General features: G+C 33.1%; 17 protein-coding genes, 1 long non-coding RNA gene and 1 other non-coding gene across 23 annotated transcripts; 7 read left to right on the top strand and 12 right to left on the bottom strand.

The window, feature by feature from the left end:
* The first annotated feature begins 4919 nt into the window (after positions 1-4919).
* On the top strand, positions 4920-7017 carry LOC106720098. The gene is made up of 4 exons (XM_014514680.2): positions 4920-5017; positions 5165-5900; positions 6244-6405; positions 6800-7017. The coding sequence occupies exons 1-4, from the start codon at positions 4920-4922 to the stop codon at positions 6914-6916; spliced, it is 1113 nt and encodes a 370-aa protein (XP_014370166.2). The 3' UTR covers positions 6917-7017.
* A 1641-nt stretch (positions 7018-8658) lies between these two features.
* LOC106720240 (peptidoglycan recognition protein) lies at positions 8659-11002 on the bottom strand. The gene is made up of 4 exons (XM_014514835.2): positions 10876-11002; positions 9969-10170; positions 9419-9537; positions 8659-9044 (listed from the first exon to the last, which is right to left on the bottom strand). Exons 1-4 carry the CDS (start codon positions 10943-10945, stop codon positions 8845-8847), a joined length of 591 nt encoding a protein of 196 aa, XP_014370321.2. The 5' UTR covers positions 10946-11002; the 3' UTR covers positions 8659-8844.
* Positions 11003-15369: 4367 nt separating this feature from the next.
* On the bottom strand, positions 15370-16920 carry LOC106720099 (peptidoglycan recognition protein). The gene is made up of 4 exons (XM_045678952.1): positions 16851-16920; positions 16435-16639; positions 16020-16138; positions 15370-15627 (listed from the first exon to the last, which is right to left on the bottom strand). Exons 1-4 carry the CDS (start codon positions 16918-16920, stop codon positions 15443-15445), a joined length of 579 nt encoding a protein of 192 aa, XP_045534908.1. The 3' UTR covers positions 15370-15442.
* Positions 16921-20278: 3358 nt separating this feature from the next.
* Positions 20279-21926, top strand: LOC106720100 (peptidoglycan recognition protein). Its single transcript, XM_014514682.2, has 4 exons — positions 20279-20388; positions 20736-20940; positions 21365-21483; positions 21742-21926. Exons 1-4 carry the CDS (start codon positions 20331-20333, stop codon positions 21924-21926), a joined length of 567 nt encoding a protein of 188 aa, XP_014370168.2. The 5' UTR covers positions 20279-20330.
* Positions 21927-39249: 17323 nt separating this feature from the next.
* On the top strand, positions 39250-39384 carry LOC123721215. The gene has a single exon (XR_006756182.1). It is a non-coding gene; the product is annotated as a U6atac minor spliceosomal RNA (small nuclear RNA).
* Positions 39385-63995: 24611 nt separating this feature from the next.
* LOC106720101 (ATP-dependent RNA helicase DDX54) lies at positions 63996-70241 on the top strand. Its single transcript, XM_045678889.1, has 12 exons — positions 63996-64312; positions 64460-64639; positions 65001-65184; positions 65403-65749; positions 65953-66163; positions 66445-66671; positions 67230-67424; positions 67656-67769; positions 67874-68013; positions 68732-68867; positions 69551-69704; positions 70063-70241. Exons 1-12 carry the CDS (start codon positions 64112-64114, stop codon positions 70239-70241), a joined length of 2268 nt encoding a protein of 755 aa, XP_045534845.1. The 5' UTR covers positions 63996-64111.
* Positions 70242-72955: 2714 nt separating this feature from the next.
* LOC106720237 (phosphatidylinositol 4-kinase beta) lies at positions 72956-119313 on the bottom strand. Of its 2 annotated transcripts, none has more exons than XM_045679127.1 (10): positions 118911-119313; positions 83981-84869; positions 79359-79559; positions 77560-77826; positions 76612-76782; positions 75826-76059; positions 75026-75204; positions 74402-74513; positions 74174-74315; positions 72956-73577 (listed from the first exon to the last, which is right to left on the bottom strand). In XM_045679127.1, exons 1-10 carry the CDS (start codon positions 119000-119002, stop codon positions 73396-73398), a joined length of 2469 nt encoding a protein of 822 aa, XP_045535083.1. In that variant the 5' UTR covers positions 119003-119313; the 3' UTR covers positions 72956-73395. The 2 variants fall into 2 exon arrangements, with proteins under 2 accessions (XP_045535083.1, XP_045535084.1); XM_045679128.1 differs by lacking the exon at positions 118911-119313 and adding an exon at positions 84964-85200.
* Positions 119314-121116: 1803 nt separating this feature from the next.
* On the bottom strand, positions 121117-122181 carry LOC106720280 (dynactin subunit 6). Its single transcript, XM_014514875.2, has 4 exons — positions 122094-122181; positions 121847-122017; positions 121568-121740; positions 121117-121367 (listed from the first exon to the last, which is right to left on the bottom strand). Exons 1-4 carry the CDS (start codon positions 122102-122104, stop codon positions 121150-121152), a joined length of 573 nt encoding a protein of 190 aa, XP_014370361.2. The 5' UTR covers positions 122105-122181; the 3' UTR covers positions 121117-121149.
* Positions 122182-122633: 452 nt separating this feature from the next.
* Positions 122634-130875, top strand: LOC106720102 (ATP-dependent DNA helicase DDX11). Its single transcript, XM_045678947.1, has 14 exons — positions 122634-122810; positions 122889-123009; positions 123095-123435; positions 123608-123774; positions 124171-124411; positions 125586-125853; positions 125991-126298; positions 126365-126550; positions 127403-127606; positions 127999-128187; positions 128555-128661; positions 129138-129298; positions 129903-130003; positions 130743-130875. Exons 1-14 carry the CDS (start codon positions 122679-122681, stop codon positions 130824-130826), a joined length of 2610 nt encoding a protein of 869 aa, XP_045534903.1. The 5' UTR covers positions 122634-122678; the 3' UTR covers positions 130827-130875.
* Positions 130876-131037: 162 nt separating this feature from the next.
* LOC106720264 (NAD-dependent protein deacylase sirtuin-5, mitochondrial) lies at positions 131038-132636 on the bottom strand. Its single transcript, XM_014514859.2, has 4 exons — positions 132240-132636; positions 131764-131958; positions 131415-131574; positions 131038-131294 (listed from the first exon to the last, which is right to left on the bottom strand). The coding sequence occupies exons 1-4, from the start codon at positions 132492-132494 to the stop codon at positions 131089-131091; spliced, it is 816 nt and encodes a 271-aa protein (XP_014370345.2). The 5' UTR covers positions 132495-132636; the 3' UTR covers positions 131038-131088.
* Positions 132637-134797: 2161 nt separating this feature from the next.
* LOC106720103 lies at positions 134798-182494 on the top strand. 4 transcript variants are annotated; one of them, XM_045678911.1, is made up of 14 exons: positions 134798-134944; positions 141770-141865; positions 166375-166397; positions 167691-167727; positions 173427-173483; positions 174404-174618; positions 175503-175637; positions 177520-177642; positions 177942-178091; positions 179879-180041; positions 180467-180600; positions 180893-181022; positions 181522-181612; positions 181857-182494. In XM_045678911.1, the coding sequence occupies exons 1-14, from the start codon at positions 134851-134853 to the stop codon at positions 181978-181980; spliced, it is 1572 nt and encodes a 523-aa protein (XP_045534867.1). In that variant the 5' UTR covers positions 134798-134850; the 3' UTR covers positions 181981-182494. The 4 variants fall into 4 exon arrangements, with proteins under 4 accessions (XP_045534867.1, XP_045534868.1, XP_045534869.1 ...); XM_045678912.1 differs by having other exon boundaries at positions 134799-134944; positions 173430-173483; XM_045678913.1 differs by lacking the exon at positions 134798-134944 and adding an exon at positions 141431-141480 and having other exon boundaries at positions 181857-182492.
* A 1504-nt stretch (positions 182495-183998) lies between these two features.
* On the bottom strand, positions 183999-186125 carry LOC106720234 (PCI domain-containing protein 2 homolog). The gene is made up of 3 exons (XM_014514828.2): positions 185767-186125; positions 185290-185458; positions 183999-184852 (listed from the first exon to the last, which is right to left on the bottom strand). Exons 1-3 carry the CDS (start codon positions 185977-185979, stop codon positions 184041-184043), a joined length of 1194 nt encoding a protein of 397 aa, XP_014370314.1. The 5' UTR covers positions 185980-186125; the 3' UTR covers positions 183999-184040.
* Positions 186126-186462: 337 nt separating this feature from the next.
* On the top strand, positions 186463-190345 carry LOC106720217 (MKI67 FHA domain-interacting nucleolar phosphoprotein). Its single transcript, XM_045678956.1, has 8 exons — positions 186463-186609; positions 186687-186815; positions 187080-187257; positions 187620-187720; positions 188234-188295; positions 188371-188486; positions 189449-190004; positions 190195-190345. The coding sequence occupies exons 1-8, from the start codon at positions 186529-186531 to the stop codon at positions 190328-190330; spliced, it is 1359 nt and encodes a 452-aa protein (XP_045534912.1). The 5' UTR covers positions 186463-186528; the 3' UTR covers positions 190331-190345.
* A 649-nt stretch (positions 190346-190994) lies between these two features.
* LOC106720229 (protein AAR2 homolog) lies at positions 190995-193954 on the bottom strand. The gene is made up of 5 exons (XM_014514824.2): positions 193652-193954; positions 193355-193557; positions 192585-192875; positions 191788-191914; positions 190995-191419 (listed from the first exon to the last, which is right to left on the bottom strand). The coding sequence occupies exons 1-5, from the start codon at positions 193855-193857 to the stop codon at positions 191002-191004; spliced, it is 1245 nt and encodes a 414-aa protein (XP_014370310.2). The 5' UTR covers positions 193858-193954; the 3' UTR covers positions 190995-191001.
* An 11304-nt stretch (positions 193955-205258) lies between these two features.
* On the bottom strand, positions 205259-209228 carry LOC106720104 (pyruvate kinase). Its single transcript, XM_014514686.2, has 9 exons — positions 209190-209228; positions 208283-208415; positions 207918-208141; positions 207340-207669; positions 207010-207156; positions 206835-206936; positions 206240-206485; positions 205760-205982; positions 205259-205446 (listed from the first exon to the last, which is right to left on the bottom strand). Exons 1-9 carry the CDS (start codon positions 209226-209228, stop codon positions 205259-205261), a joined length of 1632 nt encoding a protein of 543 aa, XP_014370172.2.
* Positions 209229-211087: 1859 nt separating this feature from the next.
* LOC123721202 (pyruvate kinase-like) lies at positions 211088-216947 on the bottom strand. The gene is made up of 8 exons (XM_045679087.1): positions 216711-216947; positions 216040-216375; positions 215605-215748; positions 215202-215306; positions 214546-214782; positions 213921-214143; positions 213425-213585; positions 211088-211159 (listed from the first exon to the last, which is right to left on the bottom strand). The coding sequence occupies exons 1-8, from the start codon at positions 216945-216947 to the stop codon at positions 211088-211090; spliced, it is 1515 nt and encodes a 504-aa protein (XP_045535043.1).
* Positions 216948-218415: 1468 nt separating this feature from the next.
* LOC106720293 (pyruvate kinase 1) lies at positions 218416-219491 on the bottom strand. The gene is made up of 3 exons (XM_045679129.1): positions 219406-219491; positions 218881-219103; positions 218416-218622 (listed from the first exon to the last, which is right to left on the bottom strand). Exons 1-3 carry the CDS (start codon positions 219481-219483, stop codon positions 218417-218419), a joined length of 507 nt encoding a protein of 168 aa, XP_045535085.1. The 5' UTR covers positions 219484-219491; the 3' UTR covers position 218416.
* Positions 219492-219596: 105 nt separating this feature from the next.
* On the bottom strand, positions 219597-220044 carry LOC123721170. The gene is made up of 2 exons (XR_006756164.1): positions 219946-220044; positions 219597-219642 (listed from the first exon to the last, which is right to left on the bottom strand). It is a non-coding gene; the product is annotated as an uncharacterized LOC123721170 (long non-coding RNA).
* Positions 220045-220234: 190 nt separating this feature from the next.
* On the bottom strand, positions 220235-221061 carry LOC123721201 (pyruvate kinase I-like). Its single transcript, XM_045679086.1, has 3 exons — positions 220746-221061; positions 220432-220575; positions 220235-220240 (listed from the first exon to the last, which is right to left on the bottom strand). The coding sequence occupies exons 1-3, from the start codon at positions 221040-221042 to the stop codon at positions 220235-220237; spliced, it is 447 nt and encodes a 148-aa protein (XP_045535042.1). The 5' UTR covers positions 221043-221061.
* Positions 221062-255137: the final 34076 nt, after the last annotated feature.

Genomic DNA, 255137 nt, shown 5'->3' with positions numbered 1-255137 from the left:
CTAAGACGCAATAAACGGCTGATTAATGTGGTAATTTCTCACAGTTAATCAACTAAGTTACTATTACTTGTGTTAACTTTCAGAACGGTACTAACGAACGACCTTTCAGCACTCAATTACTAATGAACAATTTTCTTACTACAGTTTGTTCCTTAGGAGTCTAAACTACAGTCCGAAAATTAATATGCGTAGTAAAGCATTCTTGTAATATAAAACGAATTAAAACAAACTTATATAAAAAAGACAGAAAAGGGATATAACGGTACATAAGTTACAATTCTACATTAGAACGAGTTGACGTTTAGGTGCACGAATTTTTGCAAGAGGCCATGTATATAGTAATCAGTCGAGTAAATCACTTGATGGATTAGACAAGAAATAAATAGCAGAGGTTAAAAAACGTTTCGTTTAATAATTAAGAATAATTACAACCTAATCGTATTCTGATTAAAATCTAACGAAAATAATAATACCGAATACCTACGAAAGCTATCGTTTAGTATAAGAGCCATCTTAGTCGATAAATTCAACCACTCCTTTGGTTTATTTATATTCGCTTCAGCGATAATTTGCTGCAATTCTGAATTATATTACAGAAACACTCGAGAATAGTAAATCCTCTTAAGCTCACCCTCGTTATTTTTAAATAAACTTAATTTAAACTGAAAGCTTTAAATTAAAATGAATGCATTTGTGACAATATATTTAATTATAATTTTACTTCGACACTCCAAGACTTCTTAAATAAACTTAAAACTTTAAAATAATATTTAAAAACAAAAACATTTTTTTTTCTGCATAAATTAAATGATACGTTAGGTGTGAAATGAAGTTATAAAAAATTCAGAAACTTACATAGCTAATTTCTATCAGTCAGTTCACTAGAAATTTTCTGGTATGTAGAAGAATTCTAGTAACAATACTAGTCAAATAGTAGTAGGTAATATCTAGTGATCGGAAAGATATATAAGATTCATTTTCATCACAACAATTTCATGTTTATTTCACAACATGAAGAGACAACTCATACTGGATTATAGAATTTAATTGAAAACACGTTAAAACCGCAGTCAGCGAAGCGAGCAAGCGTTTATATTTTCAAACAAGACCGGGCGTTATTTATCCAAGTAACTGATAATAAACAACGTTAATTGCCATCTTTCAAGTAGAAGACGAAATTTTAATCTTAAGTACTGAAACAAAAAGGCAAACAAAAGTACAAAAAAATTGCGTATTTGTTTACGAGTTACTCTTCTTGCGTTGGTACAATTAATTTATTTATTTTTCACAGCGCAATAATAAACATTTTAGAGCAAATTTATTTCCGAATTAATTAAGTTCCGAATATCTTTAATAAAAGATCCATCTTTAACTTTCTATAACTTTGCTAAAAACGGCGGAAAAAAACATTCATGGGAAGGGTCAATTTTTTACTTATTTTATATAGTTATGGAGTGGCTCTATCAAATGTCGAAAAAAAAACGTATTCCTTGTACATAAAAATTTTTCTTCAGTATTACATAAAACTACTTAAAATATATTTGTCGTTACTGTTTTATGATATTTTTTTTTTATTTGCAGCTTAAGAAAATGAAAAACTGACAAACCTTAGCTTTTAACTCGACCGAATTCAATTCAGCCGAAAGTGGAAGTTTATCAAAGGCAATAGCTAACTATGTGTAAAAAAATAAAACAAATATAAAAAACAAACAATAAAAAAAAGGTTGAGAACTTACCTTAATAATTTAAAAAAAGTTTTTATTGAAAACTACACGAAAGTTCACAAACTTTTTAATGTCGCTTCCATAAATTACAAAGACAGAAATCAAATGAAATTGTTACTACATATTTTCTATAACATAATTCAGTAACAGTTTTACAACACTTCGATATATATTAACTTGCACTATCAGCAAACACGACCGTCTGCCGAGTGAAAGTGAAACGTACTGAGAGCTTTCAATATAGCTTTCAGTCCAGTACTATCAGAGTCACATCAGAATCGGTAAAGAGTTAAAACTAATAAGTTAAACCTCTTTGCATTATTTAAGTTAAATTAAATTTTTATAATATTTTTCTATTTCGTCTATTTTACAAACACAGTTTAGATCGTCAAAAACCCTGCGTAGTAGGTCTACGTCGTAGACTTATTTGTAGACTTATGTCGTAGACTTTGTTATTTAAATCGTTAAGTGCTCCAAACTTTAATCTAATTTAATCTTGAGGGAATAAATAAAAGAAAATTTTAAAGAGATACGTTCGTAAATATTTTTTAGATGTGAAACATTTTTCAACAATTCTCTGGCTGAATATGACTCTTTGTTTGGTTGTTATTATTATATAAAATTCTGTTTTAGATTATAGATGTAATATTTTTTGATTATAATATTTTAATGCCTTGGTTACTAATGTCGATAATATGTTTGAAATATTGTATTATTTCCAATCGTCCAAAAATATTAGTCCAGAAATATTATAAGTCTAATGATTTGAGATTTGAAAACAATACAGTGGATTTATGTTACTACTCAACTGAGTTACAATAGATTCAGTATAGCATGAAACAAACAATAGTATTATTATCAGAAGGTTTTGTTAATCAAACAACGAAATATTGTTTATTATGGTTTATTAAATATTATATTAATTTGTTTAAAAAAATTAAAACAACGACAGGTTTTTTTGGTGCAGTTAAATTTCGTAGTATGAACAGAACTAATGGTTTGTTCCAACTTTTAGATTGATATTAACATTTACATAACATATCTAAATTCCATTTCTATATTTGTCCCAAATAAACCATTGTTTACTTCTAAAATCGTAGAACCTCGGAACTTGAATTTAAAATGCAACATTTTATTCGTTTATTCTTTAATATTAATTATATTACTGCAGAATTCACACTCGAAACGCCTAAACAAACAGCATATTGTTAACCCTCACATCTTACTAACATTGTAAATGCGAAAGTATAGATGGTTGTTTGTTTGAATGTATCTCCGGAACGGCTCAACGGTTCTTGATGAAATTTGGCTCAGATGTAGAGCCTAGTCTGAAAAAACACATAGGCTACTTATTAATTTTTTAATTCCGCACGGATCAAGTTGCTATTTTTCTATAAAAAACAAGGACAACAACATTTTTAGAATAACTGTTACGCCAACCGCATTTGACATAAGGTGATTTTACCTTACTTTTGCAAGAAAATAGCAGAAGTTACATTTTTGGTGACAAATTCATACAATTAAAATAAACCTTTAATGATTAATACTTTACTTCAGAGTAAAGGTATAAATAAGACTATTTTAATTTCTCCAAAAATAGGTTAACTAAATTGTTATACGTACTATTGGCCAAACCATAGCGTGTATTAGCTAAATCACCAAGAGTAATACGTCAAGATTTTTATATTTGTTAATAGCCCAATATTTTTTAATTACGCAGTCATTAACTTAAAATAGTTCTATTTTCTGTTTATATTATCATAAACCGTTAATTAAAAACCATTATATCATGCCAACATTAAAATCTAAAAGCAGTATAATGAAAAATTAATAGATGATAAACATATAAGTTGACAAGTTGTTAACAATAACATCAACGTAATAAAAAGAACCTGGGACCTTCAATTAACTTTACGTTATCAAATAAACGTCACACAAGTAAAAGCACCCGCTCACAAAGAAATTCAAAGGATGGAAAATAGCAATTAATAATTACAATGAAATTTTTTTCTTTTAAAAAAATATTCAATAAAGGCCAGTATTTTTCTGTTTTCAGAACATTATTATGCTCTGAAGTTATCAGCAAAATTATTGTCAATTTTCAAGGTGTATTTAACCATACAAACTCGTATTGATTACTGAAACGTACTATTACTAACAGACGGCTTTGCAACCCAACTTCAACGGGTATTACTGCTTAATGACTATTTCCTTTACGTTGTAACTCTCCTTGTTCAGAATTTTCATTAAGATCAGTTTGGAAGTTTCTGAGTTTACATATTATAGTAGCTGTGGCCCGCGATTCCGACCGCGCGGAATTAAAAAAACTTCATTGTGTTTTTGCAAACTATGCTCTGTCTCTATGGCAAATTTCATCGAGATCGATGCAGCAGTTCAGGAGATACCTTCAAACAAACATCCATCCATCCATCTAAACATTCGTATTTGTAACATTAATAAGATTTTTGGTATACAACACAAATCGATATTGCTTAACTGAAAAATCGGATTTTCAAATGTCTTGCATAATATTAACTAATAGTGAAAATATTTTCATTTTCAATTAACGAATCATACAATTATCATAACCTACAAATATATAAATGATCACACCTCGTTCACCATTACAAATACTTCAGTTTGCAATCAATATAAAAGGTAAATGTAAACAGTAATTACAATAAACACTTAGGAGACATGAATAGTCAATTTCGCAGGAAATGGTACAATGAATATTATTAATAAGTGTTTGTAATTCGTTCCATGAGAATAATATACATTTAATAATCATTAATATCCATAACACGTCGGAAAAGGACAGATAGGTAAGGCTATAAATGAATTAAACTTAAATCAAATTTTGAACTAATCTTCTACTTTTTGTTACGTTTCATACAATATTATAAACATATGCTATTCTTCTGCTTGCTCTTTTATTTGCGATTAGGATGTTTGTCATATCAAGGTAACTTAAACGCATATTTGAAAGAAGGTTTTCATCATGTTCATTCATTTATTTCTCAGCCATACGACCTAAATTGTTGAGATTTTAAAAGTAAAATAAGTCAGTCTTTAAAAATAAAACTGTAATTTTGACATTTCAAACATCAAAATGACAATGGAATTTTCAAAAATAACCTAAAATTTTCAAAAGTGGAAAAATAGTTAATAGTTTATTTCAAAATTTAAAGTAAAATGCCGAATACTAGACGTAGAAAATTTTCAGTGAAACAAAATTTAAAACCGAACGAAGTCACACAATCACAAAATGTCACAAACACAGTTCAAGTAAAGTAAGTATCGTCCTAGTCTATTTACCTATGTCTAATTTAGTTATTTATTTATTAGAAGTTTTCAATAAGCTCTAACCCGCTTTCTGAACTTTTCCGACAACTTTATCTTCAATGACTTTTTCTTTCATGTTACTGTTACTATTTCAGTATGTTATATGATAATATATGTAACACAAGTTTAACTACATCTGGAGATCAAACAGTTCAGAATACGTCAAACGGTGACGAAAACCAAACAGAATCTATAAATTCAAACGTAGTTTCATTAGTAGACAAAAGTGCTGTACTTTTAGTGGATAAAGATGTATTAGTTAGTCTAAGCAAGGAAGATTTAAGTAACAATTCCAACATTGGAACACCATGTTGTGATAAATCTATAAATATACGTACAGCAGATACAACAAAATTACCTGAATCTAGTAAACAAAGAAATAATACTCGGAGAGAAAGATATGCGAGGCAACACAAAATTAAAATAAGAAATCCAAGGCGAAGAATTCTACCACACGACAAAATATCTCTTAGTCAATCTGAAGGAACTAATACAGATATTTGTAGATCAACATTTGAGAAACCAAATGAAGAAGCCGTCTCAGATGGATACCCTAATATAGAAAGAGGAAGTGATAACTCTATTGAGGATATGTGTCGTATTTGCCACGGAGGAGACATGTTTTGTCAAGAGCTTGGCGATCTGATATCTGCTTGTTCTTGCCGAGGAACTGTTGGCAGAGTCCACGTGAGATGCTTGGAACGGTGGTTGACAGAATCTGGCAAGTCCAGGTGTGAATTATGCGGGATCCGATATGTAACCCGACGAGTCCATCGATACGGTGTACCGAGATCACTCGTTATGTGGATTTTAAGTCAAAATGCTAAACAGGTAATCAAAATTACTAATAACTACTCTCTACAAGATTTTTTCCTTCAACGGAAATCTCAAAACTAATATATTATATGTCGTATGTGTTATATACAAAAATGTCGAGCAAAATTAATATGAAGAATATGTAAGTAATTCCTTTATTGCTTCAAATCCTTGTAACCAACTCCAAGGTTGATAAAATTGAAAATAACTCTTATCCTAAACACATTTTGCGGTATAAGTTTATTCACATCATTCTTCTAAATTTATTATCTTCTAGGCAATCGCCATATACCTATATTACTGCTCTTTTTTGTGACAAAACCCAAAAATAATAATTAAAATTTTATTTCTTTTATAGTTAATGGTGGACACATTGGGTATAGTATTAATGTCTCCACTCGCTGTGCTAGCAGCGTGGCTCTCGGGCAAAACGTTTGCTGCGCTGATCTCTCAGGAGAACCACACATCGCCTGCGCCCTGGCCACTTGCTTCGACATTCGTCCTGGCCTGTATGACCCTTGTGAGTACGTAATGTACTATTTTATACTCATTCCAGGCAGTAAGTAAGTAAAGAAAGTAATTACAAAACTCTCTCATAAAAAAATAATTTCGGAAATATAATTTTTTGTTGTATAATTGCCGCCATATTAGCCGCAGGTGCCAAATAGATCATTCTCTCTATCTCCATAGGTTGGTAGAGATCAGCTTTTCTAATAAATCTCTTCTACTTCGCTCTATCCTCGACATCTTCGTTCTAAGACTTGGCTGTCACCCAAATCTTTGATCACTACATCTTTCCACAATGTTTTGGGTCTACCCTGGATCTGAACACTATAAAATTCATATAAGAAATGTTTCCATACTTTTAACGCTTTTCTGGTATTTATTATTTACTGTTTTAATTATTTTGAAAGGTTTGCTACTATTGCTGGATAGTATCGGCGACGACCCGCCACACTCTGAGCTGGTGGATTTGGTACCGGGCGCAGTACGAAGTGAGACTACAACTGCACGGCGATAGTGAAGAATGAACATGTCTTGTGGTATTCATCTTTCTTTGTAACTGTTGACGCGAAACTATATTATATGGTACATGGAAATATTAAACATAAGGAAATTTTGTAATAAATGAATATGGAAAAGTCTAATGTGTTTTTTTGTTTGTCAACGCATCGAAGAATCAAAAGAACTTTAAATCTTACTAATATTATAAATGCGAATATTTAGATGGATGGATGTTTGTTTGAAGGTATCTCCGGAACAGCTCAACGGATCTTGATGAAATTTGACACAGATGAAGAACATAGTCTGGAAGAATATATAAGTTACTTATTTAGTTTTTTTAATTCCGTGCGGACAGCTTGTATTATATAAATATGCTTTTTTATACACTCTGTGAATAAGAATCTAATAATTTAAATTAAAGTAATTACATATAATTTACAGGTAAAATTGTTACCAAAACTTCTATACGTTATAAAGTTTCATGATAAATCTTCAGAGTAAAGAGACCACGTATACTTTTCTTTACACAGAACTCAAACAAAGCTTTCAGCTCTCACATTTACGAATATGTTTAATATCTTAGCTTTCAACTTTAGTATGTACATACACGAGCTTCCAAAGAAATATATTACTTGAATAAGTACATTTAACTATATTACTTTTTTAACGTTAAACCTACGATAACTTTCAAAATAGAATCTAACTGTAGTCTATATAGATTTGGTTTAAAGCCCGCTCACCTTCAGCTTTAACTGAAAAGTTTTAATTACAATCGAACTCTACTAACAAAACTGAAGGAGTGCAAAATTAACTGTTGGTTTCTGAGACCAAATTCTTTGACAAAATAGAGATAACAATATGTTTAAAAAAGGGATTTTGATTTTAGAAACCCACGGTAAGAGCTGTAGTGTTAACTGGCAATTCAAATTTTGCTTAAATATCTTCATTTTAAACTACACAGTTCAACTGTACAGTTTAAACTGTGTCTCGTTGGTAATATTTCTTGATAGTTTATCTTTTCATAGGGAATCAGTGAAGAAAATGGCACGTTTTACACATTTTTCCTAAAGAAATCAAATACACATCGAATATACAATAATATAGGGAAAAAGTTAGAAGATTTATTGCTCATATAAGTGTGGCTTACCGTGCGTAACGCATACACTGGGCATCGTTTGGTTTCTAAGTCCAATTGTATGAACGAACAACAATAAGTATTAACTAATAGTTTATTTTTCTTTTACTTTAATAATATTAGTTTTAGTGGTAGATAAATGACCCTTAACAACTAGTGGCAACTGGCCAATCACAAAGTATTCTACTAATAATTTTATCATAAAAAAAAACGCAGAAACCAGCAAATTAAGTCGCCGTTGATATATTTAAGTGTTTTTCAATTATTTGTAATATATAAATGTACAGTTTGTATTTATTTGCCGTACCAAATGGAGTTATTTCACAGAAGCCGACAAAGTTTCATACAATTTGTGTATTGTTTTCTTGTACCCAATTTATTATAAGCAATCGTGCACGAACAAAAGATACGAACTCAAAGACCTTTTATACAACTTGCAAAACGTTTACAACTGAAACAATAACATATTGTCTTATATCAACTACACCACTTTTATTTAAACTTCTCTCGACTTTATTTCCTATCAAGGCTAATATCAAATAAAATAATTTGTAAATAAACCAAAACCCGATTTAACGATTGGAGCCTTCTTTGAAACACGCTTACAAATACAGGCCACAGCGAACTATAATAATTCAAAATTCAGCCTTCTAGCATTGGAAAGATGGATCTAATTTAAGTTAAACGTACCTCCTATATTAATAAAATTTTATTTCATAGTTGAGCAATTACCAGAGTTTTAACATAAAGCTTAAGTTGTACATATAACAGTTATAAAAATATTTATTATTAAATGCTCGTCACATATTTGAAAATGCTTCAGTTCATAATTGAACTGACATCTTCTATCCAGTCAGGCCAACTTCTAATCTCATTGTACAGCTTTCTGCCCGGACTCTCAGTGGCTATAAGCTGACGATGTCCCACCACGTGGTAATTGGAGGCCAAGTGACCAAGATCAACGCCACACTTGATTAGCGCCTTAGCAGCGTTAAGAGCTTGAGTAGTCGGCTGGTCTTCTGCAAAATATATACTGAATGAATCTGGGCATGAAAACAAGCTTGATAATTTGCGTTCTTTTCGTCCATATAATTATGCAAAATTAAGTGCTATAGGCATTTAAATATTATCTTTGTTACCCTAAAAATACACTGCACATTGTATAAATGCATATGTTCATCCCAATTGGATGTATTGATATAAGTTTCACTACAGTCGAAACCCACATTTCTAAAGCAAAACTAAAATACTACGAGTGGAAATAGACTACAACCAAAGTTCGCAGCTTCGATGGAACTGCACTGTAATTTAAAAAGTTAAACATATATAAACTTCAATTACAACTACGGACGATTCAATAAGGCAAAGAAGGAAGAAGAAAAGTTTGTCTTACTGTTAAAGTTTCCAATGAAAGCAACGCCAATGGATTTACTGTTGTACCCGTAAGTATGTGCGCCGGCATGAAGCCATCCGGGACCTTCGTATACCTTCCCGTTACCGCCGATGAGGAATCTATAAGTACATATTAAAAATAAGCAATTGACATAACGTTCTCGATGAGACAGGTCAGGTCAACCGGATCATGTTACCTATGGATCCAGGTTCAAATATTGAGACAGTGGCAACTTTATTTACCGACTTAATAAGTGTTTAACAAAAGTAAGGTAGTGATAACTTAGTTTTGATACATTCAAAAGTATTAAAACACTAATAAGTATGTCAGATTGAAAGATTAAATAAAAATGTTTGATAAGATTGCGTGAAAGATGGCAATTAAAAAGGGACTGAAAAGAAGGAAGATCGATCTGGAGGACGAAAACTTGTGTGCTGATTCCACAAAGTGGGATAAGGAGAGGGAGATGATGATAAAGATGGTGATGTAATAACTCATTGTGTGATGAAACTTATATTATTCGTGTCCACAAGGTAAATAGCTAACTCACGATTGTCCAATATCCCAAAAGTTCAAAGTGTCCATTTGATACGCTTGGATGTTCCTCACGATCTCTGCACAGCCGTCGTCGGTCGCGCAGGTGGGGGTCACCGTATGCTGGATGATGACAAGGTCCACCGGCCGCGGGAGGTAACGCACATGGACCGGCTTAAGTCCATCCCACTCTTTGCGACTCACTATTGTAGGACACTCTGGAAACAAACGTAGAAATAATTTTATTTATGTTGCAGGAAAACGAAGCTAAAGAAATTTTTACACTTTCTTCTATTTTTCTTAGAAAAAGGCATAAGCAAAATTTTTATCACTTTCCATCATAATCTCATCATCATCACTTTTACGATGAAAACACGATAAATAATAAGGAGTCCCATTCTTACCCAACAAAAACAAACGATACTAAACTGGGTTGACTCTAAAGAAACTATCGACTATCCTTTGTATAATGTCCACCATTTAAATATGTCCAAATATTGCATAAATATTGACTGTCGTTTCACCGGTTCCGACAACACAATCATAAACACAAACAGAATTGAATATAAGTCTTAAAATTGCAACAGCGAATGTTAGTTGGTTACATTCTTTCACACAATGTGTACAAACACAACTACTGCACAAATCTTATTAATATTATGGATGGGTGTTTGTCTGAAGGTATCTCCGGAATGGCTAAACGGATCTTGATGAAATTTGGCACAGGTGTAGAACATAGTCTGGAAGAACACATAGACTACTTGTTATCATTCTTTTAATTTCGCGCGAACGGAGCCGCGGGCGACAACTAGTCACCTTAAATCCGGCTATATAACAAACGTCTGAGCAATGTTCACAAGATCACTGAACTACAATTTAATAATACATTGCTTCAAAATGAAGAAAAAAATGAATCTACTCACTTGCACTGGTATAACAACATTGCAAAAAAAGAATAAAAACGAAACAATAATATTTAAATATCATTCTCATCGTGCGAACGTCGCGAGTATTAAAAAGATACTGAAGTTTCCTTGCAATGACGCGTCTATAAATTCTTTACGTTGAACCAATAATTATATGGTCAAGTGTGCATCTTTCGTCTCTGTTTTTGCTCGTACACTAAACAAAGATAGAATTGCAATAGGCTATCAAGGGTTCAGTGTTGTTAATTATAAAATGTGCAATTTGTAATTTTATTAAAGGTTATCTTCAAAACAGTAGTTAAAACGTACATTTTTTTAAATATAGCTGTCGTCTGCGACTCTCCGCGTGGAATTAGAGAAAGCTTAATTAGTCGCCTATATGTTCTTCCAGACTATGTTCTAAATCTATGTCAAGTTTCAGCGACATCAATTCTACCGTTCTGGAGATATCTTAGCAAACCATCCATACATACATCCAAACATTATCATTTATAATATTAGTAAGATTAAGAAACTTTTTCTGCCTATAATATTTAAGCAGGAATTTACAAATCTTCATATTAAATAATTTTTGTTTTTGTATGTAAAATTTATGGCCAGTAAATATATTCTGTTCAGCAGTATCATAGTTAGTCAGAAATTATCTGCTAGTTTATTTTCAGCCCACATGGCCAGAAAAGATCGTCACACTATTCAATCTTACATCTGACGACAGTACTATTCTGAAGGATTCTCTGGTCTTCCAAACATTTCCGGAGCGCCATGTGTAAAAACTCTTTTTATTATCATAATACGACACATTAGAAAGTAAAAATTGCTTTAGTAAATAGTCAATTAATTGCAGAAATTGTGTTTAATTTCTAGAATGTGTGAAGCATGTTTGCAAATCAAATAGTAGAAAGGTTAAAGTGTTATCGTCTGATTTATGAAATAGTTCGACGACAGACATAAATAAATAAAATAAAATTTATAAATTAAATTGAACATTATTTTCTTTTTTTTTATTATAGTAAGTAAGTACTGTTCTGATTTTTTACATGAATATTTTTTGACACTTTCTATTCTCTGCTTACCCTGTTTACATAAATCACTAATAACACAAGGATAAAACAAATGCCGAGGAACTTCGATACACACGACTTTACACTAAACATTAAACAAATACACATATAAATAATTTAAAAAAAAAAAACAGAAATTATACTCCGAATCCAAATCCACTATCTCTCAAGTCATGCGCATAACCGTCGTATAACGTAATGTCAAACAATGACTGTCACTATTCAGGTCGCCCGACTCTGCGACGGGAAGAACCTGCCTCGTTTATCACGTGTCAATGGTAAGATTATCACGAAATAATAATTTAATTATCTGAAAACTCGATTTCTAATTTAAGGAAACTATTTTTTATTATCTTTGTAAAAACCTAAGAACACTAAGAATAATTATTACGATTGCAAAAATGAAAACAATATAAAAAATATGATTTACAAGTTGTTGCTCTACTAGATTTAGCACTTTTATTTATGAGAGCACAAATTGGTTTTACTGCACACTTCATCATTAGAACTGCAATAAACAGATGTGCTTGTTTATGGAGCGAATGTCCATAAAATCCTTTACAGATATTAGTCAAACTAATTTATAGTTTATATTTAACCAAAAATTGATTCACAAATAAAGAAGTATAAAATAATAACGTTGAAATATAATGTTATTTGTAACTGTATTGTTAGAAAATGTTATAACTAAAATTGCATATGATGCGTGTTCAATTTTGAGTTTACATTTTAACTTAGGAAATTATTTAACCAATAAAACTTATAAATATAAAACTATTTTTATAAGTAAATAGACAGATCATGGTACTGGTACTCGACTATCTCTCTTTCCATATTTCTACACAAATATTCCGATTAAATTTAATAGTCTTCAAGGATAGGAAAACTTACTGAGACCAGAATATATCTCGATCATGTTCACAATCCCTATGATGTGGGTTTCTTCACAATTACATGAAAAACGCAATTTACTTTTATTACGCAGTTTAACTGGATGAGTAATAACTACCGCATTTTATCTCTTGCTAAAGTAATTCTTGTAATAAAGATTTGTTTAGTATACTTACATATAAAACTATCCAAATGCCCACATATAATTCCAGTCTTATACATTGCAAAACAGGCGTTATAATAACTAAAATATGAACTATTTAAAAAAAAAAAACATTATTTTATTGATTGACCCTTCAAAAACTGAGCCTACGTGTTCTGTGTTAGACAGTGATTTAAGAGATATTTGTCGCTTTGTCATTCTGTCTTGCAAGTTAATTAAAAAAAAACTGCTATAATATTCACTGCAATTAATTAAAAAAATATTTACGATGCTATATTTTGACAGGCGCTTTGCGAGTGCCTTAATAAATTCTTCAACAAATATGTTTGCATATAATTTTAAAAAGTAAGTGACTTTTCTAAAAACTGACAAAGAATAATGGTCGAAGATTCTTCTTCGATCTTGCAAGATCTTTGCAAGATCTCTTCGGTCGAAGAGATCTTGCAAATACCTAGTAGATCTTGTTTTGATAGTTTACAAAAATTAGTATAAAAGAGAAACAAAAGTTTTCAGAGCAGCATAATATGTCTGTAGGTGGCAGAATTTTTATCTGAGAGAAAGCGCAATGTCTGTCCGTGACAAAGCACTCGAGACATTTTAATTCCTTACTTTAGAAGAATTTAGAAATAAAAAATACTACAAATATTTATGTTTAACATATTTGAAAATAGTAAATGGATCAATGAGGTAATAACTTTTACTAATTGAAAAGAAATTTTACTAAAATTAAACTGAATTCAATTTCAATATTTCATAATTTTCCAACAATTCATCTTAGGAAGGCATTAAATGTTACGGCTCAGTATTTTCTGATTATTTTCCAATCTCTTGAATCTAGATCGTTTGGAATTTTATTTAGGAGCATTGTCGAAAAGGCGATTTTCTATGTATTACGTTCTTATTGTTATACGAGAGTCGTATTTTATAGATCTTTCTACTCGACTAAGTGTCTACAACGTCTATATAGAAATATAAGAGACTCTATTGCCCACGACTTCCTCTGCTTGGAATTGTAAAAAACCAAACTTAAATGCCCAGTTATCGTCGTAATTTTGTAAAAAAGAGAAACGAATTAATTCTGGAAACCGTTTATTTTTACAGGCTTAAAAGTAGGATGCATTATTCCAGATTAAATATCACTGCGCTAATCTATCTATATATATAAAAGAAAGTCGTGTTAGTTACACTATTTATAACTCATGAACGACTGAATCGATTTGACTGAAAATTGGTGGGCAGGTAGCTTAGAACCAGGAAACGGACATAGGATAATTTTTTCCCCGTTTTCTATTTTTTATTCCGCGCGGACGGAGTCGCGGGTAAAAGCTAGTGTTATATAGATCCGTTAATCCGTTTACAATTACCTGGTAACAAACATTTATGCATCCATACAATTAAACTTTTCCATTTATCTTGTAAGATGATGTTTAATTAATGAATGGAAAATTAAAACGTTCTGTTTACTCTTTGATTTACTAAGCAAATAGTTACCAAATATTTAAGATAAAGTGATCTAATTAAATAAAGTAGGACTTGTTATCTTTATTTCCTTATCGATGTGTTTTAAACTTCATTTAAAATTTTATAAAATAATAGAACGATAGCTGATGTTTTTCTAAAATCAAGTTAAAACAATTTACCCGTTAATAATTGTGTCAGCCAATTCATTGTTTAAATTCTCGATGATGGAAACTTCTTCATTAAAATGAGACAAGGGTTCAAGATACACTTTGCCGAAATATTCACGGAACTAAGACAGTTCAAATAACAACGTTAAAATAACTTTGTAAGTTGAAAATATATTTGACTTTTAAGAGACAGGATCTGATTCAAATAAAAACAAACAATAAACGCTTGCTTGTATTGTTTTGTATGTGTAAATTTTTATTCAACATGCGTTTATAAAAATGTTTCTCTTTCATCTTCCGCGAATAATGATAGAATTTATTTATTACAACGGAGGTTTATTGCCTAGTCCGTTTCTTTATAATCGAAGGAAAATATATATAATCAACCAATTTTCATCAAGTCAATGAAATTTTATGAAAGCTCACTAAAGAAACTTCGGTCTTTCTGTTCTTGTCCGGGTCATAAAACAACTGAACAACAATAATATGCTAATGTCAAAACTCTCCTATTAATTATTGTTAGATGTTGATAAGAACCGATGTTAAATTATATACGGGGTGTTTTAACATAAAAAAATTCAGTTCTTTTTATAACACAATTTATATTTGGGCTACATACAAATTAATTTCAAATTCATTGAAACTAATTACTTAAATAAACAAATTACGGAAAAAATTATTATAATAAAATAAAAAAAAGTTAACATTTTAAATAAGATAGTAATTGATAATAGTCGAATGGCGGGATTGGAACCTTAAACCGCTTAGTCATAAATCCGTAATCTTAACCATTAGGCTACTGGCTTTTCGTAATGATATTATTACAATGCGTACGTCCAATGTGACCACGTGCTGATATGTTCCTGCAACTTGTCTCCCGGACTATCGGTCGCGGACAACTGTCTGTGACCTACAATGCGGTAGTTTGGTGTTAAATAGTAATTCTTAACACCACATGATAGCAGATCTTCAGCAGCCTGCAAAGCTTCGGGTGTTGGGAGATCATCTGTAATCGTAAAAATTGTGTTACAAACAAAGTCTAACTGCAGGTTTCCACGGTCAAAAAACATAGATATATTGCCACTCATTTTCATTTGTACATGCATCAGCAGTAAAAACGATGGTTATATGAAATAAAAAGAGAAAAAACTAAATAATGGAACTTGTTTTCAAACTAAATTTCAATGACACTTAAATTTTTTAAGCCATAAAGTGAGATGGACAGTATTAGAATTGCAAGAGCTTTACGATTACGATACGAGCTTGAAATAAAGATTATTATTATTATACTATCATTATAAAAGCTACAATAAAAATAAAGAGCATACTTATGTAAGAAGGAGGTGTATTTACGATTATAGTAAACAAAATCAACTTGACTTGCATAATCTTACTTACACGAAAAGTCCCCTATGAAAGACACAGCAATGGCTTTATCATTGTACCCGCGCGTGTGAGCCCCGACGTGCTTCCAACCTGCACCTTCATACACCTTACCGTTGCCCCCGATTAAGAATCTGCGAAATATTATTAAAGAGGCATAATCGAAAATATTTGAAGAGAGGTTAAATTACATATTAAGTTAAAACTTGTGAAACAGTTCCCTTACCGATATGTATTCTTGGATTACTGTCCAGCAGTGTGCAGACAAGGACTGACGACGCTGATGATGGTGATAAATGACCAGAATATTGTAATTTCTAACCTAACAGCATGCATCTAGTAACTCAAGAGAGTTAAGTACATCTGTTACGAGTATGAGATATTTATGAGATGTCACTCCTTTAGTGGGAAAGTTATAAATGCTACTTACGATGGACCGATATCGGTGAAATTCAAATGATTAATATGGTAATCTCTTATACTTTTCAAGCTGCTTTCACATGCGTGATCATTGTTACATGGCGGTGACACCGTGTGCTGTATAACTACAATCTTCACTGGCAAATCTAATAGAACTGTACGCCGTGTTGACTCGCAGCCCCATATCCAGATCGGTACAACGCCACAACTCGCATCTGATTCAGATAGATCCAAAGATATTATAGTAGAACTTATTGTATAAATATGAGATTTGTTTTTAAAAAGTTGGCTTGTCCGGGTATCAAAAAATAAACTAGACTGATAACGCTTTTTTAGATGTATAAGTTCATACTAGATTCATGTTTGCAAAAAATAATACATTTGAGAACTACATTGAAGTCGGTGAAAAATTAATAATATTCTTACCAATAAATGCTGTTGATGTTGAAAATATTTGATGTAAGCCAAAAGTAACTAATAAGAAGAAATTAGACATTTTGATATAATTTTCAAAGCAACTTTTGAATGTTTATATAATTAAATGCCTTTAGAAATCACATGAGTGGGAGCCAGGGAGATGTTGATGCCTATAGAAATCTTTCTCCAGATTGAGTCTAAAACCACTTGCTCGTATTTAAATACTCATGAAATATTTCGTCCCCGACTGTTGAAAATTCCAATACGTTCTTATCAATGCTCTTAATAACAACGCAAAACATAAGGGCAAAAGATCGTTTTGATATTAAAACAATAACGACATTGTAAGGTTTGCACCATTTACTTATTACTTAAAATTAATTGATAATATTAAGTCTTTTTTTTTCTTCATTTGTTTATTAAGATTTGAAATTACAGATTGCCATTTTGCGCGATGCTTTCTTCCTTTCTGTGACTTTTTTTTCCGGGGTAATAAGAAGATTAAACGGGGATAGGATCAATAGGAATAGTAAATATCCTTGTTAATAAATTAATAAGTAAAATAAATTTCTCTGCATAATGCAGAAATTGATTGGAACAGGGATATGTTCAATGCTATCCTCTAGTCTAGTGCGACGGGTGGGGTTCCGGCTCTTGTGAAACGCACCGGTGTCCCATTGCATTCAGTTTGCCCGCCACTTGAGAGGGCATGCGCTCCTTTTTCAACATCAAAGCAGCATGATGTCAATGACAAAGCAAATCACGGAATCATATTGTAAGGCAATCAATCCCCGCCCAAACCGCCTATGAGCCCGTTGATTCCTTTCTGTTACTATTGTGTCTGGTGATCCAACGCCCTACGCCAGCGCTGTCTTTAAAATTTTTACTAAGACGCGTCAACAAAACTAGAAAAACAGAAATAAATCACAAAAATCTACTAACGAAAGAAATATTTAACCCTTAATCTACTAATAATAACTAAATAATTATTATTATTGACAACCTCTGCGTGATATACTGTAGGCAATAGTTCTTCCCCGAGTGCGATAGCCTATGATTGAATTGAGCGAATGAAGCACGCTTAACATTGTACAGTAGCATCCAAACTTTAGGGTTCTTCAAACTTTATTGACAAACTAGCTGTCGCCCGGACTCCATCCACGCGATATAAAAAAAAAATATTAGTAGCCTCATCCTAGTAGCATCTAGAAATTTCATGAAGATCCGTTGAGCCGTTCTGGAGATACTTTCAAACACATCCATCCTTTTTTTGTGACTGACGAGCCACTGTTTGCCTTGAAGAGGCATTTACAGGTCCACCGGGCTTGAGGTAGCCGAACGCAGATGGTGCTTAGCCTTAACCTCGTTTATTAGCAACTAAGCTCGAGGGCTCCCTCAGGAGCCTCGGCTCGGGCCGTTACTTCAATATTATAACCGGATTGGGAGGCCACCGAGCTCTTAGTTCGCTTCGGTGGACGCTCCATGGAGTGACTGGGCTCAAGGGCCCCACCCATCCATCCATCTAAACATTCGCATTTATAATACTGGTATAACTACTATTACTACCAGGCTTTAGCAATTAAGCTGAAGCCCTCGACTTCGTGGGCACAATATTAAAAAAAAGAGAAAAGAAAGTTCCCATGGGAAAATATGTAGAAGTGCAATCAATGCATATATTTTGCAAATTGAACTTAGATCCTTTTAACCGTTTTAGAGTTAGGTGTTAACAAACATCCACTTCTAGTATCGGCTTGATATATACATACATATATGAGTGCTAACCACAACTGTATGCATGTTTTCCCCTACCCGCAGTGGGTCCTACTCAACCCACAAGCAACAAGCGCTTCCAACTAACCCCGAGCCGCCTTACAGTTTGAATTTTATAATACATTTTACTGAGCAGAAAAACAATTAGCATACTCATTTTCTTTTGTGATTTGTGAATAGTTTGAATATTTTTGAATACAAAAAAAATACATTTCAAATGATCTAAACTGTCTATTTGCAATTTGAATAATAAAAGGCATTTTAGTATTGTCTCTTTCAATTTCAATTCAATAGACCCAGACATTTGCAAATACACAAATAGAATTAATTTTTGCCGAGTAAATAACAAAATATTCCTTTGAAAATTTTCCAGCTAAGAGTAATTTTTGCCAAGTTTTTCGTTAAGTAGAATCATAATATGGAAAGTTTTCGACTTTTCTTACGTTGTTATTTACTGTTGGCATTTGTAGTGTTTCTACGAAGAAGAAAAATGTTTGTATTATTCGATCACATCAAGAAATATTATTCGAATGTATTTAATACCATTAATAATACTTATTAAAAATAAAAAAATAAAAAAAAAAAACAAAGAAAAATATAATATTCAAAACTTGTCATTTACTACATGGTTAGTAGAGATGGTCGTATAAAATAATCCTCCAGATGACCAAACTATATAATTATGAATAATTTTGGATTTCCTCTTCCTAATGATATGCCATGCCAATCAAATACAAATGCAAAACGGGGAAGACCTGAGACCAAACCATACACGGGATCTTTGTTTACCTACATCATAAATGTAACACCTACGCCTATGTTGAGTGACACGTACATACATAAATTTTATCTTACTGTCCGCAAATTCGCGCTTATTCTAGGTAATCTCTAAAACGATAGATCGGTTTTCACAGGACTTTTACTGGTATGTAATTATGCGGAAGCAACTTAGACTAATTTTTTAGTCTTCCACGCTGATGAAGACTCGAGCAATATCAAGTCTGTTATATTTTTTAATCTCCACCTCTTCGACCATAATACCTTTTTTACACACAATTGTTAAGAATAATATAGAAATTAAATCGACACTAGCATCAGAAAGAATAATCAGTAGAATTACCAGAATAAGGAATGGAGATCCGCAGTCGCTTATTAGCCGGACTTTAGTTCTTCTTCAACTGTTTCACTTAATTTCTCGAAGTCTATCCAGTTTGGGCAAGAAATTTCTAGCTCTTGACGTCTACATTATAAAGGTCGTATTTGACGACATTCAATGTTTTAGCTTCAACCACGATGTAAGCTCTCCACCCTACTTCTATCTGACTGGCTCATAGAGGCGTTTAGGAGTCATTCTTGTTCACATCACTCTTCACTTGCCAACTGAAAAAAGGTTCAAGGTTCAAATAATATTGATATGACGCGTAGCTTTACAAACAATAATTGTTTTCATTTATCCTATTAATACGCACAAATAACCTATGAGTAGGAGAATCTATTGCTTTTGCTAGAATCACAATAAAAGGTTTTGTTTAAAAATAAATATTGTGATCTATTGAAAAACATTATCCGGGATAATAGACGTCTCGGGGATTTACAAGTTACCGGCTATTGTGATCTCGTTCATATATACTCTCTCACGATTTATTCTACATGCATTTTATATTCGTACGTGGTTAAGGTGTACCATAATAAGTCTACTAATTCCTGATAGCAGCAACGATGATGAATCTACATTTTGTACTCTTTGTTCTTGTAGCAAAAATCGTAGTCGCTACCGGTAAATATTTTTCAATTATATTTTTGTTATGTTTTGAGATGTTGTTACCTTAATATCACTATGTGGGGTTTTCATTTTCAGAATCAATTTATTATTTGACATTTCAGAAATCCCTCTCTTCTTAATAAACTTTCACGTATATCATTCATCTCTTCTCAGCCTACCTTTACTGATATAACCTTTCATATTTAAATTGTTAAGAGTCAATTATTCTAAACTAATTAAAAATTGTCACCAGATTAACTATACGTGATTTGCCGTCACTTGATTTACCGTCCATGTTTACGTTATCACTAGATTAACATCCCGTCACTAGATTAACTCTACATATAATTTAATGGTTACAGATAGAGATTGTGGGGTATTACCAATAACGTTATGGAGTGGAGAGAAGTCACGCAGGACGTCGATGCTCAAGACACCAGTGCAACTCGTTGTGATCCAGCACACGGTCTCTCCTGCATGTTACACTGACCAGGCTTGTGAGAGCATACTACGCGGTATTAGGATACACCATATAATAGATTTAGATTTTGTCGATATTGGAACCTCGTAAGTATAGAGATCGTATTAAAAAGATATGTCCTGCAGATACCAAATTAACTTTGGCCACTAACAAACTATGTCACACATTTGCATTAAATTTATATATAATCCATTTTTGTATCTCTTTCGATCTTCAGCCTCTCAATTCGAGCTTGTAGTAATAATGAAACGTTGTTGATATTAAATGCAAAATAGTAAAAAAATTGGCCTACTGTGATCATCACCAGATTACAGTAAATAAGCATAAATGGTAACTTAACATCAAATTTAATTTTTCAGTTATGTGTAATTTTATGTTAGTATACGGTTATATTGTTTTTGGTTTAATATTTTTGTATTGATAAATACTTTTCTTTGTTTCTTTCTTCTTTCTTTAATTATAAATTTGTGAAGAATTATGTTAACGATATCATCATCTACTTATTTTCAGATTTCTTATCGGTGGTAACGGCAGGGTATACGAGGGTGCGGGCTGGCAACGTATCGGCGCTCACACGAGGGGGTACAATGATAAATCTATCAGCATATCTTTCATAGGAAACTTTAATAGTAAGTAAAGAATGAACGAAGCAAGTGAAATCAATGCTTAATACTTTTAAATATTTGAAGCCTTAAAAATAACAGCAAGATAAATTTTCTGGGTACGTATACTTTCAATATAGCAATGATAATAAATTTTCTGGTCTACAATATTATATAGTATTAAATAATGTCTAGAATTATGATAGATGCCATGGAAGTAGTGAAAGAAAATAACTTTAACATTATAAATAGAGCGGATTCTTAATGAATTTATTCGTCTTACAGATGAACTGCCTAGAACTAAAGCATTAAAAGCAGCTCAAGACTTAATAAACTGTGGCGTATACAACAACTATTTGACCAAGGACTACGAGCTCGTGGGACACCGGCAGCTATCTGCGACACAGAGCCCCGGCGACTCCCTACAGGACCTCATAGAGACGTGGCCGCATTGGAAAAAGTTTGATTAAATTGTTAAATTCGTTTGTTAACTATTATAATAATGTATTTATTAAATAATTTACGTTATATCATTCCGTACTTTTTGAGTATTTTTCAATAACAAATTTAGAATAGCTAGTTATAGCATTTAATTAAATTGATCCTTTGTTTCTCACTTTTGTATAGTATAGCTTCGTAGAAACCTAATCTAAGTAACATAGAATATATTATCAGAAAAACAACGAATAAAAGTACATTGGAATAACGTCCTATGTACGAGTAGGTACTGTAACGTAATATATAACAAGGATATTTCCTTCACAAGCATTGGACGACACAAACAGCTCCAGAATGAGGCTACAATTGTATGACGTCGCCTGAGTAATTGGAAATCCGATAAGACCGGCATTCATGCAACTTCCTTTCGAGACGTCCGCTCGCAAGGACGTATCAATCAAAACTATTGAAGCGAATACATTGTGCATAGAACATGACATAAGATAAAATATACTGGCTTTTTATTTTTAAATTTTATTAGCAAATGGCATTTGATTGTGGCCAAATCAAATCTTGTTCAAAACATTCACAGACAAGATTTTGTTTTATTTATTCACCTACTAGTATTTTCTTAATAGACAATGGTGGTCTTTTAAAAGCGCAACTTTGGACTTTTGTTTGTAAAACAAAAGTAATTATTGAAACAACCGAACTCTGTAGTACATTTAACGGGACATACTTAACCAATTTTTTATACTTGTCTATCGCAAACAATTAAAGACATGTCTTGAATTGTCAAAGAAAAACTTTAAAGGTATGTCACAAGGTCATGACCTTTATTCTTATGTTACAAACAATATATTAGCATAAAATATTGAAGATAAAAATTTAATTTCTGGAATGATCTACCAATCACCTCTCATATTTGCGTCAGTTTGAATATACTATGTATACATATGTAGATACACTTATAGTTTTTAATACTAAATGGTTGCTAAGGTGCAAGCGGTCACATAATATTGCCAAAAATATTAAAGCATAGACATCCGCATTAAGTAGAAAGGTTACACATTTCTACTTCAAGCCTATCTTCTGCATAGTTTTGCATCGAGATGGCCATTCGTGCAGCTAATGCTGCTGACGTCTTAACTATTTTGACCTTTTGGTTACATAACATTAAAAATATAATAGCTTACAGAAAACAGTAAAAAGAAATAAGAATACTTGTTTGGCAAAAGTGATTATCATGCTAGGCAGAAATGATTCGAAGTTTTATTAAAAACCAGTTTAATGATTATTATTGATAATACGTGTTAGTTATAGACTAGCTGTCGCCTGCGTCCACGCGTTATAAAAAAAACATAATAAGTATGTTTTCTTCCAGACTATGTTCTACATCTGTGCCAAATTTCATCAAGATCCGTTGAGCCGTTCCGGAGATATCTTCAAACTAACATCCGATACATTATAAATGCGAATGTTTAAATGGATGGATGGATCCATGGTCTCTGCCTGCTCCTCTGGGTTTCGGGCGTGAGTTTTGTTTTTGTTGTTTTTAATACGTGGATATCATGATTCGATCGTCAAAAACATGTTCTCTCGCAAACAATACGTCAGAAGTTATTATAATTTTATCGTAATTACACTCTTTAAACTAGTGACGTAACATCGATATAATACAATTATTTTTGCTTAACGTAAGTTTCCATTGCTGTAATACTTGTATAAAAAGATATTCTCATTACTTTCAGTCACCTTGAAGAAAAAATTAGATACCAACTGGTTTGTACATGACAGTGAAATCTAACGGTTATATTGAGCTCAATATAACTTTCGTGGCTTTCGACTGGCATGTCACTTATATTATCATATATTGTTGTCTTTGTTTTTTCAGACATAATGAAAGAGATGACAACATGTATACAAGTGCAGTAGAGCCAAAGTACACGAGGAATGACGTAAGCATCAGTAAATATGCTACAACCATTCACATTTATTGCCATAGAAGCCAATGTTTAATGTCGATTCACTCGATGTATCGCTGACCTAGAAAAAAACCAGTCCCTTCATAACTTTAAGAATCCGAGGTTGTAACAACACTAACAAATAACACTGATGAATCAAGGGAATTTTACTAAAACCAATGATATTAGCAACTGAATTTATTCTATAAATTAACTAGGAATACATTGGAATCGAATGACACTTCACTCTTCTAATTCGGTGAAGCCATTAGCCAAGAATTATGCTACAGGCGGTAACAATAGAATGGATATAAATTACTCTACACAGATCTATATTTTTAATGCTATTTTTTATAAGAAAATAAACATATTTTTGATTTATTTTTCTAAAATTAAACTGGTTTATTACCAATCTTTCGTATATAACAACAGTTTAGGAGAAATTCAATTAAAATTATTAATACGTCTGCGTTTTTAACTACGACAGAATCATAATAACGTCATAGAAAGTCGAGCCTACGACCGCACCTCAATACTGGTCGCTTTCTTTTACGAATAGCAAAAAAAAACTAAATTCAGTCCAAAACCATACACTAGTAAAGAGATAAATGGAGAATACTATTGCAAATAACTTTCAATCTTCACTACAATATTAACCGTGGGTTGCTGAGACCAAAATTTCTGCTTCAAACATCCCTGTCATTAGCTTTGATAAAACAAAGATAACAATATATTTTAAACAGAAATTATGGTCTCAAAAACCCACAGTAAGTAATAGATGTTTAAACCATGGAGATTAATATAAAATTATGCAAATTAAATAACATTTAAATAAAATTTAAATCGTAAATAATTCATAGAACTATGCTCATGCTAATTATATTAATTGAAAAGAAATAACATTACTTACGTCAAGTTGGAAAAACCGATAAAACAAATAACAAACTAGAAATCACTACACAACTTTATTTACAAGAAATTAAACACATTTGAAGTTTCTAACAAGTCCTTTTCGCTTCTCATTCAAGCTAATTAATTTATCTATTTAGTTTTGTTTTCAAAATGGATTATATTTTGTAATAAAAATAATCAAAGCTCACCTTTAGCCATGCCATGTTAAATGCAAGTCATTTACTCAAAGTTAAAAAAGTGAAAAAAAATCAAATTCGATATAGTATTTTTTATAAGCTAATATCAAGCCTTGATATTGAATATTGACAAATATTAAGTATTATAACATTGATTGAAAATACCGTAGCGTAAAATACGAATGGCCTTCTGAAACGGAACTGTAAAGGCGCTAATTCTGTTTATAAGTTTTTGTGGTCACATATCCATATGAGTAATAACTCTCGAAAATTTTTACGAAACCCATATACGGCAGAGGTAAAACGATTTACTTGGGTAGGAAAAATTTCTTACAATGAACAAGTTCTTTAAAATTAAATGACTAACTCATTCAACTTGCCAAATAAATTATAAATAAGCCTAAGTAATAATTTACAAATATAATTAATTATTTATTTTTTAAATGATATTTAGTTTTAAATTATGTTAATCTTTTAATTACTTAATAATTTGTAAATTAAAAACAACTAGTTTACGGTTTCTGTTGTTAAAACACAAGCCTCAAATCTAAATAATAAAAAGTTAAAAATCTCATATCATATTATGTCTGGAATAAACTTCAAAACTACTTATCGATCTTGATGTAGTTTGGTAATTATGTTCAATTTGGAGCAACTTAAAAATTAATTACTTAATAAGCTAATCTAATTTAATTTAAACATAACATTATTATGTAAAAACTATAAATAATATGTTAAAACTACTAAACTAAACTATATACTTATACTAAACTAAAAATAAAACTAGATTATGTAAAAAATCGACCCCAAATCGCTGCGCTCGCAGGGTAAGGTGCCCAAGAGACTGGCGGCATTTCCCCGTTGAATGGCCAGGCTCAACCTTTGTCCGAAATGCGCGCCAGCCCTTGGATCCCCTGAGACGTCGATAAGGCGTACGGAAATCTCCTTGAAGAGCTGACGGGCTTCCGCACCCCAAGGCCCCAAGGTCTCCACGGCAAAAGGCACAAATATATACGGCTCTCCCAAAGCTGCATATTTACGCCTTTTATTGGTTTCGGCTGTCGCCGCAGCTGCACCGGCTTTGCGAGCGGTCGCTCTCACATGGGATGGGGCAACAGTGTCCACGCATGTGGCATCCCACACTAGTGACCGCCCGTTTTTCCAAGGGATGAGCGTCATACCATCTGGCCTCTTGCCATCGTCCCGGGCGATGCCATTAGGTTCGAGCACTGCTGGCACCCCGGAAGAGGCAAGGGCGCGACGGATGACGTCATTTAAGGCGGCATGACGCGGAATGCGTCCTGCACTGCGACGACATGCTAAACCATGATGACCTAGAGGATCCACGTCTACCCCACAACGACAGCGATGGGCTTCGTTCGTCCGGGCCCCTAGCCGTAAGCTCACCGCCAAACTAAATGTAGTCCTCTCCAAAAGGGTACCTACGCTAAACGATGGAATGGCATTTAACCAGTATCCTGATTCAGGTTCACAGCTGGCCAAAAGACGAGACCGCTCCGCTTCGTTTTCTGAAGACTCTAACAATTGGTTTCGGGTCTTCATGCAGAGTGGCTCATCCCACTGCCGCTGTGAAGCCAGGTTCAGGGGTAGGTCCGGACCGGTTGCACTGAGCCAGGCATCCCTGGCCTCGGCTAAACAGGCAACCTCTACGCCGCAGAACGACGGGCCTAGTATGCTACCAACGAGGTTAACCGAGCTATAAACCGAGGACAGAAAGGCTGGTAGTGCTACACATGAAATTTTCCGTATTCCAAGACCACCATGGCGAATCGGCAAGGTTGCTTGGGCCCAGCACCTATCATTCAAAGGACAATTGAATGTGCTATTTAAAACTACTCTTATTGTCTCATCTAAACGAGAGAGAAGGTCATTGTGGGCCCAAAGCGGTGTACAGCGAAGCGTATAGGTAGTCTTTGGAACAAAGTGACAGAATTTTATAATAAAATAAGCCATGTGAGGATTTATGTCTTTTAGGCGGCTGGAAGATTCCTGAAATTTTAATATTTGATCCTCTACAATTTTGGTGAAAGCCGCTTCCAGCACTGGGGCCCCCAGTAGACGGAGCGACTGGTCGTCAATAATTTTGATATTAGGAGCCAAAACATTAAATTTAGAATTTAGTTCATAGCGACATTGTGCCGGTAATCTTTCGCTGAAATACAACTCGCATTTAGAAAAATTTAACTGTAAACCAATATCACTGAAAGATTTTGTAATTTTTTCCAAATCTGACAAAACAGAAGCAGCGTCTCCACCCAAGGTCCCGTCGTCCAAATACCATACGTTGAATTTAGAAGTCAAATTCTTGATGTGGGGATGTATTGCCAAACTGAATATTGCCGGTCCGAGAGGGTCGCCCTGCTGACAGCCGACAGCTGATTGTATAACTTGACCATTATACGCTAGGCTGGTTGATCCGCTGTAGCATTGCCACAGGTAAGCAAAGGTAAGAGGTATCTGGTCCTTTGCCTGGGTCAGCAAGACGCCCCTGTCCAAAGAGTTAAATGCATTCTTTACATCTACCTTTAGCAACACTTCGCTTGAACCTTGCTTGAGAAAGGTGCGCGCAGCGTGAACAGCAGCCTCACACCCTCCCTTGGTTCCAAAACCTAACTGCGTTGGCTGAAATTCCTGCTGCAAATCTTGCAGGATGTGCCTACAGCAGATTTTGGAAGCCACACGACGAATTGTATTGCCTACGGCAATTGGTCGGATGCCACCATCCATTTTCCGAAGCGCGCAAAGGTTGGCCCCATATAAGACATCAATGATGTCTTTGCACACCTTCCCAGAGAACATAAGATTCACGAGGCTGGTCAAATCTTCCAGAAGTGCAGTGCCGACGTCACCAACAACACCACAAATCAAATCTTTAAGGTGTTGTGGGGACATACCGTCTAATCCGCCGGCAGAGCCCCTCCTGAAAGACATAATCGCGGCTCGTATATCCTCCGATGTAGCCCTCAGGGTAGGCTCAGAAGGCTCGGGGCCATCCGGCAAGCGAGTTGTTGCTAAAGGCTGCGGATGTTTAGACAACAAGGCAGCGTAGGTCTCTGGTGAGTTGGGAGCAACGACGTCACTAGTAAATAAAAGGTCGGCAGCACCTTTAATGTCTCCCTCATCAAATTTTGATTCAATCCTTTTTGTAATGTTGTACGATATTTGTTTTTCCTGAATATTGTCTAAAGTAGGCCTAAAATTGGGGGAACAGTTGTTTTTTATTTTTTGTGCAAGGGAACTGCCATGCTTGTCTTGGCTAACATGTAGCGTTTTATACGCGAATGTCAGAAAATTCTCCCAGCTATGTTTATCGTTCTTGTCGATGACATCTCTGACGCAGGAAGATAAAGAGGTCGCTACGCACCGTCTAGCCCCACGAGGGATTCTTTTTACCAAGGGGAGGTTTCTCTTCAAGTTATTTAATTTTTGCCATAAGGGGCCCCCGGCGGGGGCTTCATTGTCAGTTACATTATGAAAATTCTCATTGCTACCTACATGCGGTTGCCGGCCCTTATGGCACCTACTTTTGTGTATGTGCAAACCTCTTTGTCCTTTGAAAAAACGCGGCTGGGAGCATTCTCTGCATTGCACGAGTTCCTGTGACGAGGTTGCACCGGACTGACTTGCGGATGTAGCCTGCTCAGGGGTCGGGAGAGTTAACGTTAACATATAATAATAAAATATAAAATAATAATAGGACTATATATAATAATAACTAGGTAAATGTTAAAATTTAAATAATTAATGTTAAATGTACACTGTAATTTGTCTTAACCCTAGATTTACAAACATTCGTCTGAACAGACCACAGCTTGACGCAAAAAACCTATGCTTGTTGTTTACTTGTTACGATTCTGACGATTTTGACATCTCCAAGGAAGATTATATAACGGCGAAAATCACATTAAAATTGAGGATTCCGATGATGATGAACCGTTGATTAGAAAAACAGGCATTTGATGTTTCAATAAAAATTTTCGAACTGTGGCGCGGAACTGTAAGCGCAGAGGATCAATTACCAACTTTGAGGTGATGCTTATTAGTAGACACAAATATATTTTTATCCACGGATATAGAATATTATTCCATTATACGATCATTTAATTTCACGCTCATTTTAAAATATTTTGTAAAAAATCTGAAAAAATTTCCTGACGTCTTGTTTGTCATGCGCAACTTAAAATATGGTATAGTTTTTCTGATTCTATTTTTCACTTAACTATCTGTACGAAATCGGAGCGTGTTTTTGTACAAAAAGGCGTTAAGTTATAAGATGTTGAGAGCACATTAGAAGATTGTTAGTTGTAATAATTTTTTTTTGTGTATTATCTACTTAATGACTGTCACGAAGGAATCCAATTTTGTATTCACGTTCTTGAGCTTACTCAAAGCAATGTATTCTATTCAAATATTTCATAATAGATTTCCGTACAATAATTATATGGAGCTAATGGTGTTATCACTCGACCTTGAATGCATCCATGACCTAATCTCCGGTCCATCCCCGCTACGTGACTTGACACATGCAGACACTAAATATAAACAATATAATGATGTTTTAAACATAATACTAACGTTTCCTCATATTTGTGAGTTTCGACTGACATGACATTTTATTGACATCCTTATCATTCTCTTTGGATAAAACAAAGACAACAATATATGTTAATACAAGTGTCACACTAGTGGAATTTCACATTAACACTTACTATTGTTAATGCTCATATATCACTGTCAACAAAACTGCTTATCCTTATGACGAATGAATTAGTCAGGTTTTACAATATTTAATAACTAGGACGGTAATATTTTCACGGGTATGTAATATGTCCGTTCCATTATGAACTCCTGTAACCTTAACCGGTTTACACCGATAAAAGTACAGTTGAACCTGGATAAGCGATAACTGGATTAGCGAGAAACCTCTACATGCGAGATTCATTGTCCCTTCCCGAAGAACGATTTATACAGGTCGTTCGTCGTAAGCGAAAACCTTGGGTAACAAAAACCTGGAAACCTAAAGAGAAAGACAAGAAAAACATCGCGGTCCCTTCAACTCTCGCTTACCAAGGTTCGACTGTATTCGTATCGTAAGGACAGTTGGATTTATTAATGTTTTAGGTAACTTTTACATGTTTACTGTGGGTTTTTACTGCTGACGCATTAATAAAAATATATTGTCGTCTCTCTTGTCTTTTAGAAATTACTGAGATATTACGTTATGATTTTATTTACTTTTATCAGTTTAAATTAAATATTTTCGGACTGAAATTCAGCTTCCAATTAATCTTACAACTAGGAGTATAACAAATAAAAAATTGTCAATTCCAGAACATGTCAATGTCTATGGTATGCGTACATCAGAATATATAATTCCAACATTAATAAATAATTTATTTACCTTCTGAAATTAAAAATAACATAAACTACAAAAATTTAAAAAACATACTTAAAGATCACTATCTTAAATCCTGAGCATTATAAAATCATTACCCGATGTGCACCCTGTATATGACGGTATGAGCGAACTCACTTAGTTGCTGTTTAAAAAAATAACTTAAACTCACATTCAGTTATATTTCATAGCGTAGTACCAAAGTATCTGGACAAACCCACGATGGGTTTATAGATACTTCTATTGTAAATTTGTATTTTGTACCCTGTTTAATATAAATAATATAATATAATATAATATAATATAATATAATATAATATAATATAATATAATATAATATATAAATACACAATAAGAAGCAACAACATAATGATTTTGAATCAATAATCAAATAATGGAAATAGATTTTTATATAAAGTAAGTATTCCATAGTTATTGATGAAAGTACGCATTTTTTGACATTAAAAGGATGATTGTACGTAATGATTTTAGTTGTTTCATTTGATTACACATCTTATTAAACTAAAAATACCCGTAGACAAAATGTAACACGAGATAAAACTCAAGACATGTGATATTACACTGCGCAAATTCAACCAATGATGTATTAAAATACATTCCAGTATATTTAATTTCGTATCAATATTTATATCCAAAGATAAGTATTGTTAACTTTGTAATTAAGATCTAACAATTTTTATTGTTGTTATAAATATTGAATACTTTATTTAAGATAAATCAAAGTTAAAAGTTTATTATCATAATTTATTTTTAAATTTCTTTGTGAATGATTAGCGAAGGGGAAAATTCCGTCCGGATATAAAAAAGTTGTTAATTGATGCATACAAAATCAGCGAGGAAATTCCACAATGCCATATGTCTCACAAAATAAGGGGACTAAAGCAAAACTGGTTAAATGTGTTTACTCTTGATTTGTCGTTAACTTTTATACGTCATCAGGCACGTTTTAACTTTCAATCTAAGAGATATTTTACCCATTCACAGTCATATTTAATCATAAAAATACACTAATTAATGGTTATTTTAGATTAACTCCTAATAATAACTAATCTGCATAATTATTGTAAAAGTAAATATTAATTGAAAGAAAAAAATTGTTTCAGACAATGAAAGTTATTATAAGGAACTTAAAAAAATAATATTAGGCACATTAAATTATAGTAAATGCGTTTGCTTTATTTATCCAAGCAACTTTACAAGTTAAGACTGAAATAACGGAATTTATATATTAAAAACTGTGCCAACATTAATATTAGTGAACTACTTAACAATAAACAAAGATATTATTGATGCAACCATTTGCAAGAAAAAAAACCCTAATTGTACGAAGCACAGTTAAGTTGTTCTCATTTTACTATGGTATATATCCTCAGACAAACAACTACATTCTATTCCGTACTAAATCTCAAAGCAAAAATTCGAAAGCTCATGTCATTAACCTCACTGCGTCTCGTAAGATGCAACCTAAGCCAAGATCAGACCATGAGATAAAAAATACTGCGTCATTGCCAAGGCAATTATATCAATAAGGTGTGTATGAACGGGTGGGCAAAAACTTATGACGTCTTTCGAGACCGGCGCCCGCGTCTCACACTATTATAAGAATCAAGCTAAACTCGTGCCGGCTCATAACAACTCTGACATTTATCGTGAACACACGTACGCAGAGCAATCCTTCAAAATGTATACAAATCCATTTGAAAGAAAACATTCAGCGCTAAGGCAGGCCCTGGATCGTTTCATTAGGGGTGAGACGAGAATAAGCTTCAGGACGAAGAAGTCATCATTGAAGAACAACGGGAGCAATTCGTCTATCGGATCTGCAACCACCATGGACTTCAACACCAAATACAATCAGAAAAGATGAACATAAGTGATGTGATTTGTGCCAGTGATTATAATTTGCACGGTCCGTTATAAAATAAGGTTGGTATCTTTTTTGATAATAACTTTTAAATTTAAATAATTCTGTTTCCAACTTGAGAATAGATTTAATTATATCTTTACATTATTACTTACAGTAAAACTTTATTTATTATAAGAACTAACCTTAAAGTCATTTTAAAGCCTATATAAATAACTATTCGCTTTCCTTAAACATAAAATATTTTTTATTTGCATATCACGAAAAGTTATTTCATGGAAATTTAAAACACACGGATACAAAACATGAGGGATTTAAGCTCCCAAATTTATCACCATGTCCTTATCCAAATTACGTTGATTTGATCTTCTAAATTGTTTTATTAATATTTTAAATCTTAAATATTATAAAAACCAGTAAATAAATAAGAAAGAATTCTATCATACATCGTTAACTAAAAATAAAGTATAAAGCTTAACATTTTTAATACTCCATACAATTTGAAATAATGTTCTATTTTCAAAAAACAAAATAAAAAGAAACGTTTTCTACATTATTTGTAATGTGTGATAACGATTTAAATAATACTTAAATGTATCGCATATCTTCTAAACAACCATAAATATCATATTTTTTATTACCATAACTAATATTCTCTTTTTTTTGTCTACAGGTCGGATCGGACCGGATTCAGTCCTTTGACGTCAATACGCTTAAATGGGGTCAATATTGTATCGACATTAATTTGGTCGATGGAAATAATAATTGAATGTATTATTATTAGATGTTATAAATCATTAAAAATTAATCAAACTTATTGTTTTGTTTCATTCCGTTGTAAATAAATCATTTATGCAACCTTAATTGACTAAGGTCAATAGCTCAGTTAAACTAATCCTTTGTTTTGATAAAATATTTAATAATTGTAAACCTAAGAAAAGGGCATGTAAATCTACAACTCACTATATGATTTTGCTACCAACGTGTTCACCATAACATGATGTGATAACAGTTTTAAAGAGCTTAGCACGAATATTTGCGTCAAGCGCCTTCGTAACTTCATCGTTAAAATTTGTCAAAATTTGTATGAGATTTCTTGGTGTACATCAGTGTTTCTCAAAGTGGGCGATAACGCCCCCTTGGGGGCGTTAAGGGGCCTAGAAAAAATGGAGGGCGTTGATGTGGGTTATAAATTGTAATTTCATTTACTTTATATAAAGTGGCTTTATATAAATTCATAAAGGCGGTAAAAGAAATAAGTTTGATAATCACTGGTGTACATTAAGCCTGGTAGGGGGCGCTGCACATATTTTAATACAAAATTTTGTCGATGACGTTCGATTCGTTCTCACTAATATTCATAGTAGGTCCTCAGAAATAAAGAAACAGACAAGAACATATAATTATCGTTATTTTTTAGTTCTATAAAGTGTCAAAGTCACACCAAAGTTCTTAGGTGAACGACTTCATGCCAGACACTCAGAAATATTATTTTTTAAGAAAAAAACTAACTCGCAGAGTATTTATATATACATACAGTATTTATGTATACAATATAATCACTACCGTCTGCATCTAAATTATCAAATAATATGCCAACATTTTTTTGTAAGCGAAGTGGAATAAAAATAAAATAAATTATAAAGCAATTTACAATACCATTTAGAAATAAACTTTATTAAAAGTTATCTTTAGAGATGTTAAAAAAAGATAAATGGCAAAAGTCATACAATATTATATTTTTCAGACTTCAAAGCTAACGAATATATAGTTAATATACAAATAGCTAACTTATTAAGATCTTATATACCAAATTACACGCAGCAATTATTTCAATAAATAAATATTCAAACACACAGTAATCTCCAAACAGCTTATAAATATTTTCAGTGCACCAAAAAAATTTAAAAGAGTCTAAAACTAACATAGATTTCTTGCTTCTGTATTTTAAGTGAGCATTTGTTTTAAGCTGAGTTAAGAAAATTTCATACACTAGTTGCATAGTTTCCTTCATGTAAAGCTGCATAAGGATGCATTCACATCTGGCGAAATTCTAACGTATCACCTCATCTGCATTCTCATTGCATACGCCAGATGTGGTCACACCCTAACACAGAAAGTTTTGATGTCTGCATCTTATTTAGTATAAACTAGCTTTTACCCGCGATCCCGTCCGCGCGGAATAACAAATAGAAAACGGGGTAAAAATTATCCTATGTCCGTTTCCTGGTTCTAAGCTACCTGCCCACCAATTTTCAGTCAAATCGATTCAGCCGTTCTTGAGTTATAAATGGTGTAACTAACACAACTTTCTTTTATATATATAGACTTTTTCCCGCGACTCCGTCCGCGGGGAATAAAAAAAAAAACGGGGTAAAACACAACTTTCTTTTATATATATAGATAAACCGCTACTCAATTGCCTCGTACCAATGTATAAAAAGTAATAACATATATTTATAACCTTAAAAATAAAAAAATTGGAACTAATAACGTCAGATAGCGAACCCGACTGTCTTATGACAGACAATTTGTTTCTCAAAATAGACATCATCGTTGTTTTATTTAAAGGTTACAAAAGGGTACATCAAATTAGGATTAAAATAATTGCTGGTAGAAAATAAACTGACACAACTTAAAAATTTATCTTACAAATGAATGGCAAATTATAATACGGCCATTTTAATATAATGTTAATTAATATAATCATTATTGATTAATTTACATTACAATAAATAATATTTATTATACAGGAATATGTTTTTAAATTAATTCTTATTAAAGTCTAATTGTTATTTAAGTTTTACTGACTACGTTAAAAAGTACAGTACCTAAATTAACAGTGATAGATCCCGCAACAATAATATTTGTTGGATGCACGAATAGGCCGGATCGACCGGTGAAATACCACGACCACACAGAAAACAGACGTGAATTGGAAGCAATTCAGCGTTTCGTCTGATGAGTTTAGTGCCGGAGACCTAATTTTAGTCCTCTTTCCCTTCCCACCGTTTTCTTATTAGTAAAGGAAATAAAATTACAGTTTAATTAATGTTTGTCATAGTTAAACTAATATAATACGTACAAAAAAAATAATATTTCAAAACACCCATACATAACCTTATGACCTGTCAAGTTGACGTCAAAAGGTATGACAAGACAAAGACACAATGAATTTGTATACTGTTCGTAAGAAACGGTATTCTTACCACGATTAGGCTGTTTGAGCTCCACAATGAACTTAACTACCTAAAGGCTAGGATAAGCCACTAAAGTCTACGCTTAGGGCTTGTTTAAGTAACCATAACGGCAGATAGTTAAATATAGTAGTACCTACAAGAAATGAAAATTTTAAAATCAAATTAGTACTCGTATCTGTGCCAAAAACGAATAGTAAATTAATAACTGTGACATGTTTACCAGAATAACATTATAAACATGGCTATTTAGTCATGATAAAGTTATAATTAGACGAAGTTTATGAAAACTGAATGAATTTACGCAGCGAACCAAAAGACCGACCGCCGACAATAGAGTTCACCAATTTCCTTGATACCGTGCCATCTCAGCCCATTCCTAGACTTGAACCTCCCTTAGGTCTGTTTCTACTTCGTTTCTCCAGCTGTACCTTAGGCGGCCAAACAAAAGTGTACTAAATAATTAATATTTTGGTATAAAATAAGCAACAGCTAACGCGAGTAATTGATAACCTATGACATTGGGTAACCAACAGACCATCTCGGACGATTGTCGAGACACCAGTACAAAAACATATCATCATCCCTTTCATTCTCGTTGAAATAATTGAGATAACTATATGTTTCTGTACTAGTCTTTTGGCTGCAGAAACTCATGCTATCAATTGTGTCGCGCCGCCCGGCGCTCCATTTAAATTTGATAAAGTCAGGTTCGGATTATCTTGTTAATTTTTTTTATATCTTCACAGTGCAAATCTCAATTTTATTCAAACTTTCGTGAGACATTATCATTAACTTATATAGGAACGGCTAAAACACTCCCACTCACTCAGTGAGCGACGGGCCGCGTCCGCGAAATAATACCAGTCCCACTCACCCTGATGAAGGGCCCCCGAAGGGCTCGAAACTAGTCGGTGACGACACTTGATATATATACGTGAGTGTTTCAGCCGTTCCTATATAAGTTGATCTCAATTTTAATGGTTTAGTACAGACCGATATCAATAATGATGATATCGGTCTGTACTAAACCGATATCATCATTATTGATGATATCGGTCAAAATACATCTTCGGTCGGTCTTTTACATCACTCAAAATTTACATGTAAAATTTTGAGTGATGTAAAAGATTACAACACACAATATTTAGCTTGATATAAAATAAAATACATATATTTTGACCATATAAAGACTGTTCTCTTGCTTCAAAGATTTTAATAACCATCATTACCAGCTTCAAAAGTTAAAAAAAAAAACTGCAGATTTGTCAGACATGCACTGATGTATTCAGTGACCAAAGTTGACTTTGAATATGTCTGTGATTCCAGAAAAAGCTTTTAGAAGCATCAGTACATTTTTCTAGTTTCAATTGACGCAGTATCTTTTGAAATCAAACCTTTGTATGACTGCACCAAGCAAGCTAAATTGTTCGATATCCGTAAATGGATATCAACCGAAACGTTAGAAGCTTTCAGCGAGATTGAATCAGCTTTGACGAGAAGCGAAGCTACCTATGAAGCGTGCAAGCGTAATTTAATGTACAGTGGAACCTGAAGTAATGCTGACATATCCTATATTGAACATCAGAAACGTCTCTGCCTTACCATCTAATTTAAGGATGTGTGTTTATTCAATTTATTACACAGACTTAAATCCGAACGGTATAATAGCTTAACTACCGATACAAAGGTCGTAAACGCAGAATATCTCGTGTATTATTTTACCCGACGACGGTATTGTAATTAGGGTTAGTGACGTTTTGCATGACTTTCCTTACTTAAAATCTTCCATGGAATATTCCGCTATCTACAAAAGAAATACAACAATGAAATTAACATTTTTTTGTCTAAATCAGTCGTAAATAAATATCATACGTTGTTTGTTGTGAGATTGTCTGCTACTATTTTTGTTTTTCGTTTACATACAGACTGACAGCAAAGGTAAACGATCTGATAAAACACGTAAAATGACGCAGAATGCGGTACACCGTCATATGGAATTTTTATAAAAAAGAGACAATTTTTTTAATCTGTTAACAAATGTTATATTGATACTGCATTTATTTACTGAACAGCTGACACTCTTACGTACAGGATGTTTCGAAATGACGTATATAGTCTGATAATTTTAAACAAGATGTAACGAATTTACTACGAATAAATTAATTATTATTTTTTTACGTAAAATTGTGTAAAACTTCATCAACTATAAAGTTTACTAATAGGTTTATAATATCTAGTCAAATTTCTATAAATGTAAGTTATGTTAAGTCTTAATTCTTTTAATCAATATAACTGGTATTTCATGGTACAAGCCGTATCAAGACATCCTGTATAGTAGTTATTCAAAAGACCAGATGATGGAAGAAATTGCTCCGTTTTATTGGGCCAACCCGCACTGGGCCAGCCTTAACGTAGGGTAGTCGCCGAACACCTCAGTGGGGACGTATAGTGAGCTGATGATGATGTTGACATTAAAAATAAAAACTAAAATCGTATCATCATAAAGTAAAATGCACTAGTTTAGTGACAATCTACTCAATCTCCTTTGAAAAACACGACATAATTGGATGGTACTGACGCCGGCAACTTATTCCAATCGTTTAATCCACAATGACAGTGGTTAGTATCACTACATTCCAAGTTTCATTCTGCCACATGCATTATAAGAGTATTCAATAAAGAATGCTAAATCGATAAAAATCGCTGTATTTCGTAATACAAGTAAGATAATGATTTTCCTTTATCCTTCTGCATTTCAATATAATGAAGATGAATGGAAAATACCAAAGGTGAATAGCTGCGATCAATGAATAAACAAAGTAATCAGTATAGCTATTTAAAGACGCTCTTGTTAATGCAAATTGTCTCAGTCTTGTGTACTGTAAACATCGTTAATTAACATATTTCGATGATAATTTGATTGTTATTTTTTTGTCAGAGACCAAACGAAATGCCATTGATATACCAATAGTCTTATGGTTAAGGGTAAGGATTTCCAATCACGCGGTCGAAGGTTCTAATGTCGTATACCACATCCTAACACTAATATTAGTTTTTAATCTTAACCTTAAGCTTACTAGAGTTTGTTTGGAATGAATAGTATTAGTAAATTAACAAAAATCTGCTTATAGTTTACGAAAAAAAAACTATTTTCAAGGGATGTAAAAGTATGGTTAGATTGTGTGAAAGAGGACAAGCGTAAAAAGGGAATGAATTCAGATATGACGGCTGAGATGTATGGAGGAGTATATACTGTGCCTACTTACCATATGGAAACGGGTAAAAGATAATGATTATTATACGATTAGGTTTTCATTACCAACAGATAAAAAAAAATATCTTTTCATTTTCAAATAATATAATATGCAATGGAAACTGGAAACCCAAAATAAGTCGCATTCATTTTAATATTATTTTGAAAAGATAAAAAGCTTGTTGATGTTTTGTTAAGTGTCACTACTATAAAAACTATTCACATTTAAAAGGAAAAAAACATTGATTTTGATTAAAATGCGAAAATCGTATTTTGGCGAAGATAATACTAATTTGCAAACAATAATGTAAGAAATACAATCTTCCAGAACATTTTTACAGAGATGTAGAGTTGAAAATAAAACAAATAAAATTATAATGTTATTAAAGTATAATAAAGATATTGTCTTAATGTTAAACAATCTTCTACTGATACATGTCGTAATTAGGTAGAATTATTCTTAAAGTAAGACGTAGTCTTGTGGCATGTAAACTCGACTAATACGCGAAAGGGTTACTGTTCCAATCCTGAGACCGATAATGGTTTTTTGTGTCTATTAAAAGGAGAGACCGTTCGCACTCCCCTTGACAAGGATAGAACACATAAATTGCCTAAAGCACTAATTGACCACAATCGCCCCATAAGCCTTCTCAAAACCTTTGGGAAGATTTACGAACGATTAATATTAGCACGCCTTCGCACCTTTATGGACACAAAAGGCATGCCTATTGCAGAACAGTTTGGCTTTCGCGCCAAACATTCATGCACCAATCAAGTGCACCGCATCACGGAGCACATACTTGTCAAACGCCAACGTGGCCTTAGCACCGGAGCTATCTTCCTCGACGTAGCGAAAGCGTTCGATAAAGTATGGCACAACGGGCTTATATACAAGCTATATGAGTACGGAGTACCCGACCGTCTCGTATGCATAATACGAGACTTCCTAAGTAATCGCACGTTTCGCTACCGCGTCGAGGGAGTGTGCTCACAATTGCACCCCGTTCGAGCCGGGGTACCCCAAGGTTCGGTGTTAGGGCCAGTTCTCTTTACCCTATACACCAATGACATTCCCCGCGTACACGGTGTAGAGCTAGCTCTATTCGCCGATGACACCTGCGTATACACATCTGGACGTTCCCCCGATGCTATATGTCGACGTCTCCAAACCGCTGCCAACACGTTAGGTGCCTGGTTTCGGAAATGGAGGATCGAAATTAATCCTAGCAAAAGCGCGGCGCTATACTTTTCACGCCAGAAAGGTACTGCTCTTCCGTCCATTAAACTCATGGACAGCCCAATACCTTGGGAAGACCAGGTTAAATACTTAGGTGTCATACTTGACTCGTCAAAACCTTTGGTCACAAGGTCAGGAACGTCACAAGGTCAGGAACCGCGCGGCTTTCATCCTAGGTCGTCTTTCCGCGTTGATTAATAGAAAGAGTAAAATGACCCTTCGGAACAAGGTGACACTCTATAAATCAGTAGTTCGTCCCGTCATGACGGATGCTAGTCCGGTATTCGCGCACATCGCCCCGAAACAAATACATCGACTTCAGGTTATTCAAAATAGATTCTTGCGTAGAGCCACGGGAGCCCCGTGGTACATGCGCAACAGCAATCTTCATATAGATTTGGACTTGCCCACCATTGCCCAACACCTGAAGTTGGCGTCGCGTCGTTATTTTGACTCTGCCGTCGGTCATCCTAATCCGCTTGTTGTAGGTGCCGCCACCTACAATCCAATCGCGCTCGGTAAGTTTCGTCGGGATTATCGTAGACCTAGGCACGCTCTTGACTTTCAAGACGATGCAATAACTATAGCTCAGACTAAGGCTAAACATCACAGACAGATCACACGTCGCAGTCGCTGTCGGCTGCGACAATCATTCTCGCGATAAGGCCTCATAGCAGGCAGGTTTTCACCTATTATTAGTAGAAGCGTTGCTGGAGTTTCTTCCGCCACTTCTTCTCCCAGCGCTAACGCTTTCCGAAGTGGTAGTAATGTTAGCTGTATTAATAATAGCAATCAGATAATAGCAACCGATCAAGCCGAGGTTCGGCCCTCTCGGGCACCCTTGAATCGGAATGCTAAACGCGTAATGAGTGACAGCCCAAGCCGTGGTCCCCTCTCAGGGGCCCTTGCGCCCAGTCACTCCATGGAGCGTCCACCGAAGCGACCTAAGAGCTCGGTGACCTCCCAATCCGGTAATAATAACGAAGTAACAGCCCGAGCCGAGGCTCCTGAGGGAGCCCTCGAGCCTAGTTACTCTTAAACGAGGTTTAGGCTAAGCGCCATCTGCGCCCGGCCACCTCAAGCCCGGTGAAACTGTAAATGCCTCCTCAAGGCAAACAGTGACTACTGAGTCACAAAAAAAAAAAAAAAAAAAAAAAAAAAAAAAAAAAAAAAAAAAAAAAAAAAAAAAAAAAAAAAAAAAAAAAAATTGACCACATTTTTTTGTATCCCGGTGCGTTACTTTGGAGATCTCTCTCGGAACTCTCATCAGATGCACTTGGTCACCGAGGGGCTTTCAGTGAGTTAAGTCTCACATAACCCTGTCTTTCCTCCAAGACAGGATATCTATTGAAGATTTTGTCCCTGAAAAAAAAAATCAGAATTATTCCAACAGGTTTATGTTTAAGTTAAAAGATATAGTAACTAGATAATAACTAGATACAGTATATTAATTAAAATGTATCTTAATAAATTTAATAAATTAACCATGAAGTTTCACTGCCGTATCACTTATATTAAATTATATTTTGTTTTCTCTGTTTTTACTTCAAAGGGAATTCAACAACAGCTATAGTGATACTGATTGTTTTTGATTCAAATATCAATGAACGTTCAGAAGTTATAATTAAAACTTATCATAAAGGAAAAAAAACATGACTTAAAGTGCGCATTACACGTCTACATTACAAATACATTAACAAAAAAAAGAAGCGGATTATCTTAAATAAATTTCGGGTTTTTTCTTTAATGTCTCCCTGCCAAATCTAACATTGATTATCGTGTTTGATAATTATATAAATTAATCAAATAAATACATTTGAATTATACATATGACGTCATCTTACACGTTTATCTAAAACTAGCTTTTACCCGCGACTCCGTCCGCGCGGAATAAAAAATAGAAAACGGGGTAAAAATTATCATATGTCCGTTTCCTGGTTCTAAGCTACCTGCCCACCAATTTTCAGTCAAATCGATTCAGCCGTTCTTGAGTTATAAATAGTGTAACTAACACGACTTTCTTTTATATATATAGATAGAAGATACACAATTTGCTAAACGTGTTGTTTGAAAGATAAGAAGTCAATTAAATTTATGTATCCTTCTACCAAAAGTATAATTTTTATATCGTCTTAAAAAAACGATACTCAAAATCATACCTACATTATAACAACTAATTTTATTTTGTCACACGGAATATAAAACCACTAAATCCACTATAATATTGTTGTCGCTATAAGAAATAAAAAAAAATGAAATGTTTTAAAACTGACATAAGTCTTTTAATTTCCAGAAATGTTTATTCTAGAACCGATCCGTCTACCAAAATCCATTAGAGCCTTTGTGACAATGTCATTAAGTGTATAATTCTTTGTAGAAACTTCTAGCATTTTACTCTACACGGAAAATGGAAGACACTAATGGATAACCAATTAATAAGCTATTGTGGTATTGTAAATAAACAACGCATTGTCGTTAGTTTTAAATGGTCAATTCAGATTTTGACAGAAACATTACCTTTAATGCACTTTTTTATTTAATTTTTAAAGTGAATAATATCATACTAGACTGCAGTACAAATATTCATGCGCATAAATAAAAAGTTAAAAATAACGTTACAAAATTCAATGTGACTAAAAACTCTTCCGTATCTTCTGTCCGTTACTTCATGGCAATAAAAATCTAGAAAAAAAGTAGAGTAAAAAACTACAAACCAAAAGTAACAAATTTGCAATTTGCATTAAAATGAAAAACAAAATGTCTGTATTTGAACTTGATTTAGCGTGATATCACTCACCAAATGTAGAATGGCTTTACTTCATCGTAGTATTTTCAGTCGACACTTCAATCGGTCTATCACTTAACAGTCGCGTCTTTTAAATTTACATTTGCTTGCTTTTGGTATCATTATTGCTTTACTTAATTATCTGTCCTATAAATATTATTCAAGTAAGTGTTACTATTAATTATTATACAATAATGAATGGGTACACTTTGAACAGGATGTTGTTTACGTATCTCCAATCTGACGGCATACGTGCGGCCCGGCCCTCGCCTGTCATCGACCGGTTATCTACGTATCAGAGGATGCGACTTAACGTCCTTGGTCCCTTTAGTTTATTCAAAAAGTTGATCGCAACAATTCACATGTAAGCCGAAACCTGTTCATATAAGATATGATCAAATGACATTTAGGAAAGGTAAAACTTCGTCACGATTAATTTATGATGGCACGAAATTTGACAAGTTGTTATTTCACATTAAAAACATATTTCATTTTATATAAAAGCTTTAATATGAGCTTGTGACGTCATATGTCGGTTTATTTCGTAGTTTGACCTCAAACTCCTGGCCAATTAATGTGTTAGGTCTAATTAATTTTTTTTCAACATAACATCATGTTTTAACTGGTCTCAAACCAACAAAAATTCATGCATGACAAATATTTTACTTTGAAAATGATCAATTTAGCGTTGAAATTTTTGTTACCTAGGACTAAACTCGTTTTATAACAATTTAGCAGTACAGTGGGCTTTTTACGTAAATGTAATTTAAATTTGGGGTTAACTATGCCCACTCTGAAGCCCACTGTGCGTTAACTTTTGTCTCTAATGATCAAACATTCGTCAGGATTCTGGGATTACATTTACACTACGGAATTCTCTTTCTTATATTTCCTAAATCAGAATTTCTTTCTTCATATCTGATATAGTAATATCAAATAAATTTTCCGGGAAACAATTTGATAAATGGCTCCCAAGAGATGTTTCGGAATCTTCGGACTTGAGTACATTGTCCCGGCAGAGTAATATCACGTACTCAGCAGTATTTCATATAAAATGTTATGAGTTCCTATAACATACACATGGCTTTCCTTATGACCTTCTATATGTATTAATATAATTAAATATAAGTAAAATATATGTCCTTGATGTTAAACACAAAACAATTTTTTTTACAATTCGTAGTTGATTTAAAAGTCCAAAAATGGTATGTGTATAATTTTTATAAAAAATCATTTCTTGCTACCCATTTCTTAAGCTTCTAACTGTATACTCAAAAATTCAACTTCACCTTTCCAAAACATATCAACACGAACGAAGTGTTGCAATATTATAATATCAACCAAGTAAGTCGTGTTGGCTTTTTGTATTTTGCAGAAAAACAGCAAAATAGTAAATTAAGTAGTAATATAAAATTATTAACATTATATTATGCCAGTATTAAATACTAATTAAAACATTTAGAGCCATAAAATGATAACTAAAATACTAAATAATTTTTTGTACAAATTTTTGATGGCAACAACAAAGATTCGCATACATTTTTGCATTATTTAAAATAAACTTCTACATCGTTTTGATGTTTTTTTTTTGTTTGTGATGTAACATTTTTCCGCAAAACTGACCATCGACTACCAACGATATAGTCTTTAGTCCCTTCTATTTGCTTTTAAGTGCAATTAAGTCATTTATAAACTATACTTTGGTTGTTCTCAAGTTTGATGGTTTCTGAATCTTTTAAAAATAAGACATATTAAAATAAGACTAATACCAAAAAATACAAGTATATTTGTACATTTCCGTGTTGTACAAAGATTAATAGTAGTGATGCAACGGATGTCTGTTTCCGTTTCCGCAAGTGCGGAAGTTCCGCATGCTTTTCAACATCCGTTTCTGCTTCTGTTTCCGCAACTTTTATAACGGAGATAAAACGGAACTTTACGACGGCTGAGAGATTCAAATGCGCGACGCGAGACGCGCAGTCCATGCGCGGCGTTTCGGCACTTGTCGCATTTGTTTGTTTACGTACTTTTTCGTGAATTTAAGCGCGTAATATTTTCTGCTGCTGTTTGTAACAATCAGTTTCTCTTGCTGGAGTAAACTGTCTAGTTGTTGTCCATATAAAATTTGACAACTGACAAAATGTGACTATTTCATACTTACGAGTTATTAAATGTACTTTTGAATAAGTGATAACCATGTAATGTATCATCATCGTTATTATCATCAGCTCACTATATATCCCCACTGAGGGGCTCGGAGCCTACCCCAAATTAGAAGTGACTAGGCCATAGTCAACCACGCTGGCCCGGAGCGGGTTGACTTCACACATATCATTAAATTTTTTCTCAGATATGTGCAGGCAGCATCACTATGTTTTCCTTCACCATAGGAACGTCGGATAAATGTACATATCTAAATCGAAAAACACACTGGTACATAGCGGGATTCGAACCCAGGCCCTGCAGATTGCAAGTCAAGTGCCTAATAATTATATATTTTTCTAATCTAGATTTGGTGTTTTTGATACTTAACACATTCACTGTTTACAAAATAAAAAAAGGTAACAGCTGGGAGCCAAAACTTTTTATGGTGAATTTTTATTTAGTATATCTGGGAGTGTTTGAACATATAGATAAATTAATAATGTTTTTTGTATTTGAGCGCTAGGGATCATCATTTTGAGCGCTAGGGATCATCATTTTGAGCACTAGGGATGGCAATGGTTTAGTTCACTAATACTCGTATGTAGATATTTGTTCCACGATCGCATTTCTGAGTACAAATATGTTACAAGATTTTGACAAAGTCAAGTTTTTCATCAAATTCCAGAATATTGAGTAAAACATGTCAGGATACTAATCAAAACCAGCTTTTATCTTCTCGGTTCAAGATCTTGTAACATTTCATACACACCCACACATACACACACGTATACACACACACACACATAAAAATAAACGCATACACGGACACGTACACACACATACAGGACATACATATATTTAAAAAATATACATACATAACATAAAGTTCAGCCTTAGCTTCATGTGATACAAGATATTTGTATGTTTGCCTCCGTACGAACGTGGTACTAATCACTACAACATCGTAAGAATTAAACTAATACTCTTTTTCGTTAGTTGACTATATTGCCAGAGTGGCCACACAAAGCAACATGGACTTGTTTCAAACGCCGGCGGCTTACTGGCTACTATAAAGTGAACGGGCCCCTCGCTCGGATCCGAGTGGTCAGCAGTGAATATATTAATAAAGAAATATATTTGTCGTTTATCAACACGAGTGGTTTGGCGAACATTAATTTGTAAATAGTGTAATTTTGTTTCCTGAAAATAAATTAAAAAAAACCGTATTTTAACTTATTGCAGCACAGTACGAGTAAAAATACATATATTGAAGGCTAAAGGACACCGATATCCAATGCCTTAATAAATTAAAAACGAATACAAACTGTTCTTACCAAAAAAAAAATTTGTAAACATGTTTTTTTTTTAATATTTACACTTCTGTTTCCGCTTCCGTTTCTGTTTCCGTTTCTGGTTCCGGTAAGACACTTCCGTTGCATCACTAATTAATAGTTATTATTTAAAAATGATTTGTTAAATGTAGTAAATTTTCAGTCAAAGTTTTTTGTTGTTATACAAATGTTTTTGAACTATCTCGTATATTTTGCTTTTAATGCTATTGTAAAAAAGTATTCAGTGAATTCATTTAGATGGTTGATAGAGAGGTATGGAAGAGTACATGTAGTGCAGACACTCCACTCCGCAATGGAAAAAGGTAGTCTTGACTTATTAACAGTGGGTTTCCGAGACCCAAATGGCCGTTGAAAACATATTGTTTTGTCTGTTTTGTAAAAGGTAGTTGTAGATGACAATATGTTTTAAATAGTGATTTTTGTCTCAGAAATCCACGATAAAAGAGCTCGCTGAAGAGATTTTACAAAGAATTCACACAATGTAATAATAAATTGACATAATTGAACAAATCTAATTTTGATTAAAATCCATTTTTTACTTGTTCGATGTTTTAGACTGTCCTTGTATTGTAAAAATTTGTCGTGATACACAATAATCATTAGTTTAACAAAATAAAAACTACATTATTACAAAAAAAGAATAAAAGTTACGACACGCGACATTAAAAAAATATGTTGTCAATTATTTTAATCTATGTATATCTTCCTATATATTTAAACTTATCATGTATAAGGGACAGGCGACTGGGTTATACGGCATGAACTTGACCCCTACTACGTGTTTTGCAACGCCCCTCTCTCGCACCCGATAGCTGCAACACGCATTCCGCCACAGTACAAAGTGGAACGTGAACCGGCGACCATGTTCCCTAATCCGTTCGACAGAAAGCATTCGACCATAAGGCAGGTCATAGATAGATTTCTCGAATCTAAAAAGACTGTTCGAAAAAATGTTCTGTCGAGAAAAAGTAGTAATACATCGTCGCTTTCGACCAGATCGACGGATAGTCGAAAGTTTTTCGGCTTCGCCATTAGAAGTTCTTGAATGGGACTATTGAACGAACTGTAAAAGTGATTCTGTTTTTAATGTTCCCCAATCTACTAGTCATTTTCATTTGTGTACTCGACAATTTGGTAAGTCACCCCATTTATTTTCAAAGATTTTTAAAATTTATGGACTTAATTTGCCTCTTAGAATCGGTATTAATTTTAAAAGAAAAATGTCATTTATAGAACAACATTTTGAACAGATTTTTAGATGAATTGGACGGTTCCTGACACACTAATATAAAACATTGCCACGTTTTCTAACTTTATAACACAAAATCTTTTAAAAAAATATACTTATTTCAAATGTTCGAAGTAAGGTGAATGAAATCTTTGTCTTGACCACAAACATGTTTATGAGAAGTTTCCGCGTTGTTCCATAAAATCATGTTTTAAAATAATAAAACATTATTAAATTATCTCATCTCAGAAATCAGCATAATACAATTATGGGAACTTATTTTAAAAACAATAAAAACTGAGTCTCGGTATACATGCACCGTTATGTCAAACAAGTCACTTGTTTAATTTTAATTTAATTTAATTTAGCGACTATTCTAGAATATTTTTGACCATTAACCAAACTTATTATACCATTAACCCACGCACTGTGTACTAAAAAGTTCTCATTTGAAAGAAAAGAGTCAAAAGTGTCCCCAAAAAGTAGCTAAAAAAGTAGCTAACCTATAATTTACAGTTTTCTAATTTCTTTTCTTAATATGACAATCATAGTTAAATAACGCAACCTAATTTTTTTTTTACTGCTTTGAGGTTAGCTTTTTGTCAATTTTTAGTTTTAAGTACATGCCAGTAACTTTGCATTTCCACCGAAGATCAAATAAAGCGCGAACGGTGACATTTGACGGTGAATGTCATCATATTTCGTAGTCACCTTACGACACTCGCGTCTCGTTTGAATTTCGACAATCCGTCGAATCTATAGAAAATTTCAATGTTGGCACATATTTTAACGGTATTAACTGCACAGTTTTATGTAATGAACTTTTGATTAGATTGTCAGTCGAACTGTAAAGTTCAAAGTTTCGCCAATGGTCAAATTTAATGGAAATGTGAAATTATATCTTACTAATATTATAAATGCGAATGTTTAGATGGATGGATGGTTGTTTGTTTGAAGGTATCTCCAATACGACTCAATGGATCTTGATGAAATTTGGCACAAATGTAGAACATAGTCTTGAAGAACACATAGGCTACTTATTACGTTTCTTTTTAATTCGGCGCGGACGGAGTCGCGGGTGAAAGATAGTTATTTATACATTGCATTAGCTGAGAATGTCATTTAATGTCTATTGATTTATTTTTGGTGTTTAAGTTGATTGTCGATGAAACGGATTCAAAGCTAATAGTCAATCTAAAATTAGTAAAAATGGTTCCAGAGTAGAGAGTAGAGAAAATTTATCTTTGATAAAGTGTGTAATTTGAACTAAATAATCTGTTCGATTAATTTTCTGTAACAATTGACGACATTCAAGAAGATGAATTTTAATAATATTGTCAGAAAGTTATAAGTTATCGTCCATCGCCTATTGCCCGTTCAAGGCCTAATACGTCCAATCTAAATAAATATTTAAAATTATAATTTAAACGTTTACAATTAAATAAATGACTTGAGGAAATAATTTTACATAAACAAATTTATTTAACATTCGGAACCTTTTACTTAATAAAGCTTATAATAAAATAATTAATAATTAATAATAAGCAATTCTTTTTCCTAAAAATTATCAAGTGATTTATATGCCTTGTAATAATTATCGTTGATTTTTAAAAAAATTTTTACTCATCTGCATAAATTGAAACGCATCTTGGTTATATTTTGAGAAGTTTCATTTACAAAAATCAAAATCTGTGTTTTAAACCAGATACATAACAACAAATTACAGATAAATTAACAACTTTAGACGGAAAGTTATAAGAAAAAATTAATGACTTTTTGAATGAAAAAGCAGCTACTTCTTTTTACGATAGCCTCTAATCTTTAATAGACATTTTCGTGCCAGTACTTACTTTATGCGAGCGTCGGTGGCTCAGGGGTTAAGCACTTGACTTGCAATCTGCAGGTCCTGGGTTCGAATCCCGCCATGTACCAATGTGTTTTTCGATTTTCGATTTACATATGTACATTTATCCGACGTTCTTACGGTGAAGGAAAACATCGTGATGCAACCTGCACATATCTGAGAAGAAATTCAATGATATGTGTGAAGTCAACCAACCCGCACTTGGCCAGCGTGGTTGACTATGGCCTAGTCACCCCTAAAATTGGGGTAGGCTCCGAGCCCCTCGGTGGGGACGTATAGTGAGCTGATGATGATGACTTACTTTATGCAAAACTTCTTTGTGATTTTCCTATTCATTTATCATGTGTGCGACAATTATTGCTATTGATGTGGCTCTATCAATGTTAAATTGTTTTAAATCGTATGAATAAGCAATCGTCTACACTCATAGGATTTTTTGTTCACATTAATATCTTAAACTTCTAAAAATCACTACGCTTGCAATACAAATGTAAAATAATTCTTGTAGCCTTAAGTAAGTGAATTGTAATTTCGATTCTTATTAAGGAAAAATAAAGATTTCTTAAACCATAAACTTTACATGACATTTTTTCCACCTCATAACAAACCATGGCAAACTAAAAAGTCACCTTAATAGTAAATTTCAAAACTTTTTGGATATAAAGTAAATATTTTAAAGCGTAAAACAGTACTTTAGTTGAACAATTATTCATTATATATGTAAGAGGAGCAACATTCTGACATAATCTTGAGAAATGTGCAATATTTTAGCGGCGAGTATTGCAAAGCAAACTGGTCTGGAAACGTCGGCGTGCAACGCTTGCTAAATGCCACTTTCTAACCGCATGTATAACTTTAGTGCCCGGAAGGTGCGCCCTTGTCTTATCGAATAATTCAATGTCGAACACACATGTTCTAGAAGTTACAAATTTATTAGAGCATAAACATTACTGAAAACTCTGTAGTCATATTCTTATTACATTATAATATGTCAACGCTTGATTGACTAAGGCTTACTCTGTAAGTAGAAAAAGCTGATACTTTTGACTCGTCCCGACTAAAAGCTAGTAAAAACTACTGTACTGTTTTTACAGTTAGTAAGTTTTCTATACTTTTGGAATTATGATATTTTCGGGTTTAAATCTGATACATTGCAAATAAATGGTATCTGAAAAATATTGTTATAAAACGACGTAAAGCGATTGTTTGTTTATCTACACAAAGTTATTTATTAGTTTGTTTTTATTTTTCCAGGTACATAAATAAAGAAATGGATTGGAACAAGCAGAGAAAAAGATGTAGTCGACGGTGCAAATGAAGTTGGAACAGTTTTTAAACGTTAAGAGAAGTTTTTACTTTGATGAAGGAAGAAACATTCCCAGCGTTAATTAGACCTGTTTTTTTAAATAATATTCGCGTTACAAAATTTCGTTAGTTAAACAACTATAGCTATTTATAGCATACAACATTTACATTATGTTAATTTTAATTTTAATACTGCCTATTAAAACAATTGCAAAAAATTTCCATTTAATTCTACAGCTAATACAATTAATGCAAAGGAATATCATGTTCTCATATTTTTAATATTGATCTTTGTAAAATGATTCCGAGATACAGTTTTTATAAACAGATAGTGCTGATAAGAAACAAAATCTTCATAGCAACAAATTGCTAAACACCAATACGTTTACCTTCGGTTGGGTAACTTTGAGATTAACAAACAAGCCAATATGTCATAATTGAGGTGTATCATTGCATAGCAGAGATTATATAAGGCGCGATAACTACTAACATGCTAATTCTTAACGTGGAAATGAGAAAGATCAACCGCATTTGTTGCGATATCTTCCACAATACTTTAAACACCAACAACCTGATGGCATACAGATCACGGGGTCTAGTGGGTTCGATTCACACTATACGACTGTTGTTATAAACTATATCTTACCAAAAGTCCATTACTTAGTTGAAATTATTACTAGAATTTCAAATAATTCGTAATAATAATAAGAATTTTTCGAAGACTCTTGATATTAGACATGGTCTGTTTTAATTAATTTTTTAAACCAAGTTGTCCGTAAAGGCTACTACAGTTAGTCCTTTTTTGCTACTTCGATTGCCTACACTTTTAACCAAAACTATATACGTCAATATATACATAGTACATCATATAGATTACAACGTAGGATAGATAGAAGACAATTAATTATTGAAGTCGCGCTTTGCGTGTTACTAATGATTAAGCTATAATTTACGTTTCTGTTAAATTGTTACTATAAATAGAAAAGGTCGACATCTTGGCATTTCGATAATAAAACTTTAAGAATATGAATAAAATATGTTATCTATTTACGTCATTCCACGAAAGTCTGCAGTCATTCCAATAAAATCAAACGTTCGAATTAAGAAGGAAAAGACACTTGGAAAATAATAATCAAACTTGAAATAAATTACATGCTTTATTGAGACTACTAAATAGCTTTCAATCTTTTATCCTTTACCTACTAAAGTAAATTCCTTTTGCATTAGCTGCAATATTTTTTTGCTCTTATCTATATTAAATAGAAAAAAGAAAAAAGCTACATATAGATAATTTCCGTGTCTCAACATTTGAACACATTTCTTTTATTTAAAGGCGCATTTTTTTTTAATCGATAACATGGTCGTTACATGCCTGGTGCGAGAGATTTCGTGTTCACGTATACCATAGCGCTTGAATGAGAGAATCGTATCTATTAGTCGTTAGCGCCAGCATGCGTTGGGCGATAATCCTTACGTTTGCTTACCGTGCATTGTACTCCGCACGATGTTTGCTTTACATAAACTGATCATTTTCATTAGTCGTTAGCCCGTATATGGAAACTCTCTTCAAGCAGTATAACGACCTAGTTATAGATGAATGAATTTGCTTGTAGTCAAAACAATCAGTTAACCTATTTAGATAATTTAACTTGAAGGCAATTAAACAAATATGTAATTTATTTTTGTTATTTTCGTCCGTTCTATTTTGGTTTTGTTTTCTGTTTCTATTTTCCTATTTATCTTATCTGTGGTCTCGAGAGAATCTCTATGGATAAGGCAAATAAATAACATCGAAACCTCTAGAGAATTTGTACATAACATATGTGTATAAACAATAAGATATTAATAATTACGTCAAAATAGATGTTTAAGAATCTACTTATATCGTTTAACAATAGATTTAACAATATAAGAACCATTTCATATTATGTTATAATTTGTAAGTTTATAAATACCAAACAATTTAGAATAAATAATTGTATTTTTGTAAAATTAGAACAAGAGTCAATATTTGTATTTCATAAGTTAAAATTAATTAGTAATATTACGCCATTAATAGCTTTAATTTTTTTAAAGAATTTCCAGTAACATATTTATGTTATTTGAATAAAATGGAAAATATAACTTCGTTGTTTTTGTTATCCTATACTTATCCCCGTGTACTGTTGTAGTACTGAATAATTTGAAATAATGTTATTTTAGACATACATTTTTTAATTTTAAAGCTTGCAAATTTTTGTTTGTAAATTAAAATTTTGTAATTTTTTTTGTAATTAATATAAAATTTAATTTGTAAATTTGTAAATTTTGTCTTTGTAAATTAAAAACTATCTATCTAAAGAAAGATATTAAATACTACAGTCCTTCATTATCTTACTAATATTATAAATACAAATGTTTAGATGGATGGATGGATAGATGAATGGATATTTGCTTGAAGGTATCTCCGCAACGGCTCAACGGATCTTGATGTAATTTGGTACAGATGTACAACATAATTTAGAAGAACCCATAGGCTAGGGCTATTAGGTTTTTTTTTTAATTTAAAGCGGTCAGAGACGCGAGAGTCAGCTAGTATTATGTAAATATATGTGTCATGAAGAGTTTATCGAGCGCTTGGTGGTGCAAGTAAAGGGCACCAGACCACGGGGAAGATCACCTATGAGGTGGACCGATTAGCTCAGAGCGGCTATAGCTGTCCCCCTGCACGAATGTACAAAAAAAGGCAGAGACTAGGGAAGAGTGGTAACACATCGTAAAACAGGTCACCGATATCTGATGACCACGAGCAGTCTGTAAAGACTGTAGCGACAAAGAAGACGAAGAAATAAATATATTTAGTAACATGTTACGAACCATGTCAAAGCATTAGTTATCAGTATTTGTATAAGACATTTGACACAGTTGCCAATATTTTGCAATAGATAAAACAAGCAAATACGAGCATGTTTAAACAAAGCCCAGTAAATAAGTTTGAGGTTATAATAGGTTAAGGAGTCGAATTAATCTTGACCTATCACACATTAGTATCTGGTCGCAATATGACGTAGCTTGAGCAAGCTGTAGCTATATTTAATTTTCCTTGATTTAGATACAAACTAGCTGTCGCTCACGACTCCGTCTGCGCGGAATTAAAAAACCTATGTTCTAGATATATGCCAAATTTCAGCGACTCATGCAGCCGTTTTGGAGATACATTCTAACAAACATCCATAAATGTACACAATCTTTGAACAATCTTGACACACCACAAGCGTACGATTTCACGCAACTTGCCTGCCAAAATTACCTTACGGAAGGCTGCCTCCTGTACTATTTCCTTAGTAACGGAACTTTAGTTCTAATAGGAAACCAAGAAACTGTTCTTGTTTATCTTTGGTGAATACTAACAATCAATCAGATTAGCTTTATTTATATTATATAACAATCAGATGTGCTCGTGACTTCGTCTGCGGGAAAAACTCTCTTCCGTTAGCATTTTTAATCATTTAGGCTAATTATTTTACTTAATAAACTATTACACATTAAAAATAGCCATGTCCTTCTCAACCTGTCTTATGGCTCTAGACTCTGTACTGTACCTAATTTCTTTGATATCAGTTCAGTAGTTTTGGCGTGGCTTTGGCATTCATAATATTAGTTAGAATTACTTTATGCCTTACTAGATTTTGTTCGCGATACCGTTTGCGCGGAATGGAAAAAAAACATAAGTAGCCAATGTGTTCTTTTTAATCTGTATCAAATTTCATCAAGATTAGTTGAGCCGTACCGTAGATAACTACAAACATCCATCCATCCGTCTGAACTTTTGCATTTATAATATTAGTAAAATAAAGTATTACACATTTAACGAACAAATAAAGTATTCTTAGTATGGCAATTAGTGACTATTTCTAAGTATTCGTGCCAGTAATAAAACATAAATATGTGCTATAAATAATAATGAGGAAACAACATTCATACACGCATTTAGTTCAGGTCAAAACGAACGTGCGGAAGAGATATATGTTAAACGAAGGTTATCTTTCAAACGGTCCATATCACGGGAACATTAAAAAATTTGACTATAAATTAAATTTAAAGTGCATCAAGATTTAAGCATGCACGTTTTACGTGTTATTCGTATAACCAAGCTAATTTATTTTTGAACAAGATGTCGCCGCGACTCCGTTCGTGCGGAATAAAAAAAAACGTAATAAGTTTTTTTTTAATTCCAGATTTCCAGACTATGTTCTAAATCTAAGCCAAGTTTCCGCAAGATCCATGTAGCTGTTTTGGAGAAACCTTCAAGCAAACATCCATCCATCTAAAAATTCGCATTAATATTAGTAAGAAGTAAGATATATAGATATATTTATACTACGATAATATTATAAAAAAGAAAGATTTGGCACTAACTAAAACTACTGAACCGATTTGAAAGCTACACTATCCCCGAGTGACATGGGCTATATTTATTGTAATTTATTTTTTTATTCCACGCGGACGATGTTGCAGGCAATTACTATAATCTTATATTTCAGTTGAAGTCTAAAGTACTAAAATACGAAAATCAATTTAATCAACATAAGAATAAATTGATATAATGAATATACGTTAAAACATCAGTAATTAATTTCTTAAAATCTACTTATCATGTTATAATTAAAATAAACCTATTCAAATTCACTCGACCTTAAAGATAAGTAAATAGCGAGAACCTATTTATAAACATGGATCATTTTATAATAGATATACAGATCTCTAATCGCACAGTTTATATTTAAAGTATTTTATATTGCCAAATAAATCAATAGTCCAAAAGCAGTAGTGGCCGTAATAGGCAAGTGCGGAAGTAGTTTCTGTTAAATTTATTCAATGAGAAAAAAAACAGGAAACTTATTTATTTTTGACCAATCTAGTCAGTAATTTATTTATTACTAGCTGTGCCCGCGATTTCGTCCGCGTGAAATACTGTCTTCGGGTAACATTCTTTATGACTTTGGCTATTTTTTTTACTTAAAATTATAAAATATTACAACAAAACATAATGAAGTTACAAAATATTCACATAAACCTTACTAATTTCCATACAAACTTACGAACCTTGAATGTCATATTTATTTATATCAAATCAATATCCTAAAAATAAGTTTCAAGCTTCTAACTATAAAAATGACGATAATTCCATACAAATTTCTACCCCCACTCTCTAACCTTTTCGCATTAAAAAGTAGTCCTTTCTCAGACTCTAGAATAACTGTGTACCAAATTTCATTTAAATGGTGTGTCAATCGCAATATCTAGTGTTACTCCAGGTAAAACCTACACAAATAGACCGACGTAGTTATCTGACCCGGTGGGCATAAGTCAAACTAAGTTATGATAGCTAATTAGACACCATGTTAATGTCAAAAAAGCTTCACATGATAGTAGTGTAGTAGTAATACTGTTGCTGTCTTGTCATTTTTAGTAGGATTTACATATTTTCTAAAATAACCGCAACAGTGGCGCCCCTCTCCCCGGCTCATATATATTTATTTGACTATAGTTAGACAAACTTATCTGGGCCGGTAACGGAGGCGCTGTTATCGCAGTTAGTTCTGTCACAAAATAAGATAATTACAGTACAGCAAGGATCTTATGATAGTGATCCATATCCATACGTCAATCAAGGATATAGTTTACTTATCTTACTAATATTATAAATGCGAATTTGAAGATGGATGGATGGATGTTTGTTTGAAGATATCACCAGAACGGCTCAACGGATCTCGATGATATTTGGCATAGATGTAGATTATAGTCTGAAAGAATACATAGGCTACTTATTAGATTTTTTAATTCCCCGCGGAATCACGGGCAACAGCTAGTAAAAACATAATTAATGTAATGGGTATGACGTGAATGTTATAACAATATAATTGCAAATAATTTCCCTTGAACTTATTAAATGCAATTTCTGCCCCTTGTGTATAATTATCTAACATAATGGCAAAGATATCTCGCATATTCCGTGGCAAGAAGTATCGATAACGCATTATACACCGACAAAGTTGCAACATGTTTTTATATTAATCCAATAATTGCAAACGCAAAAGATTATTTTTATTGAGAAGGATTCGTATTTCGTCGTACTTTTATAGTCAAATCTTTTTACCTAATCGTGATAAAATTTATTTTAAATAAAAGCATTAAATAGCCTAAAATCTGTAATATATCTGTAATAGTAAATCCAATTAAAAAAAAAAACAGTAAACAATAAAGTAGAAAATAATAAAACTTACTAAGCTTCATAATAACAAAATTCATGCAGAACATTTCTAAAAGCGTTAAGGATTTTAAAATTACGCAGTGTGGTCGCACAGGTCCGATAAAAAACGAATCTACAAATTATATAAGCCATTTGCGCATTAAGTTTGTTGCAAAAAAGTTTTGAATAATTTCAGGGTCAAATGAAAGATTTATATGTGATATTATTATACGTCTAAGCTCTTGCCCTAAAACATTTGATTTAACTAACATTTTCGTATTTACACAGGCATCGAAACCTTTTCACAAGTACCTATCTGTTTGAATTTAAAAAGTATTTTGTGTCCACTGTAATATGAACCATTTACAAATGTACGTCTAAGTACTTTTTCTTATTATTTTTTGGTTGCAAAATCGCAGCATTAAAAGCTTATTCTATTTCTACAAGACTCTTTCTTAAATTCTAAGGCTATTCGTACACAAGGCGATAAAATTTTCGACACTGTTTTAAGATATTTTACTCATCACTTAAATATTCAGCTCGACTTCGCTTGAAATTATTAAACACCATTAGTAGTTCTGTGTATATACGCCACTCATACAGAAGACTTAGTCAAAGAATTAATTAAAATAAGGCATTTTTGTAAATTTGCCTTTTGTTAATTAATTGGTTATAAACTTTTTATGTAGGCAACAAAAAACTTATCAGGCAAAGATGTGCCAAAAATCGTGTCTTAAAACGTGACTTAACGGTCGCAGTCCAAATGTAATTAAGAGGGCAATCAATAACCGACACAAATCATATTTTAACGTGCGTGTTGCCGAATGCGGATAATATAACTTTAACGAACTAACCATTTAATTTTTTGTGCCGAAAGAATTATAGAATAAATTACAGTCATTTAAAAAGTGAGCTTCTATTAAATTGCACTTTACAATGATATTGAAACGAAGATACCAGTCATAAAATTAGCAAAATCATGATAATAAATTGTATTTAATCACCCAAACATATAATACTTTAATTTCATACATCTTACTAATATTATAAATGCAAATGTTTAGAATTTAGATGGATTTGATTTGATGAATTTAGATGAAGTTAGAAGGTATCTCCAGAACGGCTGCAAGGATCTTGCTTAAATTTGGCACAAACGTAGAGCATAACCTAGAAGAACACATAGGCTACTAATTAAGTTTTTTTAATTCTGAGCGAAATGAAAGAAATAACCGTGACTATTTATTTGAAAATGCGAATATAGACCGAAACAATGAGAGAAAATTTGTAGCGATACAAGATTTTCTCCCACGCAGGCCCATTTACTTGGATTCATTGCTTAAGCCAGCAAAAACTTAAACAAGAAACCGTAAAGAAATTCTTGCGTATCGGAGGCCTAATTTTAATCCTCTTTCCCTTCCACCCTTTTCTTATAAGGAAAGTATGGTAAAGGAAAGTGGATTTGGTGGTCGTGAGGACAGGAGACAGGGGAAGTGTCTTCTTTCTGTGCGTCCCGTTAAACTAAGTCCCCTCCTCCATCGATTAAAGGTCTGCTGAAACTCAGCAGAAATGTCTATTACGGTAAATACATACTTTTGCCACTTTATGATATAAAAAAGCAAAAATATATTCCGACGATTAAATAAATTGTCGTTAGACAAATAATTAAAATGTTAGCAATGTATTTAACATGAGCTGTGTACAATGTAATTCTTATTGTTATGTAATAACTAGTTGTCGCCCGCGAGTCCGTCCTCGCGGAATTAAACAAAACTTAATAAGTAGCCTTTGTGTTCTTCCAGACTATGTTCAACAACCGTGCCAAATTTCAACAAGATCCGTTCGTTCCGGAGATGCCTTACAAACATCCATCCATCCATCCATCTAAACATTCGCATTACATTTTTTTACATTTAGTGGAAAAAGCGTTGTTTAACTGGTTTTGAATTACACTTTTTTGTTATATATTGTTTTTTTTTTAACAATATTTATTGATTGATATTGAATGGATTTAATGTTAACTTTTATTGGATTTTATTCTCCAATGCTTTTATGATTGTTAGGTGCTTTAATTAATTCATTTTTAACATTTTAAAGCAATTTCTGTGCCGCTATTTCGTTTTTAAGCAAATTTAGTTTGTTAGCCGATTCAGTGAACAAAAAAATATTGCCTGTCGATACCAAGGTCGTATAAAAATAAACTAAAGGTTCATTTAGACATAAGCCGGAATCGTAACAACAATGCTCAACAATCGTTTCAGTGAGAGACAAACGTACCGTCATCGCCAGACAGTTCAAATTGTGCGTAAGATTCCGACTTATGTCTAAATTAACCTTAAGAATTTATAAAAGAAACGGGTTAATGCCCACTTGACTACATTCATAACTATAAAAAAGATGTTTTTCTACCTCCTTTGTCCACTAAGCGGCTTATCGTGTGCTGTAACTTGCGCAATTTTTTTGTTGAACTATAGTTAAACAAGGCTATCTGGCCCGATGAGAGTGGCGCTGCAATCGCGGTCAGTTCTGTCAGAAAATGCAAATACAGTCACAAAAGAAAATAGCATGAAAGAAAACTACTGACATGATATTAGCACGAAAAGAATCTTATGATACTTTTTCGACGTTATCTGGAGGGTCGCTAATGTGCTGTGTATTTAATTTGACTTATAGTCAATGGGTCAGATACTCTCGTTGGTCTATATTAGGATTTTTTTTGTGTTATTTTTCAAAATATAAATGTTGTGTTTTTAATAGTTAAGAAATCAAAGAGTCGATGTTAGAATCGTAAAGTTGTTGCTAAAATTAACTCACATACGGATGTTATTAGCGTGCGTTTCCACTGATGCGGAACGAAGACGAATTAGCCTTGAGAAAGTTTTCACTGAGGCGTAGAAGAAACTGGGGCGCGATTATTATTATATAGCTTAAGTAGAACGAGTAGGTTAATTAAGTTATTCTTCAATCTTACTTCTATTTAGTGCAGTTACTTAAATTTGTCCGTTCTTATAAAATCTACTTTAACCATTAAAGCTTTGTCTGGAATGTCTGTCTGGTTCTTATAGTTTAATATACACATACTTGTAGACTAAATGGATTGTCCGACAGACTGAGGTCTCATTCGATTCTTTCCCACAGTCAGTGGGTTAATCTTATTGATCTTTTAAACTAACTTTAGGTTGTAATGTTTGTCTTTGTCCTTTAAGATTATATCTACGTCGACTTTGCACATTTAAAAAAAAATATGAATTCACATGTAGAATATTTGTTCTTTGTGACATGATTCCTGGAATGTTTTATTAAAATACGCCTTAAAACGTAGTTTTATTTTAACTTAATTTTTTTCTAGTGAAGATTACATCTTCACGATAAGCAATGTTTTAAAAGATTCAAACGTGGTATACGTTTACTTGAGACTCCGAGTCGTTTAAATGAGAATTAAATTATCCAACGAGTGCACTCTAGTCGTTACAGCAAGATCTGGATAGCCGTTTGTAGTGCTACTATACTGCAAAATAAATACTCTTCTCTTTAATTATTCCGTCTCTCCTGTGCCCTGAACTAAAAAATAATGCCAGGTAGTTTTAAAATTAAATCCAAATAGAATTCAAAGACTTAATTGTATATTTCAAGTAAAAATATAGTTCCTTTTAGTTTTTGTTTTTGCCACGCAATATTTTATGGTTTATTAAGTTCAATGGCCTCTCAATGGTTAACCTCTACCTCTACAACTCTATAATCTACAAACACTTCCTCAAAACATAATACGCAAGCTTCAATTATGATTTTATAACTGTATGAAATACACAAAAAAGACGTCGAAAATGAAGTCGACTTAACTGTGTCGAGAGATTTGCGAGATTTAATTTTAATTTAAGATGAGAGACCAAACAGACATTGTTATATCCAGGGTACTTAATACTTATTCTGATTAACTATTAAAATGTTTTCCTCTTGTTGTCTTCCTCAAACTTATTACTACATCCCTTTCATATAAATATTTCGCACACTATGTCATAATATATCAAATAGCATGGTATATAAAGTCGTAATATAATAAAGCCAACAACATCGCAATAGAAATATCTTTTAATTAAAGTTAGTAGGTTATATTATCTCGTATGCTCTGTTCTGTAGAATATGTAATTATTAGATTAAAGACGTAAATAGACCCCTTTGACACTCCAGAAAAGTAAACAAATGGAATGACATTTATCTATTCAAATTCTAAATAGCCGTTTTAGCTACAGGAGGTCACAATGGAATCGATACATGTTGGCGAAAAATATTCTTTTTTATATCATAAGGTGGCAAACAAGCAAGCGGTCATCCTGAATCCGCCTTAACAGCGAAGCGACCGTTGCCCATAGAGATCCCCAATTGAAGATGCTACCTTTAGTCGACAGAGGAGGGCACAAACAGAGGATATATCCTCCTATGCGTCTCCTCCTCCGTCAAATCTACTTCCCATCCTTTCCTTATAAGAAATATTTATAAGAAAAGGGTGGGAAGGGAACGTGGACTAAAATTAGGCATACATGTATAACTATTTCCGTTGACATAAGTAAATACAGAGATTTCATATCAATAGTACAGCGAAAATGGAAAACTTCCATTCATTATTACATACAATTTGCACCTGAGATGTACAAACAGCTTTAGTTGGATACATTTAGGAGGTCATTATGTCACGCTTCTTGACCACAAAACGCTAAATACGTCAGTAGTATATTTATTGTCAACAATTTTTTACTCAGAATCTGTTGTTTATCTTCATACAACGTTTTAAAGATAATTCGTTGGGAAAACCCGTTTTCCATTAAAGCTTGTAGTACAGTTAGTAACGCTACGGAAATATTTGGAAAAAAATGATTCACATTGAATTCTAAACTACATCGTTCCAAAATTCAACAGCTTACAACACGTGACAGTTTAATGTTTTTTAAAAACATCAAAACAAAACACGGAAACGATTTAGGGAAAAAACATTTACCAGAAATCTATGTCAATCTGCAAACATGTCCGATACCAATACCAAGGTGAGTTTATTCGGAATATGACACTGATTTCCGCTTTAGAATTGGCACTATGATTCATCCTTAAGCTCAAATGTTCGTAGTAAAGTGGCACATAAATATTGGACCCAGGTAGTGAGGGAACGAAATTAACCTTACCGTAAAATACCACTGCCAAATTCTATTAAAAAAAAATATTATTATCTTTTTCATTCAACAGAATAAAAATCGCAATAATTTGTATTTCTTTTATGTGTCTCAAGTGTCAGGTAAAATATAACATGTTACGGTCATCTGACCTTAAGGGGTCGGACAGAGCCAAAAAATAATTTCTCCTTTAGCTCTAAACAAACAAATAATATTAGATACAAAGCCCGAGCTGTACTAACTTAGATTAAGATATTGCTCAAGCCAATTTATTTGTAGATTCCAACGAAAAAGACAGATTATAATCTATAAACTCCTAGAAAATATTAAACTTCAACGATTACGTTCGTTGCGTTGTTGTCAAGCGTTATCGACGCAATAAAACTACATACTTTCTTAATTTTCGGGATTTTTTTACCATTGGAGTTTTACGACATTTTTCTTTATTCTTAGTAAGAATCCCATCTCTTACTAACCTAAAACTACTTACTCGTTTACTAAACTGCATTCGCATAAAAAATGTGAGCAAAATAATTTTTATTTTTACTTCTTTCCTGTATTCGCTTATAAATAACAGTGTAATAACATTTATTACGAGTCCATTGCAGATTATGTATAATATAAACATTTACATTCAATCAAAGGAACTGAATTACATTAATAAATTATTTAAAAAAAAGTTCATGGCCGTCCAGCTTGTGAAGATTGAAAATTATAACATTCGAATGTGTAAAATGTGAACAGAAATACAATTATTCCGAACATAACGTGTATCGAACATAATTATAGATATCGTGGTCAGATATAAGAACTGGCCACTTCATGATGTGACCAACGTTACATGGCAACATAAATCTCCAAAGCCCACCGATTTTAGTCCCTAAACGACTTACGCAAAACTTTGTCATAAAAGTTCGTACACAGGCATGGATCCCCGATATTTTGTTCTTTAGTCGCTAAAACCAGCTGCTCGCAACCTTTTCAAGATCATCGTGATAAAAGTCGCTACGATTTTTTAGACGGCGGAGGATATCTATACAGTTGACATATAGTAGCTATGCCTGTATCTGTATTGACCGAATAGACGACGCGCTTTAATATTGTATGTACACAGCGCGCGCAACGCGATTATTTTCCTTGTGTATTGCATAGGTCGGTTAGCGACTATAATCGCCGGGTTTCGAAGATTTACGTTGCCTTGTGTACGGAGGGCCTTACATTGATAATGCGACCTATTCTTAATTTCCAATGAAATTAAAACATAATTTGTAGCTGTATTCTTAAATGTCTCTGTTAATTTTTAAACTTCTTTTTCACGTTAAATTAAATAAAACAAGAAACAGTAACGACAACTTGGGTACATAGATTTAATGATGATTTTTAATACAGTTGTCTTATTTGGTTCTTGGTGTTTTTGTGCACCATTGTTTAAAATTTGTTACTGACATTAATTTATATATATCTTTTAGTTCTTCGCTATCATATAAGTTTAAAGTTATAAAAATAATCAGAAATTATCTCATTTAGTTTACAATGCGTCGTTGTTTCTAGATATTATTATATGTGCAACAAAAACTTGTTAGTTACCGCATTCTAATGTAATAATTTCCTATTGAACGACTTTTTATAGTTGCAACATACATAAATGTTTACACAATTACTTTTAACCTTGTGATTAAAAAGCCTAGATATTGGGTGAATCTACGCAATGGCAGTTTTTATAGACTGTAGGTCAAATAGTTATTTTAAAAGTTTAATGTTAGAATTTTTAAAAAAATTATTTTAATCCATTAATCCCATCACATCGTACTTTCAGTTGGAATTCTATTTTGATCCAATATTCCCTTAAATTATCGCATTAATTATTAATAAGATATGCCGTTAAAAATGGTACGAGGACATCGTACCACTTTAAGTAATAAAGTTAATTTTTCTCAAACGAACACCTCTACTTAAAAAGAACAAATGTCACTGTCAATGTCAACTTCAAACGTCAAGTGTTGAAATGAAAACATGTATCTTGTTCTTGCACGTGCAATTTAATTAATTGATTTGTTCTTATTCTTATACTTATAAAGAAATGTGTAAATAAAACTATTACAAAATGTTGAAACCAAAAGACTTAGTTGACAATCTTCCGGGATTTGAAGCCGTTGAGAAAAATGAAACAACCGAGAAAGAAGCGCACGAAAATAAAAAGAAAAAGAAAGGATCTGGTGGTTTTCAGTCGATGGGATTAAGTTTTCCAGTTATCAAAGGAATAACCAAAAGAGGTTACAAGCAACCGACACCTATACAACGAAAGGTTAAATTATACTATATTTTAAACCTAACCTTAAAAATAAATTTAATGTCAGTTTTATATCATAGCATCGCTTAGATATATTATAATAATCTATTGAGAATATTTAAATACTTATTAATAATATTTTGGCATAAAATTTGTTTGCAGACCATACCCATTGCCTTAGAAGGTAAAGATGTTGTTGCCATGGCTCGGACAGGATCTGGCAAAACTGCTTGCTTTGTTTTACCTATTTTAGAGAAGCTATTATCGCCTTCTCACAAAGCCCAGCCGGGAAAGAATCTTCGAGCTTTAATTTTATCACCAACAAGAGAATTGGCTTTACAGGTAAGATCACTTTTAAGAAAAATATTTCGTTGTATTTTGAATTTGCTATATGCCAACCTTACATAGTGTGATGATGACAGGGAAACAATGATTGTATATATTATACCCTAAGTAATCTATTCACAATGCAATATTGTTGACATTAGGAAAATTGAATTTTTTTTTACCTTATCTCAAATTTTTTATTAGTAGTGATATCAAAATGAGTAATTAAAAAAAAAACACTGGCAACACTGTAAGTTGATTAAACTGTCTGTTCTATCGTAAAAGCTCAACAAGTCAAGTCGTTTCATTTAATTTAACATTTTTCAATATCATTAATCTTAGGTAACAATGTTGTTAAATTCTAAATGTGATACAGACTTTAAGATTTGTGCGAGAACTGGGTAAGTTTACTGGACTGACATCTGCGGCAATTCTTGGTGGAGAATCAATAGAGCAACAATTCAGCGTGATGTCGGGCAAGGCACCGGATATTGTAGTGGCTACTCCGGGGCGCTTCCTACATATATGTATTGAAATGAGCCTGAAATTGGACAACATTAGTACGTTATTATGAGTATATTAATATTCTTTAGAGAATAATAGTGGTTTTTTGATGTACCTTATTTAATTTTTTTTAATTGTAATCAAATTTACATGCAAAGAAATCTCTCAATAGAATCAAAAATATGTCTAACTTTAATAAAATAATAGTTATTTATTAGTAAGCATCATAATAACTTTAAAAACAGCTTTTACCTCTTTATTTGTCTTTTCACAGAGGTTATGGTATTTGATGAGGCAGACAGACTCTTTGAACTCGGTTTTGGCGAACAACTCAGAGAGATTGTAGCAAGACTGCCTTCAAGTCGACAAACTCTATTATTCTCAGCGACAATGCCTAAAATGCTTGTTGAATTTGCAAGAGCTGGACTCACAGATCCGGTGTTAATCCGTTTGGATGTGGATTGGAAGTTACCATCAACATTGTGGCTGGCTTGGATATCTGTGAGAGCGGAGTTAAAGACAGCTGCTTTGTTGATGTTATTAGACCGAGTTTTAACACCAACGTCACCACAAGCGGTTGTTTTTGCTGCTACAAAACATCATGTAGAGTATTTACATTTGGTGAGTTAAACAAGTTGAGAACTTAACTATTTTTGTATATGTGTAGTCTATTAATTTAATCTAAAAGGACTGTTTTAATTTTTTTTTGTAAATTACAATGAAAATGTATTTTTAGCCGACTTCAAAAAGAAGGAGGTTATCAATTCGACTGTATTTTTTTTTTTTTTTTTAAGTTGACATTAATTACAAATTCGTATTTTTAGATCCTACAACAAGCTGGTATTACATCAACATTTGCCTACTCAGGTCTTGATCCCTCCGCGCGTAAGATTGCATTGGGCAAGTTTACAAACAAGAAGTGTTCTGTACTTTTGGTAACTGATGTAGCAGCGAGAGGTTTAGATTTGCCCGCATTAGACACTGTGATTAACTACAACTTTCCTGCGAAACCTAAACTGTTTGTACATAGAGTTGGTAAGTTATATAGAGATTATCATTTTTAGCTTTAATTACTTATGCTTGTAAGAAAACAAACTCAAAAAATCTAATAAATTTTTCTATCTTATCTTCCATTCCGTTCAAATGTATGCTGTGTATTATAACTATAGTACTATAGCTAATTTTTTTTATAATAATTTAGTCACATCTATCTGGAATTTTTGTACACGTACCAACCTTATCTTCAACATGTTTTCATATAGTCTATTTCTTTAAATTCATATTCCAACCACTTAAATGCACATTAATCATGTAAGGTAGGAGTGCCCGTGCGGGTAGAGCTGGGCGTGCGTTCTCACTGATAGCCGCTGAAGACATCGCTCATCTGCTGGACCTGCAACTGTTCCTGGGCGCGGAACTTTTGCCACCAGGAAATGAGTTCGGGAACAGCTGCCCCAGTGGTGTGTGGGGAGCCATGCCTACCGCTCAGCTGGAGCTGCGACAACAAGATGTACTGGCATGGGAGAAGAATTACTCGGAAATTGTATGTTAATATTTTATCTTTTGTTGTTCGCTTGTTGCGTGAATGAAAGATGAAGAGAATTAGAGCAACTGATATCTATATAATGGAAAAATGTGTTATAAAGTACAGGATTAAGACATAGAAAGATTATGTTATTTTTCTATCTATTTATATTTGTAATAAAATCGGAATGTCTGTATGTATTATCAAAACAAAAAAAAATTGCGTTATTTCCGGGTAATCTCCAGAACGGCTGGATTGATTTTGACAGGACTTTGACGGGAATGTAGCTGATGCCTGTGGGCATACTATTGGCTATATTTATTTTTGCGCTGACGATAATACTAATAATGTTTAAATTATCTAATCTTACTAATATTATAAATTCAAATGTTTCAATGGATGGATGGATGAAGTTTGTTATAAGGTATCTCCAGAACGACCATGGATCTCGATGAAATTTGGTATAGATATAGAACATAGTCTGGAAGAAAAAATAGGCTAATAATTAACTTTTTTTTAATTCCGTGCGGACATAGTAGCGGGCTACAGCTAGTTTGAGTATATGTATGTGTTTAGGAGGAAGCGGTGCGCGTGTGTGAGCGCGGCTGGCAGCAGTACGTACGTTGGCGCGAGTCCGCCTCCGCGGAGGCCAACAGGCGCGCAAAGACCACGCCCGCGCCGGTCGCACCACATCCATACCTGGTGGACTGCGCCTCTGGTGATCAGGCCGTAGATATGGTGGAGAAGATCAAAAACTACATGCCTAAAGGGGTGAGTTAAAAACTGGGGGTAAGCAGTGGGGAAGTTGTATTGTACAGAGTAAAATTTAATAAACTATTCGAGGTTTTATTTTTGATTATTCGAAAGCTCTTACTATTAGATTTTTGTCTGATTTTCTCTCACTTTCTTAGAAAAAGACGATATATCTATAATTCTTCTGGTAGTTGGTTAGCAGCAGTTACCGTAATATTAACATATCTCTTTGTAATGTTATTTTTTCAGACGATATTAGAACTGGGTGGTAAGAACGACTCACCAATGTTCCTAGCGATGAAGGCAAAGCGACGAGTACACGGCAAAAAAGTACAGAAAACACGCGAGAACAAAAACAATCAGGTAATATTGTAGCAAAGTTCTACATCTTCATATTTCTGTCTACCCCCATTTTGCTGAAAGTTAAAGCTTATTTATTTCTGTACAACTTGTATGTTTTATTTCAGGTGGATAATGTATTAGAAGACACGACCAATGTGAAATCAGCTAAAATCTCTCAGAATCAGCCAAAGAAGAAAAGGAAAGAAGTTGTTCGGGATGAAAATTATATACCACACTTTGCTAGCGATCAACACACTGAGTCTGGGTAAGTTTTTCACAAAAAAATACAAAATTTAGTCTTTCCAATAAGTTCTTCTCTGTTCTCCAATCTTAAACGTATGATTGGATGAATTTAAAAAAAAATTTCGCCCCCCATCTTCATCTCTAATCGGAATTAAATGCTACTTGTTTGAGTACTGTTTAGTTTTCGTTGTTACACGTCGAGTATAATCTAACTCAACTAAAATTGATGACCTGAAGATCAGCCATGAGCTGATTCTGAGCTGTTCTCATTTGTGAACCGGTTCGCACTCACACAATCACATCGTGAAGAGCCGTGAGCTGCCAATTTAGTCGTCAAAATAGTCGTTGAGCTGAAACTCAACGGTCCAATGTTATATGAACTTTTGCACCGGTTCAAAGCTAATTTGCAAACTTCTTCTTGTGTATTATTTTAGAGCATCGGTGGCTCAGGGGTTAAACACTTGACTTGCAATCTGCAGGTCCTGGGTTTGAATCCCACCATGTACCAATGTTTTTTCCAGTTTCGATTAACATATGTACATTTATCCGTCGTTTTAACGATAAAAGAAAACAACATGCAACCAACACATATCTAAGAAATTCAAAGATATGTCTGAAGTAAATCCGCACTTGACCAGCATTGACTATGGTCTAGTTACCACTAACTTAGGGCAGACTCCGAGCTCCTCAATGGGGACGTATAGTGAGCTGATGATGATGATGGTATGGTTTGCATGCAGTATGGCTGTGAACTTTGCTGCCGGCGCTGGCGGGGCGGAGCTGGAGCTGGGAGCTGACAGCGGGGAGGCAGTGCGGCGACAACGCAGCCAATTGCGCTGGGACCGCAAGCGGAAGAAGATGGTTCACGTCGACCCTGTATGTATACGTAAATAGTACCAAGGATATTATTGCAGTTTGACATTGACAGGTGATGGTTACAAGTTCCAAGTGTTACCAGTGAGAAAATATTTTCTAACTTCCAAAAGTTATCCATTTTGCAACTTCAAATAATTGATTTGCAACTTACTGATCTGAGTTCTCTTAGTAATTACTATTTAAATTGATACATTCAAACAAATTAGCAATTTAATGTTATAACATCATGTGTGATATTTTTATGGAATTTCGAAATTATGAAAATGGCAACATTAAACCTTGCTGCCGCTCCCTTATTGGTCAAAATAAGACAATGTCAAAATGACATTGTTAGTTCACATATTCTCTAACTGACACAAGATTCTTGTGAAACTATATTGTACATATACTCTAAAACAGGGATCCCCAAACTATTTTGTACAAGTGACCCCCCTTTTCCAAAATGAACCATTATCACAGACCCCCCCATGGGCAAATTACCTACTTTTAAGATCAATTATTATTATTTTTCATTCTGACTTAAATAAATAGAAGAAGACAGAGTGAGAATTAGCAATTCTTTAAGTTAAATATCGACCCCCTTTAAGAATCCCTTGTCTAAAATGTACATTTAACTTGTACGTCGATTCAATAATATAAAGACGTTATTGATTTCTTTGATTTAATGTGAATTTTGTTTTCAGGACGGTGGTCGTAAGATGATCCGTACAGAGAGTGGGGGTCGAGTGCCGGCCTCTTTCCGCAGCGGTCGCTACGAAGACTGGAAGAAGAGGAACGCGCAGCATGATGATGATGATGATGATGATAATAATGCGCAACAGAACAGGATGAGACCAGGTACTGTTAATCGCGTATCGAGTGTGTTTTTATTGGGAACTAGCTTCTTCTCTCTAATCCTTCAAATTAAATTCTTCCAGATGTTTACTTCAATGTCTAATTTCACCGAAATCCGTTAAGATATTCTAGAAATACCTTCCAACAAACATCTATCTAAACTTTCGAATTTATAATATTAGTAAGATTAACACTTTAATTAAAATATTACAACAGTAATAATTTCTGTGTAAAATGTAATTTTTTCAAACATTTTAGACTCAATTTTATATCTTATGAATCGCTTATACGTTTCCTCTGTTTAGCATCATTTTTGAATTGACCTGTTGGTTATTTATATCTGCAATGTTATATGTAACAGCATCCGAGTTCCGTCCTCACTGGGTGAAGCACAACGAGCGCGTGGCCAAGAAGAAGTCTGAGGCGTCTTCGAAGGAGTTCCGCAACAAACAGCAGATCGTCAAAGAGCGCCTGCGCAAGGAGAAGATCAAACTGAAACTAAAACATAAAATGAAGAATAAAAAGAAGAAAAGGAAATGATATACATATTTCAATTAAAATATAAATAATTATGTTGTATTAGTTCCGTTTTTTATTTATTCAGTTTCTTCTTCGTCTTATTTTCAGTCATATGACGCCCCACTACTGGGCAAAGGCCTTCCCTAAATATGACTACGATGATCGGTCTACCAGCATCCAGGATCCATAAAATCTTTAACAATGTCATCTTTCTTTCTGTTAAATAGAATTTATTACTTTTTTTACATAAGGTGGCAAATGATCAAGCGGTCGACCGCTGCCCATAGACATCCGCAATTGCAGATGCGTTGCCTACCTTTAATCTACAGAGGTGGAGACGCATAGGAAGAGGTTATATCCTCTTTCTGTGAGTCTCCTCTTCCGTCAAATCCACTGCCCTTCCCATCCTTTCCTTATAAGAAAAGGGGTGGGAAGAGAAAAGAGGACTAAAATTAGTCCTCCGGCACCACACTCATCAGATTGTCCTTGGAATTACTTCCACTTGACACCTGTCTTTTGTGAGGTCGTGGTATTTCATGTTGCAGGATCTACCACTGTAGAACTTGATCCAGTACATTCTTAAGGTCATATCAATGTAGAAAAAGAAAAAAAAACATCAGAAATAAATTCATGATATATGTATATTATTTAAAAAAAAAATTAGATAAACATTAATGTTACCTACTTACAATTATCTGTACAGAATGATAAATAACATGAATTAATTTAGATGAGAAATTACAATTTCCGGGGAACTTTGGATGCAAAAAAACACATTCTTAAACCTGATTATATAAGAACAAACATATTTACAAGTAATTTATTTTTAATCTAATAAGAAATATTCATAGATACATTCATTATTATACATAATTCAATCTCACAACAATATCCAATTGTTTTAAACACATCAAATTTTTTTTCATACATATGCCACATTTAGAGTTCTATATTGGTCTTTAAATGGGACCTTTAGTATGATAATTCTACACTAAGAAACTGCCTTAGTGTCTGAATGCAGGATTTAGTCAAACAGAATACTTAATCAAATCATATTACATAGAAAAAAACTTGAGAGATGTCAAGGGACACCCGGATGGAACGAAGTTCCTATGAATTTTCGTTATATATTGTCACGTCGTTGCCATGGTTACTATAGCAAAAAGTGTCGTGACAACTTTTCGTAAGAATTTTTTCCGTCTAGCCCCCTTTCACAACGCGCGAAAAGGAACTTCGTTCCAAAATTTAAAAAAAAATGCAATTAAAATATACCAAACATGACTACTCATAATGGAGTTTACACAGATTTAGAAAATGCACAATTAAACATTAACAAGTATTAACTTAAAAATATTACAAACAATTTCAATAATAAAGCGTTTAAAAGACACACTTCTTAGCGTTGCATTTTTAAAATAATTATCAAGAAATGAAAAAAAAAAATTAAATATCTTCTAATAATTGTAATAAACGGGTTATTTATTCTAAAATTTTTAACCAATAATTTTATTTACGATCTTTTGGATATTTTAAAATGTTTATATAATATATAACATGCATTATAAATTAATACATAAGTTTAAGACATTAAAATATATATTATATATATATATATATATATATATATATATATATATATATATATATATATATATATATATATATATATATATATATATATATATATTCTTTTATATATATATATATATATAAAAGAAAGTCGTGTTAGTTACACTATTTATAACTCAAGAACGGCTGAATCGATTTGACTGAAAATTGGTGGGCAGGTAGCTTAGAACCAGGAAACGGACATAGGATAATTTTTACCCCGTTTTCTATTTTTCTTATTTCGCGCGGACGGAGTCGCGGGTAAAAGCTAGTATACAATAAAACCAAGACAATACAAAATTTACAATATTCTTTTTATAAAATATCCAAATGTCAAAATTAATGCAAATAATTATTATAATTATATAAAGAAATAGAAATGTTATATACTATATAAAATTACATAAGGTATATTAATTTTTTATATAGAAGCAGATTTGGTTATATATTTAGCTCGTCACACAATATATGGAAGTACAATAAGTTATTCAAATTTATTAATATTATATATTTTATCTACATCATTCATTCCTTCACGTGTCCATTTTCAAACTGTATTTTTTTTAATTTCCAATATCGCATTCATAATTCACGTACATTTTAAAAACTATACAAAATAAATTGGGCAGATAATAACTAAAAATCATACACACGCCTGAAACAATCAGTCTTCTCATTGCGAAAATTAGTAAAAATTTTCATTTTTCATATATTTATTTACAGTTTTGCACATCCTTGATACACTTATTTAATCTAAAAGTTCAAGATTTTAATAGAAATGGAATTTTAAAGTAACTGAAAACAATTATTTACATAATTTGGTTTATATTTGAATTTACATCGTGGTTTTTTTTTAAGAAAACGTCGTCCAATTTGTGTTATAATTTCTACATAGATCTAAAAGTTCACTAATCGAGACTACAATGGACGGGACCAAAAGTATGAGTGAAAGATTTCTAAATAAATTGAATAACATCACACAAATAACATTTAAAAAAATACTAGTTTATTGAAAATTTAAGGCTTTAAAAATTATAATGTTCTCTTAAGTGACTTTAAAAAGTATAAAGTATTTTAATGAAAAAATACAATACGTCATAATTAAAAGAATATTTCTTTTAAATTTAATTCAAATAGTTTTGATGTACAGAAAATTTTATATATTCCAGCAGTTGGTCTACGAAAATGATCATAGACTCGTTATACATTCGTTCCACAAACTTATCTAGACCTGGAGATGGCGCTGTCAGTGCGGTTAGTTTTCACTTACACAAGACGTCCACTTTAATTTCACTTTTGCCCACCAGGTCCGATAAGTTTGTCGCTACTATATACTGTTGTAAGTGCCGTGGTTATAGTATACCTATTGTAAGTTGTGTCGCAGCTGTAGTATACTGTTGTAAGTTGTGTCGCAGCCGTAGTATACTGTTGTAAGTTGTGTCGCAGCTGTAGTATACTGTTGTAAGTTGTGTCGTGGCCGTAGTATACTGTTGTAAGTTGTGTCGTGGCCGTAGTATACTGTTGTAAGTTGTGTCGTAGCTGTAGTATACTGTTGTAAGTTATGTGGCTATAGTATACCGTTGGTATAGTACTGGTAGTTATCGTAGAGGCGTGTGGAGAGCGAGCGCAGAGCATCACGCACAAGGCGGTCGACGAGAGCCTGCAGCTGAGGCTCCGTACGTCCGGGATGAAAGCGAGCTCGGAATGATGATACAGCACTGCTGCTGCGCAGACACGATAACTGACCACCTGTAAACAACAATTAAAACTAAATAAATAATTTTATAACACCATCTGGAATACTTTCTCAGAGGATAATACAATTGTGAATTATATATACTACCTTTCCACTATGATCATTTATTCAATTCCTTTACATCAACATTAAAAATGGTTTAATATACTCATCTATACTAAATAAATTGTTAATATCACAAACAATAAATTATAATTATACATAACAAAACTCCCTCCTCCTCCTCCCCCCCCTCTCCTCTCCCTTTTTTTATAACATTTTTCACAACTATTTATTTTTCAACTGCTTTCATTTCTTCATCTATTACGCACGACTTCGCGTTACCGGCCAGTACGACCTCCTTGACAGCGTACAACCTCTGTCGTGCTACCAAGGAGGTTCTATGAGCATAAATACTCGTTATACAATAATACTTCATTAATGTATGCTAACTGATGGTTTGGAATGAACACGTTACAAGGATAAAGGAAAGGAGATTCAAAAAGGAAATTTATAGCAGTGTCAGTCGGCTCCATCGGTTGGGTCGGATGTTTGGGGATCACTGTGATAAAACATGGTATTTAAACTGATGTAATATCAATGTACGTACCCATGCGCATGATCTCAACGAGATGTATGAGCTGGTCGCAGTGTTTGCGCGCCGCCACCAGCCCGCGCAGCATCAGGATCTTGAAGTACGAGAACATGTCCGAATCCTCTCCATCCATCACTTCCACGAACTCGCGAGTCAACTACCAAACAAACATACGTTTAATTAATTACTTAAATTACATAAAAAAAAACTAAATTATCTATTAAAAATAAAATTAATGTGTACCTTAAATGGTGAGCTTTCGAATCCTAAATTCTTCGGTGAGGTTGAAAATATAAAACCAAAGTCGATATGAATGATGTGTCCCTCGCTGTCCAATAGAATGTTACCATTGTGCCTGTTGACAAACATTTATTATAACAACTAGCTGTCGCCCGCGACTCCGTCCGCGCGCAGTTAAAAAAAAAACAAAATGAAAAATAGATGTTGTCCGATTCTCAGACCTACTGAATATGCTCACAAAATTTCATGATAATCGGTCAAGCCGTTTCGGAGGCGTACGGGAAAGAAAACTGTGACACGAGAATTTTATATATTAGATAATCTATATACACTCCAGAAATACCATTTGCCGTGATCCGAACGATAAGTAGATGGGCAAAGTCGAGGAAATTTATTTCCTACCCACAGTGATATGTAATTACATAACGGTTATAATATTAAGTGAAAACTTTTTATAAAATCATATGCTAAATTATACCCAATACAAATAAATAAATAAATTCGTCCTTTTCATTCTCTTTGACAAAATAAAGACAACAATATTTTATCACTGCAGACAAGCCCATAGTTATGGTGATAATTTGCGGTACAAATTTAAGTGGGAAGCAAATTAAATTCTTTCGCTACCTGTCCTTGAGTTGCAGGAGGTAACTAGTGAGTGCATACGCTGCGGCGGACTCTACGAAGTTATTCTGCGCTCGCAGGAAACCCTCACTATTTGGAGGTCCATGCTCCAGCTCCAGCCACGCGCGTAGAGACTTGCCCGACTGCTTCTTTATCTGGTGCAACGACACCGTGTTCAGCACCTAAATAGATTAAATTTTCTATCATAGATATATCCATAGACAAGTAAAAAAAAAGAAGAGCAAAAGGATTAATTATACCTAGCTCATATGAAACTGGAGCATAAAAAACTGTTTTGCTATAGTAATAAGTAGCATTTTACTTTGATATCATATAATTTACCAGTTGAGTGGAAAACAAATCTTTTATCCAATCTATATATAAACTAATAATATAACTAATACTGTTAGAAGACTAAAATGGCGTCGGTCGAGACACATGATGAGAGAAAAGAAGGAAAATAGCCTAGATTGGTTACAGAATAATACCCACGACAGGGAAAGTGAAAGGAAGGCAGATAAAGAGGTGGGAAGACGACCTCAAAAAGGTGCAGGTCGATTGTGGACGAGAGAAGCCAGGGGACAGACAGAAGTGGAAATCTTTAGAGGAGGCTTTTGTCCAAGGATGTTGTAGATTAAGGATGGAATTAATGGAACAGTCGCCGGTTTAAATGTCTTTTTTTTGGTTATTTAACAATGTCAATAATAAAAAAAAACTTTGTAAATAAAATCTTCAGCAATAAAGGCTTTACTATTATAATATATAAACTAGTTAATGTGTACAGCTACAGTTTGAGTACTGACCGGCTGTATGAGACCGCACTCTGCATCCAGACAGAGTATCTCATAGGGGCGCAGTCTGAGCGGCACGCGCTCAGCACGCCAGGCGGCGCTCAGTCTGCGCAGCAGCTGCGCAGCCAGCAGCTCCTGACGCAGGTCGTCGCCCACCTTCACGATACATCCGAGCAGTCGCCACCCAGACAGCGAACCGTACGGAGATGATGAACGCATACGAGCTAGTTTGCTCTCCCATGACTCCTGGAATTGTAGTGATAAAGTATTAGCTTATGTCTTATATAGCTCGGCCGAATTTGAACTATTTGACGTCATTCGAAATATTTAGTGAATTAGTTCGAACTGTCAATGTCACTGTACAACTGTACTGTCAATTGTTACCATTAGCCCCCATGCCCGCTGCGGGGAATGATACGGTGAGAGGGGAGGAGGCAGTGGCGACTAATACAAGCCCCACCCACAACGACAGAGCGTGCTTAAGCCCCCACCGAGCTAAGCCCCCCAAGAGAAGTAATATATACGGCACTGTGGCGGGCATTCGGGGCAGCTCTCTCTCACTCAAGCTAGCAGCAGCAACTCTGCGACTTAGTGACTCAGAGCGGACTTTAGTGTACTCTTAGATTGTAATTTTGTGTTGTTTACTGTAACAAAATTTAATAAATTCTCTTCTTGCAACCAGTTTTTATTTTATACAGTCCACTTGAAATAGTCAGTCTATTATCAACAGTCAATGTTATGTCAATTAGAAGAGATGAGATAGAGATGAATAATTAGAGAAAGCTGTGGTATTATTACCTTGAGAGCAAGAGCTGATGGGTCTGCAGGGTCGTGTCTGAAGGCATTGGGAGGTGGGGCGGCGGTGGCATCAGCCAACCGTCGCCTCACCTCGCCCGCACCCACTGCAAGCGACTCACGCGACCCGCACGACGACGCCGACTGTAGCGACGCCGCTGACATACATGACATCTGCACAACACACACATTTTACATTCAAATACTCTAGTTAATGATAAAGAGATAAGAACGTGAGAGAGAAAGACAGTAACCACCCTTTTTAATCCCATTATCTTTAGGGCTTTAACAGGGTTATATGAGATTATATAATTCGCTTTTGGCGTCCCTTTTTGTCCAGCGCCCTGGGCAACCCCAATCGCACCCTACCCTAACACCGGCCTTGACAAGAAAGATGATACATTTCTAATATAATTAACACTATCTCTTTATTCATTCACTTAACCGTAATTATACCACATCTAAATAAACAAAGATGGGTCCTACTAAGGTACATTGCGGCTAAGATGCATTTTCTTTAACTGAAGCATAATTACCTTAACACTTCAGTGTCACTGTCAAATGATATGATTGTATCAAGTGATGAATAGCAATTCTATACATTGTTTTATAAGTCAACGATGAAAAGTTCTCTCGTTGCAAAAACTATTCCCGACGACGAGTAGTGTTTTTATAACATGAAAGTATAACATCGTAAGAACGGTCTCTTTCATATTTGTGTAAGGCATTGACTACCCGAACGATATATCCAACATCGTATTATGGATGTAAGAGAAATGAATTATGAGACGATTTTTGTAGAATTCTCAGCAAAACGACAAGGATTATTGTGAAATTTTTTGATATTGACAAATCGGACCCTAATGTACTTATCGAGCCAGATTAGTCCGTCTCACTATAGTGTCCTTAAGAGACTACTATGTAATTATCTTAGTGAAGTAAAATTTATACCTGCGACAGTGTATCTGGTGCGGGCAGTCGGGCAGTAGCGGCGTAGTGCGCCAGATCATCATCATCATGGCTCCAGCAATCACCAGCATCATCTTCAGGTGCTGTGTAGGGCACTAGCGCTGGCCACTCGGGCACTAAGTTCTCCTCGCTCTTCGTGTGTCGGATGGGAGGTGAGTGAGGTGCGGGCGGCGCGGGCGGGAGCAAACGAGACGGCAATGGTTCATGCCCTTCAGTCTCTAACACTTCCACATACATTATGTATGGCGCCTGGAGAGATGAGAGGTTATGTTTAATACAGACTCTTTTACTGTGAATTTAGACTACAGTTACACTTGTCTCTGCTTTTTCCAAATAAAATATGAAAGATGACATGTGGCAATACAAGCGTTTGAAATACACTTAGATCAATAGAAAAAATTAATATTGCAAAATTTTTCATAAGTCAACTGTCTGATGAAATAAATCCATCATGGACGTAAACATAACGTTAAAATTAATGTGTTAATTTCATTGTAGAACAACAAATTCGTACACTTCAAGCAATAGTAACCTTGCATTAATCCCACGCGTCGATTAAGGTCACCTCCCACGTAGAACAATCATTCTAATTCGTACACTACGCTCACATAACAGAAGAGTAACTGATAAAACATACTCATTTAATTTAAAAAAAAATGCTCTATTTTTCGTTCATAACTCGAACGAATTTGAAAAAGGGTGGTTATAGTAAGTACATATAATATGCCTGATACATTGTTATGCAGTTCTCAGTACAATCCAATTGTTATTTCCATTGACATTAATATAAGAAACCTTGCCTGCAAAGCGGTTCGTAGAAAACTAGACTTATGTAAGGTGCTTTGCATAATTTAATTTATGTTTTTCATTGTAACAAAGAAAAGAGGGGCTTAAATTGTGTGTAATTTTTCACATTTAAAAAATGTTTTTGATGATTTTTTTTCATGGCTCTAATTTAGTTAATTTAAGTAACTCTACATATATCTGTCTTACTAATATTATAAATGCGAAAGTTTAGATGAATGGAAGGATGGATGTTTGTTATAAGGTATGTATCTCCGGAACCGTTCGACAGATCTTAATGAAATTTGGCGCAGACGTAGAACATAGTCTGGAATTACGCATAAGCTACTTATTACGTTTTTTTAATTCAATTCTGCGCGTACGGAGTCGCAGGCGACAGCCAGTGATCTATATTTCTAGACAGTACAACCGCGTAAAATAGTACTGTGTCGTGTAATATTAAACATCCGCTCTAACGTTGTACATTCACTTGTCCTCGCTTTAACTAATACGGTTTGATATATCTGCAATAAACAGGGGAATTTAGATACAAAGACATATCACATCCGGTTACAACATTTAGATATTTTTTTGTTTGATTTTTTTTACTTTGAAAATGAAGTGCCGAATGAAGGTTACTAGTTTGGAATAGGCGTTTTACACTACACTCCGGAGACATTGCATATGTTTTTATTTATTTTCTTTAACATCTACAGACTCTTGGTCCGTCTAATGCTAAATTACAATAGCGAGTTCCTTTTTTAACGGTTAATACATTTTTTTTGCATTATACATTGCATATAAGTTATAAGTGTCAATCATATGGAAATTAATTTGTTGACTGAGATGACGGAAGCTAAGATTGATATGGAAGACAGAAACCTGCTGCGCCGACCCTACGTAAATGGGATAAGGACAGCGAGATTAGGATGATATGCAAGTTAAATTTATACACGAAACATCACGGTTCATCATAGTAATACAAATGCTTCGTATACCTTATCCTTGCTATTAAGCACAGCAGCTGCATGGGGCGGTATCCGTAGAACATAGTGCGGTCGGTGATGCAGCGGCAGCCACACTCGAGCTGGTAGATTAAGGTCAAGCGAGGCCAACTCAGCTCGCAGACGACCATTGCGACGCTCCTTATCCGCCACGCCCGCAAGCAGCCGGCCGATATTCGTCAGTGCAGTTAAAAACTGAAGAGATAGACATTAAACTTTAAAACCAGCTGACTCTGTAATGCGTTTCAACGCCAACTAAAAATATATATGTTTTGAAAGACAGAATTCTTCTACCCAGGGTCCTCAGAACATCTTATTTACCTTAAGGAACGCATCGAGGACTCACATTCATTCTTATTTGTAAGATAATATATACGAATTTAAGCACCGTAAATGGGCATATTACGTTTTTCAACACTGGCGTTTTCATCATACGTATATACGATTACGGTTAGCAGTAAAATGACATTTTACATATATAAAAAACCGACGATATTAATCAATATAGAAAAATAAAATAAATAACAGATATTGGCAGTTAAGTTGGCTGTTGGAGTAACGTGACCCCAATACGGAGGTTAAATTAAATAAGGCTACGGAGAGTAACCTGATTAACCGCCTACCTATTTCATTAAATCACGGACATAGGATGAGGGTTAGATTGTTTTAAAACAAAATGGGGGCATGATTAAAAATTTTAAATTACTTATCCTTTAAGATAGAAAGGAGATCTTTACATTTTTATCTTTAGAATAATCTTTTTCGTATTTTATTCAGATCTTTTTTTCCCATTTTTTTTAACAGAATGATACGTTTCGAGTCTCAATGCTTGTATATACGCTTGTACTGAAAAGCCTTATTTTACAGTTGTATAATTTATGCGCAAAGGCTTACGAGTATTATTTCATTAATTGTAAAGGCGTGTCCCAAGTAATCATGGTATTTTGTCACGTTAACACGCTACTTTCTGTGACTAATAATGTTTTACAATAAAAAATATTAATTTAATTTCACTGCTATTAATTTCAATTAATATTTCTACACAAACAAACAAAAATACGTTGAAAAAAGTGAAATGCACTTAGTAAATCATTTGTTTTGCAAAATGAGCATATGAGCCGTTTATTTTGAAAGTGACCTAACTCCGTTTTTCAATTTTTTGCCAGTTACCATTGTTACATGTACAACTTCATGTTATATATCAGTGAAGCACTTCAGATTGCTTATATTCAGAAAAAATACGATACATTTTTTACACATAAGTTTTCCGAATTAATTGAATAACTGAGCCGTGTAGTTTGAAAGTGGCCCAACTCCATTTATAGTTACATCAAGTTATTGTTTCATGCATCTTAAAACATATTAAAAAATTAAGAAGTGAAAAACACATCATAGCTTACAGTGACATGTGCACCGGGCAAAATAGAAACATTAAAGTAGCTTTAATGTGGTTGAAAATTGTCCAAGCTTTGGATAATAATATAGAAATTATAGATCATAAATTTTTAATATCAGGACATTCGTTTTTACCAAATGATAGAGATTTTGCCGTGGTAGAAATGGCATTAAAAAATAATTTACTGTACGTTCCCCAAGATTATTACAAGATTATTAAAAAGTGTCGGAAGGGTAATAATTTTATTCTAAATGAAATGAGACAGGAAGATTTTGTATCGACAAATTATTAAAAGACGCAATTTTTCAAAGAGTAAAAAATTCTGATGGAGAATCAGTAAACTGGTTAAGAATATGTTCGATGCGTTTTGTCAGAAATGAACCATATAAAATTTTTTATAAGACATCCATGAATGAAAATGAAAATTTTAAAGTTCTGAATTTATTACCACGTCGGGGTAGTCTAGTAAAATGTTTTGTAATAAATTTATGTTTGTAATTTTCTATGTTCTGTAATTAAAAAATGTTTTGAATCGCATAAATTATGTTTCCGAAGTGTTTTCAACATATGCAAAACAAATTCCGTATTCTTTTTTTTTTATTTGAAACATCTTAAATTATGTTGAATGGACTTGGGCACCTTCAAATTTTATAATGAATCTGGCTGTTAATTTTGAAAGTGGCCCAACTCCATTCTTGATAAGAAAACGCAAGTTATTTATTTAATAATTGCCACTATTTTAACAGGAACTTTAAATTTAACATCCTTAGATACGCTTAAGCAGTATGACTCCTTAGTATCTTATACGTATATTTTTAAATTCATTGAAACGCAAACCTTTCAATATCTCGATTTGAAGATAAATGGAGTTAGGCCACTTTCAAAATAAGCGGCTCATATTACCATCAAAGCCTAAATAAAGAATGCGTTCGTGTAATAAATAACCTACTTAACTATGTGTTTCTGAGACCAAAATTCCAGTTTTAAACATATTTTTATCTTTGTTTTATCAAAGATAATGACAGGGATGACGATATATTTTTATACAGAGATTTTGAACTCAGAAACTAACGGTAAACATTTAAAAAACCGTAAAATTAAAAGAAAATGCGTGACCATCTTATCAACCAGAACTTTAAAAAAATCGATGAACTCTCATAAAATAGTATATATATCTTTATCCTGTCTAATAATAGTTTCAACGCAATGATATATACAGAAATAGTTACATAATGATTAATTGTGCTTCTTACAGACACGGAATATTTAGGGGTGTCCCATGACTCATGAAAATCAATAGCCATAATTGCAAAGTTACCACCGGTTGCGGGTTAGGGTGTGTTTAACGATTGCACTCCCCGATAAAGGAAAGTCCATAGTCATGACATCACTATATCGAATCAATAGTAATGAAGATGTCTGCTGACCTTTCATTGGGAAAACCGACAACTATGCTAGAAGTTCCTGTACAACGGTTGTTTAGTATGTATTTTGTTAGTAAAGGTTATTGGTATTCTTTCTAATATAACATAATCCAGTGAAATTTAACTGATTTTTCCCTTTATTACAGTTTTTTTTTATCAGTTTTACTAATTTCAGAACAACATGCATTCATCGTCTCCCTGGCCTTATCACGTAAGACACGACTTTTGTTTCATTTCTTTTTACTTAACATCGACTTCATAGATAATTGGCTAATTGTTTTAGAGTTATCAATTTTAGAGATTACGTGAAAATAATTAGTGGCACGTGGATACAAGTTAGATAAAAAGACATTGTTCTTACTATGTACCTACTAAGTGAGGAATATAAAAAAGTTACGTGATTATTTCAGTCCTATCCTATCACGAAACTGGGAAACAATATTCTAAAGCAAACAAAAAGGTTCACAAGCACGTAGAAAAGAAATTTATAATGTATTAGTTTCTGAACAGCATGTTTATACTAAACTTTATCAACACAAAACATTCAACATTATATACAATGAATACATAATGTGAAATACTTCTTTGTTAACTTTAAAATGCTTTTTTAGAATCTGACCTGGAATTGAAATTCGCCAACTTTTTATCTTGTATACAAAATTTTGGTGTGACAATGTTAGTTACCATACTCCTTCGAAACGGGTTGACCGATTTTTATGAAATTTTATTTGCATATTCAGTAGATCTGAGAGTCGGTTACTATCTATTTTTCATACCCCTTTGTGACATTTCTTTTTAATTTTTGGAAAATATTTGTACCTAGAAATTCCCTAGAAATAATTTATATGGCAAAACCGCGTTTGCCTGATCAGGTAGTTTAAGTAATACCAAATTTTTTAAGGGTTGCATTAGTTCTTGTTTAAAATATTTAATCGATACTATAGCGTATTAAAGTAGGATATGTAATGTTATTTGTTATATGTACGATATTGTGTGCCATTGCCAATTAATTTCAACATTGAATTGCTTTACTAATATTGACGTACAGAAATTTTCTCACTTTCCTATAATAATTAGTATAAACGTGAAAGCTACCAATGGTCATAGTAACAAAGTTTACAAATATTAGTATGTAAGCATCGTGATACAACTGGCAAGCTAACTGCAAACTAGTCGACGGAAGTCCGTTCTAATCAGACACATTCACACATTTATATGGTTATCACGCTTCCATGTCGCCAGTTGTACTGGCGCCACGAGCCAACACTTAATTACCTTACAGTGTTTGTTCTCCTTTGAAGCTTATAGCAATCAATGAGTCATTTTAACTGACTACTGAAATAGACTGATTTAAACAAGTGGTTGCTTCGAAATGTGCCGCAAATTTATTTTTAAGTATTTTGACAAGTTAGTTGTAGAAAAAAAATCTTTTGTAATATTTTTGAATAAATGGATTAAACTTATTGAAAAAATAAAAATATCAATTGAAATTGTTGTAATTAAATGTCTATCGCGATTAAACTTAATAAAATTGTCACAACGATTTGATAATGTTCACCATTTTTATATGATTTGCACGCACAAATCGTTCTTTAAACTTTATTAATTTTGCACTCATGTCGCCTTTTTTTTACGTGTTGTACCTACATTATGTTGTGAAATTTAATCAGCTTGCTGCAAGTACGATATTGCCCACAACGTTAAAATGAAAGTTAAAAATAACTTAATTCATTACCGTGCTTAAATTGTATGTTTATGTAAATAACTGCATCAATAGATGACAATGTAATCCTAACCTGTGTTTGCGGGGCTAATCTAGGCGCGCCACAGGAGCACTGTTCCCCACACAGGCAGCCGTTGTCGAAGGCACGACCGGACGCCAGGTCGCCCAGGTGCCGGCCCGACGGCGTGGTGATTCTGAGCGCGGAGGCATCCGACTGCGACCTGTGGTGGCCGCGCCGCGCTGCCGGCCTTATCTCCTCCGCCAGGATCGAGTCCCGCAGTTTGGCCGCCTTGGACCTCTTCGAGTCGCCTCCGAAGGCCGTCAGCAACCACGCGAGCCGCAGCGAGAACTCGGCGCTTTGTTTGCAGCGGTGCACGAGGTACGGCCGCAGCACGTCCGCCACGTCGCTCATCTCAATGTACATGGTAGCCAGCTGCGGCAAGTAGAAGTCCACGTCCTCGTACGGAAACGAGAACATCTTGTTGGCCAGATAGGTCTGGACGCCCGATTCTTTGGAGTTAAATAGGTATGATATCGCCATGCTCATATCGAACAATTTGCTTTCAAATAGTCTGAGAAGAAATCCCTTGTTTTTGGAGGTCTCCGCCGCCGACATTTCATTAGGGATCGACGGTATGGTGTCGGGGGGGTCGGGCGGTTTGTCTGTGTCCTCGGGGTTGCCAGAGTCGAGGCTCTCGCGACTGCGCGCGGCGGCGGGAGGCTGCGGCCGGTCCTCGTCGGTGCCGTCGGGCGGCGTGTGGATGCCAGAGTCGTCGGAGCCGGCGGGCACGCCGGGGGGTAGGGCAAGCCGCGGCGTCGAGACGTCGCCGGGCAGCCGCAGCGGCGCGCCCTCGGGAGACGTCGGCGTCATGTCCTCCGGTATCCTCTGCAGGACCGAGTCCAGCGACCTGTTCCTTTGGTGGCCACATCCCGCCGGTGGCCCACTCGAACCCGTCACATGTCTGCGAACAAAATACACGAACGGTTAAAACACTCACGACTGAATTCGCTACGAAGGATATAATCACAAATCACATTTATTTGTACACAACGTACTTATAGAAAGGGTCTTCGTAATAACGTAAACCGACAACGATAATTTTGCGAACCATTTGATATGTTATAAATCACGAGTTAGTCACAAACTTTTGACACGAGCACATTAAACACTATTAGCGTTTTTCACACGGCCATGTCTGCACGCATAGTGTGTACTATGTATATGAACGCGGAGAGTACGTACTCCGGCGATGGTCAGACGGCAGCAATACACACGACCGTACTGCGAGCGAGCGCGCGACCGACTGCTTTGCGCAAGGAAACAGCAACACCGCCTGCATACCATTCGAATAAGGATCACCTCGATTACGTCCGTGGCCAAAACGCATAAACAAAACATTTAGGTTTTGTTCGACGTCACTATATGTATATGTATTTATGTTATTGAGGTTAGAGCAGTTGTGCAAACAGACGCACGATTAAGCAAATCGACGTTATTACTTCAGGAGTCAAAATTTGCTAAGAAGTCTTGTCAAACTGGACGTGGGCATCAATATGAATATCTTAGTTGTATTCAAAATTATAATGATACTAGCTGTCACACGCGACTTCGCCAGCGCGGATTTAACAAAAAACTTAATAAGTGTGTGCTTCCAGACTATATTCTATATCCATGCCAAATTTCATAAAGATCCGTTGAGCCGTTCCGAAGATACCTTCTAACAAACATACATATATCCATCTAAAAATTCGCATTAATATAAGTAAGATTGTTAATATGTAGCTTTACATTAAAAAAATATTTTTTTAAATTGTTCATATTTAATTAAATTTACGAAAACCTTTTTTGTGGTCCGTTGCACAGCCATATTTATAAAGAAATAAACTGTCTTCTCTACCTCATTTTCGGAGTAAGTAATTTGTTTCTACGTATAAAAAATAACATCGTTTACTTGTGTATTCTTTGCGTTTTTATTGTGATACAACCAACTTTACCTAACTTAAACCATAGCCTACATTAACCAGATATTCGTGAATTTATCTTGATGAATCTCTCTCACAAGTTCTCTTTCAGTCCTATTCATGTCCACAACATACAAGTATTTGTTCTGTATCAGTCTTTGAGTCTTAATACTTACGAAGCATATGCCCTGGTAGTGAAACGTTTCAGTATGGATTGGACTTACATTCCTAACAACATAAAAGGCTAACGCGGCTGCCAAATTCGTATACGCCGATTGAATTTCAAAGCAATTCCTTATTAGACATAGAACGTATTAAATCGACAACTTATGCAGTCTAATAAGAAATAAAGAGAAAAGAGAAACGTTTTTAGAATATTGTAAGGAGTCGGCCCTCACGGCCATAAAAAGGAATAGGGTGTAGGTGAAATAATTTATTGATTTTAACTATTTATTGATATTTATTGTTTTTATTGCTTTTTAACTTTTTATCCTTTTAAATTTATTTTTAATTATATTTGAAATTTGAAAATTATTATTGTAATTTTAAACTAGTTTTAATTGTAATTGTTTTTATTGTCCAATTGTACATAGTTTTAATATTTTATTTAATGTATTATTTTTAACCTAGACATAGCAATAATATTGTGATATTAGATTTAAGATTTTATGAAAGTGTATAACCGCACCCCAGGTCCCTGACCCAAAAATATGTTAGGGGGAACGAGAGGGCGGCATGGCGCCGCCCATAAAAAAAAAAAAAAAAAAAAAAAAAAAAAAAAAAAAAACGTATTAAATCTATTGCATGGAGTGCACGACGCAAAAACAGTTAGTTAGCAATGTAAATATGTATCTAATCATAGAGTCGACTCGTGCAATATTTGTATGCGACGTCTGAGCGCAGCTGTGAACGGGGGAGTCCGTGACATAAGATTTACGAAAGCATAATATAAAAAGCCCGATGGAGAAAGCGGACGACGACCTCGTACGATTTGTAGCGTTCAATCAATTTAGAGACGCGTAATACGACGACGGCTGTTGCATTGAGATTGAGACGCTAGCGAAAAGCAGCAATAGGCATAACAAAGTCTGAGAGATACTTAGTTTTAATCCGCCACGCGACTATTATAAACTATTGTCTTAGCAATTTAAACAACATTACGACAAAACCATGGAGAACATGTAGTTGTATAAACTCTCTTAACTCTTTAATTTTTCTACGGACCTAAATTGTTGTCTAGTTGTAGTTAATATCAGATAAATAAGTTTCTCAAGACCAAAAGAAAAAAAAAGATTTACAATACTGTTACTCAAAAAGCTCAACGAAATTTCCTAACCTATTAAAAAGGGAAACAAAGGAAACGTTTATAAGAAGAACCCTCAAATCGGAACAAGAGAGCGAATGGGCAATGAGTAGTGCGTTTATTTTTGGAACGTTATCGGGTGTGTGCGTGCGCAGATGTGCCGACGATGAGCTAACAGCGAGGGCTACAACGCCCATTCACTTCTACAAATGACCCTAATTCAAACAAAAAGAAATTCTTCGGATGTTTAAAGGTTTATTAACGTTAGTTTCTTTAAGTATTAAAAGAACTGCGCCCTTCACCCTAGGGCTGCTGTTTTATGTATCTGTTAAAAGAATTACGGGGAATAGTGTAAATACAACAACGATAGCTTTATGTGGAATGAAAAAAAACAGTCATTGACAGTTTCGGCACCAACAAAACCAAATATAGTTTATTTTGTTAACTAATTATTCTTACATTTAATAAACAAAGACCCAAAGACTGGGAGAGAAAATAAAGACGACCAGTGACTCCTTTCGTACATTTGCGTTGAATTCAATTGGTTAAATGAAAAACGTAGAGGCGTTAAATTGTGATTGATTCAACTAGTTCATTGAATCACAGTCCATCCCTAGTACTGTCACGATTAATTTAAAAATATTAGAAATAGGCAACGAAATAAAAATAATGGAAAGTGACGTCACTTCACATCAAACGACAAAACTTGTTATTGAAAAAAGATCAAAGCGGACGCTAAATACTAAACTCACAATAAAATCCGGAATATTTTTTTCTATTCCGTGTTGTGATGAAGAATGTAAACTGTGGTGATTTTAATGATCGTTTAGCAACGATAAACTTCGTAACGACTGATGGAATAGAGCCAAATATACACACTACTGCACCTCTGTTTGAAGTTATTTTATTAACGCTGTCGTAATGAAAACGCAGTAATAAAATTTAACACAACTCTTGATAAACAAGCTACAATAACAATCTTACTAATATCATAAATGCGAATATTTCGATGGACAGGTAGATGTTTTTAGAAGGTATCTCCAGAACGGCTGCATGTATATCGCTGAAATTTGGCATAGATGTCGCACAGTCAGGAAGAACACACACACATAGTTATTTTTTTTTAATTCTGCGCGGACGGAATCGCTAGCGACAGCAATGTATATGTTCTACAAAATAATTCAATTTAGATGAAGAAATCCAATGACTTTTATGAATAAGTTGTTAGTTAAAAGGTTACTTCGAGAATATTCTACACGTAACGTTTTGGATACAATCTTTATATCTAAAACTTGTCTTGTGAATGCTGTTATCTGTTTTCTGTTTTTATTGTCTGTGTGTAATTTATACCTGTTCGTGATTGTTGAACATGCAATTGGTGTATCTCTTTAATAAATAAATAACTTTATGAAAAATCATCCAACATAAAAATAAATTGATAATATCTCAACGGCGCGGCGCCATACTGATACCAATTGACGTTCGCTCCGCTGAACACAATCATTTGACATTCAATCATCAAAGCAATTACTAACACATTTGTTATTTTGTATTTTATTAAAACCTATAAACATCCGTTTCCTTAATTGACGAAGATATAAATAAAAAAATAAACAAAAAATACTGCATTTCTTAAACCGTGCAAAGGAAAATTACTAAAACGCTATACATCTTGTAAACCATCACTCCATCTAACATTAGATACCTGAGACAATTTTCATAATAACAATAAAATATCATCATCAATTTATTTGTAGGTACACCGTAAACGAATAAGACATATTTTCTTTGATTACTGGAGCACCTCCTTACTTCTATAATACATCAAATTCTCGACAAGAGTCCATAGAAATTGAATTCAAAATTTTATACAGCACACATAATAGAACAATTTAGGAATGAAATATAAAAAGAAATAAATATTCCACGATAGTTTTGCGTAATACCAATGAGGACGTATAAAAGTTTTCCATTCATGACATAATCATGTTAAAGCAAACTGTGTTAAAATTCGTTAAGGTTAATGCATAAGAAATACAATTTTACATTCAGGTTAGTTTTTAAAATTCATCAAAAAAACTTGCGCAAAGAATCGATGTAAATAGTATTCAACATGGTATTATATTTTAATATTATTCAATTATGATTAGTGCTGCAATCCTGCATAAATCATCCAATATTATTTTAGCACTATATTTTTCATTAGTCAATTTATTAAGTTTGTGAATCGCATCAACCGGGAAATAAACAACAATGCATTTCTCTTTAGCCAGTACCAAGAATTCAGTCATATCAGTATCACAGCGTAATTGGTAACATAGTATCATCGTTTAGTAAACACCTTCTTCGTACCACTACATCTATACCGCTTCAGAAGAACTTTAAAACTATCCATTATGTGACCTCGATTCATAACCAAACTATAGGAAAACAGATATTAGGCAGAACAATTTTTACAAGAAGAGTAACGTTTTTATATACCTACTAATATTTAAAAAAAAACCCTCGAATTGATAACCTCCTTCTTTTTGAAGTCGGTTAAAAAGAGGAAAGATTGGTTAGTTTGCATTGAATAGGCTCCGAAACAAATGCACCGAATTGGAACTTTTGCGAAGCTACAGAATCCCCAGGTGATATAGGCTGTATTATTTACTAGTTTTATTTTTTAAATTCCGCACCAACGAAGTTGTTGGTAACTGCTAGTATCTAATAAAGTATGTTCTGTATGTTAACATTATATCCGACTCAAATATTTCCTATTCAACTGTGACATGTATTCCATTTCGGTTGTGCAAACTTTCCGTTCGATTATAGTAGGTGAAATAATATAATTAAATTCCTTAACTAAGTTACTTTATGGATAATATTAGATAATCACAAACCGATATGGTCTCAAGAACTATGCATCTGAGACATCTTAAAAAAAACAGTATATACGAAATGATTGCCAGTGCAAACTCAGTAAAAACACAAGCACTGAATTTCTCAACATGAGTGACGTCAATGACAAAACAACATAGAATTGATTGGAGCCGGTACTTTGCATTGTTATGCATTTGCCGGTGAAAGCCGCCATACTGGAATATAAAGATACGATCGTTTATCGTACTATCTATGAATTTATTGTTTTAAAATGTTATTGATAAGAAATTCGATTAGACTGGTGGAAGAGGCACTGGTATCGCGGTACGCTGTCAGGAAATATATAAAACCTACATGGACATCGAAAATTTCATAAAAACAATAACAGCTACAGCACGAAAAGGATCTTGTTCAACGTTACAGAAGGGTGCTACTAGTGTTGTGGGGCGTCGCGGTGGCAAGCTCACGCGATCCCGTGGCGCCCCACATTATGGTCATGAGGGAACGAGGAGGTTTAGTGGGTATGCTCCCATTCGGGGAGAGAATCTCACATAACTCTCGTGTCTTCCCCGAGGCACGGAGTATGCATTAAGCATTCCTCCTTGGAAAAAAAAAGGGTGCTACTAAGGAGCTGCCATAATTTAGTTTGACTTATACCCACCGGTTCAGATAACTATGTCGGTCTATTGATAAAAATCAATGCCTAATTTGGTTGATAATAAACTTAGTAAACCTTATTTGTAACATGATGTGCATTATCATTAAACGTGACGAATTGAAACAAGCTTTAAACGTAGCATTAGAAAAAAAGTTTCATTAAAATCGTCCTTACTTTTAAAATATTCAACTGTAAAAAACTTGCAATTTAAAAACTCAACAAGACCTACATACAAGTAAATTGTACTTGATCCATAAACTACTTGGGAACGCGATAAGTTCTTATAAGGAATAACTCCGTACAAGTTAACCAGTTTCTATAATTAATTTTACAGAAAAAAGCGAGTAAAGCGCTTAACGTGTATTAGAAGGTTCGTGCTTAGCGAATTGCGGCGAAAGTGAACGCCTCTTGCGAGTAGCGACCTTGCCGCTTTTGGTGTCTATGACCGTACATACTTTCTTATGTGACGAATTTCCACTATTTTAGTATAGTTTATAACATGTAAATTGTATTTTATTTCTATTACTTTCTATTTTTTTATGTTGGTGTTGCAGCACAATTTTTAATATTTTAAGAAAAGTGTGTTAGAATTGTTGAATACGGCGGATTAGTGTAGCAAACTCACCTGTGTTAATTTAGGTACACACATGTATAACGATTTTTAACCTTACAAAGAAAATTTTAACTCCTATAGAAGATATCAGTTTTACCACGTCGGGTAATATACAATTTGCATTTTGCAACCAATATACAAAATTTATATAATAACTAACTGACACCCGTGAATCTGTCCGCGCGACATTAAAAAAACTTAATAAGCAGCCCTGGTCAAGGTAGCGAGAGAGGTTGCACAGGACCGATCATTGTGGCGATCTTTGGAGAAGGCCCAGGTTCCTGAGAAAAAGAAGAAGTAGCCTATGTGTTCTTCCAGACTATGTTTTACATCTGTGCTAAATTTCATAAAGATCCGTTGTGCCGTTCCGGAGATACCTTCAAAAAAACATCCATCAATCCAACCATCTAAACATTCGCATTTATAATATTATTTTTCGCATTTTTAAGATTGTAATAAGTAATGACATGCATCAGAAAGGACAAACATTTAATCATATTGATAACAAGTGCACATTATATATCACCCACTCAAGAGATAAGATAAAGTTGTTAATTTGCAAATATGTAGTTCCTATTGCACTTACTAGATATGTATATTTATTATGAAACGATTATATAAATAGTTGCCTTAATAATTAAAAATAATACTCCCTCGTACTGTTTTCAAAAAAACAGTTTTTCTTTCCGAACCTAGTAAGAGGTAAATAAAAGGTTTACGAATGCGTTGACAAGATGCAGCATTAGATAACATTTCGAAGCATCTATGTCTCAACTTTAGGTTTGTTTGAAAAATACAACATAAAAATGAAATAATTGTAACACTCATAATTCAATGTCGTGTATAATCATCGAAATTAATAGTTGTTTAAAAAAAAAACAATTAAAAAAAGTCGTTGTAAATTTAGTATATCTCTAACTACGTGTCATCACTAAATTGCCGACGCCTAATTATGTTATATAAACAAATATTAATTAATTAACTGAAAGCCGTTGGCCCTGCGTGAGAATGGAACCGAAATTAAACACGACAGATGTGTTACGAAAAACGACCAGTTATTAAATAATTTAACACTCTTAAGAGGATTGCGACATACCTCATTGGCCAATGTATGGACATAATATGTTATTAAATAAAAGTTATATATACATCTATTGATTACGATAACAAACTTTAAGTTACGTCTTGATTTTAAAAATATTTAATATTTCTATAATAATAAACTAAAATATTAAAACACAACATGAGCGCTTCCGTCTGTACTCTGATGAAAATTAAGATGGCTATCTCCTATTTGCTTAATTTTATTTTCTTACTTAACATGCGCTACAAAATTATTTATCATGGTACTAAACTAAAAGGTGCATAACTATCCGGTTCTATGTGTAGAGATTGCTACATATCTTGCCTCATTTATTGCAGAGTCAAAATTTTTTAATAGCTGTTACAAATTCAAGGTTACGTATTTTGTTTTATCAAAAAACAACTCAAAAATAAAAATTATTTGCATACCTATCTTGGTGCAATATCTGAAAATATATTTTTCATTTCACAAAATAGTTTTGTCATATTTTTAAACAATGTTCATTGGCTAAGTAGAATGCTACTGCATTCCACTGTAGTACAAAATGTACAATTACAATATAGGAAATACATTTTCTGGACATTCAGTATTGTAATATATATCCAATCAATAAAGGAATAGTCAAAGAACCAAGGGTGAAAGGTTTCTATAAACAAGACAAGTACATCAGAAGTCATACATAAAAGATCAGTATTATCTAACTTCCTACTTCACAAGGATTGAAACACATTCAACATTTTCTCGCATTTACGTACCCATCATGAGCACGTATTTACTACCGTTGTCCTCGTCAAAGTTGTAATGTCATAACAATAACATGTCGCATTATGTTGGGCAATACATGCGAAACATTAGCCGCATACTAATTGTAAGAAGATTGGGCAAGTGTATTCTCGAAAACTTCTGGACCGTAACGTTGTGTAAGGCGTTCGAGATGCGATATGCATTGCTTTACATTCGAATCGGTTATTTGCGATAGGTAACCTTATTGTTATACCTTTCGACATCGACATAACATAATATTGATTAGTTGACTAAACTAACTAGAGTGATGTATCAACCCAAAGTAGTCCTTTGATAATAAAAGTTTCCACTTCAGCCTCGCATCACCTCAGTCCAGTCCAAGACTTGGAGCACCTGCGTCCCACTCAACCTCATCCGTCATATATTAGTAAGTTAGTATACAGAAATTTAATATTCAACGAAGAACTCGATCCATAATTAATTTATTAACACATGCTACATTGAAGGAAGCGATGATAGCCAATTTGATCACTATTACAATAATAATTGTGAGCGTTTCTAGATAAAAAAACTTCGAAAGCTTTTCCTACATGTAAGTTTTTTAAAGTACAACCCTACATATCAGTTCGAAAGCGCATAATAAAAACGTTTAACAAATTATGTTAAATTATACGGGTGATTGTTGCTAAATTAGAAAAAATGTGCATTAAGTTAAATGCGGGTTAGTTACATATTGATGAATATGAAAACGGTAAACTGTTACAGTAACGTGTTCAAACTGTTTTGGCAAAAGTAGCTGCTTTAAGAATTGGATCATGGTTAAATTCCTTAACGCTATTAATGGCTCGTATACTCGACGATGTTATATGTAGGTACTATATTGAGACAATTACAGCATTTTTATAAAAGATGAACTTACCTTTAGGTACTCATAAGTTTAAGCTTTGTGCAATAAAGACAAAGCAAACTTTCACATCGATTAATATATCTTTTTAACATTTTACATTATGTACGATGTAAAATAATAGACTTTTAGCGCTGTGAAAGTATAAAACATACAAATAAGATATAAACTTTCTAATCATGCAATAGTCTATGCAGTATCTTATCAACTATCTAAAAGGTATCTAAACATAATAACGGATGTTCAATCAATTTAACTTTATACAAAGAGCTATACACAAAATCGAAAAAAATGTGTAAATTGAACGAAACCAAGATATACTACATTTTAAAGATATGTTGAGTAATCTTAAGAATCAAACCCAGTCGATAAAATGCCTGGTTTACTTACACATAACGCCAGTACAGTAGGATCAGGGCTCAAAATCAGCACTGACATACAACTGGAATAATGTAAACAATACAGCACTACTGTCCTACTGTACTGGCGTAATGTAAACAAGGCACAATAGTAGGATACATTAACGTAAAAATATAATAAAATTATAATCGCTCTCTTACACGGACGTGTCAGAGAATCTATCATATTTATTGCCATTCAAAACTGATTAAGTGAATAGGCACCATGTTCAATGAAGTTTTGAACGTTGACTCAAAAAGAATCAAGACAGTAAGTACTAATCGTTTTTATTTCAGTTCCATTAAGGTTTAAAATCGTCTGCACCATTTGAGCAAATGAACGCCCTTCGCGTGTGAAACAATGTGTCTGCCATGCGAGTACTAATCTAATAACATGTAAGCGAGCTGTGTTATACGGCTTCTGTGAGATTTGTTAAATTTGTACACATACCAATGTATTGTTGTTTGTTGAAAACACCGTTAGATGTTTTAAAGAACGAAAGTATAGAATACGAATTACATACATCTTCACCCGCGACTCCGTCCGCGCGGAATTTAACAAAAAATTATTAGTAGCTTTTGTGTTCTTCTAGGCTCTGTTCTTCATCTATGCCCAATTTCAGATAGATCAGCCGATATGGAGATACCTTCTAAATACATTCATCCATCTAAACATTCGCATTTATAATATTAGTAAGATGTTTGACGCTTACACCCTAGTATGATGCACACTAAAACATTAGAGAGTTTAGTTACAAAAGTTAAAAGTATCCAACTGCACAAGCTAACGGCAAACAAGCTACCATATCGGTGCTGAGTGATCTCATCATGTCACAAATGACAAAACGAGTTCCATGAGCCGGCAACTAGCAAGGCGAGCGTGCATTCACTACCACAGAAGATTCTAGTACAACTGACGCATTTAAAATACATTTCATTTTTAATGTTCAGTTTTAAACCTCCTATAATAAATTCAATGTATAAGTCTGGCACTAACTTTGGTAACAAACTTAATCTTTGAATAGGTCAAATGGTAACTTCAAATCTCTCAAGCACCTACCTAATCAACAAATAACACGTAATATAGGTAAAGTTTTTCGCTTCATATACTTTGAATCTATGAGTACGGTATAGAATCTAATATATAAATACATATTAATCGTACATCAAATCGGGTACTGACTTCGATAATCGATCATTACATTAATAATACAATCACGGTAGGGTCAAATAGAAACGGTCAACTTCGTATAATCTAAATATCGTTCGTGCTACCCACATAAGTAATTAATTCGTCTATAATCCCAACTGATGTATAACATAGATGACTTATCGCGTGGTTCGATGTACTCTTGTACCTTTACCGTCCAATCAACTAAGTAAAACAAAATGAATTACAAAAATTCTATTAATAAAAGCGGCAACTAAGTTGGGACACGCAAATAGCTCTTTCTTCATCGATGACAGCTTTCATTTTATTTATTTTGAATATTAACTTGATTTATCAAACGAAAAATCTGTTACAGGTCAGTAGCTGCCAGAGTTAACGTACCGTGTTGTTAAAAGGGAGTATAAAAGGTTTCACCTGAAAAAACACGCTTCCATCTAGGATGTTCTCTATATAAAATTTTAAAATATCCATATTTATGAGATTTCAGCCGACTTTAAAACGTGCTCTTGTCTAGTCAAAATGTTGAATGTAAAAGCTATTAAGTATAGTAGTTTTTAAGGCTTAAATAAGTTTATGACATAACATTTAATTAAGAACAAATAAACAAGACATAAACGTTCATTTATTGCAATCGACTTTCAGACTTTCATTTCTCTAGGTCGCTCAAAACTTTTAAGGACAAACGTTTATCGAATTAACGTTAAAGACACAAAGTAAAATGTAAAAAAAAAACTCTTACATCTCAAAACTTAATACACGGAACTTTTGGATTCATCATCATCAGCTCACTATACGTCCCCACCTAGGGGCTCGGAGCCTACCCCAAGTTAGGGGTGACTAGGCCATAGTCAACCACGCTGGCCAAGTGCGGGTTGGTTGACTTCACACATATCTTTGAATTTCTTCTCAGATATGTGCAGGTTTCATCACGATGTTTTCCTTCACCGTAAGAACGTCGGATAAATGTACATATGTAAATCGGAAATCGAAAAACACATTGGTACATGGCGGGATTCGAACCCAGGACCTGCAGATTGCAAGTCAAGTGCTTAACCCCTGAGTCACCGACGCTCTACTTTTGGATTGCTCAAATATAAATGTTTCACCGTTTAAACATGTAAAATATTTGCAAAAAAAAAGCATTTTACGTAAACACAAAAAAGGCCAGTTCCACTGAGTGTTTGTATTTTTATACGAAAGCAGAACAGTGAGGCAGAGTAGTAGACGGTGCAGTGTTGCTATTGTTTTAATGCACAACGCAGATTAACAATACAAACTTTATTGACAATAATGTGTGCGTTCAATTATTAGCAGTACTGCAATGTCCACTGCTCTACCACAGTTTTGTACTCGATGGAACATAGCATCATACGGCCGGGTCGTATGCAGCTGTTGGAGTCAAGCTCCACCATTGGCTCTGCCATCTGCCGGATCGATTGCACGCCGAGATAACAATGCAACCAAATAAACAACGTACTGCAGAACTTTATACCTAAAACAAATGCAATTTGAGTTCTTTACGCCGTACTACGCGTGTGATCTGTTTCTAGTACACATTTAAAATATTTGTACGATGTTTTTCCAAAGAAAACGTTTTTGCCAATTCATGCTACTGCGAATTTCCTTTACCATGTTCCAATTCAGTGCCGTCTTCAGTAAACGCTGTTGATTGCGCCAAGAGAATTCTGATGGACTGACGTGATAGATTTATCGGATATTAAAAATATCAGGGCAAACCAGCTAACCTTCATATCTTTAATCGACGAGTGATAAAATTTCTAATGATAAATAAGCTAAGATAAGGTAAAACAATAGCGCGCATTGCATTACAAACCGAGAGCGCAACGTTGTGACGGGAACAATGAAGTTATAAAACTATAATAATTGATTTATTCACTGTACGATTTACACGTGCTACGATTGAGTTAATAAAAACAAAAAGCACACACGACCTTAATGTACTCAATTTTATACGGAAACTTTGGTTCAATTTAATAAATCTATTTCAAATTCAACTAAACGCATAAGCGTTTAGTTGAATTTGAAATAACGAAATAAATAAATAATAAATAAAAAAAAAAAAAATTTTAAATAACGAAAACCCATGTAAAATGAGAGCAATGTATAAACATTGCTCTCATTTTACATGGGTTTTCGTCACAATACATTCAAGCAAATCACACAAATTAATAAAAGATCTGGTATTTTATATGAAAAAGAACATTATTTAGATAAAATAAAACAGCGTAGCAAAACTACATTCATGTGACAATTAACCAAGCTCTAATTAGTAGCGCCACAATACAACATAAACTAACAAGAAATAACAACCCCAGTAATCCCCACTGTATTAATTTCGCAATTGCTAACAAAACAATAGGTGTAAAGTTACAACATCATATAAATGTTCATATACAGATAATAAATATGTAACAAAGGCCATGCCTGGGATCGGCATTGGTTAAGGTCGAAGTCGACTTGTGCTTTACTAAATGAACTGTGACCATTATTTAATGAGATTTCTGTGATATCAAAGTACATCACGACCTCGAACAGTTAGGATTCCCAGACCAGTTCATTTAATTTTATAGGAATAAAACAAGTGAGTGATTTAAAACATAAACGCATCGTCTTCGAAGGTATCATGTCAAAAGTAAGTTATCACATTTCACTCAAGGCGTCGTGTCAACGCGCACCAAAGCGTTCGCTTCCTCTCTTCAGTTTAATGGCCAATTAGATTACTTCCTTTGAGCACAATGGTATACAAAAACCCGACTGCCACGGATGAGGGAGCAATAATTATGAATGACAGGGGGTGACGTGACACGCCTCGTCAACCATCCGACAAATTTTGTTTACTTTCAAATAAAATACATACATTGAATAAATTTAAATTGAAGATAATTTCATTAGAATATTACTGTTTAAGAATACAATACAATCATAATCATATTAGAGCTCTATTTCTCGATATAAATTTAAAAAAGAAATATTAATTTTCAAATACCTGCGTACCGAGTCAATTATGAGTCTTTTAATTAAATTAAAACCTTGTGAAACAACACGCAACCGTAATTAATTTGAACATCATTAAATATTTGTCATTCGATGGATATAGGGTACTATTACATTAATGCAATTTGTACGTGTACTTCAAAAACATAGCGGTATATCTATAAATCAAGTTAAAAAGCTTCCTGGGGACGCTTATCTGCAGTCTATTGTGGTTTTGATGCCGCATAAAACTTACTACGACCGGCAATATAATATTATTACGCAATCCAAGGAGTTGCCCTTTACACTACGCTTAACAATAAAACCAAATTGCGAGTATTTCGTCTAATAAGAGATTAAACCCTACGAAATTTTAAGAAATTAATATGTACTAATGGAAGACAACATATAAAATTTGTATAAATTTCTTCCATCCATCCTTACAAAGAGGAAATATTTGAACGCACATTTAATCGTAATTCAATGCCATGGTTTAAATTCCCAACGACTTACAAATATCCTTTAAAAATGGAATTGTCAATATTAAAAATTATGTGTTAATTTTGATGTCATCCAATGACAAATTAATTTCAGGCACAGCGGTGACCTGAGGATTAGACGTCAGAACTCCGGCTACAAATTGCCGCTTCACTAACCCAGTTAACGATGCCTAATCCCGCATTCGCAGGGGCGCGGTATTTTACGCTGCGTTTAAACTCGGAGTTGGCGATTCTCAAACGATGAACTTTTTAAAATCACTCTTGTTTCCTTAACCCAGTGCTCAAAATGCAACACAACGCGATAAAGTGTCGCGTTTTAAAATCTTTGCTGTATGAACATATACAAGAAATGCATTTGTTCTATGTGAATGCGTTTTAACAAGGCGTAAAAAAGCGCCGGTGTGAATGCCGGCTAATGAATAAATGATTTGACTCACATTATTTTATTACTAAACTCATATCTTGTATACTGAATCTTAACAATTTATTTTTCCTTTTGTAATTTAAAAATTAATTTGTATTTTTTATATTTTATAGTCTTCCTTTGTAATATTTAAAGTAAAAAATACGATTGTAACAAATGAGTTTTATCAGCCCCAAGATTTTGAGGATAAAAATCATACTAGCCTTTATTCAGTGTAATGTATGACCAATGTCTGTCAACGGAAAGGTCGGTATTACCTGCAAATAACAGAGAAGAAAAATTAATATTATAAACATTTTTACAAACATTCATTTATAAACCATCATAAAATCAAAGTAATAAGGAGCAATACAACAAATTCGTATTTTACCAAACTAAACTTTCCTTTTTATATTATAAATCATTAGATTTAAATAATTAACAACACGGAATATATGCAATAAGGAAAAAATTAAATCACAAAATAATAATATCCCATCACACTCAACAACATAGTTTACAAAAAAAGAAATACACACCCCATATTCCTTTCATTCGTTTCTAACAATGGATATCCTTATGAAAGAGAAATAAAGTGATATATTAGTTAATAAAACCATATTATACTCTATTGGTACACAATATACTTTTTCGGGGATTCGGGATAACAGAGACATGAATCGTTCTTTACTATCGACAACATAACAAAATGTTCGTTGCAAGAAAATTTGTCAGAACTTTGTCATTTAAAAATTTTATATTTATTACAAAAATAATATATTTTGTAGCATATGTAAATGTAGACCACCCAAGCCATGTAACATTGTTATAAAATACATCTAGATATTTTTTATCAACTGATCACTTCGTCGAATCAACGACAAAACAGCAGCTGGAAAACGCATGATTTTTTGTTAATTTTTTTCCCATCATCTTTCGCAGCTTGCATCTACCTGCCCATACAAATCAGTTTCACCAGCTGCGCTTACACGTGGCGTATAGAGGTTGTGTTTATTTTTTTCACCACACGTCACCACGGCCCACTTTGGCACTGAACGATAAATATAATTGAGGAAGCACGTCTGTCGAGGCAGGTGTGTTTACTTTAAACGAAATACTTTTTTTGTTAAGAAAAATAATTAAGTTCTGCATTTCACATCAAGGGTCTTATTTTGATGCCATTATGGTAAACGATAGTCTGTTGTTTTTAGTAAATTATCTTCGAATGTGAAACTGATTTCTGAGAAAAAAATTCATCCTCGCACTTATTTTACGCAATCAAACCGATTAATACAAACAAACAAAGGTAATCTATAAAATGTTTATTTTAAGATTATCACAAGATATTATGTTGATCGAAAATATGGCACCATAATGTACTAAAGCACTTAATAAGTACTACAGTACAGTATATGGTAATATTCAAGTTACTTGATAATATCGACCCAAGCACAGCCGATAAACCAAACTCTTTCGGACGATAGAATCAGTGTCGCCTTACGCATTTTTCGGAAATAATATTTCTCCGAATTTACCATTTTACTTTCATTTCTTCAGTAGAGCTTTACATTGCAATTGAATAATAATTACAAAAACAATAATAAACGTATTAATTCACTTAAAATCGCTAACCTTTGTTTCACGGCCGTTAACTTAACAAGTGACCTTGTGCAAAGCAACTGTTGCGTTCAAATCCGACGACAACGCGAAAATAGGTTTACCATAGTTTCAAAATTCCATACAATAAACCTAATTTATTGTATGATTATAGTAAAGTACACTAATTAACATAATGCTTAGGATTTCTCTAGTCAAATTTTGATACTTATTTTGTGGCTAAAAATGTCTTCTTTGGTATGTCGTGAAGAAAATGATGAGAAATCTATTTACTTAAAAATACCTTTAAAATATAGTAACACAATACCATTAGTCTCTTTTCTATAAGTAAATTTTATAAAGTCTTGTTTAATCTAACACCGTCTCCCAAATTTTCATATAGTGGCTTGGCTACACTACATAAAAGTTTTATTCAAAATAAGAGAATTCGTTCATTGACCGAGATAATGATCCCTACAGTCGTTACTAAGATATCTCGAAATAGACGGGGTATTATAAGTATACTACTCCCCCGTCGTGGATGAGAACCGTTGATTGGGGACATCCGTCCATTGTGTACTCCCTTTCATTGGTAGCGTAGCGAGCTAGCGAGCCTATACAACACAATACGTAATACTGACTATAGGTCAAGTACCGATGCTTTTAACGCTATTCACTGTGTGTTGTATTTTTCAGGACTTGGTCTTTATAACCGTTTCTGATCCCACACCACTTAAGTTGTTAAATCTTGTCGGAAATTATTTTTTTAATTACTTCTTAGTAAATAATTAAACTAGTAAGATATTTACTAGATGGACTTAACGCAATGTACCCAGATTTCACAGACTACTTGTTCAAACCGTTATAATGATCAAAACAATGACATAATAAGAAATATATACCTATAGTTCCCAAGACGAAATCATCAGACTGCACTTTCCTGGCCTCAGAAGGCGTACAAACGCTTCAGAAGCGTTACGTGCAAAGATTATGCAACCTGTCTTCTAGTAACATCTGCATTATCACTACGCATACTTTGTGTAAACGGTTTACATCGATCGTGTTATAATGTTATACAACAAAGACGTAAAGACTTTTACATAAAACTTCCATCGTCACGAAATCATATTGACATAAGCAAAGATTAGTTTACAAAGTTAATATCCTGCATTTTAGTGTTTTTTACTTATAAGCTAAGAATAACGAAGCCACTGTTATCTCATCACGAAAACAAATACTATCTTTGAGATGAATTCTGTTTAAATATGCGATTACATTCACATAAATCTTATCAATATTTATTCATTGAATAGTTTTCACACATTAAATCAAAAGTCTCACACTTTTCTATTATAACGCTACTTCTAATCCTAGATAGAGTCACGCCTTGCTTCTCAAAGATCGTATCTCAACTTTCAAAGTGGGCGACATTGTGTACATAGTGTCTACAAGCACTTAGTACCACTTACTTTGACCTGCTCTCACATCAGCCAATGTAAAATTTGCCTCGTAACGGAAAGTTAGTCTGACAAAAATACTGCGTCAGAAGCGCATGGCTATAATTATAATCTAGTTAATAAATTATATTTTATTATCTGAAACTCCAGTATTAATGTCTTAAAATAATTATTTGATATTAAATCAGTTTTTACAGGGTTAACCAAAAACACTATAAATACTGACTTTCAACAGGATCTAGTATTTATACCATAAAGTTTTATTATTTACTTTTTACCTTGAAATGACTCGTTTGCAACGACTTTAATATAATTATAGTAAACTTTTTTGACAACATATTTACACTTCATACGTGGAAGTTAAACTTTTAAAAAGGCTGACTTTCCCTCCCTCTCTCTTTTTATTCAAGTATCACAGAGCTCTACAATAAATTTAAAAAGCCATAAAGTATCCTGTATAAAATAAATCAAAATGTCATCCGTCGTTTTGCCAATATTAAGCATTTCAGCCAAACATTTCTTGGCATCGGAACAATGAAAAATAAATCAATATATGACGGCCTAAATGTTGTACTTAGTGGTGCCATCGACATGGTTTGTTTTATATCGAGATCAGGGGAATGTGAGGGGTGAATGAAACCCATTACTTGGGTCAAACAACTTTCAACTGTAACTACGTCACTTGTTTGATACTATCTTACTAAAAATATAATAATTACTAAATAATACACGACAAAAGTAATAAAATACTCTTTAAAAGATCATATTTCCTACAATTCTACAAAATCATAATGTCTTTTGGAGACCGTGAGTAACCGATGACGAAGTTAAATTGGTGCCAATGATTCAAAACAACGTAAGACACCAAAAATACAAATTATTGAGTCTGGCTATCAAAAAAGACAAAAGAATATTACGTTGAATAATCTTCTCGATTTTATTTCAAATGTACATTTTATTTAAATTAAAACCAACGTTCTCTTGCTCCGTTGCTTAGTTTCAAGTCGTTATAAAATACCTAATAGAAGTGTGTACGTAATTTACAGGACTTGTTTTCTGGCATGTTTTGCTTAATACGCTTGTCGCTACACAGTTTTAATAGTCTATCTCGCTGTAATTTTCGTTTTGCGTAAGATCAAAGCTAAAAACATACCTATCATTAACGTCTACATTTCACGAAGTTTTCGTTCACACGGCATTGTTATATATTTTCCAACACAAGACTACAAAAGATAAAACAACAAACAATTAATTTCTACGAGAAAATTCTAACATTGCTTTCTTTGTGAGAAGATGTCATCGAGCAAAGGACTGATTAAATATTAAGTGAGGTTTACACGTTGCTAAATCCGTTTCAAAGAAAAAATGTCAAAAAAAAGAGACGACAGAGAGGGAAATAAATATATTATGTGTAACCCCTTATAAACGTCATATCTTTTAAATTATTTACGTGTTAATTAAGGAATAGATAAAACCACTTAGTCATTGAATGGTGACAGGCTTTTTTATTATATCTTTGACGAATGTTTGTCTTCTTTAGATCTTTAATAGCAGGATGTAGCAGTTGACGACGTACCCGCCAACACGACTGACGATATTCATTTTGATAAGATAAACTACCTATAAAATGTCGTCACCAAAACATGATAGCTAATCACATTACTCAACATTATAGTTATAAGCGATTGACCTTCCATTGATTTTGAAACGAATTCTTTACATATCATGAGAATAAGACCAAATTAAAAAAAATATCATATAAACAAGAAACATTATATAAAGGTCAACAATCAAAAATATTTTTTAAAGATCCTAACTGTTTAAACCTTCAAAAATTTAGATCATTCACTTTTGCGTGAAGTTTGAAACAAATCCGAAAAAAAAGTATGACCTCATCCAAGCCATGTAGGTTGAGTTTTTAGTTTCTCCGCCTCATTTTTACGGCTTCACGCGAGGAACTCGAGTGCACTTTGAGACACAGAAACGGAAAAAAAAAAACAAAAGACCGCGCCTCGTAACAGTCTTTATGCAGTGTTGTGGGCGAATGCGGCCTAAATAGTCCGTGGGAAGTCACTGATCGTCTTGTCGCGTCTCATTCAGCTATAATCGTTATCATGACATCATTAATTTGAACCGTTGCTAGTTGAAAACTTGAGATAAATAATGGTTAAAATTTATCGCTCACTGCATACAGCAATGAATTTGAATTAAATTAACAGAACATTTTTATGGAAACGTGCCTTCTTTTAAAGATCAAAATTGTACAGACCCGAAATCATTATCATTCATTCATCTTTCATCGTATTAAACAAGTAAAACAAATAATATCGCTTGATTCTTATTAATTATGTCAGAACGAGAACAAAATATAACATCAAAGTTATCATAAATAAACATAACAAGACATCGAGTACAACGTCCGACATACGCTGTAATATCAACAAATGCGTCATACGGAGACGGTTTTGTGTCATTCCAATAATACGGTACGACTCCAACGAAAATAGTGTCATGTTCTCTTAACAATGAATCAGCATACAAGCAAAACAACTTATACAACGAATATAAAATTAGACTTTGTATCTTAAACATCATTCAACAACAAAAAAAACTAATTACAATATCAAATTAATCAAAACAGCAACAATTAGCATACCATAGCATTGCTTTATCGGCCAAATAATACATAATAATCTTTGTAGTTTGGACTTATAGATGGATTGATGTTTGTTAGAAGGTATCTCCAGAACGATTCAACGGATCTTGATGATATTTAGCACTGATTTAGAGCATAGTCTGGAAAAACACGTAAGTTTTTTTTAATATCGCGCGAACGGCGACGCGGGCAAATAGTAATCAAGATAATAGGTATAGATTGCTATCTCTGTTTTAATTATGCCAGATATAAGAAAGTCTTAGCCTAGTTTTTATCAAAGTTCAATTGAGATTACACGACATATAAAACGAATTCGAAAGAACGAATAAATTACGAATGTTCTAACACGAGAATAGTACAAACTCCGTAGTCTATACTTTATCTTTTGTAAACATCTAAAGTAGCTCTACAAATCAACGATATCCGATATCCGGATCCAAGGATGACATCCTTTGTCGTCTACTGGAGAGTTTAAGCATTTGACAATACGTATAGTAAATTACGTCTAGACTACTCCAATGCTTTAGTAATTTATCTGTAAGTATATTTTCGTTCTGCTCCATGAGTCAAGTCGACGGGTATCGAAAATAAAAATATCTTGCATTTTTACTGTCCAATACTTTTTAATTCAGTAATTTCACAACAGCAACAGGAAGAAAGCTTTTATCCCTTTGCAATAGTAATGAGCAGAACTCAAAGGTTTGTGGTCACTAAGTAGGTACTTTATTTCCAAAGAAGAATTTTAAATTGACCTCTACATTATGGAAGCACAAACTAATCTCGATTTTTGTTATTCTCAAGTTTTTTCTGCAAGCTACGTTACCTGTTGTTCTAAATTACATAGAATTTGACTTTGAGTATAAACTAACAAATATAAAATGGTTAATGTATCAAATATGACCACTAAATATACTTATTAGCGTGTACAAAAATATATTTTCGTAGTAAACATGGTAGTAGAGGATGATCGTTTTGACACAGAAACATCTGACTGTCTCAGCGGGAGCACTAACCGACCACGTGACCAGCTCAGTGCGCCTGCACTCGACTCGCGAGCGCGACGGATTTACGAAGCAATACACGGAAAACGTCTAAAAACACACATTGCTGTGCTGTACGAACTAATAATGATATCTTTATGTATTGAACAGTCTGCGGTTTATTTGTTACGAAGTAATTTATTTAAATGACAGTATATTACGTGGCTTGAATTATTTATAATTAATTTAATAACTTAGACTACAAACTAATCTTCTTGTATTTAATAATAGGATTAAATGGGGCCCTTGTACCTATTTGAACCGCTTTATATATAGCAGTATGCTAAAAAATAGCTGTTAACAAATAGATAAGCTACAAACAAGATAAGACACATAACATGGTAGTGATTGTAGGTGTTTCAACAACCTTGGCATAAAATCGACAGTACATTTAAGGTTCTCGTTTATTTTTTTAACACTTCCTCAGATCGATATAAATGTCAAAGAAATTATTTATACGGACCTAAATTGAGCTTTGCTATGCTGGTGAACGTAATGGAGTCAAGGATACAGATAAAAAATAAACATTTGATAATAATTAATCAGGAACGCGGCTCGATAAAAAACAAAATAATAAATACGCCATACTCAAAGTACCTTATCTTTATGGTCATAAGGTTGTTTATCGTTCAATAGGTTTGTTAATGCGAAAGGAGTGAATTTAGCTTTGGCGTTGGCTGATCAACAAGCGTTAGAGGGCAACCGAGCCACGCATACCACAGCTGATTGGCGAGGCAAAGGTTCGACAGAATCAGCCAGCTAATTGTTCACTCATTCATTCAATTGAGTAGAACGTTATCTGGCAAGAAATTTCTTGTCATATAAATATTATATAACAAACATGTTATATTTAGTTCAATTGAGTGTTTTTTCGTTTATCGAAATAGAACACCACTTTATATGTTTAACATGACAGCGTAATTGAATAAAATTAAAAAAAATTGCCGTATTTCAAGTTAATAAGATCGTTAAGATCTGTATTTTTATATTGTTTCTTGACCGCCTTGTTTAATTCACGCCCTTGTAGTTTCTTTTAATAATCCACTTTCGTCTTGTACCATTTCCGAGTTAAAATATTTTGACGGCTTCTTAACGTAAGGTCATTGTCATTTATACTCGTCTCTGTCAGTTTTTGTACTGTTTGACAGTTCCGTCATTTTAGAGGTCAAACTGGGGGTATTGAATGTTCCAAAAACATCAATAATAACAATGAATGTTCTTGTTAAGATTATACAAGGTACCAATTCATTCTTTTATTTACTTTATCTCTTCGTAGATCACAAAATAAAATATTATTTAATAATCTCACGGGTAGTTTTAATTATTCTATAAAAAACATATAAACTATTATAATAAACATTAAATATTATTGTTAACGTATTAAATTACAATATTTACTGCACATGTGAATCTGTTGGCGTTATCCTATAATAATTTTATGTTGTATATCACCACGTGCTTTCCTTGAATTCTTCTTAGTAGCGATAAACGCAAGTAATTCTCACGTTTCGCTAACAAGGACTCGTGCAGGTGTACAAAGGATAAACAAAGTTGCTATTGACATGACGTCATTTGATAAACATCACCTACTTGGAAACTGCAAGGATGAGTTTTTTTTTTAAATTATGTTGATATTAAATAACATCAGATTTATTTAGAAATATTTACTTAGAATATGCGAATTAATCAAAATAAAAATAGTCAATATATGAGTAGCTATATCCAGTATTATGATGTCAAGATGTTCAGAGCAATATTTGCAATCATACTTTCAATGCTGCCTACAACCGTGGAGGTCAAACAAAGTAAACTTAAAAACAAACCTTATTTTCATTGTTTAGAGTCTATTTTCATTATTTCAGCTGTAATAATAGACTATTTAAGTCTCAAGATGGTTCTTTTTTCATTCATGTCGTCATTGATGTTTTTGTTTGCAATGCATCAAGAAGTTTTTTTTCATGACTGTTTCTGGTTTTATTTACGAAAAAAATTATTTGAATGTAGTTATATTAAAATTTTACAAGCGCTTTGCTTCTAAAATAACTGCATATGATGCTAAATTCTACACTTATATCTTTTTCTCATAATGTATTTTAAAACTTAATTGTTTTTAAGCATAGAGCTAATATCTAGGTAATCTTAGTACCTCAATATCTTGCTTAGATCATTTATTTTTAAAACAAATAATTCGTTAGTAACGCACACCGCCTATATCACATATCAGTAATAGAGACCAAACACCTAACCATACAATTCACTTCCTTACCCATCAATCAAACTTTAAACTATAGTACAGTTCAAACTTTATGGCTGTTCGTAATTTTCGTTCATACAGCTATAAAGTTTGAACGACACTATAGCATGTAATTGAGATAGAAGTCTAAGCATACATTCTTCCATCTGGAAAGTTCCGCGCACCTTCGAACACGCTTCAAGCTTATTGCGAGCTTCCATAAACTTTGTAGTTCACTATAACGTTAGTTAGCTGGTTAACGGAAGAGCAATCGCCTTGACAGCACTGCGTAACACACCAACAGAAGGTCGTACACAATCTATTAAAATCAATTGTTTCAGATCCAATCGATTGCAAATCACAGTCTCTCAATTGCTCGCTTACATTACGTCAAACTTTAATATGGAATGTAACCTTCGTATTGGTTTAAACAAAATGATTATAAACAATGATATGTCCTATTCAGCATAGCTGTCCCAAGAGACTCCGTCCGCGCGGAATTTTACAAAAAAAAAAACATGTACATTTTCATTACTCGAAGACTAATTTCTAAATTGATATTTTTAGTACCAATAACTAACCAGCCAACGCCTAGCGATAGGTAACTTCTAGACAATTTCATATCTCTTAGGAACGTTAAAAAGCTATAACCATAAAAGTGATATATTTCTTGGAAGGGTGTGGTTTACAGACCATTTTAATAGATATGTTAAACTATAAGATTCATAGAAATAATTTGTTTATTTCATTTAATAGTTTATATATGTGGAAAGATTTAGTTTTTTTTTTTATTTAAGATTTTTGCTTTAGTATAGTTTCTGGTAGCAGGTATTTTAATCTTTTGTATTGGCAACACTAAGAAAAATGTCATGTCAGACGGTTGATTGTTAAAAAGAAGTTACGATTTGTTGTTGTGCAAAATTTAAATAAAAATCTTCAAGAAAACCGCTTTATTTTAATAACTGATCCCACAACTTTATTGGGGGCTCGTCCGGGATCGTGCTCAGTTAAAAATCAAGTGGTTGCAAGAGTGATTTGTAAGAAATATCAACGAAGACAACACGCCGCTTGCTCGCGTACTAAGACGCCATTGTTACCCGGCAGTATCGAATGCTACGGGACGTTGACGAAATAATTTATCGAATGCTACGGGACGTTGACGAAATAATTTATCGAATGCTTCGGGAAGATGAAGAAATAATTAATCGAATGCTTGAGCGACGAGAAAAGAAAACGTTTTTAAGAAAATATGTGGTTGATATTATTTTACATTTTTGAAGATTGAAGATTTAAAAGACTACGACTATACTATTTAATGACTCCACGACGTTTATCTTTTTGCACAAAACGAAGAAGAATATCAATTCCAAAAACGAAGATGCCACCAAAGAAAGATTCAGAAAATAAAGAGAAAGAAGAAGATGAAGAAGTTGAAGTACATATTTCATTTCAAGATTTAGAGAAGTCTATGACGATGTTTACCGGAGATGACACTTACCCGATTTCGGAATTTTTGGATGAATTTGAAGATGCTGCTGATTTAATGAAGTGGACTAAGGTTGAACGGTTAATCTATGCAAAAAGGCTTCTTGGTGGTACAGCGAAGTTGTTTTTGAGATCTGTGGGCAGAGTTAAAGACTACCCATCGCTCAAAAAAGCTCTAAAAGAAGAATTTGGGCCAAAACTTAACAGTGCAATGATTCATAAGAAGCTTACAACACGTAAGATGAGAAATGATGAGACATTACAGCAGTATTTCCTTGCTATGAAAGAAATTGCATTGCAAGGTAAAATTGAAGACGCTGCATTGATGGAATACGTAATAGATGGTATTCGAGATACTGAATCAAACAAAGTTATCTTGTATGGCGCATCGGATTTAAGGGAATTTCGCAAGAAGTTGGATATTTACAGCGAGTTCAGGAAAAAGGTTGCAGCTCGACCAAGTCCAGCGAGTAGTACTTCCCATCATACTAAAAAGAAATTTACTGATGTCAAAAGATGCTTTAATTGCGGAGACCTTGATCATCAAGCTCCTACTTGCACAAAGGGAATAAAATGCTTTAAGTGTAATGAGTTTGGTCATAAAGGCAACGTATGCCCAAAAGCGCCTAAGAAAACATTGAACATACAGAAGAAACAAGAAAAGGTTTTAGTACCTTACAAGAACGTGAAGATTTTCGGATTTGACATAGAAAGTTTGATAGACACAGGAAGCGATGTTAATCTTATCACGAGATCAGAATTTATGAGGATCAGAAACGGAATTAAAGACGGTATAATTGATGATAAATCCATTTGTCTTACCGGCATAGCAGGAAGAGAGGTCTACACTAAAGGATCTTTTTTCGCTAAAATACAGATTGATGATGGATATGCCGATATTAAGTTACATATCGTAGAAGATGACGCTATTCCAGTAAATGTAATAATAGGTAATCCTATTTTAAAAGAGTTTAAAGTAAATTTCACTACTGAAGGAATTTTCATGGAAAAACATCCAGTTCTTTCACTTTCTATCGAAGCAGATGCTGATGAGAAATATGACATTGAAGACTCCGAATTTGGAAATCAAATTGAGAAGATGATTGAAGACTATAACCCAAAGAAGGAAACCAAGAAAAGTAACGTCGAATTGAGAATTGTACTAACAGACGAAATTCCAATATTTCATAGTCCAAGACGCCTTTCACCATTAGAAACAGAAATAGTAAATAAACAAATAGAAGAGTGGCTACAACAGAAAATTATTAAGATTAGTAAATCCGATTTTGCATCCCCTATTGTGTTAGCTAATAAGAAAGATGGATCACGTAGATTTTGCATTGATTACAGACGCCTCAATAAGAAAATAATCAAAGAAAGATTCCCACTACCCTTAATAGAGGATCAAATCGACAAACTGAAAGAAGCTACAGTGTTTACGTCTTTGGATTTGAAGAATGGATTTTTACATGTTGACGTTAATGAGAATAGCCAAAAGTATACCTCTTTTGTGACGCCACAAGGTCAGTTCGAGTTTCTCAAGATGCCATTTGGCTTATGTTCAGCACCATCTGTGTTCCAGCGTTTTATCAACGACATTTTTCACGACTACATCGCCGATGGTACAGTCCTCGCATACCTCGATGACTTGATTTTACCGGCTAAGACAGAAGAGGAAGGATTGAAGAAGTTAGATAAAATCTTTCGAAGAGCTGAAGAATTCGGTCTGCAATTTAACTGGAAAAAATGCCACTTTATGAAAAAAGAAGTAGAGTATTTAGGCTACATAATTCGAGAAAATGAAGTGCGACCATCAAAAGAAAAGATAAACGCAGTAGCACGATTTAAGACACCTTCTAATGTCAAAGCTGTACAATCATTTCTGGGATTAACAGGATATTTCCGAAAGTTTATTAGGAACTATTCACTGATTGCTAAACCACTGACAAATCTGCTCAAAAAAGACGCCATATTTAACTTCGATGAAGAATGCGAGAAAGCATTTTTACAACTGAAGAATATACTGTGCAGCTCACCTGTATTACGAATTTATAATCCAGAATTGGCGACAGAACTCCACACAGACGCCTGTACAGATGGATACGGGGCTGTTCTCCTGCAACGAAGTCCAATAGACAATCAACTACATCCGATTCATTATATGAGTAAAAAGACTACACCTGCAGAGAAGAAATACCATAGTTACTATCTAGAGATTTTGGCTATTGCAGAAGCAGTAAAAAAATTCCGTGTCTACTTACAAGGCATACGTTTCAAAATTGTTACCGATTGTACCGCTCTTACGATGACACTAAAGAAAAAAGATTTACCTCCGCGAGTTGCTCGGTGGGCGTTGCTTCTTGAGGAATACGATTATGATATTGAACACCGACCTGGATCTAGGATGAAACACGCAGACGCGCTGAGCCGCTACCCTGTAAACTGTTTAATACTTACCGAGACGACTGTACGATTGAAGAAAGCACAAGACGATGATGATCGTATAAACCTGTTGAAGAAAATTTTAGAAAAAGAACCCTACCAAGATTACATTTTAAGCAATAACATACTATACAAATTAAAAAATGGAACTAAAGTTATTGTTGTACCAAAGAAAATGCAGTATGAAATAATAAGGAAAAATCATGAGAAAGGACATTTTGGTATTGTAAAGACAGAAGAATTGATAAATAGAGATTATCACATAGAAAACCTACAAGCCAAGATTAGAAAAGTAATTGATAATTGTGTTGAGTGCATTCTGATATCACACAAAAAAGGGAAAAAAGAAGGATTTCTCCACCCTATTGACAAGGGTGATAAACCTCTGTTAACTTACCACATAGACCATCTTGGCCCTCTTACGTCTACACAGAAGAATTACAAGTACATACTTACCGTTGTAGATGGCTTTACGAAGTTTACCTGGATATACCCTTTAAAAACCTTGACGACTGACGAAACATTAGACAAATTGAAGAATCAACAACAAGCTTTTGGATCTCCTGAAAGAGTGATAACTGATCGCAACGCTGCTTTTACCTCAAACGATTTCAAGAAGTATTGCGAAGACGAGAATATTACACATTATACTATTACAACTGGTCAACCGAGAGGTAATGGGCAAGTGGAAAGGATCCATCAAATAATAATCAGTGTGCTGAGTAAATTAAGCGCCGATGATCCAACGAAATGGTATCGACATGTATCAAGTGTACAACGCTGTATAAATGGAACTTATCAAAGAAGTATTGGCATGACACCCTTTGAATTGACTTTCGGAGTTAAGATGAGAGATAATAATGAAGAATTGACTAAAATGTTAGAAGAAGAAAATATACAGAATTTTAACGAGAAAAGGTGTGAACTTAGAGAGAAGGCGAAAGAATCAATAAAAAGAATACAAGAAGAGAACATGAAAAACTATAACAGAAAGAGAAAAGAAGCCCAATCTTACGATGTTGGAGATTTGGTGGCTATTAAGAAGACACAATTTAGCCAAGGTAGCAAATTGTATCCTAAATTTCTTGGCCCTTATGAAATAATTAAAAAAAATAGAAACGATAGATACTCTCTGAAGAAAATTGGAAATGGAGAAGGCCCGATCAATACGAGTAGTTCAGCGGACTACATGAAGCACTGGACTACTAATGAAGAAATTACTTCATCTGAGTCAGATGAATGATCAGGAATGGCCGTGTGGAAAGATTTAGTTTTTTTTTTTATTTAAGATTTTTGCTTTAGTATAGTTTCTGGTAGCAGGTATTTTAATCTTTTGTATTGGCAACACTAAGAAAAATGTCATGTCAGACGGTTGATTGTTAAAAAGAAGTTACGATTTGTTGTTGTGCAAAATTTAAATAAAAATCTTCAAGAAAACCGCTTTATTTTAATAACTGATCCCACATATATTTAGGTCAATATCATTATTCATTAGTCAATCAATATCAGTATTTGACCATAACCTAATACTACTAGCTTAATATTCATAATCATAACTTATTATGGTCTTGCTTGCTGGAAACCCGCGAAACATATACATACAATATTTGGTAAAACATAATAAAAAAACAATGGTAAAATGACGTATTAGGCATTAAATGTTGATTAAATTATACTTTGCAAGATCTTGTCACTGAATGATAACACTCTAATGGAAATTAAATTACTATAAAACAAACGAAGTTCAACATTAAACACGTTAAGGTCCCGTCATAAAAGTAAATAAAAAAGTTAATTTTAATTGGATTAATAACGTACTTTTTCTAAGGTGTCATTGCGAAGTACTTCTGATTTGACTGCATATGAAAACGCTTTCGTAGACAGTTATGTCGACATAATTCAGAATTACCAGAAAGAATTTGTGAAGTTATTTATTTAACCATGTTCAGCAAAAAGTGGTCATAGAATGTATAACCATGAAATACAGATTTCACATTATTTCCTAGTGTGATTAATTAAGTTTTTGTGTTCTTAGTATCACACGTTTTTCACAATCAGAATATTTCCTATATGTACAATCAATAAGATAAAATGGAAACATTGTTTTAAATAATAAAAAATATACAGAAGCAATCAAACAGCATAATAAACATAAACTTGTTTTCAATATGTCAATAACAATAAAAAAATACAAAACTAGTTCCATGGGCCTTAATTTTACCAAAGAACTTAAATTACTTGTTTAAATAAAAAAGGAATCCTTCTGATATTTAGAGCCTGTTTCCTCTCCTCTAACCGCGCGAGGATGTCATTTTGTACAGAAGTCGTGGTCGCATCAGTGGAAGCAGAACATAAGACTACATAAAAACAGGCATGCGGTAAGTGGCACTAGCCGTAAGTGAAACTTAGATCTAAGCATAAATAAATCTTTCTTCTCACTACTATCATAAATGTGAATGTTTGGATGTTTGTTTGAAGGTATCTCCGGGACGGCTTAACGGATCTTGAAGAAATTTGGCACAGATGTAGAACATAGTCTGAAAGAACACATAGGCTACTTATTACGTTTTTTTTTTTTAATTCCGCGCGGACGTAGTTGCGTGCGACAACTAGTATTACATAATTTAAAAGATGCTCTTATAAGGTCGTCGGTCGTTCAATGATAACACAAACGCTGAAAAAAAAACATTAGAGCTCACAAAAACCGGTTATCCTAATTACGAAGCGCGCAGATTATAAATTTAAGCCGTCGACGAGTAATTAAAATGAATAAAAGCGACGACCAAGGAAACCATTAGTAATGGTGGCTAGCTTCTATGACAAAGGCCAAACTTTTTATTCAAACCTAATGAAATAGCCGTAATAATGAAAAATACTGCGCAGTAAGCCATAGTCTGGAAATTACGTTAAACACAATATGTGGGAAACCCCGCAAGTGGTGTATACTGCAAACACTTAGAGTATATTTTTTATAATAATGTAATAATAATAATAAAATAAGATTTTGAGATTCTTACTTATCAAAAGATTAACTCTTCGTGTTGATTAGTGCGCAAAAATTGTACATTATCACATAATCTGTAACTAGAACGTCACCCTATACAGCGTATTTTGGGTACTGTTATCACTGGAGTGGAAAATCAACCTTAAGACAGCTCTAAACTGCTAGTGTGCGAGTAAATATTGATTTGGTAATGCCACCATAAGTGAGTCAGATGCGAGGGCTGCGACTGGCTACACAGCTTCCTGTGTATGAATGTTAACTTGATTAAGCAATTAGACTGACCATAAGGAAACATTAAAATACCAATAGTATGACGAATCTCGGTATTAACTAATCTTAGGCGCTTAAGTTTGATTGTCTGGTAAATGAGTAGGTCTCTAGTTCCAGACGTGTCAAATCAAATGCCTGGTTACACTACGGTGCTCGGTTTAATATGCGAAGTCTAATTTTCCTGTATTTATAAATGGATACAAAGAAAAACCTACAACGTTCGCTTGACATTAAATAAACTAGTAATATATAAAAATGTACTTTATAGAATCGCTTATATTACGTTTTATTTAACGTTATTAAAAATCTTATTCCATCTGTTTTGAGAAAATGAATAGAAGAACTCTATACGAAATCACATTTCACATAAGAAGAGTACAGTTTTTACTGTACTGTACTGGATAGTTAAATATTATTCGTATTAAGGAAAGTTGTTAAATACATTTTAATGTCAACATTATAAAACAAACATCATTTACAATTTAAAATACTAATTACAGAGTAATTTAGTGTCATAGCAAAGAAAATCTTTTAAAACACATTAGTCATCCGGCCGACGCATCCGTTAATTAGGATAATTAGCTTGCCTAGTTTCCATCTGCAGTATGAAAGTACGGCAATAAAGAAACTAAGTAGAGAATAACACAATAAAGAAACTTGTTGTACTACCAGTATGGTCAGCAAAAACATCCGCTGCGGACAAATAACGAAAGCGCATAACATATACGTGTTCAAAGAAAAAAACCTGTCCTTAAAACGATTCGAAATTCTTAGTGTATAAGCCCAAATTACTACAAAAACTCGTCTAACTATACAGTCAGCAAAAAATCAACGTACAGTCTACTAACAACCATCCTGCCTAAATGATGATCTAAACTACCCAGTTTGCTTAGACATAATTGGTACGGTTAGAAAAAGAATCTGCGCCTCAGAAGACCGTGCCCCAAGTCTTTCTGGCGTCCACTTTTACTTTCGCCGGCGTCCATTCACCTGAGCGGCCGAGGAGTGTCCCAGATACCAACAGCTCGTGTTTACTTAAACCTTCGACATGCCGTCATGGCCCAGATTGTACGGAATGCGATGCGAATTAACAAGACGACGTTACGACTACGCCTTTGATCATATTTAATACTTCAGTTATTAATAGTTAATAGTTTAGTTATACATAAAATAAAAATAAAACCTTTTTACCTTAATGACATTTTAAAAAAAGTCTACTATAGATTTTTTTTTATAAAATAGTAGCTTTTAACCGCGACTCCGTCCGCGCGGTTTAAAAAAATGCGCACAAGATAAAAAAGTTCCTATGTCCGTCTCCTAGTTCTAAGCTACCTCCCTAACAATTTTCAGCTAAATCAGTTTGACCGATCTTGAGTTATAAATAGTGTAACTAACATAACTTTCTTTTATATACAGTCAAAATCTGTTTTAACGACATCGAAGGGACTACTCATATTGAGTCGTAAAAACCGATAGTTGTAACAACCGGTGACAGGTATTAATAGGAAATATATGTATATAACATTCAGCCAGGACCTTTGATTTTGGTCAATTTAACCGGTATGTTGTTCTAAACGATGTCGCCACAAACGGTTTTGACTGTATATAGATAAAATTACACTATTTACAAAAGTTCACAATTTACTATGTAGTTCCTTCAAAAATATAGCTGTTTCTTGTATTTACGAAATGTTAATGGTTCTGTATTAAAGATAGCACAAGTTTTGTATAATTAATAGTTCAAATTAAATAATCCAAATATACAGCTTTATATTAGCAATAATAATATAAGGTAATAAAGAAATATCCATCCATTTCCATACACTGATCACTTGTGAAGAAAGTACATGCAATTATGATTAGTAAATAAAATAGTTGTTAACCAATAATGATTACTAATTAATGTAGAACAAATAAAACAATTAACTACTGTAAACAGTCTATTTTTTTTTAATTACATGACAAAATATATTTTATCATGTGTTTTGTAATTCCATATTTCAAATATTTCGCATTGGAATTATTATAAACCTAAGCAAAATATGTGTTCATGTTTTTTTTAATATAAAGTAGCAAACAAGCAGCAGGAACAACCAAGTAATCATAAATTTACCTAAACATTTGCAACACCAGCGGAACTGGAAATGCATTACCAACCTTTAAGAAAAAGCTACAGAGAGTGTGAGAGAGTGCTATCTTGAAACAGCTTAAGTTGCAACAGTTTGAAAATACCACAGAAGTTGTAATTTTATCAATCATGAAATTTATTTATAACCATTTAATGTTTTTCTTAAAGACTTAAATTATATTTAAATGCACAGAAAAACAACCTTATATGTCGACCAGGAAACAAAACAATTCTACAAAATATTATTGTAAAAACTAGGATCATCAAAATTGAAATTAAACTAAATTTTGTGATAGCTGCCACTCGCAACTTTGTCCTCATGGGATAAAAAAGAACTTAATTAAAGTAGCTTATGTGTTCATCCAGACAGTGTTACATATCCACCAAATTTCATCCAGATCCATTGATCCAACCTGGAGATACCTTTGAACAAACATCCATCCATCCAAACTTTCACATTCATTAAATTAGTAAGATTGAGAATAGTGATAGTGTTAACAGATTGAAAGTTATCTCTAATCTACAGTTAATTTTAGTTAATACAAATTAATTTTAATGTTACAAAAACTCATTTTTGGAATATAACAATAAACCATAGATTTTAAGCGAAAAAAAAATTACAACTGAATACCACAAGACCATTGATTGGAAGTTTAAAGCAATAAAAATTCTGTGGCTTGAAACCAATTATTATGATTGACAAACAGTAGTAATGGAAGCAAATATTATGAACTTTGAGCTCATTTCAAATGTTTTTTATTGAAATGTTTTGATAAATACAAAGTTCAATTGATATTTTAAATAAATGCAGAAGTTATTGTATGAAAAATTTTCATAGAAATCACAAAAATCTTACCGATAAACTATAAGTAACTAGTAAAAGAAATTTTATCTTCATGTTAATGTAAGTCTAGAAGTCTGTAATTCAGTGTTTAATTATGATTATCAAGGTTGTTTACGTGTAAGTTTTGTGTAACAAATAGATAGGAACCTTTTTTTCTAAGTTTATCTAGTAATTAATTACGTTAGAATTAAAAGATTTAATTAGTGATAACAAGAAATTATTTACACACAAACATTATAGAAAGTAGCATACCTGAAATCCAGACTGAGGTTCCGTTGATGCGTCGCGATCTTGGGGCTCCTAAGATCGCTCCGACTCCCGTGGACAGGAACATCTTCCAACATGCTCACGCACTAATTAAACACCACAAAAGTACACCCATAACAGGATTCGTGTTGAATCAACTAAATGACAACATGGCGCCGTACGTTGCAACAAGATACATTATCCTAGTTTTACCAAGTCGTAATAGTAAACTAGGGATACTTATTTGTTTAGTTTAAATATACGCTTACGATTTGTATATTCACAGCCCTTATTGCCATAAACTTTGACAAATTAATTTTTAATAATTTACTAACATTACAGAATTTAGTGAAATTATAATGAATCGCAACAAAAACTGTACATTTACATACAAGAAAACTTTCCAAATATAAGATTACTGAACGCGAAGTAAAAAGAATTAAAATCCAAATTAAAGAAATCGATGAATGTCTGTCCGAGACGACATCGTATATTTTTTATTTTGTTGTCTGTCAGTAGGTAGGCCTAAAGTCACGAAGAACCACAGCGCTAGTGATGGGATTCGAGTTGCTTTTCACTCGAGTGACTCGAGTAGTTTTTATATTACTGGCACTCGAGTTAAATTTTTGACAACTCGAGTTTCGAGTGACTCGGGTCGACTAGAATTATGAGTGACTCGAGTTGACCCGTACCTCTCGGCTGGTTTATACCGAGCCGAGTGAGAAATTCAAGTTGTGACAAGTTTAACCGTAGGTTCTCTTTGAAATAACGTAGAAATCTGTTTGTGTGAGTTGTTACTGTTTAATGTTTTGGTCATTTATGACTGTGTGTTGTTAGTAAGTGGTGAAAATGAGTAAAAGTGTAAAAAAGCAATTCTGTGGTCATTTTTTGACACATGAAATCAGAACAAAAAAACCGTTTTTTGGAAGTTTTGCAAAAAGAGTTACAAAGATTTTGGTAATACAACTAACTTGATTTCTTAAATGAAAAATTAACATCCAGTTTAGTACAAGGATAGCAGTGGTGAATGTAGTTCGTCACAAGCATGTTCTTCGAGTGAAGGTGAGAGTTCTGCTTTCACAATCTTCAAAACAATTCTATTTCAAAGAAACGGCGTTATCAGCAATTACAGCTTGCAAAGTCAAATGTTTCTTATGTATGACAAGTTTATTTAGAAGAAAAATTCTATTTTTTTACATTTTGTTTAGATTTTTTTGAGTAGTCTTTACATTAATGCGAAAATTAATACACATTTTCTATGTAAAATTAATATTGTTATATCCGTTTTAAAATGTTGGTCACTCGAGTTTTATATTCCGAATGCCACGAGTCAATAAAAATCACTGAAGTTTTATATTCACTCGAGTGGCATTCGAGTGAGAAAGTACCGAGTGACTCGAGTGAAAAAAAATCACTCAAGTCCCATCACTACACAGCGCAGCGATATTCCTACTAAGAACAAAGAGTACTCATATCGACATACTTTAGTATAAAACTGGACCTAATTTGGTAGAAATGACAGTTGTGCAAACTGTTAAAACGAGTAACAACGAAACAATTCGACTAAGGAAAGTATGTAATGGAGGGTAGACAAAACGTTTTGCCAGTTTTCCTTTTTTTATTATAAATTCCCATGATTTTCAGAATGCATCATAACACTGATAAAATATTCCAACCACGATATTTAAACATATGTTAAACGGTAACTAATATATGTAATAATTGGACTGAGGAATCCCTTTCTAAAGGATATTTACTAATTATCTTCGTCACCAAGGTCTAAAAGGCCGTCCGTTAAACGATCAAATGTATTTCACGTTTTATCAAGCTATTCATCAAACATTGGCAGAAGCGTCCAACAAAGGTTTGAACTGAAAAAATTTGAAAACACAAATGTTTACTGTTGTCAATATATTACATATTGTGGATAGCGGTTACAGTTGTACAATGTAGTTACATAAAAGTAAAAAATAATACATTAATAAGGCATTTTAGAATATAATGTGTAATTTGCACAATTTTATAACCGAGGAAATATTTGGGTGTAGGCTTAATTGGTAATATCAACAATAAGCCATTGTTGAGCTCAACAATTTTACAATAACAAGTATAAACATGGTTTTAATTTAAATCAAAAATTGAATACGGTCCTTATTGACAACAATTATTGTTGAAAAAAAATAAAGACGCATGTTTCTAAACAAGAAATAAATAAAAAAAATTACATTTTCGAAAATACATCAAATTATGATTTAGCTGGTTCTTGGGACTGCCTTGACATCTGCCTCTTATGCACATTAGATTTCCGGAGTCTATGATAGTTTGGCATCACTTTGCCTAGAAAGTCAAGTTGGAGTAGTTGAGATGGTTGTTTCTCTAATGCTTCCCTGTTATTATGCTCCGAACCCCAGATAACTGTATTATCTGGTAAAGTTTGTGGTGCATTTAAGCTACAAGCTGCACCTATAAATAAAGTGGCATTATTAATAATGGAACAAAAAAAAGAAAATATTAAATATAAATTTCTATCCTTTACATCTTTTGCATATTATTAAAAGTTTTAACTCTTAAAAGATCTCTTGAGACCCTTCATCATTTGGGTGGAAAACACTGAGTAAATTGTTTAATTTTGGTTATTTTTATGTACAAAGTATTTCACATACCTATCACACATCCACTACCAATTTTGACATCAGTACCAACGAAAGACTTGCATTCAAAAACATTACTCTCTCCAATGTGACCACATAAGGATTCAAGTCTGCATCCCACTTCAAATACATTGTGTGCACCTATGAAAAGAGGCTTCGGTGGATTTTCTGGTTGCTCATTTTTCCTGAAATTTAAAAGTTATTTATAAAATTTATGTGAGTAGAAGTACGAGTTTAAATTTAATAAAAAAAATTGTAAGATATATAGTACAGCTTATTAAAACATATTACTTGTGAATAATTGTAGAATACTCTTCAATGATACAATACTCTGCTATTATAATAGGTCCACCTTCAGCAATAATAGTCACTCTGGGGTGAATTACAGTTCCTCCGCCAATGGTTATGTCTCCTTCTAATGTACAGTCCTCGCAAACAGTAGCACCAGGCAAAATTTTAATACTGTAACAATAATGAGTCATATCAAAACTGTTATTGTTTATAGAAAACGAGTTTTGCATTTCAATAAAATACATACTTATGTGACATTTTAGTATTATGTGTTATAAAGGCGTAGCGTGAAATATTTATTTCAAATATAAATGGAATGTTATATTTATAATTACAGAACTGTAATATACATGTTTTAGAAATTATATTTCATCTATTAACTTTTACAGAAATTGAAACTGACAACAGATTGACATTGACATTTACCAATTGCAGTGACATCAAAAGTTCAAAAGAGTAAATTTTACTAAGAAATTTTATTAAGCATCAAATAATTTACATTTATTTGTTTGTTTAAATTGGAAATAACAGTGTTTTTTTCATAAAATCTTTGTTTCTTTTTAAATTGTATAATTTTGCGTATTCCAATTGGATTTTTTTTCTGTTTAAAACCACTGACATAAAATGTAGTAATCTGTGGCTGGCATTGACAGCATGCCGCGCGCGAAAACTGAAATGTAACTGTCAAAAAAATAAATCTTGTTTAAGCAGTTTTCCTATCACCTTTCCTAATACAAAATAATTATATTTAATAAATCAAGCAATGTTCAAATTATTTTAATATTATGTTACGTGGGAAACTGCTGCACCTCAATTTCTTGATCGTATCAATATGGGAGGAGATATGAATCCTGTATTTTCATTCCCATTTCAAGCTTATGATATTCAAGAAAAGTTTATGAAAGAGTTATATTTTACAATCGAAAAAAGGAGATTGGGTATTTTCGAAAGTCCTACAGGAACGGTTAGTAATTACCATTTAACATTTTTAATATCGCATGGATTTTTATTTGATCATAATTATCTGATTTTTATGAAACAGGGCAAATCTTTAAGTATATGTTGTGGCGCTTTGCAATGGTACAGTGATAATAGGCAGAAAACAATTCAGGATATTGAAGATGATATTAATAAAATTAAAACAGATCTGAAAAATCTAACAGGTATTTGTAGTGAAACAAGCCGTAACATTTGCACAATATACCTCAACATTAATATTTATGGTTTAAATTTATTCGTGTATTACAGATTCTGAAGACTGGTTACAAGCAGAATACGATAAAATTAAGAAGAATCAAACATTAAATGAATTACAGTTCAAACTTGATAAAATCAAGAAACAAGATGAGCTTTTCAATGAAATGAAGACTAGAGTTGCTAAACAGAAATCTAACATCAACAACAATATTCATGGAAATTCTTTTACATATCCGAATAAATTAGATAAAGATGCAAATGATAAAGAGAATATTCCGGATGATGAAGACAATGATTATGATTTAATTGTGGACACTTGTGATAAAGACATATCAGATGAGGAAGATTTAGGTGATGAATTAAACGAAGAAAGTGAACATTTACCAGTTAAGGCATGTATTTTCGAAATGCACCTACAATAAAGAACATAATATTTACACATTTTACTCTCAAACTAGTGATTTAACCAGTAATTTAATACAATTTTGTGAGAAATGGTAAACGCATGTTGCTCTGTAGTAATTAATTTATGTATAATTAATATGAGCATTTTTTTTCTTACAGATTTATATAAGTAGCAGAACACATAGTCAGTTATCCCAATTTATTGGTGAAATTAAAAGAACTGTCTTCAAGGAATGTACTCGAGTTGTTACACTAGCTTCTCGTCAACATTACTGTATTAATTCTGATGTTACAAGTTTGAAAAATGTTAATTTAATAAATGAAAGGTATTGTTAATAATAATTTTGTATTCATACATATGTTAGTGAATTTATATCTAATATATAAAATTCTCGTGTCACAGTTTTCGTCACCGTACTCCTCCGAAACGGCTTGACCGATTCTCATGAAATATTGTGAGCATATTCAGTAGGTCTGAGAATCGGCCTACATCTATTTTTCATAACCCCCCCCCATTTTTTTTTTTAACTGCGCGCGGACGGAGTCGCGGGCGACAGCTAGTTGTATATCTAAAAATTGAAACCTTTATAATTTTTAACTCTTAGGTTTTTAAGACTTCATGAGTAGCGGGTGGCCTTGATATTATGAACTAGCTGATGCCCACGCAATACCAGATGAACTGATGAAACATTGCAATTTTTACCTGTATTTAATAATTCCAGATGTCTAGATATGCAACAATCTAAAACCAAATCAACATCAGTTGGTGATGAGGGTAAAGTCCTTAAAAGAACAAAGACAAAAACATGTTCAGGATGTCCGTATTATAATCAGAATAATATAACAAAATTAAAGGAAAGATTGCTTGTTGATATAATGGATATGGAGGATTTAGTGAAATGTGGCAAAGAGATAAAAGCATGCCCCTATTATGCATCAAGGATGGCATTAGATGATGCTCAGGTATGGAAAACATTTTTGATAAATACATAGATTTTTTAGTTTTTATTACATAATATTGTGAATTAAATATTGTATACATAGCTATTTTTTTATATAATATCATGAGATGGTAAACAAGCAAGTGGTCATCTGAATCCGCCCAAATAGCAAAGCAACTGCTGCCCATAGACATTCTCAATTGCAGATGCGTTGCCTATATTTACTCAACAGAGGAGGGGACGCACAGAAAGAGGATATATCCTCTTCCTATGTGTCCCCTCCTCCGTCAAATCCACTTCCCCTTTCCATCGTTTCCTTATAAGAAAAGTGAGATAAAGAAATGTGGACTAAAATTAGGCATTTCTATTAAATATAGAAAGAATTTACTCCCCCACCCCACTAAATATACTACATTTAGTTAGTGGGAATTTTACACAAAAGATTTAACAGTGGTAAACACCAGCAACAACGTTGTACAAATGGTTCATCTCAACAGGTGAAATACCACAACCACATAGATGAAACATGTATATTGGAAGCAATTCCGCGTTTCGCCTAATGAGTGCATGCCAGAGGCCTAATTTTTGTTCTCTTTCTTTTCCCATCCTTTAATAAGGAAAGGATGAGAAGGAGAAAGAGATTTGGCAGAAGAGTGGATGCATATCTATTTATTTATTTATTTATTTAAGTACATCCACAACATATATATAACACACTTACAACTTATCAATTAAACAGTAATAGACTATTAATAGATAGAATAGTAATAGATATCAAGAGGAAATATCTTCTTTCTGTGCCTCCCCTCAATCGTTGACATTGAAGGCAACACATCTCAATTGCAGATGTCTATAGGCTGCGATAGTTCGCTATTTCAGCGAATTTAGATGGCCACTTGTTCATTTGCCACCATCTAATATATAAAATTCTTGTGTCACAGTTTTCGTTCCCGTACTCCTCCGAAACGGCTTGACCGATTCTCATGAAATTTTGTGAGCATATTCAGTAGGTCTGAGAATCGGACAACATCTATTTTTCATAAACCCCTCCCCCCCATTTAGTTTTTTTTTATAACTGCGCGCGGACGGAGTCGCGGGCGACAGCTAGTATGATATAAAAAAAGCCTCTCCAATAACTAATTAACTCCAAATATGGCATTTACTAAATATTAAACTTCTTGGTTGTTTATCTACAGGTAGTCCTACTTAGTCATGCAGGTATAGTAAATTCAGGTGCTAGATCTGGTTTCTCCATTAAGTTAAAAGATAATATTCTAATATTAGATGAGGCACATGGTCTAAGTGCTGCGTTGGAGAATGCACATTCAGCACCTGTCTCATATAAACAACTGTCATCAGTGAAAATGTACCTTAATTTTTATATAAACAAATATAGATCACGATTGAACAGTAAAAATCTTTTGTTGTTGAATCAAATGACTTTTGTTGTCGGCAAACTTTTAGGTAAGTCAAAAATTATTTAATCTGTATACATTAAAAAAAAGTGCTTCGAGCAAAAGCTAGTTATTTTTAAAGCTACTGGTTTTTATTATAATATGTTCAAAGTATATCTACCACATTAATTGTAATAATTTTTTCAGGTATAGTTAAACCGAAAGTCTCCGGAAAGGACCAAAATGATACCAAAATATTTACACTTGAAGATTTTGTTATAAAATCTGAAATAGACCATTTAAATCTACGTCCTTTAGTTGAGTTTTGTAGAGACACTCGTCTAGCACCGAAATTACACGGCTTTTCAATGAGATATAGTAAAGAAGTATTGGAAGAGGAAAATAAAAAAAAAGTCGTTAGTCAAAAAAGTTCATTTGAAAAGTTTATAAGTAACATTAAGAAAACAGATAATAAAGTTGTGGAGGAAATTGGAGAAATGAAGACTGCTCTTCAGGTGGTTTTTGTTTACTTTTCTATGCATAATTTATTTCTGTCAGTAATGTTTTTTTTTAAATTCCAGTTGCCAAATGAAACATCAGCAGGTAGCGGTCTATACGCGGTACTAGACTTCTTAGACATGTTGTGTGACCGCAGTGAGAACGGCAGAGTGTTGATACAAAGAGGGGAGGAAAATACATCACAGTTGAAGTACTTACTATTGAATACAGCTGAACACTTCGCTGATGTCGTCTCACAATGTAGATCTGTAAGTATTGATAGCTTAAATCCATAATAATTTTTATATTAGAAGTTTCAGTGGTAGACGCCAGCAACAACAACATTTGCACGAAATACCTTACAGAAGACAGGCGTGAAGTGGAAGTAATTCCAAGTACAGTCTGACGAGTGTGGTGCCAGATGCCTAATTTAAGAAAAATTTCATACTTTGTATGTTTTTTTTATATGAAAACTAGCTTTTACCCGCGACTCCGTCCGCGCGGAATAAAAAAAATAGAAAACGGGGTAAAAATGATCCTATGTCCGTTTCCTGGTTCTAAGCTGTTCTTGAGTTATAAATAGTGTAACTAACACGACTTTCTTTTATATATATAGATGTGGCAAACGAGCAAATGGTCACCTGAATTCGCCGAAATAACGAGGCGACTGTTGTGCCCACCTTTAATCAACGGAGAAGGGGACGCACAGAAAGAGGACATTTCCCCTTCCTATGCGTACCCTCTTCCGCCCAATCCACTTCCCCTTCTCATCATTTCCTAATAGGAAAAGGGTGGGAAGGGAAAGTGGACTAAAATTAGTCCTCCGGCACCACACTCATCAGACTGTACTTGGAATTACTTCCACTTGACGCCTGTCTTCTGTGTGGTCGTGGTATTTCACTGAGCGAGGCCAATTCGTGCAACTGATGTTGTTGCCTGCGTCTACCACTGTTAAATGTATATGTAGGGATACTTATCCATTGAAGTTAGGCACTGTATCTGCAATTATTTAATTTGCTTATCCATTGAAGTGTAGGCTGTCACTTCGCTATTTTGGCGAATATAGGTTCCTTGTTTTCTTCCATTTAATGAAAAAACTTGTAATGTTTTATTTGCGTAAGGTAATATTGGCTGGTGGTACAATGGAACCTATCAGTGAGTTTGAAGGACTACTTACGAACAATTCGACGGAATTGAACAGAGTTAATATAGTGAAGTGCGGACATGTAGTGCCTCCTGATAATGTACTAGGTGTTTGCTTATCTCAAGGACCTTCTAATATTAATTTAAACTTCTCTTATGAAAACAGAATGTCCAACGAATTGGTAAGTTTAAAAATTATAGTTACTAGTAGTTTCCACACTAAAAAAATCTAGTAATAAATATAGCCTATGTCTTCCCAGACAGTTTAACTTCCCAACAGATAAGGATTTGGCAAATCGGTTCAGTAGTTTCGAAGCCAATTTAATGCAAACAAACAAACAATTTAATCTTTACTTTTTTTTTGTTGATTTATATGTGACATGCTTTCAATTCTCCCCGAGGGAATCAAACATTTATCAGTTACAAAATGTAACATAAATAATTCCAGACTATGTTCTGTTTTATATCTAAAATTAACCAGATCTGTTGATCTGTTCCGGAATCAACTGATAACTTTCATCCATACATCCATCCAAACTTTCTTATTGATAATATTAGTACGATTTGTTTTCAGTTGAACGAAGTAGGCAGGATACTTCGTAACATAAGTAGTATTGTGCCCGGTGGTATTGTTTGTTTCCTACCTTCTTATGCTTACGAACAAACAGTATACCAACATCTGTTGAATAACAAGTTTATAGACAGTATTAGTAAAAAGAAAAATATTTTTAGAGAGCCAAAGTCAGCCACTGAAGTTGAACAAGTAAGTTTTTTACAGTATTCCAAATGGAAACTTAAATATCATTAACTTAAAATTTCACTTAACTAGCTTTTGCTCGCGACTGTGCGCGCGGAGTTAAAAAACTTAAAAGTAGCCTATGTGTTCTTTCAGACTATGTTCTACATCTGTGCTAAATTTCATCAAAATCTGTTCAGCCGTTTCAGAGATTTTTACTACTTTAAACAAACATCCATCTATCCATACATCCATCCATTTATCTAAACATTCAAATTTATAATATTAGTAAGATTATATACATACATGATTTGTGATGTTTGTGTTTTATAAGATAAAGGTTAAAGTTATAAATAAAAAATACATAGGTTTTAAAAAAAAAAAATTATTCCAGGTGTTACAAAAATTCACCACAGCTGTTAGAAAGAAAGATGGTGATCGCAACGGAGCCTTACTTCTCAGTGTAGTTGGAGGAAAATTGAGTGAAGGACTTAACTTTAGGTAATGTACTTTATTTTTAAGTTTTATATATAACATGCTCAGTTATCTTACTAATATTATAAATGCGAATGTTTAGATTTTTATATGGAAAGGTGGCAAACGTGCAAACGACTACCAGAATTCGCCGAAATAGCGAGGCGACCGTTGCCCATAGACATCCGCAAATGAAAATAGGAAATAGGTTACTATTAAAGTTTTTTTTAATTGTGCACGGACGAAGTCGTGGGCGATAACTAGTATAAAATATACTATCACTAAAGCGTTCACCATTTACAGTACAGCTACATAAATATTAACACTCATGTACATACTATATTCCCACTTGAGATTGAACATCATATAGTTAAGTGTGTGTGTGTGTGAAGTCAACCCACACTTGACCAGCATTGACTATGGTCTAGTCACCTCTAACTTAGGGTAGGCTCCGAGCACCTCAATGGGGATGTATAGTGAGCTGATGATGATTTTAATTTCAGTGATGAGTTAGGACGTTGTGTGATAGTTATTGGTATGCCGTACCCCAATGTGAAGTCACCAGAACTGCAAGAGAAGATGAACTATTTGAACAGAACTGTAGGAAGCGCTGGAAGTCAGTACTATGAGAATTTATGTATGAAAGCTGTGAACCAGTGTATTGGTATGTATATTTCTATAGTATTTTCAATTTTATTATTAAAAAAGTAAATCGCTAATTAATAAGTAAAAAAAACGCTAAGTAAAGAAATAAATATTCTTAATATTAAATTAATATTTATTATATAATCTGGATGTATTATCCATTATTTCACTTGTCACTTCAAGAAGCTTTCACACAATCTACCTTCCCATACCTACATATGTATTTTTGTATAAGTTGGGAAGCAAGCGATCGTCTGAATTCGCCGAAATGGCGAAGTGACTGCCCATAGACATACGCATGCAAGTGTTGCCTACCTTTAATCAACTTAGGAGGAGACAATTAAGATAATATTTCCCCTGTACGTCCCCTATTACATCAAATTCACTTCCCCTTCCCATATAAGAAAAGGGAAAAGATAATGGACTAAAATTAGGACTCCGGCACCACACTCATTAGATTATATGAGTATGAGGAATTATTTTTACTTGACTCCTGTCTTGTGAAGTCGTGGTATTGTAACGGTTCATTTATGCAAAAGATATTGTTGCTGGAGTCTACTATTGTTAAACTGAAATGTAACCCTCTACATTAAAATATATAAATTAAATTTGTATAACATCAGGTCGTGCAGTAAGACATGCCAATGACTATGCCTGCGTGTTGCTCGTAGACGAAAGATATTCCAGAACCCAAACTACAGCGGCTTTGCCATCATTTATTCAGGTAAATTAACAATAATACAGTGTAAAGTGAACTTAAGAAAGTAAAACTAATAAAAGCAGTGCTTTATGAGTGCTAGTAAAGAAAATATTAATAAAAAAAATATGTAAAAAAAATCATATTGGATATTATATTCTATTGGTTTCTTAATTTTTAACAGATTGCATTACAAATAAAATAAAATTGTAATGAAATAAAGCTGTTTTTTTTGGAATAATATATTTTACATAGAAATAAATTGAAATTATAATAAAGTCCAAATCATAAAGAGTAAGAATTTCTTAGTAAAGTGTATCACAAAACTTTAAATGCTGTAGAATACAATAGGGGTCTTCGCTCACCCTCAATATTTGATGTGAAACATCTATAGGATCACTTGTAAACCGAATTGTTGGCGTGGCGACGCTTGCCGTGGCGACGGGTCGCCACGCTATACTGAAGTATACATATATATATTTTATTTTAATAATATCTTTATATTATCTTTTATGCATGTTACTTATTCACACACGATGTTTCCATCTGCCAGGCGTCCCATGACGGCTCACATTTTTTTTAAATTTCAAAAGAATCAATAATGAACTTTGGTTGATATTAGCTCCATAATCTATTATGGAAAAAATGTCTGTCATCTGTCAGTGTTGTACATGAAATTCAGGAATATTTTTATTTACCTTAATACTATTGAATGATCAATTTTAATTGCACTTGCTAATTATTTTCACTTTCCGTTTATTTTCAGAAATCCTTATTAACCGGCTGCACATTTGGACAAACAATAGGTAGTATTGCAAGGTTTTTCTCGAAACGTAAGGAGATTAAATGAAAGAATTAATGGAATAATTTAACTATTTAATAAATGTTTATCTTATGAAATACAATAATAAATATAATATTTTTACATATTTACAGTTTTATTTTTACTTGAACTTCCACCTAAAATCCTAGAACATAACATAAAAAATTTGAAGGGAGCAGATTTCTTTATTATAACATATTTTCAGATTTTTATGAGGAAACAATACACTTATCGGACTTCCAATTATATTAATCTAACATCAATAATACTGAAATCGTACATATTATTTTCAATCAGACAGAGCTTTAGGTAATGTAGTTCCACATGGACCTTCAAAGTAATAATGAAAGTCTGGTGTAGCGGGCGTGGGCTCTAAATTAAATTCCGCAACAATGGCGCCTCTCGCGGCGGCTTGCGGTGCAAACATAGCCGCTGGGTAAACTACAGATGATGTACCAACTACTAAACACACGTCACAAGTTGACATTGCCGTTTCTGTAAAAAAAAATAACATGTAAACATAAAAAAATACTTGCATATACGGTTGCAAAAGAATCTTAACCAATTCAACTGTTCATGTAATTTAGAAAATAAATATTATCACATTTCAGTTACCTGCTTTATCTAAAACAGCTGGGTCCAAACTTTCACCAAACCATACAATATGAGGCCTTAATAGTCCATCGCAGTTTGTCTTTTTACAATGCGGTAAGGATTTTACTGGTATATCTGAGGTCACAACATTTGCATCAGGGGCACCTCTTCCTACCAGTGCCTGAAAAAACAGATATTTTTGAGGTTGTTTGTAATTTATGACAAAATATTTAACTAAGCTTGAAGACAATAAACAAGATGTAAATATAAGTTGAATTTTTAATTAGTAATGTGGGCTGTCAAGAAAAAGTTTATATTTCAAAGAATATAAAATAAATTTTAGTAATCTGCCTTCTATCTGTAAACTCACCTCACAAATTGGGCTGTCATTATTAACCAGAACTTCTTTGCATTTTGTGCAGCGGGTCTTATAGAGGTTACCATGTAATTCTATAAGATTTTTAGTACCTGCTCTTGCATGCAGTCCATCTACATTTTGTGTTATCACCGTTATCTTCTTTTCTGATCCAAGTCTTGACTCATAATCAGCAATTGCTTTGTGGCCCTATAACAAAAATATAAACATTTTATATGTGCATATTTAGCTGTACTGACACAGTGGGGATTTCAGAAAATTATCTTTTACTAACTTAGCTACAACAGGCAAGTAATTAATGACAATCACACTATGTTTGTATAATTCACTCAGGTTCAGGTGTATTACTAGAAAAAATATAAGTCTGCCCTTCTTATAAGAAACCTAACATAGTAGGCCAGACATCTGCATTCCTAGAAAACCCTGGAAACTATATTTACATCAATTGTAACTTTTATATATGTATGTACCTGATTAGGTTGTGCTTTAGCGGCTACTTCTCTTCTGTAATGATAAAACTCCCAAACCAAACTAGGACTATGTCTAAACGCTTCGGGCGTCGCCAAAGACGATGCCTGATATTTTCTCCAAAATCCACCCGCACCTCTAAACGTAGGTATACCAGATTCGGCACTTATACCCGCTCCGGATAGAATAACAACTTCTTTAGCTGCTTTCAATGTTTCCTTGAACTTTGCCATGTCACTTGACTGTCTTGTAGCCATGTTATTGTGGATAATGAATAAAGTAATTCACGTACTGAATGTTCTTAATAAGGTAATACACATAATAATAAAACTTATTATTAATTTTAAGTGGTCTAAAGTTACTCTATAAAAATCAAAATATCTAATATATTCTCGATACAAATATGAAGTTCAGAAACTCAATTCGTTCTTAAAATGTTCTGTTGTCTTTACTATTACAGTATTTTTATCACTATTTGTTTTTGGCAACAAGTGACTCGTCTAATGAGAAACAAATTTTTTTTTGATAATTTTTAGTTTGAAGCAAAAATATTTAAAAATAACCCATTAAAATTGTTGGAGAGGAAACAATACAGGTCTCTGAATGTTACCTCAACTTGACATTTAAAAACCTTTTTAGGTATGTTGATGATATCAGCTGTTATCAGTGTTTATTTATTTGTGACTTTTGACACGTGAATGGATTGACTTCTATGCACGGACAGGCGTTTAGTCGTAGTATTTTGTGCCCATTTGATTTTCGCCATTTTGCGGTTACTATCGGTGGTGATGATTCGAATTAATGTAAGAGACATAATTAACTGTCAGTAAAACCAACAGGCGGTTTAAGTTTGAACAAAACAAAAGCCGTCATTTCCAACCAAATATCATTTAGAGAAATCACGGGTCGCTACTTGCCACTGTCGAATCATTGAATTAAATCGTATCTTTTTTTAATATCTTAGGTAGAGGGCTTAGTTTATTTATAGTTTAGGGTAATATAGAATGTAAAAGAAAGGTATGACTGTATCTTGTCGTATGGAAAAACTATGATCTCTGCCAACTCATGACTTGAGTGGTATGTTGTTTTGTTAACAACAAAAGCACATTATTACGAAATGCGTAGATTAAATTATTCATCTTCCTTGCTTAGTTAATTTTCTTGAACAAAATGAAATGAAGATTTTACTCGTTAACAGATCCTGAAGTCCTTTGCATAACCTACTAAGAGACCACTTATTGTAATGATAAAACAAAGGCACGCTTGGAATTGTGTCTAAATTTGTCTGTTAGGGCTGATATTAACAAAGATTGAATAATGTTCTTGATAACAAAGATATTTCACTATCTATAATTACCTGGAGGTTATATTTGTAAATTTTCATAAACGTTCATTGAAACAATTAATATTTAATTAAAAATACCGTTTTTTTTCGAGCTTTATATTCTCTTAATTTTAAGGTTACTCTAATATTTAAAAAAGTATGTACATTACAAAAGAATTTGACCACGTGAAGAACGTTTAACGCATGCAGTACTAATTACATACATTTACTTATATATTCATTACGAGAAGGTTCGTGTTTACCAATACATTAATAAACCACCACCCAATCTTCGTAAACCGTATTAAATGATCAAACACGTCTTTTTATTAAAGGCATTGGTATATTGAAAAAGCTTTCACGTAATTTTATTCAGTCGAGCATATTTACTGCTATAAATAAAACTAAATAGAAAAATTATCATTAAATTTACATTAATTATTTTAATTTTATATTTTCCGTTCACTTTATTGTACTGCAGTTGTTCTTATTAATCAACACGCTGCCTAATTAACTCCACTCTAAGTAGGTTTCCAGCCGCTGCATATACCAATGAAGCGAATTGCAATTAATTAATTTCGAAACGATATTGAAGTTAAACTGAATACAGTCAAAACCGTTTATGGCGACATCGTTTAGAACAACATACCGGTTAAATTGACCAAAATCAAAGGTCCTGGCTGAATGTTATATACATATCTTTCCTATTAATACCTGTCACCGGTTGTTACAACTATCGGTTTTTACGACTCAATATGAGTAGTCCCTTCGATGTCGTTATAACAGATTTTGACTGTAGTAAGTTTAATTTATTAATGTGGGATTAAGTTTAAAAAATTATTTTGCGCATGTTTCAATAAATAGATTTAAAAAAACAAATAATCAGTGAATATCACATGATTAATATTTGTACGTTACTTTTACGTTTTTTCAATCTTACTGATATTAAAAATGTGAATGTTTAGATGGATGGATGGATGAATGAAGTTTGGCATAGTAGTAGAGCATAGTATGGAAGAACACATAGGCTACTAGTTGTGTTTTAATTCCGCGCGTACGGAGTCGCGGGCGACAGTAGTGTGGAATAAACAGTTGAATCAAAATAAAAATAATCAAAAGTAACTGTAACCTTATGGATATTTTACACACGTTGGCAGGTTGGTATCAATGCGGTATTTTAATGGATAGCGAAAACGCCGACACCTGTATGCTTTGTGAACGGAGCCATTGACGTCATAGGGTTGGCGCATGCGTGATGAATATCGTCGCCATTACATAGTGAGGGTGGCATGGCATCAACAGAACGCGGCACGCTTATTTGGCGGGCGGACGTCGACGGCCATCTTGAAACTTTGGAAGTTCGCTGCGCGGGAAATATAGGAGGTAAGTAACAACGTGATAATTATAACAGAGATATATTTGCGACGATCGTGCGCGTCGGAGTTACAAGATAAATTAGAATAACGAATTCGGCTATGTAATTTTTTATTGTTTAAATTGATCTATAAACGATGTGAAACTACGTTGTTTTAAAAGTTTTCTCATGTTAAATACCTGATTTTAAATTTATTGCCACTGAATGACTTTTTTTTTATATTTACAACTTTATGGTTTCTTATTGTAAAATTAACATTATTTAAATACAGATGTTCAAAAACGCGTAATAAAAAATATTACAATTCATTAGTTCTATTGCGTTTATATTTATTAATTAACAGATTTAAATGTCTTAATGAGCTAAACATTGCTGGGAAGACATACCGTTTTTAGCCGACTTCAAAATGAAGGAGGTTATCAATTCGACTGTATTTTTTTTAAACAGTAACTGTTGCAGATTAGATTTTCAGTTTCATAGTCGCAGTTATATATGTGTAGTTACAGTGTTAACCTAAATTGTGTAAAACATTTACAGGTTACTAAATAAATTTCAACGGTAAGATACGGTAAGATTCCAAGTTCTATGCCATTCCAACTTAAAGACTTAAGTTTAGACTTGACTTACCTTTGTCGGGGTAAATAAGTTTAGGTAAGAATGAAGTTCTTTGATACAAATATTCCTGCTATTTACATCATAACCCACAGCAAATTCCAAACTTTTATACCAGAGTCTAAGTTAAGTACTCTCAGTTGAATATAGTCCTGTATTCAACGCGTGGAAAATATAAATTCAATAAAAATACCGGTAATATATGTATCTATAGTATTATTAAGAGCACATATTTGAACATGTACCCCGTAATATAGAGACATTAACATTTATTGACTTTGATTTTAAGCTAAATTACGTCTGCGAAATATGAAACGCAATTCCATGACCCTTACGAAGGTCTACCTTTGTGACGTAACTTATTCGACCCTTGTCTTATCTTGACCTCATATTTACGTCGAAATATTGTAGATGAAAATGGACAAACCTCAGAGAGGAAAGCAGTAAATATTAGAGGCGTAAAAATAAGGGAAATTTCATAAAATCTTGCGTGGATGGAAAATATTTCTGTTTTAATGTTCATACGAAGAAATGAAATTACTTTTTTAATTTATGATTTCACTACTGACGTTTTTTTGTTACTATTTTTGTTTTATTTCGTAATAAAATAATTTTTAGAAAAAAAAGAAACACATATTTCGTTTTAGATGAAAATCACATCATAAACAAAGTATTGGTAACAATATTATTTATGTTTTATTTTTTATATTGTATGTATTTTGACATATTTTGGATGATTGATACCAGGGTGGGGCATAAAGGTACCATACAGTGTGCTAATTAGTTCATAATATCCTAGTCATCATGATCGTCCTGTCGTACTTGTTGATTTGAAAGGTATCGAATCATTAATCACAGAGGGCGTTGCCGACGACAGGTTTCTAACGGAGCCGTGAATGATTTATTTTAAGAATATTAACGGACATTGACCCTAAATATCGTTTTAGTTCATCTTTATTATAAAATTGTTCGAATCGTGAGCGTTTCACGTAAAATTACGCCAACAATTGTTTTGGTCATAATGTGGTATTCGCATTTCATAACATCAACATACATATCACATCAGGTTTTCGTTGTACAGATCAGTCTATTATTTGTCATTTTAGTCTTTACTCCCTTCGTAATCAAGTCACGTTACACGTAATCCGTTCTGCCAAATTAACAGCCTCTACTAACGCCCTGCGCGGGTTTTCTATGGCGCCCTCTTTTTAGCCATGACTTTGGTTGGAGGGGGGGGGGGGTTAAACAAAGGTAATCCGACTGTGTAATTCGCAGACTTGTGGGGCCACTTTCTGTCCAACGCCCTGGGCGGTCGCCCAACCGCGTCCTACCCTAACGCCGGCCCTGCATCCATCTCTTCCTAGGCCTATACTTACCAATGCATACTATGCATACATCATTTAAAGTATATAGCAAACATATATACCTAACCATAATTAATGTATCCTTTTTACTCCTATAAAATAAAAATTCTATTTTAAGAATTGATTAACTCTTAATCTTCGTATAATCAATACTGTATTTTAATCGTCGCTGAGATGAAAAGAAAGCAATCAATGTAGTGAAGCGTGAGGCTGCATATTACCGGGGTTATTTCTAACAAGGACGCATAAATCTTGTTTTATATTCAACACGAGGCTTGTTTTAGCTATGGGTTAATATGATTTTCACGAGTAGGAATATATAGGACGTTACACGTGCAGTTTCAAGACCACATGTCACAGTAGACCACAATTCATAAAATAGTTTCAAATTATGTTTTTTTGTTGTGAATACACATTTTACTTCGTCTGTAATTGAGTTTACATAGTCTGTCGATATACAGCTGTCTCAGATTTTAATTAGAGAATGATAGAGACATCAGGTGTTTCGACAGTGGTATCTTGCGAAAAGGGCTCATCGAGGGTTTCTGAGAGAAAAACCCTGTATATCTCTGTTTTGTCAAAGATAATGTGAGGGGTAACGATATGTTTTATATAAGGATTTTGGTCTCAGAAACCAACGATAAACGTTAGTAAACATATCATTTGTTATCCAATAAGTCATCTTATTGATGTAAACCTTTAATTATAACTTGATAGTTTTGTAATTAAACTTTAGTTGTTATTAAGTTTCGCATTCTGTAACTTAATTTAAATTTATAGATAAGCAAATATAGGTCAATGGGTCATTGCGGGCATAATTTGTTTTCATTATTTATTAATAATTAAATTAAATTTAAGACATTAATTCAAATATAATTTTTAGATTGAGTTAAAACAAAACAAGTTTATAATTACTATCATAGCTCATTCTACTTCTCACCAGATTAGTTTATTTACATTAGTACACGTGCACTAACTTTATGTTAGTAATTTGTGTTTGGTTCATAATTAAAAATTTCACTATCATGCAGCCAGGGATACATAATATTACATAAATACGGACAATTAAATTCTTTTTCAGTTTATTACGAATTTAACAGAAAACCTTGTAACAAAATTTTCATTTTAAAAATAATGAATAAAATTTTAAACAAAACAGATTGAAAACAGCAAACTATTTTATTTTACAAAAGTGCGAAGGTTTTGTTGTAAATACATATTCTAATTTATATGTTACGTCTAATTTATATTTTAATTTTACAATTTAACAATTATGAAATAACAAATTAAATTTATTTCATGTAAAATTCATTTTCATTTAAAAGTAAAATACTTGTTTTTATATTTAGTGTAAAATCTATCTATATATATAAAAGAAAGTCGTGTTAGTTACACCATTTATAACTCAAGAACGGCTGAATCGATTTGACTGAAAATTGGTGAGCAGGTAGCTTAGAACCAGGAAAAGGACATAGGATTTTTTTTTTACCCCGTTTTCTATTTTTTATTCCGCGCGGACGGAGTCGCGGGTAAAAGCTAGTTTAAAATAAATGAATAATTAAACAAAATGAAGTAACAAAATAGAAAAGAACATAAGATCTTTTTTATGCAAAATAATATTAATAGTGCAATTAAGTATGCGTAAGTATGTTTTACAGAAGAAAATTGAATTCATTTTCTGAACGTAATTGTCCATTATCAAACCATTATTCGCAGCTGTAGTCTAATCTATTTCGAGATGGAAAGAAACCAATGAATGTCTGGCTAGTATCTCAAATGGTATAGAACACAGACATTCAGCTGTTTATCACATCATTCTAATTGTTTGGTATGTTCTTAATCTTTGTACAAAAGGAGAAGGAAAAATGAACAAATGTTTTGTCAAAAGCCGTGACATCGAGACGAAGTCGTGACTTCACCAGATGTTACCTCAGTAGATAACAAGTAATGATAAAATCGTAAGGTTCAACTGTCAAAACATCTGCACAAATACTCTTTTATCACTTTATTTACAAAGAAAATTTAAGGGATGACAATATGTTTTTGTATGGCAGATGAGAGCTATGTTGAACATGTCTAATAATCAAATAAGAGTACACTTTTGTATTGAAGTTTAACACTTTATATGTACAGTTAATAATGAAGCTTAAAATCACAAGGCTTTTATTACTTATAAGAGACTTATTACTTAGAATTAAGTAATTATTTACTTGCTAGATGTGTTTGTATTGTCGATTGAAGCAAACCGACTAATTTTAATTTGTTATTTCAATATATCAGCAGTCTATTAATACGTTGATTACTTTGGGAAGTTCACGAAACTTCTAAGACAAACATAGGGAGGGTTGGGAAATGCGAAGTTACACATCCCTCAACCTTACGTAGGTTGTGAGGGATATGTAACTTCTTACTTATGTAATGCTTATTTACCCCAGTGTAGAACAGTGAGGTAAAGCAGTACGATAATGCAATACTGCTGTTGTCAAAACAGCACTGTGGGATATTGAAACTTTAAAATTATTGAAGTAAAAATAAAAAATATACAGCTTTTCTTATTGTAAAATGAGATTTGTTAAACGATTTGAATAATACGTAACTTTCGAGAAATTATATTCACTGTACATTGTTAGTAAAAGTCATAGAATTCTGATTTGGTATTTTAAGTTAGTACACTTTATGTAGCACACAAAATATCTAGATTTACAGTATAAATAAATGCTGAAACACTAAAAGCAAAGTCCTGTAAATAGTATGTTAGGTCGACATTAAATGTGATATACCGCTATCTCATGCAAACATGAATCGTTACGGCTTGTACGTAGTTTCATGTTTTTATATTATGCTTGTGAGAAATGTGAATAAAATAAGGAAAAAAGATTTTTTTCTGGTGACGTATGCTATAATTATTACTATATATTTCGCGCCGAAGCAGCGGAAAACTGCTAGTAAAAACATAATTGTTTAATACTTAATAAAAAATGGTTTCATCAGCAATTTAGTTAGTTATTCAAATATGTATATTAGCATCGTGCAGAGAATGTTGTTGTGTATTTCTATACCACATTACATTGAGAAAATATTTGTTTTCATATGGCTTAAACGCTACAGAATAAATAAAAAATGCATTCAACAATAAGCTCCTCAATCACAGACTGAGTCAAGTTAACATATTTTTTATTTTCCTAAACTGGGACATGTTGCTGGAGGAAAATAAATTTTAATATGTACATTATTTAATCTCTATAAATAATGGGGTTTTGTGTGGAGAGTTTAAAACGGGCTCTCTCGGTTTCGTATTTCTGGGTCCGGGGCCGGTGGTGCTCCGGTGACCCAGTTCATCCCCTGTATCCCCTCCTCCAACCCGCATTCACCCCGCAACTCCCTCGTACATTGACACCATTGACGACGTGATTCGGTTGTCGAAAAGATGTATTTTTAAACCGCGTTTGAACTACCCAGACGATTGTATTAAAACATACTCTTGTCTTTATTTTGTACCACTTGATTGTAGTAACAAGAGAAGAATTGACATATTCACTATTATTCAATTCTTATAATAAATGAAAATTATTAAAAAAAAAAACAAATAATTGTGATCATATAAACATAAAATTAAGACGCCTAAGCAAGCACCTGGGTAAACCAACCTCCCTGTCATCTTGAAGAAGAAATAGTCGCCCTGTTGCCAATTGTTATAAGCCACTGGAATTTCAAATGTATTGCGTATTTCTTTTCGAATAAACGAATAATATATCTATCATTAATAGCTACAATCGCAAACTGTATATCAAAGTAATTCTATCGCGCTTAGCTTTTAAGGTTTCCTCGGTTTCGCCTTGACGACAGATTCTCCGGCGTCGTACTAGTCCCCTCGTCGAGGTAAATTCAATTTGCTTCGATACATTCCGTCCTTTTTTATCGATGTCGATTTATGGAAATCACTTTGTGCCTATTTCCACTATTTCGAGATTTTTGTGGAACGTTATTTCTTGTTCGATTTATAAGTGATCGAACAGGGTGGCAAACGAGCAAGCGGCTGCTTAAATTCGCCAAAATAGCGAAGTGATAACTGCCCGTAGACATAAACATTTTCAGATGCGTTGCCTCCCTTTAATTAACAGAGAGGATAACGATATTGTATACAACGCAGAGAACGGAGATATTTCCTCTTATGCCTCTCCTCCACAAAATCCACCTCCTGTTCCCATATCCAAGAAGAGGGTGGAGGGATGATATAATAGATGTTGTTGCTGGCTCTACCTTAGGAACCTTTGTATGAAAGACCTCTTAGGAATTCAGAGGAATGGTAGTTTTCACAATTGATAATCATTTGAAAATTATTTATATATAAACTGACAAAAAATTGCAGCATTTCGGATGTATGATCACATCTCTTTACATAAGTATGACAATATTCAAAGATGTATAGGCACTGTATAACAATATTAGTGTGCCAGTTGATATTGAGGTCTTTGTGCGCGGCGGCCAATTTGCTCCATTGTGATCGACATAATGGACTCAGTGGGCTGCCACATCTCCACGGATTAGGACGTCAATTGCAATTAATTGTACGTAAGATTCAAATTTACCTTTGTTAATATCATCACGTAATATTGTTAATATTATTTGATTATGAATAGGTTAAAAAAACACTTTGTAATAATAGAGTTGATTCAAATTTTATGTAACATATGTTAGTTAATAAATTGTGCAGGGATCGCAACTTGTTCGTAGAATTTTAATTATATTTTGTACTCTACAAATGCTAAGGAAACTTCAAGAAGATTTCCTTTTTTCGTATATATTAATATTAATTTAGTCATATTGTGAATTTTAATTAATTTCTTTTCTTTCCAGATTGCACTACGAAAATGCTGTCTCCCTATTGGTGTGTGTACTTGTCAGTACTCTTGATCGTCGCAGTTTCCGGAGCGCCGGTTGCGCAGAGCTCAGGTACGTGCTTCATTAAAACCTCCCATAGCTCTCAACCTTCTTTTTAAATAAGAAAAAACTGCGAACTTTTATATTATTCATGTTTAAAAAACAGGTTTTTCTCAATATTTCATCCTATATTTAATGGTCGACTTTCAATCAGGGTATTAATTACCCTCTTATGTATACGAGTACTAGTGACCCAGTATAACAGTCCGAATGACCCAGAAGGAATTTTTTTTCATGTTTATGTTACCGTTCATTATGGACCTGAGGGTCTAGTATGAACATTTGCGGCACAAGCCGCTAATTTTGGTTTTGTCTAATATTTTGGTTTTAACTTTACTCTTATCATCAATAACAAAACAAGACTGAGGTTTTTAAAAAAATCCACAGTAAACAATGTACATTTTCAGATGACATAAATCACATTTCTGTTTCATACAAAAGTTGTTTTAATAATGTAGCAAGAAAACACAGAGGAATTTCGTTCGTTACAAGTTGTTTGCTCTTGTTATTCAAGACTTTGAATGTAAATTTTCCAAGTTTTTAAATATTTATGACAAAACCAGGAGTAGAGTAGTGTTTCAAAATACTGCAATATTTGTTTTCATTATAAAGTGGATTTTAAATAAAACGAACTTCCTAGATGAAGCTTATTTGTTTGTTGACTCAACTTAATGCCGAATATTTCTCATATTGAATCCACACTAAGCGTCTTCCTTAGTGGACAATTGAATATATGAAACAAATGAAGATGAACTTTTGCGCATTTTATCCACTTTATAGATAGACGTAAAGCAAAATAATCCCGTTGATGTTAAAGTCATATTTCCGGTTACTGTCTAGTCTTGTACAGGCAAATGTTTTATTACTCAAGGGATTTCATTTCCACTCTACGACTAATTTATTTGCGCCTGCCATCTCCTTCCTAACTCACCATGACAGATTTAGTACGACATAGTACCATGTGTGCTCAACTTTTGCTTGAAATGGATAGAATAAATATTAGATACAAATTATTTAAAAGTTTCATATATTTCACTGATGTGTTTTATATTTTTTATGTATAAGGATATGTATGTATGTCCGTTAAATTGTGATATTTTGTAGTCTGTGTCCAATGAAATATCTACAGTGAAATTTAATGATTTTTAATCAAACATTTACTAGGTTCGGTATTTAGTCGAACCAAGATAAGCGAGAGTACAAGGGACCGCGATATTTTTCTCGCCTATACAAGTCTATCACTATAGATGTTTCTCGCTGTTTACTATAATAATTTAATTTAATTTTTATTTACCGTATATAGAAACTGTGAAATCGTTTCATCGCAAATACTCGACCCAGAGGTCGATAACGCGATTGTTTTTATTTTTATTTTTCGGTAAACTAAATCTTCTTTGACATTGCTATTTACATTGGTATTAATAAATCTTTCAACGCCAAAAAGAATAAACCCAGTCAAATAAAATTGCTTCTAATTTCATTCAGAAAAATATACTGAGAAAAAAAACTTTCTTACATTTTCAAGTTATTTCTTTTCAATCGTCTACTTCTTTTTTATTTAGTATAATTGTTTAGGCTACTTCGTGTTAATATTGAGGGGATGAAAAGTACGTTAAATGCTTTATTGCTAAGTGTTTTACGTAGGCGGTGGTAATCGAAGCGGCTGGCTTATTATTGTATTTCTCTGTTCAAAGGTCAAGTTTAATAGCGAAAGAAGCAAATTACCGATGTTACTCTTTTATAAAAAAAAACTCTCACGTTTTTTAAAACATGTGACCTTTAAAACGTATACTTCTAACCTGGGTTACCTTTTTAAAGTTAAATATAAATGGCTAAAATGGCTAACGCTATTAACTACCCGATGAAAATCTACATCCATATAGAATTAAGTAATTCTATAAGCTTTCTAATTCTATATGTTTCCAAATTATTTCTTTCCAACCGAGTTGTTATGTTAGGAGTCTTTCCCTCACAAGTCATTGTTTTCCTAATAATACCGTATTCTATTGTGTTTTTGTATCAAACGAATTTAATTGAACATAACTGGCATTAAACTGTTTCGTACTCGACAATGTTCAGTACGTTTTAATTTAATACAGAATTGTTTGTCAGTAATTTAGACTACAATAAATTAATATTCATTAACCTGCTACTGAACCGACAATAACTTATTTACCGTGACTTTCTGATACAAAAATCACTGTATAAAACATGACAGAGAAAGCGCAAATGCTTTGTAAAAAGAGGAGCTAAATATAACGATAGTAGATCTATCTTTTGCTATTCATTTCACTTCTGTTTCACACATGTTGAGTAATAACAATCTACAAACTTACCGTTAGTTTCCGAGACCAAAATCTCTGTGTAAAACATATCGTTATCCTTGTCATTATCTTTGCTCAAACTGAGATATCAATATGTTTTAAATGGAGATTTTCGTGTCATAAACCCACGGATAGTCAATCTCGAATTCAATTAAGAAAATTTAGATATGTCTAAGCAAATAGTGTGATTATTATCGTCGTATATTTATGTAAGTAATAGCATGAATGTGGAAAAAATAATCATGATATTCGTGAGTGTAAACAAAAATCAAATATATACTAGCTTTTACCCGCGACTTCGTCCGCGCGGAATAAAAAAAATGCACACAATATAAAAAAGTTCCTATGTCCGTCTCCTAGTTTTAAGCTACCTCCCCATCAATTTTCAGCTAAATCAGTTCGACCGATCTTGAGTTATAAATAGTGTAACTAACACGACTTTCTTTTAAATATATAACAACAATATTTATTTAAATAAATACATAAATACATAACAACATTTGAGTAACAGGATAATATAACGTAATAGAGAACAAAGTTTTAATATACTTTTGCTGTGTATAAAGTCAGCAGCTTTATATAACTTTAGACAAGAAGAATTTGTTTCCGCCCTAACGGAGTTTCGCTTGATTTATTACGATACAACCTATCTAGGACTTTAGATCTGCAAACGTTACGAGTATTTCATACAAATACTTTTATACTCGCTGGAATATACTTTGTATGGAAATGCGGGTATATTTATGGCGACAGATTTTTCTACAAATTATTGCTTCACCACACAGGCTCCTATTTTGTACATCCCTGTATAAAGCCCTAGAGATGGAATGATAATGAGTTTGTTCAGGTAATTTTTATTTTGTTTTATGGTATTTTTCTTTAAGTATGTAAATTTTTCCTTATAGATTCTATTAAGATTGAAATCATGTTTGATAATCCCAGTGGGAATTGAGAGCACACCGTTCACGGATGTAAATATAGCATCAGCTCTGCGGCTATCAAGCCGCAGGAGGTCGGGCTTTCAGCTCTTCTCGTCTGGCATCTAGCTCAAGGAGCCGCCTGTGTGCTCTCGTGTCCGCAATGTGCGAGGATTTTTTCAAACAAAATTGGCTACATAAGCCACTTGCGAGCACACCAACGTCAAAACCGGAGCTGAAGACAGTCCCCGTGGCCGATATCGGCCGGGACTACATTACATCAGGACTTTAACACAAATTTGAATAAAAAAACATTATTTAAAAAATTGTGTTTTTGTACTAAAAATAACACCACATACAAATATAGACAAATACTCAAAAATAAAAATTCAAGTGAAATTACTTTGCGAACAGAAAACGGTGTCGTTCAATTTAATTCTATGTTCTTATCTTGTGAACGGTTAAGAGGGAATTAAAATTTTCGCACTTAGGACTTTGTAGGAATTTACGAAAAGGATCGAATGACTTGTTAAGATTATGGACTTTATGCAAATTGAAACATTCATTAAAATAAGAAAATACGGAATTATTAAATTACTTTTTGTATAATATGAAACTGGGATATACTGATATTTTTTGTAGCAGAAAAATATTAATATTACTGAAATAAAATAATGAGTAGATAATTTAAACACTCAAAGAGTCCGTATTTTAAATAAAGATATTTAATTCCGCTGACTCCGTAACTAAAAATTATAAACTGCCGACGTCTCCCAAAACTTATATCTTTACCATTTCGGTACTAAAAATAAATTGCCCAAGAATTATTCTAGTAAGTGCCTCTTAGAGCAAAAGGCTTTATTTAACAAGAAAATGTTTATTTTCAAATGTCGACCCAAATAACTAGGGTAACATTAAAATCTTTTATAAGTAGGTAAGTGTGCCTTTGGAAAATTCTTAGTTTTCTTTTTTCGCATCAAGCCTATCACGGTCGCGTTTATGAAATAAATATTAAACTGACAACTAGTTTGTTTTTTTTTTTAGTTAAGGTAAAAGAAAGATTTGGAATACTCTAAACTATTTTTTTAATTAACATTTGGGATGTCAACTACTGAGCTATCGACGCTATCATGAAGCCAACATCAAGCGTGATATAACTTCGCAAACTATTTAACAAGGCAATTACAATTTCCAATCTAAGTTTTTGCACTTTTTGCAACCCTTTTTTTTTTTTTTTTTTTTTTTTTTTTTAAGTCTGGAAATGCATTTACGCACCCCCTACGCCGGGCTGTGCAATGGCGTAGGGGAGTGTGGGACTCGCCGGCCGCAGAAGGCGACCGGAATACCCACTAAAACCAGACTGCCCTCTCACGCGTTACGGCGGGGCCACGGGAAACGCGTTAGCTTACTTCCGTGACCCCGCCTGCGTTTGGCCTCTACGGGCCCTCAAATCTAAGGCGTGGGGAGAAGGGCAGCAGCGGCAAATTGCCGCCTCCTTCTCCCCACTCTTCTCTGCCGGAGCGGGGGCGCTAGGGGATCCCCTTCGCGTTCCCGCTCCTTCTCCTCCTTCTGCGACATGACTGTTTCGCAGAAGGAGGAGACCGCGTTCCAAGACCTCTCACTTCCCAACATGGCGCGTACAACGCCGGGAAGTGAGAGGTCGCCGCCTATCGCCGCCACCAGGGTGCGGCGCTCTTCTGTCCAGGCGCAGCACACTTCAAGTGTGTGCTGCGCCGTATCCTCATCGGCGCCGCACCCGTGGCAGCGCATCGTCTCTTCCCTTCCGATCCGACACAGGTACCGTCCGAAACAGCCATGTCCGGACAGCACCTGTGTCAGTCGGAAGGTAAGGGAGCCGTGGCTCCTCCCACACCACTCCGGGAGCTGTGGGCGTATGGCCTCTATGGTGCGCACGCCATATTGGGCGTGCGCTAGGCCACTCGCCCAGAGCTCCACGGTCGTCTTTCTCCTCGCCTCCCGGGCGCGGGAGAGCTCCTCTGGAGCCGGGGCTTCGCCCCGAGCTCTTTGTGTTGCCCGCGCCCAGTAGGCTTCGGCCAGCACGCCCGCCTCTATTTCCCACGGAGGGGTGCCGGCCAAAACGCAGGCCGCCGCGTGGCCTACCGTGCGGTAGGCCCGACACGCACGCGCCGCAATTATGCGTTGCGGCCTGCGGAGGAGGGCCCTGTTTGGTGCGTTGAGGGCATTTGCCCACATCGGTGCACCGTACAGGGCCATGCTTTTGACGACCGTGGTGTACAGCAGTCTCGTATGTCCACCCGGACCTCTAAGGTTAGGGAGGAGCCTCGACAGGGCTGAGGCCGCTCCCACGAGCCGGGGGGCCAGCGCTCGGAAATGATCGCCGAAGCGCCAGCCCCCGTCGAGGACAAGACCCAGATATTTCATCCGGGCCCTGACCCCGACTTCCTCTTCGTTGACCCGGAGGGTGGCCCCCGCAGGAATCCTCCACCTAGGCCCTTTAAAATAAAGGGCCTCGGTCTTGCTGAGGGCCACTCGGAGGCCTAGCGCCTCGATCCTCCGGGTCAACAACATGGCTCCGGCCTCAGCCCTCCTTTTAAGCCGGCTCCAGGTAGTGTCCCGGACGGCTACCAGCGTGTCATCTGCATAGCAGATGACCGCCATCCGGGACAGCACCTCTCCGCGGATGGCCCAATCGAATCCGATGTTCCACAGGAGGGGCCCTAACACGGACCCCTGTGGAACACCGGAGGCCATCCGCCTTTCCTCACGGCCAGTTCTCCCCATGTAGGACACTACCCGCCCTTGCAGGTAGTGTCCTACGACTCTCCGCAGGTAGAGGGGCACTCCGTGATACCGTAGCGCCTCCTCTATTACCGCGAAGGGGAGGGAGCCGAAGGCGTTGGCGATGTCTAATGACACCGCTATGGCTCCCTGCCCCTTTTGGGCCGCTTCGTCAGTGAACCTCTTCAGGGCGGCCAGGGCGTCCATGGTGGATCGTCCTGACCGGAACCCGAATTGGTTCACCGAGAGCTGCGGCCCGTCCCTCGCTAACTTTTTGCAACCCTGCATAATTGCCATGATTTTATTTTTTTATTTTAAAATATGCAATCTATTTAAAAATACAAGTTTAAATTACTCGACATGTAACTCAAGTATACTATTTAATGTCGAAGTTTATAAAAGTAGACCATAATTCATATAAAGAAAATAAAATTACTATATTCATGCATTTTTATGATGTGCGGTCTGACATTCATGTGTTTCTTGAATCTTAATTTCATAATTCATTAGAGCCGGAGTTCTACGTCAAAACAGACAATCAATTTTATAACAAAAAGGGCAACACTCTGTGAACTTCTAAAATGTAGAATTCCTCAATTTTAGCGATACTATTCTTATGTTTGTTGCGATGTATTATAAAAATAATTGCGAAACATCTACATCCATTTCCATACTGCGCAGTACTGAAACAACTTTTCCCTGTATTGTTTTCCTTCCCACGAACACGAATGCTCTTGACATTGAAAATGTTTCGTCGAAACCGTCGCGTGTAGAACTACTACAATAATTACCTACGAGAATTGAGCTTTATTATTATGGATTTCCACTATCAAAATACTTGAATGAATTTTTACATCTCTCTCATTATTTAAAATAAAATAATATACTAGTATTTTAGCTGAGTATTTTCACAGTAATGTTTAATATTATATAATGATATTTACTATTGTGTTACATTTCATAGCATTGTACCAAAGTGTCTGGACAAACACGCAACAGGTTTATAGACATTTTAAATGTCAATGTATAGGTATATACTGTACTCATAATTTTAAACATAATATTAATTAATAATAATACAAAAGTTTATTAATTGATTATTCTCCAGATCATTATTTATTATATACGTGTAAAAATAAATTTGAATAGAGGTAGGTAGTAGAAGTTGATTCAATAAAAAAATCTATAGATTGTTTCTCATATCGAAGCATTTGTAAATAACATTGCTAGAGATCGTTATCGCAAACAATAGACTTCAATTTATTCAGTTTCCATATCTCATATTTGCGAAGGATGTTTTCTATTTTTCTCTCGGATCGTGCCTTTCGAGTGAAGATCAATTGAACAATGGAAACATGTGGTATTTTTCAATTATCTGAGTGCTTTGAAATGAATTTTAAAGGAGGAATGACTTTAGCTTTATTTTGCTTAGTGACTGCTATGAATTTACACTTAAGGTCATCTTCTGCGACATTTCATTTAAAAACAAAGTCCCTTTGTTTTCTCTATCTGAAAATATTCTATAACAGTATTGATTTATCAAGTTTGTGTGTGTAAATTGTAAATAACTATTTGGATTAAATTGTTTAAACTTTCGTGAGACATCATAATTAATTAATTAAGAAACGGCTTAACTCACGTTTGATCGTCCAGTGACGGCACCGACTAGTTTCGGACCCATCGGGGGTCCATCTTCAGGGTGAGTGTTTAATCCGAAGTGGACCCCCGATGGGTCCGAAACTAGTCGGTACCGTCACCGGACGATCAAACGTGAGTTAAGCCGTTTCTTAATTAACTATTTGGATATTCGTTTGGGATTGTTTTTTGTTTGAAATATTTACTTAAAAAATTATATGAAAGAAATTCTCTTTACATATGCTTTAAAATACTTGTTTTTATGGTGATTTTTAGTACATAGATAAAATTATCAACATGTAAAACAAAGAGCTGTTTCAAGTATATAATTCTAGCCTTCGTCCTTGTTGATGGGATTTTTCCTCAAACATCTCATGAATAATAATGAAGTGCTGTAAAATAAAAGCGCGATTAAAGGCAAATAAAGTTGACATTTCAGCGTAACATAGAATATTTTAAATATAAAAAAACACTAAAAAAAATCTCTTTTCATGTTCCTATTCACTATTTTATTTTTACTATTATTTTTTTTTTCAGATTTACAAAATTCGAAAGACAGAATTTCAGATGTTAGAAAATGCGTGCAAATTATTTTCTTTTTAACATTCAATGCATTTCAATTTAAACGTTGCTTCAGATGAGTATAATGAAAATTATTTCATTAAGGAACTCTTAAAAAGCCATGGTTTTACGAATTATGAAGAGTTTGTCGATTCTTTGATCGCTGACAAGCTGGTTAGGAATCATTTGAAATTTAATTAACAGACTCTTTAACCCTCTCAAAACTTCACGGTCGCTGGCTACCGACGATCGCTTCGCTGGAGTTCATTCTAATTTGAGTGTTCGATTTTTTATTTTAAATACTCGATTACATGATCATTTTTTTTCTCATATAATACGTGTTTTAAATGTTAAAAGAATTATTAAAACAAATATTTTTATAAATTTTAAGTTTACTTATTTAATAAACAAATTGAATTATCTTACTTCTTACTAAAACTATAAATGCGAATGTTTGAATGGATGGATGTATGTTTTTAGCTATCTAAAAAATGAAATTTGATATATGTAGATGTAGAACACAGTCTAGAAGAACACATGGGACACCTAGGATCTCGCAAATGTATATAGTTCTCGTGGAATGCCTTAGATTAACATACTTATTTGGTAATTATTATAGAAATTTGACACGGGTATAGAACATAGTCTCAGAAACACACAATACTATTCATCCTGATTCCTTTTTTATTATCAAGCGGGCAAAGTCGCGTGCAAAAGCTATTTGTATATAAATTAATTGAACGAAGCCAAATTCAATCAACCTGCCAATTACAATTTTGGCCATACTTATTGGGAGTGAAAGCCAATCAGTTTGTCTATTATATTATTTTTATTAAGTGCGCTTACGTTAACTAAAAGTCAGGACCAGATTGGCTGGTTGTTGACCTCGTAATAACTTTATGAATAATGATTTTACTCAGTCGTTTAGTATTTAAATTCTAACAGCCTAACCAAAGAGCTTCAATTGAAACGTAAAATGTGCTTAGTACTTTATATTTTTTTTTTATTTTGTTGAATTGATTATTTAGATTCATAACTGTACGCAAGTATATCTACCGTTTTTAGTAAACCTGATCTTATTAAAGAATAAATAATATTCTTTTAAAGTACTCCCAGTATTAATTTTAATCACGTTGTAATTGTGATATTTGTACTGCAAACATAGACTATATTACTATACTAAATGTCTTCCAATGTCTAGGTTTACCCTCAGATAATCTCTGTGACATTGAAAATTTAATTGTTTTATTACTTTCTTCGAAAAACAAATTTAAAAGAGTTCATTGACTTTTTAAAATTATTTATCAGAATGAATATGAGTTTTTTTTTCACCAGTCACTGACATTTATAAGATGCTTCATAGACTTCAACCAAAAGAAAGCTTAATATTTAACATAAAGATGTTTTACTTCATATTTTGTTTTATTTCTATTTATTGGAGTAAGAGTGAGATAGAGTGAATACAAGTTCTTAGTAACAAACATTTTTTATAAAAGTTTCGTATTGTAAATTGCACGAATAGGCCGTTGAAATACCATAAACCCACAGGAAAGGAAGTAATTCTGCGTTTAGTATGATGGGTGCGCGTACCGGAGGCCTTAATATAGACCTATTCCCCTTTCTTCAGTTTTCTTAAAAGAATGGGATGGAAAGATTTGGCAGAGGAGGGCACGCATAAGAAGGGGAAATATCTTCTTTCTGTGTGTCCCGTCCTCAGTCGATTAAAGGGAAGCAACGCATTTGCAGACATAAACGGCAATGGGCAACGGTCACTTTGCTATTTCGTTGAATTCAAATGACCACTAGCTCGTTTACCACCTTTTGCTGTAAAGAAAAACAAACTAAAATATAAAAGAAAATCTCTTAACACGTCTACGGCGTAGCATTAGCGTAGGCGTATCGGTGGGGTAACATCTCATCACGGGAGGTCCCATGTAAATTTGTTATGTACTATTAGCTTAATTAATTGATTAACTATGGATAAATTAATTACTTTAGCCTCTTACATAATTATAAAACTTATCAGATCAGTTCTTCTTGATTATAGTTAAGGTAATTTTTCCAAAATTAAAATTTGTTCTGATCGGAACAATGGGAACTGTTAGGTGAAATAATTAAAGTAAAGAACAATAGGATTAATTGTGTATTTATTCCACTTTTTTGCAGCATTATAAATAAAATATCCCGACAGTATTAATATTTAACACTAATAACGTCTGTGAAAATAAATAAATATTAAAACCAATACAGCTTGAACCGAGTGAAGTCATCGAGTCGTTAACGCTTTGATCTCACGCAGACGAAGCCGGGGAATTGTTGCGACGTGAACCGTGACCTTTGCCCACAATGTTGCACTCGTCTGTGAGGCTTCACACTTTACGTAAACAAATTAGAAATATACACATGAATTGGCAATATCAGACGTCGGCAATATTGTAGCACTTCTATCCACGTGATATCGTGAGACATTTCGATCACAGTGATTTGTTTTGCTTGGGCTTTTATTTATGTAATATGTATTGGGAAATTTACGACATATTACAGAAAAAATAATATTAAGTTTTGTATTGCGAAAGTTTCTTTGAAAATAACTTTTAATGACAAACAAATAAAGGAACATTTCTTTGGGATTGTATTATTTTAATGAATTTATTAAATGAAATAATTTTACTTCGTTTGAATAATTTTCAACCTATTTTGGTACATATTTCATCAGCCCAACATACTTTCCAACTTCTTTATATCATATCGAGGGGCTTATATATATATTCAGAATCAGGGAATTTTTCTGATATATATTATATATATATATATATAGGTCAATATCGCAAAAAATGTCGCTTAAAACAACCCCACCCCTCGATATAGTATATTACATTAAAATTAGCAAAAATATTATTAGCATATAAAGTTGTTACTCTTAATAGTCTGTTACGTATAATGAAGGTCCGTTACCTAATATTCGTTTAATCAGAAAAGGCGAGAGTTTTACGGACGGAAAATTACGTCATGTAAATTTGTGTCCAATTTATATGGCCATCAGTATACACATCGGCGGTAATAGGTAAATATTTTGATGTACGAATGCCGCCTGGCTGACGTCATGACTTCGAACGTCTGTTTAGGTATATGTATTCGGAGTATGGAAATATGGAGAAATAGATAAAGATTCTAGGGCTTCTATTTTCACTTTATTCGCACTGAATTGCCGTAATATGTTATGATTTCTCAGTATCTACGACGAGTTTTAACTTAATGTTGTTCTATAGAAAACAGTTTGTTTAGTTACCAATAATAAAAAACGAAAGCATTCATATCCATTATCTACTAGGAACCAATAGAAGTGGGTATTTTGCAAATCTCTCAATATTATCACTCTAAAGGATTAAAGTTTTGTAAAGAGCGGGTTCAGTTTTACGGAAAATACGCTATTTTGGTTAAACAATTGTAAATACTTCTAATTATAATCGAAGTAACTTAGTTTTTTTTAAATAATGAATAATCTAGTAACAATTTGGCACCACCAGTATTGAACATGAATTGCTAAGTGGACGTAGACGACCCTCGAGCACTACAGAATTAATGCAGCGCCTAAATAAATGTCCCCCGGGATATTTCTACTCCCGAAGTAATTTCTTTTTGTAATAACCAACATAATGAACTTACGTCGTACATAATATCAGGAATAATAATACATAATATATTTAATTATTCTTATTTAGATTCAATTTTATCCGTAAATAATAAATAAGTTAATTCTCTAGATTTGTAGGTTAAGCATTCCCTGTGTTTTAATTTTTATGTTAAATAGTGTCAGCGGTAATATCAAGAAACTTCGTTTTTAAAGCAATGCATTTAAATCTAATGAATAATTCGAGATATTATCGAGGACAATGGTAGTGGTAGTTTTATACTTTAAAAGACGGAGTGAAGAAAATTAAATTTTAAATTTGAATAAATAATGAAAGATTCGTGGTTACATGCTTGGTTGGATGTTCCATTAGTAAATATAATGTTGAAATAACACGTTTAATTAAACGTTATTTTCATTCTTTTCTGCGTTTTCAGACCTAGAATAGAAAACTAGAAATTATAATCAGTTACGGATAAAATGAATTGTTTAAAATTTATTTAATCTTTATATTTGGTAGGATATGTGATCTTTTACCTCGCCCTTTAGACAAACTACAAACAAACTTCTAAAACTAATGCAAGTCATATAATTTCTATCAATGAGAACTTTTGTATTTAAATTTATCCAAATAAAATATTACTGTTTTTTTTCCATAAAACAGAAAAAAGCTTTTGTTCCATGATTAAAAGCTTACTAATCTCATACGTCTAATCGTGCGTTTATGAGACCAAAATGCCCGTTTAAAACAAAGATGACCTGTCATGTCGATACGTTTTATACAAAGATTTTGGTCTCGGAAACTAACGGTAAGTTATTTTGTAGATGTTTTTACTCAACATGTGCGAAACAGAAGTGAAATGAATAGCAAATGATAAATCTACTATCGTTACGTTTAGCTCCTCTTTTTTCAAAGCTTTTGCGCTTTCTCTTTCAAAGATTATAGAGCTTTCGCTTTGTAACGTTTTCATTAAGAGGTATTATACGCTGAACCAAAAAGCGATTCATCCTTTATGCTTCGTACGTTTAATATCAATTCAAATTACGTCTCGGTTTTATGTCGAAAGCCGTTTTTAATTATCAATAATTTTTTACATCCCTAAATTATATCACATAGTTATTGATAATATACATGTAAGTTTAACTTACGACATGTATGTCAAACTTATCTTTATGAAATTATTTATGAATAAAAAATAATAATACGAGTAATCGCAGAGGGAAATTGCCTAGCTATTAAAGAGAAAGCTTTGTCTTTACAAAAATGTTACAATACTGACAGTGGTATAGTAATACAAGAGCAGGACCATAGAGTCCAATGAAATGCCAAGGTGACATGTAACTTGATACTGCAGGACTAACCGCTGTGTTCTGAGGTCAAATCTCTGAATAAAATATATCGTCATCTGTGACATTATCATTGACAGAGATAACAATATCGTCGTTGAAGTTCTAACACCACGTATGTCAAAAATAGCAACTTTTCAGGAGAGAGCAAAATGCTTTGGTACAACTTTGATTTTGGCAGAGTGCTTCTTGGTTTAGGTCTTTTGGGTAATAATACATAGTCGTCATCATAGCTTAGTTTGTATTTTATAAGCCCTTCAGGTGTAACTAATGTGACTTACGTGCTGTTTCCAAATATAACGCCGATTTGGTGGATTCCGTGTAGATGCATTTTCTTAATTTCTCGAGTTTCTATGGGCCGATATGTGTTTCTGATTGGCTAAATAGATGTGTCTTTCGATTCTCTAGCAAATGGCATCAAAATGTCAAAATGGCCAAAAAGTGACTTACGTGGTGTTAGAACTTCAACGACGATATGTTTTAAACGGGGATTTTGGTCTCAGAAACCTACGATAAGCCAGTTGACGATAAAGCAATTAGCGGCCTTTGACCTTATACTTTGAGGTATTATGTTACGATAATGAGAGGGTTCTTCTTTTTTGTAACTCTATGCTTTAATGTAATTATACTTTATGTAACTTGCTGTTAGTAGATAAATGTATTGGAACATTTACTTAAGATAAAAGTTCTTTACTTGATGTTAAAAATTACAACATCTGTATTTGTCTTTAGAGTAAAGAAAATAAACATGTAACAAATAATACAAGCTAAACTTATTGGACTAGTTAACTTTAAGTTTGCTTAATCCCTAATTTTGCTTCACTTAACTGGACTTTGAGGATTTTTTATGTTCTGACCTTTCGTTAATATCAAATTAACTTGGTAAAATGTTGCGAAATGTACAAAAAGTATCGGAAACCAAGGAAAGCTTGTTGAACTTTTATGGATTGTAATTAAATCGTTTAAGTTAAAAATGCTTCAATTTAAAAAGAAATAACTTTTACGAAATTTCTTTTTAGGAGTTAAGCTATTGCGTCATAATTTTTTTACTTTATGTTTGTTATGTTTTCACGTTTACGATATGGTTGGATTGTGTGAAAGATGATATGCGTAAGAACATCAGTGGGGAGTGTGGTCAAGCGCTAGCTTACTCAATATAAAAAAAAGAAAAGACAGATAGAAAAGACTGACTTCATATATGACGGCTGATAGACATGTATGGAGAAGTAGTAAATACTGTGCCGACCCTCCATAGGGACAAGGGCAGGTTAATGATGACGATAGCTTTACGCTAAAGGTATGTACTTCCCCAATGAAGTTGGCGTACTTTTGAGACAGCTGGCTTTTGTACGTCGTTAAATGGGGAAGAGGCAGACCGCACACTGAGAAAGGTATTGCGAAAGGCCTTTGTATTTAGCAGTGGGCAAACAAAGGCTGATGATGATGTTGGTTCTTGTACTATAAACGAAAATTTCGATGAAAAGATCGGTCGGTTGGTAGCCTCTGCGACTGCACTGCCGTAAATCTGGATGCTGGATTGTTATAATAAATTGATTTATTTTAAAGCACATCTGAAAGAAACCACTTTAAAACTTCGTAACACGAACAAATAAATTCATGGCATTATTAATTACTGAGTTTTAATTTTAAAAGCAGAATTATAATAGTGAAGCGTTTTGAATTACATTTCTAAGTGGAACGAAGCTGAACCGCTGATGTAGGGAACGTAGAAAAGCTTTCTGTTTTTATTACTTCGGCTGTATTTATTTTTGACCTCGCGGAGTTTTGCTACTATTTTTTTACCTTTTTTAATACTACATTGCTTCAATTCATCCTGTAATATGAATCTATACTGAATGAGTTTAGAAAAATTATTACTTATTGTTAGCTTACGTAATTACAGAAATAGTTGTTCCAAACTTCATGTCTCTAGACCTTGTATTTTAGCACTGAAAAATATTTTCAGATACAAACTTTAAACCTCTACTTTAGACTTGTGCAGGAAAAAATAACATAAACCCAGAAATGCGTAAACATTTAAAAATAATCAGGTACCTATAAACTACGTATATTATATTTTTATGAAGCAACTGATAACTGTAAGTTCATTCTTGTATTAAAATAAAAATCCACAAAGGAAATAAATCTGAGAGTGTTCTTTCACTTTGCAATTAGCATAATAAAATTTACACATGTTCGATTAAGGTAGCCGGCGAAGCTCGCAGCGGAGGAATTAAGTTAGCGCATCTCCATAATAATCCACCGCCACGGCTTTTTGTTTTATTAGCATTCATTTTACTTATCATTCTTTACTACTGCAGAGATAAATAAATTTACTTTTTCACGTTCAATAGCAAATAGAAGATATTGAGGTTTATACAGATTATAGTCTATATAAAAGTTTTTAGAGCTGGATTTAACTCAAAAAATACATCAATAGAAAGGTCATATAAGGACTAACCAAGATTATAAGTTACTTTAGTAACTCTTAGCAGATTGCGAGTAACATTTATTTGACGTAGCATTTTTGAAAGCAACATTAAAGTATAATTTTATATTTCAGATGTATTTTCTTTAACCAAAAGTGTTAGACGCTCGGGTTATGACCTTTCACGTTTCTACACATCAACTGGCATTTAACTCGTAAATTGAATTTTTAGTGCTTTGCCCGTTCTCTCTTTACTGCAAGCTCTGGCCAATACTTAACACCTAATATCGCCACTTTATTAACTTTCTTAACATCGCAATTCTCTTTCGTGAAATATTCTTAACAAAATCAAAGACTTAATAATAATTTTATATCAACGATATAGAAAATGTAAATTTAATACGATTTGAAAATGGTATTTTATTCCAACTACCTTAAGCTTTTAGTGAAATAACTACTAGTGTAGCAATTTTTCTATCAAAACATAAAATTCTCGTCTTTGTTTTTTTAAAAAGAATGATAAGGATAATATTTTTTTCATACAGCTATCTATACAGGTGGAAAGCCATATATTATTGCGAATTGACAACGAAAATAATCGGTACATCTAAAAATTTCGTATAGCAGTACAATTTTACTCTGGATTTCGACTGTTGAAGTATGAAACATAACTCTTTTATTCTTTTTGAAGAAACAGACTACAATGTGTTAATACAGTATTCCACGGTATCCATGGCAGTTGAATTTCACGGACACAATGTCGGCACTATTGTAGTGGAAACTAACAAGTCATCATGTCGGGCGACGTGGTTGAGTGCTACTAGTTGTGACCCTGCGAATTATTCTCGGCACGTTTCCATTCTAACTAATAAAAAACTTGTCTGTACTGCAACGCTAGGCATGAATAAATAAATGTCTCGTTTAACTACTACACAAGGTGTTCTATTTTTAATTCAATTTAATTTTATATCATAATTATGATGAAGCACATTTGAAGCAATTATGAAAACAGGAGATAGTGATACATCTCACTACAGACTTAAATATCTTGGGCCTATCGAAATGTATTAAGATGCGAAAAGTTTATACATATTTCTAACCTTTAGTTTTAGTTGAAGAAAGTATATATTTCTCTTGACGGACACCAATATTTATAATACAAAAAAAAAAAATCATTCGAATCTCATCTTCCAAGTTAGAATCTTGAACATCTAGAGCTTTAGTCTATACCCCGACATAATAAGCATAATAAAATGTAAAGAACACCTTTGTTACCCTTGAAAAGTGAACTTAAGATGAAAGTCTACGTTGAGAAGCAATGAAACAATTCAATTCGTAAATTCAGACATAAACTGTTCAACTTAAAACGTATCAAATTCACTTGTGAAGTGTAATTTTAGGTTCAGAATTAACATATGAGAAATCCTAATTGAGTTTTGATCGAGTCAATGCAAAATAGTCTGTTGATAGTTAAAGACTTAAAGATAGATTTTTCTGTATAGTTTTTATTTTTATGTTTAGCGTTAGTAGGCTTTAATGAGTTCTAGCAAAGTGTAGGCTGAAATAGACTATTCTCAATTTACTACTTGACATTTAAAGGAAAGGACTAAAATAACTAGTGGGCGTTGGTACATATTTAAGTTTGAGCGTTTAAAGTTAAATTAATTAAAGGAGAACATGTCTCGAACTTTCCCTCGGCTCATATAGCGAAGTGTTATTTGTTTTCTTTGGTGGAAACTTCCTAAGAATTCTAACTTAAAATAATAAACTTCTTACTTTATTCCTCACGCACATCAAATTCACCTATTTTCATATCTCATTTGGTTTTATAGTTTTATTAAAGATTTTTCATATAGGTAGATATATGAGAGAATAATATTATTGAGATATATGTTTGTCCGTATGTATGGCTGATGAAAAATAATGACTAACTGTTTAAAATTACGAATCACAAAAATGATAAACCCAAGTCCTGATAAAAATCAGCTACTGTTAGAATTACTTATTAAAACCGCAAATTTATCAATTTTCAACAAATCTTGTAGTTTTTATTTGTTTATCTTTTGCAGAACTTTTTGCAAATTTATTTTAGAAATCAAAGTAATTCAATTACGAATGACAGTGTTCAATTAAGAAGTAATTTGCGGAGGCTTTTAAAATTAATTGAAATGTATTTTTAAATTTATTGTCTAGTTTGTATATAGATAAATTATTTATTTGTTACTTTTGTAAATGAATAAAATATTAGTAAAAAAGATGAATAGTTTTATTTAAATATTTATCTGCGATCAAAAAATGTCAAATATGTTTTAAATTGACGTCATCCAATTGACGAATTGTTTTATTTATATGTATTTATGTAATGTTTTAGTTTCTTAGGTCATGAATGTTGTAGTTAAGTGACTGTTAAGTTAATTACTAATCAAATAGCTCTGAAGTGAGTTGTCATTGAATTAAACTCCAAAGTCACTCCAAATTGCTGACTTCGTGATTCCAACATTCTCTAAGGGATAGGGCTTACACAATTAACGAAACTATAATTGCCTTGAATTAGATTGTCACTTGGCAAGATTTATACGATGTATACATTTCTCTTATATTTTATAGTAGAACAATACATATGACACTCCGGGAAAGAATATGAACCAAATGATACTTAGCACTTAGAAAAATCATTGAAGCCTCTATGACTATAGGCGGACATAATAAAACGAACACACATTTACAAGCGTACACTCGAAAATATTACCCTAGTTTCAGTCAGGCAAAACTATCTGTAGTCACACGTCATATTTGTAGATTACAAAGACAATCTGTATTTAGTAGAAGCGGTATAATAAGTTTTGAATGCAATATTTCGTCGATTTAATACTATTCCAGTAGTTGAATATTTGGGAGTGAATTTCTACAATGCATTTAATAACATATTTAAATTAAACTAAGAACTAAAGTGCATTATCGCTTGAGTTGTTTTCGTATTATTTGCATTTTTTTCCTTTTATGTATAACAGAGTATACATCGTTACAATAAACCGATTACAGGATTGTCCAGAAACTGGTACAACGCTATGATATGCAAAAGTAGGAAAGTTCAGATTTATTTACAGTAACTTAGCTCGCTTTTACCGAGGTATACAGGGTGCATCTTCCGGTTGTAATTTTATTAAACTCAGGATTTTAAGTTATCTAAAGCAGAATAAAGCTGATTCAAATAACGTAGGATGTTATCGATGACTTATTTTCAATTCATATTTAAAAACTATAAAAACATTATAAAAATACTTATTCGATCAAATTTATATCTTAATTAAGTACACGCTACCTTTTACCTTCCGTCACTTAGATCAAACAAGTCGAAGTGAAGGTGTACTGTTTCTTTCATATTACCCACTTGTGTCCTTATGTGAAAGAATCGAGGGCTTTTGAGACGCGCGTAAGGTTCCGTCTCCGATGTTGGCAAGTTTCAAACGACAGTGACGGATATTGGCGATAACAGAAATTCAGTGATTATTAAGAAGTAAAATTTTATTCATAAAGTGATGTTTTTATTAATAAAATACCATGACTTCACTTCATTTGGTTATGATAATAAAGTCTAGACTCACTAGTTATCACTTAATATCAGGCGATATAATTTTTTTTCACCTTCTCTCATTAGAACTTACATACACTTTACATGCGCCAATTAGATAGGTCAAATTTGACATCTGTCAATTTTAGCTTCATAGTGAGCTGCTGAAACATTAATCAAAGTGAATAGATTGAATCAGGACTTAAAATTGTATGTGTACCGAATTCAGTGGTTAGGAAATGTTAGTGTTTTTCGTTCTTTTTTTAACATCCTTAGTATTTAAAAAGAAAAAGAGTTCACTGATGCAACATTGTAACAACGTTCGATTTAAATTTTTACAATAAATATGTAATAAGATATTTTTATGGCCGACGTTACAAGGTTACGTCATTGGATTTTGATGAAACAAATGTGGTTAAATGTGACCTATTAAAATGTCCCACCTAGTAATAATAAGTTAAATAAAATAACGTTATGTATCTCAAACAGTATCTAAGTATAAAAGCATGTACAATGTTATTAAAATAACAAAGTCTTCTCTATAATATACATACTTATTCCTCGAAGGGCATAGCTGAGGAACAAAAAGATTTCTTTTTCCATTGTTTAATATGTTAACATGCGTCGAAAGTGGCTGTCTTTCTTCATAACAGAATATTAACACGCTATTGTTAAAGCCATAAGTATCAGTATATTTATGGATAATTCAAGAAGAAAAGTCAATGTTATTTCATCGGTAAGAAAAACATTATCTTAAGTAAACGAATAAATATTTGGCTTTTGAAATATCCTTTATTCCAAATTACAAATATTTCTTTGTGTTGGAATCAAACCAAGAATTGGTTAAGAGGTACTATCTTATTTTTATGTCTAGCAGAATATTATTACGGTTAATATTATTAATTTAGGAGGAGTTAAAGAAAAACGGAGATCATGAAATGAAAAAGTTCGTTTTACAGGATGCGGTATATATAATTATATTTATTCCCAAAAAGGGTCTCTTTTATCGATTTAATTAGTGAAATGAAGATCTCTCAGGAGTGGTTCTGTTAGACTAGCATTTCTAAGAACAATCGAGGAAGACCCTTGTTTCTTTTATTTTACTTAACAAGGAGGAAAATTGAACAGAACTTAAAAAAGGTAGATCGAGCTTTTACCGAATGTGTATAATTTATTTAAAATAGAAAATATTGGGAATATTAATTTCAAGTAAACTTTCTTCCTTAAGTCCCTTACAAAAGAATCCTCAAATAATTCAAAAGAATTTCCTTCAACAACAGTATTGCTTTACTCGTAGTTTATAATCTCTCTGTAATTATACAAAAGCTTGGAGACGAGTCTCATTTTGTTTTCAATTATGGAGTAACTTAACAGTACTTATTTTAATTAAAACCAAAATAGAAACTTTGATTCGTATATTTATTTTTAATGAATTTATTTTAATACATATACCTATAAATAATATTTGATAAAATTTAATTTATTTAGCAAATAATTATATTCCTCCTTTTAACGACACAAAAACAAGATAATCTTACCAATATTATAAATGAGAATGTTTGGATAGATGGATGTTGGTTCAAAGGTATCTCCGGTACGGCTCAACGGATCTAGATGAAATTTGGCACAGATGTAGAACATAGTCTAGAATAACACAAAGAGAGACAAAGTCGCGGGCCATAACTAGTTATTCATATATTTAAACAAACACCAATTTCGCTAACGACACAGTGTGTCATGTTGAATTTGTCATTTTCTTAGGCGGAATTATTTTAGCAGCTCTTCTTTTATTTCTGTAACGAGCGCGTAGGCGGTCGAGGATAGGAAATTATTACACAATGGAGTTCTAAAAATAGACTGCGGCAGACCTATCCAGTTATTATAAGCCTTCGCAAACGAAACAACAAATAGATGATGTCATGAGAGTAAAAAAATGCCGGGTTCATTTTTTACTTTCATGTTGGAACGAAGTTCCTTATCGCGCGTTGTGAAAGGGGGGCTAGACGCAAAAAATTCTTACGAAAAGTGGTCACGACACTTTTTGCTATAGTAAGTATGTTAACGACGAATGAGCGCTACTTCACCATGGCAACGACGTGATAATATAAAACGAAAATTCATAGAAATAAAATGTACTTCTTATGAAGACTTAAGTTTTTTATTCATAGAAAAAACATTGGTTCCTTCACTAATCGAAAGGAACTTCGTTCCATCCGGGTGTCCCTTGACACCTCTCAAGTTTTTTTTTTTACTGTAGTAGATGCCAGATGTTGTATTTTTTAATGGCTGGTTAGACCGGTGATATACCATGACCAAACAGAAGATAGGCATGATGCAGAAGTAATTCTGCGTTTTGCCTGATGAGTGTGCGAGACGGAGGTCTAATTGAAGGATGGGAAGGGAAGTGGATTGGGCAGAGGAAGGGAAGAATGCGAAGGAGAAATATTCTTTTTCAATGCATCACCTCCTATGTCGATGAATACAGGCAACGGTGCAATCGCGGATATCTATGGGTAGCACTCGCTTCGCTATTTCGGCGAATGCAGGTGGCCATTCGCCACCTGATAATATAAAATAAAGTTTCAAATCAAAATTAACTTGGGTTGTAAATTTTGGTTAACACTTGTGTCTAATATAAAATAGGCAAGTTAGACGAACACTGTGTAAACTTTAGCAGGGAAGCTCCGATCTAGTGCTTTTATGTCTTCTTGTTTTAAATTGTTAGTAAAGCTTTTTATTGAGCTTTAATAGATTTTTTTTTCTCAAGGTAAACTACGTCTAAGTTTACCCTAAAATAATACATTATAATAGAATAATAACAAATAATGCTCATATAAGCTCTAGGTTTTTGTGTCATTTAAGCTTCAAAGTTGAGACACTACTGATACAGATTATAAAAGTTATAACAATAATAATAAATAGAATATAATAAGTATAGTGAACAATGTTAAAATAATTTTCATATTCAAGACTAAAAATCAAACATTTCATATAGCAAAAGTACAAAAATCAACTCTTAACAGTCAACTTATATTTGTACCCACACACAAAAAACATTTCAATATAAAACTGAACTCTTTTAATTCCTTTCTTATCTTCAAAAGAATCAGAGGTACGCTCTGGAATTTTCGATATTAAATTGAGGTTTAGAAATGTTTTGCTAAGAAACAAAGTATTTATTACATAGAAACACGGAATTTTACTTTAATTAAAGACTGAGCGAAATAATCAACAAGGATATTTGAGAAACATCTTCAGGTAAAAAAAAAATAACTTTACACTAAAGGTGCGATTTCGCTGGTTGGTTAGCAAACGAACCTTAATAACTCAACCTTTACTACAATTCTTTCTTTCTTTCGAAAATTAAACACGAAATGTTTACGAATTTTTTGGTGGTTTTGTATTTTTAAAAAAACTATTTCATTCGTAATTGTTCAAACTCGCGGCCACTGATAACATAATTGGGACAATCTATGTATTATCGCATCGGATGTCCGAAGGACTTTCTAGTATGTATTTACATTACATATTTGTCCCATTTATCTATGTTATGGTATAGGTATATTTTGATGACAATTAAAGATGATGAATGCGAATATATTATGTCCAGTATAATAGCTGTAGAATAGATAGATAAATCAGTACCAAATGTAGACAATATTATAGACCTGTTAAACTAGGATATGATGTGATAAGAGTTTCTAAAAATTAACTACGACCATAAATGTTAATGCGTGTTTTAATACTGTTAACATAACGTAACAAATAGCTTGTAAAATATTATCGTTTAGCCGCAACACTTTCACAAAGTTTGTAACGACACTATTTTATCTCGGTCAGTGGTTTTATTGCGACATAGCGGTTTATAAAGCATATTTTATATTAGTATTGCTATAGTTAGTTTCTAGGACCTAAATCTATGTATAAAACATCTTACTTCTTACTAATATTATAAATGGGACTATTTAGATGGATGGATGTTTGTTTGAAGGTATCTCCGGAACGACTCAACGGATCTTTATGAAATTTGGCACAGATGTAGGACATAGTCTGGAAGAACACATAGGCTACCCATTACGTTTTTTTAATGCCGCGCGGACAGAGTCGCATGCGACAGCTAGTATAAGATAAATTTTAAACGGAGATTTTGTCTCAGAAACTCTTGGTAATTTATTTGTTTTTGCTGTTATATGTGTGAATATTTATATATTTTAGACATGTTTCCAGTATTATATGCCAAAAGCAAAAAGCGCTAATTACTGTTGAAATATTTTAGAATATTAATTTATTAAGAGTTATTTCTAAAAACAAAGAAGTCAATAACATTTTATAGAATAACACATTAGTGGCGCCATCTTAGTTTATGCCACAACACGTTGGCGGTCGCCATGTGTCCTATTTGTTCTGAACAATTGTAACAATTTATAACAATGTTATCACCTCAGCTAAGTAAGGTTCTGTGAGGGTACAAATATGATAATGAAATACATAAATAAAATAACTAACTTCTGAATCCTATATTTTGCGATCGCTGCTTCTATCATTGTTGTTTTATAGGTTACACATAATTTATACAACAAACGGCCACCTAGATTCGCCGAAATAGCGAGGCGGCCGTTGCCTATAGACATCCACAAATGCAGATGCGTTGCCTACCTCTAATCAACGCGTCCCCTCTTCCGCCAAATCTACTTCCTAATAAGTAAAGGGTGTAAGGAAAAGAGGACTAAAATTAGAACTTTTATGCAATTTATTATTATTTTTATTTACATTAGGAAGCAGGTAATGTATTTCATCTTCGTTATGGTAATTCAATATAAGTTTAATGTTTTTCTGATGTCTTACGATTTGTTTTTATAGTCTGAATGATTTCTATCGTATAAATAAACATCGTATCACATTTGTTATTTTAGGCATACGTAAAATAAGATCAACATTTACATCAAATTATAGGTAGCGTGTTTGTTCTCCATCTGTGACCTAATTGATCATTGATTCGTGTAAACATTCTATTCCATCCCTTTTGTACACATTGTCCCCTCGTATGTCAGATAAAATGTGAACATAAAACGTTGAATAGAAATTTTGTACTACTATTTCGTACTGACATAAAAACTTTTGTTCATTCTTTTCTGAATCAATTTGTTGAATTAAGTCTATCAGTCTTATTACTCTATTATTTGTTAATGTCTTGATTGCTTAGTTTTATTATCAATCGATATATGTTTACGTAAATCAGTGATGGTTAGGTTAAATGTGTACAACAAATAATGCTGCAAAATAAACTTACGAAGTAGTACGAAATATTGAATAAAATAAATTGAATTGTGCCTTATGTTTGTTACAGAGGCAGACGAGAGCGGCAAATCGGTGAGTTGTCCAGATATATTGAGAGAACGGATGGGAAGCATAAGTCATAATGTTATTATGAAACTTCATTAACATGACTACAATTGCCTTTGAAACGGTAATATGAAATCAAGAGAAAACGACTACAAACAAATATATTATACCTTTGGTTGATTGACAATTTTGAATTTATTTCTTCTCTGTAAATTTCATTTGTACGGTTCAAATGCGACAAAGGATATCAAATAAAAAGGGACTTGTGTGGACGATTTGAATATTTGCGTAGTACGATATTAAAAGCAAATTCCTTCTCTAAATCATTCTAAATATTCCGATCGTGAACTTGCAAGCATTAAGTATGCAAATATGATTCTATTACTTTGACATTGGTCGACATCGTGAAATATTTTTAGATTCTTGAATTTAATGCAGAGAGTTACTCAGTATTCTGAGGGTATATGTAAATATTTTTAGATATTGCACTTGTTTATTCTACGTATAATTCAAGAACTACGCTTTGTGAATAACAATGCAGTGCTTTGGTGTGTTTTTGAGAGTTTTTTGTTTTAATAAAAAATATACACTATCTTAAATATTAAGTCTTGTGGATATTCAAGATCAATGTTCAGTGTAACTAATTACGAGCAACTTATATACCTGTCAAGTAGATCATAATATTTAATTACTATTTCTGACATGTTTAGTGGCAGTTCATTAGATAAAAATATCATTCAGATTGCTAATGCTTACACCGATCATCACGAATTTACCCCAAAAATATAGACCACCGACAAGGCAATATGAACCGGTAGCCATAAGGCCATAATGTTATGTAGCTGTCATGTATTTTTTTCTTTTCTATTATTTTCTATGTCTAAGTAGGTTTTATATATATTCTGACAGAACCAACCACGAAAGCAGCGCCACTCTCACGGGTTCAGATATCATTGTTTAACTATGATATTTTTTATTTATTAAAATAATTAAAGAGACATACGTACAAGACGTATGAGTATGTGCATAAAAATTATAAAATATTTTTTATGTTGAATGACCACTCCGCGCAAATATTTAAAAAGCTTGCTGCTGTTGATAATATTTTAACTTTAACAAGCACCCCTGAGAGTACGATACTTTTTTATTTCTTTATTATACATTATATACGTGCTAGAACATAAATGGAATAGAGTTTGAGATAAAAAGATTGTTTGCTGGTATGGGTTACATTGTTTTTTAATCTTATTATGTGTCTACAGTTTTATGTAGTCTTTAAAATTTTATAAGGAAAATTTATCGTTATATATTTCATTTCAGGATGTTCCTGTCGAACAGTTGGAAAAGTTGAAATTGGGTGAGTACTAAATAGATTGAGATTTTAAGATGAAAAAACAATTTCGTTATAGAATTTTGGGAACAACGCTGAAACAAAAGTTGTGCGAATAAAAAGTATGCTCTAGTAAATACGAGAAGCGACAGAAATATTCAAGACGTACATATTAAATTAAAATCCACATCAGTCTCACAATCATGGTCATAATTCGTAATTTTTCGTCATTTCGTACTTTCTATCACATTGTGAAAAATATATCGTTGGCCTTATAAAAACGTAGAATAAATAAAGTGCCTGGAGATACATCAAAGGTTTTACGTGTTTTAAATCGTTACTCATAATATGCAAAAAAAATATAACTCGTTGGTGAAAGGTCAAACAAGGGTAACATTGTTAGTGACGCAACAGGCGGGGCCGAGCCGCGTGTCATGTTTGAAACGAGATTAAAAAATAATCCATTTTACTCTAGCTTCCGTCGCGTAACTGCTAGAATAATTAAACGATATACCAGTACGGAACTTACAAATTACGGTGGCAATTATTATTATTACGGTATATAAAAACATCGCGATACAAACTGCACATATGTGAGAAGAAATTCAAAGCAGTGTGAACCAATCCTAGACTAGACTAATACTAGAGAAGCATTGTTGACAAAAGATCCAACCATAATTAGGGTATGCTCCAACTCTTCCGTTGGAAGCATATATAAGCTAACGGCGGTTCATTGTAAGGTTCATTGTAGAACATCTGTTTGGTAAAAAGGATATGGACAGATAGAAATTATAGTTAGTCAGTCACATATCCGATAGTACTTTTGTTTCTTAACAGTAGATCCTATTCCCATAAAAGATTATAAGTGTGGAAATTACAGTGTTATTTAAATTTTCCCTAAAACAGCTATCCAAAAATATATTGTTATACGTTTTTCTACGAGACTTTTGGTAGTGGAAACCTATGTAATAACTTCAAAAATGTTTGTATTCCGAACAATACGCCGACGTCACGTGCAGCACGTAGTTGCTCGAAATAATTGGGTACGGCGGCGAACCGCTACCTCTGTCAACTGAAATAGCAATCTGTAAGCTGTTTTACAAACACCCTGTCTATATTAACGAACGAATTTTCCAGCTACCAATATTTTTTTTTATATTACAATGTGGCAAACGAGCAAGCGTCCACATGAATTCGCCGAAATGACGAAGCGTCTGCTGCCCATAGACATTCGCAATTGCGGATGCGTTGCCTACCCTCAATCGACGAAGGAGGAGACGTACAAAAAGAGAATATTTAACCTTCCTATGCACTCTTCCTCCATCAAATCCACCTCCCCCTTCCCATCCTTTCCTTATAAGAAAAGGATGGGAAGGGAAAGAGGACTGAAATTAGGCCTCCGGCACCACACTCATCAGACGAAACGCGGAATTACTTCCACTTTACGTCTGTCTTCTGTGTGATCGTGGTATTACACCGGGCGAGCCGATCAATTCATGTAACGGATGTTGTTGCTGGCGTCTACCACTGTATTATATATTTATTAGAAATTAATTTCCGCTATCATTATTACTATGTATTGTTACTGTAGGATGAAATTAACTATTAACTGCTACATGCGGTTATTTTGTCTCATTCAAAGATGCTACATCGATGTACAATATAACAATTGTACATTTTATTCGTAGAAATACATATCTGCCTTAAAATTTGTACGTTTTATGTCGGAATATTAAATAGACGTGAAGAGTGAATTTGATTTTTATGAGTAAGTTAAAATCTTTTTTGATGTTAAACTACATACTTTAACATATGACATGTTAAAGTAATACTCGATCCTCGTATCTCATAACTTGAATTAAACAACTGTAGGGACATTTAATGACAGTATGTGACTGAAATAAGAAAAGCGCGAAAATTGCGCGACTGAAATATTTACAGCTTCTGAAATGAGACGAAAAACTTATTAAGTTTTAAGTTATTTTTATTAATGTTATATTATAACTTGTTTAAAGCTAAGTTTTTGTCACGTTTTTGATAAAGTTTTTAATGCATTAAGATCAAGTTTTTTCATCACTATTTAGAAAATAATATTATTACTTTACTGAATTTTTTAAATTTTTCTTATTGAAATAAATCTTTCTACATAAAAAACATCCTTATACAGAATACATAATGGTCCATAAAAATTAATACACATTTATTGAACCTGCAAAGCACTTGAAATGAAATATCTGGGTGAACTAATATATCCGGTGTATGAGTATAATATTCATAATGTAATCGATTCCATTGACCTAATTGTATCGGCCTACGATATTTTTATCTATCGTACATAATAATATGGAAGTCGAATAAACATTTTACTATAGTACATTTAAGTACAAAATAACTACATGTATATTTTCGTTGCAGACACGAGAAAGATATTTATAATGTAAAATAACATAATGTTTTGTATTTGGTATTGATAGGCCACTTTAATTTCTTCCATTCATCGAAGAATAAAAACCTACTTAAATATAAAAGTACAAATTGTTCGTTTTATTTATAAAAATAGATGTCGCCCGTTACTTTATCCGCGTGGAATTAAGAAAAAATTTGTGGTCTATGTGTTCTTCCAAGCTATGCCAAATTTCACCGAGATCCATGCAGTTGTCCTTGATATACCTACAAACAAACATCCATCCATCCATTCAAACATTCACATTAATAATATTAGTAAGATAGTTTTAAAATATATTAGAAAAATGTGCGCAACAATATATTCTATTCCCGGTGGTAGATCGATCAATCTTTTGACGTGTAATTTCTCATACCTTCGATACTCTGTACGTCAGAATGCTTATCTATATGTTGAAAAAAAAGGGACATTTATCAGTTCTCTACAGTATATTTAAACGGTTTTATTTTGTCTGTCCTATGATTTTTTTTTTTAATATACTTGATCTTTTTTGTCTTTTTCCCACTTCATAACAAATGTATCAGCAAAACAGTTTTTACCGTTTTACATTTGTTTATTATCTTTACGAGGAGGATGATGATAGTGATGTGATGATCATTACAGCTCAAGAGCATTCACGAACAAGTATGGTAACAAGTTACTTAATTAATTATAATTAAAAAAATTAAAGCATTAACGATGTAATTTTAATCAAAATTACTTATCAAGTTTCCTTTGCTTAAAGCAATTCTTTCTTCTTGTTTTTGTTTTGGTCTAACAATTCCACTTAGAATTCAAGTGCGTCGGCACTCACCCTAATAACCTCCCAGCCAATATTACTTCGATGTTTAGTAAATATACATTGACGCCGCACTAGTGTTTTTCCGTTCGCCTTCGTTTAACATAACCCTCAGTGGAAAACAACCGTGACCGTTTTTGTTGCTTTCATTATTTTATCAATGTACCATAACATTTTATATATTTTTAAAAATCTTACTTTTAAATTGTACTTCTTAAATAGTCTTGCATTTTAATTGACAAACTATATACAAGCATAGTATATTTTATACTAATTTAACCTCATGATGAAAAGATTGCCATCATAGAGCCAACAGAAATCTAGTGTTGACATTGTTGAAAATAATGTAATTACACGACAATGCTAAGCAAGACAAGTATCTTCAACACCTATTCTATAATTATTTTTATCATATAAAATATCTTCTAACTTACAAAATACAAAAGATAAAAGCAGAAAAGCCTATAAAATACATTTATAAGACTGTTGCCGTTGTCTATAAATTAACTAGTTTACTATTTTATTTGTAATACAATACATTGGTTAAAAGAGATAAAATTTAGACTCTAGATAGTGAAGGAGGAAGCGTTCCTGTGCGCATTACGATCCAATTCTGATGCCGACAGGATTACTGTGTCACGCTGTCGCATTTCATTTTGTGTTAGTAGGTCAAACGTACTATTTTTATTTGTCCTGAGATACGTGATGGCATTTCTTTATTTCAAGTCCGATTTTTAGAGAAAATAATTATTTCTTTTTTTTTTAGAAATTACCCTTTAATTTGAAATTGGAACATTTTTGGAAATTTGAAACAGGTTAGCTAGCTAAAGCAGATACTATTTCTTCTGTCATGTCTAACATAGAAATGAAAACCCTTTATCTATTTTTAGTAGCATCATCTTGACTAACAAATACTAAGCGTATTCGACCAACGCATATCACACTTCGTGGTATCCTAATAATCACTCTAATACAAATCAAGAAAAAGCGTTAGCCCTTCTACGAAATGCTACGAAAAATTTACCGTCACCTAATCGTGTATTTCCACCGTTGAAATATATGTATGAAGATATGTAATCTCCGTTTTTTGAAAGAAAATGAGTATGTACAATGTGATTCGACAAATGGAGTCCAAGATAACAGACAAAATGTTTCTAGCTCAAATAGCATTTGTGTGATACACCCGCATCGAATGACAGTACTACAAACCTCAAAAGCTTTCACTTCAGTTAACATTTGAACATTGTAAGCTCTAACTAAAGAGTGTAGTCTGTTCCTAACGATACAACATAGTATGTACCTCTTTGTTAGCTTAATGAACAGTACACTAGATAGGCATCAATATCGGGGTACTATTATAGTATATTTTTTTATATGTTTCATAATGCACGGAATGTAAGAAGGTTTCATATGTTTATTTAAAGTTTTCTTACCATTATCATCTCCTTGACCTTGTCCCACTTACGTAGGGTCGGTGCACCAGGTTTCCGTCGTTCAAATCAATCTGTCTGCCGTCATCTCCATTGTCACCCCCTTCTTTATCATGCCATCTTTCACGCAATCCATCTCCTTCCTAGGCCTATCTCTACCGGTGTACCCCTTCACATTACTATTTTATTTAATTTTCTTACCATATCTTTTTATTTCTTTTAAAATCTGTAAAATATTTCAATGTAATGTGAAAGTAGGGTGCTTAATAATACTGTTTGGTCGTAAAATAAAGCTGTTAAGGGAATAAACGGTGCACTTTTCTCTTGATTGCCGTATAAATAGATAAAGCTATGAAGAATGCAATAAAACGGCTATACGCTGGAAAATAAGTAAACATATAGAATAACTTCAAAAATATTTTTTAAGATGGTAAATCTTATTTTTATACCGTAAATCAAAAACATAGACGTTATTTTATGTTCTATTTGTCTTAAACATTATATGACCCATTAGACAAACAGTGTTCACATCTTTTAAGAGATTACAAAAGAGACGTAACCCTTTTCGTTAGATGGAGATATAATAATAACTAAACTAAGACAAAAGAGTAATCTACAGCCATTCATGCCTTCTCAAACTTCGACATCCATGCTAAAATTTCGATTTCGTAGCCTTGTAGACTTCGTAGTTAAATGTTGTTTTCGTAGCTAACCGTAAACTTCGTAGCTAAACATAGATTTCGTAGCTTAACGTTTATTTTGTAGCTAAGCGCATCGTAGAATAGGCAGGCTACAATTTCGTTGATATCCAATTGTGAGTTTTGTATTAAATCATTTATACAAAATTATACTAATTAATTTAAATTGCAAGACACGCAAGTTTTTTTCCTTTACTGGACAAATACATACTTTAACTAGTAAATAACAATTACTTAAGAAATTGAAAAAACTTTTACGAAAGCACAATATCCATATATGGATTTAAATTCTACTTACAATTAAATTTATCTTCTGTAATTGAAATTCTTTTGTTAAAAGTTGTTATTTGTTGCAGCAGATTCCAGCAAGGAACTTGACCTGCAAAGGGAACACGTCGAATATCACGCTCTAGGTAACTTTTATCTTTAAAACAGTAAGTTTTATTATTACTAGAAATTTATCAATGAGTCTAGCTTACTGTACCTTTTTAACACTACGGGAAAGAATATGAATGTATTAACACTACATTTTTCAAAATTGGTTTATATTGGTACATAAATGTATACGTACCAGAAAAAACATTACACGTCGGGAAATGCCGAGTTTTAACAAAAATATATTAATCAAGAATATTTTGTTGGAAATTTACATATATAAAATATCTACCTGTATGTTATTAACAAGTAAAACATAAAACAAATGCGCATTGCCTCAAGGGGATAATGCAAACTTAATTAACTCGCCCAACTTGAACCGTATCTAACTAAATAACACTATAATTTTGTATATAATATAAGAATAAACAATAATTAATGTTATTACAATTTTATTAAGAGTGACGATAAAACTGAATAAAATTTTGTATTAACTTTTTAAAATTATTTTATGTTATTATCTGGTGTACTAATTTGAGTGTAATTTTTAAAGATGTTAACATGAATATTTGTAATGTTTTGTTTTTGAAAATCTAATTTAAGCATTATTCTGAATACAAATTAAAATTTTATATATATTATTATTATTATTATAACTTTAGTGTCGTTCTTTGGTTCTGGTTAAAACTGCAAGAATATTTCTGCTTTCTTTGTGAAATTGTTCTTTAGACAGCTTTGTTCTGTTTTAACTTCGATAAAGTTTCTGACTTTATAATCTGTGTTAATGTTATGTATTCAAAGATTGTTAATACGGATAACGGCTTCGGTTGTATTAATTTTTTTACAAGACTGACTCAGGGGAGTAATGTTTTTCTTCAGTAAATTTTGAACCACTGAATCTGGTTTAACAATTTTGTAAATTTTTAATAACATTCTAAGTAATTAATTATATTCATAGATGCTATAAAAGAAGATGGGAAGGTGGTATCTAAGTTCGAACAGCACGCGTCAGCTGACACGGTACCAGGAGAGAAGCCGCAAGTACATGCGCAGGCGCAGCTCGACATACCGGCGGCGGGAGTGCACAAGGTGGTCGTACAGGATGGAACGCACGTTAGTGTGATGGACGCCACTGTACCTACTACTGTCGCTAGTGAGGAGCAGACTACCAAGGTAATTGTTAATTTCAAACTATAGCCTACAAACTTAAGTTAGGGGCATGAATTATCGAACATGAGATCGTGGGTTCGCCCGCCTTTTTATAAATATGAGTAGAGGATTTTAATATCTATATACTAGCTTTTACCCGCGACTCCGTCCGCGCGGAATAAAAAAAAAAATAGAAAACGGGGTAAAAACTATCCTATGTCCGTTTCCTGTTTCTAAGCTACCTGCCCTCCAATTTTCAGTCAAATCGATTCTGCCGTTCTTGAGTTATAAATAGTGTAACTAACACGACTTTCTTTTATATATATAGATGTTAAAGAGAACATCATAATTACACATTTCAATGCAAGTTTAATGTTATTATATATATATAGACAAACAATTAAACTGTATTCCGTCCCCACAACAGTAGTATTTGCGGTCATCAACAAACCAATATACGTGTGACCCAATCATGAGTCGATTGCTTTGAATCTGATATTCGATAACATTGAAATTACCTTTAGCTGTTATTAGGTATGATTGCTTTACGTAATAATCGTTCCGACCTACATTACAAACTGTCTCCCTTGATGATAGATAATTGCTTTATACGAAACTGAAACATATTACATGTAGTCGCTGTTATAATACTGGTCCTAGAATTTATTAATATTGCAAGCGCTTTCGAAGCCCAGTTCTAGATTTTTTTAAGAGATTGGCGGTGTTTTAACTATTGGATGCGACTATAATTATATAAGCTACGTAAATTATTTGGAGTGCGTCAGATGCGCTGCTAGTATTTATGTGAGTAGAAATGAAAGTAGAGAGAATATGAAAAAAGGAAGAAGATAAGTGAGATGTTACACAGGCCTTTTCCTGGTGTTGCACGTTTATACTTATATTCCAAGGTTTTCCACGGCGCGGCTCGTCTGGTCCAACCTGGTTCCGCCACGTCCGCCAACAACGCGGCGAATCATCCACCGAATCACTCAGCGGTTCGACGGGCATACAACGCTGATATCGCCAAGGAGAACAAGAACAATGTATGTATAATACACGTGTAGACGTAAGCTAACCCCACCATTATATGGTATGTTAGAGAAGGAGATCCAGAAAAAGGGAAAATGAGAGAAAAAGTGTAGACGTGAGAATGTAAGAATAGTAGATAAACAGTTATAAAAATTTTGGGTTTCGCGTCCCGGTCTATCCTTGTTCTTTCATAATATTACATTCTGCTCAAATATTTATAGTACACTAACTGTCTTCCGCGACTCTGTTTGCGCGGTATAAAAAAAAAACTTAATCAGTAGCTTATGCGTTCTTCCAAACTATGTTCTACATCTATGCCAAATTTCATCGAAATCCGTTGAGTCGTTCTGAAGATACCTTTAAGCAAACTTTCATCCATCCATCCATTTAAACAATCGCATTTATAATATTAGTATGATTTTTAAAAGTCACTATTTTTCGATTTCGAATAAGCAGTTTTCGATTGGTATTTAGTCCAAATGGGGACACAAAAGCTCATGATTTATTGAGAATAACATGTGGCATCATATTTCCGACAATAACAGAATAGTAACCCCACTATACGATACGTATCGATTTGACCCCTCGTTAGTTCCAGTTTGAGCTCCTCTTAGTAGGTTATCAGGTATCCAGGTCAAGCGGACAATGTACGAAACAAAAGACTTGTACTTTCGGGTTAAGTTCAGAAATACCAGAATGTCTCTAATAAGCGACATTTTAATTAAAAGTGTTAGAAGACAAAGTATATTTATTTTGTTGTGTCTATCTTTTTATAAAGTGTTGAGAGAAATGATATTATGTTCTAGTATCATAAATTCGACAGTTAAAATTAATGGTTACTATGTTTGCGATCTTATTTCTTGTATAATGTGACATGTACTTTCCTGGCTTCTTATCTATTTCTGCACTAACGCTACATCTAACCTAGAAAATATAATTCTACAGAACATATCGTAAGTGAACAGAATGTACTTAACCCATTTTACGACTTTGACTTTGTCGTAATGCGTTGCACTACATAAGGATAAAGTAGTGGTTTTAGTAACTTAGAAAAGATTTGTTTGATTGTATTGTGTGCTGTATGGTTTTAAACTAGACAAAATTTTAGGCATAAGTTATTACCACCAAAATATACATTACAAAGATTAAAAAATCTTAACAATTCGAATTATCTGGAAATGTTAAAATATTATATAGTTAGGAGCGAAAAAATTTTTTTTTGTATTAAATTATAAAAAGTTTGTCACAAGCTAATAAATTGGCAAATTAGTAATTAAATTATCCGCTTAGTTAGTTTTTTAAATAATAAAATATTGCTTAACTTCGGTAGAACCTAAGAAGAAGTAGTACGTCGCTATTCGATCCTCCTACACAATGCAGAGCTTTATACAAGAGCTGGTAATAAATCCTTCTCAAATGTGTCATTTCAGTTTATGTTACTGAGAAAATTAGAGCAGGTGTTCGCGTACTGCACATTTTACAACCTTATGTTTAGAGCTCCGCAATTCATGACAGTGGAAGTTATTAGTATACTATAGTAACATTCTCATTATCAGCTCACTATACGTCCCCAGTGAGGGGCTCGGAGCCTACCCTAATTTAGAAATGACTAGTCCATAGTCAACCACGCTGGCCTAGTGCGGGTTGTTTGATTTCAGACATATGTTTGAATTTCTTCTCAGATATTTGCAGATTGCATCACGATGTTTTCCTTCGCCCTAAGAACGTTGGATAAATGTACATATGTAAATCGAGAAATACATTGGTATGGCGGGATTCAATTTTTTTGGATGTATTTTTAGTGTACGATAATTACTGGCAAACAAAATTGTTACAATAGATCTAAATGAAAAGTATAATATAAAATACTGTAATATATTGTATTGCACTGGTCAGATGGAGCACTATTCGTACCCGGGCGTGCAGTACTCGCCTCTAGACATGGCTGAGTATGTGTTCTGGACGGGAGACGAGCGCGGAGTCACCACCGCCATTGAAGATTTCCTACAAGAGGGCATGGTTTGTGCACTACAAAATAATTTTTTTAACTTAATTCTTTTTCGATTTATTAAATGAACACGTCAGGTGATTTTCACTTTTTTAAGGTTGCATTGCGAAAGTTAATGCATTGTATGTACAATACATTATACTTATTACTTGTGTTATAACTATATTAACGAAATACAATTTACTATATGTTAATTCTTATAGAAGATCTCTTATGTAGTCTAGTCAGCAGTTCTTCTGAAATAAAATGGCATTCACATGGGTAAACTGTCTAGTTAGTTGTATAACAGAATTGTAATAAATCATTACAGATGACAAAGGAAGAAGCGTTAAATTTCCTGCAAGAGATCAAGTTCAACATAGAATACTTGCGGGCTCACTACGCGCAGAATGTCCGAGCGGCGGAGGAGGGCGTGCAGCAGGAGCGCTTGAGGAACATTCTGATGGAACAGAACGCCAAGGTACCATTAATATTCGGTTTGGAACAACAATAGTACATTTCGGTTCACTAGATGCTGTATAAATGTGCCGCCTCAAGAGGATTTCCTACTTAATAAAATATTATTTTATGCCAACAATAGCGCGTGCAGAATATTTGTGGCAGTCGTCTTCCTATCGTCATCGTAATTTATGTCAAAATTAGTATGAGATTTTTGGTGTACTTTACGCCAGATAGGGCACAAATTTTGTAGATGACGATACGATGGCGATTGTTACAAATATTCGTGATAGGCCCTCAGGTATCATCCAACCTTTGAAAATAGAGGTATATTTGACTGTCACAAACCTACGTCATAAAGAGCCTTTAGTTAAGGAAAAATACGTATTGATAATTGTTCCTTGGTCGTAAAAAGACAATTCATTAATTCTATGTAATTTGTGAAACGTGAATTAATTAAGCGGACGTTTTAGGCATGTCTTTCGAGTTGGGAATTCATTAGGGCCGGAGTTTGGTTATACTACTAATAAATTTTAAGATTCCTCTTGTTATAATTAACGGTGAATATTATTTAATGAAATTACGTTCCGTAATTACAATTTGCCTACTTTAATTACTTATTTTCAGTACTAAGTTAAGGGGAACATGTAATTTGCGTTATAATTATGATTTTTTTACTATAAAGATTTATTTAAAATATATAATATATATTTTTGAATTCCGGTACTTGCTTTAATTGATTTAACATTTGCTAATATTTAGGGTTCCACGAGATATATCTTTTATTTAGTTCAACTAAGGCCTAATGAGGTTTAATCATGGTTGAAATAGTAGAATCAAGTTTGCTTAAACTGAGTCTTGATTGAGCTGGCATTTGGCAAAAGACGTCTAATTGCGAACACTACGTGCGCCTCGTGGCCTACAATACTAACAAACTTAATGACTACTCTGAGACAGGAAATAGAGTTTCCTTCAATATGAAGTAACTATTTAACATACAGTAGCGTATATAATTTTCTAAATGTTTTGTATTAAAATTTAATATTTGTTTATATTAATTCACATAGAAAAGAATAAAGATTTCTTTTTTTAAAGTAAACTGTGGAACTATGGATTTTTACAAACTTTACTGCATTCCTTAATTTTTGGTCGACACCAAGTTATACTAGATAACTAGGTATTTTATAGAATCACTGAAATCGTGAACTAAAAATCGATAGTATCGAACATATTTAATACACTAACCAAAGTAAAAATATATTTTTAACTCTCAGTCAAACTACAGTCTAATCAGTTTTCACTTGGTTCGTCCGAGGTGTAAAAAATGATCCGCATTTATGGGGAGCTCATATAACGATAAAATGTGACCGTTAACTAACATTCCGGGTCATTGGAGGCAGTTGCCGCTACATTAAATGATCACCTCACTGGATAACTCTATAACGAGGTGTTTGGATTATTTTATAGTCTACTCACTTCATGACTTTCAAAGAAACGAGAATTTAACGTTACTATCTTTAATCATGTGTTCAGAAACTATCAAATAACATTTCTGTGTTTTGTGATAAGGAACAAAGTAAAAAATAGTATCTGTTAGAGGATTTGTAAAATATATTGATACAATAGCTATGTTAGATGTGTTCTCAGAATTTATCTATTATTGCTTTTCCTGTTTTAAGTTCCAAAGTTCATTTATCCTTAATACTCTTCTCGATTTCTATCTTATTGACACCAATGAGATTCCAATGTGAATTATTATGTGAAGTTGCTAGTGTGCCGCGGTTTACTTTAGTCATAAGTCTTTACCAGGAGTACCAGTACAGGCCGGCACAGTTCCCCTTCAGTGACATCCGCAGCAGCGGCAAATCATGGGAGCTCAACAATAATCTTCTACCAGCGTTGTCTGCTACTGACCTCAGGCCTGAACCTATGAAGCGATCCTACGATCCGATGCTCCAGACCAACATTATCAGTAAGTCTTTAAACATTTAGTGTAATAATATGCAATAGCTTGATAAATGATTTGAAATCTATATATATAAAAGAAAATCGTGTTACACTATTTATAACTTAAGAACGGCTGAATCGATTTGACTGAAAATTGGTGAAGATTAGAACCAGGAAACGGACATAGGATAATTTTTACCCCGTTTTCTATTTTTTTATTCCGCACGGACGGAGTCGCGGGTAAAAGCTAGTGTATTATAATTTAGATATCTAGTGCCGAAATACATATTGTTGAAAAAAAAAAAAACATAATCACACAAACAAACTGACATCCCTCTCATTGTTTCTGTACTAGGAACATATGGTTATTATTATTTTCAAATGAAATGTAGATTTACTTTGGCGTTCGTATTCTGTTTATAAATGCATTGTTTTTCTGTTTCGTTCTAGGTACTTCTGATTATGAACGCGACGGACAAATTATAACGGAAGAAGAGTACGAAGAGATGATGGAAAAGCTTCGAGCGGCCGACAACTTGTACACGGAGTACACTCTGGAGGAGATAATCTATCAACTGGCTAAGGTTACAAATATTTGCTGTTTGTTCTATGACTTCTTAGTTTTCAATTAATAGCATATAGCGTAAAGTGTTATAATACCTTAATATTAAGACGACGATCATTCATAAGCCTGAGTAAGACCGACAACTTCAAATTACAAAATACACTGCCAATAAAAAACTCAGATTCGTGCTTACTAACGAAGTCCCTTTATGTAGATTTAGTAAAAATGTGTTTAATCATCAAAAAATTATAAATGCAGCTGTTGAATGTATTTTAAAGCGGTATTTGTAATGTATGAATTTATATTGTCAGATGATGTTCTCTCAATCACTGTCCCGCGAGCCGGCCAGCGCTCGCGCAGCCACGCAGAGGTTCATGGCCTTCCTCGAGCTGGAGGCGGAGAGAGGCCAACTATCGCGTACTATCGAGAAGAAAGTCCTCGGTATAAAAAACTCAACATTTAGCATATCAACTAATCTATATATATAAAAGAAAGTCGTGTTACTTACACTATTTATAACTCAAGAACGGTTGAATCGATTTGACTGAAAATTGGTGGGCAGGTAGCTTAGAACCAGGAAACGGACATAGGATAATTTTTACCCCGTTTTTTTATTATGTTTTATTCCGCGCGGACGGAGTCGCGGGTAAAAGCTAGTCTATATATTTATAAAAGAAAGTCGTGTTAGTTACACTATCTATAACTCAAGATCGGTCGAACTGATTTAGCTGAAAATTTATGGGGAGGTAGCTTAGAACTAGGAGACGGACATAGGATTTTTTTTATCTTGTGTACATTTTTTTATTCCGCGCGGACGGAGTCGCGGGTAAAAGCTAGTATCTTATAAAATATCGAAGGACCATCTTGTCCTTCGTTACACTAGTCACATCGTTTGTGTGTTTCCTATACCCAATCTATATAAATACTATATTGTTTCCAGACGTTATGATCGCGGCGTTAACGGACACCATTGGCGACCACCCTGAGCTGCTGCAGCCCAGAGACGCGCTCGGTCTTAGCCCCGCTAACAAGTACGCGTACTTTTTGTTTCATTATTACATTGCTTTGCTCCAAACATTTTGGTGCTCTTGTCTTATTTTTTACTATTCATAACAAGAAATCAAATTAACTTAAAATATTGCCAAGGAATAATTTTGTTTCCCTTAGATGTATTTTTTTTCTCATCGACCCCACTGAAACTTCACTCGACTTGCTCTTTGAATTTATTTGGTGCACTTGCTCTAGAAGCAATTAATCTGTTTGGTATTTCCAAAGAATAATGCATCAATTCGTGGAGTTGGGTACGTCAGAGCCGAGCATGTCGCGCGCTTTGCTCGCCGCATACAAGGACGAGCTGCTGAAGGGCCCGCACAAACTGACCTTCCCGGAGAGAAACTAGATCATACATTTATGTGCCATTTTACGTATTTAATATAAGCAAAAACATATATGTTTAGTTTTAATTTAGCTGAGTATCGTTACTTCTACATTTATAACATTCCTACAGCATTATGAAAAAAAATAGTACTAATTTCTATTAAAACAGGAAACATATAATCCCGCCTAATTGTAAAGACATGTTTCCTATAAAAATCGATTTCGGACTTTTGAAATATAAAATTTTGTCTTTTTTTTACTTTAATCCTTGTTGTTAAACACTTCATTTAGCGATGACTGTGTGTGAGAATCGAGGGTAGTCAAATAAAATATTGAAAAACACCATTAAAGTACCCTAACTGTATTTATTGTTTCAGATCAGACATCTCTAAATTTCACTTCCACTTACAAATGTAGTGCAATGCCAAAAAATAAATACCGTAGTCTTAGGTACCTGAATTGACTAGGATTTAAGAACTTTTGTATATAGTTATTAAAAAAATCTACAATTCTATACAATCCATATGTTTAGAAAAAAACTACACGATTTATAAAATTGTGAATGTAATTCTTGAATTAATTTGGTTATATTTGCTTCTATATTAATCGCAAAATGCTTTCAATATACATATTGTCAAGAAAAACAATCTATATCTCGCGATAACTGATAATGAAGATTATTGACTAAGAAATGATTTTCAAAGAATAAAAAAATACTTTCATTGCCTATACAAAAAAAAAAGCGTTTAAAGACGATTGAAAAATTAAAATTATTGCCTTTCATGATTCCAGTAAAAACCATTTTAAAATCAAAGAAACTTCTTCTAAATATTAAAGCAAAGTAGTGGCAACATTTAATCGTAAGTGCTAACCAGCTATATAATAGTTAATATTTAAATGTATAACAAAATTATATTTAGAGAAATACTTCATATTTTTCTACCTAACTTCGTCTCTAATGTGCAATTGACTATTTTAATTTTTTATGTCTTCTAATTTTTTTTAATTAGATACCTTTTAACTTTCTAACCTTATTTCATCCTGTCACCAATCATAAAGTAAACAAAGTTATAACTCGTACTATAAAAGATTTTACAGCATATCAATAACATATCAAATCATTGAAATAATGTTTAAAGCAACATTTCAACAATTTGAAACATAAACAATGATTATCCTACATTTAGTTATAAAACTCAAATAAGATCATTGAAAGAAAGAAAAAAAATAATATAGTTAATTGCACATAACTATCTTCTCAAGTGTTAGATTGAAAATGTTTAGTAAAAATATTTTTAAAACAAAATATATAATATTATATATATTTCCCTATAAAATCACACTTTATATGTTAAGATTTGATAGTAAATCATAACGCAGCATTGTTTATCGTAACGCTATGTTAGTGATCAGCGAAATTTATAATATTTGTATTATTCTTCGAAATATATTGTGGATTTAATAAAAAAATGTTTCGAACATTCGTGTTTTATTTAAAAAAAAATCTAATACCTTTATTTTTCTATTTGGCACAAATGTATGAATTAAACCTATTCCTTAAACTAATTGCATTTTTTTTCTTTAAAAGAAAAATTTTTGCAAGTAAAAAAAATAAATAAATTCTGCTTAAAAGAATATTTGTTAGAAAAGTATTAAGAAGTCAATGATATTTGCTAATCGATGACATTTTTAATAATCTCGATTCTCTTCCTAACACAAAAATTAATTCAAATGAGCTCACTATATTACTGTTATACTTATTTTATCTTAATTATGTAATAATACAGAAATAGTAAATATTTATTTATTTATTTATAAAACTTATCTGATCTTGATTTGAGAATTCAAGAGATGTTCATCAACAGTGATCCTGTCATCAAACATTCTTAGTTACTCACTTAATTCCTAGTTACAATCTGTGACCTTGTTCGTTCACAAAGCCTGCATTATAAAACAGAGTATTATATACCACTTGATATTGGCAAAATCTCTAAGGAAACGTCATTACCCCAAGAGATTAATTAAATCTTATCTAACAGATATGTGGGTTTACAAGAAAAACATTTCTTAAAGGTATTCAATTTATTGATACAGACTAGTCAGTGGTGGGAAAGCATTCTGTTTACTAACAACCACCTTTTTATGCTGATATGAAATATAACCTTTAATTTTTCCATCATAAATAAGGTTAGCAACTATACATTGCGTTTCATCCGAATCAACATCCTCTTGCCCTACTAATTGTAATGCAGCTTGAAAACTTGCAATTTCAATTTGATGTGTATTTTCTATTAAATACACTTTACGGAACAGATTCCTGTATGCAGTGATCTTTAACTTCTCAACAATCAGATAAATGCCAGCTCTGATGAAGAAACTTTCATGCGTTTCCATAACTTGATCAATACCACGTAGGTTACCATCTTTCACAGTTAAAACTAAGTCCCAAAACTGCATTAAGTCATATTTCTCAAGTAAAGCTTTCGATGGCATATAACCTAATAACATTTTGACTGGAATAAGATATGTTAGGATCAGTCTTTTATTCTTCCTACTATCTCTATGACATTTCTGAAATGCGTACGATAAGTACTCATCGGCAGATGCGTAATCAGAATCGAACATAGCTTTTCGTCCTACGAAATATCTGTACGTGATTTGTTGCGCTAATGGAAAGTGATCTTTAAACGGTGATGAATCAATAGCTCGTATGAGAGGTTTACATAAATGCAGCTTGTTTATTCGAAAGTAAACTTTTAAAAGTTGATTGACAAGGGTTAACATCCCCAAACGTTTTGTATCACTATCAGAAGTTCTATTGTCTGCAGCACAAACTCTGAAGCAAGCAAGAAGACTCTCTGCTGCTTTTTCTAATATTTTTCCATTATTTTGAGCTGAAATATTAGCATAGCATAAATTAATAAGTTCAGTACCACTATAATTTTATGTAGTAAACTCTACCTCCAAGTTAATATGAGATTAAGATTTCTTAACAGTCCCAGACTATCGATGGGTCCTATATATAAGGGCCAAAGTAACCTAAAAAGATTATTTTTACTTTTGTGTATCAAAAGCTACCTCTTTGTTTTGTTAACAATATAAACTAACCAAAATACACATTTACAGGTGTAAATCTTAATTTTTGCTAAACTATAATGACCTATGCTGCTTATTGTCATATATAGTTGAAACTTTGAGTCTCTCCTGAAAAGTTGTCAATTTGCATTATGGCCCTTATTCATTGCTATGTTAATCATAGGCCTTTATATTATAATAGGCAATAGGTAACTAGATATGAAATATCTTTAGTACAGTATAGAAGAAATCTTACAATTACATCCTTCAGCTTTTTGAGCAACTAGTCGAAGATCTAAGCACACAGTGTACATAAGTGGTAGACTCCAATTCTCATCTTTTTGTCCTTGCAACATCTTAACTACTGCAGCAACACAAGCACTCTGGCTCTCATACGCTTCCATATAGTCTTTATCATATAATGCCTGTAAAAAGAAGTGCACTTGACAAGATAATTATGCTGAAAAATAAGTGAACAGACAGAACTTTGTATTATGTATTTAAACAAACACCTGAAACACAAAGAGAGTAGGCAAACTAAGGACTTTCATCTGGCACACACACGTCTCTTCCACATTCATACATCTACACAGTTACATACATGTTTGTTTCAAATCCTCATATCTCTCTTCTTAAGTGTTACTCCAATCTTATTGATATACTTGCATGTTTAATAATGATCATATATTTATATAAATAGCCTTGTTAGATTTAATGATATGAAATAACGTACCTTTACACATAATAGATGGTAAATAATGATCTCATCTAAAGGAGCTATACAATTCCCATCAACAAGTGAAGCTATGTTACTGGAGCGCAAGTTTCTGTTTTCGACGTGTTCATCTCTAAGGGAAAGTAATCGTGCTAGCATATCCCCTTGTCCTGTTCTATAAACTCTTTCAACCAACTGAATATATTGGTTAAGCGTACCGGCATACGACATCTTTTCCTCTTTTATTAGGTAAAACTAATCGTGACACGATATGAGAACTTTATGTTCATCAAATTATCAAAAACCAGGTGTCCTAATAATAAGTTTTATTTAGTAATCTTCAATTATTATTATTTTCGTGAAAACGTTTTTCTATATTTTTCTTGACACATGTTATTATGTCGAATGGTCGAATGTCAATGTCAGCGGGAAAATTAAAGTCTAAATACATAGATTATAGTTAACGTGAGTCAGTGATATTTTTTATGCAATTTCGCAGAAATTTACACCAAATTGTACCCGTTCTTAAATTGGAACGTCCGAAACAAATTTATTTGCTGTAGTCATCTAGTGTTTTTTAAGTTACCTTTACAAGAAAAGTACAAAATCAGCAATTCACAATGAAATGTCAAGTACTCTTTGGGCAAAGACATGTGAGTGTGACAGATGAATGAGATGTCAATGTCACAAAATATTTTTTGTTTACACGTGTGGCGTGTGGCTTTTGCGGTCTTTATATTTTTCTTGCTGATTTAATATAAATAAAACTTGTATTTCATAATGGAAGAACATGTAGCTTTAGATTCCAAAAAACAAAAGAAGTTTGTGAAATCCCTAAAAGGGATTAAGAAGTTGATGAAGGTAATATTTCAGCTTCTGTTCTGTTCAATAGGTTATGTTTTGCTTTACTTGTTTTCTATAAACTTCTATTTTAACAGGAAACTGGTGCTTTACCAGAGAAACCGCAAAAACAAAAGAAACATGAAGAAACTGGGAAGATTAAAAAGAAGAGGCGTCCAAGAAGGGGTTTAGTTTATTTGTCACACATACCTCATGGATTTTACGAGGTTAGTTTAAATTTATCATGACATAGATTTTCACATCCACAAGTTATCACATACCCTGGCGGCTCGGAACATCGTCGGATTCGCTGCGCAGAAAATAATCTTATGTAGAGCTGGGTGTACGGGGATGCGGGGAAAGATACTACGTAACTACTAACGTTCAGATATCCTTGAGCCGCCATGATATTTAAAGACAAAGTGAACTTTGAATTCCGTGACATGGAATGTGTTAACAAAGCTTAATTTAATTACATTTTAATGTTTCAGCATCAAATGACTGACTACTTTAAGCAGTTTGGAGTGGTGACTAATGCTAGGGTTATCAGATCGAAACGCACTGGCCGCTCCAAGGGTCATGCATTTGTTGAGTTTAGAGACATGACAGTAGCCCAGGTTGTAGCTGAAACTATGAACAATTATTTAATGGGGAAAAGGTTGATTAAAGGTATGAAAATATGCTAGAATTGTGTTAATTTCACTGATTCAAAATTATATAATGTACTATGGAAAAAGTATCTTGGGTAACAAAGATGAACAATTTTACCAAAGATAATCATAGTACTAATAATTTGACCAAAAACTAGCTGTCGCAGAGACTCTGTCCTTGTTGAATTAAAACAAAAAACTTAAATGTATGTTTTAGATCTATGCCAAATTTAAACAAGATCCATTCAGCAGTTCTGGAGAGACCTTCTAACAAACATCCATCCATTCATACATCCATATATTAACATTAATAATATTTTTAAGACTGATTATTTGTATTTTTATAAGATCTGAACTAACCAGTTTGTAAATATTTTGCAGCGGTGTACATTCCTCCTAAAGATCAGAGAGTAAATGCTAGAAGGAAGAATTGGAACCTACAAAATAACCCAGGTAGAAAAATGAAGTTAAAAATGAAGAAGGTACCTTTTTATTTTTCTAAAAATATTTGTTTAAAAACTCTTTTTCAAACGGGAAACAATAAAATTTTGTTCACAAATGCAGAATGGACAAAAAGTTTTAATTTAAAATCTCTTATTGAAGTAAATCTTACAATTACAAAGATTTACAAATACAAATACAAATATACTTTATTGTGCACTATCATGGAGTTACAAAAAAAAGAAAGTACAACAGGATTTTCACAAAAGGCGGTCTTATCGCTAAGCAGCGATATCTGCCAGACAACCTTTGGGTAGAAATTAAGCTAAGTAAACCAAATCGGTAGGGTGCACACGAACAGTGATAAGAATAGATTGTGATAATATTTGAGCAATATATAGCCAAATTAGAGCTGCAGATAGTGATCTTTGACATGTTTTTTAAAAGATTCAATACTTTTACTGCATCTAATAGAGAGAGGTAAGGAGTTCCATAGTTTCACAGCGATTTAATGATACATTATACATTTTAAACCATTAAAATTTTAATTACAGGCATACAATTCTAAGAAGAGTGAAAATGAGGACATGAAAATAGCGCGCAAACTTTTTACCAAGTAAATATTTTTATTATCTTCTAATATACCAAACTTCAAGTATACTTGTATTGTAATTATGTATTTATTTTACAGTTTGACAAATACAAAGAATAAACTTAAAGATTTGGGTATAGATTATGACTTCTTCACACCTGTTGATGTCCCGGAAGGATTAATGGAGCAGTTGGAAGTGAAAAAAGAACATGAAGGTATTAATTAAATGTTTTTAGTATTTACTATAGTCCGGTCGCGGAGCAGGAAGAATTTCGTACAATGACCTCTTTACCTACTGACAGAGGTTACAAACATTTTTGTATTTAGTGCGGTTTACATGAATTATTTGAAGGAGAAAGAAAAATTACCAACTTATAAAATATAGTTATTATTATTATATAAATCATTTATTTAGATTTAATAATACAAGTAATAAAAATCTAGACAAGTATCTAATAATAAAAAATCAAAAATCAGAATCCGATTCCTCTGATTCGGAGTAACTGTTACTTTGCTCTATTGTTCAATTTCGAGAAGTGAAGAATTCATTTGCATAATATTTTAAAACCAAAAAGTAACTATCGGAAAGCCGGCAATAAAATAGATGATGTTGCCTGCACTTTCGTCTTTCAAATATTCGTTTCGATTGTTCATTTCGAACTATCCAATAATTAACCTTTTCGGTAATCCTTCTAACGGATCCCATAAAATTTTTATTATGCAAAGAAACAAACTAAAGGTTTGCAATCCCTGAGGACGGCGGCCTTTGTTTCTGTGCGAGCGAGACTAATTGTATTTACGCGGGAGTGACAGAGACAGGTAATGCGAGTTCAATGTACGAAATTCTTCGTGCTCCGCGACTGGACTATATATAAATTTTAACTAAGGCATTCTATCTTTTGGCCAAACAACCATTTAACATCAAGTGTGATTGTAGTCAAGCGTTGATTTGGTCATTGTTTTAAAAAAAAGATTAAGCTATCTTTTATTTAATAAGTGATGGATGTTAATCTATTCTGGTCTTTATTGTTTTTTAATATAATAATTATTATTTGGATAAAAATAAATTCCTTAGCGTGAATGTCAATCCTCCGACCATTGCTTTTAAATACTTAATTCTGAAGTGCAAGCAAAGTAGTGCTTTTGATTGTTATACCATGATTGCTTCATTTTGCAGATAAGAAAGGTATTGTAGATGAGAAACCTAATAAGAAAAAGGAGAACAAAAAGAAAGGTTTGAAAAATGAAACAGATGATAAAAACAAAATTACAGACATAGTTCACACAAAACAAGAAAAACCAACAACAAAAGAGAAGAAACAAAAGAAAGGAAACAAAGATATAGAATCTAATGAAAAGAATGCTGTTGTAGCAGTTAACAACAAAAATAATAAACAAGTTAATGGTACAGAAAAAATAAAAGAAAGTGCAAAAGATAAAAAGAATAAGAAAGATAATAAAGAGACAACTGTACTTGAGATAAATAAGAAAGAAAAATTGAAAGAAGCTGGAGTTAAACCGTTAGAAGATTATATCTCAATTGTTGATGAAGAGGATGATGACAGCGACAGTTCCTACCAGTTTGACTCTGATGAATACGACAATGAATTAAATGCAGATGATTCTGATACTGATGCTTCTAGTGAAGATGATGAAGACAACAATGATAATGATGAAAGCAATGAAGATGATGACAATGAAGAATCTGATGAAGACATTGATGATAGTGATAGGTTAGTTGGCTTATTATATAATCAAAAACCTATCTATACAGCTTTAGAAACTAAAAAAGTGTCAAATAAAATTATTTATCAAAGATCCTTGCCCATTGATTGAAAAGTCACACAAGGCATATAACATACATTAAGTTTTGTTTTTAACAATTTTTTTTTTATAATTCTGCTAATAAACTTTTATTTGCAGTAAAGAAATAACTCTGCAACGGATTAACAAGGAAGCTAAAAAGAGTAAGGTTCCTACAGAAGCGAGTAAACCAATAGTAAAACAAGTACCATTTATGCAGCTAATGAAGAGAAAGGTGGCTGAAAGTAAGTTATAGTGTTAAACTACAGTGTAAACTCTTTATAACGAAACTCAAGGGACTGAGCGATTTTGTCGTTATAGAGAGTTATCGTTATATGGAGTGAACAAAAAAACAACCAAATTAACAAGATAACATAACATAAAAAATAATACCGATAATAAATATATACTGTCTACAAATATGAACGCATTTCTTCGTAATAGAGAATGGCGTATCGCTATAAAGAGTGTTTTAATATGTGGGTTTTAACGCAATCCAACTAAGTTGGGCTCACTTCAACGTTACAGGGAGATTATTGTTATAAAGGATAACGTAATAAAGAGTTTACACTGTATTTATTTTAAGAAACTATTCAATTTAAAGGACATTTTAATGCATAATTTTGTGATCAAATGTATGTATGTTAATAAGTTTATGCTTCTGTTAACAAATTATTTGATTTCAGAAGCGGCCGTGCCATCAAAGAAACCGAAGTTTGAGAAGCAAAACAACAAGAAACTGCCAAGCAAACAATTAAAGAAGAAAAAATAGTAAATTATACTCTTTGATAAAGTATGTTAAGACTTCTTTTAAGGTTATTACATTTCATTACCTGATAATATACTTGTTTTTTTTACTAAAAGGAATCAAATAAAGGATGGAATAAAAAATTAAATTTTAAAATTTCTTTATTCTTTCAATTCAATTCATTCATTAATTTCTTCCATTTCTACAACAACAGGCTTTTCATCTTCATCATCGGTATCATCGTTTGGAAACTCCCATTGAAATAAGTCAGCTAAGCTTTTTTTAAATTTCTCAATCATTATTACTAATTTTTGATTTGATTTCGCACTGTATACGTTCCGGAAAAATTCACGAAACTTTTTATAGAAAACATTCTGTTCCATTTCAATTCCGCATAGAAATTCAAGAGGCAACTCTTTCATTTGGTGTTGAATGGTTGCGATGAAATGTATGAAAACATCTCTATATTTGTCTAAGGCATCTTCACATGAGCATAGCAATACAACAAGATTCCGCCAGTGGTCAAAGCCATTCCAGTAATGACCAATAAGAAAGATTGTGTATGCAAATTGTAACTCGCCAATGATATGAAGAGGTCTGAAAAAAAAAATTATATTTTAATCTGTTTGATGCATATGAAAAAATCATCAAGGATTATTTTGTAACTATTAAAATTCAACTCACAAAGATTATTAGGAAGGTTAGACAGAGAAAATGGATTATCACTTAAATGCATGCTTGTCGGTAAAGGGTGCACTTAATATATTAAAAATAGCTGTCGCCCGCGCGCAGTTAAAAAAAAAACTAATTGGGGGGGGGGTTATGAAAAATAGATGTTGGCCGATTCTCAGACCTACTCAATATGGTCACAAAATTTTATGAGAATCGATCAAGCCGTTTTGGAGGAGTTCAAGTTCGAACCCCGTGACACGAGAATTTTATATATTAGATTTAAAACTACTCACTCATCATGTTGGGCAATCATAAGCTCCAAAGTGTAAGACTGGTCCAGATGGTGCTTTGTTATTTCCATTGGTGACGAGCCGGGTGGATATTTATTCTTTGGTATTTCGGTAAATCTCATAACTGTGCCTAAAACATGAAAATGATATGTTCACCATGTGTTTAAAAAATTAATCATTACATCAATTAGTCTCATTTGGTGTTACTTATAAGGAAAAGGATGGAAAGGGGAAGTGGATTTGATGGAGATGATGCATAGGAAGAGAATATATCCTCTTTCTGTGCATTCCTGTATATCCCCTTCTCTGTTAATTAAAGGTAGGTAATGCAACTGCAATTGATGTCTATTTCTAGCGGTCTCTTTGCTATTTAGGTGGATTCAGGTGACCGCTTGCTTGTTTGCCACCTTATGAAATAAAAAAATACTACAAATTTCACATGTAAATGGAAACTTATAGGTTGAATTTAGGGGACTAAATGTGTTAAAAGTGATTGCAAAACAGTTAATTCATATTCAAAGTTTCTTATTGTTAACTAGGTTTTGCCTATGACTCGGTCTTCAAGGATTATAAGAATAACTTAGTAGCCTATGTGTTCTTCCAGATTATGTTCCCTTTAGCCATTCTGGAGCTCTAACAAACATCTATCCAGGTAGACTTTCACATTTATAATATAAGGAGTAGGATTATAAGTACAAGTTAATACTTTGCTGTTTTGAAATAAACTAAAAAACCTCTACACAGGACTAACTAAATGTATAACCTCCTTCTTTTTGAAGTCGGCTAATAAAATAACAAACCTTCAACCGGCTTCAAATTAGGTAGCATAGCATCTTCCCTTTCTTTCTCAGTCATTCTACTCAATCTTCTAGTACCAGAATGTCTTGGACTTGAAGAGCTTTCTCCTTTGTTGAAATGTTCAGATGACCCTTGAGATGGCTCTTCCTTATTTTCCATAGTTTTCTGCTTTTCTTCTTCTGAACATTCTTTAGATTTTTTTATACCTCTTGGTCTTTCTGAATCGGGTATAGAATGAAACTCTTCTGACCTTATTATACCTTGTTCTGGGGAAAGCTTTTTAGCTAGAGCTTCTGTAAATTACATAAATAAAGTTAAAACTCTTATGGGAATCAAACATTGACTTGAAAATCTTTTTTCTATTTTATCTACTAACAAAAATGTATCACTTCCATTAAATAATAGCTACAACCTCATTTGATCATTTAAAATTTTCTTCTTGCGTAGCATTTGTCCTGTCATTTGGGAAGTTTGTGCCCTTAAGTCGCCACGCTGGGCATGCGGGTTGGCGACTAGGAAGTTTAACGTCATACCCAGGACGAGGAAGTTTAACGTCATACCCAGGACGAGGAAGTTTAACGTCATACCCAGGACGAAAGGACGTCATTGGGAAAGGCCTATGCCCAGCAGTGGGCAGATAAAGGCTGTTGATGATGATGATGATGTAGCATTTGTCTTCTATATACTGATTACATGTAAAATATGGGACTAGTTGTGCGAGTTGCAGATAAAAAATCTGACTCACTAAGTTAACATCTTATTTTACCATTACCTGAAATTTGCCTAGTGAGACAGTGCCATCGAGACCAAATATCATATGGATATGGGGCAAGGTACCTGTCTATATTATTCAGATTTTCTCTAATCCTCTCAACAGTATGTTCATCGACAACTTCCTTACTCACATCCTCTGTTTTTTTATCCCACATTTTAACAATGATATCATTCTCATTGAAATATTGAAAGAATCCAGATCTATAAAATTAAAAAAAAATAAGAGGTAGTTTATGTCGAAGACAAAGAACATTGTACTGTAGCAAATATTTTCCATTTTTGTACTAAGTCGTACCTTTGAGAAACGTCGTCTATTTCTGTTTCCGATGCAGATGCATAATAAATATAGTGCATTCCTGGCGGTATAAGTCTTATACCGCGAAATTCTTCATCTGTACGCCAACATTTCAAGTCAATACCAAAAACTGTACCTTTTGGTACTCCCAAGAAAACAAATGTTGCACCTTTAGTGTGTAGCATCTCGGCAGTTCTTCCGTCCATTTTTTTTTATAATAACTAGTGCTAGATTTACTCTACCTGGTCATTAAATTAAAGAAATAATCTTAATGTATGTTTATATCTTACGTAGTTTTTAGAGTTTACGGCAATGACATTGACGTTTGTCATCGAGACGTACAAACAAAATACATCTCTCTGAGCTACGTTCCGTTTACGTGTAAAAATTATTTGAATCAAGGCAGTTTAAACTCTGAAATCATTTTTATGAATATTTTAACAATATTAAAACATTATATCATTATTTAAACTACCCTCATAAATAAACATAAAAGTGTAACATATGGTGTAAAGGATGTGAAGACATTGCATATTTAAATACTTTCATTTTTATTTATATTTTTATGTGTCCAGTTCCATAAATTCAATATCATCCAGTTAATAATTTTTGGTCCCGCGCACATTCAAATTCCTTCCTATTTTATATTACTCTAGTTTTTCCCCACGACTTCGTCCGCGATGAATTAAAAAAATCTTCATTCTTAGGCTACTCAAACTTAACTTAAGCTATTTGCCTATGTGTTTTTCCACACTATGTTCTATGCTAAGTTCCGTTTAGCCATTCTTGGGATTATATTAGTCTCACGAGGTAGATACATCGTCAATGTCACAAGGTAATATTATTATAATCATATAGTAAATTGTGAACTGAAAGTATCATTGACAATGTTTTTAAGTGCGTCGAAGAAAATTTTAAAAACCGATTTCATATTTTTCGATTTTGTGTCTAGATTAAAAAGTAATCGAAACGGAAAAGTCTGGTTTAATTTTTCTTTTGTAAATTTAGTGAGGCGTGCAACCGTGCCAGTGAAAACCTCGGAATAGTTGGTTCGGAAAAAAAAATCTGCGCCGAAATCCCGCGTTGAATTTCGAGCTTTTTCTGTCGAGTGAGTGGCACAGAGGTCGCTGTTCGGTGCTACACCACTTTTGTTTTAAACACGATTTTTTTGCGTAATTATTTTCAACAGGTGACGAATAGCTCGTCTCGAGCACCGCACAGCAACGCTAGCGCGTTAATCAGAGGTATTTAGGAGTTTGTTGCCTCCAATCCAATTAGTAGATTTTAGGCGTCGCATAGAAGGAACCATGGACCTTATCTTTACACTTTGCGCCTCTATGATATTTGTAACGATTTTGTAGTGCAATGCAATTTGTGCACGATTTTTTTTAATTAGAGCAATTATTAATCTTTGCGCAACAATGCGAGGGTTTTTGAACTTAGCGAATAATAAAAAATATATTTGGGTATTTTGTGACGCCACTTACACATGGTTTACAACAAAAAAAAAAAATATTGGATTGCTTTTACACCACAAAACCTTAACACAAAAGATTTAAAATGACCGGTGAATCGAAAGAGGCGATGTACTTTGAAAGATCCAAGTTTTAAAATAAACTTGTAATGTCAGTTTCCACAGGAAGTTACTCTAACTTTTAATAGTGTTCACTTCCACTAAGATGCCTTTCAAGAGATAACTTCTCCCACCTTTGGAGTTAGTTTAAAAGCATTTACTCTTCTAAAATGTTAAGGTCTCACCCAAATCGAATTTATAGTCACTCATTTTATTTTTTATATTTTCATATAAACTTAATTATTGTTTTAATAGTCCAGACATTAAGAAAGACAATTGATTTTTAAAATTCTACTCCTAGACAAGGCCTTCCCAATGCATTTTTAAGCAATTTTTATATTATGCGCTCCTCAGCTTTTCGCTATGGGCGAAATTCTTATGAAATGAATACAATAGTTTTTTTCAGTAATAAAGGAGCTTGGCTACTTTTAAAATAAGTGCGAAAACATTTACAATTCACCAATAACAGCATACACCAGATTCTCTCGAGGTTTTACATTCTTGTTTTCAGGATAAAAAGACATATAGAGATTCGAGAATACGGAATAGAAATTTATATCCCGATTTCCCACGCGGATGGTGCTGAATATATGCATTCAAAAATTTCTTTAGATTATATTTTTGTCCGAGTTAAAAGATTAGTTATACGTAAAAGAAAAAGTTGGAAAATTATTACTACTTTTTGTTAATAAACAAACTTAAATTTTAGTGTTAACCTGGTTAGGTTAGGTTTTACCTTATAACTAGATGAATATCAGCATTCTATTTTTAAATTCGAAGTCAAAAACCCAGGGAAAGAAGTAGTTAAATAACATACCTATTATAATATTACATATATACAAACTTATAGCGTTAGCGATTTGAACAAGGAAAACTTTTAATGGCATTAAATCATACGACCTCATGTCGAATATCGCAGATTCTCGTAAACTGTTAACAGGAAGTATTTGTAACAAAAAAAAAATACATTTATTGTGTATGCTTTGTTAAAAGTTTTGTCCTTGACAATCTTACTAATAATATAAACGCGAATGTTTGGATGGATGGATGGATGTTAATTTGAAGGTATCTCCGGAACGGCTTAACGGATCTTGATGATATTTGGCACAGATGTAGAACATAGTTTGGAAGAACACATAGGCTATTTATTTCGTTTTTTTAATTCCGGGTGGACGGAGTCGCGGGCGACAGCTAGTTCAGAATATTTTTGACATTGTAGGAGGAAGTTTCTTATTGTAAACATTTTTTTTATCACATTGTTAGGTAGCATAACAGCGCGTAAGGGAGGGAACAAATTCCATCTTTTTTAACGTTATAACGCTTATTTATGTTATATTCTACAGCTTTATACGAGTATAAGGTAATTTTTGTCTCTGTCGACGGGGGTTGATAGCTGACTCGTAAGTTTACTAACGCTTTCAGTTTATGATCGGTAATAAATAGCAATGAAAACTGAAAGTTGACTGCAGCCAGTTTGCATTTGGCTGCTATTCTTATTGAAGCACTTGTCTATGGCAAGTGATGGGAGACTTTTTGGGTAATGCAGCTTTTATTGCCCAATTATTTTTCATCTGGTGTCTCGAGTGGCACTAATGGCGGGAATGCAATGCGATACAATTGCTGAGAGCGCTTTAGCGTTGGTGTCGTTCGCGGTTAATTGTTTCCACTGATTTTTATAGGTTTTTTAAATAAAAGGTAAAGCTGTAGAGTTATACACTTAAGATAGCTAAGAGCACTAAACCATTAATATTATAAAAAGTCTTTATTCATAACTAGCTGTCGGCCGCGAGTCCGTCCGCGCGAAATTAAAAAAAAAACTTACTAGCTTATGCGTTCTTCCAGACTATTCTAAGCCAAAGTGCCGTTTAGCTGTCCTGACGATATGTAATAACAAATATTCATCTATCCATCTAAAGTTTCGCATTTATAATATTAGTATGAAGTAAGATTTTAGAAAGACGTAAGATTAGTAAGACAAATGAGAGAAATCTTACTAATATTATAAATGCGAATTTTCGGCTGTATGGAAGGAAGGATGGGTGTTTGTTAATAGGTATCTCCAGAACTTAGCCTGGAAGAAGACATAGGCTACTAATTAAGTTTTTTTTTATTCCGCTCGGACGGGGTCTCGGGCAACAGCTATTTATTAATATTTGACAAAAGAAAAAAATACTGAAATTTCAACTCGTATATGTTTTATAATAGAGGCTATGTAAGCTAACATTACATGTTATATGGAATTTTACATCGAAAAAATCCAATTTTCGTGTCAACGATGACTAGACTGACGCAGAAATCAGACGCCCAAGAGAGTTCACATCCTTAAATTCCCAATAAAACAAACAAACCTGGATATCCATGTATCCGGGAACTAGTGAAATGGAAATTTATATCCTGATTTCCCACGTGGATACATTGTTTATAGAGTAAATTTTATTTCAAAAACAAACATGTATGTAAAATAAAACGAAGACTAATTCACTACTGACGAAATGTAAATCTCAGTAATCGTAAATGTAAAAGTTCTTAAACACGAAATATCACTAAGAAGGAAGACTTAATTTATTCGGCTTCATAGTGAGCTGCTTAAAAACATCGATTAAAGCGAATGAATCGATTCTGATTTCAAACATATGAGAATCGAATTCAGTTGTTATGAAATATTTATGTTTTTCGTTCGATTTTTTTATAACGTCCTTGTTGTTTAAAAATATACAAAGAGCACTGACGTAACATTGTAACGACGTTCGATTGACATGGTTACATTTAAATATGGAATTGAAATTTGAAAAATGTTATCAATTTTGTATTTCTAATTTCAAAAAAATAAATAATATTTTATGCCCGCCGTTACAAGGTTACATTGATGGATTTTGATAAAGTGTCAAATGTCATTAAAATGGCCCACCTATAGGTACAAAAACATATGGAGGTAAAAGCATAATACATGGTAGAGGCATGATTATGTGCTGATGTAACAAATCACCCGCGGGGGAAATTAGAGCTCGCATGTATGTACATAATTGATTGCTATTGACGTGCCAAGGCTGGAAGGTAACGTTTATAATTTTGTAATTTCATATATTACCTAAACATATATATATTTAAGCATACATTTTGAATAATATTTCGGTAAATATTTCTCTGTATTTTTTATGTTTATAGTTTGAGCAATTAGCTACCTAAAACTGTATGAAAAAGATTAATTTGTAGGCAGATAAGTAAAAAAAACACTGTGAAACTACACGTGTTTCGAGGGTGTCAAATGAATACGCAGAGCAACCTACCAACGTACTGTACGAACCTAACCCAAGTAAGATTCATAGAGTTTCGTAGAATTTTAACACTTGCTTTATTGTTTTGTGCACGAAATTTTTGTTTTCTTTTTAACACGTCAGTCGTCTCGACTTTTAGCTTTGCACTGACTTTGTTTTATTTTTTGTTTAATATGTAACTTTAAACGTAAGAGTGAGTTTCTATCGTAACACGTGTTATAGAACAATATTGCTATCCTACTTTAATGAACAGAGTCATCAATAATGTTGTTGTACATATGTAACGATATATAAAATTCTCAGTTGGTACCTTTTACTGAAAGTCCATCATATGACAATGTTAGTTGCCAAATTCCTCCGAAACGGTTTAACCGATTTTTATGAAATTTTACATACATATTCAGTAGGGCTGAGAATCGGCTACTATCTATTTTTCATATCCCTAAGTGATAAGGGTTATCCACCACAAACATTTCTTTTTTAAATTTTCCGGACAAAATCAGCTAATAGTTAGATGAATTTTGTAATAAGTACCTTTTTATGGTGAAAGTGTGGACAATATAAGTTAAATCGATATATTTTAGTGTGAATTCCGCGCAGCGCTCGGGGCGATGTCGCGGAAGATATCTCTGTTGACGTGAACACTATTAAAAGTTTGGATAAATTTACAACAAACCTAACTCGAATAATTTGCTTTAAAACTTACCGAGATTTCAGATTCTTTTAGAATAAAAAAAGACTTAAATAAGACTTTATTATTTTATGTATCACACTCAAAGCTAATGGTTAAATTAATAACAAAAATTTTAACGGCCATACTCATAGTCATTACAATGATCACTTAGGGCTTAAGTAGTCTTTTTGTACACAATTTTATTGGTAATAGAGAGTTTTATTTGTGGATAATATCTGCAAACTGTGACATAATTTAACATATAAATAAAATTCTTTATGCAGACAATTAAGTTAAGAATTCGTTCTGTTTTAAAACATCGATCAATCTTCGACAGCGGCGCAGAATTAAATTGTGTTCATTAACACAAACTAGTTTCGTCAATGCTTTTACAAAGTTAGACCAACTTTTAACTGCATTAGAGTTTCGTGGTATAGAGACGTGCTGTCGAATTCTATTAGCTTTGTATTTGTAATGTTTCTAGATATATATTTTATCCCTATTTTAATATCAAGGAAAATGTTTATGTTTCTTAAAAGTCTAGTAACTATTGGGTACTTGATTCACGAGTATTTATACTATATTATTATTGTGTGTGAAAATCGTTCTAAATTTTTGCCTCATAAAGAAAAGAAATAAATTATACTGTTATTTATTACAGAGGTTTTTATTTCTTTAGATAAACCAATAGAAATGTATGCAATACAAATATGCCTGTTGTTTGGAGACTCGTTTAAATACATTCGTTCGTCAAAGGCTCATTAGCCGTCACCTCGAATCAGGCATGCTAATGCCCCAGGCATTGTGCAAATGCAAAGTCTTAGAGGTGTTTAGATGTTTATATTGTTGTAGATCGAACTACCGATGGGCTTCGAGCTGTTAATCGAAGTTAGGGGTGACTAGGCCATATTCAAACATGCCCAGTGCGGGTTGGTTGATTTCATACATGTCTTTGAATTAATTCTTTGAAAATCGAAAAACAAATTAGTATATGTCAGGATTCGAGCCCGGGACCTGCAGATTACAAGTCCAGTGTTCAAACCCTGAGCCACAGACGCACTCAGACACAATGCACCCGAAAAAGATTGTTGTTGCCGGCTCTACTGCTTAAACTATATTAGTAGTACTACTAGATTAATGCAACTTTGCACAAAATATAATTCGTTCTCCCTTTCAGTTATTTCATAGAAGTACACACGTAGACACGTGAGTATGTTGGGGAGCAGTGGTAGTGCCGACACAAACTAGTTTTGTCGGGGCTTTCACAGAGTTAGTGGAACTTTTAATAGCGTTCGTGTCCCGCCAGCGAACGACGTGCCGTCGAATTGCATCAATTGTGTATCGGTTATCTTACAATTTCATATACAAATTGAATGCGAAGTATTCGAACAAACCATATTTTACGTACAGTGTTGGATAATAGGGAAAACGTATGAAAAAATGCATGAAATCTATTTTGTATTTTTAATATAGTCACAGTTACTTTTTTAATTCAGCACAAAACTACAAAATACTGTAAGCGCTACATACTTCAGTCTTTGCACCTACTATGGTGTAAGTTAAGGCTTCTAGACAGCCGCTATACAGTATACAATTACATTTACTCTAGATATTTGAACTGCAGTTCTAGTATAAAGTTGCAAATATAAAATTTCAAACCTAACAACAAAAGTACGTTGATAATGTAACATGAGAATATAGAATACACGTAAAGTTCGGTAAGTTTGGTTCGATTTCAATAATATTCAATAAGTTTGACGAATACGTACTCGTTGCGGAAGCCGCATGGGAAATTAGGACGATTTTCATTCTATGCTGTTGCGAACCTGAATTTTGCAGATTCTTTGTCTCCTTTAGGAATTATAGAACGTGGAGTCTTGTAACAACATTATTTTGATTCAGACACACGATTATATTAATTGATATAATGTTCAAATTAATAGATTCCTAAGTGTCTTATTATTAAAATACGAAGTTTGATCTTTGTCTGCGTTTGAGCAATTATTTGTACAAACAAGTGCACGTGAAAAATTAAAAAAAAACATTCATCAAATTTCATTCCGCTCTTAATAAATATCACGTGTGTGTGCAGATATAGAAAACAAATCGTATAAGTTGAAACGATCATTGCAAAGTGCACTCGATCAACTGTATACGTCCGGTGGGTGCTGCAATTGAAGCTTCGTTAGCGCTCTTATTAAGTTGCCGCAACTTTTAATTGACTTCCCGCTGTCGAATGCCCAAGAGATGTTGCATTGTAATGCAAGAGAAATGCCTTCAGAATCGGTTCAAATTGAAAACTGTTTACGTGTTGATAGAGTAATGGAATCCGTTTTATTTATTTGTTACATGAGGTATTATAAAACATGATAAACGGTGGTGTTACCCAACTGAATATACAGCGCGAAGTCTACGTCAAATGGAAACGAATAATTTGGAATTTACAGTAATTTATCTTACTAATATTTATAAATGCGAATGTTTAGATGGATGGATGGATGGATGTTTGTTTTAAAGTATCTCCGGAATAGCTGAACAGATCTTGATGCAATTTGGTACAGATGTAAAACATAGTCCGGAAGAACACATAGGGTACTTATTAAGTTTTTATTTCATTCAGCGCGGACGGAATCGCGGGCGAAAGCTAGTTTTATAAAATTACTGAATGCAATAAATGGCTAATTAATGGAGTTTATATTTGTGACATATTTTTCATGTACACTCCGTTGAAACGCGGGTAGCATTACCTAACCGTACATGAAATGGCGACCAAAAATATAAGCGATCGTCCTTTATTACAATAATAACCCGTCAGTAAGTCTGATGTTTTGTTTGTCTGTTGTATACGAGAGAAAACAATTAAACTGTCAGTCGGTACAACAGAACAGGAACAATCCACATTAAGAACAATATGGCACCGGCGACAAAATGCTGCCGCAACTCGCCGCTTTTAAATGACACAGATTAAAACGATTTTTAGTTTCATTTCTGTATTATAGCGACGAATTCGGGATGGGGAAACAATAGTGACTTTTAAATAACATTTTTCTCTTTTTTGTTGTGTATTTTTAGTTTTGAATTTTTCAGTTGCAGACACTGTTAGCATCAATCAATTGCTTAACTTCTATTAGACCATATTGTTCGGATATTTCAGAGCTGATACTGCTGCGAAGTTTCATTTACTCGATAAATTAAAAAGTCTTCCAGTGTCGAACTCTAACAACTCTGTTTGACTTTTTAATGGGAAAATGTTACGTTACGATTTTTAACATGTAGTCATGTTAAATTTATTTTTAATGTAGAATTGTGTGATGAGACAGTCCTTAAAATTTCTCACAAACGCTATAAAATAAGTTTTTCCATCGCGAAGTATTTATGTATAAGTGAACTAAAACTTTTTCTTACAAATTAACCCAGTTTTTACTCCGAATAAAGTTTATGGAATTGCTTTCCGAGGTTGTTAGTCACAAGTTTCATTCGGTACAGCCGCATCGAACCTACTTTGGAAGTAAAATTTAATAGATTTTTAAACTCTAATGATATTGAAATACGCCTGACCTCATTAGCACGGAAATTAAAATGATGAGGACTTTTTAATTTCGTTATTGGTTCGAATTTTTAATGAATATTAGAAAAATTGTAAATAAAAAATGAAATAAGTTGGAAGTTACTTAGTAATTTTTGTGAAAGTTATTTATTTCCAGTGTTTAATAATTCAGTATGGCCTAGAATATGTTTTATATATATTATTTGATCGCCTAAAACTCAGAAATATAATATAAATGGAAATTGTACAATTTTTTCTTTTTTATAGTCCACTAGTTGTCGCCCGCGACTCCGTCTGCGCGGAATTTAAAAAACCTAACAAGTAGCCTATGTGTTCTTCCAGACTATGTTCTACATCTGTGCCAAATTTCATCAAGATCCGTTGAGCCGTTCCGGAGATAACTTCAAACAAACATACATCGATCCATCCATCTATCCTTCTAAGTATTCGTATTTATAATATTAGTAAGACTTAGGAAGAATTTACACTATTTAACATCATGCTACAGTCGATAGAAGGCGATCATAATGAAAATAGAACTGTGTTTCATACACAAGCAAAAAAGCAAAAAAAATAAATAAATTTAAGTCCTAAAATACAAGTATAGTAGTCTCTACATATTCGTAAAACGATAACAACAAAATATTAAAACAAAAATAAAAGACAATAAAATGTATTTTATTTTGAGAAAAATTCAATATTTAAAAATAAAATTTTATCGAATACTTTTCAGCTAACTGACGAGAGAGAATTCAATTTGTTAAAATGTTAAAATTCTGGACGTTACGTCTATATTGTTATTATGAAATTGTCACTGATTCGATCTGTTGCATTTGCCATATTCATATAACTACTAGCTGTCGCCCACAACTCCGTCCCCGCAGAATTAAAAAAAAAACGTAATAAGTAGCCAATGTGTTCTTCCAGACTATGTTTTATATCCATGCCAAATTTCATCAAGATCCGTTGAGCCGTTTCGGAGATACCTTCAAACAAACATCCGTCCATCCATCTTAACTTTCTCGTTATAATATTAGTATGACTATAATTTTTAGTATTTAGATATAAGAATTTTGTTGCTTGTTTATGTTTAAGTAACAGTGAAAGGCATAACACCTCTGTGAAATAATACTGCTATCTTATTTTTTTCATCTATATATATAAAAGAAAGTCGTGTTAGTTACACTATTTATAACTCAAGAACGGCTGAATCGATTTGTCTGAAAATTGGTGGGCAGGTAGCTTAGAACCAGGAAAAGGACATAGGATAATTTTTACCCCGTTATCTATTTTTTTTTATTCCGCGCAGACGGAGTCGCGGGTAAAAGCTAGTAAAGTATAAAAACGATGACAGTGTTTAGTACAGATGTCAATGCTGTTTGCGAAAGGCAGTGGTAATACATGGTGATGTTATTCAGGCAATAGCTAACTATGATGTTTTTTTTTTAATATAAATTCGTCATTTTCCTATCGTTATTATTTCATATTGTTATTCTAAAATCGTTTGAACAGTAAAACGTAGCGTCTGAAAAGTTTAAACTATTCCGGAAGTCGGTAACAATATGGCGCCAGTGAGGAAACGTTTCCATGAATTGTTAATTTCGAATGACAACTTTGTTTGAGTGTTTGCTTAATGATAACATACAAGTTGAATTATTGTTTATATTGTTTGTATTTTAGCAAATATATACATACATAAATAATTATGAAACCTTTTTGATACTATTTTAATTATTGAATAAATTCTTCCACATAGCATTGCTTTCGCTTCTTAAGAGTACTGTAAAATATTTGAACAATAAATAAACTAAAAGAAATCTCAAGCCAATTTAGCCCTTTTCAAGAAAATCTTCAATTTATCAAAATATGAGAATGAAAACGAATAATATATTTGTAGTATTGCCACCTAGATAGAAAAGTTTGTGGCACTCTAATAGTAGTTTTAAAAAGTTTATCGTATTCCATACGAAATAAAATGATACTCATTTATGAGTGCATTAAATTGTGTCATATGTTCTACAATACGTTTATATTCTATTGTTCTTTATTTAGACAATGTAGACAGAAGCCGGAATAAAAAGTAGACAAAGGAAAGGTGTTTTGTCCCTTATTACTGTGAGCCTCCACTGTCGAGCAATTTGTTAACAAAATATTTCAAAATTCTACTAAAGAGACGGCTGGAATGTCTCATTATTTTAATAATGAAATTAAAACAACATTAAGTTATTATTGAAACTAAGCTAAAGCAGAAAATTTAAAGAAAAACAAATGTGGGAATAAACCAGCGCCAAAAATTGACTTAGTACGAGTTTATAAACAACTAATTTAACGTACAAAACCAAATAAACTTATCTTACGCTAGTAGGAAGAATAAAAATCGAATGATAACTTCACATTTCATAATCAGCAAGCAGAGGTTACTAGATGTCACGATTACATGGACTTTTGCATATTTACTTTCCTGTGAGCCAAGAAAAAATAAAACAATACGTAACATGAACGCATATAAATAAAGAAACTCGTATAAAACATTTTCACATTATGTGCCGTTAATATCGGCAGTGGCATAAACAATTCTCATGGTGTTAGTAAAGTCAGAGCCCTGCTTCCATCCGCAGACTACAACGATTGGATCTCCGACACGCACGAAACCACGCTGCATGGCCCACTTCGTGCAGAAGTTGATGCGCTGCTCGAGGTGTACTTGCCAATCCGCGTCCGGGGTACCTGGTTCATAAAAATATCAATAAACATTAAATAGGTTCACTTGTTGTTCGCATTGCGATGGAGTACCTGTATGTTAACGTCACTCGTTAGATGGCGCTTTAAATTAATTGTTAAAAACAATAAATGAATAATATAAAAAAACTACGATTCTGGTTATTTAAATGGAAGTATTACAATGAAATATTCTATTTTTGATATTTAAGTATAGAAGTCCTCAAACATTACACTTAATGACGTCACGTTTCCTAAAAATATAATAGCCATGAGATTTCTAATACAAGCTATATAATGGATATTTAATAACAGGACTTACATTCATAAATCAACGGCATAACACCTCTGTACAAATGCATTTGTCTGGCGAGTGCTGGATAACGGGTGACCGCTATAATTGGACACCTCGGCCGGTACTTGGCGACTTGAAACGCAGAAGTTCCCGAAGAGGTAACTACAACAATGGCTGCCGCGAGAGAACGGTACGCCGCCAGGACCGCGGACATTGCTATAGCAGTCGCTTGGTCACAAGGCATTGGAGTCTAAAACCACAAAGACGTTCATATAAACACGCATGTCCTGCCGTTGTATACAACTAAAACACAACAGCAGACAAATCACAAGAGGTGGATAAAGAATGTTGGTCACATACATGATTTCATTAAAAGCTATAATAAACTAACCCCCTGTAATAAATTGTTTTGATCCTTGTCGTAGATGAAGAAGAACGGGGAAGGAACGTTACAATTTAACTACGAGTGTACATTAAAATAAAAATAAAAGCAATGCTTCATCTAACCTTTTCAACATAATCTTGAAATATGTTCTTAGTCCAAACACAAGCTTCGGCCTCTTTACAAGCGCTTGCCATGCAACTTATCGTGTCTACTGGACAAATTCCTATGGCTGTTTCTGCTGATAGTACCAAAGCGTCAGCTCCATCCAATATACAGTTTGCCACATCGAGTAGCTCCGCTCTTAGAGGTATTTTATTAAATCTCATACTACTTAAAAGATGCGCGCACAAGCAGACGGGTACGTTGGCCTATTGGAACAAATGACTATCAATACAATTCCGTTTAATTCTCAAAAGAGTTAATAATTAAACTTTATAATTTCCTGAACTTCTAGAGTTTTTGTACACTAGCTGTCGCCAACAACTTCGTCCACGCGGAATTTAAAAAAAAACGTAATAAGTATGTGTTCTTCCAGACTATATTCTACATCTGTGTCAAATTTCATCAAGATCCGTTGAGCCGTTCCGCAGATACCTTGAAACAAACATCCATCCATCCATGCATCTAAACATTCGCATTTATAATTATTATTAAGATAATACTTTCTATGCCTTACATTTTTCTATTAGAATAAAGCTTTGAATTAAAATTGTTTACCTTGTTAGCGCGAGCAATCATATTCTTTTGAGCGATAACTAATTTCTTCGGTGATATATCAGACCCCAATTCTTGTCTGGTTATCATAACACCATTAGCTACCTAGAAAAAAATAGATAGTCTAGACATTCATATCTAATAAAATTTAATTTTATAGAATTGCGCCGTAAATAACCTCGAGTATTTCATCAAAATTGTAGTAGCCTTCTAAAGTTTGTATGTTAGCGACGATAGATATCTTTTTTCCCTTTTCTCCCATCGCATTCCTCAATTCTAAAATCGAATCTTTTGAATCAATAAATGATGCAATAAGGATATCGAGCTAAAACAGAAAACAATAATTTAAAACGTCCACACGTATAATTTGTTTTAATGTACACTTAAATGTTCATAAATGCTTTCATAAATAGAGATTCAGTGACCGTTGATGTGTTAAAGGCTATACACATTTGATTCAAAATAAAACATCCTATTAATAATACAGAAAAAAACAAAGGTGGAGCACCTGATGATGTACGGCCATGTCAATATAAACTTTATCCTTTTCGGAGTAAGTGGGCATTTTGAGCACAACATTTGGTACAAACACATCTTTGTTCGATCCTAACATCCCGCCTCTCTCGATTTTGCAAGTCAACGTTGTAGTCGATATGATTTCGACCTTTAATTGTATAGTTTCATTATCCAGAAGTATGATATCACCTTTCTTCAACTGTTCCGCAAAGTGAAGAAAGTCAATGTATACAATACTACTCGAGCACCTGTCTTTGTAAGTTTCATCTGTGGTCAGTCGTACTGTTTCACCACTTATTAATTCAACAGGTTCTACGTAAGTCTGAAATAATGAGTTGTCTTTTAACGCACAATTATAAAATTTAACGACAGTTACTTTTGTAGTACTTGGGTTAAAACAATAGTAATTTAAAGTATCAAGTGTAGAGGTAAAAACTCGTCTACGAAGAACCAAAGTGCATCTACGATCTATACTACACCGTAACACAGAGTACTACCGTAGCACTTTGCTACACAATGTTTTTTTGTAGCTCAGACCTATTTGGCTTTGATAATTTTAAATTATCTTACATCTGAAATATGCCCGGTTCTAATCTTTCTTCCAGGAAGACGCGCAGCGATGGCAAGGGGGAAGTTCTTTCCGACCACCACGCTGTAGTTCTTGGCCGCTTGCCGCAAATTCTTTATGGTATCTATGTGCTCGTCGCGAGTTCCGAAAGATAGATTGAGGAGAGCAATGTTCATCCCGGCTGCCATCATCCTCTGCATCGTCTCTACATCGTTTGATGCTTTCCCTGCAATTTAACAAAACTATTTTAAATTGTACACTTTTTGGGTCATTACAATACAAACTTTTAAATTCAGAGACGATGGTTCTTTCATTTTTTTTTAATTTACAAAAGTATATTTTTTATTTTTTTTATTCTTCAACTTACCTACAGTAGCTATAATTCCGGTGAGACGTTGACACGCCGCCGGCAGTTTGATGTCCAGATTTAGCACGTGGTCCAGTGGGCTGTACGCCGTAGCTGCGGACAGCTGCTGACCGGGAAGCTCCATTGCGTCATACTTAAAAAATACAGTAAGTTTTTTTTCTTCTTTTCTTTTTCATAGAGTCGTTTCGAGAAAGAGCGCGTTTAAAATCTTTCAATAGGAAGTTGTGAAATGTGACATCTTTTATCTTGTATTACCTATTCTTAAGTAATAACGTATTCCCGTCCTAATTTTTTACTATTGTGCAGTTTGCTTACTGAGTTTGTTGATTTCTAAAGAAAGTACTTTATGTTTAGAATTTTAAATTATTTTCATGGTATAAATAGTGATAGTCCGGTGCTATTACTCATGCGCAGAAGCTTTGTCGATAGCCTCGTGACGTCACGCGACGATGATCAGTAAGGTTGACAAAAAAGGTAACATTAAGGACTTTATGATACAAATAAACTAACTGATATAAATAAATTATTTTTTTATCATTGTTTAACGAATGAATTAGATCGATAAGTAAAATTTAATCGTTGGTTTCTGAGACCAAAATCCCTATGTAAACATGTAGCGAGCGACTAGCGATGTCAGATAGAAATGTCGGCAACACGCGATGTGTACTATGACATTGTATTGGGAAGTCGCTCAGTGACTGAACTCACCGGGCTTCGAAGATTTACGTTGTCTTGTGTACGAGCGGTACTAGGCAAACGAGTTTGGGATGTGGTTGGTGGCAAGGGAAGGCGGAGTCATCGACAAATCTTTTGCGCACTACTAGTACAAATACGAGCTTTGATTCTTATCCTACAACTATATTCACTTGATAAAACTATGAATAAAACTTAGTAGTTTCTAACTTACTTCACCCAATCTTGTATCAAATTCAGTTGGCCAAACCATAGCTGTATCAAAACAATAAAAAAATATTTAAAAAATTAAATTAAATCGTAATTAAAACAAATTATAAAGCAAAAGGATAGTGCTTAAAAATATTACTGACTTATTTTTCTGTCACCGGATCTAACTAAACTTCATATAAATAATGACATCGATGAACCTTTTTGAAGCACTTTTAAAAATAAGAAAGTAATACGCGTAGAGGAAACACAACAAGACTTGTTGTTGCACGCGACTTCTTTCATATCAAAACCAAATATTTATTTAATTGCCTAGATGTCAACTAAATCTGAAAAACTGAAACAAATATATCCTACGAGAAACGAACATTTTTTGGGTTTAAAAGTAGATTACGCGCTATAATAGACTCTATTCTAACTCTGTGCCTAATTTCATCCAGTTCTGTTTAGCCGATCTCTTCGAGATTTATAATATTAAACACTGTAATTGCTTAGAAATTACAATTTCAACCTTTGACTACAAATTGTCAACATTATCATAAACGAAGCATGTTGTCTCCAACTTTATATTGTTCTAACTTGGCTGCTTGTGTAGTTAAAACTAAGTAGTTTAATTACTATCCCGTTTAAAGGAAAACAATGTGTTTTCAATTTACATTGGTAACACACATGAAATAATTTTAAGAGAAAGTTGCAATTTTGTTGTGACTAAGTAATTTGTATACATTGCAATAATGATTTCATAACTGTGGGGTCAGATTGCAGTGATATAAATTACTACAAGTGTTAACACAGTCGAAACTCAATGCGAAACTACAATTTTGAATGAAATTTTGATCACGTGGTCGCAGTTTCTAAAAGTCTAGATTTGTAATGGCTTCTCGGACATGCAAGTGACGAAAGAGCATCGTCGACGGACGTCAAAGGGGTTCGGTCGTTTGATGGTAGACAGGGCAACGCGGCTCTCCGAAGTTCAAATTGAATTTATAAAGCTCCGATTTTACATTTGGTACGTGCCTGCGAAAAGTTACAACGTTTGATAAATTTCATCGTGCTTCGATATTTGATTCCCGATTTGATGGTTTGCACAACTCTTCCAAAATCCTAACAAATACTGTAGATCTCTACTTGTTAAAAGATGTATTTGTTTGAGGATCTTTAAGTAGCTTGATTTGCGTAGAAGCAACATGTTGTTTTGGAATCGACATATTAAGGTAAATACCAGTTAAAAACTACCCTCTTGTGTATCCAGTAAAACTAGTTTCTTTTGCAGAATTAATGACTTTTAATCTCAGTTTGACTAGTAAAAAAAAAACTCAAAGTCTAAATCTTTGCATAACTTGCTCAAACCCTGACTAAATCGAAACGTGTATAAAATATACCATCAAAGGGAATTTTCAAGTAAATTTGCAACTCATCCATCGTTTGGAGTTGCAGCGGCTATAGCTTTTGGCATCAACTATCGATAGACACACGGCCGACGAGTTTTACAAACATGTTCACGGACCTTTCTCCAAAATTAATGTTATTTGCTTTTTTTATGGAAAGACTTATGCCATGTTTTTTTTTTTTACTTTGCTAAGAGAGCAATAGTTATTTGTAACCTAATACATTATTTGGAAGAAACCTGTTTTTGCACTTTAAAATCTTTGATAGGTATATTTTTCGATCTAAATTCTTTGTTTCTCATTCTAAACCTTTATTTGTTCATTTGGCAATCTAGTCATCAATGTGTATCGTACATAAAAGTGTGGTTATATAAATTCAATTTGGAAGTCTCATAGAAAGCTAAAATCGCCTCTTCAACCATAAATCAATGTTTTTCTACAATCCAGTGTAACAATTTCTTTGTTAATATTTCAATTTGATAGCTTAACAGCATTATGTTTAATATGAACATATTCAGTTGGCGCACTGCCAGTCTTTCAATAGTTTGTTACCATTAGCAACTAGATTAACACAGTACTTATGTAACTGTGGCAATAAATAACTGCATGCATTCCATATAATATAACCTTAATAATATACCTTTGTAGGTAGGTACTCCTCAGGATCTGGCTATAAGAGTAAGTTAATTAAATTGATAGTTCAGTCAAATTACTGAACTGAGGTTCAGCCTTTGTAATTTGAAAAACTGAACGGGTTGATCCTTTTCGAAGAATGATATCTTTTTCGATTCCTATTCTTCGTTCATTCTTCGATAATCAGTTTGAAATCAGAGTATCGGTGGTTCAGGGAGCGTCGATGACTCAGGTCTGGGTTAGAATCTCGCCATGTACAATGTTTTTTCAATTTACATATTTACATTTATCCGACATTCTTACGGTGAAGGAAAACATCGTAATGCAACCTGCACTTCTCTGCGAATAAATTCAATGAAACTGGGCCAAGGTGGTTGGGCTTTTCACCTATAATTTAGGATAGGCTACGATCCCATCAATGGGGACTTATTGTGAGCTGATGATGATAACGTATATTCAGGGTTAGTATCAATATAGTGATTAAAAAAATAACGTATCAATAAAAGGAAAGTTTATTACGAAATTGTTTCACTATTTGGTGCAATCGCTACGATTAGATCGTCCAAATAAAAAAGCTACATGGAAAAATGAATTGTTTGTTTTTGATCAAATCCCCCGCCGCATTGTAATCCCGCGGCGAATTCAATTTTCCCAACGCCGATAACAAAACAATACCTTCAACTATAAAGTTGCGCTATAACTTTTATACAGTTCAGATTAGTTGCAACGTAAGTCTGAACTAATTAATCATCTTGTATAATATTATAAATGCGAAAGTTTGTCTGGATGGCTGGATAGAAGTTTGCTAGAAGGTATCTAAGGTAGGTATCGATGAAATTCGGTACAGAAATTGTCTTGAAGAATACTATACTACCTAGGACCCCGGAATTATGTACGGTTTCCGAGGGATATGTTTATTTGGCTCTACATATTTGTTATATAACTCTGTAATGATTCTATATATCATATGGAAATATGGTACAGATAAAGAACAAAGTCTCTAATAACTCATAATATTATCTTTTGTTTTTCTTATTCAGCGCGGACAAAGCCTCGGACAAAAGCTAGTATTACAAATTTTGTACTATTATTGTGATTTATATAGTTGCAAATGCGTTACTTTAACTACGTTCCCAAGTAAGTTATATTATCTTTTAACATCTTACACGGTAGATTTCTTAATTCTGGTACATGAATTTTCTGCACTCGCAGTCTTAAAATATCTTTGCGCATTCGATTTTTAAAGTGTTACATCTGGCCTACCTTTCTCTACGGATGCGAGGCTTGGACAATAAAAGAAGATCTCCGAAAACGTATTGAAGCGTTCGAGATGTGGGCATATTTGCAGGCGGATGTTGGCCATAAGCTGGACTCAAACAACATATCAAACGAAGAGGTTGAGCGACGGGTCAATCAAAAATGAGAACTTTTGCATACAGTCAAGATGATAAAAGTATCTTACATCGGCCACGTGCTCCCACACGAAAAATACGATCTCCTTCAACTCATCTTGATGGAAAAGTCACCGGTAAAAGTAGTGTTGGCCGCAGAAAGAAATCCTGGTTGCGCAACATCCGAGAGTGGACAGGGCTTGCGAGTGTAACCTGTTTCGCTACGCGAGAGACAGAATAAAATATGGAGAACTGATCGCAAACCTTCGGTAGTCGAAGAGGCAGCAGACTATCGCTTCCTATAGATATAAAAAACTAAAAGATTTGTGTTGCAGTAGATTGTCTTTGAATCAGAAGGATAAGCAGTCACGGTAAGGGAACAGTTTTTCTATTGCCAGTTCACCTGTTTTTTTTAATTACGAGTTATGGTTTTTGAGGAAAGTAATTAAATTTTCAGACTAGTAGGGAAATGAAATCCATTTTTGAATCAAAATATATTTTATTGGTATTTCTTATCTGTTAAGGCACAAAAATCTTACACGTTTTTACCACACTTACGGTGGGTTTCTGAGGCCATATCCCCCGTTTAAAAAATGTTATTACCGTTATCTCAAAGACAATGAGAGATACAACGATCAGTTTTATAGAGAGATTTTGGTCTTAGAAACCCACGGTTAATCTGGTTTACAAATCATAATGTAGTTATTGACCCAATAAATCGAAGTGTAATTCATACAGTGAATGAAACCCATCTCATTTTTTTAGGGTAACGTAGCAAGAAGTTTTGTAGAAGAACATTGTAAAACTGTATGTGTTTTCGTACTGACTGTACCTACACTTAGATTGTCAGCGAAGGCGCTGTACATAGTAGACCTTCTTAGTACAACATAAGTATCCTTGTAATTCAATATGTTACGAGTAATGCAGTAACATACAGCAAACTTGACACGATCTTCCATTGCCTCTTCAAAACTTTGGTCTTTATTCACTGAAATTAAGACAATATGGTTATAATCAGGTCTCCACATGAATAAAACTACAACCCATAGATGTGTATATGTTACTAGTCTTTTAAAAATACTAAGTAGATAAGAGTCAAGAGAGAGATATCATGAACTAGGAAGGTCTGTGCTGCTGTTTTTTTACAAATAAAGAAATAAATGTCTAATAAAATTAACATAAAAAGTTTTGTAATTTCTTAAAATGGACTTCGCCAGATGATTCTTTTGCCCATGAAACCAAACCTAAGATTATTTTATGAAGAAAATCATAGCAACTTATTTTATCGAGTGCATTTAAAGTAATATTAAAATATATAATTACCGTTATAAATAATAGATAAGATTCCTCTGTAAAGTTGTAATTTTCTGGCCGTGACAGGATTTGATGTGATTGTAAAGATAGTTACTTCTGGTGCAATGTGCGACAGACAACGCGCTGTTTTCCCGCTCACTGTCGGCACAATGATCACTTTGGACTGCGTCTGTCTCGCCACTAGAGCACACGCTTGACAACATGCTTCTGCAGCATTTACTGGCATCTTCAACTAAATACCCAATGTGATAGATTGTTAAATTTGTGCAACACGTTCCTAAAAGTTTCTAGAAAATATTTTTAAATATACTTGTTGCGGGATGCACTATTCTTATCTATATATATAAAAGAAAGTCGTGTTAGTTACACTATTTATAACTCAAGATTGGTCGAACTGATTTAGCTGAAAATTGGTGGGCAGGTAGCTTAGAAGCAGGAATAGGACATAGGAACTTTTTATCTTGTGTGCATTTTTTTTATTCCGCGCGGACGAAGTCGCGGGTAAAAGCTAGTTTATTAAAAAAACAGAAATCATCCTCAAGATCTTTCTACTTTACTATTTTATCACGGGTATTATCGGTAAAGTCGTAACTAGTCAAGTCGATTAAATCGTTTGTAAAAAATTGAAACGAACCTCGTCTAAAATCCTCCAAAAATCCCCATCGCTTTTGATAGATTCCACCGATCTACAAACTGAATCCAAAATATCCATAGCAATTAATAAATGCGATGGGTCATGAAGTTCTTTTAATATAAATCCAGTGTTGTCCATTGCGGTGTTTGTGATATCGTAAAGGTCGCGATCCGTGATGATGCCTTTCTTTAGACTCTCTTCTAAAATATTGCCCGAAACAAAGAACGGCTTCCCTCGCTAAACAAATGAAAGTTTGTGATGTTAACATAGTTTTTTTTTTATGTTTTTAATCGTAGTCAATATCGAGCAATTAAAAATATCCATAAAGAAAAATAACAAAAACAATTGTTATACTAATGATACTAATATTATAAATGCGAATGTTTAGATGGACGGATGTTTGTTTGAAGATACCTTCAGAACGGCTCAACGGATCCCGATGAAATTTGGCATACATTTAGAACACAGTCTGAAAGAACACGTAAGCGTAATAATTTAGTTTTAGTTTTTTTATTGCCCACGGACGGAGGCGACAGCTAGTATTACCATACAAGGTAATACTATTGAAATTTAGCATAAGGAATATGTAAAACAAAAAGTGCAATTAAATAAATAAACGTAGTGCAAAAAAGAGTACGGAAAAATTAAAAAAATACCTGTTTACACTTTCCACTAATTTGCATCTGTATAGCCACCATACGATACTGGTTAACAATTTCATAAGCTAAAAATTCTCTTGCTAATATTATTCCATCGGATATCTATAAAAATTTAATTAGACTTATATACCTAATATACGAAAGTAAAAACTAAAAACAAATAAACGTCGATTTATTGCATAATACGTACCTATCATCTTATGTACAACACTAAAAAAAAAGATTTTGAATTTTTATTCTAACACTGATTATTAATTATTTCTGTTTCCGGGTTACCAAAAGTCATGCAGCTTTATCAATTCTCATCGAAAGAAAAAAAAGTTAAAATCTTGACAGGTGTATCTGTTGTTATATACATACATACTAAACTAAAATTTTATAGATATTTCTATATTTATACCTCTATAATATCGTCAATATTGTCCAAGCCTTCTTGTTCGCATATAGTGCTGATAATGTGTGGCATTCGTTGGTTCTTAAATAGCTTTCTCACTCTAGTTATAGTGATTGGATAACGTACTGAATTCATAATGATTATGTCAAGCTAAAATTGAATGTAAATCAATATTACTAATATTATAAATGCGAAAGTTTAGATGTTGGAAGCATGGATGAATGGATGAAGGTTTGCTAGAACGGTTCAATGGATCTGGAAATTTGGCATGGATATAGAACATAGTACGGGAGAACATATAGGCTATTATTATTTTTTTATTACGTGCATTTGGAGTCGAGGGCGACAGGTAGTGGCTTTATTAATATAGTTAGTAAATACAATAATAAAAACCCAAAAAATTGAACTTTAATGGATTGTAAATTAAGAAAATGACTCAACTTTATGTTCTTTGGCAAAGTCAATCATCTTCAGATCATAATTAGATAATGCTGGCTTTATATGTCTGATACCGCGTACACAAAAAGACTCCAATTCTCCTATCAGGCCACCTTGTACTATTTTACATTTAATCATTTCCGTATTAATTATTTGAACACAAAACATAATGACTTTTCCCCAACCTAGTGTTATTTCAGTACCAGGTTTTATTGATGGAAATGTAAATGGGTCGTCCATAAATAACAAATCTTTACTGCACTTGTTCCAATATTTCTTATTGCATGTTATATTTATCTTGCTATTTTCTTCTAATATTATTTCCTGCACTTCTAATTCCTGGAATAGTAATTTAACGATTTCATTTGTAAAATTAAATTTAATCGCAAATACTTTAACATTTTAATGTTTAAATTTTAACATTCATCATTTAAAGGAAAAAGAAATATCGCTGAATTCAGGACTTATTGTGACTTGTTTGTTTGGATGAGATTGAACCAAAAAATATCTAAAGTAGCTCAATGATTTCTTGCTTTTAACTTACATTTAACTTTTTAATCGCATTTTGTTGTGCACGATTATTTGACTTATACCACACATTTCATATAACATACAATTTAAAAACATGGAATTATGTATACATAAGAAAATAAAATATTTATTTAAAGAGTTACCTCATTTAAGCTGCCAGTTTTAATACAAGCGTTAGGAACATCAATAGAAATTGCAATCGGCCAATTTTCAACGCCATATTTGGAACAGTATACTTTTGAAGCTTCTCTAAACTTTGCTAATAACATTATTTTATCGTTGTGAGTTAACTTTGTCATTCTAAATCTAATTATACGTAATCCCATTTCAATAAAGTTTTCCATGTCAATTGATGTTAAGCCGGCATCGGCTAAAAACATTTTGAAATTATTTAGAACACAATATCGCAACACAAATAGAAGGCTCAACACATATGCATAATGCCATCCACATCGTTGAAAACCGCATAGAGTGGTGAAACACTATACGAGAGGTATCCAAAAAGAAAGGTCGCAACCCTCAGGAATGAGGAAACGATACACAGGGAGAGAGAGAATACAAAATATGGTATTTATCTTACACATTTGTTAAAATAAAATATAGAAGATTTTTCTTAATTTATTCACATTTGTAACTATACAAAAAAGCACCAGTATTTGGTTAAATGATTCATGACAATAATCGAATGGCGAAATTCAAACCAACGACCTCATAGATGATAGATAGGAGATTGGCAATTGGTGCTTCAAAAAACGTATGGTACCCGCGTTTGATTTAACATGTAGGGAACAAGTGTACGTTAAAGCCCTATGTGCCATATGTTTACTTACAGAATGTGATAATGAATGGCGTAAGTCTATAAACCTTAGCATCCTCTTCTTGCATTAAACTTTTTCGTATACTCCTACAGTACACCGAACCCTGATGAGCTAACATCTGAAAGTTGTAAATTTTACTTAATTTTATTGAAATAAAGCATAAAAAATATCAATTAAAAAATACCTTCAGAATAAACGTAGAAAAGAAGCGTTTGCACAAATTTGAATCAAATTTCTATTATTTTTTAAATTTAATGAAAATTGAAATTGACGTCGGAACTGTTTGACAATTTTCCAGAGATTGAACAATTTTGTCTACTAGAATCGAAAAGAGCTGGTCATGTTATAGTAAAAAGAATTTAATATATTTATTTTGTTTATAACGATGTGGATTTATTTCTAAAACTGTCAATACGAACCGATAAAATTACTAAAGCACACCCATGCAATGATTAGGGTGATCCCTAGTTAACTGTGGCAAGGGTGGGTTTATTTTGTATGCATTAGTGGCAATTCACAACTGATCTTCGTCTTTCTGACATCTGTTCATCAGGATATTTTTTGGTTGTTCGTACATCACCATCATCATCAATATAATCAACTCACATGTTCATAAGAACCAAAGTACTTAGAGATAAACAAAAAAAAAACCTGAGAGGTGTCAAGGGACACCCGGATGGAACGAAGTTCCTTTCAATTAATTAGTGAAGGAACCAATGTTTATTCTATGCATAAAAAACTTAAGTCTTCACAAGAAGTACATTTTATTTCTATGAATTTTCGTTATATATTGTCACGTCGTTGCCATGGTTATATAGCAAAAAGTGTAGTGACAAATTTTCGTAAGAATTTTTTCCGTCTAGCCCCCTTTCACAACGCGCGATAAGGAACTTCGTTCCAAAAATTATCAACTCTAAAAATTTAGCGCCTACTAAATATAGCTGCTGAAACATGAAAAATTCGTAAGTTTTAGAGAATGATAAATAAAAAAATGACGATTTATTTAAATGCTTTTATTTTATTTGTGGGTCTTATTTTGAATCTGTGATATCACTCATATGAAATTTTGAAGAGACAGTCCGCACGCTGATCTGGTCAGGGAAACCACTGTAGATAGTACTTCGTCTCAACAGAACGTAAGTTTGCTTATATTTTAATATGTTATGCTTAACGCAATATGATACCGCGTACGCGACGCGCGTGTTCACTTCGTCTTCAAACTTTGATCTTGCTTTATCTGTAAAAAAAATACAAATGTTAGCTATTTCATAATCTTTGAAATATTTATATTGCATCTCGAATCTAATTTATTTTTTGAGGAAGGAAAACAAGGAGATTTTTATTTTTTTGAGATTCGTGTTAAGTTCCATGTCAACTTATTTTAATGGGTGAAAGTGAACTCTTCAAGAATGTCGGTGGAACTGAAAATTTACCTTTAAAATATTCTTATGTTTACATATTTTGATCATATCACAATTTATGTCAGTAATTTTACCAGTATAAATTAAAGGTATTATCCCTCTGTACAGCTGCAGTTTCCTTGCCGTGAATGGGTTGGAGCTTATCGTCAATATAACAACTTCAGGAGCTACGCGCGCGAGATGTCGCGCAGTGCTGCCCGTCACCGTCGGTGCTACGATAACCTTTGACACCGTCTGCTTCGCCGCGAGAGCACACGCTAGGCAACACGCTTCCGCAGCATTAGCAGGCATTTTGATCTACACGTATAACAACAGTTAATTTAATTTGAACTAGACTGACTACTCTTATAAATAAGAGGTAGAATAAATCTTCAAAATAAGTCAAGCGTTACTCCTAAACGAACCTATTCAGTATGCATAAAGCTAAAGGTATACTTTTTAAATGAAGGTAAAATAATAAAAACTGGATTGATTTCGCATCGAGTCGTAATTCTGAAGGTTATTATTCACACAGACAACGGGCGCTATGGCATGCATGTAGCGGAATATCATCGTAATATATACCTATAGATACAAATAGTATGATTGTAATTGAATACCTCGTCAAGAACTCTCCAGAAATCTTTTTCCATAGCTATAGATTCTACGGATTTACAAATAGAATCCAAAATTTTCATCGAGACCAATATATGTGAAGGATTGTCTAAATGTCGTAGAAGAAAGCCGGTACCGTCAATTGCCGCATTTGTGATGTCAAAAACATCGCGATCAATTAATATGCCCTTTTTTAAGCTTTCATCTAAAATATTTCCAGAGATGAAGAAAGGTTTTCCTCGCTGAAAAGTAATCTTACTAATATTATAAATGCAAATGTTTGGATGTTTGGATGCATTGATGGATGGATGGATGTTTTTAGAAGGTATCTTCAGTACAGTTCAACGGATACTGATGAAATTTGGCATAGACGTATATCATAGTCTAAAAGAACACATAGACTACTTATTAAGTTTTTTTTAACAGCTAGTCAATTAATATATGTTAAAATGTATAAAGTGTTAAATAGATAAAATATTGAAAATTGGTTAAATTGCTTCTAAAAGTGTATAGAAAACATATCAAGTTAAATATATAATTTGTACCTGTCTACATTTAGCACTGATTTGCATCTGTATCGCACTCATTTGATATTTATTGAGAATTTCGTAAGCCAGGAATTCTCTAGCTAATATTATACCATCTGACGCCTGAAATAATAATAAACGTTTCATCTTACGTATGCATGTGAACGTTACATAGACAAGAAATATTTTGTGAAAATAGTTTTTAGAGTCTAAATTATATAATCTGTCACGCTCGCTAATTCACGCGGAACTCACGCGTTCTTAACGCGTTGACGTCGTTGCAAGTTGGGTATAAAGAGCGATGACCTTAAATCTATTAAAAAAAACAAATAAGTTAAACGAGGTTTAGGCTAAGCGCCATCTGCGCCCGGCCACCTCAAGCCCGGTGAAGCTGTAAATGCCTCTTCAAGGCAAACAGTGACGACTCAGTCACAAAAAAAAAAACAAATAAGATTAAATGAAAATCCAAACATTCGAACACATTTTACCTCTTATACACCTTACCTCAATAATATCATCGATATTATCCAGTCCCTCCTGCTCACAGATCGTGCTAATGATGTGAGGCATTGGACAATTTTTAAAAAGTGCTTTCACTTTATCTAATACTGATGTGCGCCGAACTGAATTCATTATTATTATATCTAACTGGAAATGGAACAAAAGTTAACGAAATTCAGTGGTTTCAAGTACATTTTATGATTGGATCAAATAGAATCATTTTAAAAACTTACTTCACGTATTAACAATATCAATGAATAAAAAAAAAAACAAATAACATAAAATGTACTTTTGCCTAAAATAAATTGGATACTCACCGAGAACTCTTTAGCGAATTCAATCATATTCAAATCGTATTTAGACAATGGAGGTTTAATATGTTTGATTCCGCGAACGCAGAAAAACTCCAAATTCCCTATCGAACCTTTTTGGTAAACTTTACACATTATCCTCTGTTCGTTAATTACTTCAGTACAAATCAATATAACTTTTCCCGAACCCAATGTTATTTCGGCACCAGGTTGTATCAATTTAAAAGTATAAGGATCGTCCATGAATATCCTATTTTTACTGCACATGTTCCACAACTTTGTTTTACAAGTTATTTCTACCATGTCATTTTCATCTAAAAATACTTCAGTTATATCCTAGAACAATAAATGGTTGAAATATTTGTTACATGAAATTTGAGAAAATTTCCGTTTGCATAGAATTGGTGATAAGGTTTGAAGCCGTTGTTTGCACCGTTTACAGTCGTTAATAGATCTTGTTATGGTTTTTGTTACAATGCTGCATATATATATGTATATGTATTATGTATATATGGCAGCTGTGCAAATCATTAAATATATAACTCTCGTTCTTTACAAAAAAAACATTAAGTACATATAGTTAGATTAAGTATGACTACATACTGTTACTTACATCAATAAAACACCCAGTTTTGATACAAGCGTTTGGCAAATCAATAGAAATTGCAATCGGCCAACTGGGAACATTATACTTTTCGCAAAACGATTTCATAGCTTGCTTGAATTTGGCCAATAATATTATTTTATCGTTTCGAGTTAAGTTTGTAACATTGAATCGAATTATACGTAGTCCCATTTCTATAAAATTTTCTATATCAATAGATGTCAAGCTTGTACCAGCTGAAAAAGAGCTTTATTAACACATTTACATAACGCGTTATTTTGTAACTAGAACGGGAACTTTTTTAATCTTAAGCCACTACTCTTGATGAAAGCGAGTAAAAAGTAAAGGACGTTTCGTGAAATATTTTCTAGATTTTTTTTATATCGTACTGGTATACGAGCAAGCGGTCACACAACTACGCCTAACTAGCGAAACGACGGTAGATCATGTCCTATAGATATCCGCAATTGCAGATGCGTTGCCTACCTTTAATCGACAGAGGACGCACATAAACAGTATATATCCCCTTCCTGTGCGTCCCCTCCACTGTCAAATCCAATTATCCTTCCCTTCCTTATAAGAAAAAGGTGGGAAATGAAAGAGGACTAAAATTAGGCCTCCGGAACACACACTCATTAAATGAAACTCGGAATTGCGTCCACTTCACGCCTGTCTTCTGTGTGGTCGTGGTATTTCACCGGGCTAGCCGGTCAATTCGCGCAATATATTGTTGTTGCTGGCGTCTGCCACTGTTCACAATTCTCTTTGCGTCAAGCCTTTGGCCTTCATTTGTAGAGTAAGTCTGATCGTCTTCTTAGACTCAAAGATGGCTACCGAGGTGGATGTTCTTTACCAAGGTATATTATTTGTTTAACAGTATATTATTAGTTTAACATACAAAGTGTAACAATGAACGGAGTTAGTCTGTATGTTTTCTTCACTTCATCTCGAAATAAAGAATGGCTTGGTAAACTTCTAAAGTGCTGCGACATTACCTGAAATGTAAAACGGAAATTAAACATATGGATATATTTTTAGGTAAATTTAAAAAGTGAAATTATCATTCTATTTGTATTTCTGCTTTGATAGGAATTACATTTAAAATTTATAAATAATTTTGTATCCTTACTAAATGGTCCCAAGTCTATAGTAAATAACAAAACAACTAAAAAATAAATCTATTCAAAAACCAAATTAATATCGCAAATAAACTTTACTAGCAAACACAATACAATAATGTCACATTAAATGTCAAGATTATTGTTTTCAGTGCTTAAAACAGTTCTTGTAATAAAAGTAGTTTCAATCAAAGGAAGTTACACAAGCACTTACCTTTCGATTAAAAAAAAATATCAAAATCGGAGCACCAGGGGTGGAGTTACGCGGTAACACACATAAAAAATACAGTCAGTCATTGAAAAGAACATATGTAATTAATCGCACAATTCCGCTACAAAGACACGTCTATTTGTACATATTATGATCCCTTTCATTTTCTTCGACAAAACAGAGATAGAGATATGTATTAACACATATATTATTGCAGTAGAATTCTCCAGTTACGACTTACAATTACAAATATCAATATTTTTCTTGTTATCTATGTTTTCGTTAAAACAGTAGTAAGGAAAATACTAAGCTATACGACTAAAGTAGAGATCTGAAGCTTCGTTATAAGGGTATCATATGTTGCTAATTCAATACAGACAAGAGTAAATAAATTCTTCTATAACGTAACAAGACACAAGAACAACTCACAAGACGCGCGTATATTTGATCGTTTCGTCTACAAAATAAAAGTAAATCCATTGCTCCTGGGAACTATAACTGTAAAGATGTCGGGGGAAATGTAAACCCATTATTATACAGTTTGTATATAAAATAGTTTTTTGGAACGAATTTCCTTATCGCGCGTTGTGAAAGGGGGCTAGACGGAAAAAATTCTTACGAAAAGTTGTCACGACACTTTTTGCTATAGTAAGTATGTTAACGACGAATGAGCGCTACTTCACCATGGTAACGACGTGACAATATATAACGAAAATTCATAGAAATAAACTTGTACTTCTTGTGAAGACTTAAGTTTTTTATTCATAGAATAAACATTGGTTCCTTCACTATTTTTCAATAAAATGTTTAGTTTTCTTCGTTTCATATATCTTGGCGGCCTAAGGTCATCAGAGCGCTAAGCAGTGCCTTCCCCCGGCAACTTATTACGCCTCACTACTCCTAAAATTGTGAGCCACCAATATATCTGACTGATAATGAACTTGGCTTGGTTTTCATCGATTTAGTGACCAAAGCTTTACCAAATCAATATGCATATTGAACTTTTGGGAGAAATTTCGTACAGTAAGAAAGGACATACTAATAAATTTATTTCTACAGGGGGCTTCAAGTGTAGGGTAAGTTCAAAGCTTCGTAAAAGTTTTCTAACAAATCACAAAGTTCTCTTGTAAAAACTGCACAGGTTCGGCGCACTTCCCTTTTTTATCTTATTCAAAACTTTTACAAAAAGCTTTAGTACGTAGAATAATTGATCTCGACTATAGATAAAATCTTCTAAAAATAAGTATAGAGATAGATCTATTTTAAGACTTTCTATGAGTTTATTTTTGTATCTCGCTTCTTTATAAAATGAAAGTAAAAATATAACTCGAATTAGTTCATCATCAACCTGCCCTTATCCCTATGGAGGGTGGGCACAGTATGTACTACTCTTCCATACATCTCTATCAGCCGTCATATCTGAATTAACCCCCTTCTTACGCATATCCTCTTTCACACAATCCATACATACTTTCTTTGGTCTTCCTCTACCTTTATAGCCCTATGACTCAAATAAGTTATCTGAAAAATAATGATTTAATTCGAAAACTTTAATATAAAAATAGATTAAATACAAAATGTTTTTTTTTCTATTTTTTCCCTTTCATTTTTTTAAGTGTAAAGTTGATACTCACAAGTGAAACATATTTTTGAAAGTAATATAATACCATTAAGTTGCCGAAAAACGTTGGTTAAATACAACGCGTGTTTCGTTAATTTACCAAAACCCTGTCTCAAGTGGTTTAGTGGCGGAACAATCTAGCCACTCTAATTTAGGTAACAATTTAATTTACTTTTTTGGCAGTATCGTTTTTTATATTTTGATATGAACATATTTTTATTACTCAGTGAATCCGTGGTTTTATTCTTTAATTTGGAATTAAATAAACCTTTTCTTTAGACTTTAAAAGGTCAAACGTACTTGTTTATATATTTATCAAAAACGAAATTATATTTTTAGTATACATAGAAGTAATACGTACAGATTAGATAGTAATTTTTCTTTTCTTAATGTCTTTTATAGTTCACTACAATATGTAAAGACAAAATTAATATCCAGAAAAGATAAACGAAAGAATAGTGTCTGTGCTATAGAAAAATAAAAGCGATAAGTGTTTCTAATTTTCGACTACGAACGGAAACAATAATAAAATTTTATTTTAAAAGGGAATCGAGTACAACATTGCAATACTACGGATTGTGGACGAATTCAATTTTCTGAACAACAATAACACAAACACAATCAAATATCGACAGAATGAGGAGAAACCGAACAATCTTCTTTACCAATGGACTCTATAGATATTAAATATGTTTTATATGTTTTTAAGAATACATTTTTTCTTTTGAAACAATCTTCTTACAAAAACTTTAAACGAAAGTTGTATCACGTGTATTTTAGTAGGTTGTATTTCAAAGTTTTTCTCATCCTATCTTATAAAGGCTTGTTAGTTTAGAAAAGGTTTTGTGCGGAAGCTTAACCGTCCTCGCCGAAAATAATTAAATTTCTAACTAGTTAAGCACGCTCCGCTAACTTTAGTCCGAAATGTAAGGTGAGCAAGCCGACCGTGAAGTTATGCATTCAAAAAACAACCGCTTAACAAATTAAAAATAAACTAAATGGCTATATTATGTATATCATAGACAATTTTTTTGTTTAAAAACGTTTGCATAATAATAAAAAAAACATTGTACGTGAAAAGTGTGCTCTGAAAGTATCTGTACAATATTTCGTTCAATGAAAAGACTAGATACAAACATGAAAAATAAGTTTTGTGAAAATTTTAGAAAAGGCACTTTAATATGTCATAAACGTATATAAACCAGTCAATAACAGAACATGGGGGATGGTCTAAATTCGTTTTTGGTTACTTCGGAGCTGATAGATACATAGATATCCTTAGGGATACTTCCATCAACTTACTTTCACAACATAAAGCGATGCTCTTCTTTAATTGTTATAACTTCTTCAGAAATTAAGCAATCTAAGAAAGAACAACAGTTTGATTTTATGATAGCCGCGGGTGGAAGCAAATCACGAAAGATATGAGAACGCCAGCCGAGGTAACTGAAAATCAACATTGCAACGTCGCGACCCTTTGTTTATCCATTAGCTTACCACGAACTGAGCAAACGTAGGGGAGAAAAACTTGCCCGTGATTGCAATATTTTGTTACGATGCTAAGGTTATTGGTTTTTCAGCGGGAATGTGTTATTTTACAAGGCAATTCTTCTTAAACGGTAATGTTTTAATATAGAATATTGTGTAATTGCATAATTTGAATTTAAAACATGCAAAGTTTTTTGTAGTAATTTTTGTTTTTTTAAAGTTTCTTGAAGTTTACTTATTGTACAAACATATATTTGTAAGAACATTTAACTTATTTATTTCTATATATACTAAAGTCGAGAATGTAGTAGGAATACTTAAAAAATTCTGTAATATCACATACCGACATATTTATGTTGAAGAACTTATCCTTTTATCTCAGAAGTGACAATATACTTTTATTATGTTATACATAAACAATCAGAGACAGTAACATATTTTTATATAACAAATAGTTAAGGAATATTTTGCTTTATTTTTAAATTATGGAAGTATTTTGTAATATGATGTTACACTAGCTAATAATTATGTAAGATCGGATAGTGACAATTTGTCGACAGCTTCTAGCGATCCTAGACACAGGATATGCAATAAACTTCAGCTAATGTCGTTAGCTTCGGGAACGGACGGAGTCTCAGAGGCGCTTTTAACGAGCACTACAACACTATTAAATATCATATAGTGTAATATATATAACATTAAGCACCTGGTTCTTATATCAACGTATATAACAAATGCAGTCTCTATCTTACGAGTATATATAAAATTCTCGTGTGACAATGTTAGTTGCCATACTCCTCTGAAACGGTTAGACCAGCCGACCGTCTGTGAATAGACTACTAACCTATTTTTCATACCCATTTAAGTATTCACATAGACACAGAGACATATTAAGTTTTTTCAATTGTGCGCAGACGGAATCGCGGGCGACAGCTAATATAATATAGTTTAATGAATATTTGCTTGTTCCCGTTGCTTTGTTTACAGAGCACGTATATAACATTATCGTAGTTCCGTAGCACCATTTTTGAAGCGTCCAAAACGTGTTTTATTCCAAAATGTTAGATAATCTTATCTCTATATATATAAAAGAAAGTCGTGTTAGTTACACTATTTATAACTCAAGAACGGCTGAATCGATTTGACTGAAAATTGGTGGGCAGGTAGTTTAGAACCAGGAAACGGACATAGGATCATTTTTACCCCGTTTTCTATTTTTTATTCCGTGCGGACGGAGTCGCGGGTAAAAGCTAGTATCTATATATATAAAAGAAAGTCGTGTTAGTTACACTATTTATAACTCAAGATCGGTCGAACTGATTTAGCTGAAAATTAATGAGGAGGTAGCTTAGAACTAGGAGACGGACATAGGAACATTTTTATCTTGTGTGCATTTTTTTATTCCGCGCGGACGGAGTCGCGGGCAAAAGCTAGAAAGGTATAGAAAAAGTTGTGTCATTATTATTGGCTCTTAATTCAGGGAAGAATACATATTAAACTCGACCTCAATTTTCAAATCAATAAAGCCGTTTATGCGAACTGAAGTAATATAACTGATACACCAGATGTGTGAAAACACCTCAATCAATTCCCATTGTTCGAAGAAGCAACACAAAGCAAAATGGATCAAATAATGAAGCTTCGTGCACTTGTTATGATAATCTGTTCATTCCCAGTGTCTGCTAGTTCGTCAGTAATTAAGGAGGAGACGTCACTTGTACGAGTTTAAATACAACGTGACTTTTCAGTCCAGCGATCAAAGGGAAGTTAAAGCGAACTTTGGAACTCAAATGCGGGCTTTTGCAATTATTCATTATGTTTTTACTCAACTTCGTTTAATGTCGGATACCGTTTGTGTTCATACAAAGACATGGTTTTGGATGCAAGCTTGAATATTTGTTCGTTCTTTCAGGTTCTCTTGTCGATCAAAGAACTTACTAAGAACTATAGATTGTCACTTTTTAATGTAATCTAGTGAGTAAATGGGTCTAGTCGAAAGGATTTTAGCTGTACCTGCTTAGATAATAACACATGTTTGAATAAAAACTATGTAGTAAAGAGTACCAAAACACAATTGACTTCTTTAAAATCTTAAATATAAATTTGTGTAAACTTGTATATGGTCTAAAGAATAATTCGAATAAAAAACAAGTCTTAAGAACTTTAGATTCGATTTTGAATCTTCAGACCATGAAAATAAAGTACAAAGAGGTTTCAAAAACAGAAATATACGTAATTATAGATCTTGTAAGTTCATTTCTCAGACATAATAAACTTTTACTTCTAATAAAAAATCTTTATACCTTGTTCGCTGAGCGTGGTCTAATTAAGACGATCGTTGTGCATTTAGAATTAATTCAAGTCTTTTGACTTTGAATTAAAAAAACACTCTTTTTATCTCTTTGAAATTCAACTCGTGGCAATTAAACTTTTAAGTACGGTACGGCAAATCACAATTATGCTAAATATTAACTTTGTCAAATAATTTTTGTCTATGTGCTTAATGAAAAAAAAAAAGACATATTAGTGAGGATGGTATTGTGACAAAGATATTATAACTGGCTACTTTCACACATATATTCACATTATTTTTTGTCTATATTTTTGTTATAAAGAACAAATGGAAAATTAAAAAAAGAATACTTATGTTAATAGAACTTCTCAAAAAGTGCAAGCCATTTTTTAGTGGTTTATTGCTGGTTGGTAAATGTTAATGCACCGTTCTTAACCCGATAGAAACTTGTCTAAAAGGTTTAGTGTATTGCTTGTTTATATTGCGGCTGAATTATATAATATGTGGTCAACGCATATTTTTACTTTTGTCGAGTTTTGAGCACCTATTCGACGTCGAAAACGAAATTATTTTGTCTTGAGAGTTATTCTTTAATTTCGTTTTAAGTCAATTCTTTCACTAGCTTTTGCCCGCGACTTAGTCTGCTCTGTTATAAACAAATGAAATGTTATATCATGTGTTCTCGAGACTATGTTCTTTGTCTGTGCTAAATTTTATTTAGATGTGTTCAGTTACGGACTTATAGAGTAAATATGTAAATCAAACGTATCACAAGGGAACCGGACACGATTCCGGGAACATAGGTAGCTAGACTATATCATCTATATCAAATTTCTTCGTTACCTTCTAACAAACATCCATCCATCTATACACCCAAACATTGGCATTCACGTTCTTTTATTTATCGTAATTATTTTCGGTCCTCATTAAGTTTCATGTAATGCATATGGTAAGCCCGTTCATTGCAATGCAAAGGAAGGTAGCGCCACTGCGCCGCGCGATATAGCCGCAACATTCATTATGAATGCACGACTCATTCGCAACACGGCGTGTCATCATCTTAATTATCTTTGAGAAAAGAATCTCTATTTCAAATTTCTTTACATTTATTAAAAAAAAAAACATGGAACAAAGAATTATATATAATTGTACCTTTAAGTAACTTCTGCAACATATATGCATAAGGTAAAAACTCTCATTGCCGCTGTATGCAAAATCGGCTGTATTTCGATGTACGACATATATTGGCATTTTATTCCTATATCAATGATTCTAGAATAATAATGTATCGAACAAATCCAACCACACACAATATTCCTTCGTCTAAATATAGTCAAAGTTGAAAGGAAACATAAAACAATGGTTGTAAACAAAAAGTAAAAGGAGCTATATAATCTGAGAAAGTTTGTCATTACTCCGTGTTGACGATAAATGATCCTAAGAAATTACACTCGTGGGGGAGAAAATAAACAAAACCACTCGTATATAAATGAAAGTAACTAGAAGCACGTAGGCAATCATTGCTCAGAGAAAGTATGAGCCCACTTATTTCTCATGGGTGTTAGAATGAGGGAAAAAGTAAATTCACAAATCATTGTTACTCTTACATTTTATTTTTATGATCCATCATATTACGAAAACTGTACAGAGCTTTTCAAGTAATTCTATATCCATATTACGTTATTGTCTCTTCAATTTTAGAAAGTTATTGGTAAATATCGTTTTAACCGCACATTTTATTGTTGATGTTGATGATTTCGATAGTTATATTTTTATATTTATTAAAAAAAAGAAATGTTTAAAATGAACAATGAATAAAATGTCAAGAAAAAGAAAAAAAAGGAAAATAAAGATACAAAAAAGGTTGCGCGGTGCGTGCGCACTGGCCACTCAACCCCGGGTCCGGTGTTGCCGCAACAATTATTTACCACAAATTATATATTAGGTACATGACAATACAAATATTTTACTAGCATTGGAATTAAGCACAGTACTTTGCATCTATGCACGGCACTGGTATTCTAAATTAGTCGGGGCCTGAAAAATCCTAACTAATGAATTGAATTGTTGAGATATGACTGCAAAGATGTTCTAAAAGTTATAACCAGGAAATATTAAAGAGAAATGACACATTTGAGTTATATTTTATAAAAAGGCATTAAATAATTAACAACATTTCATGGTGTCAATACCGTACTTGAGTTGTAAAGGGAAAAACAAGCTAAGTTAAAGGTGGCAGTCGAGTCGCGCACGGTAGCCGTAGAGTCGGGTACGGCGGGAGTAGGGAGAATGTGCCCTATCACCGCGCCAGGCAACCCTTGAGTGCTACTCGGTGTCTATACACCGAGAAAGTGTCCAGACATATTTTAACCTTTTTTGTATGAAACGCTTCATTTTTTTAATTATAATGTAAAATTAACTTAATTATTATGTATGATTTTTTTATGTTGCTGGCAGTTAATTATAATTTAATTTTTTCTTTTTATTAATATAACAATATTATTAGCGATCAGTTACAGTTAGTAGGTACAAAAGTAATACTATACCTAACATGCACTAATTTTTAATTGAAAATTATATTTATGCAATCTAATATTTAACAAGTTAGTTAGTTAAATTAAAGAATTATAAAATTAACGAAGTAAGATGTTTTTACAAAGAGTTTATAAGAAGTCGATAAGAAATAGTTGCTCACAATGAACTTTTACAATAAAGCAACTTTTTTAATCCATTGGTCGATTTATCACGAAGAATTATGACTGCGCCCGCGAGTTAAAATCGCATTTCTTACTAAGTAGTTTTATCTTTCTGAATTTTTAAAAAAAGCTTTTAAAGCTGAATTTTCATATATAACCTACTTTAACAGTAGCTGAATATTTTAAGCAAAATGGAGTGTAAAAGTAGGTCTTATCCTAACTGCAAGTTAGTATTTCTTTTCATCAGTACAGCTTAAACATTGCAGGCTTTACCATAAAAAATGACGCTTAATTTACGTCTTAGTTTAAACATATACTGTAACTTATTTCACGTTATCAATGCGATTAAAAAATCCTTATAAATAGATAAAAATGTTCATTTTTAGTCGATTCCAATTTAACTCAAAATCTGAGACTGATTTTTAATAATTATTTAACCAATCAGACCATGTCTTGAATGTATTTTTTGTTTGACTCTCTATATACTTCGGAAGAGAGATGTTTGCGTATCATAAAACGCTCAAACATAATTGTAGGTACGTATATCACTCTGCGGATATCCGATACAATAAGCGAAGTGCTCTATCCACAGGGCCGATTCATCAGAGACAATATTTGTTTATCGTACGCGGTGGAATCATACCTTTTATTCAACTCGTTCAGGTGGAAAATACATTTTATGATTTTAATTTTATGATCCCTTAATATGGTTTACTATTTCACAGAGTCGTTGATGAAGTTAATTTGGAGGTTTATAGTTTCATCATTGTTGTAAATTTTCATTGAAGAAATCTTTGCATTAAAATAAATTTGACACCACTTTCATCCGCTTCAGAAACACGAGATAACAAAATATTTTGATACGACTTTTTCAACAGTGGATTTTGACATTTAATTTGTTTAGAATGTATCTGAAAATTCAAATAAGTTTAAGTGAATAATTTCATTACGTATTAGGATAAAATGCTGATAATTCTTGTCCAATCCACTAAACACTTCACTTGAAGTGTGTGTAACTATTCATAATTGGCTATTAGTTAGCAAAGCGGCCAATTAATAGTCCATTAGGTGCGAGTCCCCTTAATAGCAATTACACGGCGAAAAAGCTTGTAGGCGCTTATTTTAGCCGGAGACAAGCTTTTAAGTAATTAGATCTTTGCTATATTATCCAAAAAATCCGCATTGTATATTGAACTAAAGTTTTTTTTTTTACCACCATGTTCTTACACACGCAAATAGGTTTTGTATTAAATAATCACCGTAATTAAACCTTTAATACTGTTTTTTTTTTATTTTTTCCTTCGTTAAATATTATTATTTTATTTTATTTGCACCGATTCAAATAAATGGTAATATTTTTGACGTTTTATGGCTTACCTAGATTGAATGAAGTCTGTTTATAGTAATCACATTTTTTTAATTTCCACAATTTAATACGGTCGTTAATTCATTATTTAGTTATATTACACAAGGGTAATATATCCAACTACAATAAATGTGACTATAAACCCATTGCTGGTTTGTCCAGACACTTTGTTACTACGCAAAGTTAAGATTTAGCTAAGTTAGTTTAGATTTTGAATTCAAGTTTTTCTGAAATTAAAGCTAGAATCATTTTAAGCTATCAAATTTTCCGTGTCAATAGTACACTTCAGGTAGGAAAGGGGGAAAAAGAAAACTAGGTATGCGAGAAGGCTGACGTTGTAGAGAATGTGCCCTATCACCACAGCTCGCCGCGTCGAGAGGTACTCACGGGGTAGAGAGCGAAAAAGTGTTCAGCCATCAAATCAGAAATGTTTTATTGTGAGCTCTGTCTTGTCGTGCGTTTCCACTGTCGAACTTGTGTGAAGTTATACATTAATATTTTAACTTATATTACTTAAAATATTAAAGTTCTTGAAATGTAAAAAAATTTCCTAAAGTACACCATAATAAGATGGGATATCTTCGTGAACCTAAATATTTATATTTAGCCATGAGTTTTCACTACCAAACTTCATGTGCAAAATCACAACTATTTTTAACTTCTTGTATATATGTTTTGGTAGTGAAAAATCATCTTATACATGTTAATAAAATTGGAATGTTTGTATGTAATATCGAGAAAAATATAACGAAAAACCAGTTATTATAATTTTTTGTCAGTCTGTTTGTTCCGGGTACTCTCCGGAACGGCTGAACCTATTTTTACAGGACTTTAGCAGGAAGGTTGCAGACGTACGCGGACATATTGTAGGCGCTGTTTTTTTTATTTCTGCGCAACCGAAGTCGAGGGCGACCGCTAGTGTCTAGGGCTTTTAAAGTAAAATATTATGTTTTTAACTAGATGGCATCACTTTACACTTTACTAACTCTACACAACAAAATAAGAACCCGTCATTTTAAAGCTTTTTCAAAATAGCTATTCATAGGAACACGTCTAGGCAACTGAGGCTACATTCCCGTAATAGTGACGGGGCGAGTCTAGCCCGCATAATAATTCGCGGTCACGTTTTATATTGCTTCCTCAGGTAGAACTACGAGACTACGACTATATTTTGTCACTTAAATCACTGATGAGAGCAAAAAACATCTATAGTTTAATAGCTCAATTCTTTATTTACCTTCTTATATTCTATTATATTCTTGATTTCATTAATGTTGTTTTAATTATATTGACGTCAATTAAAAACAAAAAAATAATTCTAGGAGTACTTAAATCAGAGAAAAGGTCACTTAAAGGACAAAAGAGGAGTCAATATCAGAAGTCATAATGGGCTGTAAAATGCCACTAATATATCTGTCCCTTATTTTTTCTTAAAACAGTTGCAAACATGTAACATTTTAAACGTACAGTGTTAAAAGAGATTTCGAATTACTAACCATATTCACGTACATCTGTAAAAGCTTTTAGTGTAAATTATTCTAAAAACGGTTTGAACGTTGTACAAGACTACATGTCTTGTAGTGCGAAGACGTTCTCTCCTTTTACTTGGATAAAATATTCAAATGAAAATAGACATTCACAGCTTTAAGAAAGAACTAAAATGTATTGACCAGTAGAACCATTTCATTTGTTCAAATAAATTGATTCAGATACGACGATAAAGGGTTTAAAAAAGATTTTTATCTGTGACAAAAATTGGAATTCAATTGAAAGGTATTAATTTTACTTTTAAGGTTATCTTTCAGGAAACGTGAAGACCATACGATTAGAGAAACCGTTTTCCCTCCCCCTGAAAGCTATAGATTTTTCATGTGTCGAGATATCTGTGGGGAAAACAGTCCATATTTATCATCCTCCAAAGCGGATGAAAATGGTTCCGGGATTTTCAAAGAACCGCACCAGGACAATCCTAAATTTACCTCTGATACTGTACCACATTTGCGATCATTACAAATGCATGTTGTGTCCGCAGCCGCGCAATTCTGCTATTAAATTACCTGAACCAAAAGAACTAACTATAATTTATAAAACTTAGCAGTTCTTAATTACTTTAGTCGCGTTTCACGCACGCGTTGCGGTAGCGTGTGTAGAATACAAATAAAACTAATTCTTACTATAAACACTAGTCGTAAATGTACTTATTAAGAAGTAAGATTCAATGATAATGTAACTAAAAATTAGGCTGACGAGAAATTGTTGCTAAATAATAAAAAGATGAAATGTAATTAAAAATATTTAATCTTAAATTATGAATACCTAGCAAATGTAATTACAAGACAAATTTGTTGTAGGCCGTAGCACTTTCGTTCGCTTACGCCGAAATTGCTTCTTAATGAATTTAATACTAATGGCTGCCTAATAGTTCTTCGCTGCGCTCACTAATTGACAATTTCATTTAGCTTCATAACCCTCGCAGATACTAACCGCGATTTAATCTAGTTCTAATAATTTCAGTTTTAATATCATATTTATATATACTAAAAATAAAAATACCAGCTGAAAGAATCAATTATTTTAACATATAACCGAAAATTATCGTGGTTTGAAGTATCACTCACTTTATAATCTGACTACATTTGATAACTTATGTTTACATGCATGTAATACGTGTTCTAGTGAGCCTTCAGGCAGCTCATTATTCGAGCTGCCTGAAGGCTCTAATACATTTTAGTAGAATAAAATTTTACAACTGCCGTTTTCATGCAAATACTTCAAACAGCAGAGCTAACTAAATCCTTTAGTAATTTAATATCACCGCCATCAAAGGGTTTCGTTATGAGACAGTTTTGACAAACCACATTAATTAACTTGATATTTATTTTATATTGTAGGCTTAACTGTGGTTGAATATTTCCACAAGTTTATGAAATTTAAGAGCTGTTATTGTGTTTAAAATTTAATTAACTTTATATTTATTATACGTCATAAAGATAGTGCTTTGGAGTTCGAAATTGGAGTATGGCAAGAATTATGCGAATAATTGTAACTAATTGTAATGGATGGCGGCGATGCCGCAAAAATAAAACGCTGGGTTTTCAATATGGGTGCGCACAGTACGTTCGACGGACAACATTCGACTGCGTAGTGTCGTCCACCCTCAAAAACCAATTTATTTTTTGTATTCAAAAATTACTAACTACATTTATTTTTACATCTACCTTGGTAATACTTAGAAGGTTACAGATAACAACTAATAATGTTAGGTTATAGTTATGGAATTAATGTAGAATACAACAAAAGAAACCAATAAAAAGAAATTAAACAAAATGAAATGGTACAATACCAGTAATATTAAATCACAAATAAAAACATTAAGACGGCTTTTAAGTTCTATCGTCAACACTAATATTTGTTTTTTAATCTGTTTCTTTGCAGAATCACAGAGTGTAAAGTAAGGTCTTCAAATTTATTTCGCTAAAGATTTCTATTTGCATTCCAATCATTTAAACTATAGAGTATATAACTACACGAATAAAGCCAGCATTTATTTTAAATTAAATAACATGCCACGAGCTCATGAGCTTTATAATTAGAGTCAGTTTTAGTATGTATGTATATTTTTAAGTTAAAATACTGTTGTGATTTAAAAAAAATATTGGTATTCTCGTATAAAAACGATTTATGTTATGGAACTTTGGATTGTTATGCAAATTCCATAGTTAAATCTTAGACCATAATTTGTAGTTGTGCTCCAAGATTTCTTGTGTAATTTACTATGCAAGGAGTCGTTGTCTTAACTCTAGATGTTGGTTTATTTAGAAAGGGCACAGAGCGTACCTTGAGATATTATTTTGTACTTGACAACGCGATCACGCCTTAAAAACCTTTTAATTTAAATTGGTTTTCTTTTTCTTATGAATAATTACGATATAAGCGATTGATTCTTAAAGTACATTTCATGCAAAATCGAATTAATCCGAAATTATTTATGATATTAAAATATTTAAATAACTTTCGATTCAAACACTAGCTTATAATTGTTATTTAAATCATTACATTTGATGAAGTATTGAGAGAGAAGAAATAAATAAAGACTAAAAGTTGCTTGCTCTATTTAGATACTCTTATCTTTGTAAGATGCTCTGATTTAATATGCAATCTAGGTGTCCAGAGGATCCATATTTTAAATTAGCTTTGATCTTGGAATACTGAGTTAACCGTAATTACTTAGCCTTCCTTGGATCTTCTAAGTCTGAAACATCGTCTTACTTTCAGTAGCAAATTGATTAAAGTCGTGGATTGACATTTGAAATCGTAATTCTACACTATTTTTCATTAGTGAATGTTTTTTAAGATATGTGTGTGTAATTCCTCCATGAATGCTACTATATTTTAAAATTATGATTAAATCTTAAATTTACGTATATATTTATATGATTAATAAACTCCGTTTCCACTAATTCATTAAATACAGTTTGCTTTACTTAAAGGAATAATGCCTTAAGATAGCACCTCTTCGCATACTCCGAGTAAAACTTTCCGAAGACTATTGATAAGGAAATCCAAGCGTTCCACATTTACCGAGCGCAAGTTTTACATTATCTATAAACCAAAGGTTTTATTTAAATAGTTCTAGTTGCTATTCAGATCAGGTCTATAAATCAATCTATTATACAAAGAGGAAAACTCTAAGCCTGAGTAAAAACGTATTAGGTAATAAATTCTTAAGTAGTCACTATACCTAACATTAAAGGATGCTGAATTTAGCAATTGGTTATTGAATTTGTGGAACAAAAATTCTGTATAAAATAATAATAAAAACAAAGAGTATTGTACCAATTAGATAACAAAAGAGTATTAATTTAACTCAAGTATCTTCAAACAAGACATTCAATATTTCCAACTATCTCTTCGTATTTCTTTCTTGTGCGCAATTAGAAATAGAGCAATCGAGACTTTCAATTTCCCACACATAGTGTGGGGCGAGTTAAGCTTCAAAGTAATACGTTTATGTTTTATTCGTACAAATTGTATTGTAAAAAAAATTTCTTAATTTTTTCGACTCAAAAGAAGTTTTTCTCGAAATTACAAAAAAATCTAAAATTATAGTAGTAAAATTCGTAACATTTGTACATGAATATAAGGCTGTTACTCATTACGCCTTCTACGCTACATATGCTACGCTACGAATGCTTCGCTACGAATGCTACGCTACGAATACTACGCTACGAATGCTACGCTACGCATGCTGTTCTACGAACGCTACGCTATGATTGCTACGCTACGAATACTACGCTACGAATACTAAGCTACGAATACTACGCTACGTCGTAGGTGTTCTATATAACTTTTGATTTCTTCCTTTGTTACTGCAGAATTTATAATGTTACACGAGTTACAACATCAACGATTTCTTCTTAAAAGTAGTAATTTGACACACAATATGCTTCGTATATTTTCTTTTATCGATAAGCTGTTAGTCACGCTACCAACACTAATTCTATGGAAGTAAGCTTTGTCTTGCTAAAATTGTTTGTGCAATCGATTCTTTATTTTAAGACGCAAAGCGTAATTTAATTATTTTTAACCTTTGAAATGAGTATCTCCTACAAGATCGCTTTCATTGAAAAACTAATAGCACAGTAAAAAAGTGGATTTTGTTTTCAAATATTGTAACATAATTTTATAAAAAACTAATGTGAATTAATTTGCTAATAAATGAAAGTGTATGAATTTTTCAATTGTAGAAAATAATATGTTAATATGAATTCTTGTAAACTTAAGTTTTTATAACTAAGATACTGTTTTTTGTTAAACTATAAGTTGACATAATGACATTTAGAGACAAGTATTTACGGATGCTTGGAGAATACTACTTTGTTTTTTTTTTTCAATGAAATAGAAAAGGCTTTGTTTACTTTACTGTTATAGAGCTGTAAATTTTTATGTTTAGCAGGTAACAACCCGAAACCTTTTACAGCTTCATCGAACTGAAAGCTGGTGACCCCTAAGATATTTTGCGTGTTAGAAATTTTAAGTAAAGATTTTGAAAATTGAACTTTGTTGCCACGATTCTTAGGAATTTCTATAGCACATCAAAGCAATGTTTCGTAAGGGTGGATTTTCACTGTAGAACAATTGTATAAAATATCTTGTCATCTCTTTTAATCCTTTACGAAAAAATGAGACATCGATATGTTTTAATAATTATTACGACTGTGGAATTTCACAGTAAAATGTAATTTTTCACGCAACATTGTAAATTTAAGCTGACAGATTCATTAATCTCATCCGTGTAAAGCAACGTTAACAAGGTAAACCATTAATGCGGAAGCAAATTGTTTTTTTACGACGTAATAATTTACAAAGCAAAAACAAAAATCTTCTTAATTAAATCAAATTATACCGCCGCAACAACACCCAATCCCATTAAGTCCGGCCCAAGGAATCTTGTAACTTTTTGCCTCTTACTAAGAAAAAAATCAGAGACTTTAAATTTCGCTCCCAAAATAAGTTCCCGCGGGCGCGCTGTGATTTACATAAAACTTGTTTAAATGGTAATATTTGGAGATGTCATCCGCCTCGAGCGAGCCTCGGCCTCTTAACCAAATCCGTCTTAATAAAATTGATATATACAACATAATCTTCTATTACGATTAACGTACTGCAAGTATGTTCTGTGGTTTGGTAATATTCTGTCCTGTGACATATAAAGTCTCTATTCTTACATGAAGGCTAAAGATGTCCAGATTACTATAATGTGGGCTACCACCGCTGACGACTGTTTTGTATGTTGGTATAAATTTTGTTACATTACAGTTGGTACAGATTAAGGTTATGTATATGTTTCATTTTCATGAAAAAAAAGTGCTTAAAATTCGAATACAAAAATACTGGTGTAACCATTAATTTAGGAACTTAAATTATTCGAAGGCAACGGTTAAGAATTATTGGCGATGTAAACAAGGCGATTGTTTAATGAATTACCAAATATTTCCCCTTTAAACAACATCGGCATTCCGAGGAGTAAAGAAATTTAATTACTGTTCGTTGTGATAATTTACTGCGCCCTCAATAGTCTCCCTTAAGATAATTTTATTTTAAAATTGGGACACACTGTAGTTACTGATAGAGGACTATCGGCTAAATACTGATATGACATTTAAATATGTAACACCGTCTTAGGGGTTAGATAAAGTAACATTTGATAAGTGAAGTCACTAATCGAAAAGTCAAAAATGTATGGAAGTTAAAAATGTATGGAGGAGGAGTTTCGATATGTCATGCGCAGGTGACGTATTTTTTCTATACATTTTGACACATTTTGTCGATTCTACTAAAAATAGCGATAGTCGAATGTTGCAATGTGCAAGGCCGCGTTGTTCCGAGTAATCTCAGAAACGGCTACGCGAATTTTGACGGGAAGGTATCTAATGCATGCTGGAATATTATAGGTTACTTTATTCCGTTCATTTTTTTTAAATTCTGTGTTGACTAAGTTTCGGGCGACTGTTAGTTGTATAATAAAATAACATAACAATGCGACAAAGAATAAAGACAAGATTTTCGGTCTCATGAAAAATAATACTTATAAATGAAGTTTATTAAATAATTTTGATGCGACCAAAACATTTCATAATATTAACAATTTATAAAACTAAATAATAGTATAATAGAATGGAGCGTTTCGTTGAATGGTACAAACTTAGCGACCGTATGTCACCTTAAATACTCAACAAATCTTGATCCAATTACCAAAGAGTAAGAAAAGATAAGTTACAGAGATAGAATGGTTTCAGAGTCTTAATAAATTATCTACTTGGGTTTTCTATAGGATTTCTACTTAACAGAGTTTAAAAAGTATAAAAGATTACAAACGGTAAAAAAACTAACAAGAAATTTAAGATTTTTTTTCCGATTCAATTTGATAAGGTAAAAAAATGTTGAACAGAAAACAGTTTCGTGACTTAAAAATGTACTTTCATATACGTTTTAAGAAATTGCTAAAAAACAAACTAAAGAAGAAACATACTCCTTTCGTGCTCGCAGACATGAGAAAAAAACCCACGAGATACATTTAAGTGAATGAGATTCCCAAAAATAAAAATTAAAAGGGATATCTTCATTATTGAAGTTGGGTGTCGACTAGTAATCAATATGGCGCAAGTATCGTCGAGATGGAGTTAAAACAGACTTCCCTTTATATTGGGGAAGGTCGAGTGCCCTAGAGCGTGTAGACGGCCCTTACACGGACTAAGGATAGCTACGCGTACGTACATTGAGACTTTGGGTTAAGTAAAAATTAGAATTGATTAAAAGAAACATTCAGCCATTCTAGTAGTAGTCCTATGACACTTTGGCACACACACTTTTAACTTTGTTTATCTAAACATGATTTAGTTTAGTGTATTAATTATTAATAATTATTAATCATTAAATTAAGGAAAGGATGGGAAGAGGAAACGGATTGAATGGAGAAGTGTATGTATAAAATAATGAATTATGCCTTTTCTGGACATCGTCGTTCTAATTATGTTAGGCAACAAATCTGCAATCTTTAAAGTTATTGTGGACATTTGTGAGCAGCTTACTCGCTGCGTTAGTGAAATCAGATGACCATTTACTCGTTTGCCACCTTTGATATTTATAAAAAATAATAAAAGGAGGTAGCACAGTGTGTACATGACGTACAATGTCTGCTGACGAAGACCTCTTGCCAAACTCGAGCCAAGGGCCGGATGTCTCGGCTTTGTCGAACTTCAACCTACACCTACAAAGATATTGTGACGTATTCGTACAGTATTGTTTATAATCAGTGCACAAAATAATTAATAAAAAATATGAGATTCACTGAATATTTAAGCACCTAATATTCTCTTAACGGTTTATTTCTGAGAATGAGGTAAATGATAACCGCTACTAAAGTTTTTAGTGAAAACTGCATTTATTAAATGAAAATCAATACATAGTATAAAACAAAGTCGCTTTCGCTGTATGTCCGTATGTATGCTTAGATCTTTAAAACTACGCAACGGATTTTGACGCGGTTTTTTTTAATAGATAGAGTGGTTCTTAAGGAAGGTTTGTATGTATAATAAATGCATAATATAGTAGAGAAACACTGATAAATTTAAAGTTTTCTAATGTGATGTCGTAAATAAGCACGTTTTTTTGCGCTTATATTGCAAACGCTGGCTGAACCCTACGAGATAGACCAAAATAATGTACTACAGTATTGTTCACCTTAAAAAGTTCAACAAAAAGTCCGCGATGGTATATGTCTATCTCTTAGGGATAACCCAGCATAACCATTTTTATTCTTTTACGAAGTGATTTTAAACAATACAGCATTAATCCTTATCCATTTAAGTACCTTAAATAAATTGTGCATTTATTCTGTAGTAGGTATATTTTGCATTGCACCCGTGCGAAGCCGGGGCGGGTCGCTAGTAATGTATAAATTGAAAACAACAGCACGGCATCCAAAAATGCTTTTTATCGTTGTTAAAGTCACTTATACTAAAACTATATACATATTTACAATAACTCGATATTCGATAAAAACTGTAATATCCTACTTCATGTTGTTAATACTTCCCGCGCTACATTTCGTTGGTAACTAACGCGCTATTCTCTCATACTTTCGTCTACATTTTTACTTTACAAAAAGGCAAAGGTCTTAGTGGCCAGTATGCCACCTCTTTGGCAGAATTTTCTGCTGTGTGAGTGATTCTAGATTCAACAAATTATGTGATATTATTTTGAATTTATAAATTTTTAAAGTTAAAAAATTGTGTACTATTAAAATGCAGTAAGTAATCTTTAAGTAAAGTGACATTAAGTTGGAATAATATCTATAAATATTTCCATTTCGTTGAACAGTAAGCAACCAAGACATTCAACATTAATTATACCTACTTCTTTTGTCTTCACCAAGGTTAATCAAGCCTTTAAGATTTTAAGTTGTAGGCAATTTCCTTAAGTACAGACTTAATTACCTTAATCAGAGTATATTAATATTTATTAACTAATATACTAACTTGAAAATATTAATGTTTGCTGTTGATTGTAATATCTTAATTAAGATTTCACTAATATTATTGAGCGACTTTAAGCCATGATGTATTGTCTCCTTAAACGTTGATTTAAACGACCCGATTATGTAAGAACAGTGGACTTACATTGTTTTCTTGTAGAATGTAAATAATTCAATATTTTACCTTTTTCTTTTCTGCATAGAGTATTGGCAAAGTTGTTGTGTACATAGCGAAATATGTGAAGTGTTTTTTTGAATAATATCCTCATGAATACTGGTTTCTTTATTAAAAAGGCTTGAATTCTTAAGTCATGTAAAGTCGAGTCAAAATTTTTTGAATATAAAACGAAGGAAGGAAAAATATATGTCTGAGGACTCTCGAGCTTGGCTTGCAGAGAGGCTGTTTGCTTACATTTGCATACCAACTTTTTTTCTGTTGTGTGTCAGCTTAAGAAGCCTTTAAGCTCTCGTGTACACTCTCTTTGAGAAGGCGGATACATCTAGAAAGAACTTGATGACGGCACACTGAGAAAACTTTGCAAGAATAAGACACAAGTCAGGAATAAACATCACGAGTACTGACTGAATTATAATTAAAAATGCTGTTGTCGGCGACTCCATCTGCGCGCTATTACAAAAACATAACAAGTAGCCTATGTGTTCTTCCAGACTATGTTCTACATCAGTGAAAATTTCGTCAAAATCCGTTCAGCTGTTCCGGAGATACCTTCAAACAAACATCCATCCATCCGTCTAAACATTCGCATTTATAATATTAGTAAAATTATTTACGGTCAGATTCTTTAATGATGATGGTCTATTTTTCTATTATAAACTGATACAACATAAGATAAAGTAAGAAGTTTCTAATCAGACGCCAGCAACAACAACATCTGTTGCACGAACTGGCCGACTCGTCCGGTGAAATACCACGACCACACAGAAGACAGGCGTGAAGTGGAAGTAATTCCGCGTTTCGTCTGATGAGTTGTCGTCTTTCCCTTCACACCCTTTTCTTATAAGGAAAGGATGGGAAGGGGAGGTGGATTTGATGGAGGAGGAAATGTATAGGAAGGTTAAGTATTCTCTTTTTGTACGTCTCCTCCTTCGTCGATTGAGGGTAGGCAACAATTGCGAATGTCTTTGGGCAGCAGTCGCTTCGTCATTTCGGCGAATTCATGTGGCCGCTTGCTTGTTTGCCACCTTGTAATATAAAAATAATCAACGTAGCATTTGTTATAGTCACCTGGACTTTTTCCTTGTCTTCGACTTTCCAATGTATAAAAAGGTAAATACAAGATATTTCGAAAATTGCGTTCTCTTTCCCTTTAAAAGTATTGTTAAAAATGCAATGCAATTCTTTTTAAGCACTAGAAAAGGTTTTAATTTTTTTTTTTCACCACATGTATGTACTTTATTTTAGACATGGTAGTAATTAATTTTATTCCTCATACTTCCGTAATTAATTTCACGTAGCGGCAAAACAAACATGAACACGAGTTATAATGAGACATGGGACCGCTCTCTGTTTGTCTTTCTGTTTATACCGAATTGTTCAAAATTGTGTTATACATACATATACATGTTTTTGAAAATTAATATTTGCATTTCAAATCTAGTACACTTTTTATTCAAGAACAATTTTAAAGTCTCAATATATCACAATATATTACGATCAGAGATTTGTGAAACTTGTTTAAAAGCCAACAACGCATTTGCGGTTCCTAAGCGTTTCGGTGCTCATTTGCCCCTTCTTCTATAACAAAAATTGTACTTAAATAATAGTCTATAATTTAACATATCTTTAACAGTGGTAGAGACAGCAACAACATCTGTTGCACGAATTTTCCGGATCAAGTCAGGTTTGAAATGGAAGTCATTCAGACTTTCGCTTAATCAGTGTGTGTATGAAGGAGGCCTAATTTTGGTACCCATTTGGCAAATTTGTTCATTGGGCAGGTAGATTTGACAGAGGATTCATATCATCTTTCTGTGCGTTCCTTCTTTTGTTGATTAAATGTAGGCAACACATATGCAAATTCAAATGTCCATGGGAAGCGGTTGCTTCGCTATTTTTATAAATATAGGTGAACGCTTACCAGATTATACTATAAAAATATAGAGAACACAAGAAACAATTAAAAGTCAAGCTATAAAATATGAGTTTTATTATACAAAGCACTTTCGAAATGAATCTTTGCATTAGTATATCCGTTGCATTACAAGGCGGGCGCAGTCTGTCTCGCTGGTTCATTATCTACGCCGATTCCTTTTCTGCAAAAAAGCTTTCACTAGTCGTTCCTGGCACACGTCGTCAAGGCCTCTCAAAAATTCATCGCCCGTCTGCGAGCCTTGAATAGGTTTTGGCGTTCGCCTTCCTCGCAGCCCCTTCCCGTAATCTGCTTAATAAGTAATCTTATAGAACCTCTTCGACTTGAATCGGCGTCTTGGAATTTATGCGCGAATGATGCAATTGTGTGCTGATTGCTACATTGGAACTGATATTCATAAAGTAAGTAATTTAATTATACGATTCATTCCTATTGTCTTATTGTTTTATAATCTTACCTTTATTTGTGAACGTCTTGTATTCGGTTTAAGATTTTACTTAATTATGCAACATTAGTTATGCAGGGAAGTCCAGGAATGTTTTTGCCTTACTGAGTGTACATCTCTACCTACATCTCTAAGCTACAGTCGTGAGTTTTTATTTAAAACATCCTTTTGTGTCGTTGAAAAATTGTACATTAATGTGATACCTAAAATTATAAATCATAAAAATTTTAAAGCTTAAAATTACTATACAAAATTTTCGCTTCAAGCATTTTCCCGAAAAAATAAAGAATAGGTAGCTCTCAGTATGGCCGTGTTTTCGGCAGCCGCGCTCGCTTAGTCTCCAGACACTGTCTGATGAATATTTTACTTCATTACGACAGTCTGGCCTACGTTTACTTGTGAAAAATTTAATGCGATGATGCGACCTACAAAAAATGAATCTCGGATGCATCAAATTTTATATTCTTTAGAATATGTCGTTATACTTGTGCAAGCTGTTGCCGCATGTTTGAGTTGAATAAATGCTTTAAATAATTGCTTAAAATTTTTGTTTAATTATTTTCGTATTATGTGTATTAAAATTTATCGTGAGTTTGTTAACATTAAAATGGTAGTTTCAGGTTATATGTCATTTTCAGTCATCATTGGCTTGTAATAGGTGATTAGGAATTTAGTTGTTTGCTTGCGAAAGTTGACCAAGGAAAGGAATTAACTTTTTTTTGGAAAAACTAAAGATTATTAATGTAATTGAGCGTAGTCAGCGTCTCAGACACCCTTTTCTCTTACGTTTCAAGACTAAAAGCCTTCCGGTTTGGATCAAGTAAGAAACGAATTTAGAAACGAGGTTTTAGACTTTAAAAATATAGATAAAAAGAGTGAAAAATGTTAAAAACAAAAAGTGATGCTTAGTAATAGTATTTGTTAATAGTTCTTATGTTATTTGTTGTAGATTAGATAAGAACATTATCTAACCGTGGGTTTCTGAGATCAAAGTCTCTGTTTAACACCTATTGTTATGTCTGTTTCGTCAAAGATATTGGTAGGGATGACAATATGTTTTATACAGAAATTTTAAGCTAAGAGTGAAGCGTCGTGTTCCGAAAACAAAATCTCTGTATTTTTCCCAGTTCTCTCTCTGTTTATACCCAGTTGGTTGAGAAGAACGACACTCTAGGAAAGATATAGATTCATACAAAATAGCTCAGAGCGCTGAAATAAGTATAAGATTAAGGGTACATAAATATGCGAGATAATAATAAAAATTACTAGTAATCAAGCATATTTTAAATGGAGAAAAGAGCTCTGTCTAGTGTATATTTAAAATGTTTTTTGTGTGACCGCTGTCGGTGGTGACTTGGAGCAAGGTGTGGAAGGTGGAGGCGTACGTAAATTTCATTTACCGCTGGAAAGTGCCGAGCAGCGGGCTCCAACGCAAACTCCACTTAATTACGCACATAAATTGAAGTGCTCTTACCTATACCATGTATGTAGCCACATTTAAACTCATAAAATATCCTTCCCTAATTATTACATTAAATTAGGAGTAAAAATATTTATTAAATAAATAAATTTCATTCGCTTATTAAAATTTATGAATTTATGATGAAAAAAAAAAATGCAAAAAACTATACAAAAATGAAATAAGTTATACAAAATACTTAAACAGAACTTAACCTGTGGCATTGTTCTCGTCTAACAATTTCGCTTTGTTTTTAAATTTTCCTCGGATATTATTTTAATATCAAAGCGCAAAAGAATTTCATTTAAAGACGCTAAAGTTTCGATGTCGGAGAAGTCAAACTTTTACTCTTTAAAAAATATAAGGAACGTATACTTTGTATAGTCGTCTAGTTGCATAAAGGAACTAATCTACGAATATTTTTTTACCGTAAGAGTTCTAGTAAAACTTTTATGACAATTTAATTTTAGTCCTCTTTCCGCTCACCCCTTTCTTATTAGGTAAGGATTAGAAGGGGAGGTGAATTTGGCGGAAGAGCGGATGCAGAGGAAGTAGAAATATCCTCTTTCTGTGCGTCCCCTTCTCAGTTAAATATAGATAGGCAACACATCAGCATTTGCAGATGTTTATGGGCAACGGGCGCCTCGCTATTTCGGCGAATCCAAGTGGACTTTTGCTCGTTTGCCACCTTTTGATATAAAAAAAAAGAACTATAACAACTTTACACGTGCAAACCTTTGCAGATTAAGAACCTACAGAATTTGTGGATATCTAAAACTTTAAGAAAAAAAAAAATTGGACAAATATAAATTGGATAAATATATGTATGAGTCATAACAATCAGTTAATTAAAACCTTAGCTTTTATGTGTATGTTGCATTTATGTAGATTACATTTGACAATATATTTCTATCGTTTTCATTAATTGAAGAAAAAAATTTCTAATCTATAAAATGAGGACTTCAGAATAAAGTAAATAAAACCATAAAATCCTCTAATGATTCCCTCCGTCTATCAAATCCATTACTTCATTTAAACTTTCCACTAAAAATACAAATGGACTGATTACACGTTGGTCGCGAATTGACATAGAAAATAGTTTATTTTGACAATTTTGTTTGAAGAACGAATACACTTTTTGTGATTATTTTAATTAAGGTTTTCTATTTTTTTTAACTTATAATTATATTGATGCTACGAAATAAAACCGTTAGTATCTATGTATTATTGAACTTATGAAAAACAGTTTGATTAATAATTTCGATATTCAGGTCGATCAAAAATAATTGGGAAAAAGCAAAGATGGATGATGATGACGACAAGCAGTTAGTTCTATTTATATTATAATTTTTAAATATATCATCAAAACAATCTTCTGCATTTCATAATATGTCGCAAAATAAGTATAAAACATGGATATTAAGATAAGAGCTACCTTTGAAGGATATCGCAGCCGAAAAGAGTAGACGATGACACTCCAGTGAGGTGTAGTGTCGCTTTGTATTGTTTCTTTCAGTACATACGCTACACTCGTATTCGAGTTTAGTACAAAACGCGAAAGTACGAGGTTTTAGAATGGAAAGCTCGCAGGAAGTGGAATGTAAAATACACTTCCGCATATCTTTACAAAGGTGATTTAATGGCATTGCTTTTTGTAATTTCATGGATAACAGATTATGTATTTCATATTAACAACATAAAAATGACAAAGTCAAAGAAATTTAAGCTGTGTTATCAATTTTCTTTTCCACAAAAATAAAATGTTTACTTTTAGAATGTATGTAAAGTCTTGATCATAATTTAGTAAGCATACGTCCGCTTCAATCAAGGTTCCTGTCTTACGTGAAGAGAAAGAATTGAGGATTTTAAATCCTCTTGTGACATGTAGCAACATAAAGAAGTTTAACTCCAGATAAAATTGTAAAGAGGTTTAGCAAACGTAGCTTATAGTGACCTCGAGTATTTCAGTAACTGTGAAATTTCAAATGAAATAAAGCAATGATCATTAACCGCATTTTTAATAGATGAAATAGAAGTGAGACTACTTATTTAACACTAGCTTTTACCCGCGACTCCGTCCGCGCGGAATAAAAAAAATAGAAAACGGGGTAAAAATTATCCTATGTCCGTTTCCTGGTTCTAAGCTACCTGCCCTCCAATTTTCAGTCAAATCTATTCAGCCGTTCTTGAGTTATAAATAGTGTAACTAACACGACTTTCTTTTATATATATAGATATACAAGTCGGCATATAATTCGTATCAAAAGAGGGTTAATGACTTACTTTTTAGTTTACTATTTAAAAACTATTGCGATATTTATTTAAAAAAAAATTAAACGTCTTTTGGAGTCAAGAGTGATTTGAGGTAGTCTAACCAAAAATACACATTATATTTGGCACAATACTCCTTAAAATTTTCAAAATACGTATACAATTTTGCTGGCGATTTAGGACGTAAGCGAAAAAAAAAATCATGGAAAAGGAATTCTTAGGAAGCATAAGCTCTAGTCTTTTCAACTTGAGAGTCTGCACGGGGCTGCATTTAGTGAATGGACATTCACAATTGCAAACTTCAAGCTACAAACGTGTATTCTGTACTTTAGGCAAATGCGACTCGTTTTAACGTACAAATATTTAAAATGATATTTGGAGAGATGCTTAGAGCCTTTCAATTTTTTTTACTGTATGTCTGTTTTTTTTTCGTGACTACCAGACTTACAAAATATTTTAAAACATAACACGAATGAAAAACGGTTTAAGAAGTTGAAGATTTGATGTACTTTAATTATTTTTTTACTTTATATGAATACGAGGAGAGTTTCATGTATTTCAGGATAAGTTTTTCATGTAAAGAAAATTGCTATTGCGTAAAATATTCCTTTAATTGCTGGTTTATGTGAATTTAAAAAATTATAATTAAGTTATTAAATATCATCAACGTCTACATCGTCAGGGAACTCCGTGGAGTTTTTTCAAAATGTTATTTTTAAATTTTTCAGAAAACACACCTTTTAATTTCTTTAAGTTAAATTTTTTTTAACCTTGTTAGAGAACATGCGATGAGAGAAGAATATTAGAATGTATTTTGAGGAAAATGTTTCATACAAAAATTCAGAAATTGCCAAAGTATACATAAAATTTATAGCCTTATAGCCTAAATAAGGTGTTATATGTAGCTTGACTTGAATATAGAATGCTAAAATTATTCATAATTAAAAAAAAAAAAAAACAGTTTTATATTTTGTGGTTAAATAAAATCGTTTAACGGTACCAAAAGCTTATTTCTGGTTATTTTTTCTTATAAAAGTATCGCTGTAAATATACAATTCAAACTGGAATTTAATATAATTAATATAATAAACGATTCATGAAACCGCAGTATTCTCAGATATAAGTGTTCTATAGAGATTCAGAATTAAGTGCTTCAGTAGAAACTCTTTATGGACGTCGGTATATACTTAAATATTTGTTAAAGATCGCATAAACGTGAATTAAGTGTCAACACACATAGTTAAAAGTTATGTGTTTGTTGCACAGTTCCATTTAATTATATAAGGTATTACGTACACAATTAATAAACTTTATTACGCTCATATACGTAAAGTAATAAAATTTTAGTGCCAAAATAAAACATAAATAAAATCTACGTTGAATTAACGAAAGATAAGGCAAGGCACAGACTTGTTAAGCTTTTGCTAAGTTTTTTAATAGGTTTTTTTTTAATGTCTTTATTGTTGTTTATATCATCTATAAATTTCACATTTTTATCAACAACCAGATTTATATTAGATTATCAATATCGAATTTATTATGAAGATTCATATTTACAGATGTTTTTTTATAAATACGGCTATTATCTTACTAATATTATAAATGCGAATATTTAGATCGATGGATGTATGATTGAAGATATCTCCGGAACGGCTGAACGGATCTGGATGAAAGGCACAGATGTAGAGCATAGTCTGAAAAGACACATAGGCTACTAAAATTTTTAATTTAAATTACGCGCGGACGTAGTCGCGGGCGACAGCTAATTATGTATTAAAAATGCCTATCATTTTCTAAATACATAAACAATTCGTTTTTATATTTCTTTTATTACTAATTTACTACATTTATTCCTTGTAAGACGTGCAATATAAGTTCCTTTATACTTCTTTCCAACGGGTAAAATAGAGTATAGAGATAAAATAACCTTTTTAAATGGTAAAAGGAACTTCTTTTGTACTATCTAAATATTTGCGGTTGAATGAATACTCTAACGTTTTAATAATAAAGACTCCAGAATGCTTCAAAGAAAATCTTTTATATCTGAAAAGTTTTATTTACCTTTTATTTAGTAACTATAATGTTATCTGTGGAAACTTACCGAATTAAAATTCCCTATCTCTGCTTACATATAACAAGCAAATTTAAAACTTCTAGTTCTTCTAACTCTAACCGTGTTACAATACTAGTAAAAAACGCGATATCTCGCTTTGCGGTACTTTCACATAAGAAAATTTTGTCAGTGAAACCTTACAATTAAATTTTGTTGAAGTTTGTAAACAAAACCAAATTAAAGCGAATTGAATTGTTGATAATTATTATTAATTACAAAAGCCTCGAAAATGCGGTGCGACGTCAGACGTCGTTGTTCTTAGCTAATATTAATCACATTGCCGACTTCGCCGTCTTCACTGATTATATGCAGATATAACAAGACTTGGCACTGTTTGAATTATGAATCTCATAGACATTGATTTAGAAATGTAACATTTGACAAATGATGTTACGGTGCTTTCTCGCATCGCAAAGTTCTTTACAAAGGTCACAAGAAGAAGCTGTCACGATTATATTATTTTATATAACGATGTCTCTGATTGTTGACTCTCTTGTTTTATAATGAATATTTTTATTCAATAAGGTCTGTCTTTGAATTTAATTATCATATGATGGCTGTTAGCTATTTCATTTAAAAATGATAGCGTAAAAAAGCCCTTAAAATTATAAAAATCGTATAACGTATTCAGCAGTGTAACTCAGCTTAAGTAACTTTAATATCTAAATGGATACATTATGCACCATCGCGTTAGTCCAAAACGTTCCACCATAAAACAACTCTTTGAATTAAATTAATACACTCAGGTTATACACACAGGAAACATGCTAATAGTAGTGGAGGCGAAGAGGGGATTTTTGGATTTACTCGAGCGCGGCAGTAAAACATGAGGGGGGGGGGGGCTTGCAAATAACCAATTATTCTTACTCTCAATATAAAGCCGCACATTTAGGTTAGCCCATCAGAATACTAAGTAAAAAAATGTATTGTTAAAAATGCCCTAACGCGTCAGTTTGAGACAGGATGAGTTAAAAGCATGAAGAAAGTCTACTTTTCAAATATCGGTCAATTTGCATGGTACATAAGGAATAGTAGTAGATGCAAAATTGCAAGGGAACAAACACCACCTTGGCATTTCCGAGTGGGCTGAAATTTGAAATCAAGGTTTTTTTTTAATGTAATTAACTCATCCTGCCTGAATCTGACATACTTCATTATTTATAAAAACCGATTTTTTTTACTTACTATTCTGACCGGCTACCCTAAAAGCGCGACTCTATATTGGAGCGTTTCATTTGTGGTAGTGGAGTACTAGGTACGTTTGGGTGCAAGATTCCTCCTCATATGTTTAACTACCACGCTCGAATAAATACAACAATCCCCGCTTCGCCACCCGTACTATAATATAAAATAGAGTTTATTATGCGAAAAAATCTGCATTTTTATTTTGTATAAAACATTTTGTCATTCACTATTAAAATAATTTTTGTTTTCTAAATAACCATGTTGATTTGATACAATTTGAAAATCACAGAACATATTTTAGTACAGATGATAAAGCTTAAAGATGGAAAAGTACGATTTGCTGTGCTCAGCACAATTGGCAATACGGTCGGACACGGCGCTCTGATACACCTCACAAAGAGAATTCCTTTTGAGTATTAAATTGAATTTGTTAAACTAGAACGTGTTGCCTGGACAAAACGAAATACTATTTTATAACGATATATTTTGTCCATATACTAAATAATTATTAAGGATACTAAGGATTGGATTATTTATATTATTTGAGTTGTAAATTTGGTTCTGCGACTTGATCGTTAGCAGTTATAACCACTTTTTCACACCTATATTCTCAGAATAGTGTAGCTTCCTGACACTGAAAAATTTTTTCAAATCGGTTCATTAGTTTCGAAATCAGTCAAATCTTTACACATTATAGATTAGTATAGATGAAGCGGTTACATTTATTAAGTAACAAATTAAACTCAGAAAATCATCGCAAACTGCAACAAATCATGCAAAATTATTTAAATTAAAATAATAAACCATAGTAAACATTTTTTTCTTCAATTTTTAAATTGACAAAAGGAATATTTTAAAATTACATCAACGCATACAGTTAGTTGCATAAGTATGTATACAGTATAAAACTTTAGATACTGACTGCACGTGCTATTATTAAGCGATTTTCATAGTTCAAAGTACATACGCATAATAATTTACGAAAAACTGTATGGTCCTCAACGTGACTGCCTCCAAATTCGGTGCTTAGCTTAATTAATTCGTGCGCTAGACTAAAACCCAGCGTTTGTTTTTAAAAAAAATGTCGTATATTTGGAAGCTTTACGAAAAGTTACACTAATTACGCCGCATGTATACAAAAAAAAAAATTGAAGGGGTCTGCATTTTCATCTTCCCACTGTAAATAGACTCTACGAGATCCATTACGCCCCCTTCCAATTTTTAGTACCTGCAATAGTTCGAGGTACCAATGTGAAGGGTTCTTATTGTTATATCTTTTAATTGGAGTATTTCTCAAAATAATTATTATTACTAACATCAAACTATACGTAATCCGAATTCTAATATGAATCATATAATTTAAGAAAGATGCTTTACTACAATTACATTTCTTGAAAGGAATCCTATTACAATAAGGTTCATATTTGATAGGTAATATAGTTTTAGGTAGCAAGCTTCATTAAGCGTAAATTCGTCTCTAATTCAATACCAATAATTATCACATTTACAAGTATACAGTTTATGTGTGTTTATGTGTTTATTTGAAGCGAATATTAATTGATATACATTCACATAACAATGTTCATTTAACTTTATGTACAACGATTTATTTTTAATAAATTCGCATTCAAAAATGCCAAAGTATAAAAACTAACAAAAGTGGAATATAATTAAAGTAGAAGACGTGGAGATAATTTAAAAAAGAGAGAGCGGTAATGTTTTTTTTTTTCTTAAAATGAAGGCTGCCGTTGCTTTCAAATTCAGTATTTTCTTAAAGCATTTCAAGTTGTCGAAAGTTACCGAAAAAAGGTGAATAAAAAGCTTTAGCCGTAGTGAGGTTTTCGTTTTTTTCAAGTGGTGTGATGTAAAGAAAAGGCGTGTTGTTGTGAATGCCCATTCACAGTTGAAGAAACCAGGTCTTCAGTACGTAGTCTATGCGGCCTACGTTTGAGATTTCTTTTGAAGTCGCCTTCGCTGCTGCAAATGTTGGTACTCTTTAATAGTTTTTACAATTTGCTATTTTTAAAGATATGCCATGAAAGTGAATACGGATTCACCAATAGTGTTAGTTTAAATCTAGAATGAAAATACATTATGACTAATAAAGTAAAAACATTGTTTAGCATACGCATCTTACAATTGGGTATAAAAAGAAATTGTGTGAACATTTTGACAGTCTCCAATATATTACGAATGTTTGCAGGAAACTTATGTAGGAGACATGGGAAGGCACTATGCGAATGTCTTGATAATTGCATATACCGCAAGTTCACAAGCTTCTTCAGAGTAATTGTAGAGACTTCGACCGCACAGACTGTCATTGTGGTTGATGTGCACTTCTGACAATACTTACTTCAGATTAAATCGACCGATGTTAAGATGTTGATTGTCTCGTACTACTAACATGACGGTAAGATTTTTTTTTTTTAAGTTTTCACGAAACTTTCTACCTCGCACAAGCCGGCGGTATTTCCAAACAGTTACGAATTAGGGATCTTCAAAAAAAGAGCGTATACCTTTCTTAAAGGCCGGCAACGCATCTGCGATTCGTCAGGCGTTGCGGATGTCCATGGGCGTCGGATCAAATAACTTTAGGCGCTCCGTTGCTCGTTTGCCCCCTTCTCAAAAAAAATATATCTGTGGATTTGTTTCGTAAAGCATCAAACAAATTATTGATTTTCCGTGAGATGTTTAGTTCTTAAACTGACTCCTAAAGTCAGTTTGTTAAATTTGAATCCATTCTGCTTTAAATTCTACACATTAAATGAAATATTATTTAAGTAAAGCTATTGAAATGTTTTTCTTAAAATATGACATATTTAATATTGACTACGTGATATGAAAAGCTAATTTATTGCTTAAGAATATGAAAAGACGCAATAACGTTCTTTAATATGAGGCGCTTTTGCTTGATTTATTTTATTTCATTTACATTAATATTTGTAAGAGTCACCACTAAAGCTTAATATTAAATATTAAATTTCAAATTCGGCATAAATCTTAACTATCGAATAATATCACTTGAAAGTAAATATTTAGTGATAAATACGCCAAAGAACCAAATTTTTTTATTTTTTTTTGTTTTTTTTTTTGGTGTCGGGGCGGAAACCTTCTAAAGATACCCTGCCTTAAGGGGAAAAGACAAGGTTATGTGGGATTAGACCCATTAAAACCCTCTCGGTGGCCAAACTCAAGTGCAAAAAGAAGAGGATTCCGGGATCTCCAAGGAACGCACCGGAAACGCCCAAGTACCTAGGTCTAGTATATAAAATATACGTGTTACATTTGTGTCGTTTGGAAGATTGTTAGTAATTCGAGGTAGTTTTTCCTTTCGATTCATTTGCAAGGTGTATTTTTATATACTTAAAGAGATATATTTGA

The sequence above is a fragment of the Papilio machaon genome, chromosome 8, assembly GCF_912999745.1.
Source record: "Papilio machaon chromosome 8, ilPapMach1.1, whole genome shotgun sequence".
Taxonomy (NCBI): Eukaryota; Metazoa; Arthropoda; class Insecta; order Lepidoptera; family Papilionidae; genus Papilio; species Papilio machaon.
This window is presented reverse-complemented; position numbering and strand designations above follow the sequence as displayed.

Excerpts from the sequence above, each read along its gene's own strand:
- LOC106720217 (XM_045678956.1), top strand. The coding sequence starts at position 186,529 with ATGGAAGAACATGTAGCTTTAGATTCCAAAAAACAAAAGAAGTTTGTG. Across the intron at positions 186,816-187,079 it reads TACCTCATGGATTTTACGAG|CATCAAATGACTGACTACTT; the intron begins GTTAGTTTAAAT and ends TTAATGTTTCAG. Across the intron at positions 187,721-188,233 it reads TGAAGTTAAAAATGAAGAAG|GCATACAATTCTAAGAAGAG; the intron begins GTACCTTTTTAT and ends TTTTAATTACAG.
- LOC106720099 (XM_045678952.1), bottom strand. The coding sequence starts at position 16,920 with ATGTCTAATTTCTTCTTATTAGTTACTTTTGGCTTACATCAAATATTT. Across the intron at positions 16,640-16,850 it reads AACATCAACAGCATTTATTG|ATGCGAGTTGTGGCGTTGTA; the intron begins GTAAGAATATTA and ends TATCTGAATCAG. Across the intron at positions 15,628-16,019 it reads TTTCATAGGGGACTTTTCGT|ATGATCTCCCAACACCCGAA; the intron begins GTAAGTAAGATT and ends TTACGATTACAG.
- LOC106720104 (XM_014514686.2), bottom strand. The coding sequence starts at position 209,228 with ATGGTTTGGCCAACTGAATTTGATACAAGATTGGGTGAA. Across the intron at positions 208,142-208,282 it reads CGGAATTATAGCTACTGTAG|GGAAAGCATCAAACGATGTA; the intron begins GTAAGTTGAAGA and ends GTTAAATTGCAG. Across the intron at positions 205,447-205,759 it reads TATGCCGTTGATTTATGAAT|GTACCCCGGACGCGGATTGG; the intron begins GTAAGTCCTGTT and ends TTTATGAACCAG.
- LOC106720229 (XM_014514824.2), bottom strand. The coding sequence starts at position 193,857 with ATGGACGGAAGAACTGCCGAGATGCTACACACTAAAGGTGCAACATTT. Across the intron at positions 191,915-192,584 it reads TAATTTGAAGCCGGTTGAAG|GCACAGTTATGAGATTTACC; the intron begins GTTTGTTATTTT and ends TTCATGTTTTAG. Across the intron at positions 191,420-191,787 it reads ATGATTGCCCAACATGATGA|ACCTCTTCATATCATTGGCG; the intron begins GTGAGTAGTTTT and ends TTTTTTTTTCAG.
- LOC106720234 (XM_014514828.2), bottom strand. The coding sequence starts at position 185,979 with ATGTCGTATGCCGGTACGCTTAACCAATATATTCAGTTGGTTGAAAGA. Across the intron at positions 185,459-185,766 it reads ACCATCTATTATGTGTAAAG|GCATTATATGATAAAGACTA; the intron begins GTACGTTATTTC and ends TTCTTTTTACAG. Across the intron at positions 184,853-185,289 it reads AAAAGCTGAAGGATGTAATT|CTCAAAATAATGGAAAAATA; the intron begins GTAAGATTTCTT and ends CTAATATTTCAG.
- LOC106720264 (XM_014514859.2), bottom strand. The coding sequence starts at position 132,494 with ATGGCTACAAGACAGTCAAGTGACATGGCAAAGTTCAAGGAAACATTG. Across the intron at positions 131,959-132,239 it reads CTAAAGCACAACCTAATCAG|GGCCACAAAGCAATTGCTGA; the intron begins GTACATACATAT and ends TTTTTGTTATAG. Across the intron at positions 131,575-131,763 it reads ATGACAGCCCAATTTGTGAG|GCACTGGTAGGAAGAGGTGC; the intron begins GTGAGTTTACAG and ends CTGTTTTTTCAG.
- LOC106720280 (XM_014514875.2), bottom strand. Across the intron at positions 121,741-121,846 it reads TATTCTACAATTATTCACAA|GAAAAATGAGCAACCAGAAA; the intron begins GTAATATGTTTT and ends TTTAAATTTCAG. Across the intron at positions 121,368-121,567 it reads TGGTAGTGGATGTGTGATAG|GTGCAGCTTGTAGCTTAAAT; the intron begins GTATGTGAAATA and ends CTTTATTTATAG.
- LOC123721202 (XM_045679087.1), bottom strand. The coding sequence starts at position 216,947 with ATGTTTTTAGCCGATGCCGGCTTAACATCAATTGACATGGAAAACTTT. Across the intron at positions 215,749-216,039 it reads ACTTTGCCAAAGAACATAAA|CTTGACATAATCATTATGAA; the intron begins GTTGAGTCATTT and ends ATTCAATTTTAG. Across the intron at positions 213,586-213,920 it reads CTTATCTATTATTTATAACG|TGAATAAAGACCAAAGTTTT; the intron begins GTAATTATATAT and ends TCTTAATTTCAG.
- LOC106720100 (XM_014514682.2), top strand. The coding sequence starts at position 20,331 with ATGATGAATCTACATTTTGTACTCTTTGTTCTTGTAGCAAAAATCGTA. Across the intron at positions 20,389-20,735 it reads AAAAATCGTAGTCGCTACCG|ATAGAGATTGTGGGGTATTA; the intron begins GTAAATATTTTT and ends TAATGGTTACAG. Across the intron at positions 21,484-21,741 it reads TTTCATAGGAAACTTTAATA|ATGAACTGCCTAGAACTAAA; the intron begins GTAAGTAAAGAA and ends TTCGTCTTACAG.
- LOC106720293 (XM_045679129.1), bottom strand. The coding sequence starts at position 219,483 with ATGAAAATTTTGGATTCTATTTGTAAATCCGTAGAATCTATAGCTATG. Across the intron at positions 219,104-219,405 it reads TCTGGAGAGTTCTTGACGAG|ATCAAAATGCCTGCTAATGC; the intron begins GTATTCAATTAC and ends TTATACGTGTAG. Across the intron at positions 218,623-218,880 it reads AATACCTTTAATTTATACTG|ATAAAGCAAGATCAAAGTTT; the intron begins GTAAAATTACTG and ends TTTTTTTTACAG.
- LOC106720240 (XM_014514835.2), bottom strand. The coding sequence starts at position 10,945 with ATGAGAATGATATTTAAATATTATTGTTTCGTTTTTATTCTTTTTTTG. Across the intron at positions 9,538-9,968 it reads TTTTGGGATATTGGACAATC|ATTCCTCATCGGCGGTAACG; the intron begins GTGAGTTAGCTA and ends ATGTACTTATAG. Across the intron at positions 9,045-9,418 it reads TTTCATTGGAAACTTTAACA|AAGACCAGCCGACTACTCAA; the intron begins GTAAGACAAACT and ends TATATTTTGCAG.
- LOC106720103 (XM_045678911.1), top strand. The coding sequence starts at position 134,851 with ATGGCATCAACAGAACGCGGCACGCTTATTTGGCGGGCGGACGTCGAC. Across the intron at positions 167,728-173,426 it reads GTTGGAAAAGTTGAAATTGG|CAGATTCCAGCAAGGAACTT; the intron begins GTGAGTACTAAA and ends TATTTGTTGCAG. Across the intron at positions 173,484-174,403 it reads CGTCGAATATCACGCTCTAG|ATGCTATAAAAGAAGATGGG; the intron begins GTAACTTTTATC and ends TTATATTCATAG.
- LOC106720098 (XM_014514680.2), top strand. The coding sequence starts at position 4,920 with ATGCCGAATACTAGACGTAGAAAATTTTCAGTGAAACAAAATTTAAAA. Across the intron at positions 5,018-5,164 it reads ACAAACACAGTTCAAGTAAA|TATGTTATATGATAATATAT; the intron begins GTAAGTATCGTC and ends TTACTATTTCAG. Across the intron at positions 6,406-6,799 it reads TCCTGGCCTGTATGACCCTT|GTTTGCTACTATTGCTGGAT; the intron begins GTGAGTACGTAA and ends TTATTTTGAAAG.
- LOC123721201 (XM_045679086.1), bottom strand. The coding sequence starts at position 221,042 with ATGGTAGAAATAACTTGTAAAACAAAGTTGTGGAACATGTGCAGTAAA. Across the intron at positions 220,576-220,745 it reads AATTCGCTAAAGAGTTCTCG|TTAGATATAATAATAATGAA; the intron begins GTGAGTATCCAA and ends TTCCATTTCCAG.
- LOC106720102 (XM_045678947.1), top strand. The coding sequence starts at position 122,679 with ATGGGAGGAGATATGAATCCTGTATTTTCATTCCCATTTCAAGCTTAT. Across the intron at positions 126,299-126,364 it reads AAATGAAGACTGCTCTTCAG|TTGCCAAATGAAACATCAGC; the intron begins GTGGTTTTTGTT and ends TTTAAATTCCAG. Across the intron at positions 130,004-130,742 it reads CTTTGCCATCATTTATTCAG|AAATCCTTATTAACCGGCTG; the intron begins GTAAATTAACAA and ends GTTTATTTTCAG.
- LOC106720237 (XM_045679127.1), bottom strand. The coding sequence starts at position 119,002 with ATGTTGGAAGATGTTCCTGTCCACGGGAGTCGGAGCGATCTTAGGAGC. Across the intron at positions 84,870-118,910 it reads AACCTCAGTCTGGATTTCAG|ACATGTGACGGGTTCGAGTG; the intron begins GTATGCTACTTT and ends TTTTGTTCGCAG. Across the intron at positions 76,783-77,559 it reads CACCAGATACACTGTCGCAG|ATGTCATGTATGTCAGCGGC; the intron begins GTATAAATTTTA and ends TGTGTTGTGCAG.
- LOC106720101 (XM_045678889.1), top strand. The coding sequence starts at position 64,112 with ATGTTGAAACCAAAAGACTTAGTTGACAATCTTCCGGGATTTGAAGCC. Across the intron at positions 64,640-65,000 it reads CAAGAGAATTGGCTTTACAG|ACTTTAAGATTTGTGCGAGA; the intron begins GTAAGATCACTT and ends AATGTGATACAG. Across the intron at positions 66,164-66,444 it reads ACTGTTTGTACATAGAGTTG|GTAGGAGTGCCCGTGCGGGT; the intron begins GTAAGTTATATA and ends TAATCATGTAAG.